General features: G+C 39.7%; 2 protein-coding genes across 2 annotated transcripts; one reads left to right on the top strand and one right to left on the bottom strand.

Moving 5' to 3' along the window:
* The first annotated feature begins 18,224 nt into the window (after positions 1-18,224).
* Positions 18,225-32,069, top strand: PAIP2B (poly(A) binding protein interacting protein 2B). The gene is made up of 4 exons (XM_053704336.1): positions 18,225-18,378; positions 27,185-27,336; positions 28,499-28,675; positions 30,715-32,069. Exons 2-4 carry the CDS (start codon positions 27,193-27,195, stop codon positions 30,769-30,771), a joined length of 378 nt encoding a protein of 125 aa, XP_053560311.1. The 5' UTR covers positions 18,225-18,378; positions 27,185-27,192; the 3' UTR covers positions 30,772-32,069.
* Positions 32,070-81,823: 49,754 nt separating this feature from the next.
* On the bottom strand, positions 81,824-178,537 carry NAGK (N-acetylglucosamine kinase). Its single transcript, XM_053704335.1, has 10 exons — positions 178,490-178,537; positions 170,188-170,272; positions 144,775-144,873; positions 140,268-140,409; positions 140,065-140,175; positions 131,140-131,252; positions 127,701-127,788; positions 126,701-126,798; positions 100,305-100,383; positions 81,824-85,383 (listed from the first exon to the last, which is right to left on the bottom strand). Exons 1-10 carry the CDS (start codon positions 178,516-178,518, stop codon positions 85,193-85,195), a joined length of 1,035 nt encoding a protein of 344 aa, XP_053560310.1. The 5' UTR covers positions 178,519-178,537; the 3' UTR covers positions 81,824-85,192.
* Between the last annotated feature and the right edge of the window lie 109,821 nt (positions 178,538-288,358).

The following is a 288,358-nucleotide window of genomic DNA, read 5'->3' as shown; positions in this document are numbered from 1 at the left end:
CACACACACACACACACACAGTATATATATATATATATATATATACACACATACACACATAGTATATATATATATACACATAGTTATACATATATATATACACACACACAGTATATATATATATATATATATATATATATATATATATATATATATATATATATATATATATATATATATATATATATATATACACACATACATATACATACAGGTAGCCCTCAGTTTACGCCGGGGTTAGGTTCCAGAAGGAATGGTTGTAAATCGAAACCGTTGTAAATTGAAACCCAGTGGCCCTCGTTTTACAACGGTTCAATTTACACCGTTTCAGAATAACAACCTTTTTTCCCAGTCATGTGACTGCTATTGAAAAGCATTGAGAAGCAGTGCATTTATTAAAATAGTCAGTAGATGGAGCTGTCCGCTTGTGTTGCTGAAATTAATCAGTTTAACCAGACCTGAGCTATCGAGCAGATTTTAAAGGGTTGTGTGATTATTTTATTAGGTTTATAATGCTGTTTAGCAAATGTTTTTATTCATTTAACTTAGTTTAATTATATATTCTGTGTTGTGTGATTATTTTATTAGGTTTATAATGCTGTCTAGCATTTAAAGTCTTCATTTCAAAGCTTTTAAAATAATGTATTAGGTGATACTTATGACAATTTTGAGAGGGGCCTGGAACCTATCTCCCTCACTTCCCATTGACTTGCATTATAAACTGGGTTTCAATTTACAACGGTTTCGATTTACAACCATTCCTTCTGGAACCTAACCCCGGCGTAAACTGAGGGCTACCTGTATGTATATATATATATATATATATATATATATATATATATATATATATATATATATATATATATATATATATATATATATATATATATATATATATATATATATATATATATATATATAATATCCAGCACAAAAAAGGCACTCACTGGTTAGGTAAAACATAACATTTAATAAATTACATTAAAAAGCATGACGTTTCGGAGGCATTTCGCCCCCTTTATCAAATGCACGATACAGCTTGAAAAAATTACAAAAGCAGTATACCCCCTTAGTAACCCCATCACCTTATATACATATGTGTAGCTCCATTAGACGCCGAGCCGCAAATGCAGCCCGTGTGCCGTGCCAGGCGGAAGTGACGTCATCAGCGTGAGTTACTCTCAGACGTCGGTTGCCTAGGGGATATACAGACGCGGTGTAACGGCCAATGGCATGGCCCAGATACCTAAATGTAAACAAAACATAGCGATCAGTCTAGATACCGCAGTTGATCTGTATATTCCAGGTGCCGCATAATGGATACTAACATTAAAAGCATAAATTTAAAACAGATCAAACGATCCGATTATACATATGGAGGACAAATACAAACAGTGCAGGACATGATAAATATAGTGTATACTCTGTAATCAAACTTCAACTATATCCGAAATTAAAAATAGCATATTTAATATAGCATATAGCAAATTTAATATAGCATATTTAATATATTCTACTATCATCCAATGCATATGCTTAAATATTTAACTAGTATACATCCACTATAATCCTGTATCCCAGAGTATGGCAGAAACCCAGACACCAGAGGACATGAGCCAGAGACTTGTAAGACATGAAATGGAGCATATGACATGTCAATTCAAAGCATCTACTATGTGTAAGCAAGGTTAGAGTCATCAAGTCAATGTAAAGAGTCCAGAGCCACATTGATAGGACATTTAGGATTCCATGTAGAATGGTGAAAAGTCCAGCATGGTGTTCAACCCCTTTGGTGCTAGGGTATCTAGCATGTATATCCACCTGGTCTCGAGTCTGAGCAGTCGATTGCCCCTATTGCCTCCCCTTGTTAGTGGTGGCACATGGTCTATAAGCATAGTTCTAAGACTTGAGACACTATGCTTACAACGGGCAAAGTGTCGCGCTACTGGCTGATCGGAGTCACCCTTATTAAGGGCGTCTCTAATCGCACAGCGGTGGTTAGCCATACGTTCCCGAAATGCAGTGACCGTCTTGCCTATGTAGACAAGGGAGCATGGGCAAATCAACATGTAAATTACATAGGTGCTCATACATGAAAGTCTATAGTTGATTTTATATCGCTTATTGGTGTGTGGGTGTTGGAATGTTTCTCCTTTCAGCATGCTGTCACAAGTCACACAGTCCCCACATTTAAAGCAACCCTTCTTGTTAGATTTCAACCAGGTGGTACCCTCATAGCACTTCATGGGGTCAGTTTTAACTAGTAAGTCTCTCAAGTTTTTGGCTCGACGATAGACAACCCTAGGGGGTTGTTTATGCAGAAATGGTAGTGTTTTGTCGGTGTTAATCAAGTCCCAATGTTTGGAGACCATGTTCTTTACATCTTGGTGCATAGGATCAAAGGTGGTGATAAAATTAAGACACTCATCCAATGCGGTGTTGTCCTTCACGGTGACTACTGCGCCCTCTGAGCGTTTCACCACTTTTTCCTTAATTTCCCTAACCAGCTCATCATCATATCCACGTGCAATTAACTTATTGGACATCTCGTCCAGTTGAGTCTCTCTGTAACATGCCTCGGTATTATTACGTAGGACTCGAGTGAGTTGAGAGGCGATTATCCCATTTTTTTGATGTATCGGATGGTAGCTATGAGCTTCCAATAGGGAGTTTCTGTCTGTAGGCTTGGTATATAAAGATGTACCAAATCTACAGATTCCTTCATTAGTCACTTTGAAGATGTTGAGGTCCAAAAAATGGACCATATCAGCATCATATTCCATTTTAAATTTGATTGGAAGTGTCAAACTATTTAATCCATTAACCTAAGTGTTCAAACTGTCAACGGTGCCCCGCCAAATGAGAAAAACATCATCAATGTACCTAGTGTAATATGCCACCTCTAACATGTCCTGGGGTCGCATAACAAACTGTTCGTACCAGGACATGTAGAGGTTGGCATATGTAGGGGCCATGTTTGACCCCATAGCGGTCCCCGAGATCTGCAGGTAAAAATCCTTTTCGAATTTAAAATAGTTTTTCTCCAAACAAATTTGTAAGAGTTCCAAAAGAAACTCGATAGGAGGGCCATTATACTGTTGAGATCCTACCACCATGGACCTGACAGCCTGCACACCTCCCACGTGAGGAATGGAGGTATACAGACTGTCAACATCCATGGTAACCAGGATGTCACCAACCTGTAACTGATCAAATGTGGTAAGAAATGTTATGAGACTAGGTGAGTCTTTCAAATATGCATAAGTATCCTTTACAACTGGCTGTAAGTGATGATCAATGTATTTAGCAATATTTGAAAACAATGAGCCCCTAGCAGAGACAATTGGTCTGCCAGGGGGATTAGTTAGTGTCTTATGGACCTTGGGTAACAAATACAGGACCGGTGTTATTGGAAAGCCAACCATAAGGAAAGCTAATTCATTCTCATTCAGAATACAGGCCTCACCTGCAGACCTCAGGGACTGATCAACTAGTTTTTTAAACATTTTTGTGGGGTTACCTCTAAGGCGTGTGTACACATTCTCATCGGCAAGTTAGCGTTTGGCCTCTTGGCGGTAATCGTCATAGTTCATAATGACGATTCCGCCGCCTTTATCCGCCGGACGTATGATGATAGTTTGATCATCACTAAGATCCTTGATAGCCCTGAATTCTTCAGGTGTCAAGTTGGGAAAATGAGGTTTTTCTTGATCTTTATCAATGTCATGGCAAATCATCAGGGTATAACCTTTTATAGAAGAGTGTGTGATGGTAGGTTCAAAAGTGGATCTAGGTCTAAATACATGTTCAGTGGAATTGTCCTCTACTTTGTTCTTGAAAAAATCTTTCAATTTCAACTTCCTCTGTAAGTTGTGTACATCAACAATCTTATGAAATTTATCATGGTTAGGAGTTGGTATGAAAGACAGGCCACGATTGAGTACACTATGTTCCACCTCAGTGAGACGCCTGTCACTGAGGTTGAACACAATGTCTATTTCTTCTTGTAATTTCGCTTTTTTGTTGTGTCCCCCCCTTCTGATGTGGGGTTTCTTATTTCTCTGTCTGTATTTGGCATCAGTGGTGGTTTTGCAGCTGCTCTGGTCATAACCCCAGAAAAAGAAGCCGCATTAGACTTAGGGGCCTGTGTGGTACTTAAATCATCAGCTATGTCCCCTTCAGATGAGTCCCCACCACTGGTGTCAATAGTACCAGCAATATTTTTCGGTTTAATATATCTACGTCTAGTTCTATGTGCTTCCTGGTCCTTGCCATATAGCCATCTATAGACCCGTTTTTCTCTGTAATCACTCTCCACGGATGCCAATTTTCTATTTTTAAATGAAATAAGATCATTTTTATATTTTCTGACCTGCGTATCCAACTTGGTGACCCAATCCTGAGTTTTGTCATCAGCCATGGTCTCATAGCTGCGTGATTTAATAATCTCAATCTCTACTTTCATTTTGTTCTCTAGCCTGGTAACCTCTTCAATAACTAATAGAACCAAATCGTATGAGCATTTATTGAGTATTGAGCACCATTTGCGACAAAACTCAGGATTGGATCGCCCAATAGTGGGGATATTTTTAACCCTAAAACCTCTGGGAATCTGTTTACCTCTATAGTAATTAGATAGGTACACTTAGATATATAAAAACGAAATGGATGGCGCTGGTCTTGCAGAATAGTAAGTTTCTAATAATAGATAGAAATGGACTTGATGTGCAAGATAAAATCTGTTGCAATAATGTGCAATATACTCACTCCTTAAGTAACGTGAGTCCTGCTTCTATGGTATATCCCTCTGTGATATGTCCCTCTCCAAGGGCAACAACGAGGTGGTTTTCAAAAAGGGGCTGGAAAAGGATTGGAACCTCATCAGCAGTAAAGTGATAACTTTAAATTGAAGAAACAAGTAGTAACTTGCAAAAATAATTGCAAATATGCAAGATAAAAAGTGGTTTATTGAGCTACAATAAACCACTTTTTATCTTGCATATTTGCAATTATTTCGCTGTGACGAGCCGGACTTGCTATTTTGGATAAGTAAGTTACTACTTGTTTCTTCAATTTAAAGTTATCACTTTACTGCTGATGAGGTTCCAATCCTTTTCCAGCCCCTTTTTGAAAACCACCTCGTTGTTGCCCTTGGAGAGGGACATATCACAGAGGGATATACCATAGAAGCAGGACTCACGTTACTTAAGGAGTGAGTATATTGCACATTATTGCAACAGATTTTAACTTGCACATCAAGTCCATTTCTATCTATTATTAGAAACTTACTATTCTGCAAGACCAGCGCCATCCATTTCGTTTTTGTCTATTGCTTATACAGTCCTTGGGGAGAGACTGAGGAAGGGCAGCGGTCACTTTATTTAACAAGGAGAGTATTGTTTTTAGTACATTGTGTTGAGCATATTTTCTGTTAACATCTATTTGTTTGCCACACACATCTTTGCACACTTAGATATATTAAACCGAAAAATATTGCTGGTACTATTGACACCAGTGGTGGGGTCTCTTCTGAAGGGGACATAGCTGATGATTTAAGTACCACACAGGCCCCTAAGTCTAATGCGGCTTCTTTTTCTGGGGTTATGACCAGAGCAGCAGCAAAACCACCACTGATGCCAAATACAGACAGAGAAATAAGAGACCCCACATCAGAAGGGGGGGACACAACAAAAAAGCGAAATTACAAGAAGAAATAGACATTGTGTTCAACCTCAGTGACAGGCGTCTCACTGAGGTGGATTTTATCTTGCACATCAAGTCCATTTCTATCTATTATTAGAAACTTACTATTCTGCAAGACCAGCGCCATCCATTTCGTTTTTATATATCTAAGTGTACCTATCTAATTACTATAGAGGTAAACAGATTCCCAGAGGTTTTAGGGTTAAAAATATCCCCACTATTGGGCGATCCAATCCTGAGTTTTGTCGCAAATGGTGCTCAATACTCAATAAATGCTCATACGATTTGGTTCTATTAGTTATTGAAGAGGTTACCAGGCTAGAGAACAAAATGAAAGTAGAGATTGAGATTATTAAATCACGCAGCTATGAGACCATGGCTGATGACAAAACTCAGGATTGGGTCACCAAGTTGGATACGCAGGTCAGAAAATATAAAAATGATCTTATTTCATTTAAAAATAGAAAATTGGCATCCGTGGAGAGTGATTACAGAGAAAAACGGGTCTATAGATGGCTATATGGCAAGGACCAGGAAGCACATAGAACTAGACGTAGATATATTAAACCGAAAAATATTGCTGGTACTATTGACACCAGTGGTGGGGACTCATCTGAAGGGGACATAGCTGATGATTTAAGTACCACACAGGCCCCTAAGTCTAATGCGGCTTCTTTTTCTGGGGTTATGACCAGAGCAGCTGCAAAACCACCACTGATGCCAAATACAGACAGAGAAATAAGAGACCCCACATCAGAAGGGGGGGACACAACAAAAAAGCGAAATTACAAGAAGAAATAGACATTGTGTTCAACCTCAGTGACAGGCGTCTCACTGAGGTGGAACATAGTGTACTCAATCGTGGCCTGTCTTTCATACCAACTCCTAACCATGATAAATTTCATAAGATTGTTGATGTACACAACTTACAGAGGAAGTTGAAATTGAAAGATTTTTTCAAGAACAAAGTAGAGGACAATTCCACTGAACATGTATTTAGACCTAGATCCACTTTTGAATCTACCATCACACACTCTTCTATAAAAGGTTATACCCGTATGATTTGCCATGACATTGATAAAGATCAAGAAAAACCTCATTTTCCCAACTTGACACCTGAAGAATTCAGGGCTATCAAGGATCTTAGTGATGATCAAACTATCATCATACGTCCGGCGGATAAAGGCGGCGGAATCGTCATTATGAACTATGACGATTACCGCCAAGAGGCCAAACGCCAACTTGCCGATGAGAATGTATACACACGCCTTAGAGGTAACCCCACAAAAATGTTTAAAAAACTAGTTGATCAGTCCCTGAGGTCTGCAGGTGAGGCCTGTATTCTGAATGAGAATGAATTAGCTTTCCTTATGGTTGACTTTCCAATAACACCGGTCCTGTATTTGTTACCCAAGGTCCATAAGACACTAACTAAGCCCCCTGGCAGACCAATTGTCTCTGCTAGGGGCTCATTGTTTTCAAATATTGCTAAATACATTGATCATCACTTACAGCCAGTTGTAAAGGATACTTATGCATATTTGAAAGACTCACCTAGTCTCATAAAATTTCTTACCACATTTGATCAGTTACAGGTTGGTGACATCCTGGTTACCATGGATGTTGACAGTCTGTATACCTCCATTCCTCACGTGGGAGGTGTGCAGGCTGTTAGGTCCATGGTGGTAGGATCTCAACAGTATAATGGCCCTCCTATCGAGTTTCTTTTGGAACTCTTACAAATTTGTTTGGAGAAAAACCATTTTAAATTCGAAAAAGATTTTTACCTGCAGATCTCGGGGACCGCTATGGGGTCAAACATGGCCCCTACATATGCCAACCTCTACATGTCCTGGTACGAACAGTTTGTTATGCGACCCCAGGACATGTTAGAGGTGGCATATTACACTAGGTACATTGATGATGTTTTTCTCATTTGGCGGGGCACCGTTGACAGTTTGAACACTTGGGTTAATGGATTAAATAGTTTGACACTTCCAATCAAATTTAAAATGGAATATGATGCTGATATGGTCCATTTTTTGGACCTCAACATCTTCAAAGTGACTAATGAAGGAATCTGTAGATTTGGTACATCTTTATATACCAAGCCTACAGACAGAAACTCCCTATTGGAAGCTCATAGCTACCATTCGATACATCAAAAAAATGGGATAATCGCCTCTAAACTCACTCGAGTCCTACGTAATAATACTGAGGCATGTTACAGAGAGACTCAACTGGACGAGATGTCAATAAGTTAATTGCACGTGGATATGATGATGAGCTGGTTAGGGAAATTAAGGAAAAAGTGGTGAAACGCTCAGAGGGCGCAGTAGTCACCGTGAAGGACAACATCACATCGGATGAGTGTCTTAATTTTATCACCACCTTTGATCCTATGCACCAAGATGTAAAGAACATGGTCTCCAAACATTGGGACTTGATTAACACCGACAAAACACTACCATTTCTGCATAAACAACCCCCTAGGGTTGTCTATCGTCGAGCCAAAAACTTGAGAGACTTACTAGTTAAAACTGACCCCATGAAGTGCTATGAAGGTACCACCTGGTTGAAATCGAACAAGAAGGGTTGCTTTAAATGTGGGGACTGTGTGACTTGTGACAGCATGCTGAAAGGAGAAACATTCCAACACCCACACACCAATAAGCGATATAAAATCAACTATAGACTTTCATGTATGAGCACCTATGTAATTTACATGTTGATTTGCCCATGCTCCCTTGTCTACATAGGCAAGACGGTCACTACATTTCGGGAACGTATGGCTAACCACCGCTGTGCGATTAGAGACGCCCTTAATAAGGGTGACTCCGATCAGCCAGTAGCGCGACACTTTGCCCGTTGTAAGCATAGTGTCTCAAGTCTTAGAACTATGCTTATAGACCATGTGCCACCACTAACAAGGGGAAGCAATAGGGGCAATCGACTGCTCAGACTCGAGACCAGGTGGATATACATGCTAGATACCCTAGCACCAAAGGGGTTGAACACCATGCTGGACTTTTCACCATTCTACATGGAATCCTAAATGTCCTATCAATGTGGCTCTGGACTCTTTACATTGACTTGATGACTCTAACCTTGCTTACACATAGTAGATGCTTTGAATTGACATGTCATATGCTCCATTTCATGTCTTACAAGTCTCTGGCTCATGTCCTCTGGTGTCTGGGTTTCTGCCATACTCTGGGATACAGGATTATAGTGGATGTATACTAGTTAAATATTTAAGCATATGCATTGGATGATAGCAGAATATATTAAATATGCTATATTAAATATGCTATATTAAATATGCTATTTTTAATTTCGGATATAGTTGAAGTTTGATTACAGAGTATACGCTATATTTATCATGTCCTGCACTGTTTGTATTTGTCCTCCATATGTATAATCGGATCGTTTGATCTGTTTTAAATTTATGCTTTTAATGTTAGTATCCATTATGCGGCACCTGGAATATACAGATCAACTGCGGTATCTAGACTGATCGCTATGTTTTGTTTACATTTAGGTATCTGGGCCATGCCATTGGCCGTTACACCGCGTCTGTATATCCCCTAGGCAACCGACGTCTGAGCGTAACTCACGCTGATGACGTCACTTCCGCCTGGCACGGCACACGGGCCGCATTTGCGGCTCGGCGTCTAATGGAGCTACACATATGTATATAAGGTGATGGGGTTACTAAGGGGGTATACTGCTTTTGTAATTTTTTCAAGCTGTATCGTGCATTTGATAAAGGGGGCGAAATGCCTCCGAAACGTCATGCTTTTTAATGTAATTTATTAAATGTTATGTTTTACCTAACCAGTGAGTGCCTTTTTTGTGCTGGATATTTTTGATATTTTCTGAAGTGCACCCTGGGAGCTGCTGTTATTTATGGAGTGCCTTTTCTTCTGATCTCGGTATATATATATATATATATATATATATATATATATATATATATATATATATATATATATATATATATATATATATATATACACACACACATATACATATGTGAACATGTATGTAGGTATCTCTGTGTTAAAACCCTTTGTAGTCTTTTTTTCTAACATCTGAAAGTGGATACCTTTGAGCTCTTATAACAATATAATGCAATATTTTTTTTATAAAATAATTTTTCTCTGTGTTATGAGTGTAACTATTTTTTAGGTGTTTTATGCAACGCTTTGTCTCGTGTAACAGTTAATCAGAGTTTTAAAGTCACACTAAGCTGACTCGTGTTAAATTTGATTGTGCTCAAGCAAACACCTTTACTTTCAACTCGTATATATTTCCTACACGTGCAAAGAGCAGCAAAATACGTTGCACGCTACACTTAGCGCTCCATATAATCTATCCATAAATCTTTACCTTGTACTTTTATACCTAAAAAAAGGGCTGAATTATTCATCTCTAACATACACTTTTAAAATGATGTTAAACAATTTGAGATTGTAATATAAAATGTTTAATTATATATGTAGTTAAAAAAATTGCAATATACATTCATTATTTATTTTGTCTCCCTTTACTGTACTTAGATGACATTTCCTTTCTTTTCTTGGTATCCTTTATTGAAGAGCAGGCTCAGCAGCAACAATGCACTACTGGAAACTAGTTAAATAAATCAGGTGAGCCAATGACAAAACACATATGTGCAGTCACCAATCACCAGCTAGCTCCCAGTAGTACATTGCTGCACCTAAGTCTACCTGGGTATTTTCTTGAATAAAGGACGTCAAAGCAAAAATTAATAAGTTGTTTAAAATTCATGCTCCATCTGAACCATTAGCGTTTGACTTTTATTTTACTGTTCCTTTTAAGGGACACTGTACCCAAAATTTTTCTTTCGTGATTCAGATTGAGCATGAAATTTTAAGCAACTTTCTAATTTACTCCTATTATCAAATTTTCTTCATTCTCTTGGTATCTTTATTTGAAATGCAAGAATGTAAGTTTAGATGCCGGCCCATTTTTGGTGAACAACCTGGGTTGTCCTTGCTGATTGGTGGATAAATTCATCCATCAATAAAAAAGTGCTGTCCAGAGTACTAAAACCAAAAAAAAGCTTAGATGCCTTCTTTTTCAAGTAATGATAGCAAGAGAACGAAGAAAAATTGATAATAGGAGTAAATTAGAAAGTTGCTTAAAATTGCATACTCTTTTTGAATTACAAAAGAAAAAATTTGGATACAGTGTCCCTTTAACTCTGAAAATTGTGGACTTTCAAATTCCTGTTAAAAGTGAAGGTGCCGACACCAAACTCAAAAGGGCATGAAACCATTTTTTCTTTTCATGATTAAAATAGCACATGCATTTTTAAACAGCTTTCTAATTTACTTTTGTTATCAAATTTACTTCATTCTCTTAGTATCCTTTAATGAAGGAGCAGTCATGCCCTACTGGGAGCTAGCTGAACACATATTAAGCCAGTGAAAAGAGGCATATACGTTATTTGTTATTATTGACCTTGTAAACTGCATTGCCCTTTTGTGAACGCGAGTCTAATAACGTAAATGTAAGCGCAAGCACTTGCACTGTCATGACCATTTTTCATCTTAGCATGCATGAAGACGCATCACCTATAAAAACATAGTCACAAAGTTGCAATCGCGTTTGAACATCTTCTAGGCAGATACAATGTTGCGAAAGAGCAGGGTCGCGCTTTACAGTTTCAGTAATGTTAAAATCCAGTATAAAAATATATTATAAGTCCTTGTAATAGAAACCGGTAGGTTTTCAGATCCCACCAAACTGGAAATGCTGCTTTAACAACAAAATGAACCCCTAACCCACCACAAAGTTTCCACTACACTATTAGCAGTAGTGTCATTTTAACCCCTTAGTGATCAGACCATTTTTCAATTTTCTTACCCTTAAAGGGATACTAACCCCACATTTTTTTCTTTCATGATTCAGATAGAGCATGCAATTTTAAGCAACTTTCTAATTTACTCCTATTATCAATTTTTCTTTGTTCTCGTGTTATCTTGATTTGAAAAGGCAGTAATAAAAGGTCAGGAGCCGGCCCATTTTTAGTTCGGTACCTTGGTAGAGCTTGCTGATTGGTTTGCTACATTTAGCCACAAATCAGCAAGTACTACCCAGTTGCTGAACAAAAAATGGTCCGGCTCTAAAGCTTACAGTACTGCTTTTTCAAATCAAGATAGCATGAGAACAAAGAAAAATTAATAGGAGTAAATTAGAAAGGTGCTTAAAATATCATGCTCTATCTGAATCATGAAAGAAAAAAATTGGGTTTAGTATCCCTTTAAAGACCAGGGCTATTTTTACATTTCTGTAGTGTTTGTGTTTAGCTATAATTTTCCTCTTACTCATTTACTGTACCCAAACTTATTATATACCGGTTTTCTCGCCATTAAATGGACTTTCTAAAGATACCATTTTGTCCTTATATCTTATAATTTACTATATAAAAAAAATGATTAAAAAATTGAAAAAAAAACCCCACTTTTTCTAACTTTGACCCCCAAAATCTGTTACACATCTACAACCACCAAAAAACACCCATGCTAAATAGTTTCTAAAATTTCTCCAGAGTTTAGAAATACCTAATGTTTATATGTTCTTCGCTTTTTTTGCAAGTTATATATAGGTAGCACTTTGCTATTTCCAAACCATTTTGTTTCAGAATTAGAGATAGTTACATTGTTACACTGATATCTGTCAGGAATCCCTGAATAACCCTTCACATGTATATATATTTATTTTTAGTAGACAACCCAAAATATTGATCTAGGCCCATTTTGGTATATTTCATGCCACCATTTCACTGCCAAATGCGATCAAATAAAAAAAATTATTAACTTTTTCACAAACTTTATGTTTCTCACTGAAATTATTTACAAACAGCTTATGCAATTATGGCATAAATGAATGTAAATGCTTCTCGGGGATCCCCTTTGTTCATAAATAGCAGACACATATGGCTTTGGCGTTGCTTTTTGGTAATTAGAAGGCTGCTAAATGCTGCTACGCACCACACTTGTATTATGCTCAGCACTTAAGGGGTTAATTAGGTAGCTTGTAGGGTTAATTTTAGCTTTAGTGTCCCTCCCTGACCCCACTCAAACCGTGGCTCTCTCTGCATCGAAGGCTAAAAAAAGGGTATTGCAGGATGCCTCAATATCGAGGCATTGCTGCAATACCCTGAAAGCGATCACATTCGCTTCCACCGCCTGAAACCCCTGAGGATGTACAGGGTACGTCCTTGCTTATTAACAACCAGTTTTGGTAGGATGTACCCTGAACGTCCTTGGTCGTTAAGGGGTTAATGTCACACATGTAAATGAGAATTTCCCTTCCACATTGAACAAAGGGGTTAATTGAATAGGCCTTTACTGTAACCTTAAAGGGCCACTGTAAGTAAATATTTTCTATGCCTGTTACTAACTACCCCAAATACGCTTTTTATCAATAGCATTTCATCAACATATCTCTACCGTATATCAGAAATCTTGTCTGCAAATGTAATTGTTTTCCAAACCCACTCCGTGGGTATCCTTTGCTCTGTACCAATCCGCTTACAATACCTAGGTTTCAAAATGGCGCTTTAAACACAAAGTTATTGGTTTAAGTATTTTGAACATGCAGTGCTGAAAATAGTGGGCAGGATAACGTGACATCGGCGAATAAAAGATATAACTTTTAGAACGTTATGAAACTTCGTTTTGGAGAAAATATAGGTTAGTAGGTTTTAATTAATGTTTATTAACTTTAATATGTTAGTTGTTTAGCTTAAAAATTATAACAGAAAGTAATCCTTTAAGGGGTTGTAAATGGACTATTTTATCGGTCAGTTTCTAGAAACTTTCCAGTTTCTATTTCAAAAACAGGTACTTAAAGTGATGGTAAACGTTACATATTTTAAAATTAGGTCTGGAATCTAAGCGATATTTTAGATGGACTTTAATTTATCACTTCTAATAAGGATGTGCTCTAATTTACTTTTAAATCTAGCCGTATCATTCGAATCCCCTGTGCTCTGGCCGCTCACTGCAAAACAATTTAGTTTTTGTGAGCTAAAGGTTTGAATTGTTCTCCAATCAGTGATCTAGCCTTACGGCACTTTTTTGTAGCTGGAGCACCAATTAGAGAAAAGTTCCAACCCTCAGCTCGCAAAAAAAATGAGTTATGAAGTGGGCAGCTATTAGAATGGAATGGCTAGATTAAAATGTAAGTTACAGCACAACTTCATTAGAAATTATCATTTAAAGCCCCTGTAAAATATCGCTTAGATTCCAGATCTGATTTTTAAACATGTATCACTTTAACACAGAGCCTTTTCTAAAGGTTTTTTGTTGAAAAGGTGTTCTCGGCTGCAGGATTTTGACGACTCCATTTTGCATTGTTATCACCCGACTTCAGGTGGAAAGCAAAAATCCATTTCAGAAGCAAATTGCCAATAGATTGTAATTAACCCCAATAACAAAGATTATCAACTAATTTTAGCTTAAAGGGATAAAAAACCCAAACATTTTATTTTGTGATTCTGACATAACATACAATTTTAAAGTTTCCAGTTTACGTCTATTATCAAATTTGCTTTGTTTTTATGGTATTCTTTGTTGAACAGATACCTAGGTAGGCATCTATGTGCAGCCACCAATTAGCAGCTACTTGGCCTATTTAGATATATTTTTCATCAAAGGATATCAAGGGAATGAAGCAAACTAGAAAGTTGTTTAAAATTGCATGCTCTTTTTAAATCATCTTTTTTTCTTTTTAAAATTAGTTTATTTTGTGAGGCAAGTTTTTTTTTTTTTTTTTTACAAATTCTATAAACAAGATAGGGTAGTGCTAAAGAGCTGGTTGATAATTTGACTAGAACTAATAGTGATACAATTATGTTATAGTGATGAAGTGCAGTTTATGCTCACTTTTTGGAACAAGATATATAATCCAATAGTACAGGTTATATTGTGATGTTATAGTGTTATATAACAATATGAAAAAGGATTCTAAATATTTAACAAGGATGAAAAATGATGGTAAGTGTGTATGGGTTATTTTATCGATACTGTGAAATAGGATCTATCATTGCGAAAGTGAGTGTGAAAAATACATTTTGAAAAATAAATAATAGTCCATATTGGAGTGTTTATGAACTACCGTATTCTACGTGGTCTCTAAAGAAGTTAAAGGGACATGAAACCCAATTTTTTTCTTTCATGATTCAGATAAAGAATACAATTTTAAACAACTTTCCAATTTACTTCTATTATCTATTTTGTTTCATTCTCTTGATATACTTTGTTGAAAAACATATCTAAATAGGTTCAGTAGCTGCTGATTGGTGGCTGCACATAGATGCCTCATGTGATTGGCTCACCCATGTGCATTGTTATTTCCTCAACTAATGATATCTACAGAATGAAGCAAATTAGATAATAGAAGTAAATTGGAAAGTTGTTTAAAATTATATTCTCTAGCTGAATTATGAAAGAAAATGTTTGGGTTTTATGTCCTTTTAAGAGGTGAAAAAGTAGTGTATGATAATATAGATCAATTGATCATTAATAGTGTGTATGTGTGTGTGTGCTTATTGCACAAAAAAACAATAGATTGTTTTGAATAAAAGAATATATTTTACTGAGATGGTTAAAAAGACTTATGTATACAAAAATTAATTATAATTATAGTGATTACAGACAAAACATCCAACTAAAAAGCACATATTACATCATAATAAAATGACAAGTATCAAATGTTGCAATAATTTGCAATATGTAAGGTAATAAATGTAGCAATAATTGTTACACTTGCTAGTGTTAAGGTAATCAATGTAGCAATAATTGTTACACGTGCTAGTGTTAAGGTAATAAGTGTAGCAATAATTGTTACACTTGCTAGTGTTAAGGTAATCAGTGTAGCAATAATTGTTACACTTGCTAGTGTTAAGGTAATAAGTGTAGCAATAATTGTTACACGTGCTAGTGTTACGATAAGAGCGCCATATAAAAATATAACCAGTGACCTTGAGCTGTTTACAAAAGTTATCACACTGCATGACTGCAGTGGATGTAAAAAGCTAAATTTTGACTTTGAATAGTGTTTTGGTAGATTAAAAAAGCAAACCTTGACTTTCAGTGGTGCTTTGTTGACCAAACGGCGGTATAATTTAAGGTTCCGTGTATAAAGAAACCGTTACAGGCTAAAAATTTGTTGTTGTCTTCTGTGTTGGTGGATCTGCAAAGAAAGCTGCGTTTAGACCAAACTTCCGGGTCACGGGTAGTAGTAGGTCACTAATTGTGACAAAGAGAAGGCAAATGCTGATAGGGCAGAAATGGTGAGCCCTTATGTATCCAAATAGGTGGTAATTATTGTAGATGTTTAGCAAGCCATGCAATAAAGAAATGTCCGACACAGTTCGTTGAACCGTCTGACTGCAAAATAGGCTCTGCAGATCATAGAAAGCCGGTGTATAACCGGTCAGGATAGTGGAAAATATTGTATCCCTGTAAGTGCTTTTAGTAATAGCTAGTTACCAAACAAATGTGTGTTTCCTCTATATGGCTACTATCGCAGCTTATACGGGTTTGTTTGGTAGTGATGAAGGGAACAATTCCACAAGTCCGTGAAAGAAAATAGAGATAGTATCTCTGTTGGTGTTGATTGGTTGTAGCCATAACAATGCTATCTTCATCTGTGTTGGCTAAAAAAAACTTAACCTGGGCAAATCTACGCGTTTCGGCTGGTGATCTTTAACCATCTCAGTAAAATATATTATTTTATTCAAATCAATTTATCTATTTTTTTTGTGTGCAATAAGCACACACATACACACTATTAATGATCAATTGATCTATATTATCATACACTACTTTTTCATCTCAACTTCTTTAGAGACCACGTAGAATACGGTAGTTTCTCTATTCATAAACACTCGATTATGGACTATTATTTTTTTTTTCAAAATTTATTTTTCACACTCAATTTCGAATTGATATCCTATTTCACAGTATCGATAAAATAACCCATACACACTTACCATATTTTTTCATCCTTATTAAATATTTAGAATCCTTTTTCATATCGTTATATAACACTATAACATCACAATACAACCTGTACTATTGGATTATATATCTTGTTCCAAAAAGTGAGCCTAAACTACACTTCATCACTATAACATAATTGTATCACTATTAGTTCTAGTCAAATTATCAACCAGCTCTTTAGCGCTCCCCTATCGTGTTAATAGAATCTCTTTTGCCCCTGACATTTGTCTGGAGGAACAAATGTCATTTTAGGGTGTTAGCAGCGTTGAAATTATTCTCAGAAGTGTACTCACTTATACCTGTTTATTTATTTTAAGATTTTTACAAATATAATAGACATTACATATAAACAAAGACAAATAAAACAAAAAGCAGAATTAAATACAGAAGTCAATAATTGTCTGTTTTATATAATTCTAAATACATAAATAATATGGGCTCGATTTATCAAAGCCGAGGCGGACATGCGCCCCTCTCCGCCTCTCGCAGGGGGGAATTTCTCTGGAGGAAACTACCATTGCACACGTGCGCTATTTTGCGCTTGCATGCAATCACGCTCCCTACCCGCGCACAGCCAATCACACGCAGGCAGGAGCTGTCAATTTCCTCGGTCGGAACTAGACCACGGAGATTGAATTTCGCCACCTTAGAGGTGGCGAAGAGGTTAGGAAAGCAGCGGTCTGATGACCGATGCTTTTTAAATACAGCGAGCAGGTTCTTGTGAGAACTTGCAGTCGTATGGGCTTTGATAAATCGAGCCCTAAGAATTGTTCTTACTCCTCATATTTTTACAAAGATTTTCACTTGATCCACTATGAACCTGCTACTTAGATCCAGCAGCTAATTGGTTTAAATGAACAAAGAAAGAAAATGGGGAAAAAAGTTAGTAATGATGGACAGATTTAAATCAACTTTTAAATGAACCAAAGATTCACTGTTGTAGCATGTTGCAGAGTCAGTTTCAGGATCCTGAAGGATACACTTCTGCCTTTAAAGGGGCAGTGGAAAACAAAACACAGAATTGTCAGAGTTAAACTACAAAACAAATAATAAAAGCACCCTGTAAATTTGTTGTTTCTACACAGAAATGATTTATTGGGGGACGTCAATTAGATGCAAATTATACACTTTTTTATGATTATATATTTTTTTTATATAAAAAATTACCAGCACTGTTATCTCACATTATAGAAGTGCAATTACCGCTGTATAACCACCACGTGGACCGACCAGCTGAGCCTGCAGCTCCTACTTCGTATGTGACGTCAGCCACAGAGAGGGGCGCGGCTACGTGAACACCAGGAGGCCGACAAGGGGGCGGGAAGGACGCACGTGCGAATTTCTCAAACGCTACGCGCGGCCGCGAGATCTAAGCCAGCTAGAAGTCCCTCCCCTCTGACGTGTTGTTTGTCTAATTTTCACCCAATTAGAGTACAATGAGTTCTGATTGACAGTACTTTCTAGCCAATGACGGCGGGCGCCGTAGGCTAATGAGGTGCTGTGGCAAGAGGGTACGCGGCTTTAGTGACTGGTTGGTAGTAGCGTGTGAAGGCGAGTGACTGGGGATCCAGGCGTGAGTGAGAGGTGGCTGGGACGCGGAGGCCTACTGTCAGGGCTACAGCACGAGGCCTGGGTGAGTACCTGAGACCGCATAGCTTGTGTTCTAGCAGTCCGTGCACATCCACAGCCTGGGCCTGCTGTGCTTGTGTGAGCGCGAGTCCGTGTGCTTCTGCTGTAAGTTACCTCACACGGGACAAAACCCTACGGCTAACACCTGTGGGAGGCCCGTGTGTGCCCGCACCGCTATCACCTCAGCCTGTTTGTAGGTTCACAAAATAAGGTTCCTTAGTGAGTGATACAGAGTGGCCGCCTTATTGTTACACAACTATAAACTCGTCTCGTAGGTATCCTAGTTTATGTAACAGCTGATGCTGCAATAGTGAGGGGAGGCTCGTGCCTTGAAATAAAACCATGTGAACATGAACGAGCAATAGTAAACTATAAAAGCATGTTTTTACTTACAAGAATTTGAAGGTAACACCAATAAATATACGTTTGTTTGTGTTTTTTATGGGGATTTTCTGTTCACTGGCTGGTGAGGGCAAATCCTGCTGCTACATTGGTCAAGGCCTTTACATGACAATGATTTAAAGGGACAGTATACACCCATTTTCATGTAACTGCACATAATAGACACTAATATAAATATATACAGGTAGCCCTCAGTTTACTTAGGTTCCAGAAGGAATGGTTGTAAATTGAAACCCAGTTTATAATGTAAGTCAATGGGAAGTGAGGGAGTTAGGTTCCAAGCCCCTCTCAAAATTGTCATAAGTAACACCTAATACATTATTTTTAAAGCTTTGAAATGAAGACTTTAAATGCTAAACAGCATTATAAACCTAATAAAATAACCACACAACACAGAATATATAATTAAACTAAGTTAAATGAACAAAATCATTTGCTAAACAGCATTATAAACCTAATAAAATAATCACACAACACACTTTACTTGCATTTTTTTGCAAACAGTTCTTTCTATGCATTCCAATATGGACTGATTTATAGACAGGAAGATCTTGTTCCTTTGAAATCTGCTCGATAGCTCAGGTCTGGTTAAACTGAATAATTTCAGCTTGCTTGGCTTTACTGCAACACAAGCAGACAGCTCACCTACTGGCTATTTTAATAAATGCACTGCTTCTCAATGCTTTTCAATAGCAGTCACATGACTGGAAAAAAAGGTTGTTATTCTGAAACGGTGTAAATTGAACCGTTGTAAAAGGAGGACCACCTGTACTGATCTGAAAATCCAGTTTAAAACCTTTAAAAACGTACTTAAAAGTTCCATGTTGATGGTAGGCTGGGACACCCACTGAAAGGGGCTGGGAAATGAGGAAAAGCAGACCCCCATCCCCCTCTGCTGCTTGTAAAAAAAAAAAGACCCATACAGGAGCAAGCTGGAGCCCACAACTTAAAGGGACAGTCTAAAACTGTTATTGTTTAAAAAGGTAGATCATTCCCCAGCTTTGCACAACTAACATTATTGGATTAATATACTTTATAACATTTAAACCTCTAACTTTTGCCTTTTTCTAAACCACTATAGACCGTCTCTTAATCACATGCTTTTTTATTTGCTTTTCACAACAGGGGCTGCTAGTTACTGTGGGCCATATAGATAACATTGTGATCACGCCCAAGGAGTTATTTAAGAGTTAGCACAATACAGTACTAAATGCAAGTCAATGGATAATGCATATATACTGTGAATTCTTGCACATGCTCAGTAGTAGCTGGTGACAAAGTGTAAATATAAAGACTGCACATTTTGTTAATGGTAGAAAACTTGAATGTTTAAACGTGCTGCTCTATCTGAAACATTTTTTTTTCATTTTGACTTCAGTGTCCCATTAAAGTGAAGGTAAACTTACCTTCTATTTGATGGAGTATTAGATTTTTTGGCCCCACTCAATAGGAGTTTGTAAACCAAGACATTGCCGCTTTACAAATGCGACCAGCTTATTTTTTTAGTCTCTGTGACGTTTTTAGCTTGTCAAATTGAAAATCGGGCCATCCACGGAGGCGGGTGACGGCCGCCTAACGGACAGATTTTCAATTGGAGAAAATAAAAACATGATCAAGAGTGGGAAAAAAAAAGGGTTGAATTTATAAAGCGCCAATAACTATTTATAAAGGCAATAACTTTGCTTAAAATAAAATTGAAAAAATGATGAATTAAACTCATTGATTGTGGCAAAAAAAAAAAAAATACATACTTGATCAAATAGAAGGTAAGTTTACCATCACTATAATATTTTCCAGCTGGACCAAGAGTGTATATTTTCTAACTTGCATAACAGTGAGTTCCATCTCTGGTAGCCAGTGGTTTTACATTTTACACTTTATTTGATACAAAAGCAAACGCACACAGCTAATTAGTTAAGCAAACTGTACATAATCTGGCTAAAACCATTTTAAATTATAATTTGAGTGATGCTGGTTTTCAAACTGCTGAAAGTACTCAGTGTGAAGTTGCTAGGGTCAGCATCTGTAGTTAATGTAATGTTTCTCAACCTATTACCCAAGTACCCCTGCACACTTACTGTTTTGTTGTAATTTACCCCCAACTGCAATACTTATACGTGATTTTTAAAATCGTTTTAATTAATACAAATGCTACTAATCTTTAAAAAAAAAAAAAATAGAGCAGCGGATAGTAATCGGCTTATAGAGCATACACACACCAAGTTCTTTAATATGACACATTAGAGAAATAAACCCACAAGGGCATTAATATTCATGTTATCACATTTATGTATCTAATTTCATCCCATGCAACTGATGAGGCTCATTTCATTGTGGTATGCTTGGGTATAGTTCACTTTAATAGCCACTTTTCATGACAGCTGTTTGTGATATTTAAGTTCTCTGACATCTGGCACGTGACACTTTTTCACAGTACCTTGTACACTGCCATATTTTATAACTTGCCTAATAGGGAGGCTTGACGTTAGAGCTGTTATACAAAACAAACAATTGCAGAAGACAAAGTGTTTATGTATTCTGAACGTTTTTACACTTGGTCATTGCAATAATACAGAAAAGTCAAACATACATTTTGTAATTTAATTGCCTCCCTTTACCACATAGTAGCTTGTGCCGGTTTAACTTCCCACTCAAATGCAAAATAAGCTTTGAAATTCCAGGTTTCAGCTGCCTTCAAAGAATGGACATTCCAACTCAAATGGAGTATGCCCAGTACGGTTTGTATAGGTTTGCCAAATACTGAGCTGCTTTGGTAATACAAAAAACCTGTTTTGTTGACCATATTGTTATGGTTAAATAGAATAGTTTGTCAGAATATCCCATTAATGGATTCTTTAAATACCCCCCCCCCCCCACACACACACACACACACAAAAGTTGCCCAGGTGCTATTAATTTTTTAAAGAAAAGTTAAAACCAGGAATTGTGCTACTGAGCAGAGACTGTCGTGTTTTTTTTTTTTTTTTATTTCTTCCTTTTTATAATTTTTTCTATTGAAGATTTTCAGAAAGAAAACAAGAAAAAAATATTAAGGGGAATAAAAGCTTGCTCCCTTAAAGGGACACTGAACCCAAATTTTTTCTTTTGTGATTCAGATAGAGCATACACATGTAAGCAAATTTACTCCTATTCATTTTTTCTTCGTTCTCTTGCTATCTTTATTTGGAAAACAAGGAATCTAAGCTTTTTTTTTGGTTCAGACTATGGACAGGACTTTTTTATTGGTGGGTGAATTAATCCACCAATCGGCAAGAACAACCCAGGTTTTTCACCAAAAATGGGCCGCCATCTAAACTTACATTCTTGCATTTCAAATAAAGATACCAAGAGTATGAAAAAAAGTTGATAGAAGTAAATTAAAAAGTTGCTTAAAATTGCATGCTCTATCTGAATCACAAGAGAAAAATTTGGGTTCAGTGTCCCATTAATGACCAAGGCATACCCTGTACCTCAATAGTTAAGGATTTTTTAGTTATAATAGCGCTATTATACCCTCCCTCCAACTGGCCACCGGAAATAGCGTGGTCTCATTGCTGGAGGTGAGGCCACAATATAAAAAAAATGCAAGCTCCATAGAAAGACTGTCCAGATAAGAAACTGTTGTACTTTCTTCTAAGGATAAAACATGATCTACCTCAAGGATCCATTTATAGAGAATGTGGACACCTGTAATTTCTTCTTTTTTTTGCAGATGCTCAATAGGAGCTGAAGCCTCAGTGTGCAGTTTGAATAAGGAAGTTTATTGAAATGTTTTTTTTTTTATTGCATGCTTTGTATTAATCGTGAAACTTTTTAATTTTGACTTGTGTCCCTTTAAGTGGTGGCATTAGTTTGTTCCTGGGTATTTTCAGTTGCAGTTCTGTCTATGGACCCAGTGCTATAATTGCAAGCTCTGCACAACTGAAACATACAATTTTACGGTAGATAATAGGTCCAGCAAGTCTACCCAATATTTCCTAAAAGTATATACTTATCTAGTTCGTATGTATGCTTATCCCAGGCATTAATCAGTACCTAGCATAGCCTTATGCTTATCCCAGGCATTAATCAGTACCTAGCATAGCCTTATGCTTACCCCAGGTATTATTCAGTATGTAGGATAGCCGTATGCTTATCCCAGGTATTATTCAGTATGTAGGATAGCCGTATGCTTATACAAGGCATTAGTTACTATGTAGGATAGCCTTATGCTTATCCCAGGCATTGATCAGTATGTAGGATAGCCGTAGGCTTATCTCAGGCATTAATCATCATATAGGATAGCCGTATGCTTATACAAGGCATTAATCAGTATGTAGGATAGCCTTATGCTTATCCCAGGCGCTAATCTGTACGTTGCATAGCCGTATGCTTACCCCAGCAGTACTCAGTATGTAGTATAGCTGTATGCTTATCCGGCCAGCATTAATCATTAGGTAGGATAGCCTTATGCTTATCCCAGTCATCAACCAGTACGTAGGATAGCCTTATGATTATCCCAGGCATTAATCAGTAAGTAGCACTGCTGTATGCTTATGCCAGCAGTAATCAGTATGTAGGATAGCCTTATGCTTATCCAAGGCATTAATCAGTATGTAGAATAGCCTTATGCTTATCCAAGGCAATAATCAGTATGTACGATAGCCATATGCTTATCCCAGGCATTAATCAGTATGTAGGATAGCCTTATGATTATCCCAGGTATTATCAAAAAATAGGAAAAGGAAATGGGAGAGTATAGAGGGGATATTAAGCACTCTTACACCTATCGCTTGTAATAAGCTGTAAAATTACAGCATGAAATATCTGCTGGCGAATAATAAATGTATATACTGGTATTAAAACCTATAATCTTTATTAAGGAATTTATTTAAAAAATGACTAAGGTGATAAACATCACCTATCATTACCCACACAGATATATTACCTAAAGGTACACCACAATTACTGGGTAATGATAGGTGATGTTTATCACCTTAGTCATTATTTTTTAAATAAATTCCTTAATAAAGATTATAGGTTTTAATACCAGTATATACATTTAGTATTCGCTAGCAGATATTTCATGCTGTAATTTTACAGCTTATTACAAGCGATAGGTGTAAGAGTGCTTAATATCCCCTCTATTCTCTCCCATTTCCTTTTCCTATTTTTTGATATTAATTTAAAGGGGCAGCACCGAGGCTATATACATTACCTCCTCTATCCTATCTTTACTCATTGATACTGTGCCTATATTTGACTTTAAAAATAGTATCCCAGGCATTAATCAGTATGTGGGATAGCTTAATGCTTATCCCAAGCATTCTTAAAGTCTCCCACATGGTTTGTCATTACCACCTCTTGCAGAGGTTTTTTCATGGATCAATCACACTCTGTAAAGAAGTGCTTCCTCAAATTACTCCTAAATATACTGCACTTCAGCTTGAGATCATGACCCCTTGTTCTTATTTTTTTCTTTTTATGTAAAATACTCACATCTTCACTTTACTAAGCCTTTTAATATACTTGAAAGTTGCGATCATATCTCCTCTTTGCCTTCTCTAAGCTATTATTGGATCCTGCAATTACATTGTACACAAATAGCGAATTTCATCTTGCATGGGAGCCCAGTGCTATAGCTGATCCGTGTGCCCTGTGATGTTGTCAGATGTGCACAGTAGAATTTATCCAAGTGTGAGAAACCTAGACTCAAGTGGTTTAGTGCAAAGTCTTTGGTTTCAACTTTAAAGGGACAGTCAAGTCCAAAAAAAACTTTCATGATTTAAATAGGGCATGCAATTTTAAACAACTTCCCAATTTACTTTTATCACCAATTTTGCTTTGTTCTCTTGGTATTCTTAGTTGAAAGCTAAAACTAGGAGGTTCATATGCTAATTTCTTAGACCTTGAAGACTGCCTCTAATCTGAATACATTTTGACCACTAGAGGGCATTAGTTCACATGTTTCATATAGACAACATTGAGCTCATGCACGTAAAGTGACCTAGGACTTGAGCACTGATTGGCTAAAATGCATGTGTCAAAAGAGCTAAAATAAGGGGCAGTCAGCAGAAGCTTAGATGCAAGATAATTACAGAGGTAAAAAGTATATTAATATAACTGTTTGTGCAAAACTGGGGAATGGGTAATAAAGGTATTTTTCTTTTTACACAACACAAATTCTGGTGTTGACTGTCCCTTTAACAAATGTGTGTTTACTCAATATAGTAATTTATTGCGATACATTGAGATGCTACAACAGTAATTCCCTATGACATAATTTTCTTGTGTAGCGCTTGAGGCCCTGCACAGGGAAAATGTGCCAGTGAAATGTTACAAAGTGACACAATATTAACAAACTGGTGTGTGTGCTTTAAAACTCCTGAAAACTGGACACTAAAGTGGAAACCAGACTTGGGGCAAAAACGTGTCCCTGTAAGGGGTATTTGCTACAAAAAGGCTGAGAAACACTGATCTAGACTCATTTTTGTAGGTGAATGTGAAGCTCTTCTAATAGTTTCCATTCCTAAAGGTTAAAATCACATGAGGGGAAACACCTCAGTCGTCTCTATGCATCCCAATACTGCACTGTGCAGAAAATCCTGAACTTGGTACATGCAAATTAATGCATGGATTTTGTGTGTATTATGTTTCTATTTCTTGAATATTAAAGTCTGCCTGATCTTTCGGAATTAAACCACCCAGGTATTTAATCAACTAGATAGTGTAAGCATCTCTAACAACTTTGAGACTTAAAATACTATTTCAAGACTTGTTTTTCAAGATGTGACTCTTACCAGCTTCTCCCCCTGCTTGGTATAGGTTTTTTGGGCTTCCTAAAGCTGCCTGACTTTAAGCATTCTAAGGGTTAAACAAATAGTATGTGTGATGCTAACATGCCTTTCTGAATATTGTTGCTTGCTCTAACGTTTAATAAATATTGGCACTAGTGTTAACATTAACATTTTCTGGTATCCAAAGCACAAATTAATTGCTTAATTTAACATAATTTAATTTGTTTTGCGCAATAAACATTGAACATTTTAAAGAAATAATTTTAGTTTTATTGGCTAAAATTTTAGCAAGGTATTGTGGTAAACACTGCAAAAGATGGTTATCTAATTTTGTGTTGACATTCAGGACATACATTTCCAGGGCACAGATTGCTACAACATATACTTTTTCTTCTAATACGGTGTGTAGATGTAGAATACGGTGCTACCAACACACTTCCTGGTTTATAAGTATGACTGGCCTCTATTTCTAAAATTTTCCTCTTATCTTTCCTGCTGCTGAAAATTAGGTATAGAACATATAATAAGACTGTGCAAGCAAGGCTTTGTGGAAACATTTTTAGATAATGCTATGCTTCACACAGCCTTGTTTGGACAGACACTGCCATGTTTGAACTAGTTTTCTGTTACTTAATAGAAACTAAATATTTAAACTACTAATAATTGTAAAACCTACCTCTACATATTAGTCTAAGGCTAGTCTTTTGCTTTGAATATATAATCTAGCACGTATTTAAAGGGACAGTCAAGTATAAATTAAACTTTCATTATTCAGATAGGACTTAATTTGAATCAACTTTCCAATTTACCTCTATCATCAAATTTGTTTTTTTCTCTTGGTATTCTTAGTTGAAACTAAACATAGGTAGGCTCATATGCTAATTTCTAAGCCTTTGAGGGCTGCCTCTTATCACATGCTTTTTGAATCTTTTTTTCAACAGAGACAGAAAGTAGACATGGGCCATATAGAATTAACACTGTTCAGGCACAGGGTTTTTTTTTTTAAGATTTAGCACTAAACAATGCTAAATTTAATACAATAGAAAACAGTCAGTCATGTGATCAGGGGGCTGGAAGAAGGTTCCTAGATACAAGGTAATCAGAGGTAAAAAGTGTATTAATAAAACTGTTGGTTATGCAAAACTGGGGAATTTGTAATAAAGAGATTATCTATCTTTTAAAACAATAACAATTATATGGTAGACTGTCCCTTTAAGATTTATCATCCCTTTAAATACAGTAGAATTGCCAATAGCACTTGGTCTAAATGTAAGAAAAGTAGTTGTTTTTTTCCTGAGAAACTTTCTAGTGCCCTATTGTGGTTTGTGTGTATATATTTATGCACATTTAGATAATGAGTTAATTGAAAGGGTTGTTTTTTTTTTTTGTGCTCCATTTGAATTCCGAAAGTTTTTTTTTTTTTGTGTGTTAATTTTGACTTCAGTGTTCTTTTAAGATTAGAGGCCAAGTGGATGGACTGCGATGTTGGATAGTGATATGGTGACTGTATGGCATTGACCATATTTCTCTAAAGCAATATATACTAGGCCAGGTATACTTGTGCTCATCTTGCTTCAGCAGTGTCAGGAATTGTAGACCTTTGCCATTAATGTACAACTTTGCTTTTTATAGATTCTGCCATGATGAACGGTTCAAATATAGGAAACTCCACGTCCAACAATAAGTCCAAGGATGACCAAGTGGTAAACGGTCATGATGAGAATGAAAACAACCCTTTTGCAGAGTACATGTGGATGGAAAATGAAGAGGATTTCAACAGACAGGTATCAACTTTTCCCATTTAAAGGGACATGAAAGTTAAAATGATTTCATGTTTCAGAGCATAAAATTGTAAATAAATTGTAAAACATTTTATTATGTTTGCATTGTTCTCTTGGTATTTCTTGCTGAAAAGCCTACCTAGGTTACGGAGCAGAAATGCACTGCTGGGCTAGCTACTGATTGGCTGCACACTGTAGTATTCAGTTAACTGCTGCTCCTTTAATAATGGATACCAAAAGAATGATGCAAATTTGATGTCAGTTTTAAAGTAGTTTAAAATAGTTTGCTCTTATCTGAATCATGAAAGAAGGGTTCCATGTCGCTTTTAGGAATACTGCATTTTAGCAGTGATTATTGTTGGTAAAGCAATACCACTTCAGTGTCCTCCACCCTTAAAGTGAAGGTAAACTTACCTTGATCTTAATTTAGTATCATTTGTTCCAAATAGAACCTTCATTCATTTTTTAATTTGCGTGTAAATCAGCTTTATTAATCAATTTCTGAAGTGCCAAAAAATCAACTTTTTCTTTCTGGATCACGTTTTTCAGTAAACCAATTGAAAATCTGTCCGCTAAGAGGCGTATGAAGTCATCCGGCTCCTTGCATATATGCGCATGCAGTATTCTTTTTTCGGAAGCTATTAATCCAGGCTCACTCCCGTTTCGCGCATACGTATTGGTATTATTTAGGTATTGGAGAGTTGTGAATGGACTTGCCGATTAGCCGTTTAACTACACATGTGCTAATCGGCAATGTCACTTATGTGCAGTTCAACAGGCGCATTGTGAACGCGCTTTTGAAACGTAGAGAGCGGGTGGGACCGCTTTATGTCACAGAATACAAAACCAGGAAATAGGGGTTGGGAGGAGTAAGAATACAAACGGTAGGATATATATATATATATATATATATATATATATATATATATATATATATATATATATATATATATATATATATATATATATATATATATATATATATATATATATATATATATATATATGTATGTATTAGAAACAAAAACTTAGCGATTATCTTATGTTAATATTTGCACATTCATTGATGTTTTACAAAAACTTTACCTTCACTTTAAGTATATTTTCTTTCTCTTTCCTGAATGTACTCTGCATTTTTTTTAATTTATTTTTTTGTGTGTGTTAGGTGGAAGAGGAGCTACAGGAACAAGAATTTTTAGACAGATGTTTTGAAGAGATGTTGGCTGAAGAGGACAAAGATTGGTTCATCCCATCTCGTGACTTGCCGCAGGGTGTGGGGCAGTTGCAGCAACAATTAAATGGACTCACAGTCAATGATAGTTGTAGTTCTGAGGACATCTTGGTATGATTTTACATTTGCCAAACAGTGTACATTTTACTCGTGTACTTGCCACCTTCCAAGGTAACCCTTAAAGTGAATGTCAATTTTGATGCTAAAGTGCCTGGTTTTTAAAAATTTGATTAAAAACAGGGGCACTTTAATTCATCAATTTACATTTTTCTCCTGTTGAGAAAAAAAAAAACTTACCTTTTTAAACTTCACAGCAGCTCCAGCCTCTTCCTGGGTCTAAAATGAGGAATCGGCTTCCTCCAATCATGGCATGGAATCGGACACTGATTCCCCGGCGGAAGCCGTGATTGGAGGATGACCTATCCATCATTTCTGACGTCAGAAATGGCTTGCAATAACCGGAGGAAGCTGGAGCTGCTGTGAAATTTAAAAGGTAAGTTTGTGTTTTGTTTTTTTTCTCAACAGGAGTGAAATGTAAATTTTAAAGAATTAAAGTGCTGCAGTTTTTAATCTAATTTTTAAAAACCGGGTACTTTAGCATCAAAATTGACATTCACTTTAAGTACTGTAGAATTTACAGCTTTCCATTGTGTGTATCAGCAACTGGTTTTAGTCTGTGCTACCTTTATGTTACTCATATTTAACCCCTGAGTTGTCAGTCACACAGCCTCAGTTTAAACCCCTTATTGGTCTCTAAACCCTTTTGAAAGCAATGTAACCCCTTGATTGTTCAGAAATCAAGCGATTTTATCACTAGTGTGTATTACACTCACAACAAAGATTTATACCTTGGTTGCCCAGGGCACTGTTTTTAAGCTTCTTACCACCTCCTGTAAGTAGTGACAAGTGTTGTTGCACACAGCATTTAAAACCTGTACTAGTTAGGGCATTGTGCTGAGTATATTGTAAATAAGAAATAGGCTGTTAGGTATTTGATATTTTTATTCAAAATCCTTGTACAAGTCCAAACGCCTCATAAGTAAAATATTTAATGATTTATTTGTATAAAGTAACCTTCTGTATGCCAAGAACACACATGAACAATTAATCCTTAGAATTTTTGTGTGCGTCTGTATATTATTAAATGGCAGTTTGTCAAATACAAAAATATTGGAGAAAATGTGCATACATGAAAGTTGGAGTTTAGAGGAAGAGATGGCACTTTTAAAGAGAGTTTAAAGTTGAAAAACAAATGCACTGATTTTAGTCTTATGTTGAAACCGCACCCGCTCTTCCTTTAATTTGCTGAAAAGTCACCTTGTTTAATATTTATGTATGGAAAAAAAAAACACGCACACACGTTGGACCCAATTGGCAAGCTATCACTTTCTACTCAAACCTGTCTTTCCTGTGGTGACGTGATCATTTAGATGCCAGTTTGGAGCACAGAACATTTATGCATCATACTCCCTTTTTTATGGAGTTATATCGGCAGTTTACCTCTTGGTTCAACCTGTTTTAACATAAATGGACACTTCCTGTTAAAATTCAAATGCAGTTAAGATAGAAAAAAATTAGTCTAGCTTAGTGATTGCTTTTCCTGTGCATGGGACCTGCAGACAATTTGTTGCATGCGCTCCCATTAACAGTTTATCCTGCTTGGTGTTCTCTGCTAAGAGTAACTGTTGATACAGTGAGCAGGTAAGTGCTCTCCAGCTCAAGAGCACAGGAAAAGTGGTCACTAAACTATTTAATCATTTAGTGTTTATCCAATAAAAAGTTAAGAAAAGTGTGTGTCTGTGTATAGCTATAAATCTCCAGTGCCCCCCCTTTTTTTAGTGTAAAGTTCAGACTTTTATGAAAGAGTACACAATTCAAAACGAAAGCATAAAATACATTAAATGTACCTTGTAATTGTTGGGTGTTTGATACATTATGGAATTAAATGTGGAAAAATACCAACAAAGATTAAACTATGTGCACAGAGATCTCACTCCCATTTAGTGCCTACTCGAGAGAGATTACCATAACATGCATTCCTTACCTGGATATTATCCAAGGCTGTCACAAACTGTTTAAAATCTGTATTTTGCTTTTGTTTTCTGGATGCTTAAATATTTTGCAACTTTTTTTTTTTCCATTTTCTTCAGAGTAAAAGCAACCTGAATCCTGATGCCAAGGAGTTTGTTCCCGGAGTAAAGTACTGAGATTTGCAGGCAACCTTTTTTTAAAAAAACAAAACAAAACAAAAAAAATAGACTTTCTTTAACTTCAGGACAATGCTGCCTAACATGAGGGGGTTCTGGATCACGGTGGATAGTTATGCTTTAACTCGGCATTAGTACGAGTAATTGTGGGATTACGTCTACAGGCATCAAAGAATTGCCCTCAAGAATATATATTTTGGCAGTATACTTGTGGGACTTCACTTTTTTTTTTTTTTCTTTTTTTTTTAAAGCAGACTTCTGCAACCTTTTCATCAAAAGAATCACGTGCTGTTGTAGTTAAACCAAAACAATTTTTTTTTCTCTCCAACTGCAGTTTAACCACATACACTATATTAAAAATGGAAACAGATGGATAAAAAAAGCTGGAGTCTTCTATAACATCAGCATGTGCGTTACAGGATGTGCAACAGTCATTTTGTTTCCATGATGAAGCCTGGTTAAGGTCTGGGTTCCTTTTCACTGCCTTTCAGCTTTTTGGACTGGTCTGCTTAACCTTATTGCATCCCTGGCAAAGAACATTGTGGTAATTTCTGTGGCTGATGGCCATTAATTTCAGTATTGCTGCCGGATCTATATAAATTTAGTTATGAAACTTCTGTAAACGAGGAAAATCTTCACATTGCTCTTATCCAGCAAGAGGGTTCGTGATACAAGCAAGACACAAAGGCACAGGATGTCTGCCCGTTGTGAACATGCTGCAAGTAAAAAAAAACAAATGCTTTCCAATAGTGGTCTGTTACGAATACAACACTACAATTCAACGAATGGCTACATAAGATGGCTTACATGTTGCTTTAAGGAATGTTACTGGTGTTCAGTTACTTGAACTCCCCCCATCCTTACATGCGTGGCAGTGCCATGTTTAAACAAAGGCAGTGGTATTTTGAGAGCTTGACTTTTTTTTTTTTTTTTTTAATTTACCAACAGTGTTAGCTGCTTCTTGAAGCTGGAAAACTGAAGGTGTGGACTGGGTGTTTCATAATCCTTTTGATTAATCATGTAACCTAGATTTTATTTTAAAGCAGTTTACATGTAAATTAAATGTCTGCCTTGTTTCATTTACAGTTTTCAGTCCTAAACCTCCAAGTGTCCTCTGAGCCTTCCGTGGCAGCTATCATTAAATCTTTGCTGCACTGTTTTCTTACGATAGGTTGTGCTCTAAATTACAAACGTGTGTGAAATAAGCTCATTTTAAACTGCCTCAAACATACTGTTTTTATGAAATGACATAGGAAGTTACAGTATGAAATAAAACAGCCTGTTCATTGTTTGTCTCATCACTGTGTGCTTGATTGTCGACATGGATATGTAGTTTTAATAACCAAGTGGGCAGCATACTAAGAGCTCTTTATATACACATCTCAGAAGCCTCTTTGTGTTTCAATTTTTATTTGTGGTTTTGAAAATGTAGATTTTGTTTTTCCTCTAATACAGGTAAGTTTGTCTATGCTATGTATAAAATACCCAACCAACGAATAGTTTTTTTTAGAAGCTTTGCTGCCTACCTCAATGGGTTTGTCCCACTATGTTTTTATAGTCCCAAACTGGTTTTGTTTAGCATTAGGATGCACCTCTTTGCTTAAGCTATTTATAAACTAACAGCTGTTTATCTTCAGCAGTTTACAGTGACCTTGCTGTAATTGCTTGGATTCGTAGCAGTTGGAAGAGATTTTAATTTGTAGCTAAAAAACTTTAAGCAGTTGAAGTGGCATTCTAAATAGAGCATTAACTTTTCACTTTTACTATATATTTAACTTCTGCAAAAGAGGTAAATTTAGTCAGTCGCACTCAAGGAATACCATTCTACTTTTGAGGATACAGCCAGTGATTTGGTGCCTTCCATACAATCAGCCCTGTGTAAACACAGATTAGCACCTCCTGTGCTGATCTAGTGTTCCACTTTGCTGTTTTTTTTTTTTTTTCTAACATGTTTAAATAGTGCTCTTTTATAAGCATGATAGAAGTGAAAATAATGAAGTTATAAGATTTCCTGCAGTCTTGCAATAAACTAACATACAGAGTGAGTTTCAAAATGTTTGGCCCGTATTACAAGTCCCGTGGTTAGGCTTTCCCGTTAACGATATGGCCTATACGGCAACAATCCATTCCACGTTCAAAGACCTGTAGTTATGTGAAACTTTTGTTTCACAAAAAAGATAACCTATCAAAAAGTTATAAAGTACACTTATACCCATAAACTACACTATTAACTCCTGAACCACCATCTCCCGCATCACAACTAAGAAATTAAGCTGTTAACCCCTAAACCGCCAACCCCAGCATTGCAAATTAACCTAATAACCCCTAAACTGCCAACACTTAATGCTATTAACCCCTAAACTGCTGTCCCCCACATTTTAAAAACCTAAATTAAACTATTAACCCCTAAACCGAACACCCCCTAACTTTAACAAAATACAAATACACCTAAATTAAAGTTACAATATACGTACCTTAAAATAAATAAACTTATCTGTGAAACAAAATTATAACCTAATCTAAAAAAAAAACTACGTTACTTGTTTTACAAAAATAAATTATACCAAAAATAAAAGCTTCATTAACCCCTTAACGACCAAGGACGTGCCTGGCACATCCCACAAAAAAATGATTGACAACCAAGGATGTGCCTGGCACGTCCTCTCGGCTTTCAAGCCAGCAGCTTTCAAGGTATTGCAGCGATGCCTCAATATTGAGGCATCGTGCAATACCCTTTTTAAAGCAAGCCGATGCAGAGAGGACCACTCTGTATCGGCCAGCTATGGTGCCAATCTTTGGTGGCGAGGGAGGCTGGTGGGCGGCCCCTCGCTGGAGAGGAGTTCCGGGAGTGCACGGCAGAGGGTGAGCGTGTGGGAGGGAAGGGAGCTGTTTAAGAGGGATCAGGGGGTGGGATGTGTCATGTGGGAGGCTGATCTTTTCACTAATTATAAAACTAACCATACAAGCTACCTAATTAACCCCTTCACTGCTGGGCATAATAAAAGTGTGGTGTGCAGCGGCATTTAGCAGCCTTCTAATTACCAAAAAGCAATGCCAAATGCCTATGTCTTTCTGAACAAAGGGGATCCCAGAGAAGCATTTACAATCATTTGTGCCATAATTACATAAGCTGTTTGTAAATAATTCCAGTGAAAAAGTGAACGATTTTTTTTTTCAAATTTGATTGCATTTAGCAGTGAAAAGGTGGCATGAAATATACCAAAATGGTAGTCCATTTAATAGCGAGAAAAACGGTATGAACAAGTTAACCATTAGTAAGGGAGCTAAATTGCTAAAGATATCGGCATAAACAATCTCTGTGGTTATCTATTAATAAGCAATCTTACATCCTACCAAAAATAAAATTAATCAGATTGTGTATAAAATTAATTTATTGTAAAATAATATATTCATATGAGTATATTAAAAACGGGACATCTCCCTTATAACCATTTATGCACACACTATCCTATATAAACGAAACAGTAGCCAGCATAATATGCTGGTTTATAATGAAGCAGTAGACGTAATTTAAAAAAGTAACAATCTCGTTACTATGGACAGCAGCAGTTGTAACAGTCTCTGTTCAAATCTATTATTGGAGATATCCAACGATGCCAGAAAATCTTCAAAAAGCAACTGACATTTACTGCCAGAAACAAATATGATGAAATTAATGTCTCAATATACCACCTTCAAGCAATTGGATCAATTTGTCAGTACCAATACTTTGAAACAGATTACCTTTAGTCGTGTGATTTGATTATGCTGTCTCTGCAGTTAGGCTCATACCTGGGCGTGATTACTATGCGGCCTGCATGCGCAGCACTAAGTGCTGGTGAAGCATCGTAACTCCTCCACGGAGAGGTGTGTGTTATCATTGTTTCCATACTACAGCATCTATTTGGATGCAGGATCTAATACGGCCTGTCCATAGTAAGGCGAGCCCCCCCCCCCCCCCCCCCGAGTCATTCGTGATGTCAGACGCAATCGGTCACGTGGTGGGATGAACTCGCGGCTGTAAGGAAAGTAACTAGCAGATGCATATCGTCTAAATTCCCCAGTGGCACAGACGCCCAGGTATGAGCCTAACTGCAGAGACGGCATAATCAAATCACGCGACTAAAGGTAATCTGTTTCAAAGTATTGGTACTGACAAATTGATCCAATTGCTTGAAGGTGGTATATTGAGACATTAATTTAATCATTTGTTTCTGGCAGTAAATGTCAATCAGTTGCTTTTTGAAGATTCTCTGGCATCGTGGATATCTCCAATAATAGATTTGTACCGAGACTGTTACAACTGCTGCTGTCCATAGTAACGATTGTTACTTTTTTGAATTAAGTCTATGCTTTATAATAAACCAGCATATTATGCTGGCTACTGTTTCGTTCATATAGGATAGTCTGTGCATATATGGTTATAAGGGAGACGTCCTGTTTTTAATAAACTCGTATATGAATATGATTTTACAATAAATTTTATATACATAACCTGATTAATTTTATTTTTGGTAGGATGTAAGATTGCTTATTCATAGATAACCACATTGTTTAGCGCCCTTACTAATTGTTACCTTGTATCTACCCCTGTTTGAACAGATAGAAGGATCTGTTCATTCTGTAAGGTGTTTAATATCTTTTGACTCCAGCATACTACTATACTCATTTTTCTACGAGAAACAGTATATGTGTGGGTACAGTAAATGAGTAAGAGGAAAATTACAGCTAAACACAGCAGAAATGTAAAAAAACCTGGTCCTTAACGGTAAGAAAAAAATTGAAAAGTGCTGTGGTCACTAAGGGGTTAAAAAAACCTAACATTACCAAAAAAATAAACACTAAAATAACCAAAAATAAAAAGCTACCATTGCAAAAAATAACAATTATCCAAAATAATAAAAATGATTCCTGTTCTAATACCCCCACAAAAAAAAACCTAATCTAAAAATAAACAAGTCATCAAAAGCGCCTTTTGCAGGGCATTGCCCCAGAGCTAACAGCTTTTTCCTAAAAAAAACCCCACCAATTACCCCCATTCCCTCAAAATAAACCCATATCTAACCATTGCCTCCGAAAAAAGTGCATTTGGACGGGCATTCAGCTTTTTCAGCCCCCCCCCCCCCAAAATTAAAAAATACTTTATCCTAAAATAAACACCCCAAAAAAACACTAATCCCCAAATTGGAATTTACCAATGATGAAGGGCGGCGATCCATCCTCATTCCGGCGGTGGAGCATCTTCATCCCGTTGGCGACAGCAAAGTCCTCCATCTGCAATGTCGGTCCTAGCTGCACACTGAATATTGAATGCAAGGTATCCCTTTTTATATGGAGGGTACCCTTGCATTCCTATTAGCTGACAAATTCAAATCAGCCAATAGGATGAAAGCTGCTTACATCCTATAAGTTGACTTGAATTTGACAGGCAATAAGAATGCAAGGGTACCCCCCATATAAAAGGGGTACCTTGCATTTTATCTTCAGTGTGGCTAGGGACCGCATGAAGAGTAGCTCAGTGTCATTGGTCTGAACAGGACTTGGTCGTTGCCAACGGGGTGAAGATACAAGATGGGTTGTAATGTTAGGGGTTCATTTTTTAGTTTTTTTTTTTTTTTTAAGGTAAAAGCTTTTGGCTTTGGGGCAATGCCCTGCTGCAAAAGGCCCCTTTTTAAGGGCTTTTGGTAGTTTATTTTTAGATTAGGGTTTTTTATTTTGGGGTTTTTTTCCCCGGGGGGTATTAGAATAGGAATATATTATTTTGGATAATTTTGTTTATTTGTAATTGTCATTTTAGTGTGTGTGTTTTGTAATGGTAGCTTGTTTTTGTTAGGTTTTATTAGTTTTGGCTTAGGTTTTAATTTTGTTTTAAGGTTGTGCTGTATGAACATTACTGTGATCTGTCCCTTTAAGACTGTGTGTGTGTGTGGTGCTAGTTGACCCTTTCAAGGCTGTGTGGGGTTTTGTCTGTCCCTTTAAGACTGTGTGACCAGGTGCTATCCTGCCCTTTAAGGCTGTGCTATGTGAACATTTTCTCAGCAGTTTGTACAGTTGTTACTGAGAGGGCTGCTTTAAAGTGAAGGTAAACTTTGGTGAATAAAAGCCCGTTTTTTAAAAATACTATTACAACAGGGGCACTTAAAGTCATCAAAGTTTACAAAGCAGCAATTTTGATTAAAAACTTTCCTTTTTTTCCTTTTCACAGCCAGAGCAGCTTCCCCCTCCTGGAAATCCTCTCTTCACGTGTCAGTAGTGACTAATCCGGCTTCCTCCAATCACGGCTTTCCGCCCAGGGTAATTGTTGCCTGAGGCCATGCTGTGATTGGAGGAAGCCGGATTAGTCATTGCTGACATGTGAAGAGAGGATTTCCAGGAGGGGGAAGCTGCTCTGGCTGTGAAAAGAAAAAAAGGTAAGTTTTTAATCAAAATGGCTGATTTGTAAACTTTGAATGAAAGTGCCCCGGTTTTTAATGGTATTTTTAAAAAACTGTCTTTCATTCATCAAAGTTTACCTTCACTTTAAGTGTCTGTGTACAGTAAACAGTTACAAATGTATAAAAATCTGTAGGCTGAGGGTTTGATACAATGTATCCATGTAGGTGAGCAGAGCTGGCTGGCTGTGGAAAGTCTATGGGGAAAACAGGGACTTTACACTTCAAAATATGGCTCCCCTTTTTGTTCCTGGAGACAAACACTGCAGCATTGTTGGTAGCCCTCGTCTGAACCCCCCCCCCCCCATGTCAATTTTTGTAGGAAAATGAGATGGCTGAGAAAATAATTTAGAACGCTAAACTCAGATTTTACCAATTATTTTAAGGTAGTTAGTATATTGTAACTTTAATGTAGGTGTATTTTTATTTTGTTAAAGTCAGGGGGTGTTATATTTAAGGGATAAAAGTTTAATTTAGGTATTTGCGATGTGGGAGGAAGGCGGTTTAGGAGTTAATAGCGTTTAGTGTTGGTGGTTTAGAGGTTATTAGACTAGCGACTTATGTTAGGGTGTTTTTTGTTTTGTTTTTTAAGTAGCTTTCTTTTCTCCATAGACTTCAATGGGGAATGCGATTGCAATTTCGGATTCATGTTTTTTTTCCAACTTTTTTTTTTTCTTTCTTGATCTCTATGGGGGGAATACGGCACGGCAAGTTGAAATTTGGTTTGTATGAGGGTTACCACAGCATAACTCGCATGCAAAGAACGTTTTATTGTAACCGGTAGTGCCGGTGCTATGGAAGTTGCAGTACAGCCACATTGCGCGCGGTGTGTATGAAACGGATTTACTGCACAACTTGTTATCTGGTTCTTTGTTTGCGGTCATTCTTTTTCAATAGCCTACCCACCACTTGTCTTATTTGGGTTTGCCAATCCATATGTTATTGAAATTGCAAAATGCTATAATTGCGTCATTTTTGGCGCAAGACTTTTTTGGAGCAAGAATTACGTTTGACGTAATGACGTCATTTCCGGCATCTTAGTTGGCGCTGAGAGTTTTCACGTAGTTGCATCATCCATAACGCTCGTGTTTGTTGCAGACTTTTTTGGCGCCAAAAAATATTTTGTCAGTTGTGGGTGTCATACTTGGCACCAGATTTTTTACATAATTTAAGTCATTTCTTTTTGCTTCTGGTTTCCAGAGGCCTATTCTGTTTGCATTTTTTCCCATTCCTGAAACTGTCATATAAGGAAATTGATAATTTTGCTTTATGTTTTTTTTTTTTCTATTACATATTGCAAGATGTCTCAATCTGATCCTGTCTCAGAATCTACTTCTGGAATGCTGCTGCCTGATGTCGATTCTACCAAAGCTAAGTGCATTTGTTGTAAACTTGTGGTAACTGTTCCTCCGGCTGTAGTTTGTGTTGTCATGATAAACTTTCAAAAGCAGACAATATTTCCAGTAGTAGTAATCCATTACCTGTTGTTGTTCCTTCAACATCTAATGTTCAGGATATTCCTGTTAATGTGAGAGAATTGGTTTCTAATTCTATTCAGAAGGCCCTGTCTGTTATACCACCTTCTAATAAACGTAAAAGGTCTTTTAAAACTTCTCATAAATTCAATGAATTTTTAAATGACAGACAGCATTCTGATATATCTATCTCTGATGAGGATCTATCTGGTTCAGAAGATTCTGCCTGAGATATTCACACCAACAAAACTTCATATTTATTTAAAATGGAGTATATTCGTTGATTGCTGATGCTATTTCAGATGTAATTTCTAGGGAATGGAATAGTCTGGGTACTTCATTTACTCCTCCTTCAAGGTTTAAGAAACTGTACCCTTTGCCGACTGATAGATTGGAGTTTTGGGAAAAGATCCCCAAAGTTGATGGGGCTATCTCTACTCTTGCAAAGCGTACTACTATTCCTATGGCAGATAGTACTTATTTTAAAGATCCTTTAGATAGGAAGCTTGAATCTTAACTAAGGAAGGCTTATTTATGTTCAGGTCATCGTCTTGCTATTTCTTTGGCTGATGTTGCTGCGGCTTCAACTTTTTGGTTGGAAACTTTAGCGCAACAAGTACCAGATCCTAATGTGTATAGCATTGTTAAGCTAATTCAACATGCTAATTTCATTTGTGATGCCATTTTTGATATCGTTAGAATTGATGTCAGGTATATGTCTTTAGCTATTAGAGCTTTATGGCTTAAGTCTTGGAATGCAGATATGACTTCTAAGTCAACGTTGCTATCTTTCTTTCCAAGATAATTATTTGGTTCTCAGTTAGATTCTATTATTTCAACTGTCACTGGGGGGAAGGGAGCCTTTTTGCCTCAGGATAAAAAAATCTAAGGGTAAATTTAGGGCTGCTAACAGTTTTCGTTCCTTTTCGTCAGAATAAGGAACAAACCTGACCCTTCCCCTAAAGGAACGGTTTCCAATTGGAAGCCTTCTCCAGTCTGGAATAAATCCAAGCCTTTTAGAAAATCAAAATCAGCCCCCAAGTCCGCATGAAGGTGTGGCCCTCATTCCAGTGCAGCTGGCAGGGGGCAGACTAAGATTTTTCAAAGATGTTTGGATCAATTCAATCCAAAATCATTGGATTCAGAACATTGTTTCTCAAGGGTACAGAATAGGTTTTAAGGTAAGACCGCCTGTGAGAAGTTTCTTTCTCTCACGCATTTCAGTGACCCCAGTAAAGGCTCAGGCTTTCTTGAAGTGTTTCAGACCTGTAGTTATCCCGGGTAATTGTGCCAGTTCCCTTTTCCGGAACGGGGTCTGGGGTTTTATTCATATCTGTTCATTGTTCCAAAGAGAATTATTTCAGACCTGTTCTGATTCTAAAAATTTTGAATCATTATGTAAGAATACCAACATTCAAAATGGTGACACTGACTATTCTGCCTTTTGTTCAGCAAGGGCATTATATGTCCACAATAGACTTACAGGATGCATATCTTCATATTCCAATTCATCCAGATCACTATCAGTTCCTGAGATTCTCTTTTCTAGACAAGCATTACCAATTTGTTGCTTTTCCTTTTGGCCTAGCAACAGCTCCAAGGATCTTTTCAAAGGTTCTCGGTGCCCTACTCTCTGTAATCAGAGAGCAGGGTATTGTGGGGTTTCCTTATTTGGACGATATCTCGGTACTTGCTCAGTCTTTACATTCTGCAGAATCTCACATGAATAAACTAGTGTTTCTTCAAAGACATGGTTGGAGGATCAATTTACCAAAAAGTTCCTTAATTCCTCAGACAAGGGTAACCTTTTTTTAGGATTCCAAATAGATTCAGTATCCATGACTTTGTCTCTAACAGACAAGACGTCTGAAATTGGTTTCAGCTTGTTGGAACCTTCAGTCTCAGTCATTCCCTTCAGTAGCTATGTGCATGGAGGTTTTAGGTCTCATGACTGCAGCATCGGACGAGATCCCCTTTGCTCGTTTTCACATGAGACCTCTTCAGCTTTGTATGCTGAGCCAATGGTGCAGGGATTATACAAAGATATCACAATTAATATCCTTAAATCCCAATATTTGATTCTCTCTGACTTGGTGGTTAGATCACCATCGTTAAGTTCAGGGGGCCTCTTTTGTTCGTCCAACCTGGACTGTGATTACAACAGATGCAAGTCATTCACGTTGGGGAGCTGTCTGGGGACCTCTGACAGCGCAGGGGGTTTGGAAATCTCAAGAGGCGAGATTACCAATCAATATTTTGGAACTCCGTGCGATTCTCAGAGCTCTTCAGTTTTGGCCTCTTCTGAAGAGAGAACAGTTTGTTTTCAGACAGACAATGTCACAACCGTGGCATATGTCAATCATCAAGGTGGGACTCACAGTCCTCAAGCTATGAAAGAAGTATCTCGGATACTTGCATGGGCGGAATCCAGCTCCTGTCTAATCTCTGCGGTCCATATCCCAGGTATAGACAATTGGGAAGCAGATTATCTCAGACGCCAGACTTTACATCCGGGAGAATGGTCTCTTTACCCAGATGTGTTTCTTAAGATTGTTCAGATGTGGGGGCTTCCAGAAATAGATCTGATGGCTTCTCATCTAAACAGGAAACTTCCCAGGTATCTGTCCAGGGATCCTCAGGCGGAAGCAGTAAATGCGTTGTCACTTCCTTGGAATTATCAACCTGCTTATGTCTTTCCGCCTCTAGTTCTTCTTCCAAGAGTGATTTCAAAAATCATAATGGGGCGTTCATTTGTACTGCTGGTGGCTCCAGCATGGCCACAAAGGTTTTGGTATGTGGATCTTGTTCGGATGTCCAGTTGCCAACCTTGGCCACTTCCGTTAAGGCCAGACCTATCTAAAGGTCTATTTTTCCATCAGGATCTCAAATCATTAAATTTGAAGGTATGGAGATTGAACGCCTAGTGCTTAGTCATAGAGGTTTCTCTGACTCAGTGATTAATACTATGTTGCAGGCTCGCAAATCTGTGTCTAGAAAGATTTATTGCCGAGTTTGGAAGACTTGCATTTCATGGTGTTCTCATAAATTCTCTTGGCATTCTTTTAGAATTCCTAGAATTATACAGTTTTCTTCAGGATGGTTTGGATAAGGGTTTGTCTGCAAGTTCCTTGAAAGGACAAATCTCTGCTCTTTCTTTTCTGTTTCACAGAAAAATTTCTAATCTTCCTGATATTCATTGTTTTGTACAGGCTTTGGTTCGTATCAAGCCTGTCATTAAGCCAATTTCTCCTCCCTGGAGTCTTAATTTGGTTTTGAGGGCTTTTACAGGCTCCTCCGTTTTGAGCCTATGCATTCTCTGGACATTAAATTGCTTTCTTGGAAAGTATTGTTCCTTTTGGCCATCTCTTCTGCTAGAAGAGTTTCTGAATTATCTACTCTTTCTTGTGAGTCTCCTTTTCTGATTTTTCTTCAGGATAAGGCGGTTTTGCGGACTTCATTTAAATTTTGACCTAAAGTTGTGAATTCCAACAACATTAGTAGAGAAATTGTTGTCCCTTCGTTTTGTCCTAATCCTAAGAATTCTTTGGAAAGATCTTTACATTCTTTGGATGTGGTAAGAGCCTTGAAATATTATGTTGAAGCTACTAAAGATTTCAGAAAATTTGTTATCTTTTCTGGTTCTAAGAAAGGTCAGAAGGCTTCGACCATTTCTTTGGCGTCTTGGTTAAAGCTTTTGATTCATCATGCTTATTTGGAGTCGGGTAAATCCCCGCCTCAGAGGATTACGGCTCATTCTACTAGGTCACTTTCTACTTCCTGGGCTTTTAAGAATGGCCGCGTTCGGGCAGTGCTTAGGAGCTAGTAGGTATGCTTCACTCCCAGCGATGACGTGGCGCTAGGTGACGTCACAAGCAAGGGAGCTTAGAAAAAACGTTTGCATGCGCAAAGGGATCTGCTGCACAATAATGGACTGCGCATGCGAACGTTTTCACTAAGCTCCCTTGTAGCTGTCACACACCGGTGTTATGCCGAGAATAATTTCCCCAGTCTCTTTGCAAACATCGGAACTCTGACCCACCTCCATTCAGCTGCTCTCAGCTCAGCCCCTGTAGCTTATCCTGCACTGAATAGAGGTGGGTCAGACTTGCGATGTTTGCCAAGAGACTGGGGAAATCATTCTCGGCATAACACCGGATAAGTCTGACAGCAGCATTTAGTACAGGGCAAAGTGGGGATAGGTTATGTAGCCTATCTCCACTTTGCCCTGTACTAAATGCTGCTGTCAGACTTATCCGCCTCACCTGTCCCTCCTCTGCAGCTTATAAAAACATGGCAGCCTCCACAGCAACACGTGTGTGGAGGCTGCCATGTTGCCAAGCGTCTGAGCTTGCTCTGAAAAGTCCCAGCTTTTCCAGCACGCTGGAAGCGCTGGGACTTACGTCATCAGAGCGCTCAAAAAAACGCCAGGCATCTCACTTGCAAGTGTCAGAAAAACGCTCCAAGCGAGTCCCAGTTCGCTTGGAGCGCTGCCCGATGCGCCCAATGAAGCTTCTGTTGATCAGATTTACAAAGCAGCAACTTGGTCTTCTTTGCATACTTTTACTAAATTCTACCATTTTGATGTTTTCTCGTCTTCAGAAGCAGTTTTTGGTAGAAAAGTACTTCAGGCAGCTGTTTCAGTTTGATTCTTCTGCTTATAATTTCAGGGTTTTTTTTATTATAAGATTAAAACTTTTTGATTTGGGTTGTGGATTCTTTTTTCAGCGGAATTTGCTGTCTTTATTTTTATCCCCCCCTCTCTAGTGACTCTTGCGTGGAGTTCCACATCTTGGGTATTTGCTGTCCCATACGTCACTAGCTCATGGACTCTTGCCAATTACATGAAAAAACATAATTTATGTAAGAATTTACCTGATAAATTAATTTCTTTCATATTGGCAAGAGTCCATGAGGCCCACCCTTTTTGTGGTGGTTATGATTTTTTTTGTATAAAGCACAATTATTCAAATTCCTTGTTGATGCTTTCGCTCCTTTCTTATCACCCCACTTCTTAGCTATTCGTTAAACTGAATTGTGGGTGTGGTGGGGGGTGTATTTATAGGCATTTTGAGGTTTGGGAAACTTTGCCCCTCCTGGTAGGAATGTATATCCCATACGTCACTAGCTCATGGACTCTTGCCAATATGAAAGAAATGAATTTATCAGGTAAATTCTTACATAAATTTTGTGGGTTTTTTTTCATCAATCTCAAACCTCTCATTTTTAACGGTTTGGAGATACTTTTTTTTTTTTTTTTTAATTATTGTAGAGAAAATAACTCATTGTGTAACCCATTTACAAATCTAGACAAGTCAGAAGACTTTCTTTTCCTACAGAAACTCTCTGAATACATTGTTTCCAATGCAGCAGATGATTCTGGTTAAGATATGCAAATGAGGTTCACAATGACTCACTTTTTTACTTTTAGCCTGCTTTTTAAGGCAGACTTCCCTTTACGCCATAGCATCGCTGTATTACACAGCTTTTAAAGGGACACTGAAACCAAACATTTTCTTTTGTGATTCAGATAGGAAAGTTGCTTAAAATTGCATGCTCTAATTTACTCCTATCTTTATTTGAAAAAAGGCATCTAAGCTTTTTTTATCCACCAATCGGCAAGAACAAACCAGGTTGTTCACCAAAAATGGGCCGGCATCTAAACTTACATTCTTGCATTTCAAATAAAGATACCAAGAGAATGAAGAAAATTTGAGAATAGGAGAAAATTAGAAAGTTGCTTAAAATTTCATGCTCTATCTGAATCATGAAAGAAAAAATTTGGGTGCAGTGTTCCTTTTAAGCTTAGCTAGGGTTAGTACAGTGATTCAGACCAATCCCAGGACAGCTGTTTTGTGGTTTTTGCCACTCAACAGCTTGGGAGTAAGTTGTTTTAATTGAAAACAGGGTAACAACAATATAAGTTAATACCAATTATAAGCTAATCAACATTAATTGTTCATGATCTGTCCTCTTAGTCCATATTTGAACTGGTGTACTTGTCCTCCAATATTTTCTTTTGTAATAGCATGTTTAATTGACGATGAAAGTCTTTTGGAGTATGGAGGGTCTGTATTCAGCTTTAGTAATTAGTGAGAAAGAGAACCATATAAAAACATGAAGAAATATTGGTTGTCAAATATAAAATTGTATGGGGAATATGGTTTATATGGTTCCCAATAAAACTTCATTTCGGCAAAATGTGTGGCTGTTTCTTCTGAGGAAACCATATTCTTCTAGACAAAGTAATTCAGTTGTGTCTATCGATGTTTGGGTCGATGGTATGATCGAGGACTTCTAGTTCCTCTCTATTAGGGACTTGGTACTATTGATGTTTGTAATAAATGGGATCTCAATTTGCCATACCCCTCTGGGGAGGTGATTTAAAAGTGCAGTTTGAGTGTAAATGTGTTAGAAAATATTTGGCCAAGTTTTTCTACCGAACGCCACAAAGGGCTAACTAGTTTTCATTGCCAGAATTGATGAGTCAGTGTGTCTTGTTCACCACAAACCCTCCAGCAAGCATTGGAAGCTTCTTTATATATTGAGGATAATCTAGCAGGGGTCAGGTACTATCTTGGTAAAACTTTAGCGTTTTTGAAAGATCGAGGGCCAATCTTTGTGTTAGATGGATGTGTAGTTCTTGTTCCCATATAGCTATGTAGGGCGGTAGATTTTGTTCTACTGTAGATCTTAGTAGTTTGCTTGCTATAGATAGTTTCCCTTGTACAGAGTGTTCTGCTAAGCACATATTTTCAAAAGGTGTAGTGTTTCTAGGGGTGTGCAATAGGTGTTGGAGTTGGGCATATTTAAGCCATGAAGCATAGTGATGTCCTGTGTTGTCTCAGAGTGTCTCTCTGGGTAGGAGTTTACTTTGGTCTATAAGGGTTTTAAGTGGGATTCTTTTACACCATTCGATTTTCCCTATAAATTTACTATCGAGACCTCCTCCTTTTTCCAATCCCCTACAAGGCAGAATTGATAGATTGTATGGAGGATATTCCTTTTTGTTTGTGGTATCAATAATTAAATATATGTTTATGTACATCTAACGTTTTGCATAAGGGGGGGTCTGCTATCTTTTGGTACCCAGCATAATGCACCGACTTGTGGGGCTTTAATGATGTGTGAATCCAATGTGGTCCATCATTTTTCATTATTTGTGTTATACTATGATGCTGTGACTTTGCAACTGCTCTTAGACTGGCATATCTTAATATTTGGTACTCCCAGTTCTCCAGCTTGGGAATGTCTATATACAGTGTCTACTTATTCTGGGTTTCTTTCTTCCCCATGTGTATTCTAGAATAGCATTCTGTAATTGGTTTATATATGTGATCGGGAGGGCTTGGAGAATATATATTATCTTGGGCAAGATTGTCATCTTGATGGACTATATCCTGCCCCACCATAAGTGTTTATCTCCCCAGATGAGGAGGTCCTTGCGTATATTTCGTAGTAGGGTGGTGTAGTTACGATCAAATAAGGTGCTTAGGTTTGATGTTAAATGTATACCTAAGTATTTCATAGTTTTTTGTTGTAAATTTAGTGAGCTGAGGTTTTTAAAAGCTGCAAATTCGTTGTGTAAGGTTTATATTCAGGATTTTCGATTTTGAATAATTTAGGGAAAAGTTTTTGAGAACTGGCTATTTTTCTGTATTTTGTGTAGTGTTGGGGCAAGGGACTGTTTAGGGTTGGTGATTGAGAAGAAGTCATCAGCATACATGGCTATTTTGTACATATTGGGGCCTATTTGGATACCTGTGATATCATTGAGGCGTATGTATGATGCTAGAATCTCCATGGTAAAGACGAATAGAAAGGGTGATAAAGGGCATCCTTGTCATGTTCCATTTTTTTTTTTAATCTGAAAAGGGTTTGAGATGATTCCATTGGTCTTAACTTTAGCTGTTGGGGAGGAGTAGAAGCTAAGAATTCTATGAATTTTTGTGGGCCAAAGCAAAATGCGTTTAGTGTCATTTCAAGGAAGGTACAATTTGTGCGATTAAACATTTTATTTTCTGCTTCTAAGGATATAAGAATAGATTTGGTCTTTTGTTTTTAGCATACTCTATGAGTGATAGAGTTCTTATAGTATTCTCTTGCCTCTCTAATGGACGAAGCCCACCTGGTCTGTGTGGATCAGGCTTTGTAATTTGATTATTCTTGTGGCTATGATTTTATTGTATATTTTGATATCTGTATTTAGGAGAGATATGGGTCTGTAGTTACCATGGTCTTCTGCAAGTTTGTTGGGTTTGAGATGTAGACTTCTAAATATGAAGGAGGGAATTTTTTTTTTTGTCATCTACTGTATGGTAGATCTGTAAGAGAGGTGTGGGGCTAAAATCTCTGTAAAAGTCTTATAATAATTGTTGGTGAACCCGTCTAGGCCTGGGCTTTTCCCAGTGGGTAAACATTTTATGGCCTTAGTAATTTCTTGCAATGTAATGGGTTTGTCTAACTCTTCTTTTAGGTTGGGGGGAATTTTGGGTAGACATGCATTTAGTATATCTTTCATTTGTCACCTGTGATTTTAGGTTGTATAATTTGCTCTAGAAGTTGCAAAATGTTTTAGCTATCTCCTTGGCTATCTTGCGTGTATGTTACATTTGTATGTGAGTTGTAGGTTTGCTTTTTAAACATTTTGTCTAAAAGTGGGTCTGTTTTATTACCACCTTTTAGAAAAAATTGTTTGAGAAAGAGGGCTTTGCGTTATTTATTTGTGTAGTAGTTGTTGTGTCGTCAAAGCGTCCCAGGTACTCTCCTTATATAGGTACTATATAGTTGGATGCGTTTTTAACACTAAGAATTTCGGAGTTTAGCGTTAAAATCCTTCTTATTCCATTGCTCTATTATACATTAGAAGCTCTCAGTATGTTTTTTATTTGGGTTTTTTCTTCTCAAACTAAAAATGCATTACTGTCTCTATAAGAAAACCGCTACCTTCCTTATGCAGTTAGCGGTTCAGCTCGTGGATGCAGCTAGGTTGGGGGATGGAAAGGAAATCAAGAGAGGCTATTCAGTTTTACATGTAAAGTGTGTGTTTTTGTGTTTCTCATTGTCTTTGGCCGGCATGTTAATTCAGAGTTACGCTCTGCCCCCTTTGGCACACTTCTCTCTCCCTCTCCGGATCAGTAGCTGGCTGAAATTTACTCAGGGACTGCAGGCATTTCAAGCTATCTGGGCCCAGTTTTTAACCCTTTCTTTGCCCAGGAGGTGGGTCAGTTGCCTTCATATGAGCTACGAAGGGGGTGGGTTGTGGAATTTTCTCTGAGGGTAAATCACTCATTTTTTTATATTTATATATATATATATATATTTATTTATTAAAGAAAACTTTTTTTTTTTAATAACATAAATACAGTTCTATTCCATCTGTGTGACGTCATTCTGAATCTGAGCTTGTGCATAAATCCTTCTTGAGAGTATAGAAATAAGAACACGTACAAAAATACAATACAATTATAATATAGAAACCTATAGTGTTCAGATATAAAACCATTTTAGAACGAAGGATAATGTGAAAGTGATAGGTGGCGCAAAAATGCTATTTCCTGTGTTGAACGTATTCCTGATATGTATGGGTGCAATCGAATTTATTGAATTGTACAATACCCTTGAATAGAATATTCCTTCTATAAAATACCACAGTACTATTTGTTATGAAATAGGTATAAGTATATTTATTGATGGTTAAACATTTCATACAATATATAAAAAATAAATAAAAGATAGAATATTTATGACACCGGTGTCAGTACAATTGGGCCATTAAAATATATATATATAAAATGTGCAGATATAAAAACACTTTTTTGATATCTCAATATTTGCTTATTGTATACTGTGGGTATGTATTAATACATATGTGTTGTGTAGTTTCCCTTGCTTAATCTCATAATCCCAACAGTTTGTATTTATATTTTTTGATGTGTTAATACATGATGATGTAAAAAAAAATATATAAGATACCTTGTCGGAAACACTGCGGTTAAATATACGCCGCTATCTGATTGTTTCCTGTCGGTCAGTGACCGAGCAATACTTCTCCGTTGCAGCTTGGTGTTCCGTAGGCCGCTGTAGCTTGATATCTAGTGTTTATTGCGGTTAAATATATGCCGCTGGAAAAACCTCTCTTTTGGCGTTCCTTTGCTTAGGGACTCTTTTCTGGATGAAGAAACAGTGCGGTGGTAAGTGCCATCTGTTTTCCACTCTCTCTCCTTTCGGTCAGTGACCGATCGTGTCTTGGCTGGATGCAGATGTAGTGCGGTGGTAAGTGCCGCCTGATGTTTTCCACTTTCTCTCCTTTCGGTCAGTGACTGATCCTGTCTAGGCTGAATGTAGCTGGCCTTTGCTTGTATTCTGCTTTAGGTCAGAGTGCAGTTAAATAAATACTGCTAGTTGTTGATGTATACCAGACAGGTGGAGGCAAAACTTTTTAAAACAGTGATGATTGTGGACTTTCTGTGATGGATGATCAGAAGCGCTCCTCTTGACTCTTTCACAATCGATGTAGCAATACTCCGGTATCTACGTGTTTCGGCTATACAGCCTTTTTCAAGATACCTGTGTGATGGATTGTCCTGTTATTTATACCCTATTAGGGTTAACTCTTAGAGTCCTGGGTACTTTCTATACATTACATTTTGCTTACAATTTTTGCTTATTTTAGGAAATGTTCTTGTGAAATTCGAGATTCAATTGCAACATTTAAAGAAAAATTTTTGCAACGTTAAAGAAAAAGGAACGCCAAAAGAGGTTTTTCCAGCGGCATATATTTAACCTCAATAAACCCTAGATATCAAGCTACAGCGGCCTACGGAACACCAAGCTGCAACGGAGAAGTATTGCTCGGTCACTGACCGTCAGGAAACAATCACAGATAGCGGCATATATTTAACCGCAGAGCTACGGAAGAAACCCAAACAGGTAACTTTCACTTAGGCAACATAACGGGCCTGGCCAAACCGCTCCGCACTAGCGGTCAAAAACCCGGCTTATTATAAGACGTCTGCATAGAATTTGACTACCGCACATACAGGACAACTCTAAATAGAGTATCAGCCACTTAGTGTTTCCGACAAGGTATCATATATTTTTTTTTTACATCATCATGTATTAACGCATCAAAAAATATAAGTACAAACTGTTGGGATTATGAGATTAAGCAAGGGAAACTACACAACACATGTATTAATACATACCCACAGTATACAATAAGCAAATATTGAGATATCAAAAAAGTGTTTTTATATCTGCACATTTTATATATGTTTTTATATATATATATATATATATATATATATATATATATATATATATATATATATATATATATATATATATATATATATTTTAATGGCCCAATTGTACTGACACCGGTGTCATAAATATTCTATCCTCCTTTTTTTTTTATTTATTTTTTATATATTGTATGAATTGTTTAACCATCAATAAATATACTTATACTTATTTCATAACAAATAGTACTGTGGTATTTTATAGAAGAAAGGAATATTCTATTCAAGGGTATTGTACAATTCAATAAATTCGATTGCACCCATACATATCAGGAATACGTTCAACACGGGAAATAGCATTTTTGCGCCACCTATCACTTTCACATTACTTTTTAAACTTTGGGGTATAAGTTTTTTTCTGGGTGAGCAATTTCCCCACCATCTTGCAGTCTAACCCATTTTTGATTAGAACGAAGGATAATACAGCTAGTGGGAAGAAATATTAAAAAGTAATCTATAGTTCAAGATTTTATCTTGTTTATGTTGTTAAATTCACAGGGTAGACGAACAGCAGTAAGTCAGTTAGCTTTTAATATAATTGATATGTGACTTCCTTATACCTGCAGTTATACATACTAGTGAGATTAGTTTCTCAAATCCTAATGATAGAGAGAAAAAAATATATATTTCTCTTAAGTGTGTTCAGTCCACGGGTCATCCATTAATTATGGGATATATTCTCCTTCCAAACAGGAAGTTGCAAGAGGATCACCCAAGCAGAGCTGCTATATAGCTCCTCCCCTCACATGTCATATCCAGTCATTCTCTTGCAACCCTCAACAAAGAAGGAGGTCGCGAGAGGAGTTGGAGTTTTTTACTTAATTATTCTTCAATCAAAAGTTTGTTATTTTAAATGGCACCGGAGTGTGCTGTTTTTTCTATCTCAGGCAGTATTTGGAAGAAGAATCTGCCTGCGTTTTCTATGATCTTAGCAGACGTAACTAAGATCCACTGGCTGTTCTCGACATTCTGAGGAGTGGGGTAACTTCAGAAAATGGGAATAGCATGCGGGGTCCCCCGCAAATGAGGTATGTGCAGTACAATATTTTCTGGGAATGGAATTGACTAAGAAAACACTGCTGTTACCCATATGATGTAAGTACAGCCTTAAATGCAGTAGTAGCGACTGGTATCAGGCTGATAAATGTATGCGCAGTTGAGTTATTTTCTAGGGACTAGAATTTGACTGAGAAAATACTGTTATACTGAAATAATGCTTAAGCCTTATCTGCAGTAGAAGCGACTGGTAGCAGGCTTAGTGATAACTTTGCATGACATTGAAAAAGTTTGTTTTAAAAACGTTTACTGGCATGTTATTCGTTTTGTGAGGTACTTTGGTGATAAATCCTTTTTGGGCATGATTTTTTTTCCACATGGCTAACGTATTTTTCTGCATAGAAACCGTTATATCAGGTCTCCCACTGTTGTAATATGAGTGGGAGGGGCCTTTTTTTAGCGCCTTGTTGCGCAGTTAAAATTCTAGCAGTCTTCCTGCTTCTTCCTCCTTGATCCAGGACGTCTCTAGAGAGCTCAGGGGTTTTCAAAATTCGTTTTTGAGGGAGGTAATCAGTCACAGCAGACCTGTGACCGTGTGTTTGACTGTGATAAAAGCGTTAAATCTTAATTTGATATCCGTTTTTGGGTATTGAGGGGTTAATCATCCTTTTGCTAATGGGTGCAATCCTCTGCTAATTAATACATTTACCGTTAAGAATTGTTGACTATTACTGAATTAGTTCATTGTTATTCAACTGTGTTTTTGATAAGCGCTGCAGCGTTTTTTATATTGCTTGTAAACTTATTGAAAGTAATTTCCAAGCTTGCTAGCTTCATTGCTAGTCTGTTTAAACATGTCTGATACAGAGGAATCTGCTTGTTCATTATGTTTAAAAGCCGATGTGGAGCCCAATAGAAATATGTGTACCAACTGTATTGATATTACTTTAAATAAAAGTCAATCTTTACCGATAAAGAAATTATCACCAGACAACGAGGGGGAAGTTATGCCGTCTAACTCTCCTCACGTGTCAGTACCTTCGTCTCCCGCTCGGGAGGTGCGTGAGATTGTGGCGCCAAGTACATCAAGGCCCTTACAAATCACTTTACATGATATGGCTAATGTTATGAAAGAAGTATTATCCAATCTGCCCGAGTTAAGAGGCAAGCGCGATAGCTCTGGGTTAAGGACAGAGCGCGCCGATGACACGAGAGCCATGTCTGATACTGCGTCACAATTTGCAGAACATGAGGACGGAGAGCTTCATTCTGTGGGTGACTGTTCTGATTCGGGGAGACCGGATTCAGAAATTTTAAATTTAAGCTTGAGAACCTCCGCGTGTTGCTAGGGGAGGTGTTAGCGGCTCTGAATGATTGTGACACGGTGGCAATCCCAGAGAAATTATGTAGGCTGGATAAATACTATGCGGTACCGGTGTGTACTGACGTTTTTCCTATACCAAAAAGGCTTACAGAGATTATTAGCAAGGAGTGGGATAGACCTGGTGTGCCCTTTTCCCCTCCTCCGATATTTAGAAAAATGTTCCCTATAAACGCCGCCACACAAGACTTATGGCAGACGGTCCCTAAGGTGGAGGGAGCAGTTTCTACTTTAGCCAAGCGTACCACTATCCCGGTGAAGGATAGCTGTGCTTTCTCAGATCCAATGGATAAAAAATTAGAGGGTTACCTTAAGAAAATGTTTGTTCAACAAGGTTTTATTACAGCCTCTTGCATGCATTGCGCCTGTCACTGCTGCAGCGGCATTCTGGTTTGAGTCTCTGGAAGAGGCGATTCGCACAGCACCATTGGATGAGACTTTGAGCAAGCTTAGAACGCTTAAGCTAGCTAATGCGTTTGTTTCGGATGCCGTAGTGCATTTAACCAAACTTACGGCTAAGAATTCCGGATTCGCCATACAGGCGCACAGAGCGCTATGGCTTAAATCCTGGTCAGCAGATGTAACTTCTAAATCTAAACTACTGAATATTCCTTTCAAAGGGCAGACCTTATTCGGGCCCGGCTTGATGGAAATTATTGCTGACATTACTGGAGGTAAGGGCCACACCCTTCCTCAGGACAGGGCCAAATCAAAGGCCAAACAGTCTAATTTTCGTGCCTTTCGTAATTTCAAGGCAGGAGCAGCATCAACTTCCTCCGCTCCAAAATGGGAAGGAACTACTGCTCGTTACAGACAGGGTTGGAAAGGCAACCAGTCATGGAACAAGGGCAAGCAGGCCAGAAAGCCTACTTCCGCCCCTAAGACAGCATGAAGACAGGGCCCCCTTTTCAGAGACGGATCTAGTGGGGGGCAGACTTTCTCTCTTCACCCAGGCTTGGGCAAGAGATGTACAGGATCCCTGGACGTTGGAGATTATATCTCAGGGATACCTTCTGGATTTCAAAACTTCTCCACAAGGGAGGTTTCATCTGTCAAGGTTATCACCAAACCTAGTAAAGAAAGAGGCATTTCTGCAATGTGTACAAGACCTCTTAGTGATGGGAGTGATCCACCCAGTTCCGCGAAAGGAACAAGGGCAAGGGTTTTACTCAAATCTGTGGTTCCCAAAAAAGAGGGTACCTTCAGACCAATCTTAGACTTAAAAATCTTAAACAAATTCCTAAGGGTTCCATCGTTCAAGATGGAAACCATTCGGACCATCCTACCCATGATCCAAGAGGGTCAGTATATGACCACAGTGGACTTAAAGGATGCCTACCTTCACATACCGATTCACAAAGATCATTATCGGTACCTAAGGTTTGCCTTTCTAGACAGGCATTACCAGTTTGTAGCTCTTCCCTTCGGGTTAGCTACGGCTCTGAGAATTTTTACAAAGGTTCTGGGTTCGCTTCTGGCGGTACTAAGACCGCGAGGCATAGTGGTGGCTCCGTACCTAGACGACATTCTGATACAAGCGTCAAGTTTTCAAAATGCAAAGTCTCATACAGAGATAGTTCTAGCATTTCTGAGGTCGCATGGGTGGAAAGTGAACATGGAAAAGAGTTCTGTTTCCACTCACAAGGGTTCCTTTCTTAGGGACTCTTATAGATTCTGTAGAGATGAAGATTTACCTGACTGAGTCCAGGTTATCAAAAATTCTAAATGCTTGCCGTGTCCTTCATTCCATTCCAAGCCCATCAGTAGCTCAGTGCATGGAAGTAATCGGCTTAATGGTCGCGGCAATGGACATAGTGCCATTTGCGCGCCTGCATCTCAGACCGCTGCAATTATGCATGCTAAGTCAGTGGAATGGGGATTACTCAGATCTGTCCCCTTTACTGTATCTGGACCAGGAGACCAGGGATTCTCTTCTCTGGTGGTTGTCTCGGGTTCATCTGTCCAAAGGAATGACCTTTCGCAGACCAGATTGGACGATTGTAACAACAGATGCCAGCCTACTAGGCTGGGGCGCAGTCTGGAACTCCCTAAAGGCTCAGGGATCGTGGACTCAGGAGGAGAAACTCCTTCCAATAAACATTCTGGAATTAAGAGCAATATTCAATGCTCTCCTAGCTTGGCCTCAGTTAGCAACACTGAGGTTCATCAGGTTTCAGTCGGACAACATCACGACTGTAGCTTACATCAATCATCAAGGAGGAACCAGGAGTTCCCTAGCGATGTTAGAAGTCTCAAAGATAATTCGCTGGGCAGAGTCTCACTCTTGCCACCTGTCAGCGATCTACATCCCAGGCGTGGAGAACTGGGAGGCGGACTTTCTAAGTCGCCAGACTTTTCATCCGGGGAAGTGGGAACTTCATCCGGAGATATTTGCTCAACTGATTCTTCGTTGGGGCAAACCGGAACTGGATCTCATGGCATCTCGCCAGAACGCCAAGCTTCCGTGCTACGGATCCAGGTCCAGGGACCCGGGAGCGGTGCTGATAGATGCACTAGCAGCCTCTTGGGTTTTCAACATGGCTTATGTGTTTCCACCTTTTCCGTTACTGCCTCGACTGATTGCCAAGATCAAACAGGAGAGAGCATCGGTGATTCTGATAGCGCCTGCGTGGCCACGCAGGACCTGGTATGCAGACCTAGTGGACATGTCGTCCTGTCCACCATGGCCTCTGCCTCTGAGGCAGGACCTTCTAATTCAGGGTCCTTTCAACCATCCAAACCTAATTTCTCTGAGGCTGACTGCATGGAGATTGAACGCTTGATTCTATCGAAGCGTGGTTTCTCGGAGTCGGTTATTGATACATTAATACAGGCTCGGAAACCTGTGACCAGAAAAATTTACCATAAGATATGGCGTAAATATTTATATTGGTGTGAATCCAAGAGTTACTCATGGAGTAAGGTTAAGATTCCTAGGATATTGTCTTTTCTACAAGAGGGTTTATCCGCTAGTTCGCTAAAGGGACAGATTTCTGCTCTGTCTATTCTTTTACACAAGCGTCTGGCAGAGAATCCAGACGTCCAGGCTTTTTGTCAGGCTTTGGCCAGGATTAAGCCTGTGTTTAAGACTTTTGCTCCTCCGTGGAGCTTAAACTTGGTTCTTAAAGTTCTTCAGGGTGTTCCGTTTGAACCCCTTCATTCCATTAATATTAAGCTTTTATCTTGGAAAGTTCTGTTTTTGATGGCTATTTCCTCGGCTCGAAGAGTCTCTGAGTTATCTGCCTTACATTGTGATTCTCCTTATCTGATTTTTCATTCAGACAAGGTAGTCCTGCGTACTAAACCTGGGTTTTTACCTAAGGTTGTTTCTAACAGGAATATCAATCAAGAGATTGTTGTTCCATCATTATGTCCTAATCCTTCAAAGAAGGAACGTCTTTTGCATAATCTAGATGTGGTCCGTGCCCTGAAGTTCTACTTACAGGCAACTAAAGATTTTCAACAAACTTCTTCTCTGTTTGTCTTTTACTCTAGACAGAGGAGAGGTCAAAAGGCTTTGGCTACCTCTCTCTTTTTGGCTTCGTAGCATAATACGCTTAGCCTATGAGACTGCTGGACAGCAGCCTCCTGAGAAAATTACAGCTCATTCCACTAGAGCTGTGGCTTCCACCTGGGCCTTTAAGAATGAGGCCTCTGTTGAACAGATTTGCAAGGCTGCAACTTGGTCTTCACTTCATACTTTCTCCTGTTAAGTGTAGTCAGTCCACGGGTCATCCATTACTTATGGAATATTTCTCTTCCTAACAGGAAACTGCAACAGAATTACCCAGCAGAGCTTGCTATATAGCTCCTCCCCTCACCTGTCATACACAGTCATTCTCTTGCAGCCTAACTAGATAGGAAGCTGTGAGAGATCTGTGGTGTTTTTTTAACTTAGTTTATTTCTACAATCAAAAGTTTGTTATTTTTAAATGGCACCGGAGTGTGCTGTTTATTCTCAGGCAGCTTTAGAAGAAGAATCTGCCTGGGTTTTTTTCTATGGTCTTAGCAGACGTAACTAAGACCCACTGGCTGTTCTCATCTGAGGAAAAGTGAGGTAACTTCAGAGAAGGGGAATAGCATGCAGGGTCCCCCTGCAACAAAGAGGTATGTGCAGTAAATTATTTTCTGAGGAATGGAATTGACTGAGAAAATACTGCTGATACCATTGTAAAGTAAGTTCAGCCTTAAATGCAGCGATAGCGACTGGTATTAGGCTGATGAGTGTGTGTGCAATGAATGTATTTTCTAAGGAATGGAATTGACTCTGAAAATACTGTTAATACTGAAATAATGTATGAGCCTTAACTGCAGTAAAAGCGACTGGTAGCAGGCTTGTAAATAATAATACATAACTTTTAAATGTATGTTTAAAACGTTTACTGGCATGTTAATCGTTTTTTGTGAGGTACTTGGTGATAAAACTTATTGGGGCTTGATTTTTACCACATGGCCATTTTTGTTCTCTGCATAGAAACAGTTTCTGAGCTTCCCCACTGTTGTAATATGAGTGGGAGGGGCCTATTTTAGCGATTTTTTGCGCAGTAAAAATTCAGTCACAATCTGTCTACTTCATCCTCCATGATCCAGATCGTCTCTAGAGAGCTCAGGGGTCTTCAAAATCCATTTTGAGGGAGGTAATCAGTCACAGTAGTCCTGTGACAGTGTATTTGACTGTGAGAAAAACGTTAATTATATAATTGTTATCCGTTTTTGGGTACTAAGGGGTTAATCATCCATTTGCTGGTGGGTGCAATCCTTTGCTAACTTAATACATTTACTGTGAAAATTTGGTTGCTATAACTATTTTTGTTCATTGTTATTTCAACTGTCAGTTTTTCTGTGCTTCTTAAAGGCACAGTAACGTTTTTTATATTGCTTGTAAATTAATTTTGAAAAGTATTTCCAAGTTTGCTAGTCTCATTGCTAGTTTGTTTAAACATGTCTGACTCAGATGAATCTCTTTGTTCACTATGTTTAAAGGCCAATGTGGAGCCCAATAGAAATTTATGTACTAATTGCATTGATGCTACTTTAAATAAAAGTCAATCTTTACATGTAAAGAAATTATCACCAGACGACGAGGGGGAAGTTATGCCGACTAACTCTCCTCACGTGTCAGTACCTGCGCCTCCCGCTCAGGAGGTGCGTGATTTTGTGGCGCCAAGTACATCAGGGAGGCCCTTACAAATCACTTTGCAAGACATGGCTACTGTTATGATTTAAGAGGCAAGCGCGATAGCTCTGGGTTAAGGATAGAGCGCGCGGATGAGATGAGAGCCATGTCAGATACTGCGTCACAGTTTGCAGAACGTGAGGACGGACAGCTTCATTCTGTGGGTGACGGATCTGATCCAGGGAGACTGGATTCAGAGATTTCCAATTTTAAATATAAGCTAGAGAACCTCCGCACATTGCTAGGGGAGGTATTAGCGGCTCTGAATGATTGTAACACGGTTGCAATTCCAGAGAAATTATGTAGGTTGGATAAATACTATGCGGTACCGGTGTATACTGACGTATTTCCTATACCAAAAAGGCTTACAGAAATTATTAGCAAGGAGTGGGATAGACCTGGTGTACCTTTTACCCCTCCTCCCATATTTAGGAAAATGTTTCCTATTGACGCCACCACACGAGACTTATGGCAGACGGTCCCTAAGGTGGAGGGAGCAGTTTCTACTTTAGCTAAGCGTACCACTATCCCGGTGGAGGATAGTTGTGCCTTTTCAGATCCAATGGATAAAAAAATTAGACGGTTACCTTAAAAAAATGTTTGTTCAACAAGGTTTTATTTTACAGCCCCTTGCATGCATTGCGCCTGTCACTGCTGCGGCAGCATTCTGGTTTGAGTCTCTGGAAGAGGCCATTCGCTCAGCTCCATTGGATGAAATAATGAACAAGCTTAAAACACTTAAGCTAGCTAACGCATTTGTTTCTGATGCCGTTGTGCATTTAACCAAACTTACGGCTAAGAACTCCGGATTCGCCATCCAAGCGCGCAGAGCGCTATGGCTTAAATCCTGGTCAGCTGACGTGACTTCTAAATCTAAATTGCTTAATATTCCTTTCAAAGGGCAGACCTTATTCGGGCCCGGCTTGAAAGAAATTATTGCTGACATTACGGGAGGTAAGGGCCATGCTCTACCTCAGGACAGGGCCAAATCAAAGGCCAAACAGTCTAATTTTCGTGCCTTTCGTAACTTCAAGGCAGGAGCAGCATCAACTTCCTCCGCTCCAAAACAGGAAGGAGCTGTGGCTCGTTACAGGCAGGGCTGGAAAGTTAACCAGTCCTGGAACAGGGGCAAGCAGGCCAAGAAACCTGCTGCTGCCCCCAAGACAGCATGAAGAGAGGGCCCCCTATCCGGAAACGGATCTAGTGGGGGGCAGACTTTCTCTCTTCGCCCAGGCTTGGGCAAGAGATGTCCAGGATCCCTGGGCGTTGGAGATCATATCCCAGGGATACCTCCTGGACTTCAAGACTTCTCCTCCACGGGGGAGATTTCATCTTTCAAGGTTATCAGCAAACCAAACAAAGAAAGAGGCGTTTCTACGCTGTGTACAAGACCTCTTACTAATGGGGGTAATCCACCCAGTTCCGCGGACGGAACACGGGCAGGGATTCTATTCAAATCTATTTGTGGTTCCCAAAAAAGAGGGAACCTTCAGACCAATCTTGGACTTAAAAATCCTAAACAAATTTCTAAGAGTTCCATCATTCAAAATGGAGACTATTCGAACCATCCTTCCCATGATTCAAGAGGGTCAGTACATGACCACGGTGGACTTAAAGGATGCCTACCTTCACATACCGATTCACAAGGACCATTACCGGTATTTGAGATTTGCCTTCCTAGACAGGCATTACCAGTTTGTAGCTCTTCCCTTCGGATTAGCTACGGCTCAAAGAATCTTTACAAAAATTCTAGGATCACTTCTGGCGGTACTAAGACCGCGAGGCATAGCGGTGACTCCGTTCCTAGACGACATTCTGATACAAGCGTCAAGTTTTCAAACTGCCAAGTCTCATACAGAGATAGTTCTGGCATTTCTGAGGTTGCATGGGTGGAAGGTGAACGTGGAAAAGAGTTCTCTATTACCACTTACAAGAGTTCCCTTTCTAGGGACTCTTATAGATTATGTAGAGATGAAAATTTACCTGACAGAGGCCAGGTTATTAAAACTTCTAAATGCTTGCCGTGTCCTTCACTCCATTCCACACCCGTCAGTAGCTCAGTGCATGGAAGTAATCGGCTTAATGGTAGCGACAATGGACATAGTACCATTTGCGCGCCTGCATCTCAGACCGCTGCAATTGTGCATGCTAAGTCAGTGGAACGGGGATTACTCAGATTTGTCCCCCCTACTAAATCTGGATCAAGAGACCAGAGATTCTCTTCTATGGTGGCTCTCTCGGCCACATCTGTCCAAGGGGATGACCTTTCGCAGGCCAGATTGGACGATTGTAACAACAGACGCCAGCCTTCTAGGCTGGGGAGCAGTCTGGAATTCCCTGAAAGCTCAGGGATTATGGACTCAGGAGGAGAAACTCCTCCCAATAAATATTCTGGAGTTAAGAGCAATATTCAATGCTCTCCTAGCTTGGCCTCAGTTAGCAACTCTGAGGTTCATCAGATTTCAGTCGGACAACATCACGACTGTGGCTTATATCAACCATCAAGGGGGAACCAGAAGTTCCCTAGCGATGTTGGAAGTCTCAAAGATAATTCGCTGGGCAGAGTCTCACTCTTGCCACCTGTCAGCGATCTACATCCCAGGCGTGGAGAACTGGGAGGCGGATTTTCTAAGTCGCCAGACTTTTCATCCGGGAGAGTGGGAACTTCATCCGGAGGTCTTTGCTCAACTGGTTCGTCGTTGGGGCAAACCAGATCTGGATCTCATGGCGTCTCGTCAGAACGCCAAGCTTCCTTGTTACGGATCCAGGTCCAGGGACCCGGGAGCAGTGCTGATAGATGCTCTGACAGCCCCTTGGGTCTTCAACATGGCTTATGTGTTTCCACCATTCCCAATGCTTCCTCGTTTGATTGCCAAGATCAAACAGGAGAGAGCTTCGGTGATTCTGATAGCGCCTGCATGGCCACGCAGGACCTGGTATGCAGACCTAGTGGACATGTCGTCCTGTCCACCGTGGTCTCTGCCTCTGAGACAGGACCTTCTAATTCAGGGTCCTTTCAAACATCCAAATCTAATTTCTCTGAGGCTGACTGCATGGAGATTGAACGCTTGATTCTATCAAAGCGTGGTTTCTCGGAGTCGGTTATTGATACCTTAATACAGGCTAGGAAGCCTGTTACCAGAAAAATTTACCATAAAATATGGCGTAAATATTTACATTGGTGCGAATCCAAGAGTTACTCATGGAGTAAGGTTAGGATTCCTAGGATATTGTCCTTTCTACAAGAGGGTTTAGAAAAGGGCTTATCTACTAGTTCGTTAAAGGGACAGATTTCTGCTCTGTCTATTCTTCTACACAAACGTCTGGCTGAAGTTCCAGACGTTCAGGCTTTCTGTCAGGCTTTAACTAGGATTAAGCCTGTGTTTAAGTCTGTTGCTCCGCCGTGGAGCTTAAACTTAGTTCTTAATGTTCTTCAAGGCGTTCCATTTGAACCCCTTCATTCCATTGATATCAAGTTGTTATCTTGGAAAGTTCTGTTTTTGATGGCTATTTCCTCGGCTCGGAGAGTCTCTGAGTTATCTGCCTTACATTGTGATTCTCCTTATCTGATTTTCCATTCAGACAAGGTAGTTCTGCGTACTAAACCTGGGTTCTTACCTAAGGTAGTTACTAACAAGAATATCAATCAAGAGATTGTTGTTCCATCTCTGTGTCCTAACCCTTCTTCAAAGAAGGAACGACTTTTGCATAATCTGGACGTAGTCCGTGCCCTGAAATTCTATTTGCAGGCAACTAAGGATTTTCGTCAAACTTCTTCCCTGTTTGTCGTTTACTCTGGACAGAGGAGAGGTCAAAAGGCTTCGGCTACCTCTCTCTCTTTTTGGCTTCGTAGCATAATACGATTAGCCTATGAGACAGCTGGACAGCAGCCCCCTGAAAGGATTACAGCTCATTCTACTAGAGCTGTGGCTTCCACCTGGGCCTTTAAACATGAGGCCTCTGTTGAACAGATTTGCAAGGCTGCGACTTGGTCTTCGCTTCACACTTTTTAAAAATTTTACAAATTTGACACTTTTGCTTCCTCGGAGGCTGTGTTTGGGAGAAAGGTACTTCAGGCAGTGGTTCCTTCTGTTTAATGTTCCTGCCTTGTCCCTCCCTTCATCCGTGTACTTTAGCTTTGGTATTGGTATTCCATAAGTAATGGATGACCCGTGGACTGACTACACTTAACAGGAGAAAACAACATAATTTATGCTTACTTGATAAATTCCTTTCTCCTGTAGTGTAGTCAGTCCACGGCCCGCCCTGTTTTTACGGCAGGTCTAAATTTTAATTAAACTCCAGTCACCACGGTACCCTATGGTTCCTCCTTTCTCGTATGCTTGGTCGAGGAGCTATATAGCAAGCTCTGCTGGGTAATTCTCTTGCAGTTTCCTGTTAGGAAGAGAAATATTCCATAAGTAATGGATGACCCGTGGACTGACTACACTACAGGAGAAAGGAATTTATCAGGTAAGCATAAATTATGTTTTTTACAAATTTGACACTTTTGCTTCTTCGGAGGCTGTTTTTGGGAGAAAGGTTCTACAGGCAGTGGTTCCTTCTGTTTAATGTTCCTGCCTTGTCCCTTCCATCATCCGTGTACTTTAGCTTTGGTATTGGTATCCCATAAGTAATGGATGACCCGTGGACTGAACACACTTAACAAGAGAAAACATAATTTATGCTTACCTGATAAATTTATTTCTCTTGTAGTGTGTTCTGTCCACGGCCCGCCCTGTCTTTTTTGAGGCAGGTTCTAAATTTTAAATTATAACTCCAGTCACCACTGCACCCTATAGTTTCTCCTTTCTCGTCTTGTTTCGGTCGAATGACTGGATATGACATGTGAGGGGAGGAGCTATATAGCAGCTCTGCTTGGGTGATCCTCTTGCAACTTCCTGTTGGGAAGGAGAATATATCCCATAAGTAATGGATGACCCGTGGACTGAACACACTACAAGAGAAATAAATTTATCAGGTAAGCATAAATTATGTTTTCCAACCTTTTCATTGTCCCAAAGAAGGAAGGCACCTACCAACCTATCTTGGACCTAAAGACTCTGAACTAATTTCAAAATGGAAACAATCCATACCATTTTGCCTCAATTTATAACAACCATAGACTTTAAAGGTTGCATATCTGCGATTCCAAATTCACAAGGGCAATTTCCAGTTTCTAAGATTTGCTTTTCTCAACAAACATTACCAATTTGTGGCCCTCCCCTTCCTTCAGTCTAGCCACAGCCCCTTGCACAAAGGTATTAGGGGCTCTCTTAGTCGTTATCAGAGCTCAGGGAATCTCCATTGACCCTTATTTGGACAATATTTTAGTCCAAGCTCTATCTTTCTCTGGCTACTGCTCATATCCACAGAATGGTATCTTTCCTTCAGGAACATGGATGGGATTTTTTTTGTGTGTGTGTTTTTTTTTTTATCACCAGCTACACGGGTGGTTTTTCTGGTAGTGCTCTTTGTTTCTCTCAGATACCCGCAGAACCAAACTTCAGTCTACCTGTCATTCCCTATAGATGGCTCATTCTCCATCTGTAGCACAATATGGAAGTAGTGGGATCTCTGGTTAATTTTCCAAAAGTATCCCAATTGCCCCCAAATTTTAGTCCAGTGTGATTTTTGAAAATAAAAAAAACATAATTTATGTAAGAACTTACCTGATAAATTAATTTCTTTCATATTGGCAAGAGTCCATGAGCTAGTGACATATGGGATATACAATCCTACCAGGAGGGGCAAAGTTTCCCAAACCTCAAAATGCCTATAAATACACCCCTCACCACACCCACAATTCAGTTTAACGAATAGCCAAGCAGTGGGGTGATAAAGAAAGGAGTAGAAAGCATCAATAATGAAAATTTGGAAATAATTGTGCTTTATACAAAAAAATCATAACCACCATAAAAAGGGTGGGCCTCATGGACTCTTGCCAATATGAAAGAAATGAATTTATCAGGTAAGTTCTTACATAAATTATGTTTTATTTCATGTAATTGGCAAGAGTCCATGAGCTAGTGACATATGGGATATCAATACCCAAGATGTGGATCTCCACTCAAGAGTCACTAGAGAGGGAGGGAATAAAAATAAAAACAGCCATATTCCGATGAAAAAATTAATCCACAACCCCAAAAAAATAAGTTTATTTTCATTTTTGAAAGAAAAAAACTTAAATCAAAAGCAGAAGAATCAAACTGAAACAGCTGTCTGAAGAACTTTTCTACCAAAAACTGCTTCCGAAGAAGCGAATACATCAAAACGGTAGAATTTAGTAAATGTATGCAAAGAGGACCATGTTGCCGCTTTGCAAATCTGATCAATTGAAGCTTCATTCTTAAAAGCCCACGAAGTGGAGACTGATCTAGTAGAATGAGCTGTAATTCTCTGAGGCGGGGCCTGACCCTACTCCAAATAAGCTTGATGAATCAAAAGTTTCAACCAAGAAGCCAAGGAAATAGCAGAAGCCTTCTGACCTTTCCTAGGACCAGAAAATAAAACAAATAGACTGGAAGTCTTCCTGAAATCTTTAGTAGCTTCCACATAATATTTCAAAGCTCTTACCACATCCAAAGAATGTAAGGATCTTTCCAAAGAATTCTTAGGATTAGGACACAAGGAAGGGACAACAATTTCTCTACTAATGTTGTTAGAATTCACAACCTTAGGTAAATTAAAAAGAAGTCCGCAAAACTGCCTTATCCTGATGAAAAATCAGAAAAGGAGACTCACACGAAAGAGCAGATAACTCAGACACTCTTCTAGCAGAAGAGATGGCCAAAAGGAACAACACTTTCCAAGAAAGTAGTTTAATGTCCAAAGAATGCATAGGTTCAAATGGAGGAGCCTGTAAAGCCTTCAGAACCAAATTAAGACTCCAAGGAGGAGAAATTGATTTAATAACGGGCTTAATACGAACTAAAGCCTGTACAAAACAGTGTATATCAGGAAGTATAGCAATCTTTCTGTGAAATAAAACAGAAAGAGCGGAGATTTGTCCTTTCAAGGAACTTGCAGACAAACCCTTATCCAAACCATCCTGAACAAACTGTAAAATTCTAGGAATTCTAAAAGAATGCCAGGAAAATTTATGAGAACAACACCATGAAATGTAAGTCTTCCAAACTCTATAATAAATCTTTCTACAGACAGATTTACAAGCTTGTAACATAGTATTAATCACTGAGTCAGAGAAACCTCTATGACTTAGTACTAAGCGTTCAATTTCCATACCTTCAAATTTAATGATTTGAGATCCTGATGGAAAAATGGACCTTGAGATAGTAGTAGGTCTGGCCGTAACGGAAGTGGCCAAGGCGGGCAACTGGGCATCCGAACCAGATTCGCATACCAAAACCTGTGTGGCCATGCTGGAGCCACCAGCAGCACAAATGACTGTTCCATGATGATTTTGGAGATCACTCTTGGAAGGAGAACTATAGGCGGGAAAATGTAAGCAGGATGATAACACCAAGGAAGTGTCAGCGCATCCACTGCTTCTGCCTGAACATACCTGGACAGGTATCTGGGAAGTTTCTTGTTTAGATGAGAGGCCATGAGATCTATCTCTGGAAGACCCCACATCTGAACAATCTGAGAAAACACATCTGGATGGAGAGACCACTCCCCTGTAAAGTCTGGCGGCTGAGATAATCCGCCTTCCAATTTTCTACACCTGGGATATGCACCGTAGAGATTAGACTGGAGCTGTATTCCGCCCAAGCAAGTATCCAAGATACTTCTTTCATAGCTTGGGGATTGTGAGCCTCACCCTGACGATTGACATATGCCACAGTTGTGATATTGTCTGTCTGAAAACAAATGAACGGTTCTCTCTTTAGCAGAGGCCAAAACTGAAGAGCTCTGAGAATTGCACAGAGTTCTAAAATATTTATTGGTAATCTCGCCTCTTGAGATTTCCAAACCCCTTGTGCTGTCAGAGATCCCCAAACAGCTCCCCAACCTGAAAGACTCTCATCTGTTGTGATCACAGTCCAGGTTGGCCGAACAAAAGAAGCCCCTTGAATTAAACGATGGTGATCTATCCACCATGTCAGAGAGTGTCGTACATTGGGATTCAAGGATATTAATTGTGATATATTTGTATAATCCCTGCACCATTGATTCAGCATACAAAGCTGTAGAGGTCTCCTGTGAAAACGAGCAAAGGGGATCGCGTCCGATGCTGCAGTCATGAGTCCTAAAATTCCATGCACATAGCCACTGAAGGTGCCGGCAGGCTGCAACCAATTTTAAACGTCTCTTGTCTGTAAGAGACAAAGTCATGGACACTGAATCTATCTGGAAGCCTAAAAAGGTGACCCTTGTCTGAGGAATCGAGAAACTTTTTGGTAAATTGATCCTCCAACCATGTTTCTGAAGAAACAACACTAGTTGATTCGTGTGAGATTCTGCTGTACATAAAGGCTGAGCTAGAACCAAGATATCGTCCAAATAAGGAAACACCGCAATACCCTGTTCTCTGATTACAGATAGAAGAGCACCCAGAACCTTTGAAAAGATTCTTGGAGCTGTTGCTAGGCCAAATGGAAGAGCAACAAATTGGTAATGCTTGTTTAGAAAAGAGAATCTCAGAAACTGATAGTGTTCTGGATGAATTGGAATATGAAGGTATACATCCTGCAAGTCTGTTGTGGACATATAATGTCCTTGCTGAACAAAAGGCAGAATAGTCCTTATAGTCACCATCTTGAAAGTTGGTACTCTTACATAACGATTCAAAATTTTCAGATCCAGAACTGGTCTGAATAAATTTTCTTTCTTTGGTACAATGAATAGGTTTGAATAAAACCCCAAACCTTGTTCCTGAGGAGGAACTGGCATGATTACCCCTGTAGACTCAAGGTCTGAAACGCACTTCAGGAAAGCCTAAGCTTGTACTGTATTTACTGGGATACGTGAGAGAAAAAAATCTTCTCACAGGAGGTCTTACTCTGAATCCTATTCTATTCCCTTGAGAGACAATGCTCTGAATCCAATGATTTTGGACAGATTTTATCCAAATATCCTTGAAAACCCTTAATCTGCCCCCTACCAGCTGAGCTGGAATGAGGGCCGCACCTTCATGCGGACTTAGGGGCTGACTTTGGTTTCCTAAATGGCTTGGATTTATTCCAATTTGAGGAAGGCTTCCAATTGGAAGCAGATTCCTTGGGTGGAGGATTGAGTTTTTGTTCCTTATTCTGACGAAAGGAACGAAAACGGTTAGAAGCCTTAGATTTACCCTTAGGTTTTTTATCCTGAGGCAGAAAAACTCCCTTTCCCCCAGTGACAGTTGAAATAATAGAATCCAACTGAGAACCAAATAAATTATTTCCTTGGAAAGAAAGAGATAGTAATCTAGATTTAGATGTCATATCAGCATTCCAAGATTTAAGCCACAAAGCTCTTCTAGCTAATATAGCTAAAGACATGGATCTAACATTTTATTTGTGATGCCATTTTTGATATTATCAAAATTGATAATTAGCATGTTGCAGTAAGCGAATAATGCTAGATATGCCAGAATCCAATTCTTGTTGCGCTAAATTCTCCAACCAGAAAGTTGATGCAGCTGCAACATCAGCCAAAGAAATTGCAGGTCTGAGAAGATGACCTGAATATAAATAGGCCTTCCTTAGATAAGATTCAAGCTTCCTATCTAAAGGATCCTTAAAGGAAGTACTATCTTCCATAGGAATAGTGGTACGTTTAGCAAGAATAGAAATAGCCCCATCAACTTTGGGGATTTTTTCCCAAAACTCTATAGATTTTGCTGGCAAAGGAAACAATTTTTTAAACCTTGAAGAAGGAATAAAAGAAGTACCTGGCTTATTCCATTCCCTAGAAATCATATCAGAAATAGCCTCCGGAATCTGAAAAACCCCTGTAGAAACCACAGGAGGTTTAAAAACAGCATTTAAACGTTTATTAGACGGAACGTCAAGAGGACTGGTTACCTCAATATCCAAAGTAATTAACACTTCTTTTAATAAAGAACGCATATACTCTATTTTAAATAAATAAGTAGATTTGTCAGTGTCAATGTCTGAGGAAGGATCTTCTGTATCAGATAGATCCTCATCAGAAGAGGATAAATTATTATGTTGTTGGTCATTTGAAATTTCATCAACTAAATGAGAAGTTTTAAAAGACCTTTTACGTTTATTAGAAGGTGGAAATGCAGACAAAGCCTTCAAGATAGAATCAGAAAAAAATTCTTTAAAGTTTACAGGTATATCATGCACATTAGAAGTTGAAGGAACTGCAACTGGCAATGTACTATTACTGATAGAAACACTATCTGCATGTAAAAGTTTATCATGACAACTATTACAAATGACATTCGGCGAAATAATGTCAACAATTTTACAACAAATGCACTTAGCTTTGGTAGAACCGATGTCAGACAGCAATGTTCAAGCAGAAACTTCTGAGGCAGGATCAGATTGAGACATCTTGCAAAATGTAAGAGAAAAAACAACATATAAAGCAAAATTATCTATTTCCTTATATGACAGTTTTAGGAATGGGAAAAAATGCAAATAGCATAGGCCTCTGATAGAGAAAAAAAGCAAGAGGGAAACATCAATGGAGTATTGAAATAGTGAAAAGTTTGGCGCCAAGTATGACGCACAACGTAACGTAAACTTTTTGGCGCAAAAAATAACTGGAAATGACACACTCGCGTCACTAATGACGCAACCATGTGAAAGGTCTCGCCGTCAAGTATGACGCCGGAAATGACGAAACTGCGTCATAGACGTATTTGTCCGCGCCAAAAATATTTTCATTCCAAGAATGACGCAATAAAGTTTAGCATTTTACGCACCCGCGGGCCTAATGCCACCCGCAATTTGCAAGAAGTCAATTGAAAAAAGACTAAACCCCAGGTAAGAAAAAAAATTTCTTTAAAAGATGTTAATATTTCCCAAATATGAAACTGACAGTCTGCAGAAGGAAATACATGAACCTGACTCAAGGCAAATATAAGTACAATACATATATTTAGAACTTTATATAAATGCATAAAGTGCCCAACCATAGCTGAGGTGTCTTAAGTAATAAAAAACATGCTTACCAAAAGACACCCATCCACATATAGCAGATAGCCAAACCAGTACTGAAACAGTTATTAGTAGAGGTAATGGTAATTTGAGAGTATATCGTCGATCTGAAAAGGGAGGTAGGAGATGAATCTCTACGACCGATAACAGAGAACCTATGAAATAGACCCCCATTAGGGAAATCATCGTATTCAATAAGCGATACGCCTTTCACGTCCCTCTGACATTCGCTGTACTCTGAGAGGAATCGGGCTTCAACAATGCTGAGAAGCGCATATCAACGTAGAAATCTTAGCACAAACTTACTTCACCACCTCCATAGGAGGCAAAGTTTGTAAAACTGAATTGTGGGTGTGGTGAGGGGTGTATTTATAGGCATTTTGAGGTTTGGGAAACTTTGGCCCTCCTGGTAGAATTGTATATCCCATATGTCACTAGCTCATGGACTCTTGCCAATTACATGAAAGAAATGAGCATTTTTGTAAAAAAATAAATTAAAAAAATACACTAAGCTGTTTTTAGGGGTTAAATTGAGCTGGTGTGGGGTGTTAGAAAATAAAACCGGCACTGGAAAGTAAGTGCCCTTACATTGTGGTCTATGGTGACTGTGTTCCCTGTAAATATAAATGTATATGCTTATATACATATATTTATGTGTTAAAGTGTATGTGTGTGTATATGTATGTATGTGTGTGTGTGTGTGTATATATATATATATATATATATATATATATATATATATATATATATATATAATTTTTTTTAGTTGTGCATTTATGTTGTTATTTTTTATTTTTCCTTATGACCCTTTCAATATGTTTAAGTCTTAGTTTTATGGTTCACTATTGTGCCCGAGTTGCTACTAGTAGCTAATGTTGGTGTAATATACACACATACAGTAGCAGCAATAAGCATGTCATTTACTATTTGAGGACGTTGGTCCAACCCCTGCTATTGGGGAAAACTTTTCTGTTATAGAGGTCTTTAGAGTGCAATTAATACCATAGACCAGTGCGCCAAGTAGATCCAGCAGTAGCCGGTTACCATAGCAGCACAGACAAACAAATCAGACCCTCAGCAGGACAATAAATATTACAAACTTCTTGGGCAAAAGAGATACTCTAATAGCAAGTCTAAATGCTTGCAGATAGAGATATGCGAGTAGCATAAAGAAATGAAAAAAGTGTTGCACGTTAACTTTGTAATAAGAACAGAGGGACACAGAATAGCATTTAGCGGATTTAGTGATATCACAATTTAAAGCACATTAATGTCACAACCAAGAATGGTACACTTAAGTTCTTTCACGATATGTATTGCATACTAATTTTATATTGAAGCACAGTCTTATGTTGCAATTTTATTATTCTAGTTATTGACCCCAATTGCCGGAAACACAGGAAGTGTAGTTAGTTCCGGTATGCACACAGTGGAACGCAGGAGATGCGCTCCAAATGCACTGTTTAGGCGCCAGCTCACTGATTTCAACACAGGTATTTGAAATTGTTTAATCACATGTTTTGATTTAAATGTTTGCTTGCTTGACACAAAATTTATGCTGATGACGGGGAGGAAGTCCCTGAAAACGTTACATTAAAGATTTTTTCTTCACTAAAAACACCTGAGAGTGCATCCATTTTTACAGAGATATATATATATATATATATATATATATATACACACACACGCACATTTACACTTTGCTGCCCATAACTTCACAACTGCACTAGGTTCTCAGCTGTGTCTGACGGCATGAGAACAAGACTCCCATTAGAGCATATGGATGTACGCTCTTGTGAGCGCAAAGCTTCCCTGTAAGGCGAACACAAGTTTGCGTTCACATTGCACCTAACTTGTAATACCAGCGCACATTTGCACACGCTAGTATTACTGAGTGGAGTGCAAATGAGTAATTCTGGCTCTTAATGAGTCATTTTTTTCTAAGCACTTTCCCTTGTAGGAGCTGCCAGTGAGTTTATTAGGCTGGAGCCTGGGAGCGTACGATGCAGTTTCAATTAAGTTATTTACCTTAGTGTATTGTTTTCTGTACGAAATTAATTGTGTATGTCTGGTGTTTATACTCCATGCCATTATAAACTATGGAAATAAAGGAATAAGTGCCCACTAATATTAATATTAACACATTGGAGGAATCATTTACTGATAACCCTCTATGTACATACATCACGTGTTTTACAAGCTTGTTCCACTATGACAGGTCAATACACTCTATGAAAGTTATTTACACCAAATTGTGCATGTAATTCAGCCACATGCTTTTCCTTCTACTCAGGAATTATGTACAGTCTATGTTGCTCAGGACCTACTCCCTTTACCCCTCAGTATAAGAATAACTAGGAAGGCTATTTCAGCACATTTTGTGGCTATTATTATTGAGTTTTATACTCTTATTTAAAGGTACATACAACAGGTTGAGATCTATGCATATCCTAAAAGGGCTGATTAATTAAAAATAGTTTGCATAAAAAAAATAGTTTAAAAATTGCTGGCAAGTATTTAAAATAATTTTCAAAAATAAGCAAATGAATTACATAGCTAAGCTGCCTGGAGAAGCCAACTCCACTCCCCTTATCAGTGTTTATACACAGGCATTGTATTTCACAGCTAGTTCACAGCTTCTAGGCATGCTCCAGGAGATAATCCCTATGCATTTTTGCATTCTACCAAAAGAACTATATATATATATATATATATATATATATATATATATATATATATATATATATTTCTTTCATGTAATTAGCAAGAGTCCATGAGCTAGTGACGTATGGGATATACATTCCTACCAGGAGGGGCAAAGTTTCCCAAACCTCAAAATGCCTATAAATACACCCCTCACCACACCCACAAATCAGTTTTACAAACTTTGCCTCCCATGGAGGTGGTGAAGTAAGTTTGTGCTAGATTCTACGTTGATATGCGCTCCGCAGCAGGCTGGAGCCCGGTTTTCCTCTCAGCGTGCAGTGAATGTCAGAGGGATGTGAGGAGAGTATTGCCTATTTGAATGCAATGATCTCCTTCTACGGGGTCTATTTCATAGGTTCTCTGTTATCGGTCGTAGAGATTCATCTCTTACCTCCCTTTTCAGATCGACGATATACTCTTATATATACCATTACCTCTACTGATTCTCGTTTCAGTACTGGTTTGGCTTTCTACTACATGTAGATGAGTGTCCTGGGGTAAGTAAGTCTTATTTTCTGTGACACTCTAAGCTATGGTTGGGCACTTTTATATAAAGTTCTAAATATATGTATTCAAACATTTATTTGCCTTGATTCAGGATGTTCAATATTCCTTATTTCAGACAGTCAGTTTCATTATTTGGGATAATGCATTTGAATAATAAATTTTTCTTACCTTAAAATTTGACTTTTTCCCTGTGGGCTGTTAGGCTCGCGGGGGCTGAAAATGCTTCATTTTATTGCATCATTCTTGGCGCGGACTTTTTTGGCGCAAAAAATTTTCTTAGTCATTTCCGGTGTCATAATTGTCACCGGAAGTTGTTTGTATGTGCGTCATTTTTTTGTTGTTTTTGCACCAAAGATGTCGGCGTCGCCGGATGTGGCGCCAAATAATGTGGGCGTCTTTTTTGGCGCTAAAAAATATGGGTGTCATTATTGTCTCCACATTATTTAAGTCTCATTGTTTATTTGCTTCTGGTTGCTAGAAGCTTGTTCATTGGCATTTTTTCCCATTCCTGAAACTGTCATTTAAGGAATTTGATCAATTTTGCTTTATATGTTGTTTTTTCTATTACATATTGCAAGATGTCTCAGATTGACCCTGGATCAGAAGCTACTTCTGGAAATTCGCTGCCTGATGCTGGATCTACCAAAGTTAAGTGCATTTGTTGTAAACTTGTGGTAACTATTCCTCCGGCTGTTGTTTGTGATGAATGTCATGATAAAATTGCTAATGCAGATAATATTTCCTTTAGTAATGTTCCATTACCTGTTGCTGTTCCATCAACATCTAATACTCAAGGTGTTCCTGTTAACATAAGAGATTTTGTTTCTAAATCTATTAGGAAGGCTATGTCTGTTATTCCTCCTTCCGGTAAACGTAAAAAGTCTTTTAAAACTTCTCATTTATCTTGTTTATACCTATGTTATGTGTGCTATATCTATGAACAAAGGTTCTATCATGCAGATACTGAACATTGATCATGAATACTTTCATTACCAGTGGAGATCCTTTAGAGATCTATTGTTATCTCTCATACCCATTGTATGAGTAATTTATATGTATGTACATTTGTTTATCATGCATATACTGAACATTGATCATGAATAACTTCATTACCAGTGGAGATCCTTTAGAGATCCCATTGTATGAGTAATTTATATGTATGCACATATGTTTATCATGCAGATACTGAACATGAATCATGTTAGTCTATATGTGGTGTTTCTCTAGTCAGTAAGGCCATATGACAGGCTAAATATGTGTGTAGGCTTAAGTATATATACATGTATACTACATACTGATGTCATGTACAGATTTATAAGCTTTGTATAAACTTAAATATTTTAGGATTCATCAGGAAAAATAGTTAGTATATCCAGACTGATTAGTTTTGTCCTTCCAAGAGATCAAGAGTTTTGTTCGTTTTGAAGCAAAGTCCTACATATTGACCAGAGGTCCTATCTCATGTTGCCAAAATTCCTTTAAAGGCAGTAGCCTTTATAAAAGGATTTAGAGGATATGGGAATAATTAATCCCAGTACCTGTTTTATATCAGGGTCAAGGGTTTTACCCCAATCTGTTCATTGGTCAAAGGGATTTACAATCCTGTCCTAGATTCAACATTCTTATTCATGTTTGTCAGGGTTCCCACTTGTATAATGGAAACATTCCTCACTATTTTACCATTAATCCAAAAGGGTCAGTTTATGGCTACTAAAGACCTCAAAGATGCATATCTGCTCATTCCTATACACAAGGATCACTTTCAGTTCCTAAGGTTTGTATATCTACAAAACACTGCCAGTTTGCCACTCTGTGTTGGATACAGAATTTAGGGCATTTCAGTTGCTCTTGATCTCGACGACATACAAGCTTATTCCCTGTCACTAATGCTCATATTTACAAGCTTCTGTCTTCCTTCAAGACCATGCTTGGAGTATCAATGTACCCAAATGCGCATTATATCCTGCTATAAGGGTAGTGCAGGGGTGTGAATTTAAAAAAAAAAAAAAAAAAAAAAAAACTACTTGTCCAAGGAACTAAAGCAGGAGCCCAATCTACTTGTCCCTCGTGACAATCTACTTGTCCTGATTTGCAAAATAATTTTAACCAAAACTGTATTTAAAATAGGTTTTTATTGATAACAACGTAGGCAGCAACCAATGCACTGAACCTCAGATATAGCAATAAGCAGATGCATTAGTATTTTGAAAAACATACAACATTGTATTACAGGAAAAGACCCAAATCTGAGGATCCAACCCCACAAGTGGTCCACCCAGGGAAAACATTTACCAAAACTTTTTCTTATGAATTGGGATAAATAAAAAAAAGTGCAATTTTTTTAAATGTATATTTAGTGGGCCAAAAAATTATATTTTTACTCACCATTAAAGGGACCCTGAACCCAATTTTTTTCTTTCGTGATTCAGATAGAGCATGACATTTTAAGCAACTTTCTAATTTACTCCTGTTATCAAATTTTCTTCATTCTCTTGGTATCTTTATTTGAAATGCAAGAATGTAAGTTTAGATGCCGGCCCATTTTTGGTGAACAACCTGGGTTGTCCTTGCTGATTGGTGGATACATTCATCCACCAAAAAAAAGGTGCTGTCCAGAGTACTGAACCAAAAAAAGCTTAGATGCCTTCTTTTTCAAATAAAGATAGCAAGAGAACGAAGAAAAATTGATAATTGGAGTAAATTAGAAAATTGCTTAAAATTGCTCCTCTATCTGAATCATGAAAGAGTTTTTTTGGCTTCAGTGTCCCTTTAATGTAAGGGTATGTAGTTTACTTAGTAAGTTACAGTGCTAAACTTTATTCATTAAAGGAACATTATAAAGGAACAAATGTCATTCTCTAGTTGGTTAGCAGAAAGTAAAGCAGATGCCTGTTGTCAATATCTACAGGCCAGGGTTACAATTCTAGCTCTGGCGCTTACATTTCTGGATTCTTTACATGCATCGCAATATAACAGGAATTGATCCCTTCAGCAAAGCACTCTATTTGCCATTACAAATTAGACTGTGTGCAGTAGATTACCAATTCCTGTTATATTGCGATGCATGTAAAGAATCCAAAAATGTAAGCGCCAGAGCTAGAATTGTAATCCTGGCCTGTAGAGCTCCCTGTGCGCAACCAGCCTCTCACTGTCAGTGAGAAGTATTCTTGCAAGATCCTGGCGGCCGTGTATGTGTGCCGGGTCTGCCCCCTCCCTATCCTCCAGAGCTTTGCCCGTTAGCAGGAGCACATGCTGACTTAAAGTGAAAGTAAATCCGGCTCCCATGGGCGCCAAGCAGGATTTACCACACGGCTATTAGCTAAGAGGTGAAAACGTCACGTTTTAGCCAAAAAATTTTTTAGCCGTGGGCTGCTGTAGCAGTTAAAAACAGCGATCAATTTAATCAAATAAAGGATCTTTCTACATGAAGTATCTTATACTTCATGAATGAAAGTGCCCTTTATTTGTTTCGCTTTAATGCTGGCCCACCGGGGAGCAGTGCCCTGTGAGACTTCCGCCCAGTCCGAACAATGGCATCTGACACTGTGACACAGAGGAGTTCTTTTATGCGCCTCAGGATGTCAACCTGTTCTGAATTCCTATCTTTTAACCCCTTAATGACCACAGCACTTTTCCATTTTCTGTCCGTTTGGGACCAAGGCTATTTTTACATTTCTGCGGTGTTTGTGTTTAGCTGTAATTTTCCTCTTACACTTTTTCTAACTTTGACCCCCAAAATCTGTTACACATCTACAACCACCAAAAAACACCCATGCTAAATAGTTTAGTAGTCTAAATTTTGTCCTGAGTTTAGAAATACCCAATGTTTACATGTTCTTTGCTTTTTTTGCAAGTTATAGGGCAATAAATACAAGTAGCACTTTGCTATTTCCAAACCATTATTTTTCAAAATTAGCTCTAGTTACATTAGAACACTAATATCTTTCAGGAATCTCTGAATATCCATTGACATGTATATATTTTTTTTTAGTAGACATCCCAAAGTATTCATCTAGGCCCATTTTGGTATATTTCATGCCACCATTTCACCGCCAAATGCGATTAAATACAAAAAATCGTTTACTTTTTCACTATTTTTTTCACAAACTTTTGGTTTCTCACTGAAATTATTTACAAACAGCTTCTGCAATTATGGCTTAAATGGTTGTAAATTCTTCTCTGGGATCCCCTTTGTTCAGAAATAGCAGACATATATGGCTTTGGCATTGCTTTTTAGCAATTAGAAGGCTGCTAAATGCCACTGCGCACTACACGTGTATTATGCCCAGCAGTGAAGGGGTTAATTAGGGAGCATGTAGGGAGCTTTTAGAGGTAATTTTAGCTTTAGTGTAGTACACAACCCCAAGTATTGATCTAGGCCAATTTTGGTATATTTCATGCCACCATTTCACCGCCAAATGCGATCAAATTAAAAAAACGTTACATTTTTCACAATTTTAGGTTTTTCACTGAAATCATTTACAAACAGCTTGTGCATTTATGGCACAAATGGTTGTAAATGCTTCTCTGGGATCCCCTTTGTTCAGAAATAGCAGACATATATAGCTTTGGTGTTGCTTTTTGGTAATTAGAAGGCCGCTAAATGCCACTGCGCTCCACACGTGTATTATGCCCAGCAGTGAAGGGGTTAATTATGTAGCTTGTAGGGAGCTTGTAGGGTTAATTTTAGCTGTAGTGTAGTGTAGTAGACAACCCAAAGTATTGATCTAGGCCCATTTTGGTATATTTCATGCCACCATTTCACCGCCAAATGCGATCAAATAAAAAAAAACGTTCCCTATTTCACAAACTTTTTTACAAACTTTAGGTTTCTCACTGAAATTATTTACAAACGGCTTGTGCAATTATGGCGCAAATGGTTGTAAATGCTTCTCTGGGATCCCCTTTGTTCAGAAATAGCAGACATATACTGTATGTCTTTGGCGTTGCTTTTTGGTAATTAGAAGGCCGCCAAATGACGCTGCGCATCACACGTGTATTATGGCTAGCAGTGATGGGGTTAATTATGTAGCTTGTAGGGAGCTTGCAGGGTTAATTTTAGCTTTAGTGTAGAGCTCAGCCTCCCACCTGAAACATCAGACCCCCTGATCCCTCCCAAACAGCTCTCTTCCCTCCCCCACCCCACAATTGTCCCCGCCATCTTAAGTATTGGCAGAGACTCTGCCAGTACTAAAATAAAAGCTATATTTGTTTGTTTTTTGGTTTTTTTCTTAGCATATTTGCATATGCTACTGTGTAGTATCCCCCCTTAGCCCCCAACCTCACTGATCCCCCACCAAACAGATCTCTAACCCTCCCCCTCTGCCTTAATGGGCGCTATCTTGGGTACTGGCAGCTGTCTGCCAGTACCCAGTTTAGTAAAAAAAAGTGTTTTTTTTTTTTTATTTAATTGCCCTTTTCTGTAGTGTAGCTTCCCCCCCCCAGATCAACCCCCCACCCCTTCCAGATCCCATAGATGATTTATTTTTATTTTTTTAATGTTTTTTTTTTTTACTTTTATTAACCTGTGCACGTGCGCGCTCCCGTATGTCCCGCCCCCGATCCCGCCCCCCTCCACTTCATTCTGCACATCGATGGCCGCCCACCCGCCTCCCATACTTCCTCCCTCCCACCAACGATACCGGCCACCGATGTCCGGTGCAGAGAGGGCCACAGAGTGGCTCTCTCTGCATCGGATGGCCAAGGGGGGTTATTGCAGGATGCCTCGATATCGAGGCATCACTGCAATAACCGGAAAGCAGCTGGAAGCGAGCAGGATCGCTTCCAGCTGCTTTCCAGACCAAGGACGTACGCCACACGTCCTCGGTCATTAACTGTATTTTTTTTGAGGACGTGTGGCGTACGTCCTTGGTCGTTAAGGGGTTAAAGCGTTTTTTTGTAACTAACGCTGCCAGGCAGCCAGAAAGTGACGGGAGACATGGCCCTTTGTGGCATGCTTTAATATAGCACTTGTCACTTTCTGGCTGTCTGGCAGCGTTACAGTTACAAAAACCACTTTAAAAGATAGGAATTCAAATATATGTGACCTGGAAAGACTGCTATGGATATAAAAAATTACAGCAGCAGTTTAAAAAAATAATGAAATTGTCACCCTTTTTTCCACAAAAGTATGCCTGTTTTAAATTTACAATTACCTACATTTAAAAACAATCACGATTTCTGAAACCACTTTAAACCCCTTGTTTGAGAATACACAGTCAAGCCCGATATGAGAGAGTCCACCATAAATTGAGCTAATTTCTCCTACATTGTTGTCCTATATTAAGAGGACACCAGTCAGACGCGCCAACTTGCCTGATTTCTCTCCAGACCTGGATCCGGTAACCATGCGATTACATTCCAAGAACGGTTTCCCCGTTACTCAAGAAATTACCAGGATTAGCCCTCAAAATGATCCTCGGTCTCCAAGGTAACTATCTTGTGCACCCATCTGCAAAAGGACACTGTTAGATGCCATCGGTCGGAAGTCTCACAGCGCACTGATCCCCGGAGGGGCACTGGCCAGCCTGGCATGAAGTCAGCATGCTCCCGCTAACAGGCAAAGCTTTGGAGGATAGGGAGGGGGCAGACCCACACACATACACAAACACGACCACCAGGATCTTGCAGTACTTCTCACTGACAGGAAGAGGCTGGTTGCACACAGGACGCTGCTACACATTGGACAAGTATGTCCGCTGCTCACTCACGGCCGCGCTGTATAAGAGAGCGTCACCCCCGCTGGTCACTATTAATATAATTTAAAAAAATACAAAAAAAAACTTTAGCCCTGCTGCGATCTGTTTGCCCGCAGCAGGGCTAAATGTAAAATAAAAACCACATGCCCGGCACTCAAAACTACATGTGTAGGGCGATAGGAATTGCGCATCCCTGTAGCATTTATAGGAGTCATAATATACTCAATCCTTATGCATTTAGTTACTGAAGGAACTTCGTAAAATAAATATTCAGAGGGCGTATCTCTCCCTACAAAGAGTTTTATTTCCATCAGTATCTCAGTGCATAGCGGCGTGGTGGGTTTTATGGTAGCTGCTTCAAACTCAGTTTCTTTTGCTCCTATTTACTTATGACCCCTTTTAATTAGTTATGCTACCTCAGTGGTCAAAGAATTATCTACATTTTGAACAACAAATTGCTTTGGATTTCTCCGTTAGACAATCTTTTTCTTGAGGACACAAAGTCTTTCTTTGCCCCTTGGGACAGCCTTTGTCAGTCTTGGTCTATTTTGTTGATGGACACCATTCTCTCAGGCTGGGGAGGCGGTTTGGTTTCCTCTAGAGGGGGGTTACTAATCAACATTCTGAAACTTCGAGCGATTCTTCAGCCCTGGCTCCTATTGAAGGAGGAAAAGTTTATCCATTAACAGACAATAATACGGCGGTGGCCTACATAAATCATCAAGGGGGGTACTTGCAGTCCATTGGCCATGCAGGAAATGCCCCAGACTCTGCCTTAGAGAACATTGATTCCTCTCTGGCTATCTAATTCACATACCAGGTGTGAGCAACTTGGGGGTGGATCATCTCAGCAGTCAATCAGTCCATCCAAGAGAGTGGCCTCTTAATTAGTATATTTTCAATTTCTTACTGATCAAATGGGGTTTACAAGATATAGATCTGATGGCCTATCTCTTAAATCTGAAGCTTTCAAGGTATTGTGCAAGATCAAAAGATCCAAAGGCTCACATGATAGACGCCTTGGTATGTTCATGGGAGTTTCATCTAGCATACCTCTTTCCTTAGTTTGCTCTTCTTCCAAGAGTCATTACTCGGATCAAATTGGAGTGTACATCAATAATAATTGCTCCAGCCTAGCACCACAGGACAAGGTATGTGGATCTAGTGCAGATGTCCTCACCTCTTCTATGGATTCTTCCTCTGAGACAAGGCCTGTTGTCTCAAGGTGCTCTTTTCCATCAGCATCTCAAATCTCTAAATTTAATGGCATGGAGGTTGTGAATGCCTAGTTTAAAGAAATAGAAGTTTCCCAGATTCAGTCATTGAAACTTTGATGCAGGCCAGAAAGCTTGTGACACAAAAGATTTATCACGAGATTTGGAAGGCATATTTTGAGTGGTGTTCTTCCAGAGAGTTTTCTTGATATTCCTTTTAGGATTCCTAGAATCCTTCAGTTTTTACAGGATAGACTTGACAAGGGTTTGTCCGCTAGTTTCCTAAAAGGTCAAATTTCTGATTTATCTGTTTTTTCATAGGAAGTTGCCTAACTTCCTGAAGTTCAGATTTTTTACCAGGTGTTGGTTACAATTAGGCCAGTTGTGTATTTCTCCACCCTGGATTTTGAATTCGTTCTCTCTGTGTTGCAAGGTCCTCCTTTTGAGCCAGTGTATTTCACTGATATCTACTTTTATCTTGGAAAGTGCTTTTCCTGTTGCCAATCTCTTCATGATTCTTGATTTCTAATTATTCACAAGCATAAGGCTGTACTTTGTACTAAATAGGATTTTCTTCCTAAGATAGTTTCTATGGGAAATACCAATCTAGAAATTGTTGTTCCTTCATTGTGTTCAGATCCTGCTGACTCTAAGGAGCATCTTTTACATAATCTTGATGTAGTCAGGGCTTTGAAATTCTATCTCCAAGCTACTAAAGATTTCAGACAAACTTCTAGTTTGTTTGTTCACTACTCTGGGACTCGTAACGGGCAGAAAGCTGCTAAAACAAGTGATTCACAAGGCTTACTTGGTGGCATAAAGGGAAGGAAGTACTGCCTCAGGACACCATGTTTTAGCCTCACGGGAAACCTTTCATGGACTCTGTAAATTGAGTCACAGGGATTCATCTTCTGCCTCCCTCTACAGATTGATTTAATATTTTGTATCTTTATATAGACACTCACAGCTATGGGTTGGGCAGTTTTACTATTAAGAGTTTAACTATGTATACTATGTGTATGAATGACCTAGGGACAGATACTTACTATTCCCCTTGCTTATATTTATTGCACCCAACAGTATTTTGTTTGATTAGTACCGACCTACACAATACTGAAGTATTTTCAAACAATGAGGATTCCTCTAACAGTGAGGCTCCCTCATTGGACGCAGAACCTTATAATTTCTCCCTTTTAATTTAAAATTGAACACATTCGTTCTCTTTTGAAGGAAGTCTTAGTCACTTTAGGGATTGAAGAGCTAAACCTTCTAATGACTGTAATTGTTTGAATTCAGTATATAAAACTATTGTCAATCTCCCTTAGATTTTATTCTAAACAAACTAATATTCCTCTAGAAGACAGTACTTCTTTTACAGACCCTCTAGATAGAAAACTTAAATCTTATCTAAGAAGGGCATATTTACATTCTGGCTATATTCTTAGACCAGCTATATCTATTGCTGATGTAGCTGCTGCTTCTACTTTCTGGTTATCCAGTCTAGCTCAGCAGTAGTCTTCTGACCCTGAATGTTCTAATCTATTAAATTTATTTCAATATGCAAATAATTTGATTTGTGATGCAGTATTTGATATCATGAAAAAAAATGTTCTTTAGCTATCCTTACCATAAGAGCTTTATGGCTTAAATCATGAAATGCTGATATGGTATCTAAAACTAATTACTCTCTCTTTCTTTCCAAGGAAAAAAATTGTTTGGGTCTCAACTGGATTTTATTATTTCTACTATTACTGGAGGTAAGGGAGTTTTCAACTCCCAATCGTTTTCGATATTAGATATATACAGCCTCTGCCGTTCCCACAATTCCAGCTCCATTCCAAAGTGATGTCACAGATGAGAGCTCAATGTAGCACCCATCATGCCAAGCATATGCCCAACTGAAGCCTCAGATGCACAGCCATTTTGCTTCCGCTTCACCCCTTATGTTTCTATCTCTGCTATTTTTCCCACTTGTCATTATGACCATATTATGCTATATATATTATGTATATTACTGGAGGACATTAGGACACGTTTTCTAAAATCCAACAACCTTACTATATATAAAATGACTGCACAAGACATTTCCATTATATTATAACTGCAAATTTATTAAAAGTTCATAGGTAATACAAACCATCAGCTGCCAAAGACCCGTGAAAAAGGGCAGAAAATTAGATATTTATGTAAAAATAGTATTTCTTGTTTGCCAATCAGCAGAGCTACCTACACCAGCAAGAACGTGTTGTGAGTTTTACAAATATTTACACCTCTTTATTTTATAGTGTTAAAGGGACAGTCTAATCAAAATTAAACTTTCATGATTCAGATAGGGCATGCAATTCACTTTTATCATCAAATGTGCTTTGTTCTTTTGGTATTCTTTGTTGAAATCTAAACATAGGTAGACTCCTATGCTAATTTAAGCCCTTTAAAGGGACACTGAACCCAATTTTTTTCTGTTGTGATTCAGATAGAGCTTTTAAGCAACTTTCTAATTATACCTATAAGCAAATGTTCTTCATTCTCTTGGTATCTTTATTTGAAAAGCAAGAATGTAAGTTTAGATGCTGGCCCATTTTTGGTGAACAACCTGGGTTGTTCTTGCTGATTGGTGGATACATTCATCCACCAATAAACAAGTGGTGTCCAGGGTTCTGGACTTTCTTTTTCAAATAAAGATAGCGAAAGAACAAAGAAAATTGTTAATAGGAGTAAATTAGAAAGTTGCTTAAAATTGCATGCTTTATCTGAATCACGAAAGAAAAAATTTGGGTTCAGTATCCCTTTAAAGGGACAGTCAACCATAGAATTGTTATTGTTTTAAAAGATAGATAATCCCTTTATTACTCATTCCCCAGTTTTGCATAACCAACACAGTTATATTAATATACTTTTTACCTCTGTGATTACCTTGTATCTAGGAACCTTCTTCCAGCCCCCTGATCACATGACTGTGACTGTTTATTATCTATTGTCTTAAATTTAGCATTGTGTTGTGCTAGATCTTAAATAACCCCCTGTGCCTGAACACAGTGTTATCTATATGGCCCACGTGTACTTTCTGTCTCTTTGTGTTGAAAAGAGATTTAAAAAGCATGTGATAAGAGGCAGCCCTCAAAGGCTTAGACATTAGCATATGAGCCTACCTAGGTTTAGTTTAAACTAAGAATACCAAGAGAAAAAAAGCAAATTTGATGATAAAAGTAAATTGGAAAGTAACTTAAAATTAAAAGTCCTATCTGAATAATGAAAGTTTAATTTATACTTGACTGTCCCTTTAAGGCTGCCTCATCTCAATGCATTTGACAGTTTTTTAACAGCTAGAGGGCGTTAGATCATATGTGCCATGAGAGGGCACTGATTAGCTAAAATGCAAGTCTGGAGTAGACTGTCCCTTTAAGTGCCAACATGTTATGCAGCAATATACAGGGTACATTATATATATATATATATGGGAAAGCGACTGGCAAGGAAGAGGATGACTTTGCTTACGGTTTTTATAGATTACGTTTTCTAGCAAACCTTTCTGAATCCACTGGGCTTGTGGGAGATAATAAATTAAAAGGACATTACACTAAAACGTAGTTCCCCATAAAATATTTTCTTATGCAAATTTGTAAATAACGGTGTAAATGCTTTAAACGCATTTATTTTTATTTCACAATGCAATGATTCATTTGTAATGCATATATTAAAAAATAATGTCCCTTTAAGTGAGGGAGGAATAGTACACTATATGGAATGGTAGTTTTTGAGGATATACATTTTATGGGGCTATAAATGGGGAATTTATTTCCCAGAGAGTGTAAGTTTCCAATTGCCCCTAGTGATAATGTTTTAACCTTTGTTTTTTTTAAAAAGGGGTATATTACAGACATAAAGGGGCACTTTTGGATTCCATAAGTCAGACAAGCTGGTTATAGTTAGATAATGAAATGTGTATGTTTTGCACAAGACGTACAAATAGAGCAACTTCTTTATTAGTTAAGTGTGGAACATAATTGTATTCTATAATTTAGTGTGCAGGTAAAGAATCAATCCTAGTTAGGACATGTTTTATGTGATTTCACAACAGTTAATGTTAACGTTTAGATTTCAAGTTACTGTGTTTTCAAATTTAACAACAAAATGTATCCTTAGTATAAAATACATTATCTTCAGGCATGGAGTCTATTTATTTCTTGTAAACAGTTGGTTACAATCTGACACCACACTGCACATAGGTTTTTATTCTATAAGGGAATAATTAACCCTGTGGTTGCCAGAGATGGTGCGTTGCAAACATTTCTTGCATGCAAGGGGCTAAATGACTTGCTTATTTGTTATAGTATGACATATCCTACATAATGGTGTTCAACATCTGCAAAAGGGCTAATCACCAAATAAAGCCTTCCTTACAGCTCCTCAGCAAGAGCCAATCACAAGCAGACGTCAGCCAATATCTGGTTGTATCCTGCTCAGGAAAAACCAGGCTTGCAGCGCTAGAGTCGGACTTTATCTGAGTGTTTAATCCTTTTGCTGGGACATTAAATTACTGGACACAATTTCAACATAACAGGTACTACTCAGAATGCTATTATTTTTCCTCCTATGCCTGCAGCTTTCTTCAAAGCTGTTATGTTATTTATGTACAGGTGCTGGCTGGTGATGTATAGTAATACTGGGCAGCACCATCTTAGAGCTTACGTATTCTTGCACTGTGACATAAATGGTGCGCAGTCACAGATCAGTGACGTTGCTGGCTTTTATACAGCCGTATAGTGCGATTCAGGCTAGCACGCACAATACAGAGCTGAATTTTACATGTTTGCAGTTTTTATACACAGTTTAAAAGTTCTATAACATATATAAAAAGTCCATACGAATAATATGCAGCAATGCAGCCCCCTGCAAAAATGTAATACTTCTGCTCTGCATCATGCTGCTCATTACCACAAAGTGCACAACACAGCTGTGATCTGTGAATGTCCACCAAGATGGTGGTGTCCAGTATTGAAATTGAAGCTTAATTAACAAAAACATGGTGAGCAGTAACCAATTGTTGTAGCTGTGCACAGCAGCTTAATATCCCTTGTCACACCTAGCAATGTAAATTTTGCATTACTGAGCCTCGATTACTAATAAATTAGAACATATAAGTTATGCAATATAATTTCCCTGTGAAGAGTACACCCAGCTAGGAGTGTTTTATTCCAGTATGAAGAGGGTAAATCAGAGCATGGCAAATATATGACTCTTTGAATTTAACCTGGCTCCTAAATTTCAATATACTACATACATCAGTATACAAAACATTTTCCTGGGTTCATAAAAAAAGCATAGCTGGATCCTAAGTTTGGGTTACATTTTTCAAGCCCTGATTAGGATAAAAAGAAGACCCCGCTTCTTTGGGTGTAAACATATTAATAATTAGCAATCATTGAAATAAAATGGATACGTGATTGTAAGTGGATTGACTAAGTAAAGGAATGTGTGTAGAAGATGTCCACATTGGCTGCATAGTTGAGAGGTAGATCATGTCCAATGTGCTTTGCACCCAGGCTAGCTCCTCCCACTGCTGATGACTGTTTGAGCTTTAGAAGGCTAAACCTGGTGAGCTTGCCTCCAGTCGGGGTGCTTCTTATCTTCTCCAGCACCTCTATGAATCCTAAGCACAGAGAAACCAAGAGAAAGGGATTCAGGGTCACATCACTGTAAACCAGCAGACATTTGTTGGGCACAAATCAATAGGCTCCTTCTAACATGAGAATTAACATGCATGGGTGCTCGGGGGTGGGGCAAGAAGGGGTCAGGATAAAATGGGCCAAATATATTAAACAGTGCCCAGAAGTGATCACAGGAAAACCTCAGTGTTCAAAGATTCCATCATACTATACAGTTTTGTCTTAAAAGGACATTACAGAATTTAATTTCCATAAATTGTGTAGTTGAAAACAATTTGAAATGTTTATTGTTCATTTTGGCTTTGTTTCAGTAATTTAACTTTGAAAAGAAAAATTATGCTTACCTAATAAATTAATTTATTTCATGATGGTGAGAGTCCATGAGTCATTACGTGTAAAAGTATTCCCCTCCTGAACACTAGTAGAAGGCAAAAGACACCACAAAACACCAGAGCTTTAAATCCCTCCCACTTCTCCTCAGTCATACATATAGTGAAGTAGATGAGGAAAAAAGAAAAGCAGAAAAGAAAGTGGGGCAAGATGGAGTGAAGTGATTTTTCATCTAACTTCTAAGGAATGGCATAAGCCAGGCATTGCTTTTATTCCGTAAAGTTCAAAACTATGTTCCCTCTTCCTACTGCAAATATAAAATTATGGAAAACTATTCCCATACTGGATGCAGCTATAGTCACTCTTGCCAGGCGTACTACAATTCCTTGGGAGGATAGCACCTCTATTAAGGATCCCTTGGATAGAAAGCCTGAATGCTCTCACAGACGGTTCTTTCAGCTTGCAGGTTTTATGTTTAGGCATGCTGTTAGTGTTGCCTGTGTTGCTGCTGCTACTGTGGTTTGGCATGACAATCTTCCAGAAGTAATTTCTGACAAAACTACTTTTGGATAGATCCATTATTGTCTGAAATGCTTCAGAAATGCAAACAGCTTTAATTGTGACAATGCTTTGAAAATGGTTCTCAAACTTCTCCTTCATGCAAAGGATGCAAGTTTTATAGCTCAATACTTAATCTGCTGAAGGCTATTATCTCTTCCTTTTAAGGGTATAATCTTGTCTGGTTCAGGACTAGCCTCCTATTGGATAATTGACACAGTCCCTGGGGGTAAAGAGCATTTTTGCCTCAGGATAAAAAACCTAGGTGTCAGCTTATACTGTATATGCAGAATGCTTTGTTTCTTTTGGCAATCAAAGAATGAAAAAGCTTCTTCCTCTGCACAGAGATCAGGTTTCCACAAAACTTCCTGGAAGCCCAACTCTTCTTGGTCTAAAAGCATGCAGACCAAAAAGTCTACTCCACCCTTCAAGTCCAGGACCCCCATTCCAAACCAGTTTCTGAATCTTTTTCAGGGGACAAGTCTATTCAAGATCCTTGGATTTGAAAATAATTTCTCATGGATATTGAATTTTTTCAAAACCTCCTTAAAGGGACATAAAACAAGTTGAGATAGAGACAAAATATAGTAATATGTACATTAATTACTTTACCTGTAAATTTATACTGCAGTGCCTCGCCATTAACCCTTTCCTTTAAGTTTCTGAATTGTACAGCTCTTAATCCCCCCACACAATTCCTTTTATGGATGTAGCTATATCCATTGTTGTTTTAGTAAAATACACAAATGCCTAGGGATTCTCTGCTGGAGCATGCCTAGAAGCTGTGAACTCAGGTGAAATACAATGCCTGTGTCTAAACACTGATAAGAGGGTGGCGGAGCACAGTGCTTTAGACAGCTATTTTAAGTATTTTTGAAAATTATTTTAAAATACTTCCCAACAATTTTTAAACAATTTTTTAATGCAAACTGTTAGCCCTTTTAGGATATGCACAGATCTCAACCTGTTTTATGGCACTTTAAGAAAGATTCTTCCTGCCTCAAGTTCCTCGACATCCTTCCTGGCTTGCTCCAGTTCCAGCTACATAAATAAGCCAGGGATATAATTCCAATTCCTTTATAGTACAAAAAAAGGAAGGTACTTTCCAACCTATTTTGGATCTCAAAAGCTTGAACAAATTTCCTCTTTGAAGTTAGATATTCACAGGCATCATGTCAGGTTCCTGGGATTTTGCTTTCCTAAACAAGCATTATCAGTTTGCTGTGCTTTCATTTGGTCTGACAACAACTTCAAAAGTATTTACTAAGTTCTATGACCATTGTTGATTGTGGATTAGGCTCGAGGAATCTCTGTAGTTCCCTACGTGGATGATAATTTAATTTTGCTGCATCTCTAACTCAAGCAGTGTTTCACAGTCACGGTTGGAAAATTAATCTTCCTAAGAGCTCCTTGGTTCCTCAGGTTCAGAGGTTTCTAATTAATGCAGAGACTATGCACCTGTCCCTAACAGACCAGAGCAGACTAAAGTTGCAACAGGTCTGTGCTATACTTCAACTCACTCCTCCTACATCTGTTGCTCAGCTCAGAGAAGTTGTGTGTCTCATGATTGCTGCCTCAGATGCAGTCCCATTTGCCAGATTTCAAATTTCATCCCTCCAGTTGCAGATGCTGTATCAGCGTAATGCGGCCCACAGTGATCTGTCTCAGAGGTTCCTTTTAACTCACAAGAAAAGTCGCTATCATAGTGGCAGACTAGATAATCCCTTGTTCAGGGGGCTTCTTTTCTTTGGCCAGTGTGGGGAATGATCCCCACAGATGCTAGCCTGCAAGGTTGGAGAGATGTTTGTGGGTTTCTGTGAATGCTGAGTGTGGGGTCTCCTTGAAAGGCAAGGTTACCAATAAACAATCTGGAACATCTTCAGGGCTTTCAAGCATTGGCCCACCCCCAGGCAGGAATGTTTCCTTCAATTCTAATCAATTGTCTCATCAGTGGCTTCAATAAGTCACCTTGGTGGAACTCCCAGTTCTCTGGCAATGAAGGAAATGTCCCGCGTTATTAGTTTGGCAGAATATTACTATTGCAGGAGCTCAGCTTTTTTCACATCCCCGCTAAGAACATTTGGGAGGCAGACTTTCAGTCTCCAGTCTCTTTACCTAGCGGTCTTTGAACCAGGAGGTTTTCGACCAGATAGTAAGATAGACTTGCCAGAAATAGAGCTCATGTCCTTTTGCCAATTACAAGTTGCCCCAATATTGTGCTTGGTCTAGGGATCCTCAGGCAAATCTAAGATGACTTAGTTGTTCCCTGGTCATTCAACCTGAATGACATCTTTCCTCCATTTGTGTTACTATCTAGGGTGATAGCCAGATTCAAACAAGAACAAGCCTCAGCAATTCTGATTTCTCCAGCATGGCCTCTCAGGAATGTAATTAAAATGTCCTTGAGCCTGCCTTTGCAGTTTCCTCTAAAAGGCCTTGCTTTCATCAGGATCCCAAAGCTCTGAATATGATGGCCTGGTGATTGAACGCTTAGTGCTGTCACAGAGAAGTTTTTTTTCTGATAAGGTTATTAATACCTTGATTCAGGCTAGGAAACCTGTTGCTAGACTTATTTCTCATAAGGTTTGCAATACCAATTTATCTTATTGTGCTTACAAGGGATACTGTTCGAATGGCTTTAGAATTACTAGAATTCATTCTCGAGTTCCTACAGTATGGTGTTGGAAAAAGACTTGTTTCAGAGTGTCTCCTCCATGGACTCTTAATCTGGTTTTGAAGGTTCTTCAAGCCTCTCTTTTTTGAACGTATGCATGGTTTATACCTTAAATTTTTATCCTGGAAGGTTCTTTTTCTCTTGGCCATTTTTTTATCTTGCAAACATTTCCTGATTTTTATCAGTACAAGACTGTTCTTTGACTAGCTATCCATGTCTTCCTAAACTGGTATCTAGAGATACTATCAAAAAAGGATATTGTGGTTACCTTTTTATATCCAGCAATTAAGGAGCAACGTCTTCAACCTTAGGATATTGTGAAAGCTTTAAAATGTTGAAGCTACAAATGATTTTAGACTTTCTTCTTCTCTATTTGTTACTTTTTATGGACCCCTTAAGGGTCAGAAAGATGTGGCAGTTACCTAAACCACTTGGATTAAAGCCTTAATTCATAAATCATACCTGCTAGTGGGGAAGTCTCCATTGCATTATTGCTCATTCTACTAAAACAGTTGCCACTTTTTGGAGCAGAATTGTAAGGGAGCTACTTTGTCTGCATACTTTCAGTTTTATCACTTTGATGTGTATGCTTCTTCTGAGGCTGCTTTTGGCAGGAAAGTTCTGTGGGCCATTGTCCCTGATCAGTAACATACCTGCCTTATTTGTTTGTTCCCTCCCTATTTTATGGTGGTCTCATGGACTGCTTGGGTATAGATTCCCACATGTGATATCTTGTGGACTCTCATTATCTGATAAAGAAAACTAAAAAATTATGCTTACGTGATAAATAATATTCTTTCATGATGGTGAGAGTCCATGATTCCCATACTTTCTTTTGAACAGTTGGCAGAACTAATTGTGTACTTCTTTTGCCCAGCTTTCTTTCCTGTTTTCTCATACTTTGCTAAATGTATGACTGAGGATTCAAGGTGAGGGGATTTAAGCTCTGGTATGTTGGGTTGTTTTAACCTCCTTCTAATGGACTGGAGTGTAATTCCCACACATGTTTTCTCATGGACTACCACCATTTTGAAAGAAATGTATTTTGTTTCTTAGAGAACTGAGTGAGATCCGTCCCTGTGAATTCTGCACTGTAGGTCTAATTAACTTAAGGTCTCTGGGCTCGTGAGATTATCTGAGCAAGCTATCTTGTATAATGAAGCCCATATTGGAATTCTATAAAAGCAGTTTTTACATTGAGAACAGTGTGTCTCGCATGTGAACAAGAGGGATACATTAAAATTAAATTCACAAATTAGTAATTTAAAAATGGAACAAATAAATGCCATATTGAAATGAAAAAGATGCAGTAAAAATGTATTGTTAAACTGAATTAAAAAACATAATTTATGCTTACCTGATAAATTCCTTTCTTCTGTTGTGTGATCAGTCCACGGGTCATCATTACTTCTGGGATATAACTCCTCCCCAACAGGAAATGCAAGAGGATTCACCCAGCAGAGCTGCATATAGCTCCTCCCCTCTACGTCAGTCCCAGTCATTCGACCAAGAAACAACGAGAAAGGAGTAACCAAGGGTGAAGTGGTGACTGGAGTATAATTTAAAAGATATTTACCTGCCTTAAAACAGGGCGGGCCGTGGACTGATCACACAACAGAAGAAAGGAATTTATCAGGTAAGCATAAATTATGTTTTCTTCTGTTATGTGTGATCAGTCCACGGGTCATCATTACTTCTGGGATACCAATACCAAAGCAAAAGTACACGGATGACGGGAGGGATAGGCAGGCTCATTATACAGAAGGAACCACTGCCTGAAGAACCTTTCTCCCAAAAATAGCCTCCGAAGAAGCAAAAGTGTCAAATTTGTAAAATTTGGAAAAAGTATGAAGCGAAGACCAAGTTGCAGCCTTGCAAATCTGTTCAACAGAGGCCTCATTCTTAAAGGCCCAAGTGGAAGCCACAGCTCTAGTGGAGTGAGCTGTAATTCTTTCAGGAGGCTGCTGTCCAGCAGTCTCATAGGCTAAACGTATTATGCTACGAAGCCAAAAAGAGAGAGAGGTAGCAGAAGCTTTTTGACCTCTCCTCTGTCCAGAGTAAACGACAAACAAGGAAGAAGTTTGGCGAAAATCTTTAGTTGCCTGCAAGTAGAACTTGAGGGCACGAACTACATCCAGATTGTGTAAAAGACGTTCCTTCTTTGAAGAAGGATTTGGACACAAGGATGGGACAACAATCTCTTGATTGATGTTCCTGTTAGTGACTACCTTAGGTAAGAACCCAGGTTTAGTACGCAGAACTACCTTGTCTGAGTGAAAAATCAGATAAGGGGAATCACAATGTAAGGCTGATAACTCAGAGACTCTTCGAGCCGAGGAAATAGCCATTAAAAACAGAACTTTCCAAGATAACATTTTTATATCAATGGAATGAAGGGGTTCAAACGGAACACCCTGTAAAACGTTAAGAACTAAGTTTAAACTCCATGGTGGAGCAACAGCTTTAAACACAGGCTTGATCCTAGCTAAAGCCTGACAAAAGGACTGGACGTCTGGATTTTCTGACAGACGTCTGTGTAACAAGATGGACAGAGCTGAAATCTGTCCCTTTAATGAACTAGCTGATAAACCCTTTTCTAAACCTTCTTGTAGAAAAGACAATATCCTAGCGATCCTAACCTTACTCCAGGAGTAACCTTTGGATTCGCACCAGTATAGGTATTTCCGCCATATTTTATGGTAAATCCTTCTGGTAACAGGCTTCCTAGCCTGAATCAGGGTATCAATAACCGACTCAGAAAAACCACGTTTTGATAAAATCAAGCGTTCAATTTCCAAGCAGTCAGCTTCAGAGAAGTTAGATTTTGATGTTTGAATGGACCCTGTATCAGAAGGTCCTGTCTCAGAGGTAGAGACCAAGGCGGACAGGATGACATGTCCACTAGATCTGCATACCAAGTCCTGCGTGGCCAAGCAGGTGCTATTAGAATTACTGATGCTCTCTCCTGTTTGATTTTGGCAATCAATCGAGGAAGCAGCGGGAAGGGTGGAAACACATAAGCCATCCTGAAGTTCCAAGGTGCTGTCAAAGCATCTATCAGAACTGCTCCCGGATCCCTGGATCTGGACCCGTAGCGAGGAAGTTTGGCGTTCTGGCGAGACGCCATGAGATCTATCTCTGGTTTGCCCCAACGTCGAAGTATTTGGGCAAAGACCTCCGGATGAAGTTCCCACTCCCCCGGATGAAGAGTCTGGCGACTCAAGAAATCCGCCTCCCAGTTCTCCACTCCCGGGATGTGGATTGCTGACAGGTGGCAAGAGTGAGACTCTGCCCAGCGAATTATCTTTGATACTTCCATCATTGCTAGGGAGCTTCTTGTCCCTCCCTGATGGTTGATGTAAGCTACAGTCGTGATGTTGTCCGACTGAAACCTGATGAACCCCCGAGTTATTAACTGGGGCCAAGCCAGAAGGGCATTGAGAACTGCTCTCAATTCCAGAATGTTTATTGGAAGGAGACTCTCCTCCTGATTCCATAGTCCCTGAGCCTTCAGAGAATTCCAGACAGCGCCCCAACCTAGTAGGCTGGCGTCTGTTGTTACAATTGTCCAGTCTGGCCTGCTGAATGGCATTCCCCTGGACAGGTGTGGCCGATGAAGCCACCATAGAAGAGAATTTCTGGTCTCTTGATTCAGATTCAGAGTAGGGGACAAATCTGAGTAATCCCCATTCCACTGACTTAGCATGCATAGTTGCAGCGGTCTGAGGTGTAGGCGTGCAAAAGGTACTATGTCCATTGCCGCTACCATTAAGCCGATCACCTCCATGCATTGAGCTACTGACGGGTGTTGAATGGAATGAAGGACGCGGCATGCATTTTGAAGTTTTGTTAACCTGTCTTCTGTCAGGTAAATCTTCATTTCTACAGAATCTATAAGAGTCCCCAAGAATGGAACTCTTGTGAGAGGAAAGAGAGAACTCTTCTTTTCGTTCACTTTCCATCCATGCGACCTTAGAAATGCCAGAACTAACTCTGTATGAGACTTGGCAGTTTGAAAGCTTGAAGCTTGTATTAGAATGTCGTCTAGGTACGGAGCTACCGAAATCCCTCGCGGTCTTAGTACCGCTAGAAGGGCACCCAGAACCTTTGTGAAGATTCTTGGAGCCGTAGCCAATCCGAATGGAAGAGCTACAAACTGGTAGTGCCTGTCTAAGAAGGCAAACCTTAGATACCGGTGATGATCTTTGTGGATCGGTATGTGAAGGTAAGCATCCTTTAAATCCACTGTGGTCATGAACTGACCCTCTTGGATCATGGGTAAAATAGTCCGAATAGTTTCCATTTTGAACGATGGAACTCTTAGGAATTTGTTTAGAGTCTTTAAATCTAAGATTGGCCTGAAAGTTCCCTCTTTTTTGGGAACCACAAACAGGTTTGAGTAGAACCCTTGTCCTTGTTCCGACCACGGAACCGGATGGATCACTCCCATTGTTAACAGATCTTGTACGCAGCGTAGAAACGCTTCTTTCTTTATCTGGTTTGTTGACAACCTTGACAGATGAAATCTCCCTCTTGGGGGAGATAATTTGAAGTCTAGAAGGTATCCCTGAGATATGATCTCTAGTGCCCAGGGATCCTGAACATCTCTTGCCCAGGCCTGGGCGAAGAGAGAGAGTCTGCCCCCTACTAGATCCGGTCCCGGATCGGGGGCTCTCGGTTCATGCTGTCTTTGGGGCAGCAGCAGGTTTCCTGGCCTGCTTGCTTTTGTTCCAGGACTGGTTAGGCTTCCAGCCTTGCCTGTAACGAGCAACAGCTCCTTCCTGTTTTGGTGCAGTGGAGGTTGATGCTGCTCCTGTTTTGAAATTCCGAAAGGGACGAAAATTAGACTGTCTAGCCTTAGCTTTGGCCTTGTCTTGAGGTAGGGCGTGGCCCTTACCTCCCGTAATGTCAGCGATAATTTCTTTCAAACCGGGCCCGAATAAGGACTGCCCCTTGAAAGGTATATTAAGTAATTTGGACTTAGAAGTAACATCAGCTGACCAGGATTTTAGCCACAGTGCCCTGCGTGCCTGTATGGCGAATCCTGAGTTCTTAGCCGTAAGTTTGGTTAAATGTACTACGGCCTCCGAAATGAAAGAATTAGCTAGTTTAAGGACTCTAAGCCTGTCCGTAATGTCGTCTAGCGTAGAGGAACTAAGGTTCTCTTCCAGCGACTCAATCCAAAATGCTGCCGCAGCCGTAATCGGCGCGATACATGCAAGGGGTTGTAATATAAAACCTTGTTGAACAAACATTTTCTTAAGGTAACCCTCTAATTTTTTATCCATTGGATCTGAGAAAGCACAGCTATCCTCCACCGGGATAGTGGTACGCTTAGCTAAAGTAGAAACTGCTCCCTCCACCTTGGGGACCGTTTGCCATAAGTCCCGAGTGGTGGCGTCTATTGGAAACATCTTTCTAAATATTGGAGGGGGTGAGAACGGCACACCGGGTCTATCCCACTCCTTAGTAACAATTTCAGTTAGTCTCTTAGGTATAGGAAAAACGTCAGTACTCGCCGGTACCGCAAAGTATTTATCCAACCTACACAGTTTCTCTGGTATTGCAACAGTGTTACAATCGTTGAGAGCTGCTAAGACCTCCCCTAGTAGTACACGGAGGTTCTCCAATTTAAATTTAAAATTTGAAATATCTGAGTCCAATCAGTTTGGATCAGAACCGTCACCCACAGAATGAAGCTCTCCGTCCTCATGCTCTGCGAGCTGTGACGCAGTATCAGACATGGCCCTAGCATTGTCAGCGCACTCTGTTCTCACCCCAGAGTGATCACGCTTGCCTCTTAGTTCAGGTAATTTAGACAAAACTTCAGTCATAACAGTAGCCATATCTTGTAATGTTATCTGTAATGGCCGCCCAGATGTACTAGGCGCCAAAATATCACGCACCTCCCGGGCGGGAGATGCAGGTACTGTCGCGTGAGGCGAGTTAGTCGGCATAACTCTCCCCTCGCTGTTTGGTGAAATTTGTTCACATTGTACAGATTGACTTTTATTTAAAGTAGCATCAATACAGTTAGTACATAAATTTCTATTGGGCTCCACCTTGGCATTGGAACAAATGACACAGATATCTTCCTCTGAGTCAGACATGTTTAACACACTAGCAAAAAACTTACAACTTGGTTATAATCTTTTTTAGCAAAAAACGTACTGTGCCTCAAAGAGGTACTAACGATTAAATGACAGTTGAAATAATGAACTGAAAAACAGTTATTGCATCAAATTTTAAAACAACACAACTTTTAGCAAAGGTTTGTTCCCATTAGTAAAAAACAACACTAATTAAATTTGTACATAAGAAAACAAAACAACGTTTTTTATACACAGTCACTATAAGAATTCTCACAGCTCTGCTGAGAGAATTTACCTCCCTTCAAAGAAGTTTGAAGACCCCTGAGATCTGTCAGAAATGAACCGGATCATGCAGGACATATAAAAGTAGCTGACTGGAATTTTTTGATGCGTAGCAAAGAGCGCCAAAAACGGCCCCTCCCTCTCCCACACAGCAGTGAAGAGAAACGAAACTGTCACAATTAAAGCAAAAAACTGCCAAGTGGAAAATAATGCCCAAACATTTATTCACACAGTACCTCAGCAATGTAAACGATTCTACATTCCAGCAAAAACGTTTAACATGAGAATAGTTATTAAAAGGATTAGTGACCTTAACACAGTAGTTCCGGTGAAATACCATCCCCAGAATACTGAAGTGTATACATACATGTCATTTTAACGGTATGGCAGGCTTTTCTCATCAATTCCATTCAGAAAATAAAAACTGCCACATACCTCAATGCAGATTCATCTGCCCGCTGTCCCCTGATCTGAAGCCTTTACCTCCCTCAGATGGTCGAGAACAGCAATATGATCTTAACGACTCCGGTTAAAATCATAGTAAAAAATCTCTGTCAGATTCTTCCTCAAACTCTGCCAGAGAAGTAATAACACGCTCCGGTGCTATTTTAAAATAACAAACTTTTGATTGAAGTCATAAAAACTAAGTATAATCACCATAGTCCTCTCACACATCCTATCTAGTCGTTGGGTGCAAGAGAATGACTGGGACTGACGTAGAGGGGAGGAGCTATATGCAGCTCTGCTGGGTGAATCCTCTTGCATTTCCTGTTGGGGAGGAGTTATATCCCAGAAGTAATGATGACCCGTGGACTGATCACACATAACAGAAGAAATAATTGTTCTGCAAAAATTGTATTGTGTGAAAACATTAAAATTCATATTAGATTTATGCAGGAAAATAAACTTTATTCACATAGTATAAATAATATATTGCACGTGCAAAAAAATGATGTGAACTTTGTGCTTTTAATACAAAATTTATAAAGCGTTTCCCCGCCTCTTGCTAGTGGGCTGAACAGGGGCGTTTCATGGGAACAGCCAAAAGTTCTCTCCCAGGTGTTGCATATTCTCTCAACATCTTCTACTGTTTTATCTCTCTAAGGGGTAGATGTATTAAGCAGTGGATGCTGCATTCTACGCCCATCATTTTCAGACCGCTGCTCCTTAACTTCTGGTGGTGGACTGCTAGTGGCCGATTGGCCATGAGTGTGCAGGGGGCGGCATTGCACAAGCATTTCACAAGAAATGCTTGTGCAATCTTAAATGCCGACAGTGCATGAGGTCGGCATTTAGCGAGGTCAAGCGGGCATGGATCGGCTCGACCTGTGATAAATCTACCCCTATAAGGTGGCAAGATTGTGTCAATTTATGCTAAACACTCTTTACCCTAAACTATGTTGAAAATAGATCTGATTTGTACTCACTGCAGTATATAATTATTAAAGTTTTCCCTTTGCTAACATTGGTCTCTGCAGCAAACTATTACTTACTATAGGAAGCAACTTGCAAGGATATTTTTTTAAGAATTGCCTGAAGACAGCGCCTGATAAATCTAAGTGTGGTTTTTTTTCTGCCTAGAGATGTAAAATTTCCAGAAATGTTGGAGTTATGGTAAAAAAATAACACAACATTGGGAACATAAAATGCAGTGTGTATAAAATTATCATTCTTGAAATAAAACTACAGCTTGTTCAGTAAATAACAAACTAACGGCAAGTTTCGTCGGTAAAAACTTGCGGTGCTAACGAGCCTTTTTTTTCCAGCGCTCACTTTAAACAACGCTGGTATTACAAGTTTTCTGAATGGCTGCGTTAGCCTCAGAAAAGTGAGCGTTGAGCAAAATTTAGCTCCACTTCTACCTGTAATACCAGCGTTGCTTACGGTAGCGGTAAGGTGGAAAAACGTGCTCGTGCACGATTTCACCATAGGATACAATGGGGCTGAGCTGGTTAAAAAAAACCTAACACCTGCAAAAAAGCAGCGTTCAGCTCTTAACGCAGCCCCATTGTTTCCTATGGGGAAACACTTTCTAAGTCTACACCTAACATCCTAACATGAACCCAGAGTCTAAACACCCCTAATCTTACACTTATTAACCCCTAATCTGCCGCCCCCAACATCGTCGCCACCTGCATTATACTATTAACCCCCAATCTGCCGCTCCAGACACTGCCGCCACCTACATTATCCCTATGAACCCCTAATCTGCTGCCCCTAACATCGCTGACACCTATATTATATTTATTAACCCCTAATCTGCCACCACCTACCTACAATTATAACCCCTAATCTGCCGCCCCCAACGTCGCCGCTACTATAATAAAGTTATTAACCCCTAAACCTAAGTCTAACCCTAACACCCCCCTAAGTTAAATATAATTTAAATAAATCTAAATAAAATTACTATAATTCAATAAATTATTCCTATTTAAAACTAAATACTTACCTATAAAATAAACCCTAAGATAGCTACAATATAAATAATAATTACATTGTAGCTATTTTAGGATTTATATTTATTTTACAGGCAACTTTGTATTTATTTTAACCAGGTACAATAGCTATTAAATAGTTAATAACTATTTAATAGCTACCTAGTTAAAATAAATACAAATTTACCTGTAAAATAAATCCTAACCTTACAAAAAGTTACAAATACACCTAACACTAAACTATCAATAAATTAATTAAATAAATTAACTACAATTATCTAAACTAAAATACAATTAAATAAACTAAACTATATTACAAAAAAAACAAACACTAAATTACAAAAAATAAAAAAATATTACAAGAATTTTAACCTAATTACACCTAATCTAAGCCCCCTAATAAAATAAAAAAGCCCCCCAAAATAATAAAATTCCCTACCCTAATCTAAATTACAAAGTAATCAGCTCTTTTACCTGTAAAAAAAAAAGAAATACAATCCCCCCCAACATATTGCTTAAAAAGATAGATAATCCGTTTAACAAACACAGTTATATTAATATACTTTTTACCTCTGTGATAGCCTTACATCTAAGCCTCTGCAGGCTGCCCCTTATCTCAGTACTTTTAAAGACTTGCATTTTAGCCAATCAGTGCTGACTCCTCAATAACTCCCCAGGAGTGATCACAATGTTATCTATATGGCACACATGAACTATCTGTGAACCACTGTCAAAATGCACTGAGATAAGAGGCAGCTCAACGGCTTCAAAATCAGTGTATGAGCCTACCTAGGTTTAGCTTTCAACAAAGATTACCAAGAGAACAAAGCAAATGTGATGATAATAGTAAACTGAAAAGTTGGTTTAAATTGTATATCCTATCTGAATCATGAAAGTTTTATTTTGACTAGATGTTTTAATGCGAACGTGAGGTTGAGTTCCCATTGTGCTCTACTAGTAATACCATTACACATTTGCGTGCTCTGGTATTACAAGTCGAGTGTAAATATCGTGCTTGCGAAAGTGCAATTTTGCGCTCCACTCGTAATCTAGCCCTTAGTGGCCATATTACAGGTAAACTCTATGCTGTTATGGGGTGAGGAGGGTTGCGTCATAGCAGAACATTAGTAGGAATCAAGTCATCATTTAAATAAAGCTCATGAAGATAAACAAATGCAGTTAAATAAGGTTCAATTTTCAGAATTCAGAGGAATTTAAACTCCAACCTTTCAATGAATTAACTGAGAGGAAACAAAATAACTCAATCAGCTAAATACCAACAAAATAAAACTCACAAGCAAAATATACTGAAACCCTTTTCCCTGCCGTGTCCCTAGAGACAGAAATCATTATTTCTCTTTTCGCAGTATTTTCTCAGTAATTTAATTGTATTCCTGGATTTGCTGGAACTGCAATGATTTAAGACTTTACATAAAGTTTCATAAGTCTTTATGTTATATAGTTTTTAGTAATAATATTGGAGGTTTAAATATATGAACGTCATGTCACTAACATATTATTTATCATTGTAAAAGAACATATTCCCATCTCTACGTCTGCCTCTGCGAATATTAATTAAAGGGACAGTCTAGTCCAAATTAAACTTTCATGATTCAGATAGGGCAGGCAATTTTAGACAACTATCCAATTTACTTTTGTCATCAAATTTGTTTTGTTCTCTTGGTATTCTTAGTTGAAAGCTAAACCTAGGTAGGCTCATATGCTAATTTCTAAGCCCTTGAAGGATGCCTCTTATCTGAATGCATGACAGTTTTTCACAGCTAGATAGCGTTAGTTCATGTGTGCTATATAGATAACATTGTGCTCACGCCCGTGGAGTTACTTATGAGAGTGCACTGATTGGCTAAAATGCAAGTCTGTTATGCAAAACTAGGGAATGGGTAATAAAGGGATTATCTATCACTTTATACGATAACAATTCTTGAGAAGACTGTCCCTTTAATTGGGCCCTATGATTTCACTTCAAGCTGCAGAGCTTTTGAGAATTGGGCCCTTAGTCATTGGCCTGAAATGTTGTCTTTTAAACTTTGACCCATGGTATGAAATAAAGGCCCATTTGTTTTAATTACATTTTAATACTGATAACCCTAAGCCGCTTGGTACTTAAAGGGACAGTCAAGTAAAAAATAAACTTGCATGATTCAGATAGAGTACACAATTTTAAACAACTTTCCAATTTAATTTTGTTTATGCACAATCTTTTGATATGCACACTTTCTGAGGCACCCGCTCCTATTGAGCATGTGCAAGATTCAGAGAATATACATTTATGTCATTGGCTGATGGCTGTCACATGATGCAATAGGAAGGAAAATGTAACTGATATTTTTCTGAAAATAAAATCTACTATTCATTTAAAATTCAAATGAAGTGCTTTTGCATTGTCTTTTTATTATGCATTTATTAATTATGCAGTTCTACTGTGTTTAGTGTCCCTTTAAGGATCACACCTGAGCAGGTACAGCAAGAGAAAGGTTCCACTGAATGCAATTAAACAACAATGATCAGCTCACCGTCTTTTATCAGCTCCCAGCTGTTCCACACGGATCCCTCACTCAGAATCATGAGACCAAGATCCCCCTGGAAAAGGACCTAAGGAATACAGAGACTGTGTCATATGTTAGTGTGGTGGGACAGAGGAATACAGAGACTGTGTCATACATTAGTGTGGTGGGACAGAGGAATACAGAGGCTGTGTCATTACGTTAGTGTGGTGGGACAGAGGAATACAGAGGCTGTGTCATATGTTAGTGTGGTTGGACAGAGGAATACAGAGACTGTGTCATACGTTAGTGTGGTGGTACTGAGGAATACAGAGGCTGTGTCATTACGTTAGTGTGGTGGTACTGAGGAATACAGAGGCTGTGTCATATGTTAGTGTGGTGGGACAGAGGAATACAGAGGCTGTGTCATATGTTAGTGTGGTGGGACAGAAGAATACAGAGGCTGTGTCATTAGTGTGGTGGGACAGAGGAATACAGAGGCTGTGTCATTACGTTAGTGTGGTGGGACTGAGGAATAAAGAGGCTGTGTCATACGTTAGTGTGGTGGGACAGAGGAATAAAGAGGCTGTGTCATACGTTAGTGTGGTGGGACAGAGGAATACAGAGGCTGTGTCATTACGTTAGTGTGGTGGGACAGAGGAATACAGAGGCTGTGTCATTACGTTAGTGTGGTGGGACAGAGGAATACAGAGACTGTGTCATTACGTTAGTGTGGTGGTACTGAGGAATACAGAGGCTGTGTCATTACGTTAGTGTGGTGGGACAGAGGAATACAGTGACTGTGTCATACGTTAGTGTGGTGGGACAGAGGAATACAGAGGCTGTGTCATATGTTAGTGTGGTTGGACAGAGGAATACAGAGACTGTGTCATACGTTAGTGTGGTGGTACTGAGGAATACAGAGGCTGTGTCATATGTTAGTGTGGTGGTACTGAGGAATACAGAGGCTGTGTCATATGTTAGTGTGGTGGGACAGAGGAATACAGAGGCTGTGTCATATGTTAGTGTGGTGGGACAGAGGAATACAGAGGCTGTGTCATTACGTTAGTGTGGTGGTACTGAGGAATACAGAGACTGTGTCATACGTTAGTGTGGTGGGACTGAGGAATACAGAGACTGTGTCATATGTTAGTGTGGTGGTACTGAGGAATAAAGAGACTGTGTCATATGTTAGTGTGGTGGGACAGAGGAATACAGAGGCTGTGTCATTACGTTAGTGTGGTGGTACTGAGGAATACAGAGACTGTGTCATACGTTAATGTGGTGGGACTGAGGAATACAGAGACTGTGTCATATGTTAGTGTGGTGGTACTGAGGAATACAGAGACTGTGTCATTACGTTAGTGTGGTGGTACTGAGGAATACAGAGACTGTGTCATATGTTAGTGTGGTGGGACAGAGGAATACAGAGACTGTGTCATATGTTAGTGTGGTGGGACAGAGGAATACAGAGACTGTGTCATATGTTAGTGTGGTAGGACAGAGGAATACAGAGACTGTGTCATATGTTAGTGTGGTAGGACAGAGGAATACAGAGACTGTGTCATATGTTAGTGTGGTGGTACTGAGGAATACAGAGACTGTGTCATACGTTAGTGTGGTGGGACTGAGGAATACAGAGGCTGTGTCATATGTTAGTGTGGTGGGACAGTCTGGACTTATTTTAATATTTCTCGTTACTTTAGCCCTGAGTGATAAGAGATGAACAAAAGCTCACTCAGGTGGTTCTAATGCTAGGGGTTCTCCTAGGATCCTAGGAAGGGGCTTTTGGGTAATTAGCTAAGTAGGCAGCACAGGAATATTGTGAAAGATGTTCTATACAATAATCTACAGCAATTTAAAGGGAAAATAAGGCCATGTACATTAGTTACACAGCCTGCGGAAAATAGACTGAATTAGAAGATAAGACCAAACTAAATGACATATTCAGATGTTAAAAATATGTGAGAGTTCAGTTCTCTATAGGTGTCAAACTTGTATAAACGATTCCTCAGATTTGAAGGGCAGTAAGATATTTCATCTGTACTATAAGCTGTATATTAATATCAATAAGGTGAATTAGGGCAGCGCTCAACAAATCCGGGAGCCAGAAAGCTACTGGCTCCTAAAATTGTACCCCTGACTCCTAATTCATATAAAAATACCACTGTCGGGCTCCTAAATTCTTATTGGCTCCTGAATTTTAAACGGTTTTGTCGACCCCTGCATTAGGGGACATCTTGGTCTGTGCCACCAGACTGCCAATCGTAAGGTGGGCACCAACTCAATCATTCTTATACTAATACTGAACCAGTCTATTATAGTAGAGGTCTTAAAAGATTGCACCGCTGGTCCTCTGAAAGCTGCATGCCCAGGTCACTATGGTAAACTACATAGTTTAGTATTAGACATGTGGCCAAAGATACTGTAGTAGTAAGTATGTCAAACACACACAAATATATATATATATATATATATATATATATATTTATTTATTAGGGCTGCACAATTAATTGCGGATGTGGTTTTAAACCACGATTAATCGCTGCGGTTTTAAAACCACAAGAGTGCGATTTTTTGAAAAAATAAATAAATCTTCAGATGTGTCTGTACTGCATTGATTTGTTTGTGATTTCTTGCAAACCAGCACCATCTAGTGGTTGCTTTTAGCACACATTTGTAAAATGGCTGTTTTACTTTCACTTTCTGTTTGTGATCTCAGTAGTAGTCGATCAATCTATACAAGTCTAAAAGCAGAGCCCATGCAGGAGAGTGAAGAGGATGGAAAGTCACTTACTTATATTTCCCCCTAGAGACGTCTGCAGTCTGAAACTTAGCATATGCAATCATTATGGAACCTCCCACACAATCTCCTGCTCTCTGAGAAACGGCTCAAATATATAGCAGATGCAGTTAACCCCACAGCTGCCATAAAGGCTAAAACCTCTGCTAGCTAGCTGCTGGGTTAACTGTATCTACAATGCATTTGATATCAGCAAGGCACAGCATTTCTAAAAGGAGCAGCCCCCCACCGGTACTTGCTATATGTATTGGATTCCTGGACAGGAGCAGGGCTCATTTTCAGTCAAGATAAAATGTTTAAAAAATGCGGAGTGTATTGGACATTGAGAAACGCGTACATTAAGATTCTGTAGATTTCAATATAGCAGAATAAGCAGTCGCGGATACAAGTTTCACCCACCGGAACTGCCAATATAGATGGCCCCTTAACGGAGACAAACTGCATTCCCTGGAGAACCCTCTGCTATAGCTGACTATAAATCTGCTGAAAAGGTGAATCGGGAATTATCTGGATCCAGTAAGATTTCTTAACTACCGTCTACCTAAATGACCTTTTAACTGATGTGCCTGTTATTTCTTTTATGTAATTAGCAAGAGTCCATGAGCTAGTGACGTATGGGATATACATTCCTACCAGGAGGGGCAAAGTTTCCCAAACCTCAAATGCCTATAAATACACCCCTCACCACACCCACAAATCAGTTTTACAAACTTTGCCTCCTATTGAGGTGGTGAAGTAAGTTTGTGCTAGATTCTACGTTGATATGCGCTCCGCAGCAGGTTGGAGCCCGGTTTTCCTCTCAGCGTGCAGTGAATGTCAGAGGGATGTGAGGAGAGTATTGCCTATTTGAATTCAATGATCTCCTTCTACGGGGTCTATTTCATAGGTTCTCTGTTATCGGTCGTAGAGATTCATCTCTTACCTCCCTTTTCAGATTGACGATATACTCTTATTTATATACCATTACCTATGCTGATTTTCATTTCAGTACTGGTTTGGCTTTCTACAACATGTAGATGAGTGTCCTGGGGTAAGTAAGTCTTATTTTCTGTGACACTCTAAGCTATGGTTGGGCACTTTTTTATAAAGTTCTAAATATATGTATTCAAACATTTATTTGCCTTGACTCAGGATGTTCAACATTCCTTATTTCAGACAGTCAGTTTCATATTTGGGATAATGCATATGAATGAATCAATTTTTTTCTTACCTTAAAATTTGACTTTTTCCCTGTGGGCTGTTAGGCTCGCGGGGGCTGAAAATGCTTCATTTTATTGCGTCATTCTTGGCGCGGACTTTTTTGGCGCAAATTTTTTTTTCTGTTTCCGGCGTCATACGTGTCGCCGGAAGTTGCGTCATTTTTTACGTTCTTTTGCGCCAAAAGTGTCGCCGTTCCGGATGTGGCGTCATTTTTGGCGCCAAAAGCATTTAGGTGCCAAATAATGTGGGCGTCATTTTTGGCGCTAAAAAAATATGGGCGTCACTATTGTCTCCACATTATTTAAGTCTCATTATTTATTGCTTCTGGTTGCTAGAAGCTTGTTCACTGGCATATTTTCCCTTTCCTGAAACTGTCATTTAAGGAATTTGATCAATTTTGCTTTATATGTTGTTTTTTTTTCTATTACATATTGCAAGATGTCCCACGTTGAAACGGAGTCAGAAGATACTTCTGCAAAATCGCTGCCTGGAGCTACCAAAGCTAAGTGTATCCGCTGTAAACTTATGGTATCTGTTCCTCCAGCTGTTGTTTGTACTGTTTGTCATGACAAACTTGTTAATGCAGATAATATTTCCTTTAGTACTGTTACATTACCTGTTGTTGTTCCGTCAACATCTAATACTCAGAGTGTTCCTGATAACATAAGAGATTTTGTTTCTAAATCCATTAAGAAGGCTATGTCTGTTATTCCTCCTTCTAGTAAACGTAAAAAGTCTTTTAAAACTTCTCATTTTTCAGATGAATTTTTAAATGAACATCATCATTCTGATTCTGATAATGGTTCTTCTGGTTCAGAGGATTCTGTCTCAGAGGTTGATGCTGATAAATCTTCATATTTATTTAAAATGGAATTTATTCGTTCTTTACTTAAAGAAGTCCTAATTGCATTAGAAATTGAGGATTCTGGTCCTCTTGATACTAAATCTAAACGTTTAGATAAGGTTTTTAAATCTCCTGTAGTTATTCCAGAAGTTTTTCCTGTCCCTGGTGCTATTTCTGAAGTAATTTCCAGGGAATGGAATAATTTGGGTAATTCATTTACTCCTTCTAAACGTTTTAAGCAATTATATCCTGTGCCATCTGACAGATTAGAGTTTTGGGACAAAATCCCTAAGGTTGATGGGGCTGTCTCTACTCTTGCTAAAGCTTACTTGTGTTCAGATAATCTTCTTAGACCTGCTATATCTTTAGCAGATGTTGCTGCAGCCTCAACTTTTTGGTTAGAAGCTTTAGCGCAACAAGTAACATATCATAATTCTCATAGCATTATTATTCTTCTTCAACATGCTAATAATTTTATTTGTGATGCCATCTTTGATATCATTAGAGTTGATGTCAGGTATATGTCTCTAGCTATTTTAGCTAGAAGAGCTTTATGGCTTAAAACTTGGAATGCTGATATGTCTTCTAAGTCTACTCTGCTTTCCCTTTCTTTCCAGGGTAATAAATTGTTTGGTTCTCAGTTGGATTCTATTATCTCAACTGTTACTGGAGGGAAAGGAACTTTTTTACCACAGGATAAAAAAATCTAAAAGGTAAATTTAGGTCAAATAATCATTTTCGTTCCTTTCGTCACAACAAGGAACAAAAACCTGATCCTTCATCGTCAGGAGCGGTATCAGTTTGGAAACCATCTCCAGTCTGGAATAAATCCAAGCCTTTTAGAAAATCAAAGCCAGCTCCTAAATCCACATGAAGGTGCGGCCCTCATTCCAGCTCAGCTGGTAGGGGGCAGATTACGTTTTTTGAAAGAAATTTGGATCAATTCCGTTCACAATCTTTGGATTCAGAACATTGTTTCAGAAGGGTACAGAATTGGCTTCAAGATAAGGCCTCCTGCAAAGAGATTTTTTCTTTCCCGTGTCCCAGTAAACCCAGCGAAGGCTCAAGCATTTCTGAAATGTGTTTCAGATCTAGAGTTGACTGGAGTAATTATGCCAGTTCCAGTTCTGGAACAGGGACTGGGGTTTTACTCAAATCTCTTCATTGTACCAAAGAAGGAGAATTCCTTCACACCAGTTCTGGATCTAAAAATATTGAATCGTTATGTAAGGATACCAACATTCAAAATGGTAACTGTAAGGACTATCCTGCCTTTTGTTCAGCAAGGGCATTATATGTCTACAATAGATTTACAGAATGCATATCTGCATATTCCGATTCATCCAGATCACTATCAGTTTCTGAGATTCTCTTTCCTAGACAAGCATTACCAGTTTGTGGCTCTGCCGTTTGGCCTAGCTACAGCTCCAAGAATTTTTACAAAGGTTCTCGGTGCCCTTCTGTCTGTAATCAGAGAACAGGGTATTGTGGTATTTCCTTATTTGGACGATATCTTGGTACTTGCTCAGTCTTCACATTTAGCAGAATCTCATACGAATCGACTTGTGTTGTTTCTTCAACATCATGGTTGGAGGATCAATTTACCAAAAAGTTCATTGATTCCTCAGACACAGGTAACCTTTTTAGGTTTCCAGATAGATTCAGTGTCCATGACTCTATCTTTGACAGACAAGAGACGTCTAAAATTGATATCAGCTTGTCGAAACCTTCAGTCACAATCATTCCCTTCGGTAGCCTTATGCATGGAAATTCTAGGTCTTATGACTGCTGCATCGGACGCGATCCCCTTTGCTCGTTTTCACATGCGGCCTCTTCAGCTCTGTATGCTGAACCAGTGGTGCAGGGATTACACAAAGATATCTCAATTAATATCTTTAAAACCGATTGTACGACACTCTCTGACGTGGTGGACAGATCACCATCGTTTAGTTCAGGGGGCTTCTTTTGTTCTTCCGACCTGGACTGTAATTTCAACAGATGCAAGTCTTACAGGTTGGGGAGCTGTGTGGGGGTCTCTGACAGCACAAGGGGTTTGGGAATCTCAGGAGGTGAGATTACCGATCAATATTTTGCAACTCCGTGCAATTTTCAGAGCTCTTCAGTCTTGGCCTCTTCTAAAGAGAGAATCGTTCAGACAGACAATGTCACAACTGTGGCATACATCAATCATCAAGGAGGGACTCACAGTCCTCTGGCTATGAAAGAAGTATCTCGAATTCTGGTATGGGCGGAATCCAGCTCCTGTCTAGTTTCTGCGGTTCATATCCCAGGTATAGACAATTGGGAAGCGGATTATCTCAGTCGCCACACGTTACATCCGGGCGAATGGTCTCTTCACCCAGAGGTATTTCTTCAGATTGTTCAAATGTGGGGACTTCCAGAAATAGATTTGATGGCCTCTCATCTAAACAAGAAACTTCCCAGGTATCTGTCTAGATCCAGGGATCCTCAAGCGGTAGCAGTGGATGCATTGTCACTTCCTTGGAAGTATCATCCTGCCTATATCTTTCCGCCTCTAGTTCTTCTTCCAAGAGTAATCTCCAAGATTCTGAAGGAATGCTCGTTTTTTCTGCTGGTAGCTCCAGCATGGCCTCACAGGTTTTGGTATGCGGATCTTGTCCGGATGGCCTCTTGCCAACCGTGGACTCTTCCGTTAAGGCCAGACCTTCTGTCGCAAGGTCCTTTTTTCCATCAGGATCTCAAATCCTTAAATTTAAAGGTATGGAGATTGAACGCTTGATTCTTAGTCAAAGAGGTTTCTCTGACTCTGTGATTAATACTATGTTACAGGCTCGTAAATCTGTATCTAGGGAGATATATTATAGAGTCTGGAAGACTTATATTTCTTGGTGTCTTTCTCATCATTTTTCCTGGCATTCTTTTAGAATTCCGAGAATTTTACAGTTTCTTCAGGATGGTTTGGATAAAGGTTTGTCTGCAAGTTCCTTGAAAGGACAAATCTCTGCTCTTTCTGTTCTTTTTCACAGAAAGATTGCTAATCTTCCTGATATTCATTGTTTTGTACAAGCTTTGGTTCGTATAAAACCTGTCATTAAGTCAATTTCTCCTCCTTGGAGTTTGAATTTGGTTCTGAGGGCTCTTCAAGCTCCTCCGTTTGAACCTATGCATTCATTGGACATTAAATTACTTTCTTGGAAAGTTTTGTTCCTTTTGGCTATCTCTTCTGCCAGAAGAGTTTCTGAATTATCTGCTCTTTCTTGTGAGTCTCCTTTTCTGATTTTTCACCAGGATAAGGCGGTGTTGCGAACTTCTTTTAAATTTTTTACCTAAGGTTGTGAATTCCAACAACATTAGTAGAGAAATTGTGGTTCCTTCATTATGTCCTAATCCTAAGAATTCTAAGGAGAAATCATTGCATTTTTTTGATGTAGTTAGAGCTTTGAAATATTATGTTGAAGCTACTAAGAATTTCCGAAAGACTTCTAGTCTATTTGTTATCTTTTCCGGTTCTAGGAAAGGTCAGAAGGCCTCTGCCATTTCTTTGGCATCTTGGTTGAAATCTTTAATTCATCATGCTTATGTCGAGTCGGGTAAAACTCCGCCTCAAAGGATTACAGCTCATTCTACTAGGTCAGTTTCTACTTCCTGGGCGTTTAGGAATGAAGCTTCGGTTGATCAGATTTGCAAAGCAGCAACTTGGTCTTCTTTGCATACTTTTACTAAATTCTACCATTTTGATGTGTTTTCTTCTTCTGAAGCTGTCTTTGGTAGAAAAGTACTTCAGGCAGCTGTTTCAGTTTGAATCTTCTGCTTATATTTTCAGTTTTTTTCTTTATAAGATTTAAACTTTATTTTTGGGTGTGGATTTTTTTCAGCGGAATTGGCTGTCTTTATTTTATCCCTCCCTCTCTAGTGACTCTTGCGTGGAAGATCCACATCTTGGGTAGTCATTATCCCATACGTCACTAGCTCATGGACTCTTGCTAATTACATGAAAGAAAACATAATTTATGTAAGAACTTACCTGATAAATTCATTTCTTTCATATTAGCAAGAGTCCATGAGGCCCACCCTTTTTTTGTGGTGGTTATGATTTTTTTGTATAAAGCACAATTATTCCAATTCCTTATATTTATGCTTCGCACTTTTTTCTTATCACCCCACTTCTTGGCTATTCGTTAAACTGATTTGTGGGTGTGGTGAGGGGTGTATTTATAGGCATTTGAGGTTTGGGAAACTTTGCCCCTCCTGGTAGGAATGTATATCCCATACGTCACTAGCTCATGGACTCTTGCTAATATGAAAGAAATGAATTTATCAGGTAAGTTCTTACATAAATTATGTTTTTCTTAATTCTGGTACGCTGAATACCTTATTTTATTTGTTTTTATGTGTTATTAAAGTATTTCACTTGAGTCCTTTTTGTGCTCTTCTCCTTCGTTATTTTTCAGTTTCTACTTTTGTGGGGATATTATCGATACACCCCCAGGAGAGCAGCATATACCTTCAGGTGTGGACACTAGTGGTTTATTAGCATCATTCGAATCAACAGACATTTGAATGCATGGTTGGATTTAACCCATACTTTCTTTCATGTAATTAGCAAGAGTCCATGAGCTAGTGACGTATGGGATATACATTCCTACCAGGAGGGGCAAAGTTTCCCAAACCTCAAAATGCCTACAAATACACCCCTCACCACACCCACAAATCAGTTTTACAAACTTTGCCTCCTATGGAGGTGGTGAAGTAAGTTTGTGCTAGATTCTACGTTGATATGCGCTCCACAGCAGGTTGGAGCCCGGTTTTCCTCTCAGCGTGCAGTGAATGTCAGAGGGATGTGAGGAGAGTATTGCCTATTTGAATGCAGTGATCTCCTTCTACGGGGTCTATTTCATAGGTTCTCTGTTATCGGTCGTAGAGATTCATCTCTTACCTCCCTTTTCAGATCGACGATATACTCTTATATATACCATTTCCTCTACTGATTCTCGTTTCAGTACTGGTTTGGCTTTCTACTACATGTAGATGAGTGTCCTGGGGTAAGAAAGTCTTATTTTCTGTGACACTCTAAGCTATGGTTGGGCACTTTTTATATAAAGTTCTAAATATATGTATTCAAACATTTATTTGCCTTGACTCAGGATGTTCAACATTCCTTATTTCAGACAGTCAGTTTCATATTTGGGATAATGCATATGAATAATTCATTTTTTTCTTACCTTAAAAAATTTGACTTTCCCTGTGGGCTGTTAGGCTCGCGGGGGCTGAAAATGCTTCATTTTATTGCGTCATTCTTGGCGCGGACTTTTTTGGCGCAAAAATTATTTTCTGTTTCCGGCGTCATACGTGTCGCCGGAAGTTGCATCATTTTTGACGTTCTTTTGCGCCAAAAGTGACGGCGTTCCGGATGTGGCGTCATTTTTGGCGCCAAAAGCATTTAGGCGCCAAATAATGTGGGCGTCTTTTTTGGCGCGAAAAAATATGGGCGTCACTTTTGTCTCCACATTATTTAAGTCTCATTGATTTTTTGCTTCTGGTTGCTAGAAGCTTATTCACTGGCATTTTTTTCCCATTCCTGAAACTGTCATTTAAGGAATTTGATCAATTTTGCTTTATATGTTGTTTTTTCTATTACATATTGCAAGATGTCCCACGTTAAAGCTGAGTCAGAAGATACTTCTGGAATATCCCTGCCTGGGGCTGAAGCTACCAAAGCTAAGTGTATCTACTGTAAACTTATGGAATCTGTTCCTCCAGCTGTTGTTTGTACTGTTTTGTCATGACAAACTGTTTATGCAGATAATATTTCCTTTAAGTACTGTTACATTACCTGTTGCTGTTCTGTCAACATCTAATACTCAGAGTGTTCCTGATAACATAAGAGATTTTGTTTTTAAATCCATTAAGAAGGCTATGGCTGTTATTTCTCCTTCTAGTAAATGTAAAAAGTCTTTTAAAACTTCTAATTTTTCAGATGAATTTTTAAATGAACATCATCATTCTGATTCTGATAATGGTTCTTCTGGTTCAGAGGATTCTGTCTCAGAGGTTGATGCTGATAAATCTTCATATTTATTTAAAATGAAATTTATTTGTTCTTTACTTAAAGAAGTCCTAATTGCATTAGAAATTGAGGATTCTGGTCCTCTTGATACTAAATCTAAACGTTTAGATAAGGTTTTTAAATTTCCTGTAGTTATTCCAGAAGTTTTTCCTGTCCCTAGTGCTATTTCTGAAGTAATTTCCAAGGAATGGAATAATTTGGGTAATTCATTTACTCCTTCTAAACGTTTTAAGCAATTATATCCTGTGCCATCTGACAGATTAGAGTTTTGGGACAAAATCCCTAAAGTTGATGGGGCTGTCTCTACTCTTGTTAAGCGTACTATTCCTACGGCAGATGGTACTTCCTTAAGGATCCTTTAGATAGGAAAATTGAATCCTTTCTAAGAAAAGCTTACTTGTGTTCAGGTAATCTTCTTAGACCTGCTATATCTTTAGCGGATGTTGCTGCAGCTTCATCTTTTAGTTAGAAGCTTTAGCGCAACAAGTAACAGATCATAATTCTCATAGCATTTTTATTCTTCAACATGCTAATAATTTTATTTGTAATGCCATCTTTGATATCATTAGAGTTGATGTCAGGTATATGTCTCTAGCTATTTTAGCTAGAAGAGCTTTATGGCTTAAGATTTGGAATGCTGTTATGTCTTCTAAGTCTACTCTGCTTTCCCTTTCTTTCCAGGGTAATGATCGTTTTCATTCCTTTTGTCACAACAAGGAACAAAAACCTGATCCTTCATCCTCAGGAGCGGTATCAGTTTGGAAACCATCTCCAGTCTGGAATAAATTTAAGCCTTTTAGAAAATCAAAGCCAGCTCCTAAGTCCACATGAAGGTGCGGCCCTCATTCCAGCTCAGCTGGTAGGGGGCAGATTACGTTTTTTCTAAGATATTTGGATCAATTCCGTTCACAATCTTTGGATTCAGAACATTGTTTCAGAAGGGTACAGAATTGGCTTCAAGATAAGGCCTCCTGCAAAGAGATTTTTTCTTTCCCGTGTCCCAGTAAACCCAGCGAAGGCTCAAGCATTTCTGAAATGTGTTTCAGATCTAGAGTTGACTGGAGTAATTTTGCCAGTTCCAGTTCTGGAACAGGGACTGGGGTTTTATTCAAATCTCTTCATTGTACCAAAGAAAGAAAATTCCTTCAGACCAGTTCTGGATCTAAAAATATTGAATCGTTATTTAAGGATACCAACATTCAAAATGGTAACTGTAAGGACTATCCTGCCTTTTGTTCAACAAGGGCATTATATGTCTACTATAGATTTACAGGATGCATATCTGCATATTCCAATTCATCCAGATCACTATCAGTTTCTGAGATTCTCTTTCCTAGATAAGCATTACCAGTTTGTGGCTCTGCCGTTTGGCCTAGCTACAGCTCCAAGAATTTTTTATGAAGGTTCTCGGTGCCCTTCTGTCTGTAATCAGAGAACAGGGTATTGTGGTATTCCTTATTTGGACGATATCTTGGTACTTGCTCAGTCTTCTTATTTAGCAGAATCTCATTCGAATCGACTTGTGTTGTTTCTTCAACATCATGGTTGGAGGATCAATTTACCAAAAAGTTCATTGATTCCTCAGACTTAGGTAACCTTTTTAGGTTTTCAGATAGATTCAGTATCCATGACTATCTTTGATAGACATGAGACATCTAAAGTTGATATCAGCTTGTCAAAACCTTCAGTCACAATCTTTCCCTTCGGTAGCCTTATGCATGGAAATTCTAGGTCTTATGACTGTGGCATCGGACGCGATCCCCTTTGCTCGTTTTCACATGCGGCCTCTTCAGCTCTGTATGCTGAACCAGTAGTGCAGGGATTACACAAAGATATCTCAATTAATATCTTTAAAACCGATTGTACGACACTCTCTGACGTGGTGGACAGATCACCATCGTTTAGTTCAGGGGGCTTCTTTTGTTCTTCCGACCTGGACTGTAATTTCAACAGATGCAAGTCTTACAGGTTGGGGAGCTGTGTGGGGGTCTCTGACAGCACAAGGGGTTTGGGAATCTCAGGAGGTGAGATTACCGATCAATATTTTGCAACTCCGTGCAATTTTCAGAGCTCTTCAGTCTTGGCCTCTTCTGAAGAGAGAATCGTTCATTTGTTTTCAGACAGACAATGTCACAACTGTGGCATACATCAATCATCAAGGAGGGACTCACAGTCCTCTGGCTATGAAAGAAGTATCTCGAATTCTGGTTTGGGCGGAATCCAGCTCCTGTCTAATCTCTGCGGTTCATATTCCAGGAATAGACAATTGGGAAGCGGATTATCTCAGTCGCCAAACGTTGCATCCGTGCGAATGGTCTCTTCACCCAGAGGTATTTCTTCAGATTGTTCAAATGTGGGAACTTCCAGAAATAGATCTGATGGCTTCTCATCTAAACAAGAAACTTCCCAGGTATCTGTCCAGATCCCGGGATCCTCAGGCGGAGGCAGTGGATGCATTATCACTTCCTTGGAAGTATCATCCTGCCTATATCTTTCCGCCTCTAGTTCTTCTTCCAAGAGTAATCTCCAAGATTCTGAAGGAATACTCGTTTGTTCTGCTGGTAGCTCCAGCATGGCCTCACAGGTTTTGGTATGCGGATCTTGTCCGGATGGCCTCTTGCCAACCGTGGACTCCGTTAAGACCAGACCTTCTGTCGCAAGGTCCTTTTTTCCATCAGGATCTCAAATCCTTAAATTTAAAGGTATGGAGATTGAACGCTTGATTCTTGGTCAAAGAGGTTTCTCTGACTCTGTGATTAATACTATGTTACAGGCTCGTAAATCTGTATCTAGAGAGATATATTATAGAGTCTGGAAGACTTATATTTCTTGGTGTCTTTCTCATCATTTTTCCTGGCATTCTTTTAGAATTCCGAGAATTTTACAGTTTCTTCAGGATGGTTTAGATAAAGGTTTGTCCGCAAGTTCCTTGAAAGGTCAAATCTCTGCTCTTTCTGTTCTTTTTCACAGAAAGATTGCTAATCTTCCTGATATTCATTGTTTTGTACAAGCCTTGTTTCGTATTAAACCTGTCATTAAGTCAATTTCTCCTCCTTGGAGTTGAATTTGGTTCTGGGGGCTCTTCAAGCTCCTCCATTTGAACCTATGCATTCATTGGACATTAAATTACTTTCTTGGAAAGTTTTGTTCCTTTTGGCCATCTCTTCTGCCAGAAGAGTCTCTGAATTGTCTGCTCTTTCTTGTGAGTCTCCTTTTCTGATTTTTCATCAGGATAAGGCAGTGTTGCAAACTTCTTTTGAATTTTTACCTAAGGTTGTGAATTCCAACAACATTAGTAGAGAAATTGTAGTTCCTTCATTATGCCCTAATCCTAAGAATTCTAAGGAGAAATCATTGCATTCTTTGGATGTTGTTAGAGCTTTGAAATATTATGTTGAAGCTACTAAGACTTTCCAAAAGACTTCTAGTCTATTTGTCATCTTTTCCGGTTCTAGAAAAGGCCAGAAAGCTTCTGCCATTTCTTTGGCATCTTGGTTGAAATCTTTAATTCATCATGCCTATGTTGAGTCGGGTAAACTCCGCCACAGAGGATTACAGCTCATTCTACTAGGTCAGTTTCTACTTCCTGGGCATTTAGGAATGAAGCTTCGGTTGATCAAATTTGCAAAGCAGCAACTTGGTCTTCTTTGCATACTTTTACTAAATTCTACCATTTTTGATGTGTTTTCTTCTTCTGAAGCAGTTTTTGGTAGAAAAGTACTTCAGGCAGCTGTTTCAGTTTGAATCTTCTGCTTATGTTTTCATTTAAACTTTATTTTGGGTGTGGATTATTTTCAGCAGGAATTGGCTGTCTTTATTTTATCCCTCCCTCTCTAGTGACTCTTGCGTGGAAAGATCCACATCTTGGGTAGTCATTATCCCATACGTCACTAGCTCATGGACTCTTGCTAATTACATGAAAGAAAACATAATTTATGTAAGAACTTACCTGATAAATTCATTTCTTTCATATTAGCAAGAGTCCATGAGGCCCACCCTTTTTTGTGGTGGTTATGATTTTTTTGTATAAAGCACAATTATTCCAATTCCTTATTTTTTGATGCTTTCGCACTTTTTTCTTATCACCCCACTTCTTGGCTATTCGTTAAACTGATTTGTGGGTGTGGTGAGGGGTGTATTTGTAGGCATTTTGAGGTTTGGGAAACTTTGCCCCTCCTGGTAGGAATGTATATCCCATACGTCACTAGCTCATGGACTCTTGCTAATATGAAAGAAATGAATTTATCAGGTAAGTTCTTACATAAATTATGTTTTCCTGGTACTCATAACTACAAGTATGAACTTTAATTATATTTAGCTACAATTGTTGTTTATTAGTGATTCACAATTGTGATTATTTTATTGCATTTTTATTTAATTATTTTTTATCATTATCTTCCATTATTAGGATTGTTTTTTTCCATATATTATCTTTTTGTGTCTTTCCACTACTTCCTCTCTATTTAGAAGTGCTGACTTTCTATTTCTTTATTATGATTCTGTAGTGTTAAATAAACTTTTAATTGAAAAATTAAGGTCTTATAGTAATTTTTAAGAAAATCGCAATTAAATCACATTTTTTTTTTTAAAAATCGAGATCCCCCCATATCTCCCAGCCCTTATATATATATATATATATATATATATATATATATATATATATATATATATATATATATATACATACTGTATATAAAAAGAATCTAAAAAACAAGCGCCCAGAAAAACTCCTCATAGTGTAGAATGTTTAATATAAGTAGTAAAAACAGATACACAGTCCTCCTAAGAAATAGCTACTCACAAAGTCGGACCTCAATCATATGATTTAAGGTATGTGTCCTGTACAAGTAAACAGTATAGATGTCCAAATGTGGCGATCATATAGGAGAGCCGAAGATGTAGCCGATGACTCCTTTATTATATCGCCAAGTCAAAATGATCCCGGGCTTACACAAGGTACGGTCTAGATAACCGATTAGCAGGTCTAATGTCCGAACAAGCTTATCTACCACAATCAGCGTGGTAAATCAATGCAGCGAGCCCAACAAAGTGATGTAATGTTCAGCTCCAGATCTGCAGTGCATTGTTGTTCCAGCACTTGCTTTAACTATGTGTTTAATCCCTTTAAACACAGTTCTGTGCAAACATGAATGCCTTACTTCACCAATATCATGCCAGAAATAAGCGAGGATGTGCCTGTTAGAGCAACGTAGAGCTTTGGTATTAAGGTGCTGATGAACTCTGTTACGGAAAGCGCATTCTCATAGAACCGGAGCGGTACTCGCAGATGAACAAGAAGGAACAGCACTGCTGGGGTTTAGTCTCTTTTTTTCAATTGACTGTTTTTTTTTTTTTTAAATTCACGGGCAGAATTAGGCTCGTGAGGGCACAAAATGCCAAAGTTTATTGCGTCATTCTTGGTGCAATATTTTTTGGCGCAAAGTTACATTCGTTGAACTGCAAAGGGCTCCAATGTACATATATATATATATATATATATATATATATATTTATATGTCTATTTATATATACATATGTATTTATGTGTTTATATGTGTGTATATATGTCTGTAAATAAATACATTATTTACACGTTACACATACACACATTATATATATATATATATATATATATATATATATATACATACATACATACACACACACAAACATGCATAGATATCCATCTTTAAACATATATATGAATGTATCTCAATGTTAGAGACCTTATTGTCTGCCTTTTTTTTCTAACACCTGTGATCTCATATCTTTGAGCACTTATAGCTTTTTTGTCCAATATTTTTTTTAAATATTTTTTATTATATGGTGTTATTATGAGTGTAAGTGTACTTTGTAATGTATTTTTTTAAATTTTTAATCTTTTATTGAGATTTTTAGCAGTAACAACATAGTAAGAATGTTCATTCACAATAAAAGAAAATTAAGATATAAACGTATAGGTTTTAACCAAACCAGCACGAGGAGTAAGCATATAGTAAATAATGCGGTCAGAAAGTTACAAATATAATGAAATGTAAGAACAGATGTAATGAACATATAGATATGAAATCTGTTTCTTTCATGTAATTGGCAAGAGTCCATGAGCTAGTGACATATGGGATATACAATCCTACCTATAGAGGGGCAAAGTTTCCCAAACCTCAATATGCCTATAAATACACCCCTCACCACACCCACAATTCAGTTTTACAAACTTTGTCTCCTATGGAGGTGGTGAAGTAAGTTTGTGCTAAGATTTCTACGTTGATATGTGCTTCTCAGCATTTTGAAGCCCGATTCCTCTCAGAGTACAGTGAATGTCAGAGGGATGTGAAGGGAGTATCACCTATTGAATGCAATGGTTTTCCTCACGGGGATCTATTTCATAGGTTCTCTGTTATTGGTCGTAGAGATTCATCTCCTACCTCCCTTTTCAGATCGACGATATACTCTCATATTCCATTACCTCTACTGATAACCGTTTCAGTACTGGTTTGGCTATCTGCTATATGTGGATGGGTGTCTTTTGGTAAGTATGTTTTCATTACTTAAGGCACTCTCAGCTATGGTTTGGCACTTTATGTATTTATATAAAGTTCTAAATATATGTATTGTACTTATATTTGCCATGATTCAGGTTTTCAGTATATTTCCTTTTGCAGACTGTCAGTTTCATATCTGGGAAATGCATTTTTTTAGAAAAATGTATTTCTTACCTGGGGTTTAGTCTCTTTTTTTCAATTGACTGTTTTTTTTTTTTAAATTCACGGGCAGAATTAGGCTTGTGAGGGCACAAAATGCCAAAGTTTATTGCGTCATTCTTGGTGCAATATTTTTTGGCGCGAAGTTACATTCGTTGAAGCAAATTTGTCATTTACGGCGTCTTAGTTGACGCCGAGTCTTTCACAAGGTTGCATCATCTGTGACGCGAGTGTGTCATTTCCGGATGTTATTGGCGCCAAAAATATTTTTCTGTTTGTGTGCGTCATACTTGCCGCCAAATATTTTCATTATTTAAGACCCCATTTCTATATTCCTCTTGCCTTTTTCTCTATCAGAGGGCTATGCTGTTTGCATTTTTTCCCATTCCTGAAACTACCATATAAGGAAATTGATAATTTTGCTTTATATGTTGTTTTTTTCTCTTACATTTGCAAGATGTCTCAATCTGATCCTGTCTCAGAAAGCACTGTTGGAATCCTGCTGCCTGATAAGTTTTACCAAAGCTAAGTGCATTTGTTCTAAACTTGTGAAAGTTATTTCTCCAGCTGTGGTTTGTAATAGTTGTCATGATAAACTTTTACATGCAGAGAATGTATCCATCAGTAGTAGTTCATGACCTGTTGCTGTTCCCTCAACATCTAATGCACAAGATATACCTTTAAATTTAAAAGAATTTATTTCTGATTCTATTCAGAAGGCTTTGTCTGCTATCCCGCCTTCTAATAAACGTAAAAGGTCTTTTAAAACTTCTCATAAAGTTGATGAAATTTCAAATGACCGGCAACATGCGGAATTATCCTGCTCTGATGAGTTCAGAAGATCCTACCTCAGATATTGACACTGAAAAATCTTCTTATTTATTTAAAATGGAGTATATTCGTTCTTTGTTACAAGAAGTGTTGATTACATTGGATATGGAGGAAACTAGTCCTCTTGATATAAAAACTAGTAAACGTTTAAATTCTGTTTATAAACCTCCTGTGGTTACTCCAGAGGTTTTTCCAGTTCCTGATGCTATTTCTGATATGATTTCTAAGGAATGGAATAGGCCTGGTACTTCTTTTATTCCTTCTTCAAGGTTTAAAAAATTGTATCCTTTGCCAGCAGTTACTTTAGAGTTTTGGGAAAAGATCCCCAAAGTTGATGGGGCTATCTCTACTCTTGCTAAACGTACTACTATTCCTACAGAAGATAGTACTTCTTTTAAAGATCCTTTAGATAGGAAGCTTGAATCTTATCTAAGGAAAGCCTATTTATATTCAGGTCATCTTCTCAGACATGCAATATCTTTTGCTGATGTTGCAGCTGCTTCAACTTTTTGGTTGGAGACTTTAGCGCAACAAGTATTGGATCCTGAATTGTCTAGCATTGTTAACTTGATTCAACATGCTAATAATTTCATTTGTGATACCATTTTTGATATCATCAAAATTGATGTTAAATCTATGTCTTTAGCTATTTTAGCTAAAAGAGCTTTGTGGCTTAAATCTTGGAATGCTGACATGACTTCTAAGTCCAGATTGTTATCTCTTTCTTTTCAAGGTAATAAGTTATTTGGTTCTCAGTTGGATTCAATAATTTCAACTGTCACTGGGGGAAGGGAGTTTATTTTTTTGCCTCAGGATAAAAGACCTAAAGGTAAATCTAAAGCTTTTAACCGTTTTTGTTCCTTTCGACAAAATAAGGACCAGAAACCTAATCCTTCCCCAAGGAATCTGTTTCCAATTGGAAGCCTTCCTCAAATTAGAATAAATCCAAGTCATTTAAGAGATCAAAGCCAGCCCCCAAGTCCGCATGAAGGTGCGGCCCTCATTCCAGCTCAGCTGGTAGGGGGCAGATTAAGATTTTTCAAAGATGTTTGGACCAATTCGGTTCAAAATCAATGGATTCAGAGTATTGTCTCTCAGGGGTACAGAATAGGATTCAGAGTAAGACCGTCTGTGAGAAGATTTTTTCTTTCACGAATTCCAGCAAACCTAGTAAAGGCTCAGGCTTTCCTGAAGTGTGTTTCAGACCTGGAGTTATCAGGGGGTAATCATGCCAGTTCCCTTTCAGGAACAGGGTCTGGGGTTTTATTCAAATCTATTCATTGTCCCAAAGAACAATTGGGACCAGTTCTGGATCTGAAAATTTTTAATCGTTATGTAAGAGTACCAACTTTTAAAACGGTGACTATAAGGACTATTCTGCCTTTTGTTCAGCAAGGGCATTATATGTCCACAATAGACTTACCGGATGCATATCTTCATATTCCGATTCATCCAGATCATTATCAGTTTCTGAGATTCTCTTTTCTAGACAAGCATTACCAATTTGTTGCTCTTCCTTTTGGCCTAGCGACAGCTCCAAGAATCTTTTCAAAGATTCTCGGTGCCCTGCTCTCTGTAATCGGAGAACGGGGTATTGCGGTGTTTCCTTACTTGGACGATATCTTGGTACTAGCTCAGTCTTTACATTCTGCAGAATCTCACACGAATCAACTAGTGTTGATTCTTCAAAGACATGGTTGGAGGATCAATTTACCAAAAAGTTCCTTGATTCCTCAGACAAGGGTCACCTTTTTAAGTTTCTAGATAGATTCAGTGTCCATGACTCTGTCTATAGCAGACAAGAAACAATTAAAATTGGTTTCAGCTTGTCGGAACCTTCAGTCTCAATCATTCCCTTCAGTAGCTATGTGCATGGAAGTTTTAGGTCTCATGACTGCAGCATCGGACGCAATCCCCTTTGCTCGTTTTCATGAGACCTGTCCAGCTTTGTATGCTGAATCAATGGTGCAGGGATTATACAAGGATATCACAATTAATATCCTTAAAGGGATAGTAAACCCAAAAAATATTTTTAACTCATGAAAAACTTCTTAAAATAATAAATACATTTGCAATTGGTACCTTTGTAAAGTTTTCCTTCCATTTCTTGTAATTTCAATTGGAAACTTAGTACTGCGCCAAACCCATTTTTTAACCATTATATGGGGCCTGTTACGATGTTCTACCTAGGTAGAAACATCATGGCAGCCCGCATGCGCATTACAACTATTTTATTAGCAACGCATGCGCAGACTCGCCCCCCAGTCTCCAGCAGTTTACTGACAGGAGCACAAGTTCTTTCAAGCAGGCACGGGCTAAACAGGGTATTATAGTCACATCACAGTTTTGTTCACAGGATCTTATGATTTGCACTATGTGACTCTCTTGATGCTGGGAGATGAGATTTTCATCTCCCGGCATCAAGAGAGTCACAGAGTGCAAATCATAAGCATCGCTTAGAGGGGCAGCCTCACACTTGCAAATGAGACATTTAGGAGAGCAGCGTGTATACTAGTATTCTTCCCTGCCTGTGATGAAGTCCATCTGTGTTTAAGACGTTAAATACGGCAGTGAGTTTGAGAGCTATGTTTATTTAACTGTCGGGCTCATCTCCCCCTCCCTCTGGCTGTTTTTGCTTGATTAGTGACAGTGAGAGCCCCGTTTCCACATGAAAGCAAAAACAGCCAGAGGGAGGGGGGAGATGAGCCCGACAGTTAAATAAGCATAGCTCTCAAACTCACTGCCGTATTTAACGTCTTAAACACAGATGGACTTCATCACAGGCAGGGAAGAATACTAGTATACACGCTGCTCTCCTTAGTGCAGGGTTTAAGTGTAGGACAGAAGCAGCTTGTAAAGTCTTGCACAGCTCTCATCATAAACTTGCATCGTGAAGTGTGGAGTTCCTGTTTATATTGTTCCCCGTCTCCTCTTACTTGCCGGTTTTCAACCAATAGGATCAATAAGCTTTAAACAGCTGTGCTTTAATGTCAGTACTGCGCATGCAATGCTGACAATCTAATATTTAAATTAAGGGGCCCAGCAGCTTTGCCATTGGTTGGGGGGCGGATGCTGGATAATATGAGCCATGCCTCATTTCATGGGCAGTCATTACCGCACATTTTATGACAAATTATCTTTTAAAATTAAGGTATGTAAAAGCTTAATTTAATGCAAAAACTATTTTAAATGATTACATTTATAATAGTTATTATAATAATATATTTTAATTAGGTTCACATGGAAATCAATTTCTAACCCTTTAAATCCCAATGTTCGACTATCTCTGACTTGGTGGTTACATCACCATTGTATAGTTCTAGGGGCCTCTTTGGTTCGTCCAACCTGGATTATAATCACAACAGATGCGAGTCTTTCAGGTTGGGGAGCTGTTTGGGGATCTCTGACAGCACAAGGGGTATGGAAATCTCAAGAGACGAGATTACCAATCAATATTTTGGAACTCCGTACAATTTTCAGGGCTCTTCAGGCTTGGCCTCTGTTGAAGAGAGAACCGTTCATTTGCTTTCAGACAGACAATATCACAGCTGTGGCATATGTCAATCATCAGGGTGGGACTCACAGTCCCCTAGCTATGAAAGAAGTATCTTGAATACTTTCTTGGGCGGAATCCAGCTGTTGTCTAATTTCTGCGGTACATATCCCAGGGGTAGACAATTGGGAAGCGGATAATCTCAGCCGTCAGTCTTTTACATCCGAGGGTGTGGTCCCTCCATCCAGATGTGTTTTCTCAGATTGTTCAGATGTGGGGTCTTCCAGAAATAGATCTGATGGCTTCTCATCTAAACAAGATGAGAAATTCACTTGGCATTCTTTCAGAATTTCTAGAATATTACAGTTTCTTCAGGATGGTATGGATAAGGGTTTGTCTGCAAGTTCCTTGAAGGGACACATCTCTGCTCTTTCTGTTTTATTTCACAGAAAGATTGCTAAGCTTCCTGACATTCACTGTTTTGTACAGGCTGGTTCGTATCAAGCCTGTCATTAAATCAATCTCTCCTCCTTAGAGTCTTAATTTGGTTTTGAAGGCTTTACAGGCTCCTCCAATTGAGCCTATGCATTCTTTGGACATTAAACGATTTTCTTGGAAAGTGTTGTTCCTTTTGGCAATCTCTTCTGCTAGAAGAGTTTCTGAATTATCTGCTCTTTCTTGTGAATCTCCTTTTTTGATTTTTGATCAGGATAAGGCGGTTTTGCGGACTTCATTTAAATTCTTACCTAAGGTTGTGAATTCTAACAACATTAATAGAGAAATTGTTGTCCCTTCCTTGTGTCCTAATCCTAAGAATTCTTTGGAGAAATCCTTACATTCTTTGGATGTGGTAAGAGGTTTGAAATATTATGTTGAAGCTACTAAAGATTTCAGGAAGACTTCTAGTCTATTTGTTATCTTTTCTGGTTCTAGGAAAGGTCAGAAGGCTTCTGCCGTTTCCTTGGCATCATGGTTAAAGATTTTGATTCATCAAGCTTATTTGGAGTCGGGTCAAGCCCCGCCTCAGAGAATTACAGCTCATTCTACTAGATCAGTTTCCACTTTGTGGGCTTTTAAGAATGAAGCTTCAGTTGATCAGATTTGCAAAGCAGCAACCTGGTCTTCTTTGCATACATTTACTAAATTCTACCGTTTTGATGTATTCGCTTCTTTCGGAAGCAGTTTTTGGTAGAAAAGTTCTTCAGGCAGCTGTTTCAGTTTGATTCTTCTGCTTATGTTTTAAGTTTTTTCATTTCATTTCATGAGAATTAACTTATATTTTGGGTTGTGGATTATTTTTTTCAGCGAAAAATGGCTGTTTTTATTTTTATCCCTCCCTCTCTAGTGACTCTTGCGTGGAGTTCCACATCTTGGGTAATGCTATCCCATACATCACTAGCTCATAGACTCTTGCCAATTACATGAAAGAAAACATAATTTATGTAAGAACTTACCTGATAAATTAATTTCTTTCATATTGGCAAGAGTCCATGAGGCCCACCCGTTTTATGGTGGTTATGATTTTTTTGTATAAAGCACAATTATTTCCAAATTCCTTTGTTGATGCTTTTTACTCCTTTCTTTATCACCCCACTACTTGGCTATTCGTTAAACTGAATTGTGGGTGTGGTGAGGGGTGTATTTATAGGCATTTTGAGGTTTGGGAAACTTTGCCCCTCCTGGTAGGATTGTATATCCCATACGTCACTAGCTCATGGACTCTTGCCAATATGAAAGAAATTCATTTATCAGGAAAGTTCTTACATACATGATGTTTTTCTATTATATACTCTCCATAGTACATAGAAGGTCACTTTTGGACCCCAGACAAACTCATATTTCAAAGAGAGGAGAGCTGAGGAAATATTGAGCAATGATATAGGTATGTGCTTAAGTATATATTATGAAAGGGCCACTTTTTCACCCCATAGTATAAAAGGTAATAGTATGTCATAGTTTAGTACTCAGCGGGTAAGCACCACTTGAAAATAATGTAATATAAATAAAATTAGCATATAAAACCAAACAGAGAGAAATAAGATTAGGCTTTTAATTTTACAAGAATAGATCTGAACATAAATCCAATTTGTGATTTTGGGTGTTAGGGGCAGAATCTATAACAAAACATAGGTGACATATGAAGCGTAACTACAGCGCAAGATCATAATAGGTATAACATGATACCGCCTCATCTATTGTGATGTTATGATACCAGAGCATATAAGGATGTCTCTTGCATACAACAATATATTTTCAGATAGGGCCATAGTTAAAACAGTGATATTATAAATAATTGTTCACTCCTCACACTCTTCAAAGGCCTGTTAAAACATAAATTACTCTTAAAGGGAGTCTAATTAACTGTAAAGGTTCACTTGGGTCTGCAGAGAATAATGGTATTATTAAACAAGTTAGTAAGGGTTGTACTGATGTAAGAACTTTGTAAGCAACGGTCTATTGTATTTATTGACCTTCAAAGAAAAAAGGAACCTCTATAAGGTTATAATATATGTGTTAATACAGCTCTCACTTCTCAATGGGATTACGACTGCTCTGTCTCAAATTTAACCGACGGAGAGCCTTAAGTTAAACTTTTCAAACCTGCGTATTTGAGATTTGTATCGTAGCCTGTTATATGCGCAATCAGATATAAAATTTCTCAGCCCAAATACACAACTAAAATATTACAGAAGTTTATCAACATTAATAGGATTCACAAGAAATACTGAGTTAAGAGTATATATAATGAACAGATGTTATTTACAATGGGTTGGACATAGTCATCGAACAAGATTGCTCTAATTAAGATGCCCCAATGCTAAGGTCCTGAAAATATAGTCCAGAATATCATTTCAAAATCTGAGGACTGAGGATTCCTATTACTATAAAAATATTACCCAACGCCAGTTTTTGTATTAGTGATCATGGGTTTGTCTCTTGATATGTGGGCTTGTGAATGAATGTTATAGTGCTGCCTTACAAACCCTGTAGATATGATCTGAAACTCCTGCTGTCGCCGTCTTATAGATGGACTTTATGGAACCCTCTTCTCCAATCCTGGTGGAGTGGGCTGGTGAGCTGAGGTGCCCGATGTATCACTGGGCATAAATGGCTGTGTGACTACAGGCTGCATAATGCTATATGTAAGGCCCTCCTTTCCCTCATATAGATGACTCATGTCTCGATTCCGGAGATCGGCCGCATCTTGCGGATCGATAATTTGATGAGGGAGGACTTTGTAGGCATCAATAGGCAATAGCATTTCCTGTGTGTCCCTTCTCAGCGAGCTCGCTAAAGGCAGGCTAGTGTTCGGCATTGTCTCGTCTCTAGTACAGCGTTCGGCCGGATATTCTGCGCTATGGGCTAAGCTCCATCTACTGTGAGGTAGGTGCCGAAAAAGACCTGTGGCCTCATTTAGCTTCTCATTTCCGCGGTCTCTTCATTGGTATCACATTGTAGTGCGTGTTTGTCTGTTTGTTTGCTTCCATGCTGTAGAAGTAGAGCCAAGTTCTCCATCTTCTCGCAAAACTTGTTTTTAAAGTCTTTCAGGAGAATTTAAATAGTAAAATAGCTCTCCCCATGGTTGATAAATATGTTATATGTAGCTTATCTGTAAACTCTGTAATAATGTTGGCAGAGTAATGTTGGTTCTTATGTTACCCCGTTACCGGGTGGGGGGGTGGGTGGTAGTTGGGGCCTTTCTAAACGTGGCCACCTCAGGTCCCAAAAGTCCAGATCTCCATACATATTCATTCAAAAATTAGCAGAAGTATTTCTTTTAGCATTGACATTTACTATTCTGTGCTTTTCAGCTTTAGATGACAAGAGAGATGGCTGATATTCTGTGGTTTATCATTCTCTTTGCTTGCCAAAGCGAAAAATGCTGCCAGCCATGACAGCTGCTTGGACACGCTCCCTGTAATGTATTTTTGATGTGTTTTGTGACACTTATTTGTTTTGCAAAACAGATAACCAGAGCTCTGAGGATAATTCTAGCGTAAATCGTGATTGCGCTCAAGCAGTCGCGTTTAGTTTCAACTTGTAATACGAGCGGAAAACCCGACATGTGCAAACACCCGTGATAAACCCCTAATTGCTTGCGCCACTCGTAATCTAGCCCTTAGTGTTTAATGTCCCTTTAATAATATATTTTATGATGAATGTAATGATACAGAGTCTTAATGCTACAGCAAGAACAGCGAACAAACATTTACTATTTTGCGATACTACAAATATTCACATCCCTCTATTTGCAATTACATTTTCTTCAAAACTTGTTACTTTTCTGTATTACAAAGTCTCTAAAAAATCTATAATTTAAAAATAAAATATATATTAAGAATTATCTCTTGTTAGAGCTAATCAAATAGATGTTTATTGTAGTAGGTCCAGCATTGCTATATCTATGGCTCATTAGAAAAAACCAGAATGACTTAATATGGATATAAATATTCTACAGGATTATATCTAGTCCTGGCAGGGGTGCAATTGTATTATGTACTGACTTGGTCAATCTTTGGCAGGACGGCAACAACATGACGGGCAAGGACCTCCCCAGCTTGGCGAAACAAAGAGCAGCAGAGAGGGTCCCCAAGGTTGGCACCTGGAATACAGACATGTGTGAAATTTATAGACACACATATGGTAAACTGACACACTGGCATGCTGCATAATACAGTGACACAAGACTGGACTCTGGAGCAGTGAAAATGTATTCGGTGGGGTGATGAACCTTGCTTCACTATCTTATGAAAGATTCTGGGTGTGGTGGATACCAGGAGAACACACTACCTACCAGACTGAATAGTGCCTACTGGAAAGTTTGGTGGAGGAGGGATAATGATTTGGGGCTGCTTTTCAGGGTTTGGACTAGGACTTAAGTTCCAGTGAAGGGTGATGTTAATGTATCAGGATATAAAGACATTTTAGACAACTGGTTGCTTCCAACTTTGTTTGGGGAAGGCCCCTTATTGTTTGAGCATGACTGTGTCATTGTGAGCAAAGCAAGGTCCAAGAAGACATGGTTCGAAGAGTTTAGTGTGGAGGAAATCAAATGGGCTGTACAGAGCACTGTCCTAAACCTCACTGAACACTTTTGGGATAAATTTAAATGCTGATTGTCCAATAGCAGTGACTGGCCATATGGTCTATGTGTGTGTATATAAATATTTGTCTATAATATACTATAATAAATATATTCCTCGCTTCTAAATTTATCATTTAGTTCCTAGATTTTTAATACATTTGTCGAGCCCTGTTCTAGAGAGGAGCTTTGTTACGAGAGGCTGTAGGGCATGCAGCTCTGTATGACGGGAAACTCTGGGTATTCGGCTCTGTATTAAGGGACACTCTGGGGCATGTGTGTTATGAGACACACATCTCTATATTTCAGGATGCTGTCAGGCATGCAACTGTTTTATGGGACCCTCCAGCATACAACATAATAATAAGCTCTGGAGCAGGGCACTGATCAGTCATAAAGAATATCTAAGAGTTGTAACTCACCTTCCACCAGCTTTATACAGAATCCTGCAATCTTGGATTTTTCAAATGTTGTATACAAATGGGTGAGGATGCCCAGCCGGTTTGATACCTGCAGAAAGCAAAATGTGTTAAAAGGTGAGGGCAACGTCACCAGCTGTATTCTCAGTGCGCTCTTAGGAGCAGCTTTCACTTGATTTAAAGCGATATTAAATAGTATGAGATTGTAATATAAAATATTTATTAATGTGTAGTTAAACTTTGTAATATACTTTCAATATTAATGTTGTCACTTTTCCTGTAATTTAACTATGAAATGGTTGTTTTTCTAAATTCCATTGAGTCTCTATAAAGTAATCGGCACCGCCATGTTTGAACTTAAGTTTTTGTACAAACAAGGCTGTATGGAACATAGTATTATCTAAAAAGGTCTCTAAAGGTTCATGTTTGCACAAACAGAGATAAATAGAAAACTAGTTCAAACATGGCGGCGCCCATTGCTTTATAAAAACTAAAGTACTTGCTATAAACTAAACCTTTACACTTGTATATTCAAGATTTAAACAACTAATAAAATTGTAAAAAAATACATCAACTTAAGGCTCTGAATACATCATTATGTCTAGCATGTATTTACTGTTTAACATCCCCTTAAAGTCATTCTTATGGAGTGTCAGTTGCAAATATGTAGCCGTTGTAAGAATACCAACCTCAACAGACAACAAAAGAACTGGGTACATTTGCCAAGAGAAGTAAATGAGGACTTTGTTTTTTAAATGTACTCTAGTTAAATTATGGAAGTTTAGTTTTTACATTGATGTCTCTTTTATGAGCTGGAGGAGTGATGCACTACAGGAACAGTTTATTTCTGACATAACAAAAGCTTTTAAAATGTATGTTGTCTTTTTTGCAGTGAACTCTTTTCGCCCATAGATTACCTGGAAGTAGCTGAACATAGCTTGTTAGCCATTAGATTACCTGGAAGTAGCTGAACATAGCTTGTTAGCCATTAGATTACCTGGAAGTAGCTGAACATAGCTTGTTAGCCATTAGATTACCTGGAAGTAGCTGAACATAGCTTGTTAGCCATTAGATTACCTGGAAGTAGCTGAACATAGCTTGTTGGCCATTAGATTACCTGGAAGTAACTTAACATAGCTTGTTGGCCATTAAATTACATGGAAGTAGCTGAACATAGCTTGTTGGCCATTAGATTACCTGGAAGAAGCTGAACATAGCTTGTTGGCCATTAGATTACCTGTAAGTAGCTGAAAAAAAGCTTGTTGGCCATTAGATTACCTGGAAGTAGCTGAACATAGCTTGTTGGCCATTAGATTACCTGGAAGTAGCTGAACATAGCTTGTTGGCCATTAGATTACCTGGAAGTAGTTGAACATAGCTTGTTGGCCATTAGATTACCTAGAAGTAGCTGAACAAAGCTTGTTGGCCATTTGATTACCTGGAAGTAGCTAAACATAGCTTGTTGGCCATTAGATTATAGGGAAGTAGCTGGACATAACTTGTTTGGCCATTACATTACCTGGAAGTAGCGGAACATAGCTTGTTGACCATTAGATTACCTGGAAGAAACTGAACATAGCTTGTTGGCCATTAGATTACCTGGAAGTAGCTGAAAAAAAGCTTGTTGGCCATTAGATTACCTGGAAGCAGCTGAACATAGCTTGTTGGCCATTTGATTACCTGGAAGTAGTTGAACATAGCTTGTTGGCCATTTGATTACCTGGAAGTAGTTGAACATAGCTTGTTGGCCATTAGATTACCTGGAAGTAGCTGAACAAAGCTTGTTGGCCATTTGATTACCTGGAAGTAGCTAAACTTAGCTTGCTGGCCATTAGATTATTGGGAAGTAGCTGGACATAACTTGTTTGGCCATTACATTACCTGGAAGTAGCGGAACATAGCTTGTTGACCATTAGATTACCTGGAAGAAGCTGAACATAGCTTGTTGGCCATTAGATTACCTGGAAGTAGCATGTCTAGCATGTATTTACTGTTTAACATCCCCTTAAAGTCATTCTTATGGAGTGTCAGTTGCAAATATGTAGCCGTTGTAAGAATACCAACCTCAACAGACAACAAAAGAACTGGGTACATTTGCCAAGAGAAGTAAATGAGGACTTTGTTTTATAAATGTACTCTAGTTAAATGATGGAAGTTTAGTTTTTACATTGATATCCCTTTTATGAGCTGGAGGAGTGATGCACTACAGCAACAGTTTATTTCTGACATAACAAAAGCTTTTAAAATGTATGTTGTCTTTTTTGCAGTGAACTCTTTTCGCCCATAGATTACCTGGAAGTAGCTTGTTAGCCATTAGATTACCTTGAAGTAGTTGAACATAGCTTGTTGGCCATTAGATTACCTTGAAGTAGTTGAACATAGCTTGTTGGCCATTTGATTACCTTGTAGTAGTTGAGCATAGCTTGTTGGCCATTACATTACATGGAAGTAGCTGAACATAGCTTGTTAGCTATTAGATAACCTGGAAGTAGCTGAACATAGCTTGTTAGCCATTACATTACATGGAAGTAGCTGAACATAGCTTGTTAGCTATTAGATAACCTGGAAGTAGCTGAACATAGCTTGTTAGCCATTATATTACCTGGAAGTAGCTGAACATAGCTTGTTAGCTATTAGATAACCTGGAAGTAGCTGAACATAGCTTGTTAGCCATTACATTACATGGAAGTAGCTGAACATAGCTTGTTAGCTATTAGATAACCTGGAAGTAGCTGAACATAGCTTGTTGGCCATTATATTACCTGGAAGTAGCTGAGCATAGCTTGTTGACCATTAGATTACCTAGAAGTAGCTGAACATAGCTTGGTAGCCATTAGATTACCTGGAAGTAGTTGAACATAGCTTGTTAGCTATTCAATAACCTGGAAGTAGCTAAACATAGCTTGTTGGCCATTAGATTACCTGGAAGTAGCTGAACATAGCTTAGCGACCATTAAATTACCTGGAAGTAGCTGAACGTAGCTTGTTGGCCATTAGATTACCTGGAAGTAGCTGAACATAGCTTGTTGGCCATTAGATTACCTGGAAGTAGCTGAACAGAGCTTGTTGGCCATAAAATTACCTGGAAGTAGCTGAACATAGCTTGGTAGCCTTTAGATTACCTGGAAGTAGTTGAACATAGCTTGTTAGCTATTCAATAACCTGGAAGTAGCTAAACATAGCTTGTTGGCCATTAGATTACCTGGAAGTAGCTGAACATAGCTTGGCGACCATTAAATTACCTGGAAGTAGCTGAACATAGCTTGTTGGCCATTAGATTACCTGGAATTAGCTGAACATAGCTTGTTGGCCATAAAATTACCTGGAAGTAGCTGAACATAGCTTGGTAGCCTTTAGATTACCTGGAAGTAGCTGAACATAGCTTGTTGGCCATTAAATTACCTGGAAGTAGCTGAACATAGCTTGGCGGCCATAAAATTACCTGGAAGTAGCTGAACATAGCTTGCTGGACGTAGGTGATGTCATATGGAGAGGGAGCTAGATTGTCGATTTCATCAAATACAGTCTTCATACCTTGGTGAGCTATCCAGTAGGCTGCAACCACAATAATAGTAAATTGTTTGCATTTTTTGCTTAATATTCTTGATTACATATAGTATTATTTTTAAGTTACAAAAGTACAATTATATTCTGGAGAAATAGTAAAACGAAAATAATAGATTTTTGACAATATAAGTTAAATCAAAAAGATAAATGTCACTGCTCATGACAGAGATCCTAATTGTCCTGAAAATGAAATTAAAGACAAGACATGGAAGACAGACTGATTGAAGGATTACAGGAACCTGCGGCCTAAAAAGCTTTTAATCTCACTGTTAACTAGAGACAAACGTTGGTGGGTAGTATGTGGTGAGTGCAGATTGTAGGCCATAGTCCTTTGGGTTTGGATCAGCTATAAATTTATGCGGTTAGGTGTTGGGCTTCTCTGAAGAAGTAGGTGTTGAGGGATGATTTAAAGCTTTTACTTCTGTGAAAGTACCTGACAGACTGAGGAAGAGAACTCTATAGGACAAGTGTGACCCGAGTGAAGTCCTGATACTGTGGTCGGTGGTTATGAGATGGGTAGGTGAGAAACAGAGCAGAGGAGGCAGCTAAGAGAGTATGTAGAGATGAGGTTTGAGATATAATGGGGAGTTTTGTGAATAATTTTGTAAGTTATGGTTATAATTGCATTTTGATCCTGGAAGATAGTGGAATCTAGTGTTGAGAAAGGCAGAGGGTGACAGTGGGTGAGGTGCATAAGTCTAGAAGAAGCATTTATGGCAGACCGAAGTGAAGAGAGTCTGTCGAGACGTAAATCAATTAGAAGAGAACTGCAGTAGTCAACACATCACTTTATGAGTGATCGGACAAGAATTTTACTTGGGTCTTGAGTGAGAAGTAAATGAAGCCACCAATCATCAAGCGCTACCCAGGGTGCTGAACCAAATATGGGCCGGCTCCTAAGCGTACATTCATGCTCATTCAAATAAAAATACCAAGAGAATGAAGAAAAATGTATAATAGGTGTAAATTAGAAAGTTGCTAAAAATTGTATGCTCTATCTGAATCATGAAATAAAAAAATGTGGGTTTCATATCCCTTTAACACAGACTATAAACCAAGCAGTTTCCTTCAATAAAAACTTTTTTTTTATTTTAAAAATAATCAGATGGCTGATATTTGGCAATATATTTTGTGATTTTATATATCCTTCAGCCTAAGTTAAAATTATGGAAGCCTAAAGAAATAATAAGGGCTATATATCAAATATTACACATACCTTGTAATATTGGCTAAGGTTCCACTGGCAGTTACAAACTGAGCAGCTGGTTCCATGATAATCATAGCACTGTGGCTTTAAGGGATTAAATTATTCAGATAGAACACACAATTTTAAACAACTTTCCAATTTACATCTATTATCTAATTTTATTTGTTCTTTTGGTATCCTTTGCTGAAAAGGATACTTAGGTAAGCTCAGGAGCTGGGAGATAGCTGCTGATTTGTGTATGCAAATGTTGTCATTAGCTTACCATAGTGTTCAGCTAGCTACCCAAAGTGCATTGCAGCTCCTTCAATAAAGGATATCCAAAGAATGAAACAAAATTGATAAGAGAAATAAATTGGAAAGTTGTTTAAAAATAAAGCTGGGTGTAAATGCACAGGAACAAACAGGCACCAAACATCCAGAGGCTGTATTCCTCACAAACAACATCTTCATGGGAAGAAGGAAGACCCTAAAATATAAGAAAGCTCCCAGAGCAATTGAAAAAGGTCCATGCTGAGGCTAAACTCAAAACTCAAGTGTACTTGGTACTAAGGGCAGAAGCTCCCTCGCTAAAATTCCAATCTCTGGACGGATTTGTATTTGCACTAAACCAAGGAGGAAAATGTTTGTACATTTCAGAGACTGTGTCCATCTACCTTGGCTTCTCTCAGCCAAAACGTGTTGCTAAGATACTACTCTGATACACAAGCACCAGACTTTTCCTTTTGTCCTAACAAGGACACCATTATAGTTTTGGAGAGCCGAAGAGCCAGCATAGAGATTTTTCCAAAATACCGCGGACACCCAGAGCAAAGCTGAAAGGGGGAATACCGCAACCGGCTCCAGCATTACAATAAGGAAACCTCAAAGTAGGTGCAACTACATATCGCATCATTTGGGATTACAGGTAAACATAATTTTATCTTTATTTTCCATTTGAGGTTGGCCAAACCCATATTTTAATTTTTGACATATGAATTATTTCTTAATATTGTGATTTTATGACATATTAATTATTTATTAATAAATAGAGTGTTAGTATTTGAACATTAGAATCTGTTTATGTGTTTATATTTTGTTATATTTAATATACATGAACAAAAAATTCAATCAGGCTACATTCTTAAAGTGAATGTAAAGTTAACTGCAATCGGTCACGCCACATGAAACATATTCTAAAAATAACTAGACTTTCATTCATCATTCCTTTATAAAACAGAATAGTACTCACAAATTTGAACTTTGAAGTCTATCTCTATTCACGCTGCATCTCCGCCCGCTATAGCTCAGTTTTGAGTGACAGATTTCTCAGATTATTCTGTCTAATCACATTTCATACCCCGTGGGATTCATCCCCTTTCCTCCTACGTCACGTTAGTATTGTGCGCATGCGCTAATCCCTATTCATCGGATGGAACCTAGATGCGTGTCCACGATTCGCGCATGCTCAATGCCGCTGCTAATGAAAAATATATGACTGCTCCTTCGATCGCTGAAAGTAAGTGGCATTGAGATCTGCTGTTGCGCATGCGCAGGACCACTCTCTCTCTCTCAGGGGTGCGCTTGACACATATGTATAGAGCGGGTGGGACCGCTGTATACGTCAGACATATAGAAGAAGGAAGTCAGCTCTGGGAGGAGCTTGGAAATAAACGGTAGAATTATTTATTTATAATTTATGATAAAATCGTAATTCAGATTAAAAAAAAAACATAATGATTTTAATTGTATACCATAGATGAACGCTTAGCAGGCTTACATGAGGATAAAATTGACATTCACTTTAAGGTCACTATTATTTTATACAATGAACCTTATTATAGTATGTAAAAGTATCTTTAATAGGTTAGTCACTAAAGAAATGTCACACTTTAGGTATTCACCATAGTTACATTATATATTTTTCTTGTGGGAAGGTCTCTCTGCGGGTCTCGGCCTCACCTCTTTGGTGGAGTTTGTGGTTTTAGCATCTTAGTTTCTTTTTCTCATATTTGCTTCATGGTACATGATAAATTGTTCCCATTGCAACAAAAAAAAGAGATTCGGCTGCAGAGCTTGCAATGTTATAGTGATATATTATTTTGTTTGTTATGAAGGTGAAATTTGATGGATTTGTCTTCCAGAATTGGGCTATGCTAAATGTTGCTATAGTTCAAAGAGCCATAGTCAGTTTGTTGTTATGTTTTGAAAGGCCATGGATTGGGAAATGTTCTGGAGCTATTGTTATTTGTTTTTGGAATATGGAGCTTAGTAGTGTAGATGTTTGGTCCCAAATATCTCGAATTTTATCACAATGCCACCACATATGCAAGAATGTTCCACTCTCATCACAGCCTCTATAACATAACTTTGATGAGATGTCTTCTGGTTTACTAGATCTAGTTGGGTAGAGGTACCATCCAAATGCCACCTTTAAGAAGTTCTCTTTGAGTGTCGTGTTGCATGTGAAAGATTGTCCTTTAGCTAAGTTTGCTGTCCAGGTCTTGATTGGCCAAGAGTTCCCTAAAGTCCTGTTCCCATTTTAGCATCAGTTGTGTTTTGTTATCCTTAAAGGTTGAGTTAAAGATAGGATATAATGTGGCTATCTTTCCTTGTAAATAATTTTTGGAGAGACAAAGGGATTCAAGTGCAGTATTTGGAGATAGTTTTGTGTTACCTTAATTTCATGTGCTCTAGATTTCAGTTGTAAATACCATATATTCTTGTCTGTGGTGTCAAGGGCCTGGTATTGCTCATACAACATTATTTTGTCATCTATTAGTATATCAGCTATTCTATATAGTCCTTTGTTTGACCAATTTGTTTATGTGTTTTTAATTTCTCTTATCGCCTGCTAGACACATAGTATCCAATGTGTTAAATATCTCTACTATTACCCAGAAAATACATATAAACATAAAAACATAAAGAAATGTTAAAAACGCTAAATCTCTATTCAGCATGTCAAGAAACCTTTATATCAATACATGGCTACTATAACTATTCCTAGGGCTCAAATAGCTACCTCTATTGGAAATCATATAAACAAAGTATGAATTAAAACAAAATTGACCATAGCTGATTATAGTAAGGGCATATACATAGCGCCAATTAACTAATATATCCTTGGTCACTATTAGACCGGGCGTAACGCAGCAGTGTACATGTAGAAAATTGTGCACAAAATTACACACAATGTTACATCTAACTAAGTTGCCTAAACTGAACTTGAATTGCAACTATATACATCTAGCAAATACGGAAATATAATTTGTGCTACGCATGGAAAGATTGGCATCGGGACGTTACAAAAAGCTGTGCCATTCAATTTTAGTATTAAGGCCCTTCGGGATCAGTGTGTCCAGTTCAAAAGTCAATCTAGCCTCTCTCTGCATAAGTATCTTTTTCCGGTCCCCTCCTCTCATCAACGGAGGGACATGATCAATGAGAGTATATCTCAACTCTGATACATTACGATTGTTCTGTAGGAAGTGGCGTGCCACAGGTTGTTCTGACTCTTTGTTTTTGATAGCTGCACGGATGGCACTTCTATGGTTAGCCATCCTTGTCCTCAGATCATCACTCGTTTTTCCTACATAAAACAAACTACAAGGACAGTGTAGTAAATATACCACAAATTTGGTGGCGCACATCAACCTGTGTTTATGGAAGTATTTTTTTCTGTTCCTCGGATGATGAAAGAAGGATCCCGTCAGCATTCCATTACATGTGGTACAACCGCTACTTTTGTAGCAACCGGGTTTTGTATTTTCCAACCATGTCTTTGTCTTGTAGCAATGTGTCGGTTCCGTTTTTTGTAGAATGTCTTTTAAAGATCTTCCTCTTCTGAATCCTATCCTTGGTGTGTCCATCTTATTAAAGGGTAGTGTATCATCGCTGCAGAATATCTCCCAATTATCCTTTAGAATTCTACCAGACTCATTTTTATCTGCTGAGTATGTCATAGCCAGGGTCATTTTGTCCTCACTCACTACATTCATCTTTTTGTTTCTGACATCCTTGTCATTCAATGCAGATATATGTTCATTCAGAAGTCGGTTATGGTACCCCCTCTGTAGGAAACGTTGTCTCATCTCCTCCACTTGTATTTCTGTTTGCTTTTCATCTGTGTTATTTCTTACCACCCTGATGAATTGAGATTTTGGAAGGGCTTTCTTTAAGGCAGACGGATGGCAGTTTGAAGCCTCCAATAAAGATTTTTTATCCGTCGGTTTTCGGTACAATGTGGTGCTAATCCTATTGTCCTTTTTGTATAGTTTAAGATCTAGGAATTCTCTCTTGTTCCTGTTGTGATTCATCTTGAATTTCAATAATTGATGTTCTGAGTTGAGTTCATTGAACCAGGTTATGAGGTCCTCTTCCTGTCCTGTCCATACCAGTAGTAGGTCATCAATATATCTCTTGAAATAGATGATTTCTGACCTTTGGAAGCACATTGTTCCATTTTCAAATTCTGACATAAATAAGTTGGCATATGAAGGTGCCACGCTGGAGCTCATAGCTGTGCCCATAAGTTGGAGAAAAAAACTGGTTTTCAAAATGAAAATAATTTTTCTGCAGGCATGTCTCCAATAAATCCAGTATGTGTTCAATAGCTGTTTCCTTACTGCTGCCAAGCCTTCTTGTTGGGGAATAACCGTGTACAAGCTAGTGACATCTAGTGTCACTAGCAAGTCTTCTTCTTCCTTGACATGTAGGTCTCTAAGGGACATGATAACTTCGTTGGAATCATTGATATATGTATTCATGTTCTGGACCAGGGGTTGCAGTAGGCTATCCATGTAAATTGGAGTCTTTGGGTAATCAACCTTTAGGTATGCCATCGTTTGTTGGTCTATCAATTTGTCATTATACACATCCGTAACATAGTCATCTATCTCTTTCTTGAACTTTTGGGTTGGGTCTCTTGGCAATTTGCAATAAACCAACGTATCATCCAGTTGGGAGAGTATTTCTTCCCGGTAGTAGCTATAATCCAAGATGACAATTGCCCAACCTTTGTCCGCTCTCCTTAGCACAATAGTGTTATCTTCAGCCAAACTCTTCATGGCTGCTCTCTCTTTTTTACTCAGGTTGAACCTGACTGCTTCCTTTTGTTCTGTTGTTGATCTATACAGATCTTTCTCCATTTTTTTGCAAAAGGTTTGTATCGTGTGGTTAGTACTTTTAGGGTCAAAACTGCCTTTCTTTCTGAAGTCTGATCTCTGTTGACCTTGTGCATCTCTGAAGAATTCCTTTAACCTGAGTGAACGTTGAAATCGCTGAATGTCAATATACAATTCAAACTTGTCTGTGTATTTGGTGGGGACAAAAGATAATCCTTTCTGAAGCAATGATCGGTCATCTTCTGTGAGCATCCTTTGGCTGATGTTCACTACCATATCCTCTTTCATCTCCTTTGCCATGGGGGACTGTCTCTTATGTTGCCCCCTCCTCGGGTGGGGGCACCCCTCCTCCATTTTTTGACCTCATTGTCATCCCTCTTTCAACTTGCGTATCAGTCGGTATGCCTTGTTCAGGTGCTGTATCCGAGTCCGTTCTGGAGCCTGAGCTATCCACTGTGGTTAGGTTCCACAGTCTCCTTGCTCTGTATCTTCTAGGGCAGAATTCCCTTAATCTTTTTCTCTCCTCGGGTTTCAACAGCCACTTGTATACCTTTTTCTCCCGGGAATCATCTAATACTGCTTCAAACTTTCTGTTCTTGAAGGCAGTTAGTTCCTTCTGATACTGTTCTACTTGGGTTCGTAGCTTATTCTCCCAGTCTTCCTCTCCTCTGTCAATGATGTCACTGTTATGTTCAGTAGTGTATTGCTCTATTTCATATATATATACACACACACATGCATACTGTACATAACTAGTATAACCATAGCTAAGTTTACATTATGGGGCCTATCTATCAAGCTCCGAATGGAACTTGACGCCCCGTGTTTCTGGCGAGCCTGCAGGCTCATCAGAAACAGCAGTTATGAAGCGGCGGTCTAAAGACCGCTGCTCCATAACCCTGTCCGCCTGCTCTGATGAGGCGGACAGGAATCGCCGGAATTCAACCCAATCGAGTGCGATCGGGTTGATTGACACCTCCCTGCTGGCGGCCGATTGGCCGTGAGTCTGCAGGGGGCGGCGTTGCACCAGCGGCTCACAAGAGCTGCTGGTGCAATGCTGAATATGGAGAGCGTATTGCTCTCCGCATTCAGCGATGTCTGTTGGACCTGATCCGCACTGTCGGATCAGGTCCGACAGACATATGATAAATAGGCCTCAATGTATATAGTTACATATTTTTAAGAATTATTTTTTTGAATTAACTAACTGAATGACAGAACTGAGAGAATACTTCCAAATGACAAATGAAGGGTGAGTGCCAACTTTTGAGCTGGAAACAGAGTGGCAGAATGTGGGGAAAAAAGAATTATGTTTAAAAGGACCACAAGACTTCCAAGTTACCTCCTCAGTTGGGATTTATTCAAAACTACTTATGGTCATGAACAGACATTGGAGTCATAAATTAAGTTTATATCAGAAAGCTCTCAATATGGATGTGAGCTAACCACAACTGATGTTACTGGCAATCACTATAATACTGGTGGCATATGGCTAATCTGCTGGGTGGCAATTACTGGAATTCAGGTGGAATAAAATGATTAGAATGAAAAATAATTAATATTTAATAAAAAAAGAAGATGGGGGGTAGGAAGACAAACAGTGATGTAAGTCCATCTGAAGGAATTAGGAAAACTACAACAAAGAGACAGGTAAAGGGAAGAAAATAAAAGAAATATAAGATAATTTTTTTTGTTAAAGATTTTCTTTTTTTATATACTTTAATTCCACTATTTTAAGCCAAGACTATATCAACCTCTGCTGGCTTTAGAATGGAAGCATCTTCCTCCGAGCAACGTGCCGGGCGAGAGGAGTTAAAAAAACAATCTAGCTAAGCAAGTTGTGCAGTACTACACAACGAAACGACGTGCATAGGGAGATTGTAATTTAACTCCTCCTCCATCGGTTTTCACTGATGTCCATCCAGGAACTGTAGGGAGTTGCGGCGCAACTGGGGTGACACCATCAGAGGAGATTAATTCCTGCTTGATGGTGTCAAGGACCACCAACATCTTCTCGTGGACCACCAGTGGTCCATGGACCACTGGCTGGCGACCGCTGTTTTAGACTATATACTTTTTTAGTTCCCACTTATTTTATAAAGATCTCCATCTTATAGGTTCTAGCTTTTGAGCACTTTTTATCTTACACCTCGTAGCAGGTACAGCAAGTGTAAAAATGGTGGTGGATAAACTTAATGGAGAGTTGGGAGAAAACAAGGTTGATAGAGTGGGTTGGGAAGATGTCCACTGAGAGACACCAAGAGAAGAAAGAAGCTTAGAAAAAGCAGTTGAGAGAGGTGAGGCTACAGGATGTGAAGAAAAAGGAAGCCAGGCCACAAAGGAATAAGGGATATGTTTGTAATTTATCTTTCCAGGCACATACCATAAGGGACACACAATCATTTGCTGTAAATCTAACTATACCTCTCTACTGGTCATGCAGCACATCTAGACTTCTATCTAACCCTGAGACATGCTGTATATCGTTTACCTGACCCCTCGTCTCCCATCATGTGTCCCCAGCCACCGCAGCCGACCACTGATCCGTCTGCATTGACCAGTTTGCAATTAGATCCCGTTCCTGAAATAAGTACCACACCGCCTGGGAAAGAGGGAAGCAGAGGAAGGGAGCTGCTCAGGAGAGTCTAGATGATGACAAACAATAAAATTATGTTGTTTGAGCTGTCAACTAACCTAGCTTTGTGGCAGTTGCGATGGCACCGATAGCGTCGCTTGTGATGTAATAGTTTTCACTGAGTTTGGGAAAGCGCCTCTCCATCTCCTTAATTAACTGGTCAATGGCCTCTTTCTGCTCTCCCCCACTCAGGGACATGCCCTGTAAAGTAAAGCAGTGCACATATAACTCCAGTGCCTTATAGCTGTACAGAACGGACACCATTTATTCCGTGTGCGCAGTAATACAGCCGTAGTATAAGCCACTAAAGGGAAATAATGGTGCAATACAAATGCTCTAATGCCTTTGTGCCTCTTCTCATTGCACTATTTCTTGAATATAAATATCTATGTGTTTAACCCTTTCAGGAGCAGCAATACACTACTGATCCAAAACGGAACCAATCACAAGGAGCATATGTGAATAGCCGCAAATCCTGTGTTCAGCTCTGGAGCAGGTGTGCATTGCTGCTCTGAAGCTCAGTTTAACGATGTGGGGGTTACACATGCAGTTCTATGGAAACAACAGTACAAAAATAAAATGTTCAAATACGTTTTTATTTTCTTCTTGTGCTTTATGTCCCTTTAAACTCAGTATTAAATCATCTAATTAGAAAAATAACATGTACAGGTATATGAATTATTTAAAGGGATATGAAACACCAATTTTTTTCCTTTCAAGATTTTAAACAACTTTATAACTTACTTCTATTAGCAAATTATCTTTGTTGTCTTGGTAACTTTTGTTGAATAGCAGGGACATATGCTTAGGAGCCTGCCCATTTCTGGATCACTATATGGCAGCAGTTTTGCAAGAATGTTATCCCTTAGCAAGAGCACTAGAGGGCATATAGTGCACCAGATGCCTACCTAGGTATCTCTTCAACAAAGAATCTCATGGGAACAAAGCAAATTTGATAATAGAAGTAAATTGGAAACTTTGTATAAATGGTTTGCTCTCTCTGAATCACAAAAGAAAATGTTTGACTTTCCTATCCCTTTAACTTGCTTGTTTTTTCAGTAATTTACCTTTTGAAAATTGTTATTTTTCTAATCCCCCAGTGTTGCTAATCCTGCTACAATAATGACTTCCGTCAGTACACAAAGCTTATTTACATCTGGCATTTGATTGGCCAAAACATAGACAAGGAAAGCATGCTCAAGCCCAGGATCCAAACATACTATTAAAAACAGGGGCACTTTCATTCGTTAAACTTTACTTTGCAGCGTTTATTTTTTAATACTTACCTTTTTCTTTATGACAGCAGACCGGCGATCCTCTGTACTTACCTCAGCAATGACGAAACCGGCTTCCTCCAATCATGGCGTCCATCTCATGAGGCCACGCAACGATTGGAGGAAGCCGGTTTCGTCATTGCTGTGGTAAGTACAGAGGATCGCCGGTCTGGGTATCCTAAGGAAAAAGGTAAGTATTTAAAAAAAAAAAATACTCTACTAGATAGGGGGCGCCCTTGATGCTATATACAGTAAACTGAAGATTATTATCTAGTCTAATAATATCAAGAGGATTTATACAATATCACCAAAAAATGAAAGGAGTAGTTTCACACTGTTTGAGAAGAGCAATTAGTCTCTTGATATATAGATGGTAGTAGGTACTGGCAACAATCTGAAAAAGAGCAAATAGTCTCTTGATATATAGATGGTAGTGGGCACTGGCAGCAATCTGTGGAGGACCCGGCCTGGATCCCAGGACAACAATCTAAAAATAGAAGAAGAGACAGATGCGCCAAATGGCCCAATATTGTTTGTTCCAAAAGATATATATAATAGTGGTGCGTTAAATTACACTCACGTGTATTGGAGCACTCCAATTAGTGCAGTAGGAGCAGTCTGAGATCTATTACAGTCACCCAGCAGACCGACCTCTTGGAGGGGGTAGCTAATCTGTGGTGGGAAATACAAAAAGACACAAAGGTGCCTATATGGCCTAGTACAGTTTAAACCATGGAGCAAGTGATATGAGTGGTATGATATATACTCACATTTGTTGTAGCATCTCCAATGATGCCAATAAAGCAAGAAGGGATCAATATAGTCACCCAACAGACTTATACAAGGCAAACAGCATAGACCAAAACTCCAGGATGTCCAGTGGGCCAAAATAGTTGGTCCAAAAAACAGTACAGCAAGTGTCTTTGTAAAAAGTAATCAACTTTACTTTATTAAAAGATATACAAACAAGCTGTGACGGACCCTTCGGTCAGGACTGAAAGCGTTAACTTTATTTTCTAAATACAAGTTGCTGGCTCCAGCCATAATTTAGTTAGTGATAAGAATTCCATTGTTTAATCACCTCCAGAGTCAGACTGTTGGTGATAAGGACTCCATTGTGTCTTATGTTTAACTTGATATCTGCCTAAGTAAAGTAATGTATTCTATTGTATCATGTAAAAGGGCGTGTTCCCTCCATGTAATGTACAACAGTCTTTCAACCCCCCCATTTGGGGTCAAACCTGTATAAATACTAGGCATCTAGCCTTTAATAAATGTCATTCTGTTTTAAACCTGATGTGAAGCCTGGTCTCATGTTTGAGGGGAAAAACTGGCTGGGTTGTGAGTTGCTGATTCCCTATGCAGGACATTGTTCATCTGGTGTTAACCCTTGGTATCCTGTTGGTACCGTAACACAAGCGATGCGTTTCTCAGCAACAAGCTGTTTCATCATAGTTTTGGTCTATGCTGTTTGCCTTGTATAAGTCTGTTGGGTGACTATATTGATCCCTTCCTGCTTTATTGGCATCATTGGAGATGCTACAACAAATGTGAGTATATATCATACCACTCATATCACTTGCTCCATGGTTTAAACTGTACTAGGCCATATAGGCACCTTTGTGTCTTTTTGTATTTCCCACCACAGATTAGCTACCCCCTCCAAGAGGTCGGTCTGCTGGGTGACTGTAATAGATCTCAGACTGCTCCTACTGCACTAATTGGAGTGCTCCAATACACGTGAGTGTAATTTAACGCACCACTATTATATACATCTTTTGGAACAAACAATATTGGGCCATTTGGTGCATCTGTCTCTTCTTCTATTTAAAAAAAATGCTGCAATGTATAAAGTTTAATGAATGAGTGCCCCTGTTTTTAAGATAATTTTTTGATCCTGGGCTTTAATTCTTTAAAATTTACATTCACTTTAATGTTAAACAGGAAGTGCACAGTTCATTGGCTCTCAGGGAAAACTCCCACAGAAAATGTGGGTTTTATTCAGCACAGGAACATCGTTATTTAAAAAGACAAAACACTTTATTACATTTAGAAACATCCTATTCCAAATGGCACAGAGTATTATGCCTGTACTGTTGTAAATCTGGGGGAAGTAGAAAAGGTGCAAATTGCAGAGGTAAATTACAGGAAAAGGAAGAGAAATAATTTAGCATTGTTTTTTAGGTTTAAACATTTTATGGGGGATTGAATTTTTAGTTTGTCACTTTAAAAGGGGCAGTAAACCCCTTGCAATTACAACATTTGTCTGCACTTTTCAAATATATTAACATAGCAGATTCTTAACTATATTAGAACAGCTTAACACCTTGATTGCTGCAATTGTTTTTCAATGGTCAAACTACCCCCACCACTTCTCTTGTTTGCATGAGGTAATATGGATTTGAGTTTGGGGCCTGCCACTGTCATTAAATAAATAAAATAACTATTGTTTGGCTCCAGCAGAAATGCAAATTAGGGACATTTATCTGATAGGGTCAGGCATGTGCTCTTTCAGTTTTCTGACTTAAAGGGACAGTAAAACTTTCAAGATTCAGATAAAGCATGCAATTTATAAGCATCTTTCCAATTTACTTATGTTATCTAATTTGCTTTTCTCCTACTGTGTCCTTTGTTAAAAAAGTATATCTAGGTAGGTTCAGGAGCAACACATATGTCTGTTGTCACTGGCTTTCCCAATGTGTTTAGGTAGCTCCCAGTAGTGTATTGCTGCTCCTTTAACAAAGGATACAAAGAGAAGCAAATTGGAAAATAGAAGTTAATTGGAAATTTGAATATTGAAAAAAAAAATTTGGGTTTGATGTCCCTATAAATTACAGGAAAATGGGGCAAACTTAATAATGAAAGTATATTGTGAAGTTGTTTGACTGTGCATAATTAAGCATTTATATTACAAGCTCAAACATTTTTACTGTCCCTTTAATTGGGCATAAAAATGAATCGGACACGCACATTAGTGTATTTTAAGCACAGAAGCAGTTTTGTAAAATGTTTCTCCCTTACAAAGTAATCACAGGCTTCTGCACATTTGAGACAAAGAATATATTAAATATAGGGCTCGACAAACCCAGGAACCCACTGGCTCCTAAAATTCTATTCCTGACTCTTTAGCTTTTGGGTTAATCTCCATATATCTATATACAAATATCACTGTCTGGCTCCTAAATATTCTTATTGGCTCTTTTAAACAGATTTGTCCAACAAAATACATCTATTTGTAACAGACAGGCAGAGATACAGACATAACTTCTTTATGATCAAAACCCCTTCTTACCAAACATTTTATAGGAAGCTCTGGATCCAAGCCGATTTTCTCCTTTGCCTCTGTAACCATGTCATTGATTGCTTGCAGACACTTCTCTGTGCCAACCAGCTGGCAGAAAAAGGGCACAAGAGAGAACTGGTGTTTATCACCCAATACTTATTTTAACATTTTTGTGTTTTTTTCATCAGCTTATATTCTATTACGTCTCTATTTTTATTTTTTGTTTTTCCTTAAACAATTTATCAATGCCTTTAACAATGTTATACATTGTGCCAACACTACTGTCATCTAGTGCTCAAAAGTGTGCAATTGCTGCTATGTATCTATGTGTATATATATATATATATATATACGTATATATATATATATATACATACATATATATATATATATATATATATATATATACACACATATATATATATATATATATATATACACACATATATATATTTCTTTCATGTAATTAACAAGAGTCCATGAGCTAGTGACGTATGGGATATACATTCCTACCAGGAGGGGCAAAGTTTCCCAAACCTTAAAATGCCTATAAATACACCCCTCACCACACCCACAAATCAGTTTTACAAACTTTGCCTCCAAGGGAGGTGGTGAAGTAAGTTTGTGCTAGATTCTACGTTGATATGCGCTCCGCAGCAAGTTGGAGCCCGGTTTTCCTCTCAGCGTGCAGTGAATGTCAGAGGGATGTGAGGAGAGTATTGCCTATTGAATGCAGTGATCTCCTTCTACGGGGTCTATTTCATAAGGTTCTCTGTTATCGGTCGTAGAGATTCATCTCTTACCTCCCTTTTCAGATCGACGATATACTCTTATATTTACCATTTCCTCTACTGATTCTCGTTTCAGTACTGGTTTGGCTTTCTACAAACATGTAGATGAGTGTCCTGGGGTAAGTAAGTCTTATTTTCTGTGACACTCTAAGCTATGGTTGGGCACTTTATTTATAAAGTTCTAAATATATGTATTCAAACATTTATTTGCCTTGACTCAGAATGTTCAACTTTCCTTATTTCCAGACAGTCAGTTTCATATTTGGGATTATGCTTTAATTATCATATTTTTCTTACCTCAAAAATTTGACTTTTTCCCTGTGGGCTGTTAGGCTCGCGGGGGCTGAAAATGCTTCATTTTATTGCGTCATTCTTGGCGCGGACTTTTTTGGCGCAAAAATTCATTTCGTTTCCGGCGTCATACGTGTCGCCGGAAGTTGCGTAATTTTTTTGACGTTATTTTGCGCCAAAAATGTCGGCGTTCCGGATGTGGCGTCATTTTTGGCGCCAAAAGCATTTAGGCGCCAAATAATGTGGGCGTCTTATTTGGCGCCAAAAAATATGGGCGTCGTTTTTGTCTCCACATTATTTCAGTCTCATTTTTCATTTGCTTCTGGTTGCTAGAAGCTTGATGTTTGGCATTTTTTTCCCATTCCTGAAACTGTCTTATAAGGAATTTGATCTATTTTGCTTTATATGTTGTTTTTTCTCTTACATATTGCAAGATGTCTCACGTTGCATCTGAGCCAGAAGATACTACAGGAAAACCTCTGCCTGCTGGATCTACCAAAGCTAAGTGTATCTGCTGTAAACTTTTGGTAGCTATTCCTCCAGCTGTTGTTTGTATTAAATGTCATGACAAACTTGTTAATGCAGATAATATTTCCTTTAGTGATGTACCATTGCCTGTTGCAGTTCCCTCAACATCTAAGGTGCAGAATGTTCCTGATAACATAAGAGATTTTGTTTCTGAATCCATAAAGAAGGCTTTGTCTGTTATTTCTCCTTCTAGTAAACGTAAAAAGTCTTTTAAATCTTCTCTCTCTACAGATGAATTTTTAAATGAACACCATCATTCTGATTCTTTGGACTCTTCTGGTTCAGAGGATTCTGTCTCAGAGATTGATGCTGATAAATCTTCATATTTATTTAAGATGGAATTTATTCGCTCTTTACTTAAAGAAGTACTAATTGCTTTAGAAATAGAGGATTCTAGTCCTCTTGATACTAATTCTATACGTTTGGATAAGGTTTTTAAAGCTCCTGCGGTTATTCCAGAAGTCTTTCCTGTTCCTAATGCTATTTCTGCAGTAATTGCTAAGGAATGGGATAGATTGGGTAATTCATTTACTCCTTCTAAACGTTTTAAGCAATTATATCCTGTTCCGCCTGACAGATTAGAATTTTGGGACAAAATCCCTAAAGTTGATGGGGCTATTTCTACCCTTGCTAAACGTACTACCATTCCTACATCAGATGGTACCTCGTTTAAGGATCCTTTAGATAGAAAAATTGAATCTTTTCTAAGAAAAGCTTATCTATGTTCAGGTAATCTTCTTAGACCTGCTATATCATTGGCTGATGTTGCTGCAGCTTCAACTTTTTGGTTGGAAACTCTAGCGCAACAAGTAACAAATCGTGATTCTCATGATATTATTATTCTTCTCCAGCATGCTAATAATTTCATCTGTGATGCCATTTTTGATATTATTAGAGTTGATGTTAGATTTATGTCTCTGGCTATCTTAGCCAGAAGAGCTTTATGGCTTAAGACTTGGAATGCTGATATGGCTTCTAAATCAACTCTACTTTCCATTTCTTTCCAGGGAAACAAATTATTTGGTTCTCAGTTGGATTCTATTATTTCAACTGTTACTGGTGGGAAAGGAACTTTTTTACCACAGGATAAAAAGTCTAAAGGTAAAAACAGGGCTAACAATCGTTTTCGTTCCTTTCGTTTCAACAAAGAACAAAAGCCTGATCCTTCGTCCTCAGGAGCAGTTTCAGTTTGGAAACCATCTCCAGTCTGGAATAAATCCAAGCCTGCTAGAAAGGCAAAGCCTGCTTCTAAGTTCACATGAAGGTACGGCCCTCATTCCAGTTCAGCTGGTAGGGGGCAGGTTACGTTTTTTCAAAGAAATTTGGATCAGTTCTGTTCACAATCTTTGGATTCAGAACATTGTTTCAGAAGGGTACAGGATTGGTTTCAAGATGAGACCTCCTGCAAAGAGATTTTTTCTTTCCCATGTCCCAGTAAATCCAGTGAAAGCTCAAGCATTTCTGAATTGTGTTTCAGATCTAGAGTTGGCTGGAGTAATTATGCCAGTTCCAGTTCCGGAACAGGGGATGGGGTTTTATTCAAATCTCTTCATTGTACCAAAGAAGGAGAATTCCTTCAGACCAGTTCTGGATCTAAAATTATTGAATCGTTATGTAAGGATACCAACGTTCAAGATGGTAACTGTAAGGACTATATTGCCTTTTGTTCAGCAAGGGAATTATATGTCCACAATAGATTTACAGGATGCATATCTGCATATTCCGATTCATCCAGATCATTATCAGTTCCTGAGATTCTCTTTTCTAGACAAGCATTACCAATTTGTGGCTCTACCGTTTGGCCTTGCTACAGCTCCAAGAATTTTCACAAAGATTCTCGGTGCCCTTCTGTCTGTAATCAGAGAACAGGGTATTGTGGTATTTCCTTATTTGGACGATATCTTGGTACTTGCTCCGTCTTTACATTTAGCAGAGTCTCATACGAATCGACTTGTGTTGTTTCTTCAAGATCATGGTTGGAGGATCAATTTACCAAAAAGTTCTTTGATTCCTCAAACAAGGGTAACCTTTCTGGGTTTCTAGATAGATTCAGTGTCCATGACTTTGTCTTTAACAGACAAGAGATGTCTAAAATTGATTACAGCCTGTCGAAACCTTCAGTCTCAATCATTCCCTTCGGTAGCCTTATGCATGGAAATTCTAGGTCTTATGACTGCTGCATCGGACGCGATCCCCTTTGCTCGTTTTCACATGCGACCTCTTCAGCTCTGTATGCTGAACCAATGGTGCAGGGATTACACGAAGATATATCAATTAATATCTTTAAAACCGATTGTTCGGCACTCTCTAACGTGGTGGACAGATCACCATCGTTTAATTCAGGGGGCTTCTTTTGTTCTTCCGACCTGGACTGTAATTTCAACAGATGCAAGTCTCACAGGTTGGGGAGCTGTGTGGGGATCTCTGACGGCACAAGGAGTTTGGGAATCTCAGGAGGTGAGATTACCGATCAATATCTTGGAACTCCGTGCAGTTTTCAGAGCTCTTCAGTTTTGGCCTCTTCTGAAGAGAGAATCGTTCATTTGTTTTCAGACAGACAATGTCACAACTGTGGCATACATCAATCATCAAGGAGGGACTCACAGTCCTCTGGCTATGAAAGAAGTATCTCGAATTTTGGTTTGGGCGGAATCCAGCTCCTGTCTAATCTCTGCGGTTCATATCCCAGGTGTAGACAATTGGGAAGCGGATTATCTCAGTCGCCAAACGTTGCATCCGGGCGAATGGTCTCTTCACCCAGAGGTATTTCTTCAGATTGTTCAAATGTGGGGGCTCCCAGAGATAGATCTGATGGCCTCTCATCTAAACAAGAAACTTCCCAGGTATCTGTCCAGATCCCGGGATCCTCAGGCGGAGGCAGTGGATGCATTATCACTTCCTTGGAAGTATCATCCTGCCTATATCTTTCCGCCTCTAGTTCTTCTTCCAAGAGTAATCTCCAAGATTCTGAGGGAATGCTCGTTTGTTCTGCTAATAGCTCCGGCATGGCCTCACAGGTTTTGGTATGCGGATCTTGTCCGGATGGCATCTTGCCAACCATGGACTCTTCCGTTAAGACCAGACCTTCTGTCTCAAGGTCCTTTTTTCCATCCGGATCTGAAATCCTTAAATTTAAAGGTATGGAGATTGAACGCTTGATTCTTGGTCATAGAGGTTTCTCTGACTCCGTGATTAATACTATGTTACAGGCTCGTAAATCTGTATCTCGAGAGATATATTATAGAGTCTGGAAGACTTATATTTCTTGGTGTCTTTCTCATCATTTTTCTTGGCATTCTTTTAGAATACCGAGAATTTTACAGTTTCTTCAGGATGGTTTAGATAAGGGTTTGTCCGCGAGTTCTTTGAAAGGACAAATCTCCGCTCTTTCTGTTCTTTTTCACAGAAAGATTGCTATTCTTCCTGATATTCATTGTTTTGTACAAGCTTTGGTTCGTATAAAACCTGTCATTAAGTCAATTTCTCCTCCATGGAGTTTGAATTTGGTTTTGGGAGCTCTTCAAGCTCCTCCGTTTGAACCTATGCATTCATTGGACATTAAATTACTTTCTTGGAAAGTTTTGTTCCTTTTGGCCATCTCTTCTGCTAGAAGAGTTTCTGAATTATCTGCTCTTTCGTGTGAGTCTCCTTTTCTGATTTTTCATCAGGATAAGGCGGTGTTGCGAACTTCTTTTGAATTTTTACCTAAAGTTGTGAATTCCAACAACATTAGTAGAGAAATTGTGGTTCCTTCATTATGTCCTAATCCTAAGAATTCTAAGGAGAAATCATTGCATTCTTTGGATGTTGTTAGAGCTTTGAAATATTATGTTGAAGCTACGAAATCTTTCCGTAAGACTTCTAGTCTATTTGTTATCTTTTCCGGTTCTAGGAAAGGCCAGAAAGCTTCTGCCATTTCTTTGGCATCTTGGTTGAAATCTTTAATTCATCTTGCCTATGTTGAGTCGGGTAAAATTCCGCCTCAAAGAATTACAGCTCATTCTACTAGGTCAGTTTCTACTTCCTGGGCGTTTAGGAATGAAGCTTCGGTTGACCAGATCTGCAAAGCAGCAACTTGGTCCTCTTTGCATACTTTTACTAAATTCTACCATTTTGATGTATTTTCTTCTTCTGAAGCAGTTTTTGGTAGAAAAGTTCTTCAGGCAGCGGTTTCAGTTTGAATCTTCTGCTTATGTTTTTTGTTAAACTTTATTTTGGGTGTGGATTATTTTCAGCAGGAATTGGCTGTCTTTATTTTATCCCTCCCTCTCTAGTGACTCTTGTGTGGAAAGATCCACATCTTGGGTAGTCATTATCCCATACGTCACTAGCTCATGGACTCTTGTTAATTACATGAAAGAAAACATAATTTATGTAAGAACTTACCTGATAAATTCATTTCTTTCATATTAACAAGAGTCCATGAGGCCCACCCTTTTTTGTGGTGGTTATGATTTTTTTGTATAAAGCACAATTATTCCAATTCCTTATTTTATATGCTTCGCACTTTTTTTCTTATCACCCCACTTCTTGGCTATTCGTTAAACTGATTTGTGGGTGTGGTGAGGGGTGTATTTATAGGCATTTTAAGGTTTGGGAAACTTTGCCCCTCCTGGTAGGAATGTATATCCCATACGTCACTAGCTCATGGACTCTTGTTAATATGAAAGAAATGAATTTATCAGGTAAGTTCTTACATAAATTATGTTATATATATATATATACACACACATATATATACACATATATATATACACACATATATATACACATATATATATACACACATATATATACACATATATATATATACACATATATATATACACACATATATATACACACATATATATATACACACATATATACATACACACACACACCACCACCTCTGCCATCTAATAACTAATACATCTAATAATTAAGCGATATTAGCGCTCCACTTTGTAATACTAGAGCACTATAATGTGCACTGGTATAAAAAGTACTCATGTAGCTATGGTAGCTTTGTTATGACGACATCAGAACCTCGTGCAGCGAAGGGGGTGAGTAGCACAGCGATGGGCAGCATTTTTAAATATATATGAATATATAGAGATAAAGAGACAAATTAAAAGTGGGCGCTAATAGCTATAGATAACCAACACATTTATTCCATAGATATATAGTTTAAAAAATGACAATATAATTAATGATTGCTAAGAAGTAAATAATAATTGTACTGTAAATTGCAGTTAATAAAACAAGGGACGTCTCCCTAAAAAATATACATTTATAGAACAGTGATTGTATCATAAAAACATTCAGAGCATAAAAAATAACTTTGCTGATATACCCCCTCAAAACCACTAATTGGTTAAAAATATAACTTAAAAAACAAAAAAGTTCAATATTTTATCCAAAGTAATGAACCACAAGTCATAGATGCGAGAGAAAACTTGGTACCATCAATGAGTTGTACCACTTGTAGCAGTTGTGTGTCTAGACAACGTATAGAAGCCAATACATAAATAGATGGTTGATGTTTGCTTTCTTTTAACTTTGTTGCTATATGTGAATAAGGCAGTCTTATGGCCGATAAAAAGACGCAATACGTTTGCTTTCCTTTAGCTTAATTTTGCAACCTTTCTGCTATGCGTAGATAGACAGTCTTATAGCCGATATGAAATGATGCTTGAAACCTCCTAAATATCAAGGCGATGTCTGATGTATCACTGCTTTCAAAGTGCCGGACCCCTTTTGTAACAGGATGGCAATTTATATATTACTACTCACCTTTCAAGAGGAGATTGCAAATCACAGCGTTCGCTCCACAAGGTAAGTCAAAGCAGCCTCGGTGTATATAATAAAACCTCCAGTCTTACCAGCTCACTGATCACTCAGAGAGATAAACATATTAACACATAAATATATATGTATATAAGCATATACATATATATTTAGATTGCAGCCTATGAGACCACACAGTTTCCATAGACCACAATGTAAAGGAACTTTTCTGTGCCGTTTTTTCCCTAACACCCCACTGCCACCAACTTGAAAGCCCCAAAACTGCCTAGTGCAGTTGTTTTTTTATTTTTAAAAAACAGAATTTATGCTTACATGATAAATTACTTTCTTTCATGTAATTAGCAAGAGTCCATGAGCTAGTGACGTATGGGATATACATTCCTACCAGGAGGGGCAAAGTTTCCCAAACCTCAAAATGCCTATAAATACACCCCTCACCACACCCACAATTCAGTTTTACAAACTTTGCCTCCGATGGAGGTGGTGAAGTAAGTTTGTGCTAGATTCTACGTTGATATGCGCTCCGCAGCAAGTTGGAGCCCGGTTTTCCTCTCAGCGTGCAGTGAATGTCAGAGGGATGTGAGGAGAGTATTGCCTATTTGAATGCAGTGATCTCCTTCTACGGGGTCTATTTCATAGGTTCTCTGTTATCGGTCGTAGAGATTCATCTCTTACCTCCCTTTTCAGATCGACGATATACTCTTATATATACCATTACCTCTGCTGATTCTCGTTTCAGTACTGGTTTGGCTATCTGCTATATGTAGATGAGTGTCCTGGGGTAAGTAAGTCTTATTTTCTGTGACACTCCAAGCTATGGTTGGGCACTTTGTTTATAAAGTTCTAAATATATATATTCAAACATTTATTTGCCTTGACTCAGAATGTTCAACTTTCCTTATTTTCAGACAGTCAGTTTCATATTTGGGATAATGCATTTTAATTTAACATTTTTCTTACCTTAAAATTTGACTTTTTCCCTGTGGGCTGTTAGGCTCGCGGGGGCTGAAAATGCTTCATTTTATTGCGTCATTCTTGGCGCGGACTTTTTTGGCGCAAAAATTCTATTTCCGTTTCCGGCGTCATACGTGTCGCCGGAAGTTGCGTCATTTTTTGACGTTATTTTGCGCCAAAAATGTCGGCGTTCCGGATGTGGCGTCATTTTTGGCGCCAAAAAAAACATTTAGGCGCCAAATAATGTGGGCGTCTTATTTGGCGCGAAAAAATATGGGCGTCGCTTTTGTCTCCACATTATTTAAGTCTCATTTTTTATTGCTTCTGGTTGCTAGAAGCTTGTTCTTTGGCATTTTTTCCCATTCCTGAAACTGTCATTTAAGGAATTTGATCAATTTTGCTTTATATATATGTTGTTTTTTCTCTTACATATTGCAAGATGTCTCACGTTGCATCTGAGTCAGAAGATACTACAGGAAAATCGCTGTCAAGTGCTGAATCTACCAAAGCTAAGTGTATCTGCTGTAAACTTTTGGTAGCTATTCCTCCAGCTGTTGTTTGTATTGATTGTCATGACAAACTTGTTAAAGCAGATAATATTTCCTTTAGTAAAGTACCATTGCCTGTTGCAGTTCCTTCAACATCTAAGGTGCAGAATGTTCCTGATAATATAAGAGATTTTGTTTCTGAATCCATAAAGAAGGCTATGTCTGTTATTTCTCCTTCTAGTAAACGTAAAAAATCTTTTAAAACTTCTCTCCCTACAGATGAATTTTTAAATGAACATCATCATTCTGATTCTGATGATTCCTCTGGTTCAGAGGATTCTGTCTCAGAGGTTGATGCTGATAAATCTTCATATTTATTTAAAATGGAATTTATTCGTTCTTTACTTAAAGAAGTACTAATTGCTTTAGAAATAGAGGATTCTGGTCCTCTTGATACTAATTCTAAACGTTTAGATAAGGTATTTAAAGCTCCTGTGGTTATTCCAGAAGTTTTTCCTGTTCCTAATGCTATTTCTGCAGTAATTTCCAAAGAATGGGATAATTTGGGTAATTCATTTACTCCTTCTAAACGTTTTAAGCAATTATATCCTGTGCCGTCTGACAGATTAGAATTTTGGGACAAGATCCCTAAAGTTGATGGGGCTATTTCTACCCTTGCTAAACGTACTACTATTCCTACGTCAGATGGTACTTCGTTTAAGGATCCTCTAGATAGGAAAATTGAATCCTTTCTAAGAAAAGCTTATCTGTGTTCAGGTAATCTTCTTAGACCTGCTATATCTTTGGCTGATGTTGCTGCAGCTTCAACTTTTTGGTTGGAAACTTTAGCGCAACAAGTAACACATCGTGATTCTCATGATATTATTATTCTTCTTCAGCATGCTAATAATTTTATCTGTGATGCCATTTTTGATATTATCAGGGTTGATGTCAGGTTTATGTCTCTAGCTATTTTAGCTAGAAGAGCTTTATGGCTTAAAACTTGGAATGCTGATATGGCTTCTAAATCAACTTTACTTTCCATTTCTTTCCAGGGTAACAAATTATTTGGTTCTCAGTTGGATTCCATTATTTCAACTGTTACTGGTGGGAAAGGAACTTTTTTACCACAGGATAAAAAATCTAAAGGTAAAAACAGGGCTAATAATCGTTTTCGTTCCTTTCGTTTCAACAAAGAACAAAAGCCTGATCCTTCATCCTCAGGAGCAGTTTCAGTTTGGAGACCATCTCCAGTCTGGAATAAATCCAAGCCAGCTAGAAAGGCAAAGCCTGCTTCTAAGTCCACATGAAGGTGCGGCCCTCATTCCAGCTCAGCTGGTAGGGGGCAGGTTACGTTTTTTCAAGGAAATTTGGATCAATTCTGTTCACAATCTTTGGATTCAGAGCATTGTTTCAGAAGGGTACAGAATTGGTTTCAAGTTGAGACCTCCTGCAAAGAGATTTTTTCTTTCCCGTGTCCCAGTAAATCCAGTAAAAGCTCAAGCATTTCTGAAATGTGTTTCAGATCTAGAGTTGACTGGAGTAATTATGCCAGTTCCAGTTCCGGAACAGGGGATGGGGTTTTATTCAAATCTCTTCATTGTACCAAAGAAGGAGAATTCTTTCAGACCAGTTCTGGATCTAAAAATATTGAATCGTTATGTAAGGATACCAACGTTCAAGATGGTAACTGTAAGGACTATCTTACCTTTTGTTCAGCAAGGGAATTATATGTCCACAATAGATTTACAGGATGCATATCTGCATATTCCGATTCATCCAGATCATTATCAGTTCCTGAGATTCTCGTTTCTGGACAAGCATTACCAATTTGTGGCTCTGCCGTTTGGCCTAGCTACAGCTCCAAGAATTTTTACAAAGGTTCTCGGTGCCCTGCTGTCTGTAATCAGAGAACAGGGTATTGTGGTATTTCCTTATTTGGACGATATCTTGGTACTTGCTCAGTCTTTACATTTAGCAGAATCTCATACGAATCGACTTGTGTTGTTTCTTCAAGATCATGGTTGGAGGATCAATTTACCAAAAAGTTCTTTGATTCCTCAGACAAGGGTAACTTTTCTGGGTTTCCAGATGGATTCAGTGTCCATGACTCTGTCTTTAACAGACAAGAGACGTCTAAAGTTGATTGCAGCTTGTCGAAACCTTCAGTCACAATCATTCCCTTCGGTAGCCTTATGCATGGAAATTCTAGGTCTTATGACTGCTGCATCGGACGCGATCCCCTTTGCTCGTTTTCACATGCGACCTCTTCAGCTCTGTATGCTGAAGCAATGGTGCAAGGATTACACGAAGATATCTCAATTAATATCTTTAAAACCGATTGTTCGACACTCTCTAACATGGTGGACAGATCACCATCGTTTAATTCAGGGGGCTTCTTTTGTGCTTCCGACTTGGACTGTAATTTCAACAGATGCAAGTCTCACAGGTTGGGGAGCTGTGTGGGGATCTCTGACGGCACAAGGAGTTTGGGAATCTCAGGAGGTGAGATTACCGATCAATATTTTGGAACTCCGTGCAATTTTCAGAGCTCTTCAGTTTTGGCCTCTTCTGAAGAGAGAATCGTTCATTTGTTTTCAGACAGACAATGTCACAACTGTGGCATACATCAATCATCAAGGAGGGACTCACAGTCCTCTGGCTATGAAAGAAGTATCTCGAATTTTGGTTTGGGCGGAATCCAGCTCCTGTCTAATCTCTGCGGTTCATATCCCAGGTGCAGACAATTGGGAAGCGGATTATCTCAGTCGCCAAACGTTGCATCCGGGCGAATGGTCTCTTCACCCAGAGGTATTTCTTCAGATTGTTCAAATGTGGGAACTTCCAGAAATAGATCTGATGGCGTCCCATCTAAACAAGAAACTTCCCAGGTATCTGTCCAGATCCCGGGATCCTCAGGCGGAGGCAGTGGATGCATTATCACTTCCTTGGAAGTATCATCCTGCCTATATCTTTCCGCCTCTAGTTCTTCTTCCAAGAGTAATCTCCAAGATTCTGAAGGAATGCTCGTTTGTTCTGCTGGTAGCTCCGGCATGGCCTCACAGGTTTTGGTATGCGGATCTTGTCCGGATGGCCTCTTGCCAACCGTGGACTCTTCCGTTAAGACCAGACCTTCTGTCACAAGGTCCTTTTTTCCATCAGGATCTGAAATCCTTAAATTTAAAGGTATGGAGATTGAACGCTTGATTCTTGGTCAAAGAGGTTTCTCTGACTCTGTGATTAATACTATGTTACAGGCTCGTAAATCTGTATCTAGAGAGATATATTATAGAGTCTGGAAGACTTATATTTCTTGGTGCCTTTCTCATCATTTTTCCTGGCATTCTTTTAGAATACCGAGAATTTTACAGTTTCTTCAGGATGGTTTAGATAAGGGTTTGTCCGCAAGTTCTTTGAAAGGACAAATCTCTGCTCTTTCTGTTCTTTTTCACAGAAAGATTGCTATTCTTCCTGATATTCATTGTTTTGTACAAGCTTTGGTTCGTATAAAACCTGTCATTAAGTCAATTTCTCCTCCTTGGAGTTTGAATTTGGTTCTGGGAGCTCTTCAAGCTCCCCCGTTTGAACCTATGCATTCATTGGACATTAAATTACTTTCTTGGAAAGTTTTGTTCCTTTTGGCCATCTCTTCTGCCAGAAGAGTTTCTGAATTATCTGCTCTTTCTTGTGAGTCTCCTTTTCTGATTTTTCATCAGGATAAGGCGGTGTTGCGAACTTCTTTTGAATTTTTACCTAAAGTTGTGAATTCCAACAACATTAGTAGAGAAATTGTGGTTCCTTCATTATGTCCTAATCCTAAGAATTCTAAGGAGAAATCGTTGCATTCTTTGGATGTTGTTAGAGCTTTGAAATATTATGTTGAAGCTACGAAATCTTTTCGTAAGACTTCTAGTCTATTTGTTATCTTTTCCGGTTCTAGAAAAGGCCAGAAAGCTTCTGCCATTTCTTTGGCATCTTGGTTGAAATCTTTAATTCATCATGCCTATGTTGAGTCGGGTAAAACTCCGCCTCAGAGAATTACAGCTCATTCTACTAGGTCAGTTTCTACTTCCTGGGCGTTTAGGAATGAAGCTTCGGTTGACCAGATCTGCAAAGCAGCAACTTGGTCCTCTTTGCATACTTTTACTAAATTCTACCATTTTGATGTATTTTCTTCTTCTGAAGCAGTTTTTGGTAGAAAAGTACTTCAGGCAGCGGTTTCAGTTTGAATCTTCTGCTTATGTTTTTCGTTAAACTTTATTTTGGGTGTGGATTATTTTCAGCAGGAATTGGCTGTCTTTATTTTATCCCTCCCTCTCTAGTGACTCTTGTGTGGAAAGATCCACATCTTGGGTAGTCATTATCCCATACGTCACTAGCTCATGGACTCTTGCTAATTACATGAAAGAAAACATAATTTATGTAAGAACTTACCTGATAAATTCATTTCTTTCATATTAGCAAGAGTCCATGAGGCCCGCCCTTTTTTTGTGGTGGTTATGATTTTGTATAAAGCACAATTATTCCAATTCCTTATTTTATATGCTTTCGCACTTTTTTATCACCCCACTTCTTGGCTATTCGTTAAACTGAATTGTGGGTGTGGTGAGGGGTGTATTTATAGGCATTTTGAGGTTTGGGAAACTTTGCCCCTCCTGGTAGGAATGTATATCCCATACGTCACTAGCTCATGGACTCTTGCTAATATGAAAGAAATGAATTTATCAGGTAAGTTCTTACATAAATTATGTTTTCTCCAACGGTGTGTCCGGTCCACGGCGTCATCCTTACTTGTGGGATATTCTCTTCCCCAACAGGAAATGGCAAAGAGTCCCAGCAAAGCTGGTCACATGATCCCTCCTAGGCTCCGCCCACCCCAGTCATTCGACCGACGGACAGGAGGAAATATATATAGGAGAAACCATATGATACCGTGGTGACTGTAGTTAGAGAAAATAATTCATCAGACCTGATTAAAAAACCAGGGCGGGCCGTGGACCGGACACACCGTTGGAGAAAGTAATTTATCAGGTAAGCATAAATTCTGTTTTCTCCAACATTGGTGTGTCCGGTCCACGGCGTCATCCTTACTTGTGGGAACCAATACCAAAGCTTTAGGACACGGATGAAGGGAGGGAGCAAATCAGGTCACCTAAATGGAAGGCACCACGGCTTGCAAAACCTTTCTCCCAAAAATAGCCTCCGAAGAAGCAAAAGTATCAAATTTGTAAAATTTGGCAAAAGTGTGCAGTGAAGACCAAGTCGCTGCCTTACATATCTGGTCAACAGAAGCATCGTTCTTGAAGGCCCATGTGGAAGCCACAGCCCTAGTGGAGTGAGCTGTGATTCTTTCAGGAGGCTGCCGTCCGGCAGTCTCATAAGCCAATCGGATAATGCTTTTAAGCCAAAAGGAAAGAGAGGTAGAAGTCGCTTTTTGACCTCTCCTTTTACCAGAATAAACAACAAACAAGGAAGATGTTTGTCTGAAATCTTTAGTAGCCTCTAAATAGAATTTTAGAGCACGGACTACGTCCAAATTGTGTAACAAACGTTCCTTCTTTGAAACTGGATTCGGACACAAAGAAGGTACAACTATCTCCTGGTTAATATTTTTGTTGGAAACAACTTTCGGAAGAAAACCAGGCTTAGTACGCAAAACCACCTTATCTGCATGGAACACCAGATAGGGCGGAGAACACTGCAGAGCAGATAACTCTGAAACTCTTCTAGCAGAAGAAATTGCAACCAAAAACAAAACTTTCCAAAATAATAACTTAATATCTACGGAATGTAAGGGTTCAAACGGAACCCCTTGAAGAACTGAAAGAACTAGATTTAGACTCCAGGGAGGAGTCAAAGGTCTGTAAACAGGCTTGATCCTAACCAGAGCCTGAACAAATGCTTGAACATCTGGCACAGCTGCCAGTCTTTTGTGAAGTAAAACAGATAAAGCAGAGATCTGTCCCTTCAGAGAACTTGCAGATAATCCTTTCTCCAAACCTTCTTGTAGAAAGGATAGAATCTTAGGAATTTTTATCTTGTTCCATGGGAATCCTTTAGATTCACACCAACAGATATATTTTTTCCATATTTTATGGTAAATTTTTCTAGTTACAGGATTTCTAGCCTGAATCAGAGTATCTATTACAGAATCTGAAAACCCACGCTTTGATAAAATCAAGCGTTCAATCTCCAAGCCGTCAGTTGGAGGGAAACCAGATTCGGATGTTCGAATGGACCCTGAACAAGAAGGTCCTGTCTCAAAGGTAGCTTCCATGGTGGAGCCGATGACATATTGACCAGGTCTGCATACCAAGTCCTGCGTGGCCACGCAGGAGCTATCAAGATCACAGAGGCCCTCTCCTGATTGATCCTGGCTACCAGCCTGGGGATGAGAGGAAACGGTGGGAATACATAAGCTAGGTTGAAGGTCCAAGGTGCTACTAGTGCATCTACTAGGGTCGCCTTGGGATCCCTGGATCTGGACCCGTAGCAAGGAACCTTGAAGTTCTGACGAGACGCCATCAGATCGATGTCTGGAATGCCCCATAATTGAGTTATTTGGGCAAAGATTTCCGGATGGAGTTCCCACTCCCCCGGATGGAATGTCTGACGACTCAGAAAATCCGCTTCCCAATTTTCCACTCCTGGGATGTGGATCGCAGACAAGTGGCAGGAGTGATCCTCCGCCCATTGAATTATCTTGGTCACTTCTTTCATCGCCAGGGAAGTCCTTGTTCCCCCCTGATGATTGATATATGCAACGGTCGTCATGTTGTCTGACTGAAACCTTATGAATTTGGCCTTTGCTAGTTGAGGCCAAGCTCTGAGAGCATTGAATATCGCTCTCAGTTCCAGAATGTTTATCGGGAGAAGATACTCTTCCCGAGACCATAGACCCTGAGCTTTCAGGGATTCCCAGACCGCGCCCCAGCCCACTAGGCTGGCGTCGGTCGTGACAATGACCCACTCTGGTCTGCGGAAGCTCATTCCCTGTGACAGATTGTCCAGGGTCAGCCACCAACGGAGTGAATCTCTGGTCTTTTGATCTACTTGAATCGTCGGAGACAAGTCTGTATAATCCCCATTCCACTGTCTGAGCATGCACAGTTGTAATGGTCTTAGATGAATTCGTGCAAAAGGAACTATGTCCATTGTTGCAACCATCAATCCTATTACTTCCATGCACTGCGCTATGGAAGGACGAGGAACAGAATGAAGTACTTGACAAGAGCTTAGAAGTTTTGATTTTCTGACCTCTGTCAGGGAACTCTTGTTGACGGGGACAGAGAACTTTTTTCTTTGTTCACCTTCCATCCGTGAGATCTGAGAAAGGCTAGGACGATGTCCGTATGAGCCTTTGCTTTTGACAGGGACGACACTTGAATCAGGATGTCGTCCAAGTAAGGTACTACTGCAATGCCCCTTGGTCTTAGAACCGCTAGAAGGGACCCTAGTACCTTTGTGAAAATCCTTGGAGCAGTGGCTAATCCAAATGGAAGTGCCACAAACTGGTAATGCTTGTCCAGAAAAGCGAACCTTAGGAACTGATGATGTTCCTTGTGGATAGGAATATGTAGGTACGCATCCTTTAAATCCACGGTAGTCATAAATTGATTTTCCTGGATAGTAGGTAGGATCGTTCGAATAGTTTCCATTTTGAACGATGGTACCCTGAGAAATTTGTTTAGGATCTTTAGATCCAAAATTGGTCTGAATGTTCCCTCTTTTTTGGGAACTATGAACAGATTGGAATAAAATCCCATTCCTTGTTCTCTTATTGGAACTGGATGTATCACTCCCATCTTTAACAGGTCTTCTACACAATGTAAGAATGCCTGTCTCTTTATTTGGTTTGAAGATAATTGAGACCTGTGGAACCTTCCCCTTGGGGGTAGTTCCTTGAATTCCAGGAGATAACCTTGAGAAACTATTTCTAGCGCCCAAGGATCCTGAACATCTCTTGCCCAAGCCTGAGCAAAGAGAGAAAGTCTGCCCCCCACTAGATCCGGTCCCGGATCGGGGGCTATCCCTTCATGCTGTTTTGGTAGCAGTGGTAGGCTTCTTGGCCTGCTTACCCTTGTTCCAGCCTTGCATTGGTTTCCAGGCTGGTTTGGGTTGTGAAGTATTACCCTCTTGCTTAGAGGATACAGAATTAGAGACTGGTCCGTTTCTGCGAAAGGGACGAAAATTAGGCTTATAATTAGCCTTAAAAGACCTATCCTGTGGGAGGGCGTGGCCCTTTCCCCCAGTGATGTCTGAAATAATCTCTTTCAAATCAGGTCCAAATAATGTTTTACCTTTGAAAGGAATGTTAAGCAATTTTGTCTTGGAAGACACATCCGCTGACCAAGACTTTAGCCAAAGCACTCTGCGCGCCACGACAGCAAACCCTGAATTTTTCGCCGCTAATCTAGCTAATTGCAAAGCGGCATCTAAAACAAAAGAGTTAGCCAATTTAAGTGCTTGAACTCTGTCCATAACCTCCTCATACGAAGATTCTTTACTGAGCGATTTTTCTAGTTCCTCGAACCAGAAACACGCTGCCGTAGTGACAGGAACAATGCATGAAATTGGTTGTAGAAGGTAACCTTGCTGTACAAAAATCTTTTTAAGCAAACCCTCTAATTTCTTATCCATAGGATCTTTGAAAGCACAACTATCTTCGATAGGAATAGTAGTGCGTTTGTTTAGAGTAGAAACCGCCCCCTCGACCTTGGGGACTGTCTGCCATAAGTCCTTTCTGGGGTCGACTATAGGAAATAATTTCTTAAATATAGGGGGGGGAAACAAAAGGTATGCCGGGCCTTTCCCACTCTTTATTTACTATGTCCGCCACCCGCTTGGGTATAGGAAAAGCGTCGGGGGGCACCGGAACCTCTAGGAACTTGTCCATCTTACATAATTTCTCTGGAATGACCAAATTGTCACAATCATCCAGAGTAGATAACACCTCCTTAAGCAGTGCGCGGAGATGTTCTAATTTAAATTTAAATGTCACAACATCAGGTTCAGCTTGATGAGAAATTTTTCCTGAATCTGAAATTTCTCCATCAGACAAAACCTCCCTCATGGCCCCTTGAGATTGGTGTGAGGGTATGTCAGAACAGTTATCATCAGCGTCCTCTTGCTCTTCAGTGTTTAAAACAGAGCAATCGCGCTTTCTCTGATAAGTAGGCATTTTGGATAAAAGATTTGCTATGGATTTATCCATTACAGCCGTTAATTGTTGCATGGTAATAAGTATTGGCGCACTAGATGTACTAGGGGCCTCCTGTGTGGGCATAACTGGTGTAGACACAGTAGGGGATGATGTAGTATCATGTTTACTCCCCTCATTTGAGGAATCATCTTGGGCAATATCATTATCTGTGGCATTACTGTCCTTACTTTGTTTGGACACTATGGCACAATTATCACATAAATTTAAATGGGGAGACACATTGGCTTTCATACATATAGAACATAGCTTATCTGATGGTACAGACATGTTAAACAGGCTTAAACTTGTCAACAAAGCACAAAAAACGTTTTAAAATAAAACCGTTACTGTCACTTTAAATTTCAAACTGAAAACACTTTATTACTGAATATGTGAAAAAGTATGAAGGAATTGTTCAAAATTCACCAAAATTTCACCACAGTGTCTTAAAGCATTAAAAGTATTGCACACCAAATTTCAGAGCTTTAACCCTTAAATTAACGGAACCGGAGCCATTTTTACATTTAACCCCTATACAGTCCCAGAATGAGGCTCTGTCTATAACTAGAAAGGCCCCCATCTGAAAAAGGTGTCCAACACAGTGCCTGCCGTTTTTCTAAACGTTCCCCAAGATTATAATACCAATAATTAGTTAGAATCTGCATAATATGCCTAGTAAAGCAATTGTTTTAGCCCAGAAAAATGTCTACCAGTTTTTAAGCCCTTTTTGAAGCCCTTTATTCTTTTATGTTTAACTAAGAAAATGGCTTACTGGTCCCCATGAGGGGAAATGACAGCCTTCCAGCATTACATGGTCTTGTTAGAAATATGGCTAGTCATACCTTAAAGGGACAGTAAAGTCAAAACTAACATTTCATGATTCAGATAGGGTATGCAATTTTAAACAACTTTCCAATTTACTTTTATCATCAAATTTGCTTTGTTCCCTTGGTGGTATTTTTGAAAAGCTAAACCTAGCTAGGCTCAAACTGATTTCTAAACAGTTGAAAACCACCTCCTAGCTCAGAGCATTTTGAAAGTTTTTCACAGTTAGACTGTGCAAGTTCACATGTGTCATATAGATAACATTGTGCTCACTCCCGTGAAGTTATTTAGGAGTCTTCTCTGATTGACTACACTGCATGTCTGTCAAAGGCACTTAGATAAGGAGGCTGTCTGCAAAGGCTTAGATACAAGGTAATCGCAGAGGTAAAAAGTATATTAATATAACAGTGTTGGTTATGCAAAAACGGGGAATGGGTAATAAAGGGATTATCTATCTTTTTAAATAAGAAAAATTTTGGTGTAGACTGTCCCTTTAAGCAGAAAAGACTGCTAACTGTTTCCCCTAACTGAAGTTACTTCATCTCAACAGTCCTGTGTGGAAACAGCAATTGATTTCAGTTACTGTCTGCTAAAATCATCTTCCTCTTACAAACAGAAATCTTCATCCTTTTCTGTTTCAGAGTAAATAGTACATACCAGCACTATTTTAAAATAACAAACACTTGATAGAAGAATAAAACTACATTTAAACACCAAAAAACTCTTAACCATCTCCGTGGAGATGTTGCCTGTGCAACGGCAAAGAGAATGACTGGGGTGGGCGGAGCCTAGGAGGGATCATGTGACCAGCTTTGCTGGGACTCTTTGCCATTTCCTGTTGGGTAAGAGAATATCCCACAAGTAAGGATGACGCCGTGGACCGGACACACCAATGTTGGAGAAAAAAAAGCTACTTTTTTTTTTTTAAATAAAAAACTACAATGCCCTCTATTTTAAGGGCATTTTGGGGAACTTTTAGAAAATTATCCAGAGGTCTGACCTTTAGTTAATTTTTGGAAAGCTAATAACCAAATAATTTAGCGCTCCACTTGTAATCTAGCCCTAAATAGATACTAATTGCAGGAGGCACAATTTTGCACTTACACTGCAGGTGTCTAAAGGCGAGTTGCTGCACACGTGCAAACACATCAGCACGCGCATGCAGTGAAAGACAGATGGCGGCAGCCATTACTAGAGGAAGGTGGGGAACGACTTCAATACTTATAAAACTTAGTGTTTAATTTCCCTTTGAATATAGAACTCATGGAAATTGGAACTATTCTTTCAATGTCTTAAAGGCAGAAAATTAGATTTTAAAACTACCCCGGTCACATTTTCAGGATATTAGCTGGGACTGGAGTCTCACAGGTGGGCTTAATTTGTTATGTAGGTGTGGCTGAGGAAGAGGGGCCTGATTGGACACTCAGGGAACATGGGTGGTTGTCTCTGGGCCAGATTTAAGTGGCCCCCAGTTACATTTTGTTATGACTATATAGTAAAGCAACATAAAGCTTCCAATTGGTGTGACGGTTGTGATCTCTGTGTATACACGTGTATGCAGGTGAGGTGCACACCCATTAGGATGTAGCTATATGATGCATGGGCTTTATAGCTAATCATTTATGGTACTTTATTTTCCATAACCCTTTCATCTGAACGGTTGCTCTGACAACCAATATAATGGGATGATGTTATATTTATTTGAAAGAGAAAACTATCCTCTTTTAAATGACAGTTTTAATTTGCAAAGACTACATTAAATGTACATTGTAGTCCAAAAAAATGTTATCACACAAATGAAAGAGCAACGAGTTTATGTGTTAAAATGTTTTTGCTTAATAAAGGAATATTTAAATAGATTGAAATTAACATGGGAATGAATTGTTCACTGCAGTACACAAGTACATGCCTCTGCAAGTCTGGCACAAAAAAGCAGGTTTATCCAGCATAGTTATTGTTTATATGAGACAATAACATGTATAATGCACTTTTCCAATGACCTTACTGTCCTGTAACTCTTATTACTAAAAAGGGAAACACCACAGGAGAAATTGATTTACATTGTTAAACAGTTTACACATCAGAAGATAGAAAGGGTAGCATCCTGCCATCTAGTGGTCAAAATACTAAACACAATTAGACTGTAAGAGCTTGGCAGACGTGTGAAGAAGGGTCCTCTGCTGTACAATGCAATATCTTAATCTGACAATATATTAAGGCACTAAAAGGTCTCATGATCTACCCAGACTACCCAAATGCAAAACTCTTGCAAAACCGTTTGCTTCAATAAAATGTTAACATGAGGTTTAAAAGGACAAATGTTTCTCTCATGGTTTAGATAGAGAATATCATTTTAAACAACCTTCTAATTTACTTTTATTATCTAATTTGGTTCATTCTCTTGATATCCTTTGCTGAAAAGCATATCTAGATAGGCTCAGTAGCTACTGATTGGTGGCTGCACATAGATGCCTCGTGTGATTGGCTCACACATGTGCTCTGCTATTTCTACCACAAAGGATATCTAAAGAATGTAGCAAAATAGATAATAGAAGTAAATTATAATGTTGTTTAAAATTGTATTCACTATCTGAATCAGGAAAGAATAATGTTGGGTTTAATGCCCCTTTAACATAAAACACCAAATTTTTCTTTCATGATTCAGATAGAGCATACACTTTTAAACGTCTTTCTAATTTACTTCTAATTTTAAATTGTCTTTGTTATCCTTTGTTGAAAAGCAGAAAGGTAAGTGTGCATGTGGCTGCAGTACCATATGGTAGAGGTTTTGCAACAATGCTATGCATAAGCAAGAGCACTAGATGGTAGCACTATTTCCTGTCATGTAGTGCTTCAGGCATGTGCACGCTTCCTATCTAGATATCTCTTCAACAAAGAATAACATGAAGCTAATTTGATAATAGAAGTAAATTGGAAACTTTTTTAAAAATGTTTGTTGTATGAATCATAAGAGAAAAGGTTTGGGTACCACGTCCCTTTAAGTCCCGTCAAGTTAAGAAAATATATTTTATCACTTAAAGGGAAACTATAGTCAAAATGTTCTGTCATCCATATGAAAGAGTAGCATCTAAACATGATTTTTATTAAACAATCTGAAGTATGAGCTTTTAAAAAAAACTAAAACTCATACATTTGTAGCGTACAGGTAGCCCTCAGTTTACGCCGGGGTTAGGTTCCAGAAGGAATGGTTGTAAATCGAAACTGTTGTAAATTGAAACCCAGTTTATAATGTAAGTCAATGGGAATTTAGGGAGTTAGGTTCCAAACCCCTCTCAAAATTGTCATAAGTAACACCTAATACATTATTTTTAAAGCTTTGAAATGAAGACTTTAAATGCTAAACTGAATTATAAACCTAATTAAATCATCACACAACAGACTGTATCATCAAACTAAGTTTAATAAACAAAAACATTTTTTTACTTGCATTTTTCTGCAAACAGTTCTCTGCAGTGTTAGCATGATAGATAATATTGGATCTGCACTTATTCTATGCATTTCAATCTGGAGTGATTAATAGGCAGTTATCCACCCTCACCTCAAGCTGCAGGACAGGAAGATAATAGGGAAGTGGCTGCTAGATCTTGTTGCTCGATAGGTCTGGTCTGCTCTGTGTACACAGATCAATTTCAGTCTGCTAAGCTTGCATTACTTTGCTGCAACAGAAGCGGACAGCCCCACCTACTGGATATTTTAATTAGTGCAAAAAGGTTGTTATTCTGAAACGGCGCAAATTGAACCGGTGTAAACAGAGGGCCACCTGTACTTACTACTAATGCTCATTGGCTGATAGCTTCTTCCTGTTAATACCCATTGGTTGATTGTTACTTCCTACTAATGCTCATTGGCTGATAGCTTCTTCTTGTTAATACCCATTGGTTGATTGTTACTTCCTACTAATGCTTGTTGGCTGATCAACCCATTGGTTGATTGCTACTTCCTGCTAATGCTCATTGGCTGATAGCTTCTTCCTGTTAATACCCATTGGCTGATCGGTACTTCCTCCTAATGATCACATTAGTAGGAAATACCTATAGGTCAAGGAGCATTAATAGGTGCACAAATGACAATTGTATATTAGTTTAACCACTTAAGCCATTTGTCTAGCTTATTCTGTTGATGTAGTACCTACGTCCAACCTTCTGGCTCATGCTGTGCTCCCCACTGTCAGCTTTTGACAGAAAAGGCTGCAGCTAGAGGCAGAAGGCATCTGCCTTCATATGGTAATGAAGAACATTCTTCCTTTACTATATAAAGGGTTCCCTACGAGACAGAAAAAGAATTTGAGGAGGAGGAAGGGTTCCATGTGATACATAAAAAGGGGTAAGGGGGGTCCGTAGGAATGATCACTTGGAGGGGGGCAAGGGGGGTTCCCTATATTACAGAAAAACCTTTTTATTAATAAATAAAAAATAAATAATTACTATAAACTGGGGGACGGCAGTGATCAGGGAGGGGGGAGTGTTGAGGAGGGATCCTACAGTGAAAATAAAAAATAATAATAAAAAAATAATAATAAAATCAAAAAAATAAACTGCATACTAGCAGATCTTCTCCCAGTACCTAAGATGGTGGTGACCAGTGGGGGTGAGGGAGGGAAGAGAGCTGTTTGGCAGCGATCAGGGGGGAAGGTAATTTCTACACTAAAGCTAAAATTAACCTTACAAGCTACCTGATTAACCCCATTCACTGCTGGGAATAATAGAACTGCGGTGTGCAGCTGCAATTAGCGGCATTCTAATTTAAAAAAGGCAATGGCAAAGCCATATATGTCTGGTATTTCTGAAGAAAGGGATCCCAGATAAGCTTTTACAAACATTTGTGTTATGACTGCACAAGCGGTATGTAAATCATTTTAGTGAGAAACAAAAAGTTTGTGAAAAAGTTAACAATATTTTTAATATGATCGCATTTGCTGGCAAAACTATTGCGTGAAATATACCAAAATAGACCTAGATCAATACTATACACTCACCTGACACTTTATAAGGTACACCTGTTTAATTGTTTGGTAACACAAATTGCTAATCAGCCAATCACATGGCAGCAACTCAATGCATTTAGGCATATAGACGTGGTAAAGACGACTTGCTGAAGTTCAAACTGAGCATCAGAATGGGGAAGAAACGGGATTTAAGTGACTTTGAATGTGGCATGGTTGTTGGTGCAAGACAGGCTGGTCTGAGTATTTAAAAAACTGCGGATTGACTGGGATGTTTACACACAACCATCTCTAGGGTTTACAGAGAATGGTCAGAAAAAGAGAAAATATCCCGTGAGCAGCAGTTGTGAGGACAAAAATGCCTTGTTGATGGCATAGGAGAATGGGCAGACTGGTTCAACATGATAGAAAGGCAACAGTAACTCAAATAACCATGTCATGATCCACTGTGTCATCCTTCTAAGCCCTTCCCCTTTTCCCTTCTTAACCTGCACATACCCCGACACAGGTGCTTAGTAATTTGGTTTAGTGTGCTTTCCAAACTAACAAACACTGAGCTCCTAACTTAACAAGGAATTCCTTTCCGGATTCTCTGAAAATTACTACAGAACTTACTTCTTGAGCCAATACCTTCTCAAGCATATCCTTCTGCCTACATATTCTGTTTTGGGAATTTTCTGAGGATATTTGTTTAATCATCTGTTCCACTTACGGACTGCCTTATACTCAAATCTGCAGCTGCTGTAAATCATCAGCTATCAGGAACCTCTCCTTCTCGTTTCTGCCAGTATTATATGCAGCGTACCTCCCCAGCTCTAAACCTGAGCAAACTGCCCAGATCACTAACGGTGCGTAACTGCACAAATTCTACCACCATTAACTACTGCCATATCAATCCAGGCGCAGTTAGTCCGGATCCGTTTACCTGCAACTTACTCACTATCAAAACACCAGCATAGGAGCAATACACGGAGCTCCGTGAAGCGGACTTAGGCTCCGCCCACTCCTTGTGACGTCACGTTCCTGGCAACTCACTCTAGGCAGACGTTCTGTCCACTGCATTTCTGTGAGCCGTACTTCCAACTCTTGCTGCCACACGGTGAGACTTTTTTTCTGGAGATTTTGTTTCCATAAATATCACAAGTATCAAATACACTAATTGCTATTTTGTCTACTTCCAACATAGTAGTACTTTTGTCCAGTGGTACAACTATAACATTTCATTAGCCAATATACCTAAAGCTAAGACATCTGCAGTTGAGAACCAAACACAAAAAACAGCAACTACAAGTTTCTTACAAACTTCTCATTAAAATCAAGGTATGCAGAATACCATCTCTAAACGCACAACACATTGAACCTTGAAGCAAATTAAAACATTTTTTAAAAAACCCCACAAGGTTCTATGTCTGTTTAAATGGTGTAAAAGCAAAAACGCTAAAAATTCTCCGGTATTTTGGGCAAGTTTTTCTGTAAAATTCACAGGCCTGAAGGAGTTAAATAGTTAGTTAGTTAAATAGTTTAACTCTTCACATTTATTTTCAAGATTGATGACAGAAATGTTTTGAGTACATTGTGCCACAAACTTACCCAGTGGTTAGTACACGGGCCATCAGTTTCAGACAGGATCTGCCCATTTTGTGAGATTAAGACAGCTTTGGAATGCGTTCCTCCCCTAGAAGCCCAGGAACGAGTGATAAACAGACCATGGCACTGCATCTCAGTGATCTAAATATTCATTATGCTAAGTCTAAACAATGTGTGAGATGTACACACACGTCATATCTTATAGGAAAAAGTGACATATTAGGGCAGAGTGTATAGTGACTGTCTACCAGGAAATTTAGCACTAGATGCCTTGTGTTTAAGGGAGCACACAAGATACGCACTCATCCATTATACACACCACACACATCTAATCCACTATACACAGCACACACACACACACAGATCTAATCCACTATACACAGCACACACGTCTAATCCACAGTACACACACAGATCTAATCCACTATACACAGCACACACATCTAATCCACAACACACAGAGATCTAGTCCACAACACACAGAGATCTAATCCACTATACACAGCACACACATCTAATCCACAACACACACACACACACACAAAAATCTAATCCACAACACACACACAAAGATCTAATCCACTATACACAGCACACGCACAGATCTAATCCACTATACACAACACACACACAAATCTATTCCACTATACACAGCACACACACAGATCTAATCCACAGCACACACACAGATCTAATCCACTATACACAGAACACACACAGATCTAATCCACTATACACAGCACACACACAGATCTAATCCACTATACACCACACACACACACACACACACACACACACATCACACACAGATCTTATCCACTATACACAGCACACACACAAATCTAATCCACTATAAACAGCACACACACAAGATCTAATCCACAGCACACACACAGATCTAATCCACAGCACACACACAGATCTAAACCACTATACACAGCACACACAACTCTAATCCACAGAGCACACACACACACACACACACAGATCTAATCCACTATACAGAGCACACACACACACAGATCTAATCCACTATACAGAGCACACACACAGATCTAATCCACTATACACCTCTCACACACACACACACACAACACTAATCCACAGAGATCTAATCCACTATACACATCACACACATAGATCTAATCCACTATACACATCACTCACACAGATCTAATCCACTATACACAGCACACACAGATCTAATCCACTATACACAGCACACACACAGATCTAATCCACTATACACCTCAAACACACAGATCTAATCCACTATACACCTCACACACACAAATCTAATCATCTATAAACAGCACACACACACACACACACACACTTGATATAATCCACTATACACAGCACACACACACACAGATCTAATCCACAGCAAACACACTGATCTAATCCACTATACACAAAACACACACACAGATCTAATCCACTATACACCTCACACACACACACACATATCTAATCCACTATACACATCACACACACACAGATCTAATCCACTATACACATCACACACACACAGATCTAATCCACTATACACATCACACACACACACAGATCTAATCCACTATACACAACACACACACACAGATCTAATCCACTATACACAACACACACACACAGATCTAATCCAAAATACACAGCACACACACACAGATCTAATCCACTATACACCTCACACACACACAAGATCTAATCCACTATACACAGCACACATACAGATCTAATCCATTATACACAGCATACACACAGATCTAATCCACAGCACACACACACAGATCTAATCCACAGCACACACACACAGATCTAATCCACAGCACACACACACAGATCTAATCCACAGCACACACACATATATAATCCACAGCACACACACACACAGATCTAATCCACAGCACACACACACACAGATCTAATCCACAGCACACACACACACACAGATCTAATCCACAGCACACACACACAGATCTAATCCACAGCACACACACACACACACACAGATCTAATCCACAGCACACACACACAGAGATCTAATCCACAGCACACACACACAGAGATCTAATCCACAGCACACACACACACAGATCTAATCCACAGCACACACACACAGATCTAATCCACAGCACACACACACAGATCTAATCCACAGCACACACACACAGATCTAATCCACAGCACACACACAGATCTAATCCACTATACACAGCACACACACAGATATAATCTACTATACACAACACACACACAGATCTAATCCACTATACACAGCACACACAGATGTAATCCACTATACACAGCAAACACATAAATCTAATCCACTATAAACAGCACACACAAGATCTAATCCATTATACACAGATCACACACACACACACACACAGAGCTAATCAACTATACACAACACACAGAGCTAATCAACTATACACAACACACACACACACATATCTAATCCAAAATACACAGCACACACACAGATCTAATCCACTATACACATTACACACACACAGCTCTTACTCACTATACACATTACACACACACAGCTCTTACTCACTATACATATCACATACACACACAGCTCTTACACACTATACACATAACACACACACACAGCTCTTACACACTACACACATAACACACACACACACACAGCTCTTACTCACTATACACATCACACACACAGCTATTACTCACTTTACACATCACACACACAGCTCTTACTCACTATACACATCACACACACAGCTCTTACTCACTATACACATCACACACATATACACATCACACACACAGCTCTTACTCACTATACACATCACACACACAGCTCTTACTCACTATACACATCACACACACCTCTTACACACATCACACACACACAGCTCTTACTCACTATACACATCACACACACACACACACAGCTATTACTCACTATACACATCACACACACACACAGCTCTTACTCACTATACACATCACACACACACACACACAGCTCTTACTCACTATACACATCACACACACACACACACAGCTCTTACTCACTATACACATCACACACACCTCTTACACACATCACACACACACAGCTATTACTCACTATACACATCACACACACACACACAGCTCTTACTCGCTATACACATCACACACACACACAGCTCTTACTCACTATACACATCACACACACACACACACACACACAGCTCTTACTCACTATACACATCACACACACAGCTCTTACTCACTATACACATCACACACACAGCTATTACTCACTATACACATCACACACACAGCTATTACTCACTATACACATCACACACACAGCTCTTACTCACTATACACATCACACAGCTCTTACTCACTATACACATCACACACACACAGCTCTTACCAACTATACACATTACACACACAGCTCTTACACACTATACACATCACACACACACAGCTCTTACTCACTAAACACATCACACACACAGCTCTTACACACTATACACATCACACACACAGCTATTACTCACTATACACATCACACAGCTCTTACTCACTATACACACAGCTCTTACACCCTATACACATCACACACACAGCTCTTACTCACTATACACATCACACACACAGATCTAATCAAATATACAAAGCACACACAAATCTAATCCACATCAAACACACAGATCTAATCCACTATACACATCACACACACAGCTCTTCCCCACTATACACATCACACACAGATCTAACTACACACACATACACATCACAAACACACACACAGCTCTTACTCACTATACACATCACACACAGCTCTTACACACTAAACACATCACACACACACAGCTCTTACACACTATACACATCACACACAGCTCTTACTCACTACACACATCACACACACACATACACAGCTCTTACACGCTATACACATCACACACACACAGCTCTAACATACTATCTACATAACACACACAGCTCTAACACAATATACACATCACACACAGAGCTCTTACTCACTATACACATCACACACACACAGCTCTTACACACTATACACATCACACACACACAGCTCTTACACACTATACACATCACACACACCTCTTACACATTATACACATCACACACACAGCTCTAACACAATATACACATCACACACAGCTCTTACTCACTATACACATCACACAAACACAGCTCGTACACACTAAACACATCACACACACACAGCTCTTACACACTATACACATCACACACACAGCTCTTACACACTATACACATCACACACACAGCTCTTACACACTATACACATCACACACACAGCTCTTACACACTATACACATCACACACACAGCTCTTACACACTATACACATCACACACACAGCTCTTACACACTATACACATCACACACACAGCTCTTACACACTATACACATCACACACACAGCTCTTACACACTATACACATCACACACACAGCTCTTACACACTATACACATCACACACACAGCTCTTACACACTATACACATCACACACACAGCTCTTACACACTATACACATCACACACACAGCTCTTACACACTATACACATCACACACACAGCTCTTACACACTATACACATCACACACACAGCTCTTACACACTATACACATCACACACACACACAGCTCTTACTCACTTTACACATCTCACACACACACACAGCTCTTACTCACTTTACACATCTCACACACACACACACACAGATCTAATCCAATATACACATCACACACACACAGCTCTTACACACTATACACATCACCCACAGCTCTTACACACTATACACATCACCCACAGCTCTTACACACTATACACATCACCCACAGCTCTTACACACTATACACATCACCCACAGCTCTTACACACTATACACATCACACACAGCTCTTACACACTATACACATCACCCACAGCTCTTACACACTATACACATCACACACACACAGCTCTTACACACTATACACATCACACACACACAGCTCTTACACACTATACACATCACACACACAGCTCTTACACACTATACACACACAACTCTTACACACTATGCAGATCACCCACAACTCTTACACACATCACACACACAGCTCTTACACACTATACATATCACACACACACAAACATCTTACACAGCTCTTACACACTATACACATCAAACACACTATTCACATCACACACACAGCTCTAACACACTATACACATCACACACACAGCTATAAAACACTATACACATCACACACACACAGCTATAAAACACTATACACATCACACACACACAGCGCTAACACACTATACACATCACACACACAGCTCTTACTCACTATACACATCACACACACACAGCTCTTACTCACTATACACATCACACACACACAGCTCTTACTCACTATACACATCACACACACACAGCTCTTACACACTATACACATCACACACACAGCTCTTACACACTATACACATCATACACACAGCTCTTACTCACTATACACATCACACACACACAGCTCTTACTCACTATACACATCACACACACACAGCTCTTACACACTAAACACATCACACACACACAGCTCTTACACACTATACACATCACACACACAGCTCTTACACACTATACACATCATACACACAGCTCTTACTCACTATACACATCACACACACACAGCTCTTACTCACTATACACATCACACACACACAGCTCTTACTCACTATACACATCACACACACACAGCTGTTACACACTAAACACATCACACACACACACAGCTCTTACACACTAAACACATCGCACACACAGCTCTTACTCACTATACACATCACACACACACAGCTGTTACACACTAAACACATCACACACACAGCTCTTACACACTAAACACATCACACACACACAGCTCTTACACACTAAACACATCACACACACAGCTATTACTCACTATACACATCACACACACACAGCTCTTACACACTAAACACATCACACACACACAGCTCTTACACACTATACACATCACACACACAGCTCTTACACACTATACACATCATACACACAGCTCTTACTCACTATACACATCACACACACACAGCTCTTACTCACTATACACATCACACACACACAGCTCTTACTCACTATACACATCACACACACACAGCTGTTACACACTAAACACATCACACACACACACAGCTCTTACACACTAAACACATCGCACACACAGCTCTTACTCACTATACACATCACACACACACAGCTGTTACACACTAAACACATCACACACACACACAGCTCTTACACACTAAACACATCACACACACACAGCTCTTACACACTAAACACATCACACACACAGCTATTACTCACTATACACATCACACACACAGCTCTTACTCACTATACACATCACACACAGCTCTTACTCACTATACACATCACACACACACAGCTCTTACACACTAAACACATCACACACAGCTATTACTCACTATACACATCACACACACACAGCTCTTACACACTAAACACATCACACACATACAGCTCTTACACACTATACACATCACACACACAGCTCTTACTCACTATAGTACTATACACATCACACACAGCTCTTACTCACTATACACATCACACACACACAGCTCTTACACACTATACACATCACACACACAGCTCTTACACACTATACACATCACACACACACAGCTCTTACACACTAAACACATCACACACACAGCTCTTACACACTAAACACATCACACACACACAGCTCTTACACACTAAACACATCACACACACACAGCTCTTACACACTAAACACATCACACACACACAGCTCTTACACACTATACACATCACACACACAGCTATTACTCACTATACACATCACACACACAGCTCTTACACACTAAACACATCACACACACAGCTCTTACACACTTTACACATCACACAAACACAGCTCTTACTCACTATACACATCACACACACACACAGCTCTTACACACTATACACATCACACACACACAGCTCTTACACACTAAACACATCACACACACAGCTCTTACACACTAAACACATCACACACACACAGCTCTTACACACTAAACACATCACACACACACAGCTCTTACACACTAAACACATCACACACACAGCTCTTACACACTATACACATCACACACACAGCTATTACTCACTATACACATCAGACACACAGCTCTTACACACTAAACATATCACACACACACACACTTTACACATCACACACACACAGCTCTTACTCACTATACACATCACACACACACAGCTCTTACTCACTATACACATCACACACACACAGCTCTTACTCACTATACACATCACACACACACACAGCTCTTACACACTAAACACATCACACACACAGCTCTTACACACTAAACACATCACACACACAGCTCTTACACACTAAACACATCACACACAGCTCTTGCACACTATACACATCACACACACACACAGCTCTTACACACTAAACACATCACACACACAGCTCTTACACACTAAACACATCACACACACAGCTCTTACACACTATACACATCACACACACACACAGCTCTTACACACTAAACACATCACACACACACAGCTCTTACACACTAAACACATCACACACACACAGCTCTTACACACTAAACACATCACACACACAGCTCTTACACACTATACACATCACACACACAGCTATTACTCACTATACACATCAGACACACAGCTCTTACACACTAAACATATCACACACACACACTTTACACATCACACACACACAGCTCTTACTCACTATACACATCACACACACACAGCTCTTACTCACTATACACATCACACACACACAGCTCTTACTCACTATACACATCACACACACACACAGCTCTTACACACTAAACACATCACACACACAGCTCTTACACACTAAACACATCACACACACAGCTCTTACACACTAAACACATCACACACAGCTCTTGCACACTATACACATCACACACACACACACAGCTCTTACACACTAAACACATCACACACACAGCTCTTACACACTAAACACATCACACACACAGCTCTTACACACTAAACACATCACACACAGCTCTTGCACACTATACACATCACACACACACAGCTCTTACACACTATACACATCACACACACACAGCTCTTACACACTATACACATCACACACACAGCTCTTACACACTATACACATCACACACACTTACCCTTCGACTCCTCCATACACAGCAGACATGTTAGTTCCTGTATACAGAGATCAGTCATGTGACACGTCAGCTGCTTCTCGACAGCAAACCAGGAAGTAACTGAAGTGTCAGAAATACAGGGGGGGGGGGGGTTGATAGCAGAGAGAGGTAATACAGGGGATGTAGTGATAGCAGAGAGAGGTAATACAGGGGATGTAGTGATAGCAGAGAGAGGTAATACAGGGGAGGTAGTGATAGCAGAGAGAGCTAATACAGGGAAGGTAGTGATAGCAGAGAGAGCTAATACAGGGGAGGTAGTGATAGCAGAGAGGTAATACAGGGGAGGTAGTGATAGCAGAGAGAGCTAATACAGGGGAGGTAGTGATAGCAGAGAGAGCTAATACAGGGGAGGTAGTGATAGCAGAGAGGTAATACAGGGGAGGTAGAGATAGCAGAGAGAGGTAAAACAGGGAAGGTAGTGATAGCAGAGAGAGGTAATACAGGGGTAGGTAGTGAGAGCAGACAGAGGTAATACAGGGGAGGTAGTGATAGCAGAGAGAGCTAATACAGGGAAGGTAGTGATAGCAGAGAGAGGTAATACAGGGGAGGTAGTAATAGCAGAGAGAGGTAATACAGGGGAGGTAGTGATAGCATAGAGAGTTAATACAGGGGAGATAGTGATAGCAGAGAGAGGTAATACAGGGAAGGTAGTGATAGCAGAGAGAGGTAATACAGGGAAGGTAGTGATAGCAGAGAGAGGTAATACAGGGGAGGTAGTGATAGCAGAGAGAGGTAATACAGGGGAGGTAGTGATAGCAGAGAGGTAATACAGGGGAGGTAGTGATAGCAGAGAGAGGTAATACAGGGAAGGTAGTGATAGCAGAGAGAGGTAATACAGGGAAGGTAGTGATAGCAGAGAGAGGTAATACAGGGGAGGTAGTGATAGCAGAGAGAGGTAATACAGGGGAGGTAGTGATAGCAGAGAGGTAATACAGGGGAGGTAGTGATAGCAGAGAGAGGTAATACAGGGAAGGTAGTGATAGCAGAGAGAGGTAATACAGGGAAGGTAGTGATAGCAGAGAGAGCTAATACAGGGGAGGTAGTGATAGCAGAGAGGTAATACAGGGGTAGGTAGTGATAGCAGAGAGAGTTAATACAGGGGAGGTAGTGATAGCAGAGAGAGGTAATACAGGGAAGGTAGTGATAGCAGAGAGAGGTAATACAGGGGAGTTAGTGATAGCAGAGAGAGGTAATACAGGGGAGGTAGTGATAGCAGAGAGGTAATACAGGGGAGGTAGTGATAGCAGAGAGAGGTAATACAGGGAAGGTAGTGATAGCAGAGAGAGGTAATACAGGGAAGGTAGTGATAGCAGAGAGAGCTAATACAGGGGAGGTAGTGATAGCAGAGAGAGGTAATACAGGGGAGGTAGTGATAGCAGAGAGAGGTAATACAGGGGAGGTAGTGATAGCAGAGAGGTAATACAGGGGAGGTAGTGATAGCAGAGAGAGGTAATACAGGGAAGGTAGTGATAGCAGAGAGGTAATAAAGGGGAGGTAGTGATAGCAGAGAGGTAATACAGGGGTGGCAGTGATAGCAGAGAGAGGTAATACAGGGGAGGTAGTGATAGCAGAGAGAGGTAATACAGGGAAGGTAGTGATAGCAGAGAGAGCTAATACAGGGGAGGTAGTGATAGCAGAGAGAGGTAATACAGGGAAGGTAGTGATAGCAGAGAGAGGTAATACAGGGAAGGTAGTGATAGCAGACGAGAGCTAATACAGGGGAGGTTAGTGATAGCAGAGAGAGGTAATACAGGGGAGGTAGTGATAGCAGAGAGAGGCTACTACAGGGGAGTTAGTGATGCAGAGAGGTAATACAGGGGAGGTAGTGATAGCAGAGAGAGGTAATACAGGGGAGGTAGTGATAGCAGAGAGGTAATACAGGGGGGGGTAGTGATAGCAGAGAGAGGTAATACAGGGGAGGTAGTGATAGCAGAGAGAGGTAATACAGGGGAGGTAGTGATAGCAGAGAGAGGTAATACAGGGGAGGTAGTGATAGCAGCAGAGGTAATACAGGGGAGGTAGTGATAGCAGAGAGAGCTAATACAGGGGAGGTAGTGATAGCGAGAGAGGTAATCAAGGGGAGGTAGTGATAGCAGAGAGGTAATACAGGGGGAGTTACTGATAGCAGCGAGGGTAATACCGGGGAGGTAGTGATAGCAGAGAGAGAGGTAATACAGGGGAGGTAGTGATAGCAGAGAGGTACCTAAGGAAGTAAGTGATAGCCAGAGAGAGCTATACAGGGGAGGTAGTGATAGCAGAGAGTTAATACAGGGGTAAGAGTAGTGATAGCAGAGAGAGTAATACAGAGGAGGTAGTGAAAGCAGAGAGGTAATACAGGGGATGTAGGTGATACAGGAGCAGAGGAGAGAATATAGGTGAGGTAGGTGATAGCAAGAGAGGTAATACAGGGGAGGGTAGTGATCAGCAGAGAGGTAATACAGGGGAGGTAGTGATAGCAGAGAGAGGTAATACAGGGGAGGTAGTGATAGCAGAGAGGTAATACAGGGGAGTTAGTGATAGCAGAGAGAGGTAATACAGGGGAGGTAGTGATAGCAGAGAGAGGTAATACAGGGGAGGTAGAGATAGCAGAGAGAGGTAATACAGGGGAGGTAGTGATAGCAGAGAGAGGTAATACAGGGGAGGTAGTGATAGCAGAGAGGTAATACAGGGGAGGTAGTGATAGCGAGAGAGTAATACAGGGGGTGGCAGTGATAGCAGAGAGAGGTAATACAGGGAGGTAGTGATAGCAGAGAGGTAATACAGGGGAGGTAGTGATAGCAGAGAGAGGTAATACAGGGGAGGTAGTGATAGCAGAGAGAGGTAATACAGGGGAGGTAGTGATAGCAGAGAGAGGTAATACAGGGGAGGTAGTGATAGCAGAGAGAGGTAATACAGGGAAGGTAGTGATAGCAGAGAGAGGTAATACAGGGGAGGTAGTGATAGCAGAGAGAGGTAATACAGGGGAGGTAGTGATAGCAGAGAGGTAATACAGGGGAGGTAGTGATAGCAGAGAGAGGTAATACAGGGGAGGTAGTGATAGCAGAGAGAGGTAATACAGGGAGGTAGTGATAGCAGAGAGAGGTAATACAGGGGAGGTAGTGATAGCAGAGAGGTAATACAGGGGAGGTAGTGATAGCAGAGAGGTAATACAGGGGAGGTAGTGATAGCAGAGAGAGGTAATACAGGGGAGTAGTGATAGCAGAGAGGTAATACAGGGGAGGTAGTGATAGCAGAGAGAGGTAATACAGGGGAGGTAGTGATAGCAGAGAGAGGTAATACAGGGAAGGTAGTGATAGCAGAGAGAGCTAATACAGGGGAGGTAGTGATAGCAGAGAGGTAATACAGGGGGGTTAGTGATAGCAGAGAGGTAATACAGGGGAGGTAGTGATAGCAGAGAGAGGTAATACAGGGGAGGTAGTGATAGCAGAGAGAGTAATACAGGGGAGTTAGTGATAGCAGAGAGAGGTAATACAGGGGAGGTAGTGATAGCAGAGAGGTAATACAGGGGAGTTAGTGATAGCAGAGAGAGGTAATACAGGGGAGGTAGTGATAGCAGAGAGGTAATACAGGGGAGGTAGTGATAGCAGAGAGGTAATACAGGGGAGGTACGTGATAGCAGAAGAGGTAATACAGGGGAGGTAGTGATAGCAGAGAGAGGTAATACAGGGGAGGTAGTGATAGCAGAGAGAGGTAATACAGGGGAGGTAGTGATAGCAGAGAGGTAATACAGGGGGAGGTAGTGATAGCAGAGAGGTAATACAGGGGAGGTAGTGATAGCAGAGAGAGGTAATACAGGGGAGGTAGTGATAGCAGAGAGAGGTAATACAGGGGAGTTAGTGATAGCAGAGAGAGTAATACAGGGGAGGTAGTGATAGCAGAGAGAGGTAATACAGGGGAGGTAGTGATAGCAGAGAGAGGTAATACAGGGGAGGTGGTGATAGCAGAGAGAGGTAATAGAGGGGAGGTAGTGATAGCAGAGAGAGGTAATACAGGGGAGGTAGTGATAGCAGAGAGGTAATACAGGGGAGGTAGTTGATAGCAGAGAGAGCTAATACAGGGAGGTAGTGATAGCAGAGAGAGGTAATACAGGGGAGGTAGTGATAGCAGAGAGAGGTAATACAGGGGAGGTAGTGATAGCATAGAGAGTTAATACAGGGGAGATAGTGATAGCAGAGAGAGGTAATACAGGGGAGTTACTGATAGCAGAGAGGTAATACAGGGGAGGTAGTGATAGCAGAGAGAGGTAATACAGGGGAGGTAGTGATAGCAGAGAGGTAATACAGGGGAGGTAGTGATAGCAGAGAGAGGTAATACAGGGGAGGTAGTGATAGCAGAGAGAGGTAATACAGGGGAGGTAGTGATAGCAGAGAGAGGTAATACAGGGGAGGGTAGTGATAGCAGAGAGGTAATACAGGGAGGTAGTGATAGCAGAGAGAGGTAATACAGGGGAGGTAGTGATAGCAGAGAGGTAATACAGGGGAGGTAGTGATAGCAGAGAGAGGTAATACAGGGGAGGTAGTGATAGCAGAGAGAGGTAATACAGGGGAGGTAGTGATAGCAGAGAGAGCTAATACAGGGGAGGTAGTGATAGCAGAGAGAGTAATACAGGGGAGGTAGTGATAGCAGAGAGAGCTAATACAGGGGAGGTAGTGATAGCTGAGAGAGGTAATACAGGGGGAGGTGGTGATAGCAGAGAGAGGTAATACAGGGGAGGTAGTGATAGCAGAGAGAGGTAATACAGGGGAGGTAGTGATAGCAGAGAGAGGTAATACAGCGGAGGTAGTGATAGCAGAGAGAGCTAATACAGGGGAGGTAGTGATAGCAGAAAGAGGTAATACAGGGGAGGTAGTGATAGCAGAGATAGGTAATACAGTGGAGGTAGTGATAGCAGAGAGAGGTAATACAGGGGAGGTAGTAATAGCAGAGAGAGGTAATACAGGGAAGGTAGTGATAGCAGAGAGAGGTAATGCAGGGGAGGTAGTGATAGCAGAGATAGGTAATACAGTGGAGGTAGTGATAGCAGAGAAAGCTAATACAGGGGAGGTAGTGATAGCAGAGAGGTAATACAGGGGAGGTAGTGATAGCAGAGAAAGGTAATACAGGGGTAGGTAGTGATAGCAGAGAGGTAATACAGGGGAGGTAGTGATAGCAGAGAGAGGTAAAACAGGGGAGATAGTGATAGCAGAGAGAGGTAATACAGGGGAGGTAGTGATAGCAGAGAGAGCTAATACAGGGGAGGTAGTGATAGCAGAGAGAGCTAATACAGGGGAGGTAGTGATAGCAGAGAGGTAATACAGGGGAGGTAGTGATAGCAGAGAGAGGTAATACAGGGGAGGTAGTGATAGCAGAGAGAGGTAATACAGGGGAGGTAGTGATAGCAGAGAGAGGTAATACAGGGGAGGTAGTGATAGCAGAGAGAGGTAATACAGGGGAGGTAGTGATAGCAGAGAGAGGTAATACAGGGGAGGTAGTGATAGCAGAGAGAGGTAATACAGGGGAGGTAGTGATAGCAGAGAGAGGTAATACAGGGGAGGTAGTGATAGCAGAGAGAGGTAATACAGGGGAGGTAGTGATAGCAGAGAGAGGTAATACAGGGGAGGTAGTGATAGCAGAGAGAGGTAATACAGGGGAGGTAGTGATAGCAGAGAGAGGTAATACAGGGGAGGTAGTGATAGCAGAGAGAGGTAATACAGGGGAGGTAGTGATAGCAGAGAGGTAATACAGGGGCAGGTAGTGATAGCAGAGAGGTAATACAGGGGAGGTAGTGATAGCAGAGAGAGTTAATACAGGGAGAGGTAGTGATAGCAGAGAGAGGTAATACAGGGGAGGTAGTGACTAGCAGAGAGAGGCTAATACAGGGGGAGGTAGTGATAGCAGAGAGGTAATACAGGGGAGGTAGTGATAGCAGAGAGGTAATACAGGGGAGGTAGTGATAGCAGAGAGAGGTAATACAGGGGAGGTAGTGATAGCAGAGAGAGGTAATACAGGGGAGGTAGTGATAGCAGAGAGGTAATACAGGGGCAGGTAGTGATAGCAGAGAGGTAATACAGGGGAGGTAGTGATAGCAGAGAGAGTTAATACAGGAGAGGTAGTGATAGCAGAGAGAGATAATACAGGGGAGGTAGTGATAGCAGAGAGAGCTAATACAGGGGAGGTAGTGATAGCAGAGAGGTAATACAGGGGAGGTAGTGATAGCAGAGAGAGGTAATACAGGGGGAGGTAGTGATAGCAGAGAGAGGTAATACAGGGGAGGTAGTGATAGCAGACAGGAAATACAGGGGGAGGTAGTGATAGCAGAGAGAGGTAATACAGGGGAGGTAGTGATAGCAGGGAGGTAGTACAGGGGAGGTAGTGATAGCAGAGAGAGGTAATACAGGGGAGGTAGTGATAGCAGGGAGGTAATACAGGGGAGGTAGTGATAGCAGAGAGAGGTAATACAGGGGGAGGTAGTGATAGCAGAGAGGTAATACAGGGGTAGGTAGTGATAGCAGAGAGGTAATACAGAGGAGGTAGTGATAGCAGAGAGGTAATACAGGGGATGTAGTGATAGCAGAGAGAGCTAATACAGGGGAGGTATTGATAGCAGAGAGAGGTAATACAGGGGAGGTAGTGATAGCAGAGAGGTAATACAGGGGAGGTAGTGATAGCAGAGAGAGGTAATACAGGGGTAGGTAGTGATAGCAGAGAGGTAATACAGGGGAGGTAGTGATAGCAGAGAGAGCTAATACAGGGGAGATAGTGATAGCAGAGAGAGGTAATACAGGGGAGGTAGTGATAGCAGAGAGAGGTAATACAGGGGAGGTAGTGATAGCAGATAGAGGTAATACAGGGGAGGTAGTGATAGCAGAGAGGTAATACAGGGGAGGTAGTGATAGCAGAGAGGTAATACAGGGGAGGCAGTGATAGCAGAGAGAGGTAATACAGGGTAGGTATTGATAGCAGAGAGAGGTAATACAGGGGAGGTAGTGATAGCAGAGAGGTAATACAGGGGAGGTAGTGATAGCAGACAGAGGTAATACAGGGGAGGTAGTGATAGCAGAGAGAGGTAATACAGGGGGGAGGTAGTGATAGCAGAGAGAGCTAATACAGGGGAGGTAGTGATAGCAGAGAGGTAATCAGGGGAGGTAGTGATAGCAGAGAGAGGTAATACAGGGGAGGTAGTGATAGCAGAGAGGATAATACAGGGGGAGGTAGTGATAGCAGAGAGGTAATACAGGGGAGGTAGTGATAGCAGAGGCTAATACAGGGGTGGTAGTGATAGCAGAGAGAGGTAATACAGGGGAGGTGGTGATAGCAGAGAGAGGTAATACAGGGGAGGTAGTGATAGCATAGAGCTAATACACGGGAGGCAGTGATAGCAGAGAGAGCTAATACAGGGGAGGTAGTGATAGCAGGGAGGTAGTACAGGGGAGGTAGTGATAGCAGAGAGAGGTAATACAGGGGAGGTAGTGATAGCAGAGAGGTAATACAGGGGGAGGTAGTGATAGCAGAGAGGTAATACAGAGGAGGTAGTGATAGCAGAGAGGTAATACAGGGGAGGTAGTGATAGCAGAGAGAGCTAATACAGGGGAGGTATTGATAGCAGAGAGGGGTAATACAGGGGAGGTAGTAATAGCAGAGAGAGGTAATACAAGGGAGGTAGTGACAGCAGGGAGGTAGTACAGGGGAGGTAGTGATAGCAGAGAGAGGTAATACAGGGGAGGTAGTGATAGCAGAGAGTTAATACAGGGGGAGGTAGTGATAGCAGAGAGGTAATACAGAGGAGGTAGTGATAGCAGAGAGGTAATACAGGGGAGGTAGTGATAGCAGAGAGAGCTAATACAGGGGAGGTATTGATAGCAGAGAGGGGTAATACAGGGGAGGTAGTAATAGCAGAGAGAGGTAATACAGGGGAGGTTGTGATAGCAGAGAGAGGTAATACAGGGGAGGTAGTGATAGCAGAGAGAGGTAATACAGGGGAGGTAGTGATAGCAGACAGAGGTAATACAGGGGAGGTAGTGATAGCAGAGAGGTAATACAGGGGAGGTAGTGATAGCAGAGAGAGGTAATACATGGGGGAGGTAGTGATAGCAGAGAGAGCTAATACAGTGGAGGTAGTGATAGCAGAGAGGTAATCAGGGAGGCAGTGATAGCAGAGAGAGGTAATACAGGGGAGGTAGTGATAGCAGAGACGTAATACAGGGGGGGGGTAGTGATAGCAGAGAGAGGTAATACAGGGGAGGTAGTGATAGCAGAGAGGTAATACAGGGGGAGGTAGTGATAGCAGAGAGGTAATACAGGGGAGGTAGTGATAGCAGAGAGCTAATACAGGGGTGGTAGTGATAGCAGAGAGAGGTAATACAGGGGAGGTGGTGATAGCAGAGAGAGGTAATACAGGGGAGGTAGTGATAGCAGAGAGCTAATACACGGGAGGCAGTGATAGCAGAGAGAGCTAATACAGGGGAGGTAGTGATAGCAGAGAGGTAATACAGGGGAGGTAGTGATAGCAGAGAGGTAATACAGGGGAGATAGTGATAGCTGAGAGAGGTAATACAGGGGAGGTAGTAATAGCAGAGAGGTAATACAGGGGAGGTAATACAGGGGGAGGTAGTGATAGCAGAGAGGTAATACAGGGGAGGTAGTGATAGCAGAGAGAGGTAATACAGGGGAGGTAGTGATAGCAGAGAGAGCTAATACAGGGGGAGGTAGTGATAGCAGAGAGAGGTAATACAGGGGAGGTAGTGATAGCAGAGAAAGGTAATACAGGGGAGGTAGTGATAGCAGAGAGAGGTAATACAGGGGAGGTAGTGATAGCAGAGAAAGGTAATACAGGGGAGGTAGTGATAGCAGAGAAAGGTAATACAGGGGAGGTAGTGATAGCAGAGAAAGGTAATACAGGGGAGGTAGTGATAGCAGACAGAGGTAATACAGGGGCGGTAGTGATAGCAGAGAAAGGTAATACAGGGGAGGCAGTGATAGCAGAGAGAGGTAATACAGGGAAGGTAGTGATAGCAGAGAGGTAATACAGGGGAGGTAGTGATAGCAGAGAGAGGTAATACAGGGGAGGTAGTGATAGCAGAGATAGGTAATACAGTGGAGGTAGTGATAGCAGAGAGAGGTAATACAGGGGAGTTAGTGATAGCAGAGAGAGGTAATACAGGGGAGGTAGTGATAGCAGAGAGGTAATACAGGGGGAGGTAGTGATAGCAGAGAGGTAATACAGGGGAGGTATTGATAGCAGAGAGAGGTAAATACAGGGGAGGTAGTGATAGCAGAGAGAGGTAATACAGGGGAGGTAGTGATAGCAGAGAGAGCTAATACAGGGGAGTTACTGATAGCAGAGAGGTAATACAGGGGGAGGTAGTGATAGCAGAGAGAGGTAATACAGGGGAGGTAGTGATAGCAGAGAGGTAATACAGGGGGAGGTACTGATAGCAGAGAGAGGTAATACAGGGGAGGTAGTGATAGCAGAGAGGTAATACAGGGGAGGTAGTGATAGCAGATAGGTAATCAGGGGAGGTAGTGATAGCAGAGAGGTAATACAGGGGAGGTAGTGATAGCAGAGAGGTAATACAGGGGAGGTAGTGATAGAGAGAGGTAATACAGGGGAGGCAGTGATAGCAGAGAGAGGTAATACAGGGTAGGTATTGATAGCAGAGAGGTAATACAGGGGAGGTAGTGATAGCAGTGAGGTAATACAGGGGAGGTAGTGATAGCAGAGAGAGGTAATACAGGGGAGGTGGTGATAGCAGAGAGAGGGTAATACAGGGGAGGTGGTGATAGCAGAGAGAGGTAATACAGGGGAGGTAGTGATAGCAGAGAGAGGTAATACAGGGGAGTTAGTGATAGCAGAGAGAGGTAATACAGGGGAGGTAGTGATAGCAGAGAGGTAATACAGGGGCAGGTAGTGATAGCAGAGAGGTAATACAGGGGAGGTAGTGATAGCATAGAGAGTTAATACAGGAGAGGTAGTGATAGCAGAGAGAGGTAATACAGGGGAGGTAGTGATAGCAGAGAGAGCTAATACAGGGGAGTTACTGATAGCAGAGAGGTAATACAGGGGGAGGTAGTGATAGCAGACAGGTAATACAGGGGGAGGTAGTGATAGCAGAGAGAGGTTATACAGGGGAGGTAGTGATAGCAGAGAAAGGTAATACAGGGGAGGTAGTGATAGCAGAGAGAGGTAATACAGGGGAGGTAGTGATAGCAGAGAGGTAATACAGGGGTAGGTAGTGATAGCAGAGAGGTAATACAGAGGAGGTAGTGATAGCAGAGAGAGCTAATACAGGGGAGTTACTGATAGCAGAGAGGTAATACAGGGGGAGGTAGTGATAGCAGACAGGAAATACAGGGGGAGGTAGTGATAGCAGAGAGAGGTAATACAGGGGAGGTAGTGATAGCAGGGAGGTAGTACAGGGGAGGTAGTGATAGCAGAGAGAGGTAATACAGGGGAGGTAGTGATAGCAGAGAGGTAATACAGGGGTAGGTAGTGATAGCAGAGAGGTAATACAGAGGAGGTAGTGATAGCAGAGAGGTAATACAGGGGAGGTAGTGATAGCAGAGAGAGCTAATACAGGGGAGGTATTGATAGCAGAGAGAGGTAATACAGGGGAGGTAGTAATAGCAGAGAGAGGTAATACAGGGGAGGTAGTGATAGCAGAGAGAGGTAATACAGGGGAGGTAGTGATAGCAGAGAGAGGTAATACAGGGGAGGTAGTGATAGCAGAGAGAGGTAATACAGGGGAGGTAGTGATAGCAGAGAGGTAATACAGAGGAGGTAGTGATAACAGAGAGGTAATACAGGAGAGGTAGTGATAGCAGAGAGGTAATACAGGGGAGGTAGGGATAGCAGAGAGAGGTAATACAGGGGAGCTAGTAATAGCAGAGAGTGGTAATACAGGGGAGGTAGTGATAGCAGAGAGAGGTAATACAGGGGAGGTAGTGATAACAGAGAGAGCTAATACAGGGGAGGTAGTGATAGCAGAGAGGTAATACAGGGGAGGCAGTGATAGCAGAGAGAGTTAATACAGGGGAGGTAGTGATAGCAGAGAGGTAATGCAGGGGAGGTAGTGATAGCAGAGAGAGGTAATACAGGTGAGGTAGTGATAGCAGAGAGAGGTAATACAGGGGAGGTAGTGATAGCAGAGAGAGGTAATACAGGGGAGGAAGTGATAGCAGAGAGAGGTAATACAGGGGAGGTAGTGATAGCAGAGAGGTAATACAGGGGAGGTAGAGATAGCAGAGAGAGGTAATACAGGGGAGGTAGTGATAGCAGAGAGAGGTAATACAGGGGAGGTGGTGAAAGCAGAGAGAGCTAATACAGTGGTAGTAATGATAGCAGAGAGAGGTAATACAGGGGAGGTGGTGATAGCAGAGAGAGCTAATACAGGGGAGGTTGTGATAGCAGAGAGAGGTAATACAGGGGAGGTTGTGATAGCAGAGAGGTAATACAGAGGAGGTATTGATAACAGAGAGGTAATACAGGGGAGGTAGTGATAGCAGAGAGAGGTAATACAGGGGGGAGGTAGTGATAGCAGAGAGAGCTAATACAGGGTTGGTAGTGATAGCAGAGAGGTAATACAGGGGAGGTAGTGATAGCAGAGAGAGGTAATACAGGGGAGGTAGTGATAGCAGAGAGAGGTAATACAGGTGAGGTAGTGATAGCAGAGAGAGGTAATACAGGGGAGGTAGTGATAGCAGAGAGAGGTAATACAGGGTAGGTAGTGATAGCAGAGAGGTAATACAGGGGAGGTAGTGATAGCAGAGAGAGGTAATACAGGGGGGGTAGTGATAGCAGAGAGGTAATTACAGGGGAGGTAGTGATAGCAGAGAGAGGTAAAACAGGGGAGGTAGTAATAGCAGAGAGGTAATACAGGGGAGGTAGTGATAGCAGAGAGAGCTAATACAGGGGAGGTAGTGATAGCAGAGAGGAAATACAGGGGGGAGGTAGTGATAGCAGAGAGGTAATACAGGGGAGGTAGTGATAGCAGAGAGAGGTAATACAGGGGGAGGTAGTGATAGCAGAGAGGTAATACAGGGGAGGTAGTGATAGCAGAGAGGTAATACAGGGGAGGTTGTGATAGCAGAGAGGTAATACAGGGGAGGTTGTGATAGCAGAGAGAGGTAATACAGGGGAGGTAGTGATAGCAGAGAGGTAATACAGGGGAGGTAGTGATAGCAGAGAGGTAATACAGGGGAGGTAGTGATAGCAGAGAGAGGGAATACAGGGGAGGTAGTGATAGCAGGGAGGTAGTACAGGGGCGGGTGTGATAGCAGAGAGGGGTAATACAGGGGGAGGTAGTGATAGCAGAGAGGTAATACAGGGGGAGGTAGTGATAGCAGAGAGGTAATACAGGGGAGGTAGTGATAGCAGAGAGAGGTAATACAGGGGAGGTAGTGATAGCAGAGAGGTAATACAGGGGGTGGTAGTGATAGCAGAGAGAGGTAATACAGGGGAGGTAGTGATAGCAGAGAGAGGTAATACAGGGGAGGTAGTGATAGCAGAGAGGTAATACAGGGGAGGTAGTGATAGCAGAGAGAGGTAATACAGGGGAGGTAGTGATAACAGAGAGGTAATACAGGGGAGGTAGTGATAGCAGAGAGGTAATACAGGGGAGGCAGTGATAGCAGAGAGAGCTAATACAGGGGAGTTAGTGATAGCAGAGAGAGGTAATACAGGGGGGAGGTAGTGATAGCAGAGAGAGGTAATACAGGGGAGGTAGTGATAGCAGAGAGGTAATACAGGGGAGGTATTGATAGCAGAGAGGTAATACATGGGAGGTAGTGATAGCAGAGAGAGGTAATACAGGGGAGGTAGTGATAGCAGAGAGAGGTAATACAGGGGTGGCAGTGATAGCAGAGAGAGGTAATACAGGGGAGGTAGTGATAGCAGAGAGAGGTAATACAGGGGAGGTAGTGATAGCAGAGAGAGGTAATACAGGGGAGGTAGTGATAGCAGAGAAAGCTAATACAGGGGAGGTAGTGATAGCAGAGAGGTAATACAGGGGAGGTAGTGATAGCAGAGAAAGGTAATACAGGGGTAGGTAGTGATAGCAGAGAGGTAATACAGGGGAGGTAGTGATAGCAGAGAGAGGTAAAACAGGGGAGATAGTGATAGCAGAGAGAGGTAATACAGGGGAGGTAGTGATAGCAGAGAGAGCTAATACAGGGGAGGTAGTGATAGCAGAGAGAGCTAATACAGGGGAGGTAGTGATAGCAGAGAGTGGTAATACAGGGGAGGTAGTGATAGCAGAGAGAGGTAATACAGGGGAGGTAGTGATAGCAGAGAGAGGTAATACAGGGGAGGTAGTGATAGCAGAGAATTGTAATACAGCGGAGGTAGTGATAGCAGAGAGAGCTAATACAGGGGAGGTAGTGATAGCAGAGAGAGGTAATACAGGGGAGGTAGTGATAGCAGAGATAGGTAATACAGTGGAGGTAGTGATAGCAGAGAGAGGTAATACAGGGGAGGTAGTAATAGCAGAGAGAGGTAATACAGGGAAGGTAGTGATAGCAGAGAGAGAGGTAATGCAGGGGAGGTAGTGATAGCAGAGATAGGTAATACAGTGGAGGTAGTGATAGCAGAGAGAGGTAATACAGGGGAGGTAGTGATAGCAGAGAGAGGTAATACAGGGGAGGTAGTGATAGCAGAGAGGTAATACAGGGGCAGGTAGTGATAGCAGAGAGGTAATACAGGGGAGGTAGTGATAGCAGAGAGAGTTAATACAGGAGAGGTAGTGATAGCAGAGAGAGATAATACAGGGGAGGTAGTGACAGCAGAGAGAGCTAATACAGGGGAGTTACTGATAGCAGAGAGGTAATACAGGGGGAGGTAGTGATAGCAGACAGGTAATACAGGGGGAGGTAGTGATAGCAGAGAGAGGTAATACAGGGGAGGTAGTGATAGCAGAGAGAGGTAATACAGGGGAGGTAGTGATAGCAGAGAGGTAATACAGGGGCAGGTAGTGATAGCAGAGAGGTAATACAGGGGAGGTAGTGATAGCAGAGAGAGTTAATACAGGAGAGGTAGTGATAGCAGAGAGAGATAATACAGGGGAGGTAGTGATAGCAGAGAGAGCTAATACAGGGGAGTTACTGATAGCAGAGAGGTAATACAGGGGGAGGTAGTGATAGCAGACAGGTAATACAGGGGGAGGTAGTGATAGCAGAGAGAGGTAATACAGGGGAGGTAGTGATAGCAGACAGGAAATACAGGGGGAGGTAGTGATAGCAGAGAGAGGTAATACAGGGGAGGTAGTGATAGCAGGGAGGTAGTACAGGGGAGGTAGTGATAGCAGAGAGAGGTAATACAGGGGAGGTAGTGATAGCAGGGAGGTAGTACAGGGGAGGTAGTGATAGCAGAGAGAGGTAATACAGGGGAGGTAGTGATAGCAGAGAGGTAATACAGGGGTAGGTAGTGATAGCAGAGAGGTAATACAGAGGAGGTAGTGATAGCAGAGAGGTAATACAGGGGAGGTAGTGATAGCAGAGAGAGCTAATACAGGGGAGGTAGTGATAGCAGAGAGAGGTAATACAGGGGAGGTAGTGATAGCAGAGAGGTAATACAGGGGAGGTAGTGATAGCAGAGAGAGGTAATACAGGGGTAGGTAGTGATAGCAGAGAGGTAATACAGGGGAGGTAGTGATAGCAGAGAGAGCTAATACAGGGGAGGTAGTGATAGCAGAGAGAGGTAATACAGGGGAGGTAGTGATAGCAGAGAGAGGTAATACAGGGGAGGTAGTGATAGCAGATAGAGGTAATACAGGGGAGGTAGTGATAGCAGAGAGGTAATACAGGTGAGGTAGTGATAGAGAGAGGTAATACAGGGGAGGCAGTGATAGCAGAGAGAGGTAATACAGGGTAGGTATTGATAGCAGAGAGGTAATACAGGGGAGGCAGTGATAGCAGAGAGAGCTAATACAGGGGAGTTAGTGATAGCAGAGAGAGGTAATACAGGGGGGAGGTAGTGATAGCAGAGAGAGGTAATACAGGGGAGGTAGTGATAGCAGAGAGGTAATACAGGGGGAGGTATTGATAGCAGAGAGGTAATACATGGGAGGTAGTGATAGCAGAGAGAGGTAATACAGGGGAGGTAGTGATAGCAGAGAGAGGTAATACAGGGGTGGCAGTGATAGCAGAGAGAGGTAATACAGGGGAGGTAGTGATAGCAGAGAGAGGTAATACAGGGGAGGTAGTGATAGCAGAGAGAGGTAATACAGGGGAGGTAGTGATAGCAGAGAAAGCTAATACAGGGGAGGTAGTGATAGCAGAGAGATAATACAGGGGAGGTAGTGATAGCAGAGAAAGGTAATACAGGGGTAGGTAGTGATAGCAGAGAGGTAATACAGGGGAGGTAGTGATAGCAGAGAGAGGTAAAACAGGGGAGGTAGTAATAGCAGAGAGGTAATACAGGGGAGGTAGTGATAGCAGAGAGAGCTAATACAGGGGAGGTAGTGATAGCAGAGAGGAAATACAGGGGGAGGTAGTGATAGCAGAGAGGTAATACAGGGGAGATAGTGATAGCAGAGAGAGGTAATACAGGGGGAGGTAGTGATAGCAGAGAGGTAATACAGGGGAGGTAGTGATAGCAGAGAGGTAATACAGGGGAGGTTGTGATAGCAGAGAGGTAATACAGGGGAGGTTGTGATAGCAGAGAGAGGTAATACAGGGGAGGTAGTGATAGCAGAGAGGTAATACAGGGGAGGTAGTGATAGCAGAGAGGTAATACAGGGGAGGTAGTGATAGCAGAGAGAGGGAATACAGGGGAGGTAGTGATAGCAGGGAGGTAGTACAGGGGAGGTAGTGATAGCAGAGAGGGGTAATACAGGGGGAGGTAGTGATAGCAGAGAGGTAATACAGGGGGAGGTAGTGATAGCAGAGAGGTAATACAGGGGAGGTAGTGATAGCAGAGAGAGGTAATACAGGGGAGGTAGTGATAGCAGAGAGGTAATACAGGGGAGGTAGTGATAGCAGAGAGAGGTAATACAGGGGAGGTAGTGATAGCAGAGAGAGGTAATACAGGGGAGGTAGTGATAGCAGAGAGGTAATACAGGGGAGGGTAGTGATAGCAGAGAGAGGTAATACAGGGGAGGTAGTGATAACAGAGAGGTAATACAGGGGAGGTAGTGATAGCAGAGAGGTAATACAGGGGAGGCAGTGATAGCAGAGAGAGCTAATACAGGGGAGTTAGTGATAGCAGAGAGAGGTAATACAGGGGGGAGGTAGTGATAGCAGAGAGAGGTAATACAGGGGAGGTAGTGATAGCAGAGAGGTAATACAGGGGGAGGTATTGATAGCAGAGAGGTAATACATGGGAGGTAGTGATAGCAGAGAGAGGTAATACAGGGGAGGTAGTGATAGCAGAGAGAGGTAATACAGGGGTGGCAGTGATAGCAGAGAGAGGTAATACAGGGGAGGTAGTGATAGCAGAGAGAGGTAATACAGGGGAGGTAGTGATAGCAGAGAGAGGTAATACAGGGGAGGTAGTGATAGCAGAGAAAGCTAATACAGGGGAGGTAGTGATAGCAGAGAGGTAATACAGGGGAGGTAGTGATAGCAGAGAAAGGTAATACAGGGGTAGGTAGTGATAGCAGAGAGGTAATACAGGGGAGGTAGTGATAGCAGAGAGAGGTAAAACAGGGGAGATAGTGATAGCAGAGAGAGGTAATACAGGGGAGGTAGTGATAGCAGAGAGAGCTAATACAGGGGAGGTAGTGATAGCAGAGAGAGCTAATACAGGGGAGGTAGTGATAGCAGAGAGTGGTAATACAGGGGAGGTAGTGATAGCAGAGAGAGGTAATACAGGGGAGGTAGTGATAGCAGAGAGAGGTAATACAGGGGAGGTAGTGATAGCAGAGAATTGTAATACAGCGGAGGTAGTGATAGCAGAGAGAGCTAATACAGGGGAGGTAGTGATAGCAGAAAGAGGTAATACAGGGGAGGTAGTGATAGCAGAGATAGGTAATACAGTGGAGGTAGTGATAGCAGAGAGAGGTAATACAGGGGAGGTAGTAATAGCAGAGAGAGGTAATACAGGGAAGGTAGTGATAGCAGAGAGAGGTAATGCAGGGGAGGTAGTGATAGCAGAGATAGGTAATACAGTGGAGGTAGTGATAGCAGAGAAAGCTAATACAGGGGAGGTAGTGATAGCAGAGAGGTAATACAGGGGAGGTAGTGATAGCAGAGAAAGGTAATACAGGGGTAGGTAGTGATAGCAGAGAGGTAATACAGGGGAGGTAGTGATAGCAGAGAGAGGTAAAACAGGGGAGATAGTGATAGCAGAGAGAGGTAATACAGGGGAGGTAGTGATAGCAGAGAGAGCTAATACAGGGGAGGTAGTGATAGCAGAGAGAGCTAATACAGGGGAGGTAGTGATAGCAGAGAGTGGTAATACAGGGGAGGTAGTGATAGCAGAGAGAGGTAATACAGGGGAGGTAGTGATAGCAGAGAGAGGTAATACAGGGGAGGTAGTGATAGCAGAGAATTGTAATACAGGGGGAGGTAGTGATAGCAGAGAGAGCTAATACAGGGGAGGTAGTGATAGCAGAGAGAGGTAATACAGGGGAGGTAGTGATAGCAGAGATAGGTAATACAGTGGAGGTAGTGATAGCAGAGAGAGGTAATACAGGGGAGGTAGTAATAGCAGAGAGAGGTAATACAGGGAAGGTAGTGATAGCAGAGAGAGGTAATGCAGGGGAGGTAGTGATAGCAGAGATAGGTAATACAGTGGAGGTAGTGATAGCAGAGAGAGGTAATACAGGGGAGGTAGTGATAGCAGAGAGAGGTAATACAGGGGAGGTAGTGATAGCAGAGAGGTAATACAGGGGCAGGTAGTGATAGCAGAGAGGTAATACAGGGGAGGTAGTGATAGCAGAGAGAGTTAATACAGGAGAGGTAGTGATAGCAGAGAGAGATAATACAGGGGAGGTAGTGACAGCAGAGAGAGCTAATACAGGGGAGTTACTGATAGCAGAGAGGTAATACAGGGGGAGGTAGTGATAGCAGACAGGTAATACAGGGGGAGGTAGTGATAGCAGAGAGAGGTAATACAGGGGAGGTAGTGATAGCAGAGAGAGGTAATACAGGGGAGGTAGTGATAGCAGAGGTAATACAGGGGCAGGTAGTGATAGCAGAGAGGTAATACAGGGGAGGTAGTGATAGCAGAGAGAGTTAATACAGGAGAGGTAGTGATAGCAGAGAGAGATAATACAGGGGAGGTAGTGATAGCAGAGAGAGCTAATACAGGGGAGTTACTGATAGCAGAGAGGTAATACAGGGGGAGGTAGTGATAGCAGACAGGTAATACAGGGGGAGGTAGTGATAGCAGAGAGAGGTAATACAGGGGAGGTAGTGATAGCAGACAGGAAATACAGGGGGAGGTAGTGATAGCAGAGAGAGGTAATACAGGGGAGGTAGTGATAGCAGGGAGGTAGTACAGGGGAGGTAGTGATAGCAGAGAGAGGTAATACAGGGGAGGTAGTGATAGCAGGGAGGTAGTACAGGGGAGGTAGTGATAGCAGAGAGAGGTAATACAGGGGAGGTAGTGATAGCAGAGAGGTAATACAGGGGTAGGTAGTGATAGCAGAGAGGTAATACAGAGGAGGTAGTGATAGCAGAGAGGTAATACAGGGGATGTAGTGATAGCAGAGAGAGCTAATACAGGGGAGGTATTGATAGCAGAGAGAGGTAATACAGGGGAGGTAGTGATAGCAGAGAGGTAATACAGGGGAGGTAGTGATAGCAGAGAGAGGTAATACAGGGGTAGGTAGTGATAGCAGAGAGGTAATACAGGGGAGGTAGTGATAGCAGAGAGAGCTAATACAGGGGAGGTAGTGATAGCAGAGAGAGGTAATACAGGGGAGGTAGTGATAGCAGAGAGAGGTAATACAGGGGAGGTAGTGATAGCAGATAGAGGTAATACAGGGGAGGTAGTGATAGCAGAGAGGTAATACAGGTGAGGTAGTGATAGAGAGAGGTAATACAGGGGAGGCAGTGATAGCAGAGAGAGGTAATACAGGGTAGGTATTGATAGCAGAGAGGTAATACAGGGGAGGTAGTGATAGCAGAGAGAGCTAATACAGGGGAGTTAGTGATAGCAGAGAGAGGTAATACAGGGGGGAGGTAGTGATAGCAGAGAGAGGTAATACAGGGGAGGTAGTGATAGCAGAGAGGTAATACAGGGGGAGGTATTGATAGCAGAGAGGTAATACATGGGAGGTAGTGATAGCAGAGAGAGGTAATACAGGGGAGGTAGTGATAGCAGAGAGAGGTAATACAGGGGTGGCAGTGATAGCAGAGAGAGGTAATACAGGGGAGGTAGTGATAGCAGAGAGAGGTAATACAGGGGAGGTAGTGATAGCAGAGAGAGGTAATACAGGGGAGGTAGTGATAGCAGAGAAAGCTAATACAGGGGAGGTAGTGATAGCAGAGAGATAATACAGGGGAGGTAGTGATAGCAGAGAAAGGTAATACAGGGGTAGGTAGTGATAGCAGAGAGGTAATACAGGGGAGGTAGTGATAGCAGAGAGAGGTAAAACAGGGGAGGTAGTAATAGCAGAGAGGTAATACAGGGGAGGTAGTGATAGCAGAGAGAGCTAATACAGGGGAGGTAGTGATAGCAGAGAGGAAATACAGGGGGAGGTAGTGATAGCAGAGAGGTAATACAGGGGAGGTAGTGATAGCAGAGAGAGGTAATACAGGGGGAGGTAGTGATAGCAGAGAGGTAATACAGGGGAGGTAGTGATAGCAGAGAGGTAATACAGGGGAGGTTGTGATAGCAGAGAGGTAATACAGGGGAGGTTGTGATAGCAGAGAGAGGTAATACAGGGGAGGTAGTGATAGCAGAGAGGTAATACAGGGGAGGTAGTGATAGCAGAGAGGTAATACAGGGGAGGTAGTGATAGCAGAGAGAGGGAATACAGGGGAGGTAGTGATAGCAGGGAGGTAGTACAGGGGAGGTAGTGATAGCAGAGAGGGGTAATACAGGGGGAGGTAGTGATAGCAGAGAGGTAATACAGGGGGAGGTAGTGATAGCAGAGAGGTAATACAGGGGAGGTAGTGATAGCAGAGAGAGGTAATACAGGGGAGGTAGTGATAGCAGAGAGGTAATACAGGGGAGGTAGTGATAGCAGAGAGAGGTAATACAGGGGAGGTAGTGATAGCAGAGAGAGGTAATACAGGGGAGGTAGTGATAGCAGAGAGGTAATACAGGGGAGGTAGTGATAGCAGAGAGAGGTAATACAGGGGAGGTAGTGATAACAGAGAGGTAATACAGGGGAGGTAGTGATAGCAGAGAGGTAATACAGGGGAGGCAGTGATAGCAGAGAGAGCTAATACAGGGGAGTTAGTGATAGCAGAGAGAGGTAATACAGGGGGGAGGTAGTGATAGCAGAGAGAGGTAATACAGGGGAGGTAGTGATAGCAGAGAGGTAATACAGGGGGAGGTATTGATAGCAGAGAGGTAATACATGGGAGGTAGTGATAGCAGAGAGAGGTAATACAGGGGAGGTAGTGATAGCAGAGAGAGGTAATACAGGGGTGGCAGTGATAGCAGAGAGAGGTAATACAGGGGAGGTAGTGATAGCAGAGAGAGGTAATACAGGGGAGGTAGTGATAGCAGAGAGAGGTAATACAGGGGAGGTAGTGATAGCAGAGAAAGCTAATACAGGGGAGGTAGTGATAGCAGAGAGGTAATACAGGGGAGGTAGTGATAGCAGAGAGGTAATACAGGGGTAGGTAGTGATAGCAGAGAGGTAATACAGGGGAGGTAGTGATAGCAGAGAGAGGTAATACAGGGGAGATAGTGATAGCAGAGAGAGGTAATACAGGGGAGGTAGTGATAGCAGAGAGAGCTAATACAGGGGAGGTAGTGATAGCAGAGAGAGCTAATACAGGGGAGGTAGTGATAGCAGAGAGTGGTAATACAGGGGAGGTAGTGATAGCAGAGAGAGGTAATACAGGGGAGGTAGTGATAGCAGAGAGAGGTAATACAGGGGAGGTAGTGATAGCAGAGAATTGTAATACAGCGGAGGTAGTGATAGCAGAGAGAGCTAATACAGGGGAGGTAGTGATAGCAGAGAGAGGTAATACAGGGGAGGTAGTGATAGCAGAGATAGGTAATACAGTGGAGGTAGTGATAGCAGAGAGAGGTAATACAGGGGAGGTAGTAATAGCAGAGAGAGGTAATACAGGGAAGGTAGTGATAGCAGAGAGAGGTAATGCAGGGGAGGTAGTGATAGCAGAGATAGGTAATACAGTGGAGGTAGTGATAGCAGAGAGAGGTAATACAGGGGAGGTAGTGATAGCAGAGAGAGGTAATACAGGGGAGGTAGTGATAGCAGAGAGGTAATACAGGGGCAGGTAGTGATAGCAGAGAGGTAATACAGGGGAGGTAGTGATAGCAGAGAGAGTTAATACAGGAGAGGTAGTGATAGCAGAGAGAGATAATACAGGGGAGGTAGTGACAGCAGAGAGAGGTAATACAGGGGAGTTACTGATAGCAGAGAGGTAATACAGGGGGAGGTAGTGATAGCAGACAGGTAATACAGGGGGAGGTAGTGATAGCAGAGAGAGGTAATACAGGGGAGGTAGTGATAGCAGAGAGAGGTAATACAGGGGAGGTAGTGATAGCAGAGAGGTAATACAGGGGCAGGTAGTGATAGCAGAGAGGTAATACAGGGGAGGTAGTGATAGCAGAGAGAGTTAATACAGGAGAGGTAGTGATAGCAGAGAGAGATAATACAGGGGAGGTAGTGATAGCAGAGAGAGCTAATACAGGGGAGTTACTGATAGCAGAGAGGTAATACAGGGGGAGGTAGTGATAGCAGACAGGTAATACAGGGGGAGGTAGTGATAGCAGAGAGAGGTAATACAGGGGAGGTAGTGATAGCAGACAGGAAATACAGGGGGAGGTAGTGATAGCAGAGAGAGGTAATACAGGGGAGGTAGTGATAGCAGAGAGGTAATACAGGGGAGGTAGTGATAGCAGAGAGAGGTAATACAGGGGAGGTAGTGATAGCAGGGAGGTAGTACAGGGGAGGTAGTGATAGCAGAGAGAGGTAATACAGGGGAGGTAGTGATAGCAGAGAGGTAATACAGGGGTAGGTAGTGATAGCAGAGAGGTAATACAGAGGAGGTAGTGATAGCAGAGAGGTAATACAGGGGAGGTAGTGATAGCAGAGAGAGCTAATACAGGGGAGGTAGTGATAGCAGAGAGAGGTAATACAGGGGAGGTAGTGATAGCAGAGAGGTAATACAGGGGAGGTAGTGATAGCAGAGAGAGGTAATACAGGGGTAGGTAGTGATAGCAGAGAGGTAATACAGGGGAGGTAGTGATAGCAGAGAGAGCTAATACAGGGGAGGTAGTGATAGCAGAGAGAGGTAATACAGGGGAGGTAGTGATAGCAGAGAGAGGTAATACAGGGGAGGTAGTGATAGCAGATAGAGGTAATACAGGGGAGGTAGTGATAGCAGAGAGGTAATACAGGTGAGGTAGTGATAGAGAGAGGTAATACAGGGGAGGCAGTGATAGCAGAGAGAGGTAATACAGGGTAGGTATTGATAGCAGAGAGGTAATACAGGGGAGGCAGTGATAGCAGAGAGAGCTAATACAGGGGAGTTAGTGATAGCAGAGAGAGGTAATACAGGGGGGGAGGTAGTGATAGCAGAGAGAGGTAATACAGGGGAGGTAGTGATAGCAGAGAGGTAATACAGGGGGAGGTATTGATAGCAGAGAGGTAATACATGGGAGGTAGTGATAGCAGAGAGAGGTAATACAGGGGAGGTAGTGATAGCAGAGAGAGGTAATACAGGGGTGGCAGTGATAGCAGAGAGAGGTAATACAGGGGAGGTAGTGATAGCAGAGAGAGGTAATACAGGGGAGGTAGTGATAGCAGAGAGAGGTAATACAGGGGAGGTAGTGATAGCAGAGAAAGCTAATACAGGGGAGGTAGTGATAGCAGAGAGATAATACAGGGGAGGTAGTGATAGCAGAGAAAGGTAATACAGGGGTAGGTAGTGATAGCAGAGAGGTAATACAGGGGAGGTAGTGATAGCAGAGAGAGGTAAAACAGGGGAGATAGTGATAGCAGAGAGAGGTAATACAGGGGAGGTAGTGATAGCAGAGAGAGCTAATACAGGGGAGGTAGTGATAGCAGAGAGAGCTAATACAGGGGAGGTAGTGATAGCAGAGAGTGGTAATACAGGGGAGGTAGTGATAGCAGAGAGAGGTAATACAGGGGAGGTAGTGATAGCAGAGAGAGGTAATACAGGGGAGGTAGTGATAGCAGAGAATTGTAATACAGCGGAGGTAGTGATAGCAGAGAGAGCTAATACAGGGGAGGTAGTGATAGCAGAGAGAGGTAATACAGGGGAGGTAGTGATAGCAGAGATAGGTAATACAGTGGAGGTAGTGATAGCAGAGAGAGGTAATACAGGGGAGGTAGTAATAGCAGAGAGAGGTAATACAGGGAAGGTAGTGATAGCAGAGAGAGGTAATGCAGGGGAGGTAGTGATAGCAGAGATAGGTAATACAGTGGAGGTAGTGATAGCAGAGAGAGGTAATACAGGGGAGGTAGTGATAGCAGAGAGAGGTAATACAGGGGAGGTAGTGATAGCAGAGAGGTAATACAGGGGCAGGTAGTGATAGCAGAGAGGTAATACAGGGGAGGTAGTGATAGCAGAGAGCGTTAATACAGGAGAGGTAGTGATAGCAGAGAGAGATAATACAGGGGAGGTAGTGACAGCAGAGAGAGCTAATACAGGGGAGTTACTGATAGCAGAGAGGTAATACAGGGGGAGGTAGTGATAGCAGACAGGTAATACAGGGGGAGGTAGTGATAGCAGAGAGAGGTAATACAGGGGAGGTAGTGATAGCAGAGAGAGGTAATACAGGGGAGGTAGTGATAGCAGAGAGGTAATACAGGGGGAGGTAGTGATAGCAGAGAGGTAATACAGGGGCAGGTAGTGATAGCAGAGAGAGTTAATACAGGAGAGGTAGTGATAGCAGAGAGAGATAATACAGGGGAGGTAGTGATAGCAGAGAGAGCTAATACAGGGGAGTTACTGATAGCAGAGAGGTAATACAGGGGGAGGTAGTGATAGCAGACAGGTAATACAGGGGGAGGTAGTGATAGCAGAGAGAGGTAATACAGGGGAGGTAGTGATAGCAGACAGGAAATACAGGGGGAGGTAGTGATAGCAGAGAGAGGTAATACAGGGGAGGTAGTGATAGCAGGGAGGTAGTACAGGGGAGGTAGTGATAGCAGAGAGAGGTAATACAGGGGAGGTAGTGATAGCAGGGAGGTAGTACAGGGGAGGTAGTGATAGCAGAGAGAGGTAATACAGGGGAGGTAGTGATAGCAGAGAGGTAATACAGGGGTAGGTAGTGATAGCAGAGAGGTAATACAGAGGAGGTAGTGATAGCAGAGAGGTAATACAGGGGATGTAGTGATAGCAGAGAGAGCTAATACAGGGGAGGTATTGATAGCAGAGAGAGGTAATACAGGGGAGGTAGTGATAGCAGAGAGGTAATACAGGGGAGGTAGTGATAGCAGAGAGAGGTAATACAGGGGTAGGTAGTGATAGCAGAGAGGTAATACAGGGGAGGTAGTGATAGCAGAGAGAGCTAATACAGGGGAGATAGTGATAGCAGAGAGAGGTAATACAGGGGAGGTAGTGATAGCAGAGAGAGGTAATACAGGGGAGGTAGTGAAAGCAGAGAGAGCTAATACAGGGGAGGTAGTGATAGCAGAGAGTGGTAATACAGGGGAGGTAGTGATAGCAGAGAGAGGTAATACAGGGGAGGTAGTGATAGCAGAGAGAGGTAATACAGGGGAGGTAGTGATAGCAGAGAATTGTAATACAGGGGAGGTAGTGATATCAGAGAGAGCTAATACAGGGGAGGTAGTGATAGCAGAGAGAGGTAATACAGGGGAGGTAGTGATAGCAGAGATAGGTAATACAGTGGAGGTAGTGATAGCAGAGAGAGGTAATACAGGGGAGGTAGTAATAGCAGAGAGAGGTAATACAGGGAAGGTAGTGATAGCAGAGAGAGGTAATACAGGGGAGGTAGTGATAGCAGAGATAGGTAATACAGTGGAGGTAGTGATAGCAGAGAGAGGTAATACAGGGGAGGTAGTGATAGCAGAGAGAGGTAATACAGGGGAGGTAGTGATAGCAGAGAATTGTAATACAGGGGAGGTAGTGATAGCAGAGAGAGCTAATACAGGGGAGGTAGTGATAGCAGAGAGAGGTAATACAGGGGAGGTAGTGATAGCAGAGATAGGTAATACAGTGGAGGTAGTGATAGCAGAGAGAGGTAATACAGGGGAGGTAGTAATAGCAGAGAGAGGTAATACAGGGGAGGTAGTGATAGCAGAGAGAGGTAATACAGGGGAGGTAGTGATAGCAGAGATAGGTAATACAGTGGAGGTAGTGATAGCAGAGAGAGGTAATACAGGGGAGGTAGTGATAGCAGAGAGAGGTAATACAGGGGAGGTAGTGATAGCAGAGAGGTAATACAGGGGCAGGTAGTGATAGCAGAGAGGTAATACAGGGGAGGTAGTGATAGCAGAGAGAGTTAATACAGGAGAGGTAGTGATAGCAGAGAGAGATAATACAGGGGAGGTAGTGATAGCAGAGAGAGCTAATACAGGGGAGTTACTGATAGCAGAGAGGTAATACAGGGGGAGGTAGTGATAGCAGACAGGTAATACAGGGGAGGTAGTGATAGCAGAGAGAGGTAATACAGGGGAGGTAGTGATAGCAGAGAGAGGTAATACAGGGGAGGTAGTGATAGCAGAGAGGTAGTGATAGATGAGAGGTCATACAGGGGAGGTAGTGATAGCAGAGAGAGCTAATACAGGGGAGGTAGTGATAGCAGAGAGATGTAATCCAGGGGGGAGGTAGTGATAGCAGAGAGAGGTAATACAGGGGAGGTAGTGAAAGCAGAGGAGAAGCTAATACAGGGGAAGGTAGTTGATAGCGAGAGTGTAATACAGGGAGAGGGTAGTGATGCAGTGAGAGGTAATACAGGGGATGTAGTGAAGCAGAGAGAGTAATACAGGGGATGGTAGTGATAGCAGAGAATTGTAATACAGGGGATGGTAGTGATATCAGAGAGAGCTAATACAGGGAGGTAGGATAGCAGAGAGAGGTAATACAGGGGAGTAGTTAGAGAGCATGAGATAGGTAATAAGTGGAAGGTATTGATAGCAGAGAGGGTTATACAGGGGAGGTAGTTAGGTAATAGCAGAGAGAGGTAATACAGGGAAGGTAGTGATAGCAGAGAGAGGTAATACAGGGGATGTAGTGATAGCAGAGATATGGTAATACAGTGGAGGTAGTGATAGCAGAGAGAGGTAAAACAGGGGAGGTTGTGATAGCAGAGAGAGGTAATACAGGGGAGGTAGTGATAGCAGAGAATTGTAATACAGGGGAGGTAGTGATAGCAGAGAGAGCTAATACAGGGGAGGTAGTGATAGCAGAGAGAGGTAATACAGGGGAGGTAGTGATAGCAGAGATAGGTAATACAGTGGAGGTAGTGATAGCAGAGAGAGGTAATACAGGGGAGGTAGTAATAGCAGAGAGAGGTAATACAGGGAAGGTAGTGATAGCAGAGAGAGGTAATACAGGGGAGGTAGTGATAGCAGAGATAGGTAATACAGTGGAGGTAGTGATAGCAGAGAGAGGTAATACAGGGGAGATAGTGATAGCAGAGAGAGGTAATACAGGGGAGGTAGTGATAGCAGAGAGGTAATACAGGGGCAGGTAGTGATAGCAGAGAGGTAATACAGGGGAGGTAGTGATAGCAGAGAGAGTTAATACAGGAGAGGTAGTGATAGCAGAGAGAGATAATACAGGGGAGGTAGTGATAGCAGAGAGAGCTAATACAGGGGAGTTACTGATAGCAGAGAGGTAATACAGGGGGAGGTAGTGATAGCAGACAGGTAATACAGGGGGAGGTAGTGATAGCAGAGAGAGGTAATACAGGGGAGGTAGTGATAGCAGACAGGAAATACAGGGGGAGGTAGTGATAGCAGAGAGAGGTAATACAGGGGAGGTAGTGATAGCAGGGAGGTAGTACAGGGGAGGTAGTGATAGCAGAGAGAGGTAATACAGGGGAGGTAGTGATAGCAGAGAGGTAATACAGGGGTAGGTAGTGATAGCAGAGAAGTAATACAGAGGAGGTAGTGATAGCAGAGAGGTAATACAGGGGATGTAGTGATAGCAGAGAGAGCTAATACAGGGGAGGTATTGATAGCAGAGAGAGGTAATACAGGGGAGGTAGTAATAGCAGAGAGAGGTAATACAGGGGAGGTAGTGATAGCAGAGAGAGGTAATACAGGGGAGGTAGTGATAGCAGAGAGAGGTAATACAGGGGAGGTTGTGATAGCAGAGAGAGGTAATACAGGTTAGGTAGTGATAGCAGAGAGAGGTAATACAGGGGAGGTGGTGATAGCAGAGAGAGCTCATACAGGGGAGGTAGTGATAGTAGAGAGAGGTAATACAGGGGAGGTAGTGATAGCAGAGAGGTAATACAGAGGAGGTAGTGATAACAGAGAGGTAATACAGGGGAGGTAGTGATAGCAGAGAGAGGTAATACAGGGGAGGTAGTGATAGCAGAGAGAGGTAATACAGGGGAGGTAGTGATAGCAGAGAGAGGTAATACAGGGGAGGTAGTGATAGCAGAGAGGTAATACAGAGGAGGTAGTGATAACAGAGAGGTAATACAGGAGAGGTAGTGATAGCAGAGAGGTAATACAGGGGAGGTAGGGATAGCAGAGAGAGGTAATACAGGGGAGCTAGTAATAGCAGAGAGTGGTAATACAGGGGAGGTGGTAATAGCAGAGAGAGCTAATACAGGGGAGGTAGTGATAGTAGAGAGAGGTAATACAGGGGAGGTAGTGATAGCAGAGAGAGGTAATACAGGGGAGGTAGTGATAGCAGAGAGTGCTAATACAGGGGAGGTAGTGATAGCAGAGAGTTAATACAGGGGAGGCAGTGATAGCAGAGAGAGGTAATACAGGGGAGGTAGTGATAGCAGAAAGGTAATACAGGTGAGGTAGTGATAGCAGAGAGAGGTAATACAGGGGAGGTAGTGATAGCAGAGAGAGGTAATACAGGGGAGGAAGTGATAGCAGAGAGAGGTAATACAGGGGAGGTAGTGATAGCAGAGAGGTAATACAGGGGAGGTAGAGATAGCAGAGAGAGGTAATACAGGGGAGGTAGTGATAGCAGAGAGAGGTAATACAGGGGAGGTGGTGAAAGCAGAGAGAGCTAATACAGTGGTAGTAATGATAGCAGAGAGAGCTAATACAGGGGAGGTTGTGATAGCAGAGAGAGGTAATACAGGGGAGGTAGTGATAGCAGAGAGGTAATACAGAGGAGGTATTGATAACAGAGAGGTAATACAGGGGAGGTAATACAGGGGAGGTAGTGATAGCAGAGAGAGCTAATACAGGGTTGGTAGTGATAGCAGAGAGGTAATACAGGGGAGGTAGTGATAGCAGAGAGAGGTAATACAGGGGAGGTAGTGATAGCAGAGAGGTAATACAGGGGAGGTAGAGATAGCAGAGAGAGGTAATACAGGGGAGGTAGTGATAGCAGAGAGAGGTAATACAGGGGAGGTGGTGAAAGCAGAGAGAGCTAATACAGTGGTAGTAATGATAGCAGAGAGAGGTAATACAGGGGAGGTGGTGATAGCAGAGAGAGCTAATACAGGGGAGGTTGTGATAGCAGAGAGAGGTAATACAGGGGAGGTAGTGATAGCAGAGAGGTAATACAGAGGAGGTATTGATAACAGAGAGGTAATACAGGGGAGGTAATACAGGGGAGGTAGTGATAGCAGAGAGAGCTAATACAGGGTTGGTAGTGATAGCAGAGAGGTAATACAGGGGAGGTAGTGATAGCAGAGAGAGGTAATACAGGGGAGGTAGTGATAGCAGAGAGGTAATACAGGTGAGGTAGTGATAGCAGAGAGAGGTAATACAGGGGAGGTAGTGATAGCAGAGAGAGGTAATACAGGGGAGGTAGTGATAGCAGAGAGAGGTAATACAGGGGAGGTAGTGATAGCAGAGAGGTAATACAGGGGAGGTAGTGATAGCAGAGAGAGGTAAAACAGGGGAGGTAGTAATAGCAGAGAGGTAATACAGGGGAGGTAGTGATAGCAAAGAGAGCTAATACAGGGGAGGTAGTGATAGCAGAGAGGAAATACAGGAGGAGGTAGTGATAGCAGAGAGGTAATACAGGGGAGGTAGTGATAGCAGAGAGAGGTAATACAGGGGGAGGTAGTGATAGCAGAGAGAGCTAATACAGGGGAGGTAGTGATAGCAGAGAGGAAATACAGGGGAGGTAGTGATAGCAGAAAGGTAATACAGGGGAGGTAGTGATAGCAGAGAGGTAATACAGGGGAGGTAGTGATAGCAGAGAGAGGGAATACAGGGGAGGTAGTGATAGCAGAGAGTTTATACAGAGGAGGTAGTGATAGCAGAGAGGTAATACAGGGGAGGTAGTGATAGCAGAAAGGTAATACAGGGGAGGTAGTGATAGCAGAGAGGTAATACAGGGGAGGTAGTGATAGCAGAGAGAGGGAATACAGGGGAGGTAGTGATAGCAGAGAGGGGTAATACAGGGGAGGTAGTGATAGCAGAGAGGTAATACAGGGGAGGTAGTGATAGCAGAGAGAGGGAATACAGGGGAGGTAGTGATAGCAGGGAGGTAGTACAGGGGAGGTAGTGATAGCAGAGAGGGGTAATACAGGGGAGGTAGTGATAGCAGAGAGGTAATACAGGGGGAGGTAGTGATAGCAGAGAGAGGTAATACAGGGGAGGTAGTGATAGCAGAGAGAGGTAATACAGGGGAGGTAGTGATAGCAGAGAGGTAATACAGGGGAGTTAGTGATAGCAGAGAGAGGTAATACAGGGGAGGTAGTGATAGCAGAGAGAGGTAATACAGGGGAGGTAGTGATAGCAGAGAGGTAATACAGGGGAGGTAGTGATAGCAGAGAGAGGTAATACAGGGGAGGTAGTGATAACAGAGAGGTAATACAGGGGAGGTAGTGATAGCAGAGAGGTAATACCGGGGAGGCAGTGATAGCAGAGAGAGCTAATACAGGGGAGGTAGTGATAGCAGAGAGAGGTAATACAAGGGGGAGGTAGTGATAGCAGAGAGAGGTAATACAGGGGAGGTAGTGATAGCAGAGAGGTAATGCAGGGGGAGGTATTGATAGCAGAGAGGTAATACATGGGAGGTAGTGATAGCAGAGAGAGGTAATACAGGGGAGGTAGTGATAGCAGAGAGAGGTAATACAGGGGTGGCAGTGATAGCAGAGAGAGGTAATACAGGGGAAGGTAGTGATAGCAGAGAGGTAATACAGGGGGAGGTAGTGATAGCAGAGAGGTAATACATGGGAGGTAGTGATAGCAGAGAGAGGTAATACAGGGGAGGTAGTGATAGCAGAGAGGTAATACAGGGGAGGTAGTGATAGCAAAGAGAGGTAATACAGGGGAGGTAGTGATAGCAGAGAGAGGTAATACATGGGAGGTAGTGATAGCAGAGAGAGGTAATACAGGGGAGGTAGTGATAGCAGAGAGAGGTAATACAGGGGAGGTAGTGATAGCAAAGAGAGGTAATACAGGGGAGGTAGTGATAGCAGAGAGAGGTAAAACAGGGGAGGTAGTGATAGCAGAGAGAGGTAATACAGGGGAGGTAGTGATAGCAGAGAGAGGCAATACAGGGGAGGTAGTGATAGCAGAGAGAGGTAATACAGGGGAGGTAGTGATAGCAGAGAGAGGTAATACAGGGGAGGTAGTGATAGCAGAGAGGTAATACAGGGGAGGTAGTGATAGCAGAGAGGTAATACAGGGGAGGTAGTGATAGCAGAGAGAGGTAATATTTTATTATAACTTAAAAATATACAATAAATTGTTTAAAGTCAGGAAGTTTACCATCTGTACTCCAGTACTGTACAGAATAGGGAATGCAAGGGGGAGGGATCAACAAAAATGGGGTGAGAATAGAAGTTATTTTTTTCTATGATGCAATAAAATTTATATTTACTTTATTGTTTACTTAGCTTTATGGATTTTAATAGAATGGAAAGTTTTTATTTGATTAAATTGACCATCACACAAGCAACAATGCAATAATATAAGGCTCTAACACAGAAAATTTTACACCTAGATTACGTGTTTTGCGCTAAACAGGGTGCGCAACGAATGCAACAAAAGTTGCGTATTTCACTCTCCATAGCGCTGCCATTACGAGTTACTGAAAAGCCTGCTTGTGCGTGCGATATGGTGGAGTTAAGCTCTATACCGCACAGAATCCAAGGGGCTGCTTTGACGGGCTCATGCACGCTTTCCCCCATAGACATCAATGGGGAGAGAGTGTTAGAAAAAAAAAAACTAACACCTGCGATCACGTAATGAAAAATCTCTGTAACGCAGCCCCATTGATCTCTATTGTTACGATTAAACCTAACATAAACCCCAAGTCTAAACACCCCTAATCTGCCGCCCCCGACATCACCGCCACCTAAATAAAGTTATTAACCACTAATCCGCCAGCCCCTGACACCTAAATAAAGTTACTTATTAACCACTAATCTGCCGCCCCCGACATCGCTGACACCTAAATAAAATTATTAACCACTTATCCGCCAGCCCCTGACACCTAAAGTTGCTTATTAACCACTAATCTGCCGCCCCGACATCGCTGACACCTAAATAAAGTTATTAACCACTAATACGCCAGCCCCTGACACCTAAATAAAGTTATTAACCACTAATCTGCCGCCCCCAACATCACTGACACCTTAATAAAGTTATTAACCCCTAATTTGCCGCCCCCAACATTGCCGCCACTAATAAAAGCTATTAACCCCTAATCTACTGCTTCCCCACATTGCCGCCACTATAATAAAGTTATTAACCCCTAAACCTCTGGCCTTCCACATCTCCGCCACTAAATAAACCTATTAACCCCTAAACCGCCAGTCCCCCACATCGCAAAACACGAAATTAAACTATTATTTCCTAAACCTAACACACATTTTAAATTAAAATTACAATATAACTGAATAAATAAAAACTTACCTGTGAAATAAAAAAAACAACCTAACCCTAACATTAAACTATAAATTAACATAACTAATTTAATAACATAAAAAATAATACCAATTAAAAGATATAAATTACACCTAGAATATGAGTTTTGCATTACGGTTTTAATGCTGAAAAAATGGCAATATCAGCGTAAAAACAGTAACGCAGCCATTACGAGTCGTGTCGGTATAGCTATACTGCAAGCATTTTAGCCTGTAATGCAACGTCAATCCTGCACTCAAAAATATTATGTTTTTGCGTGGGATTTCCATAGTGCCGGTATTACAGGTTGTGCGGTGAGGCTAAAAAGCTTGCCTTACAGCCAATACCGCCAAGATCCATAATGCCATCTTAGAACAGTAGTTATGGATTTTTTGTAACAAAAATGTTTTGCAGAACTCATAACTAAAGTGTAACAAAGTACACCAACACCCATAAACTACCTATTAACCCTTAAACCGATGCCCTCCCACATAGCAAACGCTATTTAAAACGTATTAACCCCTATTCTGCCGCGCCTCGACCCCGCCGCATTAACTAAACCTATTAACCCCTTAACCGCTAGCCCCCACATCGCCACTACTAAATAAACCTATTAACCCCTGCCCTAAACTGCCAGCCCCCCACATCGCCACTAATAAATTAAACTATTAACTCCTAAATCTATCACCCCCCTAACGTTAAATTAAAATTACAATATCCCTATCTTAAAATAAATAAAAACTTACCTGTGAAATTAAAAAACCTAAGTTTAAACTAACAATTAACCTAATATAACTATTATACTAAACTATTATACTAAAATTTAAATAACTACCAATTAAAAAAACTAAATTACACATTACAAAAATAAACCTAACACTAATAAAAAAATGTAAGTCTAAAATTACAAAAAATAAAAAATACTAAATTACGAAAAATAACAAACACTAAATTACGAAAATTACACCTAATCTAATAACACTATAAAAATAAAAAAGCCACAAAATAAAAAAAAACCCTAGCATACAATAAACTACCAATAGCCCTTAAAAGGGCCTTTTGTAGGGAATTGCCCTAAAGAAATCAGCTCTTTTTCCTGAAAAAAATACAAACACCCTCTAACAGTAAAACCCACCACCCAACCAACCCCCCAAAATAAAAAAAACTAACTCTAACTCTAACAAAAACCGAAGCTACCCATTGCCCTGAAAAGGGAATTTGTATGGGCATTGCCTTCAAAAGGGCATTCATCTCTTTTACATTGCACTGAAAAGGGCATTCTGTTCTTTTACCTAAAGCACAAAACCCTAATCTAAAAAAAAAAAAAACACCCAATGATTTTTTTTAAAAACCTAACACTAACCCCCAAAGATCCACTCACAGTTTCTGAAGTCTGGACATCCATCCTCATCCAGGCGTCAAGAAGTTTTCATCCAGGCGGCGAGTAGTCTTCATCCAAGTGGCGAGAAGTCTTCATCCAGGCGGCGTCTTCTATCTTCAATGCAAGGGAGCCTTTTCAAAATGGCGTCCCTTACATTCCTATTGGCTGATTTGATTTTGGAAATTCAAATCAGCCAATAGGATGAGAGCTACTGAAATCCTATTGGCTGTTAAAAACAGCCAATAGAATGAGAGCTAATGAAATTCTATTGGCTATTCAAATCAGCCAATTGAATTTCAGTAGCTCTCATCCTATTGGCTGATTTGAACAGCCTATAGGATTTCAGTAGCTCTCATCCTATTGGCTGATTTGAATTTCAAGAATCAAATCAGCCAATAGGAATGCACAGGGCGCCATTTTGAAAAGGCTCCCTTGCATTGAAGATCCAGTGTACGGTTGTGACTGTATGAAGAGGACACTCCGCGTCGGATGTCTTCAAGGATGGATCTGCTCCGCGCCGCCTGGATGAAGACTTCTCGCCGCCTGGCTGAGGATGGATGTCTGGACTTCAGAAACTGTGAGTGGATCTTTGGGGGTTAGTGTTAGGTTTTTTTGTCTGTTTTTTGGGGTGTTTTTTTTTTTAGATTAGGGTTTAGCTGAATGTCCTTTTCAGGGCAATGTCCATGCAAATGCCCTTTTTAGGGCAATGGGTAGCTTAAGTTTTTGTTAGAGTTAGGTTTTTTTATTTTGGGGGTTGGTTGGGTGGTGGGTTTTACTATTGGGGGGGTCTTTGTATTTTTTTTTTCAGGTAAAAGAGCTGATTTCTTTAGGTCAATGCACTACAAAAGGCCCTTTTAAGGGCTATTGCTAGTTTATTGTAGGCTAGGTTTTTTTATAGGGTTATTAGATTAGGTGTAATTGTTTTTAGTTTTGATCATTTCATTTGTTATTTTTCATAATTTAGTATTTTTTATTTTTTGTAACTTTAGACAATTTTTTTTTATTAGTGTTAGTTTTTTTAATGTGCAATTTAGTTTTTTTAATTGATAGTTATTTTAATTTTAGTATAATAGTTTAGTATAATAGTTATGTTAGGTTAATTTATAGTTTAAACTTAGTTTTTTTTTATTTCACAGGTAAGTTTTTATTTATTTTAAGATAGGGATATTGTAATTTTAATATAAAGTTAGGGGGTTGTTAGGTTTAGGGGTTAATAGTTTAATTTAGTTTTTTGCGATGTGGGGGGCTGGTGGTTTAGGGGTTAATAGGTTTATTTTGTGGCGGTGATGTGGGAGGCCAGAGGTTTAGGGGTTAATACATTTATTATAGTGGTGGCGTTGTCGGAGAGAGGCGGAATATTGGTTAATAACTTATATTAGTGGCAGCGATGTCAGGGAACGGCGGAATAGGGGTTAAAGGATTCCAAAACTTTACATGTTTTGCCACAACCTGAACATTAATTTACAATCAATAACATGTATATTTCATCACCTACCTAATTTCACAGTTCAACGATCTTTAGAAACGCTATAAAAGGAAATAATATTTTTTGCAGATGACGTCATTATAGCCAACCCTCTAATATGGGCTGTGCACGACCAAACCCAATTTCCAATAGTATTCTTATTTCGTGCATATCATTATGTGACAATGTTGTCACCATGCGCATGCGCGTTGCAATCCGTTGACTCGCATCCCTGATATCACACTTACACATACAGTGGAAAGACACACATGCGCTTTTGAAGGTTGACTGTTATTAGCAAATTATGTTTTTCAACTTTAGATACGTATTTGTGTATGCAGTAGTGTAGGCTTAGGATAAATTCAAATATCAATTTAGTAAATTTATACCTGACATATTTTCAAATTAGGTGCTAAGTTTAAAATAAAGTAAGGTATATAATATATCTTTTCTACTGAAATAAATATGTGTTTCATTCATAATTTTTCATAATGTGCTATAAATAAAGAATAAATGCTCGTTGTTGGGGAGATTCTCGCAGTGCAGCGCTCAGCTCTTACCTGCTATGTTCAGCGTATTCATCTGCTCTGTCTGATTTTGATACGCCGGGTCTGCCTGCCTGCTGTGAGTGACGTAGAGTATGACGTGCCGGGATATCGTGCATGCGCATAGCCTCAAAAAATCACCATTTTGATAACCTGGGTTATCGTTCAGGATTTGAGGTTAGAAAACAATAGCTGTTGGTGGGTTTGGAAATATATCTATTTTTGATATAAGATTACTAATGAACGGTAATACTTTGACAAACAATGCTAATGACATAACTATTTGAAATAAATCGATATTTTGATTGAAGATAAGTTTTTTTCTGGGTTTAGTGTCCCTTTAATAACTTTTATTAGTGTCAGCAATGTTGGGAGCAGCAGATTAGGGGTTAATAACTTTATTTAGGTGTTGGCGATGTCGGGAGCAGCGGATTAGGGGTGTTTGGATTTGGGGTTTATGTTAGACATCAATGGGGTTGCGTTATGGAGCTTTTCATTTCGCACTTCAGGTGTTAGGTTTTTTTCTAACACTCTCTCCCCATTGATGTCTATGGGGGAAAGCGTGCAAGAGCACGTCAAAGCAGCCCTTGGATTTTGTGCGGTATGGAGCTTAACGCCACCATATCGCACGCACAAGGAGGCTTTTCAGAAACTTGTAATGGCTGCGCTATGGAGGATGAGATAACACAACTTTTGTTGTTTCGCACCCTCTATAGCGCAAAACTCGTAATCTAGGCGTTACTAACACTAAGAAAAAAAATAAAAAATCTAAATTACAACTAAAAAAAATAAAAAATCCTATGAAAAATTAAAAAAGTTTACCAAAAATAATTAACACTAAAATCATGAAAAATAAAAAACACTAAGATTACAAAAAAATAATGAAATTATCAAAAATAAAAACAATTACACCTAATTTAATAGCCCTATAAAAATAAAAACACCCCCTAGCCTACAATAAACTACCAATAGCCCTTAAAATGGCCTTTTGTAGGGCATTGCCCTAAAGAAATTAGCTCTTTTACCTCTAAAAAAATACTAAGTCCCCCCAACAGTAAAACCCACCACCCAACCAACCCCCCCAAATAAAAAGCCTAACTCTAAAAAAACCCTAAGCTACCCATTGCCCTTAAAAGGGCATTTAGCTCTTTTTCAAAGCCCAAAGCCCTAATCTAAAAAAAAAAAACACCCCAAACCCCCCCCCCAAAAAAAACCTAACACTAACTCTAGAAGATCTACTCACGGTTTCTGAAGTCCGGACATCCATCTCCATCCAGGCGGCGAGGTCTTCATCCATCCCGGGGGCATCTTCTATCTTCATCCCGGCGGAGCGAAGACATCCTGTGCGGTCGCCGCCGTACACTGAAGTTGAATGCAAGGTAGCCGTTTCAAAATGGTGTACCTTGCATTCCTTTTGGCTGATTTGATTCTTCAAATTCAAATCAGCCAATAAGATGAAAATCCTATTGACTGTTCAAATTGGCTGTTTTGCGATGTGGGGGCCCGGCGGTTTAGGGGTTAATAGGTTTATTTAGTGGCGGAGATGTGGGAGGCCGGAGGTTTAGGGGTTAATAACTTTATTATAGTGGTGGCGATGTCGGAGTGCGGGGGAATAGGGGTTAATATATAGGGGTTAATATATTTAAATAGTGTTGGCGATGTGGGTGGGTGGGTGGGCGGCAGATTAGGGGTTAATAGGTGTAAGATAGTGTTTGCGATGCGGGAGGATGGTGGTTTAGGGGATAATAGGTAATTTATGGTTGTTAGTGTACTTTGTAACAGTTTAGTTATGAGTTTTGAGAAACATTTTTGTTACACAAAACTCATAACTACTGCTCTTAGATGGCGGTATGGCTCGTGTCGGTATAGGCTGTAACGCAAGCATTTTAGTCTCACCGCACAACCTGTAATACCGACGCTATGAAAATCCCACGCATAAACGTCATTTTTTTGAGTGCAGGATTGACGTTGCGTTACTGACTAAAATGCTTGCGGTATAGCTATACCGACACGACTCCCAATACTGGTGTTACTGCTTTTACGCTGAAATTGCCATTTTTTCAACGTTAGAAGCCGCAATGCAAAACTTGTAATCTAGGTGATTGTTCCCTGCGACAGAACCATGTTCAGTGTAAAATATGATGAATGGGAATTTGTTGCTGATTTTAAAGGGATCACTCTGGGAGAGATTTCTACAATCCGATTTTATTGATCCATTTGGTGATATGGAGAACAGAAGAATTACAAAAATAAATTATAGGAAGGTAGTGGGATAATTTCCAGGAGAAAATATTAAATAAAAAAAAAACTATATCAAAATAGGCACCAAGGAAACAATTAATAAATAATTGTATATAGGCATACAAGTGAAAAGCATACCGAACCCTGTATTGGAATTCAGAAGTCACCACCTTTTAAAGTGAATATATATTAGTTTATACATATTTATTTAGTGTTTAATGTCCCTTTAATGGTCAGCTAGCTGTAGTTCAAAATATGACACACGAGGCAGCCTGAATATACACAGGATTTTACAAAGTAACTGTTATTAAAGTAGTGAATTCACACTATAGGGCATATTTATCAAGTTTTTGAGATACCGTGGATAAAACAGACACACACGACCGATATTCATTACTTTCAGTTCACATTAGTTTATATTTAGGATTAAATGATTTAATTTATCATATTATCACATAGATCACACTGAATATTTTAATGTATACGATCATAATACGATCAGACTATTCTTATTGGTTCCACTTAGTATATTATATTAGTTAATTTCCATATTCCAGTATGGATCACCATTATTATATGATCACACTTTTAGCCGAACAAATTAAGTTCACTAAGTAGATGATTAATTCATCGCACAGTAATCACTATATTTTATATTATATTTACCTGAATATGTACTCTATTCTATTTCTCATATCACTCATTTTAGGATTAGCCTTCACACCACATCTTAGGAGTTCTTATAATACTCATATCACTATTAGGAAGACCGCAATTCAATTATATCAAATATAAAGATTTTTAAAATGTATTTACTTATTATTTTTTGTAATGTGAACATATCAAGGTCATCACTATTAGAATTGGGCTATGTTCTATTCGTAACAATGTATAAAAATAGCCTTTCAGTTTGTTTATCCACGAACAGTTGGTGTTTATCATTGGTAACCATGACAAGCGTACTCGATTGATTAGACCGGAACACATGGTTTTGTGACTTACAGAACCCGGAAGTTAAATAACGATCCTGGTAAGTGGAACATATAGCCTCGCAACATAGGTGGATAATGTATTGACGAATATTTCTAGACTAGTTACGTGTTGCATAAGTGATTATACGTTTGCCTTTGTGAAATTGTTTATAGATTTAATTTATTTTTGCTTTTGAGTACTTTTGTATTTTTGTATTTGGTCTTGTGGAACGCACTATACTCTTTTACTATAGTATCAGAATCAATTACTACATTTTTTATCTAATTATGTTATTGACAATTAGGATCTGTTGGAATGATAATACACACATGTAATGAGTCGCTATTAGGAGACACATGTTTACTAAGTGTATTTGAAATTTGTTCTGAATTATATTTAAAAAGGACTTCCACAACTGTGCTGTATATGCCTGATTAAATGGCCATTTGGACAAAGGCTGAGAAACGCGTTGCATGAAGGGAGCACTGTCTTTGCCCCTACACACTTTATGACTTTTTTACCTGTTTTTATACAAGTTTATTGCTGGCGGAGTGTTTGTATACAGCACAATATGTTCTTCTACCTTTGAATTATCCACAAGTTTTCCTGTTTGCTGGATAAAGTTTAGCTGATACATCTTTAATCTATCAGCCTGCATCCAAAGCACATAAGGGTGCTTCTACCAAATGTGAGTACCCACTTCTATTGTTGGCTTTGATCTTTGATGGTAACGATTGATAAACACATGGGGCGTCCCTCTATCTCTGTTATTATTTCATCTGATGTAGTTGTGATATTTGACTTCTGTCTATTAATGCTTGTTTTTTTTCTCTTCATATTCCATTGTCTCTAGTCCTGCTTTTGTAGTGATTTGTGGTACAATTTCCACCTGGTTTACATCATTTGCCAGGTCAAGGTGGTGCAATATCCTATTTCTACTCTGTGGCTGAGTTTTGTTATTGTTTGTTTTTTTATAAACACAACTTCAGAAGAGACAGTCTGTGAATAACCTTTGTACAGTAATTTCAGCACAGTTTGTAAAGAATTATGCTTAATTATATGTAGTATCTCCGTAAGTGCAATTTTCTTTACTATCAGTAGGTGGTGCTATGTTGCTTTATTTAGTAGTATTTTGCACAAAACCTCAGTTTAAAGAAACAGTAAATTTAAAAAGGAACTGCTAGATTACGAGTCTTGCGTTAGCCTTAAAAAGCAGCGTTGAGAGGTCACGCTTTTTAATGCACGCTGGTATTTCGAGTCTGGCAGGTACAGGTGAACCGCTCACTTTTTTTCCGCGACTCGAGCATACCTCAAATCCCCTTACGTCAATTGCGTATCCTATCTTTTCCATGGGATTTTCCTAACGCCGGTATTACGAGTCTTGGAAAAAAGTGAGCGGTAGACCCTCTCCTGTCAAGACTGATACCGCATTTAAAAGTCAGTAGTTAAGAGTCAGCGTTGTCTTAAGTGAGCGGTGAGAAAAAATGCTTGTTAGCCCCGCACACCATTACTGACAAAAACTCGTAATCTAGCAGTAAGCTTTCATGATAGAGCAGGCAATTTTTTATTATCTAATTTGCTTCTTTTTCTTGAAATCTTTTTTTGAAGGATCAGCAATGCACTACTGGGAACCAGCCACTAATTGGTGACAGTAAATATATATATATATGAAGAAACAAAGTTATTCAGGACAGAGTTAGTAAATTGCAGGAGCAAAACTTCCCCAATCTTCAGGTAAGGTATGCCTGAGCTTGGTAGTCACGAAGTTGCAGTGTATGAAGACAGAAGCAGTTCGTGCTGGCACTTACTGTGAGTACGGACAATTTCAGTAAGGAGGGGTATAACTGGCTCTCATCACGTACTTGACCCGATAGGCACCGCCACCGCCGCACCTCAGGAAGACCGGCTGAGCTGAATCCTCCACACCTTCGTCCGCTCCGTGACACAAACCGCATCCAGTTCGACAAGCCCAGCACGTCCATAACAGAACTTAGTTGAACATCCAAAAAATGATCATTATTTTATTGGTTTCAAAGGTAAATTTTAAACCCCACTCATTGCTATTTAGAAATCCAACAAACTTTTCAATGGTAGTATAACTACCATTGAAAAGTTTGTTGGATTTCTAAATAGCAATGAGTGGGGTTTAAAATTTACCTTTGAAACCAATAAAATAATGATCAATTTTTGGATGTTCAACTAAGTTCTGTTATTGGCACAAATAAGGTAAAATCTCAAATATATAGAAAACCCATATCTGGGAATACACTTTTGCACGGTAAAAGCAATCATCCCCCCAAGGTTCCTTATGCTATTGCGAAAGGACAATTTATCAGGGTGAAAAGAAACTGTTCAGAGGGGGCTGATTATGCCACTCAAAGTAAAGACTTAACACGAAGACTTTTACAAAGAGGCTATAGTAATTCAGCAATTACAAAAGCGAAACTTGAGGTTGATAATCTGGACAGGAAAACCCTGTTACTAGATAGATCAAAACCCAAAAAAGGTGCAAGTGACCAGGTTACGTTTGTCACACAGTATTCATCAGACTACAATGAAATCTGCAAAATCATTCTCAGACACATACCAATGCTTAAAGCAGATGAAGGTCTATTGACAACTATAGAAAAAGGATGTAATTTTTCGTATAGAAGGGGTTTTACTATAGGTAACCAGATTTTGCCGAGTGCTTTACCAAAAGAAACATCAGCCTCAAGCTCCTGGTTAAATTCCAAAGGAATGTATAAATGTGAGTACAGTGCATGTATTCCATGCAGCTTTATTCACAAAGGCAATACTTTTTCTTCTGCGGTTACAAACAAAACATATAGGATAAACAGCTGTGTCAACTGCCGGTCCAAGAATGTTATATACCTAATCTGGTGAACTTGCACTAACAAACAATATGTAGGTTGTACCTCCAGGGAGGTCAGAGAACGTATCAGGCAACACCTTTCAGACATAAATAGGTCAGACCCATGCTCAGAAATGGCCAAACATTTCATACAGAAGCACAACAGCAGCAATACAACTTTTTAATGGAAAGTTATTGAGCAGGTCATGGTGCCCCCCAGGGGTGGAGATATGAATAAAGCCCTGTTAAAACAGGAGGCTTATTGGATTTTTTCTTTAGAATCCCATTTCCCAAAGGGTTATAACTCTTTATATGATGTTATAAACTTTTGGGAATAGTCAGGTAGTGATGAACCGGCCAACAAGTTTTCTATGTTGATTGTAGACTTTTGCAATTTATAAGTTGCAGTTATATTTATCTGTGTGCATCTACATAATTGTATCACATCAGTAGTTGCCATATATATATACACACTGCTATGGAGTTGTTTATCTGTCATATCTATTATTCTCCTTTCTCAATCATAAAAAAACATTTCCAGAAATATATACACATTTTTGGAGCGTTGCAGTACTCATAATTGTGACCACGCTTCAAAATTTTTTCTAAATAGTATATATTAGCACCTATATCATTATAGTTCATGATCGTTTATGTTTGCTCTGGTTATAGCTGTCAGTATGATTTTGAAACTATGCTACTTATGACACATGCTTTGCAACAAGATTACTCACCCACATTGTACCTTTAAGTAAGAAAATGTTTTATACATTTAGGTTCGCATTGATTTTGTACCCACGTTTAATTGTGTGTGGACAGGGTAATGCATGCATAGTCTGCTTAGGTTGCAAGTCTATTAATAGTAAAATGCTATAAGTAGCATACAGATTCTGGTTTAAATATTTACAATGTTCTTTGTTTACTTATGTGTATTTCAATGAATATGAATTAACATGTTGTGTTTCAAGTTACTAAGTAACAATCTATCATGTCCTTCAGCAAACATATATAATCACAGCTGTTATACAATGATTATAATTGAGAGCTTCCAATAGAATTTCAGTACTGCTTTTAAATATTGGCGTTTTTTTCTGCAGAGTCAATGGGGCATATGTATCAAGCTCCGAATGGAGCTTGATGCCCCGTGTTTCTGGCGAGCCTGCTGGCGGCCGATCGGTATTGCTCGCAGTATACAGTGATGTCTGTCGGACCTGATCCGCACTGTCGGATCAGGTCCGACAGACATTGATAACTAGAGGCCGAAGTCTAAGGCCATTGGCCAAAACATGTCAGACTTTTCTCACTGAATTCTGTCAAAGCTTTTAAATTTGACCATTAAAATTGGACTTTTTAATTTAAGGCGCTGATGGCTTCTTCTTTCTATTATATATATATAATGTTCTGAGAAGATCAGCACACACCATCAATATACAAATTCCCACTGCACTACCAAGTAACATGTAGCAAGCCTTGTTCACATGGAGGCAAAAAAATATGTACAATACACACCAAATAAGTCCCTATAAATACCCCTAAGTGTTACCTGTATTAGATCATGGGTCCACGGAAATAATTCAAAATCGGAAACACAGGTTTGATACACAGGCGTTTCTGATTTGTAATTAGTTTTGCGGGCCCATGATCTAATATTTATAGGTATAGGGACTTGTTTTGTGTGTATTGTACATATTTTTGCCTCCATGTGAACAAGGCTTCTGTTTGAGGCCAAAACGTTAACGGCCCCAATGCTTTTTATGCATTGAAGGTGTTTGATATCTACCCAGAGTGCCTACGTTATTTTGGAATCCACAGGAATTTACACTGCATCCGGATTTCTGAAGGTATTTGCTATATATATAAAATTGGTTTTAGGAATGAAGGGCACTCTCAGGGTTTGTGATAATTGCGTATCAGCAAAAACTTTCTTTTATTATTCTTAATAACAACATTTGTTAAAGGTTGACGTTTCGGTTTTCACAGAAGCCTTCATCAAGACGAATCACATCTGTAGAATAAAAGAAAAAACAACCAATATTTGCATCCATATGTGATAAACAATCGTATATATTCCACCAATGGCATGCACTGACTCCAAATTATGCATGGGGTGGCTCCTCAAAAAATAGAATAGAGTGCAAGACGGAGGGCACTCACGGGTCTTTTCATCATCAAAACAGATACTTTATTTCATCATATCAAACAAAAGTTGACGTTTCGACCCTTGTAGTGAGCCTTTTTCAAGACAAACAGCGTCTCACGCTGTTCTCCAGGACAAGTCTGGAAAATCTATCTATCAAGACCAGAGAGTGCTGTCTCCTATTTGCTATATCTCAATCCACATTCTAGCATCCTGGCATATAATGAACTGATCGTGAGAGTGCACCTGTCTCTCTGTATGTCTATATATATATATATATATATATATATATATATATATATGGTATGCCTCTTGTTACTGACTAACCGATGACTTAGCTAGCTCCCAGTAGTGCATTGCTGATCATTCAACAAAGGATATCAAGAGAAAAATGCACGTTTGCTAAAATACGTATAATGGAAAGGTTTTTTTAAATTGTATATTCTTTCTGAATCACGAAAGGAAAAATGTGTTACCTCTTTAAGAAAAAGCAGCCAAATCAGCGGGTAATGCACATTGCAGCGTTAACTTACTATACTTAATTAATAATGAAACCCAAATTTGTTCTTTCATGAGTCAGAGCAGCAACTTTCTAATTTATTCCTGTTATCAAATTTTCTTCGTACTCTTGCTATCTTTATTTGAAAAAGCAGGAAATTTAGCCACCAATCCAGGGTGCTGAACCAAAAATGGATGGCTCCTAAGCTTACATTCCTGCTTTTTCAAATAAAGATACCAAGAGAAAGAAGAAAAAATGAGGGCAGTCTCGTCAAGAGGCGTTTTACTGTACTTCTTTGTGGGAGGCAAAACTTCTCTGATACTGGCACAGTTTTTAAAGCAGCATCTGCACCTGAAGTGAAGGTGTAAACAAGACAGGTTCTGGAGAGAATTCCATAATGTACCCCCTAAATTCTAAAGTGCAACCTATCCCCTCCTGGACCTTGTGTGTCTCACTGTTATTTAGTTTTAACACCATAAAGCCCACTGGCATACCCTGCACGTCAGCGGTCGTTCAAATGCCCACATATATAGCTCAGGTCTTGTCAGCAAGAACATGCTATAACGGTATGTCCCCGGAAGTGATGGGGCTAATAAGACACCAACAGATATGGGGTTAATAAGACACCAACAGATATCTAAATGTATGCACCATCCCTTTAACACCAGCCCCATCTCACCCACTTATATCTCTTTCACACCAGCCACATCTCACCTACCTATTAAACCAATACCTCCATGTCATTCACTCAAGCCCAATTCCCTCTCACTTACCTGTTCTCATCCACTCAATTCCCTCTCACCTGTTCTCATCCACTCAGTTCCCTCTCACCTGTTCTCATCCACTCAGTTCCCTCTCACCTGTTCTCATCCACTCAGTTCCCTCTCACCTGTTCTCATCCACTTAGTTTCCTCTCACCTGTTCTCATCCACTCAGTTCCCTCTCACCTGTTCTCATCCACTTAGTTTCCTCTCACCTGTTCTCATCCACTCAGTTTCCTCTCACTTACCTGTTCTCATCCACTCAGTTTCCTCTCACTTACCTGTTCTCATCCACTCAGTTTCCTTTCACTTACCTGTTCTCATCCACTCAGTTTGCTCTCACTTACCTGTTCTCATCCAATTAGTTTCCTCTCATTTACCTGCTCTAATCCACTCAGTTCCCTCTCACTTACCTGTTCTCATCCATTCAGTTCCCTCTCACTTACCTGTTCTATTCCACTCAGTTCTCTCTCACTTAACTGTTCTAATCCACTCAGTTCCCTCTCACTTAACTGTTCTAATCCACTCAGTTCCCTCTCACTTAACTGTTCTAATCCACTCAGTTGCCTCTCACTTACCTGTTCTAATACACTCAGTTCCTTCTCATTTAACTGTTCTAATACACTCAGTTGCCTCTCACCTGTTCTAATACACTCAGTTCCCTCTCACTTACCTGTGCTCATCCACTCAGTTCCCTCTCACTTACCTGTTCTAATACACTCAGTTGCCTCTCGCTTACCTGTGCTCATCCACTCAGTTCCCTCTCGCTTTTCTGCTCTAATCCACTCAGTTCCCTCTCACTTACCTGTTCTAATACACTCAGTTCCCTCTCACTTACCTGTGCTCATCCACTCAGTTCCTTCTCATTTAACTGTTCTAATACACTCAGTTCCCTCTCCCTTACCTGTTCCGCTTAGTTCTCTCTCACCTGTTCTCATCCACTCAGTTCTCTCGCTTACCTGGTATAATTAACTCAGTTTCCACTCACTTACCTCTTCTAATCCAATCAGTTCCCTCTCACTTACCTGGTATAATTAACTCAGTTTCCACTCACTTACCTATTCTAATCCAATCAGTTCCCTCTCACTTACCTGTTTCCTCTCACTTACCTGGTTTAATCCACCCAATTCCCTCTCACTTACCTGTTTCCTCTCACTTACCTGGTTTAATCCACTCAGTTCCCTCTCACTTACCTGTTCTAATTCCAGTCAGTTCTCTCTCACTTACAGTACCTGTTCTAATCCACTCAGTTTCCTCTCACTTACCTGTTCTAATCCACTCAGTTCCCTCTCACTTACCTGTTCTAATCCACTCAGTTCCCTCTCACTTACCTGTTCCCTCTCACTTACCTGGTTTAATCCACTCAGTTCCCTCTCACTTACCTGACGAGGACATTGGGGCAGCGCTCTGCCCTGGTGCCAGCACTTCAGCTGGGAGCTTACAGGACAGCAGATTCTCGGCAGAAAAGTCAATTATATCCCCCACTTCGAGAGCATGTAGCTGGAAAAAATTGGTTGGCTGCTGGGGAATCAAGTAAAACATTGTAGGCCTCACATAGATACTCCAGGGCCACCAATTGTTGTAGACAGAGGCCATTGGCGCTCTGCCCTGATGCAAGCACTTCCACTGGTACTGTGAAAAAGTTCCAATCCAAAGGCTCCATAGTCTGATGCTGAATAGAATCTAGCAGCTTTCTGTAGTCCACTTCCAGCTCCCTTTCCTGGACACTTATAAAAACAAAATGTATGCTTACCTGATAAATTTCCATATATGGAGAGTCCATGACGTCATTTAATTACTAGTGGGAATATCACTCCTGGCCAGCAGGAGGAGGCAAAGAGCACCACAGCAAAGCTGTTAAGTGTCACTCCCCTACCCATAATCCCCAGTCATTCGACCGAAGGGAAATGGAAAAAGAAATAACACAAAGGTGTAGAGGTGCCTAAAGTTTAGTCAAAAATAACTGTCTTAATTAAGGGTGGGGTTGTGGACTCTACATATCCGGAAAGAAAGAAATTTATCAGGTAAGGATACATTTTCTTTTCTTTCCTAAGATATGCAGAGTCCACAACGGCATTCAATTACTAGTGGGAACCAATACCCAAGCTAGAGGACACTGAATGAAAAGGGAGGGAGAACAAGACAGGCAGACCTAAACAGAAGGCACCACCGCTTGAAGAACTTTTCTTCCTAAGAAAGCCTCAGCCGAGGCAAAAGTATCAAATTTGGAAAATTTGGAAAAAGTATGCAGAGATGACCACGTTGCAGCCTTGCAAATCTGTTCCACAGAAGCTTCATTTTTGACAGCCCTAGTGGAATGAGCTGTAATTCTCTCAGGAGGCTGCTGATTAGCAGTCTCATAATCAAAACAAATTATACATCTCAACCAGAGGGAAAGAGAAGTAACAGTAGCCTTCTGACCTTTACGCTTTCCTGAGAAACAAACAAACAGGGCAAAAGACTGTCGAAAATCCTTAGTCGCCTGTAGGTAGAATTTTAGAGCACTCAGAACATTCAAGTTGTGCAACAGACGTTCCTTATGAGAAGAAGGATTAGGACAGAAAGAAGGAACAACAATTTCCTGATTAATATTTCTATCCGAAACCACTTTAGGAAGAAACCCCAATTTAGTATGAAGAACCTCCTTATCAGCATGAAAGATAAGGTAAGGCGATTCACACTGCAAAGCCGAGAGTTCGTAGACTCTCAGAGCAGAAGAGATAACAATAAGAAACAAAACCTTCTAAGATAGCCACTTAATATCTATGGAATGCATTGGCTCAAACGGAACCTGCTGCAAAACCCTAACAACAAGTTTAAGGCTCCAAGGAGGAGCAACAGATTTAAACACAGGCTTGATTCTGATTAGGGCCTGACAAAAAGATTGAACATCTGGCACATCCACCAAAAGTTTGTGTAACAAAATAGATAATGCAGAAATCTAACCTTTCACAAAACTGACTGACAACCCTTTCTCCAGACATTCCTGGAGAAAATACAAAATTCTAGGAATCCTGACCCCACTCCAAGAGTAGCCCTTGGATTCACACCAATAAAGGTATTTATGCCATACCTTATGGTAAATTTTTAGAATAACAGGCTTGCGAGCCTGGATCATGGTCTCAATGACCGACTCAGAAAATCCACGCTTACACAGAACTAAGTATTCAATCTCCAAGCATTCAGCTTTAGAGAAACGAGATTTGGATGGAGGAATGTACCCTGAGTTAGAAGGTCTGCATACCAGATCCTGCAAGGCCATGCCGGAGCAATTAAAATTACAGGCGCTCTCTCCTGTTTGATACAAGCTATGACTCATGGAAGGAGCGCAAACGGAGGAAACAGGTATGCTAGTACGAAATCCCAAGGAACCGCCAGAGAATCTATGAGGGCGGCATGTCGATCTCTTGACCTTGAACCGTACCTTGAAAGCTTAACGCCATCAGAACCAACTCCAGCACCCCCAATTTGAGTATTAACCTAGAGAACACCTCCAGATGGAGAGCCCACTCCCCAGGATAAAATGTCTGTCTGCTCAGGAAATCCACTTCCAAGTTGTCCATTCCCGGAATGTGGATGGCAGACAACAATTGTGAGCTTCTGCCCACTGAATTATCCATGCCACCTCCTTCATGGCTAAGGAACTCCGAGTTCCTCCCTGGTGGTTAATGTACGCCACTGAGGTGATGTTGTCCGACTGAAACCTGATAATCCAGGCTAAGGACAATTGAGGCCAAGCCATCAGAGCATTGTAAATCGCTCTCAATTCCAAGATGTTTATGGGGAGAGCAGACTCCTCCTGAGTCCATAGTCCCTGCACCTTTAACTAGTCCCAGACTGCATCCCAGCCTAGCAAGCTGGCGTCCGTGATCACAATCACCCAGGAAGGTCTCCGGAAACATGTGCCCTGTGACAGATGCTCCTGAGAAAACCACCATGGAAGAAAGTCTCTTGTCGACTGGTCTAGATGTATCCTCTGAGACAAATCCGAATGGACTCTGTTCCATTGTCTGAGCATGCATAATTGCAGAACTCTCAAATGTAATTAAGCAAAGGAAATGATGTCCATGGAAGCGACCATCAGACCAATTACCTCCATACATTGAGCCCCTGATGGCCGAACAGTAGACTGTAGAGAGAGGCAAGAGGAAAGAATTTTGGATTTTCTGACCTCTGTCAAAAAACTTTTCATAGATAGGGAATCTATTATGTTCCCCAAGAAAACTACCCTTGTAGCTGGAACAAGGGAACTCTTTTCCAGATTCACTTTCCATGTCTTGCGCCGCACCGCTCTAGCCGTTGCTAGGGACGTGGCGCCTGCTGTTATACTCGTTGCCTGGGGGGAGTCGGCTCCTCTCTGGAGGTAATAGAGAGATCATGCTTAAACAGTGTGAGCTATACTGGATCCATATGTTGGAATCTAAGGGGTCTATGGGCATGAACAAGGATTTTGATTTATCCGTTTTTCTGTAATCCTTAGTGAGAATATTATTTTAGTTCCCAGTATGTAACCAATATTACTTACACCTAGATTTAGAGTTTTGCGTTAGAAGGGGTGCGTTAGCTACACGTGTTTCCCCCCCCCCCCCGCTCCTTTTAAACAACGCTGGTATTTAGAGTTCTCTGAAGGGCTGCTTTAGGCTCCAAAAGGGAGCGTAGAGCATAATTTACCGCCACTTCAACTCTCAATACAAGCGTTGCTTACGGACGCGGCCAGCTTAAAAAACGTGCTCGTGCACGATTTCCCCCATAGGAAACAATGGGGCAGTTTGAGCTGAAAAAAACCTAACACCTGCAAAAAAGCAGCGTTCAGCTCCTAACGCAGCCCCATTGTTTCCTATGGGGAAACACTTCCTAAGTCTGCACCTAACACCCTAACATGTACCCCGAGTCTAAACACCCCTAACCTTACACTTATTAACCCCTAATCTGCCGCCCTCGCTATCGCTGACCCCTACATTTTATTATTAACCCCTAATCTGCCGCTCCGTACACCGCCGCAACCTACATTATAGCTATGTACCCCTAATCTGCTGCCCCTAACATCGCCGACCCCTATATTATATTTATTAATCCCTAATCTGCCCCCCCCCCCCCCAACGTTGCCGCTACCTAACTACACTTATTAACCCCTAATCTGCCGACCGGACCTCGCCGCCACTATAATAAATGTATTAACCCCTAAACCGCCTCACGCCCGCCTCATAAACCCTATAATAAATAGTATTAACTCCTAATCTGCCCTCCCTAACATCGCCGACACCTAACTTCAAGTATTAACCCCTAATCTGCCGACCGGACCTCGCCGCTACTCTAATAAATGTATTAACCCCTAAAGCTAAGTCTAACCCTAACACTAACACCCCCCTAAGTTAAATATAATTTAAATCTAACGAAATAAAATAAATCGTATTAAATAAATTAATCCTATTTAAAGCTAAATACTTACCTGTAAAATAAACCCTAATATAGCTACAATATAACGAATAATTACATTGTAGCTATTTTTGGATTTATATTTATTTTACAGGCAACTTTGTATTTATTTTAACCAGGTACAATAGCTATTAAATAGAAAAGAGGGTGAAGGGAAGGCACACCTCACTTGTTTGTTGTTATTTTTTTTAAATAAATACACTCTTACTGGTTTGCACAAGTAATTTTCAACCACACATACACGTATATGTGTTTGTGTGTATATGCATATGTGTATATATGTATGTGTAATATATATACATGTATCTACACTTACATATTTAGGGTTCTAAAAGAGGATCATAAGATCATTTACAGTTTTCAATAATATATGGATAGATATATCACACAATCCAAAAAATCGCCAGCAATGCCACCTAAACAACGAGAAAGGAAAACAACAACAAATTTGGAGTTAGAACAAAGTATTGATTTTCAAGTGGTTCAGGCAGGTAATCATGAGCCTTAGGCCCCTAGTTATCAAGCCGTCAACCTCAAATATGCTGGTATTCCGCAGCGTATTTGTGGCGAGGCTGATTCGCCTTAGTTATCAAGCCCTGCTGCCCGGCAAAAGTAGAATTTATTGACGTAAGCTTTGATCCGCCGGACTCAGTCTGACACAGATCGATTCTTACGTCACTCCAGATGTTCCGCACACAAGTTCGGCACAATCTGACTACTTTTGCTAGTTATCAAATGACTAGCAGGTACGCTCTGCACTTTTCCGGCCCAGCGTACCTGGTTTTCAATCCGCCACCCTGGAGGCGGCGGATCCCATAGGAATCAATGGGAGTCTGACCATAGCGAAAGTTCATGTTCGCTGCTGCCCGATATCCCATTGATTCCTATGGGAGATGTCTTCACCTAACAGCCTAACATGTACCCCGAGACTAAACATCCCTAATCTGTCCCCCCCTACACCGCCGCAACTAAATAAATGTATTACCCCCTAAACCGCCGCTCCTGGAGCCTACCGCCACTCTAATAAACTTATTAACCCCTAAACCGCCGCTCCTAGACCCCGCCGCAACTATAATAAATGTATTAACCCCTAAACCGCCGCTCCTGGAGCCCACCGCCACCTACATTATACCTAGTAACCCCTATCCTGCCCCCCCTATACCGCCGCCACCTATAATAAATTTATTAACCCCTATCCTGACGATCCCGGACCCCACCGCAACTAAATAAATTGTTTAACCCCTAAACTGCCACTCCCGGACCCCGCCGCCACCTATATTAAACTTATTAACCCCTATCCTGCCCCCTTACACCGTCGCCACCTATAATAAATTTATTAACCCCTATCCTGCCCCCCCCCTACTCCGTCGCCACTATAATAAAATGATTAACCCCTATTTTAGGATTTATATTTATTTTACAGGTAACTTTGTATTTATTTTAGCTAGTTAGAATAGTTATTAAATAGTTATTAACTATTTAATAACTACCTAGCTAAAAGAAATACAAAATTACCTGTAAAATAAATCCTAACCTAAGTTACAATTAAACCTAACACTACACTATCATTAAATTAATTAAATAAATTAGCTACAAATAACTACAATTAAATACAATTAAATAAACTAACTAAAGTACAAAAAATAAAAAAAAATAAGTTACAAAAAATAAAAAGTTACAAACATTTAAAAAATATTACAACAATTTTAAGCTACTTACACCTAATCTAAGCCCCCTAATAAAATAACAAAGCCCCCCAAAATAAAAAATGCCCTACCCTATTCTACATTACAAAAGTTAACAGCTCTATTACCTTACCAGCCCTTAAAAGGGCCTTTTTTTTTTTTACAGGCTCTTTTGCCTGTAAAAAAAAAATACAACCCCCCCCAACATTAAAACCCACCACCCACACACCCCTACTCTAACCCAAACCCCCCTTAAATAAACCTGAAGAAGTCTTCCATCCGATTGATGTCATCATCCAAGGGGCGTTGATAACTAGGCCTCATAGAAAGTTAGACAATTTTCTAAAAGGTTAACAAAGAGTTTCAGATTTGGAGGACCAGGTAGAAATACAGGATAAGATGTTTAAAACTCAAGAGGTCACAATAATAAAATTACAAGCCAAAGTGGAGGAACTAGAAGACCGGTCACGTAGGAACAACGTAAAAATAGAGGGCCTTCCAGAATCTATTATGCCTCAAGATTTAATTAAATTTGCCTCCCAAGAACTCCCAACTTTATTAGGTCTCCAAAGCTCAGATTCACTGTTTATGGTAGAAAGGGCACATAGACTAGGGTTGCTTAAAACTGACACTGAAGGTACGCATAAGCCTAGACCTATTGTGGTAAAGTATTTAAATTTTCAAGATAAGGTTTAAATAATGAGACAATTTAGACAGAAAAAATCGCTAATGATAGGTCAGAATAGGATACTATTGTTCCAAGATTTTTCAGTGGAAACTCAGATGAAACGTAAGGAAATGGCTCCTTATTGTACAGCTCTAATTCAGAAAGGTGTACAGGCCAGGCTTATATATCCAGGAAAAATATGTTTTAAAGTAAACAATGAAAATCTGACACTGAAAACGGTTAAAGAAGCTCAAGAATACATTAGTACATTATAGCTTTATAAAGAAATTATTATTTTTTTGGGTTAGTGTAATGTATGACAATAGGAGAACTAACATGGGACCACAAGTGGTCACCAAAAGGGCTTTATTTTTCCAAGATTATAAATGGAACAAAATATGATGGTGTTGAGTATGATCATACAGAAATATGGGTGGCAGAGAACTGTGTTTTTATTGCTATGTAGTATTTGGTGTTTTTTTTTATTTATTTTGTGTGTGTTGCTTTGTTTGTAGCACCCTGGCCCAGAAGAAAGGATGGTTAATATTTTATCATGGAATTTTGGGGGAATAACATCCCCAGCAAAGAGGAGTATAATTCTGAAACTATTAAAAAAAAAATAAGCCAGATATCGCTCTCCTACAGGAGACGCACCTGCAAGATGTCGAAATGGCTAAACTTAAATGTAACTGGGTAAGCGAGATACTATCAGCCCCTGGACCGAAACGCAAGAGAGGGGTTGCAATATTATTTGCAAAAATATTTAGCTATAAAATAGTTACACAAATGCAGGATCCGGAGGGGAGGTATATTATAGCTGAAATAGAACACGGTGAAACACATTTAGTAATATGCAACATATATGGTCCAAATGAGTTAGACTCTGAGTTTTGGGAAAAAAATCTATATTAAATTATTCCCATATATTAATAAAAATGTGATTGTTGCTGGGGATTTTAATATGATGACTGCCCCAATGTTAGATAGAATTAGAAACGGCCACTCTCAGATGGGTAGGAAATACGAAGAAAAATTATTTGTCTCTTTTCGTAGTAAATTGAATTTATTTGATATTTGGCGAATTAAGAACCCGGATCTTTCACTTGCGAGTCTAAGACACATAAAGCGATGTCTCGAATAGATCTCTTCTTAATAAACGAAGCAATGTTTTCACTTGATATAAGCCCTATGATCCAGGACATAGTAATTTCAGACCATGCAATAGTGGGACTAGAGATAGATGGTATCAGACGACAGAAGAGTGGAGCTAACAATTTTTATTTTCCTAAATACTTATTACAGGATATTGACTTTAATAGGTTTTTAATACAAAAATGGAAATTATATATGAAGAAAACAAAAACTTTTACCATAAGATTAAAATATTTTGGGAAGCCGCTAAGGCGGTCCTCCGGGGAGAAATAAAAGCCTATATGGTTAAGTGGAAGAAAAAAATCACAGCAAAAGATGTACAGCTGGCAAACCAATTAAAAAATAAATATAAAGCTTACATTAATATGCCTAATGAGATCAGGTGGGCTGACTACCTAAAGGCTAAGACAGAAAGAGAGGATTTTTTGAAAATAAAAAGGGCCAAACAGGATAAAAAAATTAATGCTTTTTTTGCAAGTCATCATGGGAGGTCAGCTAAAGTATTGTCTAAAATTATTAAGAGCAGACAGGATGAGAGAAGATATTTAACAACTATTAAAATAGGAGATAAAAGGTACACTACCGCTAGTGAAATAAGACAGATAATGTATGAGTATTACAAGGAAATATATACTGCGGGAGCTTGTGATAGCAAGGCGAAGGAACAGTTCTGGGAAAAAGTCTCCCTCCCAAAAATTAACCCAGAGGAATTAATAGAGTTAAATCTGCCAATAACAGAAAAGGAAATTCTTAAGGCGATAGGCACGGCCAAATTGAATAAATCTCCAGGTCCAGATCAAATTCCGGTTGAATTTTATAGAATACTTAAAAATGAATTGTCCGGTACGTTAAGTGTTCTATTTAATCAGTATTATACGGAGAACCTTGCAGAGTCTTAGCTGCTTTTTGCCTCCACAGTTACCCTGATATATAAGAAAGATAAAGACCCGGAAAACCCAAATGCATATAGACAAATATCATTATTGAATAATGATTACAAGTTACTTACAGCAATAGTTGCAGATAGATTAAAAAACACACAAGGATCAATCAGGATTTATGCCAGGGAGAAATTCTTCAAAAATATAAGAAAAGTTCTACTGACCCTTAATCACTACTGAAATGAAATTAAGCTAAAAGATAAATATAGTGATAGTGATATAGCCCTGGTAACATTAGATGCAGAAAAAGCATTCAATGTAATCACTTGGGACCATCTTTTCACTACATTAACTCAGTTCGGGTTATCAGGGAATTTCTTTAATTTTGTGAAATTGATTTATAACACACCATATTCCTGCCTTTTAATAAATGGTCAATTGTCTTAAAAAATAAGGTTAACGAAGGGGACAAGACAAGGGTGCCCTTTGTCACCTTTGTTATTTAATCTGTCATTAGAACCATTTGCTATGAGACTTAGGTTTTACCGGGGGTAAGGGTAGGAGACAGTAGGGTAACGCTGGCTCTTTATGCAGATGATTTAATACTCTTCTTGTCTAGAACTGCACAAAGTATACCGGTGTTATTAGAATTAATCAACGAATTTAGCTCATTTTCGTGCTATAAAGTCAATCAGGGGAAATCAGAAATATTATGGTTTAGACGCCCCTCGGGGCAGGCTATCAAACACCCTTTTCAAGAGGTAGAACAAATCAAATACTTGGGTATACATTTAAGTAATAATCCAGGATTGTGGTATAGTTTAAATTTTACTAAATTTTTCCAAGAAAGTAAAAGTCTGCTAGACAGATGGAGACCATTACCTATCGCATTATCAGCTAAAATTCTGATTCTGAAAACTTTTCTATTTCCCCGTTTGTTATACTTATTACAAAATTTACCTATTTTTGTTAAAAATGCTGACTTGAAGAAATATGAACAAGAATGTAATTCTTTTTTATGGGGGAAGAGAAGAGTAAGATTAGCTAAAAAACTGTTGTATTTGGATAAAGAATTTGTGGGATTTGGATTGCCCAATGTTAAACTATATAATCAGGTTACTATGGTAAAACTAGCAGTTGGCTGGATTACAGGAACGAGTCAGTTTTCTTTGTTATTGATAGAAGAGAGCTTAATAAAACCATTTTCTTTAAAAGCCATATTGCATATTCCAATTACCTTTGAAAATCTGAAATATGAAGATAAGTAACATAGTAGTGGCATGGCAAATATTTTGTACTGTCCTCAATATTAACTATAGGTTTTCTAAGTATCTTACGTTTTTAGGACATATAGATTTTGGTCCTGGTTTGAACTATGGTATATTTCATATTTGGAGAAGAGCAGGCCTGGAATACATAGTACAATTGTTAGATAAGGGGACTGGATTGATAAAATCATTTGCACAAATTCAAGAAGAATTTGGTCTACCGAGACATCACTTCTATGGCTATCTCCAGGCAAGACAATTTTATAACCATCTAACGTATAACCAAGATAGTAACTGGGAGTTAGGAATAATTGGAGTAGGCATCTAAATTTTTGGGGCTGGTTATTTTTCAATCGCAACATGGTATAAGATGATTATGAAAAATTTAGGTAAGGTGCATTTAGGAAGTTTGGAAAATAAATGGCAAACATTTTTGCCAGAAATTCTAGAAATAGATATTAAACAGAGCATAGAGATAGTTGGATATAGGAATACGCTGTGGAAGGAAACGCACAGTTATTAATAATTTATATATCACTCCTAAATCACTGGCTAAATGGGATAACAACCTCAAAGGACATTGTTTCCATTGTCATGGTATTGCCCTAGGATTCAACAGTACTGGAAAAAGGTGGCTTATTGGCTTAATAGATTTCTAACCCAGATTTTTACCCCCACTCTTACCTCCATATTTTTTTTTGTGCTCCCAATGCAATTTAAAAAAGAAGAATACCTTCTGATAACGACAGTAATACAAATAGCCCGGAATTTTAAACTACAACATTGGAAGGCACAAAAATATCCCAGAGTAGCAGAATTTAGACAGAAGGTGATTGCTCAACTGATACAAGAACAATTGAATATAGAACCTGATAATGAGAAGCAGTTCAAAGTTTTTTTATACAAAATGGAGGAAGATTATCAAGGTCCAGACAGTTTAGCTTATAGAGGAAATAATGAAACCCTTCTATAAAGCAGGTTACATTAGTAATGAGGATCCTTAAATATGGAAGTACAAAGTTTCTGTTCAAGGGCTGATAGAAAGAAGCAGGCAGGGTGCTATATACAATTTTTTTTTTTTTTGTTCTGCTTTGTTTTATTTATATATTGGAAAATACATGTTGTGGACCGAAGAGAGAGTAGAATAATACATTTTGGCTTCAATATTAAGATGAAGGGGGAATTCCATACTATTATATCTTCATATTATTGTATAACATTGTGGTATATTGTATGCTTGAATTAAGAAGTCAGTGGACGGGGGCGGAGCTAGCTCAGGAGACGAGTGGTCGCATATTTCTACAGCTCTGTAAGAGAGCATTATTTCACCCTGTTTACATGACCCCTCGTCTCCACAAACATACCCAAACAGAGCATTAATAACTCCAAAGGACAATCTATAAGAGACTTGATATATACTGAAGACCTGCAGGAGGTTAACATCCAAGGCAACAACTGAGGCCTGGCACAAGAATCACGCTACAGCGGCCATCTTTTTATCGACTCACGAGCTGTGTAGTGTATATACGATTTGTGACAAACGCAGCATAGAATTCTTCAACCCATATACTGGTGAAGCGGCATCTGCAATATACAGAACAAGCCAACTCTACCCTACATTGTCGGCAGGCAAACACAAGTAAGCATCTCCTAGATATTTTATATTTAGCTTGCTACGAGAAGCGCGCCTCTGCGAGCTGAGTCATGCAGCTCGAGCTAAGTATCCTACTTAGAGCCCTGACAGATCAGCTAGATCGACAAGCGGGGGAGCTTGCTAAAGAAATAAGGCTGTCTTTCTCCTCTTCTATCCCCGCGATAAGCACTACAGAACCCAAGGTCTGCCAGGAAGTACTGGCCCCAGGCGGGACTCGGGGGCGCCCAAGTGAGGTGAAGGGAGCTGGATGTCTGGAAGGCGAGTATAATACGTTAGCCCCATATCTAGATCGCACGCAAGCTCTTCACACATGCTGCGGTAAGATGGAGACCGATCCGAGATATCAGAAGTGTCTCATCTTGAAGGAGGCTGCTTTTCCGGGGGGAGCTAGTTTACCGGGTCAGAGTTGTTCTCCAGATAGAGCCGGACAGGCCTTTGGCCCAGAAATGCTCATAAAGGTTGTTGAACTTACGGTTACTATGCATCTACCATTCTATTCTTTTGCATATACTGGCCCTATCTTACAGGAAATTCTCCCTTTGGGGTGGGAGATAAAGCCGGATCTGGCATTAAGTCTGTTCACTTACCTCGTTCCCATGGCCCTGAAATACCCGCTGGAACTGTCTCAACCTCTACTGGGCCTTCCCACTACACAGCCCTTCAATTACACTCCTTTTCGAAAAGGGATTGGGTAAATGTAGTAATAAACATATTAAACAAAATATTAAAGTCCATACAAGTCAGGTCTATATATCCACAATGTCACTTGTATGCCCTGAGTATGAGTAGTTATTGGTTTCTAAAAGTACATATTTGACTCATGCTGAGGACTGTTGTCTCCCTCAGACACAGATGTTTTCCTTACAGTCTGGACATGTGGTCAATATGAACTGGCAAGCATAAACAGCTTTTTTACTGTATGTGGCACAGGATGATGAGAGGGCGCAAAGCTTGTTTTATGTGTTTTCCATGAGACAGATGTACACACTACTTATGCCTTTTGTAGAGTATTAAGCTATTTTCCTAGACCCACAGACCTCCGTTAATGATGACATGTCTAGATTGTTTGATGTGATGTCTGTTAGTTACTAGTTGTGATTACTTAATGTTCCGGGGGGCAGTTTCCTTCTATCTTTTAGCGCTTGACAGCTAACTAATTGTTGCCTACGTTTACATTACAAAATGCTAAATGTAGATATGTTAATAGGATTAACACCTGAACTAACTATGCATATTTTAACACTTTTAATTCCGCTTACCTTCTATAATTTTCCCTTCACTTTAGGGACTCACTGTATAATGTTACATATAGGTTAACAAGCTGCTGCACCAATACTACCTATAAAGCACATAGTCGGTTGCTATCGGCGACCTTTATGCTCACAGCTGAAACATATGTGAACCTTAACAACCCCTCTTAGTCTAGAGACGCCGTTTTCCCCATATTTAGTCTTAAGGCTTCCATACCCCTAATGTTAAGGTACGAGATACGTATTCTTTTTGCTTGTGTACATACAATATGGATGTACTATTTTTTTTTTCTTGTTCTTTTTTGTTTTGTTGTTTTAAGTCCCACAAATGTTTAATAAAAAGATAATTAAAAAAAAAAGGGATAACACCCGAAAAGTCGTTGTTCTATGTTTGTTTGGAGTAGATGTAAATAAATATACATCTTTTATTCTGGAGTGCTGCCATCTACCTCTTTTTCTACACTCTGCCTGTTTACCCCTTAAACTGCTGGATTGATATACTGCTGCTGAACTTTGCTTGTCTGACCACTCTGCCTGTTTAACCCCTTTTGCTCTGGATTGCCTTACTGTTGCCAAACCCTGCCTGCCTGACTATCTTATTGGTTTACCTCTGGACTGCCTTAGTGTTGCCAAACCCTGTCTGCCTGACCATACTAGTGGTTTACCTGCCTTTCTCTAGTTTCCTGCCTGTTGCCGCTGAGGACTGTCCTGCCTGTGGTGAGTGCCACTTACCTCATCTTATAAACCTTCTCTGCTCTGGGATATTCCCTATCTTTCCAACTCGATGCCGGGATAACAAGACTACTGGCCGAGTTCGGTTTGATAGCGGAGTATCCTACGAGCATTACACCATCTGTGGGAACGTACAAAAGACATCAAGATCTCTGTATGAGAGTTTGCTTGATGAAAAGATGGCGCCTGAACCAATATATTATCCAGGTAGGGTGCCACTGCAATTCCCAGAGACCTGATCACTGCCAAAAGAGCCCCCAGAACCTTTGAGAAAATTCTGGGAGCTGTGGCAATGGGCCAAACGGAAGAGCCACAAAATGAAAGTGTTTGTCTAGAAAGGCAAATCTCAGGAACTTGTGATGATCCCTGTGGATAGGAACATAAAGATATGCATCCTTCAGGTCTAGGGTCGTCATGAACTGACCCTCTTGGACCAAAGAAAGAATGTAATGAATGGTTTCCAATTTGAAGGACAGTACTATGAGAAACTTGTTGAAACACTTTAAGTCTAGAATGGGTCGAAAAGTTCCCTCTTTTTTGGGAACCACAAACAGATTTGAATAGAATCCTAGGCCCTGTTCCCTTACTGGAACTGGAACAATCACTCCCAGGGAGGAAAGGTCCTTAACTCAGTTCAGAATGCCTCTCTTTTTAACTGGTCTGCGGATAATCTTGAGAGGTGGAATCTGCCCCTGGGAGGGAAAGTTTTGAATTCTATTTTGTAACACTTTGATACTATGTCCACAGCCCAAGGGTCTGGGACATCTTGTATCCTTGCTTGACAAAACAGAGAAAGTCTGCCCCCCACTTGATCTGATCCCAGCCCGGGGGCAGACCCTTCATGCTGACTTAGACTCAGCTGCAGTTTTCTTTTATTGTTTCCCCTTGTTCCAAGACTGATTGGGTTTCCAAGAAGACTTGGACTGTTCCTGCTTGGAAGAGGGAGAGGAAGACTTTCCTTTGAAGTTACGAAAGGAACGAAAATTACTTTGAAATCCTTTAAGTCTGTTCTTCTTGTCTTGTGGTAGAAAAGACCCTTTCCCCCCCGTAATATCATAAATTATTTCTGCCAGACCAGGTACAAACAAGGTCTTACCCTTGTAAGGAAGAGCCAGAAGCTTGGACTTAGAGGAGACATCCGCTGACCAAGATTTTAGCCACAACGCCCTGCGGGCTAGGACACTGAAGCCAGACATCTTGGCTCCCAGTCTAATAACTTGCATGTTAGCATCAGAAATAAAGCAATTGGCTACTTTGAGAGCCTTAATCCTATCTTGAATCTCCTCCAACTGAGTTTCTACCAAAATTGATTCAGACAAGTCGTCGCACCAATAAGATGCCGCACTTGCCACTGTGGCAATACAAACTACAGGTTGCCATTGAAGACCTTGATGAACATACATCTTCTTTAAATAAGCCTCCAGCTTTTTGTCCATGGGATCCTTAAAGGAGCAGCTATCCTCTATAGGGATCATAGTTCTCTTGGCCAGAGTAGAAATGGCCCCTTCTACTTTAGGTACTGTGCACCATGAATCTTTAATGGAGTCAGCAACAGGAAACATCTTTTTAAAGACAGGAGACAGGGAGAAAGGTATCCCTGGCTTCTTCCATTCCTGTGAAATAATCTCTGTCACACGGTCTGGAACAGGAAACACTTCCACGGAGGAAGGAACATCATAGTATTTATTAAGTTTACTAGACTTCTTAGGGTTGACAACAACAAAAGTATCGGAGTCATCTAAAGTAGCCAATACCTCCTTTAACAGTACACAAAGGTGTTCAAGCTTAAATCTAAAGTTTATATCTTCAGTGTCAGATAAAGGAATTATATTGTCCGAATCTGAGATTTCACCCTCAGAGGCTACCAACGTATCCTCCTCATAAGACTTATTAGGCAGGGCAACCTACGTAGCAGTAGGTGCAACAGAAACCTTATTATCTGAATGACTCATTTTCCTCTTGCGTTTTCCCATCATAGGAAAAGCAGATAATGCCACAAATACCACAGAAGATACCTGTGCAACAAAATCTGCAGGCAAATAAACTCCTCCAGGAGGCTGAGAGGAACTGCAGGGCACTGTATGTGACGCCATTGACGCTTGGGATGTTTGAGGAGAAAACTGTGGCATAGCCTGAACAGCATCATCCTGAGAGACATTAGGCTCAGAAACAAAAAGTTTATCTTTATATTTTAAAGTTCTATCTAGACATGAGGTACAACATTGCATAGGTAACAGAATTTGGTTCTCCAGGCAAAGCAAACATTTGTCCATAGGAACAGACTCCTGCTCCATGACCTTAAAAAATTTTAAGACAAGAAAAATTATTTATAATTAATACTGTCACTTTAAATTTGCCTGTGAAACAATCTCCCTTTAGAGAGATATTTTACTCTCAAATATACTTCTAACTAAGGATCTCTACACCTCGGCATTTGACTGAGGTGCCTACCTGCCCCACTGAAGAATAAGCCATCTGTCAGCCAAAAGATTACGTCAGGAGAACTTGCCGGGCTCACAGGCTCAAACTCTAAACAGCCGATATCGCAACCTACCCGAGTCAATAAACACTCTGAGACAGATTCTAATGTCACACAGAGTTTAAATAAAATGACCACAAGGGAACTAAAATATTAAACCAATGAGCAACAAATAGGAAATTAACTACTTCATACCCCTAAAGGAGATTAACCCCTAAGTCTCTAGCCACATACATTAAATGTGCCTGCACCCTGCCTGATAAAAATCCTCTACTAAGGATTTAGTCCCAATTATATAATACAGAGAGTTTTGTTTTTTAAACTCTTAAGTGCAAGTCTCCCAGACCTAGAAGACAAAAGCACTTACCTGCAAATCCAGCTGTCCAGCAGGTAGACAGCTCACAAGGCGTGAAAGGACACATACTCCTTACAGAGACCTGTAGAAAAAGTAAGAACAGAGTACCAAACTCTGGCTTTCTATACCAAGGGCAGCAACATGTTAGAAAACCAAGCAAGGACTAACTCACAACTTTCTAACTGCTTAAAAGCCACCACTATTCTACTGAAGAGATTGACGTGGACACAGCTAAACCCAAAAACTTGATTGAAGTTCAAATTTTTCTTCAGACACCAAACTTCAGGGGATTGACACTTAAGAGCTTTTCTGTGGTCCTCTTTGCCTCCTCCTGCTGGCCGGGAGTGATATTTCCACTAGTAATTGAATGACGTTGTGGACTCTCCATATCTTAGGAAAGAAATCCAGATCAGCTTGCATCCAGGGTACCCTAGAGAGATTCAGCAGTCTGTCTCTGTATTCTCCAATTTCCACCAGTCTCCACTCTGCCTCGCTCACAAAGTCTGGGTCCTCTGTCAGCTTCTTAAATAGCAATCCAGGGCCGCCAAAGCCCTCTGTGGGGATGCCATCCTCCAGCCACGGCCACATTTGTATAGCATACCATCTAATTCAGATAGCCATTCCTCCCTAGGCTGCTGTCCCAGGAAAGGCACTCATAAGTCCAGCTGGAGCCAGTACCTTTCCTCAGCAGTGGGGAGGACCTTTCCAGGATAGCCCTGCTCCTGTTGAAGAGCCTCCCTCCAGAGTTCCTGGAGGATAAAGTCCCTCCATCCCAGTTCGTCCGGCGCAGAACCAGGACAGTCCAGCTGGGCCAGCACCTCTTGCATTCTCCATCAGAACTCGGCTTCCATGACTGCAGGCCACAGTGGCGTTTCTCCTTTGTTAGCAGGAAACTTGGTCCCCATGGTGGTTTCAACTGCCCGTATAAAGGAAACAGATCCCACGACTTACCACCAATTTTGATGGACCTCCATTGTACCCCAATGGGGTATGTTCACCAGACACTGCTTCCTAAAAGCTGGAACCACCAATACTTTAGAAAATTACCTCAATAATCAGACAAGACTGATTTTGGAGTAAAAACAGAATGAACTCCTTATTAAATGTGCACAGACATTTTTTACTTTTCCAACAAGGAGGTTGTAACCACATAGAAACAAATAGTATACAATGGGACAAGCATCATACAATGGTTAGATAAACAAGACTCTAATCACATCTTCTCCTGCTCTGAGTCTCTGAGTCTAGGGGGATTTTGAAGAAGACAATGCTGGTTTGGGCTTTCACTTTATAACCCAGCTAAACACATGAACCCACACTCTGTATCAGGGCCCTCCAGTTCTCAGAGTCTCTGGGAATTCAGGGAAACAAGGTAAATCTGAATCCAGGGTAAAAGTACTCCAAATGCTCCCTGGGCACCTGCCTCCCAAAGCACAGAATCCCCTCAAGTTCCAGGGTCCATAGTCAGTGGGCAGGAGACTAGCCCCCAGCCCCCTCCAGAAGCCCCAGTGACGGTTGGGTTCATCACACACTCAATTTCCTCTCACTTACCTGTTCTAATCTACTCAAAGCACAAAACCAACTAATTCATATTAACAAATAAACCTGAAAATGCAATTTCTCATACATTTTATAGTCGGCAGCTGGTATAACAAATCATTGAAAATACATATAGGGATAAACAGTTATACACTGTACTCTCCCTTTAACCCCTGTCTGACATCGATTTCTTTCATATAGGTGGCGAGAGTCCACGATTTGTTACTGATACGATATATATTGCTACCAGGAGGAGGCAAAGTTTCCCAAACCTCAAAGCCTATAAATACTCCTCCCACCTCACTCATATCTCAGTTTAAATTTTGCCTTTTTTGGACGTGGTTAAAGTATGATGTGCTTCAGTGATAGGTGCTTCAGTGTATATTGAAGTCCGTTTTTTCCTCAGAGTGCAGTGTCTGTCAGAAGGAAGTATTGCCTAAGGTTACCATGTTCCTACCTCTGTATATAACTTATTATGGGCTATCTGTAAACCGGTTGCAGGGATTAATCTCCTGTCTCCCTTTATAGTTTTCAACATGCCCCCATATATGTTCCTCTGATGATATGTTTCAGCACTGGTTTGCCTGTATGCTTTCAGTCTACCGGCATTATTACAGTAAGTATTACTCTTTAAGACACTCCTAGCTTAATCTGCATCCAGTGAGGTCTGGAAGACCTGATCCGCACTGTCGAATCAGGTCCACCAGACCTTTGATAAATAGGCTTCATGGTCTCTAAGATGATATTACTATCTCTTTTCAGGGTAAGAATCTATTTGTTTCACAATTAGATTCAATTATTTTTTCTATTACTAGAGGTAAGTCAGTTTTTCTGCCTCAAGACTATAGGGCCTATTTAACAAAGGTCTGTCGGACCTGATCTGACAGTGCGGATCAGGTCCGACAGACCTCGCTGAATGCAGAGAGCAGTACGCTCTCCGTATTCAGCATTGCACCAGCAGCTCTTGTGAGCTGCTGGTGCAATGCTGCCCCCTGCAGATTCGCGGCCAATCGGCCGTCAGCAGGGGGTGTCAATCAACCCGATTTTACTCTATCGGGTTGAATTGCGGCGATGTCTTTCCGCCTGCTCAGAGCAGGTCGAACAGGTTATGGAGCAGCAGTCTTTAGACCGCTGCTTCATAACTGGTGTTTCTGGTGAGCCTGCAGGCTTGTCAGAAACACGGGCCCTCAAGCTCCCTCTGGAGCTTGATAAATGGGCCCCTATAGATCTAAATGGAAATTCAAGTCTCCAAATCATTTTCGTTCTTTTGAAAACAAAGATCAAAACCTTTCCCCTCTCCAAAAGCCCCTCGCTCTAACTGGAGACCTTCATTTAATTGGAATGAATCTAAAAAAATTCAAGAAACCTAATCCTGTCCAGAAAACAGCATAAGGGTGGGGCCCTAAACCCAGTTTTTCTGGTAGGGGGCAGATTAAAACTTTTTCAGACAATTTGGTCAGAATCTGTCCAAAATCCCTAGATTCAGAATATTATCTCACAGGGATATTGAATTGGTTTCAAAATCAAACACCAAGGGGATGGTTTTATCTAACTCATGTTCCAAAACATCTGTTAAAAGCTCAGGCTTTTCTAACATGTGTCTCACATCTACTTATGGCAGTGATTGTCCCAGTTCCTCTACAGGAACAAGGAAAGGGTTTTTACTCAAATGTATTGATTATACCAAAGAAGGAGAATTCCTCAGACCAATATTGGATCTGAAAACACTAAACAGATTTGTGAGAATTCCAACTTTCAAGATGGAAACTATAAGGACTATTCTACCTTTTGTTCAGCAAGGTCATTATATGTCCACAATCTACTTACATGATGCTTATCTTTACATCCCTATTCATCCAGATAATTTTCAATTTCTGAGATCCTCTATTCTAGAAAAACATTTTCAGTTTGTTGCTCTTCCGTTTGGCCTAGCAACAACACCTAGAATATTTTCAAAGGTTCTCGGTGCCCTTCTATCAGTAATCAGAGAGCAGGGTATTGCAGTGTTTCCTTATTTGGACGATATCTTGGTTCTAGCTCAATCTTTCATTTAGCAGAATCTCACATGACTCAACTATTGTTGTTTCTTCAAAATCATGGTTGGAGGATTAATTAGTTTTTTGATTCCTCAGACAAAGGTCACTTATTTGGGTTTCCAAATAAACTCAGTGTCCATGACTCTTTCCCTGACAGAAAAGGAACTAATATGATTAGTTTAAGCTTGTCTGAACCTGCAGTCTCTATCATACCCTTCAGTGGCTATGTGCATGGAGGTTGTAGGCCTAATGATTGCAGCATCGGACACAATCCCCTTTGCTTTTCATATGAGACCTCTTCAACTTTGCATGCAGCGCCAATGGTGCAAGGATTATACTCAAATATCACAACTAATATTCTTGGATCCCAACACTCAATTTTCTCTGACATTGTGGCTAGACCACCAATTTCTTCAAGGGGCTTCCTTTGTTCATCCTACCAAGTCTGTGATCACAACAGATGCAAGTGTTACAGGTTGGGGAGCATTATGGGGGTCCCTGACTGCACAGGGAGTCTTGAATGTTCAGGAAACAAAGATTCTAATCAATATTTTAGAACTCTGTGCTGTTTTCAAAGCTCTTCAAGCTTGGCCTCTTTTGAGGAACAAACCTTACCTTTGTTTTCAGACAGACAATATCACAACAGTGGCATATGTCAATTGTAAAGGGGGAACTCGAAGTTACTTAGCCATGAAAGAAGTATCTTGGATACTTTCTTGGGCAGAAATCAATTCCTGTCTCATCACTGCAATTCCCATCCCAGGTGTGGACAACTGGGAATCATATTATTTCAGCCGTCAGTCACTACACCCGGAGGAATGGTCTCTCCATCAGGATATATTCTTCCAAATTGTTCATATCTGGGGTCTTCCTCAAATAGATCTCATGGCTTCTCATTTGAACAAAAAACTTCCTAGATACCTTGCTAGGTCACAGGATCCTCAGGCAGAAATGACGGATGCTCTAGCAGTCTGCTTATATATTTCCTCTACTAGTTCTACTGCCATGAGTGATTTAAAAAATCAAGATGGAACAATCATCTGTAATTCTGATAGCTCCTGCGTGGCATCTCAGGATTTGGTATGCAGATCTAGTTTGGATATCCAGCTACCTGCCATGGCGCATCATGTCCGCTGCACATCAATAAATTCCATCAGCATACGCTGTCAGCATTTATCATTGCACCAGCAGTTCTTGTGAACTGCTGGTGCAATGCCACCCCCTGCAGATTCACGGCCAATCGGCTGCTAGCAGGGGGTGTCAATCAACCCGATCATATTCGATCAGCAGGTTGATTTATGTCCGCCGCCTCAGAGCAGGCGACAAGTTATGGAGCAGCGATCTTTAGATCGCTGCTTCATAACTTCTGTTTCTGGCTCGCCAGATACAAGGGGCCTCAAGCTCCATACGGAGATTGATAAATATGACCCTATGCATTCTTTAGACATTAAACTACTTTCTTGGAAAGTTCTGTTTCTTTTAGCTATCTCTTCTGCTAGAAGAGTTTCTGAATTATCTGCCCTTTCTTGTGAAACTCCTTACCTGATTTTTCATCAAGATAAAGCAGTTTTGCGGACTACTTTAAAATTTGTCTGTGCTAGATTCTACGTTGATATGCGCTCCGCAGCAAGTTGGAGCCCGGTTTTCCTCTCAGCGTGCAGTGAATGTCAGAGGGATGTGAGGAGAGTATTGCCTATTTGAATGCAGTGATCTCCTTCTACGGGGTCTATTTCATAGGTTCTCTGTTATCGGTCGTAGAGATTCATCTCTTACCTCCCTTTTCAGATCGACGATATACTCTTATATATACCATTACCTCTGCTGATTCTCGTTTCAGTACTGGTTTGGCTTTCTACAAACATGTAGATGAGTGTCCTGGGGTAAGTAAATCTTATTTTCTGTGACACTCTAAGCTATGGTTGGGCACTTTGTTTATAAAGTTCTAAATATATGTATTCAAACATTTATTTGCCTTGACTCAGAATGTTCAACTTTCCTTATTTTTCAGACAGTCAGTTTCATATTTGGGATAATGCTTTTGAATTAATCATTTTTTCTTACCTTCAAAAATTTGACTCTTTTTTCCCTGTGGGCTGTTAGGCTCGCAGGGGCTGAAAATGCTTCATTTTATTGCGTCATTTTTGGCGCTGACTTTTTTGGCGCAAAAAATCTTTTCCGTTTCCGGCGTCATACGTGTCGCCGGAAGTTGCGTCATTTTTTGACGTTATTTTGCGCCAAAAATGTCGGCGTTCCGGATGTGGCGTCATTTTTGGCGCCAAAAGCATTTAGGCGCCAAATAATGTGGGCGTCTTATTTGGCGCTAAAAAATATGGGCGTCGCTTTTGTCTCCACATTATTTAAGTCTCATTTTTCATTGCTTCTGGTTGCTAGAAGCTTGTTCTTTGGCATTTTTTCCCATTCCTGAAACTGTCATTTAAGGAATTTGATCAATTTTGCTTTATATGTTGTTTTTTCTCTTACATATTGCAAGATGTCTCACGTTGCATCTGAGTCAGAAGATACTACAGGAAAATCGCTGTCTAGTGCTGGATCTACCAAAGCTAAGTGTATCTGCTGTAAACTTTTGGTAGCTATTCCTCCGGCTGTTGTTTGTATTAATTGTCATGACAAACTTGTTAATGCAGATAATATTTCCTTTAGTAAAGTACCATTGCCTGTTGCAGTTCCTTCAACATCTAAGGTGCAGAATGTTCCTGATAACATAAGAGATTTTGTTTCTGAATCCATCAAGAAGGCTATGTCTGTTATTTCTCCTTCTAGTAAACGTAAAAAATTTTTTAAAACTTCTCTCCCTACAGATGAATTTTTAAATGAACATCATCATTCTGATTCTGATGACTCTTCTGGTTCAGAGGATTCTGTCTCAGAGATTGATGCTGATAAATCTTCATATTTATTTAAAATGGAATTTATTCGTACTTTACTTAAAGAAGTACTAATTGCTTTAGAAATAGAGGATTCTGGTCCTCTTGATACTAATTCTAAACGTTTAGATAAGGTATTTAAATCTCCTGTGGTTATTCCAGAAGTTTTTCCTGTTCCTAATGCTATTTCTGCAGTAATTTCCAAAGAATGGGATAAATTGGGTAATTCATTTACTCCTTCTAAACGTTTTAAGCAATTATATCCTGTGCCGTCTGACAGATTAGAATTTTGGGACAAAATCCCTAAAGTTGATGGGGCTATTTCTACCCTTGCTAAACGTACTACTATTCCTACGTCAGATGGTACTTCGTTTAAGGATCCTTTAGATAGGAAAATTGAATCCTTTCTAAGAAAAGCTTATCTGTGTTCAGGTAATCTTCTTAGACCTGCTATATCATTGGCTGATGTTGCTGCAGCTTCAACTTTTTGGTTGGAAACTTTAGCGCAACAAGTAACAGATCATGATTCTCATGATATTATTATTCTTCTTCAGCATGCTAATAATTTTATCTGTGATGCCATTTTTGATATTATCAGAGTTGATGTCAGGTTTATGTCTCTAGCTATTTTAGCTAGAAGAGCTTTATGGCTTAAGTCTTGGAATGCTGATATGGCTTCTAAATCAACTCTACTTTCCATTTCTTTCCAGGGTAACAAATTATTTGGTTCTCAGTTGGATTCTATTATTTCAACTGTTACTGGTGGGAAAGGAACTTTTTTACCACAGGATAAAAAATCTAAGTGTAAAAACAGGGCTAATAATCGTTTTCGTTCCTTTCGTTTCAACAAAGAACAAAAGCCTGATCCTTCATCCTCAGGAGCAGTTTCAGTTTGGAAACCTTCTCCAGTCTGGAATAAATCCAAGCCTGCTAGAAAGGCAAAGCCTGCTTCTAAGTCCACATGAAGGTGCGGCCCTCATTCCAGCTCAGCTGGTAGGGGGCAGGTTACGTTTTTTCAAAGAAATTTGGATCAATTCTGTTCACAATCTTTGGATTCAGAACATTGTTTCAGAAGGGTACAGAATTGGTTTCAAGATGAGACCTCCTGCAAAGAGATTTTTTCTTTCCCGTGTCCCAGTAAATCCAGTGAAAGCTCAAGCATTTCTGAATTGTGTTTCAGATCTAGAGTTGGCTGGAGTAATTATGCCAGTTCCAGTTCCGGAACAGGGGATGGGGTTTTATTCAAATCTCTTCATTGTACCAAAGAAGGAGAATTCCTTCAGACCAGTTCTGGATCTAAAAATATTGAATCGTTATGTAAGGATACCAACGTTCAAGATGGTAACTGTAAGGACTATCTTGCCTTTTGTTCAGCAAGGGCATTATATGTCCACAATAGATTTACAGGATGCATATCTGCATATTCCGATTCATCCAGATCATTATCAGTTCCTGAGATTCTCTTTTCTGGACAAGCATTACCAGTTTGTGGCTCTGCCATTTGGCCTAGCTACAGCTCCAAGAATTTTTACAAAGGTTCTCGGTGCCCTTCTGTCTGTAATCAGAGAACAGGGTATTGTGGTATTTCCTTATTTGGACGATATCTTGGTACTTGCTCAGTCTTTACATTTAGCAGAATTTCATACAAATCGACTTGTGTTGTTTCTTCAAGATCATGGTTGGAGGATCAATTTACCAAAAAGTTCATTGATTCCTCAGACAAGGGTAACCTTTCTGGGTTTCCAGATAGATTCAGTGTCCATGACTCTGTCTTTAACAGACAAGAGACGTCTAAAATTGATTTTAGCTTGTCGAAACCTTCAGTCACAATCATTCCCTTCGGTAGCCTTATGCATGGAAATTCTAGGTCTTATGACTGCTGCATCGGACGCGATCCCTTTGCTCGTTTTCACATGCGACCTCTTCAGCTCTGTATGCTGAATCAATGGTGCAAGGATTACACAAAGATATCTCAATTAATATCTTTAAAACCGATTGTTCGACACTCTCTAACGTGGTGGACAGATCACCATCGTTTAATTCAGGGGGCTTCTTTTGTGCTTCCGACCTGGACTGTAATTTCAACAGATGCAAGTCTCACAGGTTGGGGAGCTGTGTGGGGATCTCTGACGGCACAAGGAGTTTGGGAATCTCAGGAGGTGAGATTACCGATCAATATTTTGGAACTCCGTGCAATTTTCAGAGCTCTTCAGTTTTGGCCTCTTCTGAAGAGAGAATCGTTCATTTGTTTTCAGACAGACAATGTCACAACTGTGGCATACATCAATCATCAAGGAGGGACTCACAGTCCTCTGGCTATGAAAGAAGTATCTCGAATTTTGGTTTGGGCGGAATCCAGCTCCTGTCTAATCTCTGCGGTTCATATCCCAGGTATAGACAATTGGGAAGCGGATTATCTCAGTCGCCAAACGTTGCATCCGGGCGAATGGTCTCTTCACCCAGAGGTATTTCTTCAGATTGTTCAAATGTGGGAACTTCCAGAAATAGATCTGATGGCGTCTCATCTAAACAAGAAACTTCCCAGATATCTGTCCAGATCCCGGGATCCTCAGGCGGAGGCAGTGGATGCATTATCACTTCCTTGGAAGTATCATCCTGCCTATATCTTTCCGCCTCTAGTTCTTCTTCCAAGAGTAATCTCCAAGATTCTGAAGGAATGCTCGTTTGTTCTGCTGGTAGCTCCGGCATGGCCTCACAGGTTTTGGTATGCGGATCTTGTCCGGATGGCCTCTTGCCAACCGTGGACTCTTCTGTTAAGACCAGACCTTCTGTCACAAGGTCCTTTTTTCCATCAGGATCTGAAATCCTTAAATTTAAAGGTATGGAGATTGAACGCTTGATTCTTGGTCAAAGAGGTTTCTCTGACTCTGTGATTAATACTATGTTACAGGCTCGTAAATCTGTATCTAGGGAGATATATTATAGAGTCTGGAAGACTTATATTTCTTGGTGTCTTTCTCATAATTTTTCTTGGCATTCTTTTAGAATACCGAGAATTTTACAGTTTCTTCAGGATGGTTTAGATAACGGTTTGTCCGCAAGTTCCTTGAAAGGACAAATCTCTGCTCTTTCTGTTCTTTTTCACAGAAAGATTGCTATTCTTCCTGATATTCGTTGTTTTGTACAAGCTTTGGTTCGTATAAAACCTGTCATTAAGTCAATTTCTCCTCCTTGGAGTTTGAATTTGGTTCTGGGAGCTCTTCAAGCTCCTCCGTTTGAGCCTATGCATTCATTGGACATTAAATTGCTTTCTTGGAAAGTTTTGTTCCTTTTGGCCATCTCTTCTGCCAGAAGAGTTTCTGAATTATCTGCTCTTTCTTGTGAGTCTCCTTTTCTGATTTTTCATCAGGATAAGGCAGTGTTGCGAACTTCTTTTGAATTTTTACCTAAAGTTGTGAATTCCAACAACATTAGTAGAGAAATTGTGGTTCCTTCATTATGTCCTAATCCTAAGAATTCTAAGGAGAAATCGTTGCATTCTTTGGATGTTGTTAGAGCTTTGAAATATTATGTTGAAGCTACTAAGTCTTTCCGAAAGACTTCTAGTCTATTTGTTATCTTTTCCGGTTCTAGAAAAGGCCAGAAAGCTTCTGCCGTTTCTTTGGCATCTTGGTTGAAATCTTTAATTCATCTTGCCTATGTTGAGTCGGGTAAAACTCCGCCTCAGAGGATTACAGCTCATTCTACTAGGTCAGTTTCTACTTCCTGGGCGTTTAGGAATGAAGCTTCGGTTGATCAGATTTGCAAAGCGGCAACTTGGTCCTCTTTGCATACTTTTACCAAATTCTACCATTTTGATGTATTTTCTTCTTCTGAAGCAGTTTTTTGTAGAAAAGTACTTCAGGCAGCGGTTTCAGTTTGAATCTTCTGCTTATGTTTTTCATTAAACTTTATTTTGGGTGTGGATTATTTTCAGCAGGAATTGGCTGTCTTTATTTTATCCCTCCCTCTCTAGTGACTCTTGGGTGGAAAGATCCACATCTTGGGTAATCATTATCCCATACGTCACTAGCTCATGGACTCTTGCTAATTACATGAAAGAAAACATAATTTATGTAAGAACTTACCTGATAAATTCATTTCTTTCATATTAGCAAGTGTCCATGAGGCCCGCCCTTTTTTTGTGGTGGTTATGATTTTGTATAAAGCACAATTATTCCAATTCCTTATTTTATATGCTTTCGCACTTTTTTTATCACCCCACTTCTTGGCTATTCGTTAAACTGAATTGTGGGTGTGGTGAGGGGTGTATTTATAGGCATTTTGAGGTTTGGGAAACTTTGCCCCTCCTGGTAGGAATGTATATCCCATACGTCACTAGCTCATGGACTCTTGCTAATATGAAAGAAATGAATTTATCAGGTAAGTTCTTACATAAATTATGTTTTTTTGCCAAAGGTTGTTAATTATATCAACATTAACAGAGAAATTGTTGTTCCCTCTGTGTGTCCTAATCCTAAGAATGATGCTGACAAATCTTTACATTCTTTGGATGTCAGAGCTTTGAAATATTATGTTGATGCCACTAAAGATTTCAGAAAGACTTCAAGTTTGTTATTTATTCTGGTTCAAGAAAGTGTCAGAAAGCTTCTGCTATTTCTTTACCCTCTTGGTTAAAACTTCTGAATCACAAAGCTTATTTGGAAGCGTCTCTACTCTACCAGTTCAGTGGCCACATCTTGCGCTTTCAAGAATGAAGCTTAAGTCGATCAAATCTGCATCTTTGCTACTTTTACCTAATTTTACCATTTTGATGTTGCTTTCGCCTCTTCAGAAGCAGCTTTTAGTAGAAAGGTTTATTTAGGCTCTCTCTTTGATTCTATTGCCTATAATTTTTTGAGTTTTTTAGTTATTAAAAGACTTTATTTTTGGATTTTATTTCTCAGAGAAAAAAAGCTGTTATATTTTATCCGTTTTGTTACTCGTGGACATCCACATCTTAGGTATCATATCCCATCAGTAACAGCTCATGGACTCTCGACACCTATATGAAAGAAAACATAATTTATGTAAGAACTTACCTGATAAATTAATTTCTTTTATGTAGCCAAGAGTACACAAGTCCTCTTCAGAAAAAATGTATAACAGGAGCACCAAGAGTGTGGATAAAAATTCAAACTTTATTTAGAACATATAGGGTATCTTTACCCCTGGGTAAGAACATACATAATAATAATCAAACAGATGAAAAAAGGCTGACCGGTTTCGGCTGTTGCCTTACTCCTAGCAGGCTAGGAGTAAGGCAACAGCCGAAACCGGTCAGCCTTTTTTCATCTGTTTGATTATTATTATGTATGTTCTTACCCAGGGGTAAAGATACCCTATATGTTCTAAATAAAGTTTGAATTTTTATCCACACTCTTGGTGCTCCTGTTATACATTTTTTCTGAAGCGTTGCTTATTATTTGGCCAAACAGTGAGCACAGGATTTGGATATAAACTGCGGTTGGTGAGCTAGTGGCCCACTGCATTGGCTGTCTTTTTCCTCCAAGGGACTCAGGTGGACGTTTTTTATGGCCCCAGAAGTGAAACTAGTGGGCAGAAAATAGGAACCCTGGACTACAAGGCCAAACTGTTCACATCAACACTGGATACAGCATCCGGATCTGAGGAAACATCTCACCAAGAGACTGAATAGTGGTGAGTCAGTCAATTTATTTTACTGTATATACGGATGTCTGGGAGTGGTCCCTTGTGAATAATAATATTGTGGGGGTTGTTTTGGGGAACACCGTCACATTTCTACCTTTACAAACAGCCAAATTTGTGCAGTGGCCTTACAAGGACTTGTTCATAAGTTACTATTAACAATTTAGACTCTTTATATTTTTTGAATAACAGTGCATACACCTTAACTATTCCCCTACTGCACTACACAAGTCCTCTCCCTATTGTGGGTTGTTTATAAAGAGCACATCTTTTTTCCTGTTCCTTTTTTTTATGGCTTTTCTTACTCCTTTTTTACACCTCCCTTCTTGGCTATACGATGAACTGAGATATGAGTGAGGTGGGTGAGGTATTTATAGGTTTTGAGGTTTGGAAAACGTTGCCTCCTCCTGGTAGGAATGTATATCCCATCAGCAGCAAATCATAGACTCTTGCCACCACAAAATAAATTAATTTATCAGGTAAGTTCTTACATAAGTTATGTTTTTACAAATTTGTGCATAATTTTACAATCCATATTATTCCAACACTTCTTTAGCGCATCCCAGACAGTGTCTAGATAGATTGCAGAGGGTTTTTCCTTTTTCAAGTATTCCCAAAAATGTTGAGTGTGAGTTGAGGCCGGGTGATAATGGAGGAAAGCCATGAAAATTAGTACTCCTCGCTCTTCACTGGACTTCAGATACACCTGGCACAACTTCATAGAATAGTTATCTTGCTGAAAAATAAATAAATTACACATTTTTAAGGACATTAGAGTGGCATTTCTCTGTGGTCAAAGTGTAATTGATCTTGTGCAAATCAACAACTCCAGAATAAGCAAACCCCACACACGAGTATTTCCTGCACCCTATTTCATTGTAGGTTTTTCCCACTACAGACTGCTCTCATGCAGACCTGGACTGAGCATCGGGCATACTGGGCAAATGCCCGGTGGGCCGGGGTAGGTTACCTTAGTCCCGTGGCCACCCTGCACAGGCACTGCCGCACAAGAAGAGAACCTTCCCCTTCTAGAAATACCAGACACCATACCGCTTAGTCTCCTACGTGCGTGTGGCAATGAAGTGAAGCCGCGTCACTACAGTGTCACATCCTAAGCGTTTGCGTGTATCTCTCTTTCTTGGCAGCCACTGCTGCACCTAATGAAGCCCGGTATCGGCAAAAACCTTTGAAGTTTATATATTCAAAGGTTTTTGCCAGTGCTAGAAAAAAAGGCATTAAAAATGTTTTTACCAGGGCTAGAAAATATCCATTTTATCATTGTAAGAAAAAGGTATATATTTGCAAAGCATAATTTTATTTTGGTTTTGGATACAGAGTACATTACAGTTATATTTGACACTGTAGACTTTATGTAAAAGAAGGTCCCTGTTTTGAAGAATTTAGCTCTGTGATAAAAATATTAAAAATAAATTCTTCTGTTTTTTTCTTCTTCTAGTTTGTGCTTAATAAATATCTCTCTAAAACCAGACTGCATTATAAGTAATAAAAACATACTAGTTATATAAGTTGCTCCTACACAATTATTTAAAAAGGCTGGGTGTTCCTGTCCTAGTCTGATACTACAAAAGCATCTAATAAAGGTTAAATCACACAGAGCATATCAAATACAACTGCAATACAATACCGAAGGCCCCTGGCCAGGACCTAATCATGCCACAAAACGCCTGACGCATGTTTAGCTCCTGCTTTATCAAAGGCCTTTGATAAAGCAGGAGCGAAACATGCGTCAGGCATGTTGTCCGTCTGGACCTCCGCCTTGGACCTTCGCCTGGTCCTTCGCCTGGTCTTCCGCCTGGATGAAGATGGAGCCGCGAGGATGAAGATCATTCAAGCGGGACTTCAACAACTGTAAGTGGATCTTCGGGGGTTAGTGTTAGGATTTTTTAAACTTTTTTGGGTGTTTTTTTTGTTCAGGGTTTGGGCTTTTCGTAAAAGAGCTAAATGCTAAATTTACTGTTGGGGGTGTTTGTAATTTTTTTTACAGGTAAAAGAGCTGTTTAACTTAGGGCAATGCCCTAAAAAAGGCCCTTTAAAGGGCTATTGGTAGTTTATTGTAGGCTAGGGTTTTTTTTTTATTTTGGGTTGGCTTTTTTTATTTTTATAGGGCTATTAGATTAGGTGTAATTCTTTTTTATTTTTGATAATTTCGTTTGTTATTTTATGTAATTTAGTGTTTGTTATTTTTTGTAATTTTATCTTTTTGGTAGTTTGGGGGTGGGGGTTTGTATACTGTTAGGGGGTGTTTTTTTTATAGCAAAACAGCTGTTAACTTTAGGGCAATACCCTACAAAAGGCCCTTTTAAGGGCCCCCAAAACAGGTAAGTTTGTAGTTATTTTAACTAGGTAGTTATTAAATAGTTAATATGTATTTACTAACTAGTCTACCTAGTAAAAATAAATACAAACTCACTTGTGAAATAAAAATAAAATCAAAGCTAGCTACAATATAACTATTAGCTATATTGTAGCTAGCTTAGGTTTTATTTCACAGGTAAGTATTTAGTTTTAAATAGGTATTAATTAGTTAATATTTGTAAGTTTAATTGAGCTCTATTGTAATTATGTTAATGTTAGGCGGTGTTAGGGTTAGGTTTAGGGTTACATTAGGTTTAGGGGTAGGGGTTAATAATTTAATTTCGATTTTTGCGATGTGGGGGGCTGGCAGTTTAGGGGTTAATAGATTATTTTTTTTAATTTTTTTTCCCTGTTTAAATAAACTTTTATTTGGTGCAATACAGAAATCCAAATTTGCACAAAATGTTAATGATTCTAAATTAAGTCTGATGAGACAGACTAATCAGTAAGGCTATACTTGGCAAGCTTTGTACAAATATATTAAAGGACCTAAACTGTGAGAGGAGGTATTTGATTACATGAGAATACACTTTGGACAATTTAACTTTTATGGCTCTGAGTTTTGTAATTTCATCATCAATTTTACTTAAATTCACATATGATCAAGCACGGTTCATTACAATTTTTATTATTCCAGTTTCCAGTGGAAAACATTTCCACACCGCTATCTTCTTCGAGATTGTTGGGCTCATTAATGTTCCAGTTGGGTACCTAAATTCGCCTTCTGTTTGTAAATCATTTATACCCAGATATGCTACAGTGCTATCTTGTTTCAGAATAGCTGCCACAGCCTTGTCCTCCTCTTCATTCTGTGGTGAGGCCAGTTGACCTCCAGCCTTCACACAGGTCACTCTTGCATCATTAAAGTTTGCTTGTGCACCATTGGAAACATAGATAACATCTCCCATACTAGCACCTTTAGAGAACAGCAGGGCTTTCTTTTGTGCTTCTACGCTTGTTTGCAGACGGTTCAGCCTTCCATCTAATGAAAAGACTTGGAGTCTGAGAGTTTCAAATGCACTTACTTGAGGACTTCAGATATCAGAACTTTATTAACTCTCCCTATAGACTTCAATGGAGCGTGCAACTTTTTAAAAAAAACTTAGACATATCGCTTGCACGCGAACTACAGCTAAACCCAAAGGTAGTTGTAAATATTTTACTTTCCAATGTTTGTCACGTACAAGAAAATGTTCTTTTTCTTTTTAAATATACAGTACTGTGCAAAAGCCTAAGGCCACCATTAGATTTGTTGTTTTAGCAAAGTTTTAATGACCATCCATATTTATTTAACGGTCTCTTTATTAAGTTACAAACAGAAAATACAGGAAATATGTACACAAATATTAAAAAAAAAAACAGAACAAAATGGCTTCTTCAGGCAAAAGTCAGTATTTAGTGTAGCCTCCCTTGGCACTAAGCACATCCTGATCTCTTTTGGGGAGACTGTTCTGAAGTTTTCTGAAGTAATCTTTTGCTACATTATACCAGGCTTCTTTCAGCACTTCCCAGAGTTCTTCTTTATATTTAGGTTGTTTTTTTATTTCCTTCTATGTTCAGGTGGTCTCATATTGCCTCTATAATATTCAGGTCTGGAGTCAAAGGCCAGTCCATGACCGTCAGTGTTTTTATTCTCCAAATATGATTTCACTGCATTAGCAGTGTGCTTGGGATCTTAATCATGCTGAAAAATAAAACCATACCCAATCAGGAGCTTTCCTGAATGGAATGATATGCTTGACAGTTTGGGGGTTAGTTATCAACGTGTCAACTTTCCTGCCTTCGCCGGCCCAATACGCCCGCCTAAGCTCGCCTACCTTCGCCGCCGCGGACCTGAAAAAATACGCCTAAGTTATCAAATAAAGATGTCAAAAAGCCGCGGGGCGATGAGCAGCGGACTGTGAGAGTTATCACTCATCCGATCTCGCTGCTCTTCGGCTTTTTCCCAGCTTTATTGCTAGCCTGTCACTAAGCACTCACACTAAACTACACTGTTCTACCCCCTATACCGGCGCCCCCCGCAACTAAATAAAGTTACTAACCCCTAAACCGCCGCTCCTAGACCCTGCCGCAAGTCTTATAAATGTATTAACCCCTAAACCGCCACTCCTAGACCCCGCCGCAAGTCTTATAAATGTATTAGCCCCTAAACCGCTGCTCCCGGACACCGCTGCCACCTACATAATACCTATTAACCCCTATCCTGCCCCTCCTATACCGTCGCCCTCTATAATAAAGTTATTAACCCCTATCCTGCTGATCCCGCACCTCGCCGCAAATAAATAAATAGTTTAACCCCTAAACCGCCGCTCCCTGAACCCGCCGCAACCTATATTAAATTTATTAACCCCTATCCTGCCCCCCCTACACCGTCGCCACCTATAATAAATTTATTAACCCCTATCCTGCCCCCCACTACACCGCTGCCACTGTAATAAAATTATTAACCCCTAAACCTAAGTCTAACACTAACCCTAACACCCCCCTAACTTAAATATTAATTAAATAAATCTAAATAATATTTCTATTATTAACTAAGTTAATCCTATTTAAAACTAAATACTTACCTATAAAATAAACCCTAATATAGCTACAATATAAATAATAATTATATTGTAGCTATCTTAGGATTTATTTTTATTTTACAGGCACCTTTCAATTTATTTTAACTAGGTACAATAGCTATTAAATAGTTATTAACTATTTAATAGCTTACCTAGCTAAAATAAAGAGAAATTTACCTGTAAAATAAAAACTAACCTAAGTTACAATTACACCTAACACTACACTATACTTTAATAAATTATTCCTATTTAAAACTAAATACTTACCTGTAAAATAAACCCTAAGATAGCTACAATATAATTAATAATTACATTGTAGCTATTTTAGGATTTATATTTATTTTACAGGTAACTTTGTATTTATTTTAGCTAGTTAGAATAGTTATTAAATAGTTATTAACTATTTAATAACTACCTAGCTAAAAGAAATACAAAATTACCTGTAAAAAAATCTAACGGTGGCCTAAGACATTTGCACAGTACTGTATATGTAAGGGATTTTAATAAATTGGGATTGGAATAAATAATTAATCAAACAGCTAATGTATAAGCAGTTTATATTACAACTTTGCTTATTAGAGAACATAATGGGCTAGATTACAAGTGGAGCGGAATTTTGCATTTTCGCTATAACGAAAACTCTGCTAGAATTGTCATTTTTGCACTAGTCGTATTGCACTTGTATTACAAGTTGAAAGTAAACCGTTTTTCTCCAGTGGTAACCTAAATCACGCTTTAAGATTTGAAAATCGTGATTGCGTTTCACATTCCCTCATAGAAGTCAAAGGAGAAAAAAAGTTGGAAAAAAAACTAACACCAACTCTCTCGCGCAAACACCATGACATATTCTCATTAACGCACACCCGACATGAAAATATGAATATTTGCTATTCCAATGTTCTTTAACATGTTTGTTTGTATAATGCGCAAACATGATCACATACTGTAAGATGCGCAAAAATTATTGCATACTGTAAGATGCGCTTACTTGACATGAAAATATGAATATTTCATATTCCAATGTTCTTTACGTAACAGAATATGTTCATAAATAAATATTTCTACATATATCTGATGTTTTTTTAAACACATATGGCCAGAATACGAGTTTTGCGTTATGAGGGGTGCGGTACTAACTTGCACGTTATTGTCACCACTCACTTACCTACAGTGCTGGTATTACAGGTTTTCTGAAACCCGGTGTTAAGACAAGAAGTGAGCATAGAGCAAAATTGAGCTCCATACCACACTCCAATACCAGCGCTGCTTAAGTCAGCGGTGAGCTGGTTGTACGTGCTCGTGCACGATTTCCCCATAGACATCAATGGGGAGAGATGGCTGAAAAAAAGTCTAACACCTGCAAAAAAGCAGCCCCATTGATTGCTATGGGGAAACAAATTTTATGTTTACACCTAACACCCTAACATGAACCCCGAGTCTAAACACCCCTAATCTTACATTTATTAACCCCTAATCTGCCGCCACCTATATTATACTTATTAACCCCTAATCTGCCGCCCCTGACATCGCCACCACCTACATTATACTTATTAAACCCTAATCTACTGCCCCCAACATCGACCAACACCAACATAATTTTATTAACCCTTAATCTGCTTTCCCCAACGTCGCCGCAACTATAATAAACATATTTACCCCTAAACCGCCGTACTCCCGCCTCGCAAACATTAGTTAAATATTATTAACCCCTATTCTGCCACCCCCAATGTCACCGCCACTATATTACATTTATTAACCCCTAACCCTAACACCCCCTAACTTAAATATAATTAAAATAAATCTAAATAAAACCTTCAATTAATAACTAAATAATTCCTATTTATAACTAAATACTTACCTGTAAAATAAACCCTAAGCTATCTACACTATAACTAATAGTTACATTGTATCTATCTTAGGGTTTATTTTTATTTTACAGGCAAGTTTGTATTTATTTTCACTAGGTAGAATAGTTACTAAATAGTTATTAACTATTTAATAACTACTTAGCTAAAATAAATACAAATTTACCTGTAAAATAAAACCTAACCTATCTTACACTAACACCTAACCTTACACTACAATTAAATAAATTCCCTAAATTAAATACAATTAGCTAAATTACAACCCCCCCACTAAATTACAGAAAATAAAAAACAAATTACAAGATCTTTAAACTAATTACACCTAATCTAATAGCCCTATCAAAACAAAAAAGCCCCCCCCCCCCAGAATAAATAAAATCCCTAGCCTAAACTAAACTACCAATAGCCCTTAAAAGGGCCTTTTGCGGGGCATTGCCTCAAAGAAATCAGCTCTTTTACCTGTAAAAAACAAACAAACAACCCCCCAACAGTAAAACCCACCACCCACACAACCAACCCCCCAAATAAAACCCTAACTAAAAAAACCTAAGCTCCCCTTTGCCCTGAAAAGGGCATTTGGATGGGCATTGCCCTTAAAAGGGCATTTAGCTCTATTGCTGCCAAAACCCCTAATCTAAAATTAAAACCCACCCAATACGCCCTTAAAAAATCCTAACACTAACCCCCGAAGATCCACTTACAGTTTTGAAGAGCCGACATCCATCATCAACGAAGCCGGGAGAAGTCTTCATCCAAGCGGCAAGATGTCCTCAATGAAGTCCGCAGAAGTGGTCCTCCAGAGGGGCAGAAGTCTTCACCCAGATGGCATTGTCTATCTTCATCCTTCCGACGCGGAGCGGCTCCATCTTCAAGACATCCGGCGAGGAGCATCCTCTTCCAACGACGACTACCCGATGAATGAAGGTACCTTTAAGTGATGTCATCCAAGATGGCGTCCTTTAGATTCTTGGATTACGTCACTTAAAGGTACCTTCATTCGTCGGGTAGTCGTCGTTGGAAGAGGATGCTCCGTGCCGGATGTCTTGAAGATGGAGCCGCTCCATGCCGAATGTCTTGAAGATAGAAGATGCCGTCTGGGTGAAGACTTCTGCCCGTCTGGAGGACCACTTCTGCCCGTCTGGAGGACCACTTCTGCCGGCTTTGTTGAGGACATCTTGCCGCTTAAATGAAGACTTCTCCCGGTAAGTGGATCTTCGGGGGTTAGTGTTAGGATTTTTTAAGGGTGTATTGGGTGGGTTTTATTTTTAGGTTAGGGCTTTGGGCCGCAATAGAGCTAAATGCCCTTTTAAGGGCAATGCCCATCCAAATGCCCTTTTCAGGGCAATGGGAAGCTTAGGTTTTTTTAGTTAGGGTTTTATTTGGGGGGTTGGTTGTGTGGGTGGTGTGTTTTATTGTTGGGGGGTTGTTTGATTTCTTTGGGGCAATGCCCCACAAAAGGCCCTTTTAAGGGCTATTGGTAGTTTAGTTTAGGCTAGGGTTTTTTATTTTGGGTGGGCTTTTTTTTATTTTGATAGGGCTATTAGATTAGGTGTAATTAGTTTAAAGATCTTGTAATTTGTTTTTGATTTTCTGTAATTTAGTTTTTTTTTTTGTAATTTAGCTAATTGTTTTGAATTTAGTTAAATGTATTTAATTTAGGGAATTTATTTAATTCTAGGGTTAGGTTAGGTGTTAGCTAAAATAAATACAAATTGACCTGTAAAATAAAACCTAACATGTCTTACACTAAGTAGTTATTAAATAGTTAATAACTATTTAGTAACTATTCTACCTAGTGAAAATAAATACAAACTTGTCTGTAAAATAAAAATAAACCCTAAGCTAGATACAATGTAACTATTAGTTATATTGTAGCTAGCTTAGGGTTTATTTTATAGGTAAGTATAGACTTAGATTTAGGGGTTAATAAATTTAATATAGTGGCGGCGACGTTGGGGGTAGCAGATTAGGGGTTAATAAATGTAGGTAGGTGGCGGCGATGTTAGGGACGGCAGATTAGGGGTTAATAATATTTAACTAATGTTTGCAAGGCGGGAGTGCTGCGGTTTAGGGGCTAATATGTTTATTATAGTGGCGGCGATGTCCGGAGCGGCATATTAGGGGTTAATAAATTATTTTTAGTGTTTGCGATGCGGGAGGGCCTCGGTTTAGGGGTTAATAGGTAGTTTATGGGTGTTAGTGTACTTTTTAGCACTTTAGTTCTGAGTTTACCGCAAATCAACTTATGCAAATTGCATATAGTCTTTTTTCTATGGGACTTCCATAGCGCCGGTATTATGAGCTTGTCCTGGGAGGCCAAAAAGTGAGTGGTACAGCCTATCCCGCAAGATTCGTATCGCATTTTAAAGTCAGTAGTTATGAGTTTTACACTACAACGCTGTAGCATAAAACTCATAACTAAAGTGCTAAAAAGTACACTAACACCCATAAACTACCTATTAACCCCTAAACCGAGGCCCTCCTGCATCGCAAACACTACAATTAATTAATTAACCCCTAATCTGCCGCTCCGGACATCGCCGCCACTATAATAAACATATTAACCCCTAAACCGCCACACGCCCGCCTCGCAAACATTAGTTAAATATTATTAACCCCTAATCTGCCGTCCCTAACATCGCCGCCACCTACCTACATTTATTAATCCCTAATCTGCCTCCCCAACGTCGCCGCCACTATATTAAATTTATTAACCCCTAAATCTAAGTCTAACCCTAACACCCCCTAACTTAAATTAATTAATATAAATCTAAATAAAACTTTTAATAACTAAACAATTCCTATTTAAAACTAAATACTTACCTGTAAAATAAACCCTAAGCTAGCTACAATATAACTAATAGTTACATTGTATCTAGTTTAGGGTTTATTTTTTATTTTACAGGCAAGTTTGTATTTATTTTAACTAGGTAGAATAGTTAGGAAATAGTTAATAACTATTTAGTAACTACCTAGCTAAAATAAATACAAATTTACCTGTAAAATAAAACCTAACCTGTCTTACACTAACACCTAACCTAACTCTACAATTAATTAAATTCCCTAAATTAAATACAATTAACTAAATTAAAAACAATTAGCTAAATTACAAAAACAAACACTAAATTACAGAAAATAAAAAACAAATTGCAAGATCTTTAAACTAATTACACCTAATCTAATAGCCCTATAAAAAATAGCCCACCCAAAATAAAAAAAAACCTAGCCTAAACTTAACTACCAATAGCCCTTAAAAGGGCCTTTAGCTGGGCATTGCCCCAAAGAAATCAGCTCTTTTACCTGTAAAAAAAACTACAAACAACCCCCCCAACAGTAAAACCCACCACTCACACAACCAATCCCCCAAATAAAACCCTAACTAAAAAAACCTAAGCTCCCCATTGCCCTGAAAAGAGCATTTGGATGGGCATTGCCCTTAAAAGGGAATTTAGCTCTATTGCGGCCCAAAGCCCTAACCTAAAAATAAAACCCAACCAATACACCCTTAAAAAATCCTAACACTAACCCCCGAAGATCCACTTATCGGGAGAAGTCTTCATCCAAGCGGCAAGATGTCCTCAACGAAGCCGGCAGAAGTGGTCCTCCAGACGGGCAGAAGTGGTCCTCCAGACGGGCAGAAGTCTTCACCCAGATGGAATCGTCTATCTTCAACCTTCCGACACAGAGCGGCTCCATCTTCAAGACATCCGGCGCGGAGCATCCTCTTCCAACGACGACTACCCGACGAATGAAGTTACCTTTAAGTGATGTCATCCAAGATGGCATCCCTTAGATTCCAATAGGCTGATAGAATTCTATCAGCCAATCAGAATTAAGGTTTACAAAATCCTATTGGCTGATCCAATCAACCAATAGGATTGAGCTCGCATTCTATTGGCTGTGGATCTTCGGGGGTTAGTGTTAGGATTTTTTAAGGGTGTATTGGTTGGGTTTTATTTTTAGGTTAGGGCTAAATGCTCTTTTAAGGGCAATGCCCATCCAAATGCCCTTTTCAGGGCAATGGGGAGCTTAGTTTTTTTTAGTTAGGGTTTTATTTGGGGGGTTGGTTGTGTGGGTGGTGGATTTTACAGTTGGGGGGTTGTTTGTAATTATTTTTTCAGGTAAAAGAGCTGATTTCTTTGGGGCAATGCCCCGCAAAAGGCCCTTTTAAGGGCTATCGGTAGTTTAGTTTAGGCTAGGTTTTTTTTTATTTTGGGGGGGCTTTTTATTTTGATAGGGCTATTAGATTAGGTGTAATTAGTTTAAAGATCTTGTAATTTGTTTTTTATTTTCTGTAATTTAGTGTTTTTTTGTAATTTAGCTAATTGTATTTAATTTAGTTAATTGTATTTAATTTAGGTAATTTATTTAATTGTAGTGTAAGGTTAGGTGTTAGTGTAACTTAGGTTAGGTTTTATTTTACAGGTAAATTTGTCTTTATTTTAGCTAGGTAGCTAGTAAATAGTTAATAACGATTTAGTAACTATTCTACCTAGTTAAAATAAATACAAACTTGCCTGTAAAATAAAAAATAAACCCTAAGCTAGCTACAATGTAACTATTAGTTATATTGTAGCTAGCTTAGGGTTTATTTTACAGGTAAGTATTTAGTGTTAAATAGAAATTATTTAGTTATTAATAGTAGGTTTTATTTAGATTTATTTTAATTATATTTAAGTTAGGGGGTGTTAGGGTTAGACTTAGATTTAGGGGTTAATAAATGTAATATAGTGGCAGCGACGTTGGGGCGGCAGATTAGGGGTTAATAATATTTAACTAATGTTTGCGAGGCAGGAGTACGGCGGTTTAGGGGTTAATATGTTTATTATAGTGGCGGCGACGTTGGGGACGGCAGATTAGGGGTTAATAGCATTATCTAGGTGTCGACGATGTTGGGGGCAGCAGATTAGGGGTTCATAAGTATAGTGTAGGTGGCGGCGGTGTCCGGAGCGACAGATTAGGGGTTAATTAGTATAATTTAGGTGTCGGCGATGTCGGGGACGGCAGATTAGGGGTTAATAAGTGTAAGATTAGGGGTGTTTAGACTCAGGGTTCATGTTAGGGTGTTAGGTGTAAACATAAATTTCGTTTCCCCATAGGAATCAATGAGGCTGTGTTACGGAGCTTTACGCTGCTTTATTGCAGGTGTTATGTTTTTTCTCAGCCGGCTCTCCCTATTGATGTCTAAGGGGAAATCGTGCAAAAGCACGTACAACCAGCTCACCGCTGACTTAAGCAGCGCTGGTATTGGAGTGCGTTATGGAGCTCAATTTTGCTCTACGCTCACTTCTTGTCTTTCAGCGCCGGGTTTAGAAAAACCTGCAATACCAGCGCTGAAGGTAAGTGAGCGGTGACAATAACGTGCAAGTTAGTACCGCACCCCTCTTACTGCAAAAATCGTAATCTAGCCGTTTGTTAAATATGAATATTGCAAAAATATGCTTTAACATGTTTTCATCTACTTAACGGGAAAAGGCTCCAATGCACTTATATAAATGTCTATATACTGTATGTGTACATATACATTGATGTTTTTATATGGGTATATATGTCTGTAAATACATATATACACATATAAATACATTAATACATATGTACACATATATATGTATTTACAGACATATATACACATATAAAAGCATAAATATATATGTACACATATACTGTATGTATTTACAAACATATATACACATATAAATACATTAATACATATGTACACATATATATGTATTTACAGACATATATACACATATAAAAGCATAAATACATATGTACACATATATACTGTATGTATTTACAGACATATATACACATATAAATACATTAATACAGTATGTACACATATATATATATGTATTTACAGACATATATACACATATAAAAGCATAAATATATATGTACACATATATAGACATTTATATGAGTGCATTGAAGCCTTTTAGCCATAACCCTTTATTATTATTTTTTTTTTTAATTTGTATTTAGTCCAATCACAATTTACTACTACCTTCTTAAGTATGCACTCACCTGCATGGCACCTATGGCTATGATTACGGCTGCTGGCCGAAACATGTAAGCCCTGGTGTCACGCTCACACACCTACTTTGTTTGTGCTGTTTCTATAGCCTGTTTGGCGTTTTAAATTATACTGAATAAAATTTGGATTTTATTATATACAAAAGCTGGATCCTGCCTTCTTTGTGATTTTACAGACATATATACACATATAAAAGCATAAATATATATGTACACATATATAGACATTTATATGAGTGCATTGAAGCCTTTTAGCCATAACCCTTTATTATAGGTCTTCAGTCGGGCTAATCTGATGCACGATAAAGGGATAGTAACTTTCTAATTTACTCCTATTATCAATGATTCTTCCTTCTCTTGATATCTTTATTTGAAAAGCAGAAATGTATGTTTTAGAGCCGGCCTATTTTTGGTTGAGAACCTGGGTTGCACTTGCTTATTGGTTGGTTACATTTAGCCACCAATAAGCAAGTGCAACCCAGATTCTGAACTAAAAATGGGCCGGCTCAATCATACATTTCTGCTTTTTAAATAAAGATACCAAGAGAAGGAAGAAAAAATGATAATAGGAGTAAATCAGAAAGTTGCTTACAATTGCATGCTCTATCTAAATCATGAAAGAAAAAAATTGGGTTAACTATCCCTTTAAGTTAGTTCTTTCAACTTGTAATACGCACACAAGTCAACATGACCACTAAATTTAGTGCCCACTTGTAATCTAGTTCTTAGTGTAGCAGACGTGTCTACGTGTAATGTCAATCATATGATTTCCTAGCAATTGTGTTAGTTTCAATAAGGGTGTTCTCAAAACAAAAGAATATTCTCACAGTAGTGGCTCTCATTGGAATGTAGCCCCCCTCTTTCTAGATAAGAACACTGCTATGAGAACAGACAGGCATAGTGAAACAGAGTAACTTATTTCTTAAGGGCCATACTCTTAAAGGCATATGTGCTTACTATATATTTATATAGTTAACATCAAAATTTTCTTTATATAGTGGAAAATGTTCTTTGTATTTTTAAATAGGTATATATATATATATATATATATATATATACATATATATATATATATACATATATATATATATATATACTGTGTGGATGATATTTTTTATCATTAATATAGTTTAACAATATATATATCTTCATATTGGAAATGCACACTCATATATTTCTTGGCGCCGTTGTTCCATTAAATGCATAATGAATCATCAAGACACAGCATGTTCAATCTGCAAACATTTATTCCAATGTTTCGGTCCCCATGTGGCCCTTTGTCATGGCTAACCTTTGTTAACCTTGACAAAGACCCACATGGGGGCCAAAACATTGGAATAAATGTTTGCAGATTTAACATGCTGTGTCTTGATGATACACACATATATATAATATTTAAAAATACTAAGAACATTTTCTCCTATGTGAAAAACATTGGAATGTAAAATATTTACATGGAATAAACAGTAAAAATAAAATATTAAACGTGTTTAAAAATATTTCAGGTTTTAAGCAGAAGGGGCTCCAAAGTATATATATATGTATACATACACATTAATATATATTTACACATATCTATCTATCTATCTATCTATCTATCTATATCTATATCTATATATATATATATATATATACACACACACACACACATATATATATATATATATAATTAAAAAGAAGAAAAAAAGACCACTATTTTCCATCCAGCACCAGATTATTTACTGAATATAAACAACTTGTACAAGATTTAGAAGCAGCATTGGAAAAGTCAGCCTTTCATGACATAAATCAAATTTTCAGCCAAAAAGTTAGTTCAAAGTTCATATCAGTAGAATTGATCCCATCATACAATTATTAATGTTGTTGCAATTTATTTGTTGCAAAGATTGTTGCAAAGTTTCATGCACATTGCAACACATAAATCAACAATTAGAATTTCCTTGAGCTTGAAGCCATCTGTTGGTTTCAGGGAGGCCGATTGTCTCCGGGATGGCTACCTTAACTGAGAAAATATCACAATATGTGGACTTCTGCCTCCGTCCAAATTTGCTTAAAGGGACAGTCAACACCAGAATTTGTGTTGTTTAAAAAGAAAGATAATCCCTTTATTACCCATTTCCCAGTTTTGCATAACCAACACTGTTATAGAAATACACTTTTTACCTCTGTGATTACCTTGTATCTAAGCCTCTGCAAACTGCCCCCTTATTTATTTTCTTTTGACAGACATGCATTTTAGCCAATCAGTGCTCACTCCAGGGTAACTTCACGTGCATGAGCTCAATGTTATCTATATGAAACACAAAGCCCTCTAGTGGTCAAAATGCATTCAGATTAGAGGCACTCTTCAATGTCTAAGAAATTAGCATATGAACCTCCTAGAATTATCTTTCAACTAAGAATACGAAGAGAACAAAGCACAATTGGTGATAAAAGTAAATTGGAAAGTTGTTTAAAATTATATTCCCTATTTAAATCATGAAAGTTTTTTGGGACTTGACTATCTCTTTAATCTACTGTCAAACATTAAGGACATGATTGATGTCCTTAAAAACTAGACGGAACATCAACAAATCCCAATACACTCCTGTTGGTGATTGATTTTGAATCGCTCTATTCTAGCATCCCCCATCAAAAAAGAATAGAGGCATGTAAATTCTACTTGGACCAAAGAGGCCCAGATTATGAAAACCATACAATTCTTGTCATGAAACTCTTGTCCTTTATCATTAACATAATTATTTCTTATTTAAGAATAAGTGTTATGAACAAATCTTAGGTACCGTGATGGGGACGTGCCCCTACGTATGCTTGCCTGTATCTAGGCAAGTGGGAACAAGACTGTATTCTAAACTGTAAATTTTAAACCTCAATAGCACTGTGGGTAATATTTGTAGACAACGTGTTCCTCTTATGGGAGGACACTGAATCAAATCTTATTGAATTCAATATGGAATTAAACCAGAATGATTGGAACCTAAAATTCACATATACCCACAGTTCTACTGAGATTGCGTTTTTAGATTTGCGCATTATGAATGTAAATAATGAACTAAAAACAGACACACACAGGAAAGAAATGGCTGTTAAAGCCTTATTATTGTTTGACAGTAACCATCCAAGGAACTTAATTTCTAATATACCGTATGGACAATACCTCCGGCATAGAAGGAATTGTACTGATTATGAACAGTTCAATGAGGAATCTAACAGCTTAAAATTGCGCTTTAAAGAAAAGGGCTATTCCCAACAAACTTTGAAAAAAGCTTTTGATAAATCCAAAAAGAAAAATAGGGATGAATTATTGTATAAAATGGTAGATGATTCAATGGGAACAGAAAATAGTCATGCAAGATTCATAAGTACCAATAATAATAGATGGCAAGACAGTCGAGCCATCTTAAAGAAACACTGGCATGTATTACTGGCAGACCCTGCTATATCAATGTTTGTTGGGGAAACCCCCTTGATGACTCCAAAAAGAGCCCCCAACCTCAAGGATACACTAGTACATAGTCACCTAATAGCCTCAAATGAGAGTAATTGGTTGGATAAACAAAAACACATTGCTCTGTCTGCAAAGATATGATAGTAGGTAAGGGCTTTGTAGATAAGTTTGGAAAATATCACAGGATAAAGCGACATATAAACTGTAGAAGTGAAGGGATAGTATACATGGTTTTCTGTGACTGTCTCATGTACTACACAGGCAAAACCTACAGAGAATTGAGGGAAAGGATTAAGGAACACAAAAGAGATATTAAAAAGAAATGCATCAAAACCAGCGGTGTAGCTAGACATTTTTTCAATTATCATGCTAGTAACAAAAATGTACTCAGATTTAGAGGTCTTGAACAAATACATTTTTAGAACAGAGGGGGAAATCTAGATTAGATATTATTGCGAAAAGAATGTGAAAGGATATATTACATTAGAAGCCTGAAACCGCTAGGATTAAATGAGGAGGTCAATTTTGCCTCATTCCTAGGAGATTAAAGAATGTACTGTAAAGAAGTGAAGTTTCTAAAAATTCATTTGTATTAGAAATAAAATGATGTTGAAACAAACAGGTTTGGTTCTATATATCAACTAAAAATATTGGGAGATATGTATCAAAGCGTCAACTATATTGCATTCGCAGGTGTCAATATGCTCACCTATCATCGCCAAACATTGCGACCGTGGATCTCTATACGATCTCCATATTTATAAATAAAGCTGTCAAAAACATGCACACCAAGTACAGGCCGATGAGCATCGGACTGTTATTGACTAACAGTCATCGATGACGCTGCTATTCGTGTTTTTCCCAACTTTATTTATTTATACCATTTCACTAAACGCCGCCACTATACTAAAATGTTTAACCCCTATCCCGCCACCGCCGCAACCTAAATAAAGTTATTAACCCCTATCCCACTGCTCCCCGACACCGCAGCAACCTAAATAAACGTATTAATCTCTAGCCTCCCACATCACCACCACTAACTAAACCTATTAACCCCTAAACCATCAGCCCCCCACATCGCCAAAAACTAAATTAAGCTATTAACCCCTAAACCTATTAACTCCTTAACTTAAAATTAAAATTACAAGATCCCTATCTTAATATAAATTAAAACTTACCTGTAGAATTAAAATAAACTAATTTTAAACTATTAATTAACCTACCCTAACTAGTATACTAAAATTAAATTAAACTACCAATTAAATAAACTAAATTACATATTAAATAAACCTAACCCTACTAAAATTATTTAAATATACAATTAAACATTATTAAAAGTACTAAATTACAAAAAAACAAACAAAACACTGTTACAAAAACAAACGAAAAATTACGAAAAATAACAAACAAAATTATCAACAAAAAAAATTACACCTAATCTAATAGCTCTATAAAAATAAAAAAGCCCCCCCAAAATAAAAAACCCCCTAGCCTACATTAAACTACCAATGGCCCTTAAAAGGGCCTTTTGTGGGGCATTGGCCCAAAGATATCAGCTCTTTTACATGTAAAACAAAATACAAACACCCCACCAAACAGTAAAACCCACCACCCAACCAACCCCCCCAAATAAAAACCCTAACACTAAAAAAAACCTAAGCTACCCATTGCCCTTAAAAGGGCATTTAGCTCTTTTACATTGCCCAGACCCTAATCTAAAAATAAAACCCACCCAAAAAACCCTTAAAAAAAAATAACACCCCCGACGATCCACTTACAGTTCTTGAAGTCCCGATTGAAGGATCCATCCAGCTGGCAAAGTCATCATCCATGCGGCAAGAAGTCTTCATCCAGACGGCCTCTTCTATCTTCATCCAGCCGGCGAAGTCTTCATCCAGACGGCCTCTTCTATCTCTTCAAATCAGCCAATAGAATTTCTGTAGCTCTCATCCTATTGGCTGATTTGAACAGCCAATTGGATTTCAGAAGCTTGCATCCTATTGGCTGATTTGAATTTAACACTCAAATCAGCCAATAGGAATGCAAGGGATGCCATCTTGAATCGTCTCCCTTGCATTGAAGCTTCAGTTTACGGCGGTGACCGTAAGAAGAGGAGCTCCGCGTCAGATGTCTTCAGGATGGACCTGCTTCGCGCCGGCTGGGTGAAGATAGAAGAGGCCGTCTGGATGAAGACTTCTTACCACATGGATGATGAGTTAGGGCTTTTATTTGGGGGTTTTTTAAGCTTTTTTTGGGTGGGTTTTATTTTTAGATTAGGGTCTGGGGATCGTGTAATTTTAATTTTAAGTTAAGGGGTTGTTAGGTTTAGGGGTTAATAGCTTAATTTAGTTTTTAGTGATATGCATGAGTAAGGGTTAACAGCCCGAAACGTCGCTTTTTGCTGCTGTGTGCCAAGTGCTTTGTATAAGCTGAAATGGATCAATAAAAGCTAAGTTTGTTCAACAATTTTCCTATCTTTTTTGGTGCTGTGGAAATCAGTTGACTACATTTTGGCGATATGGGGGGGCTGATGGTATAGGGGTTAATAGGTTTAGTTAGTAGTGGTGATGTGGGAGGCCAGACGTTTAGGGGTCAATAAGTTTATTTAGTGGCGGCGGTGTCGGGGAGTGGCAGAATAGGGGTTAATTCATTTTATTTAGGTTGTGGCGGTGTCGGGGATGGCAGATTAGGGGTGTTTAGACTCAGGGAAGGGTGTTAGGTGTAAACGTAACTTGTTTTCTACCATAGAAATCAATGGGATATATTTAATTGTCTTGCAGCATAGAACATAAGCTTTCGGTGCTTTCAGACTAAAATTGATTTTCTATGGCATCCGTGGCCTCAAGGGTGGTGGATTGAAAACCAGGTACGATGTGTCCGAATAGCTGCAAGCGTACCTATAACTATTTGATAAATTGGAAAAAGTGTCAAATAGAGCCGAATGTGTATTCGGAACATCTGTAATGACGTAAGCATCGATCTGCGTAGGATTGAGATCGCAGGATCATATGTCACAAATTTCAACATTTGCCCATCTTGAGGCTTTGATAACTAGGTCGGATCAATCTCGCAACAATTACGATGCGGAATTCCGGCGTATTTGCGGTTGACACTTTGATAGATAGGCCCCATCATCATTGCAAAATCTTGATATACCCACATTAAAAAGCAAAAGAGAAAAAAAAAAAAATATTTTGCTCTAAGTTAATTTTTCACAATATTGCTGAATTAAGCTGTCAAAAATTTATTTTTTTAATTGTAAATAAATAAATAGTTGTAGATTGAAACAATGTAGAAATTCAAAATCATGCAGAAAACCGATGTAAATAGTTTGGATAAATACTATTTCACCTAAGGTAAAACAAAAGCTGAAGTCTCAACAAAACTTTAAAAAGGAAACGAGGGGAACCTCCAATCAGATTCAGCCGGGTGAAGCCTTGTGCATGAAGGTTAAACGCACGTAGCTGTTTGTTGTCAGTGGTGTATTTCGCAACTTTTGGCAAGTAGCAGATCTCCTCTGAAGGCGTGTTTTGACACTGTGAGGCCCATTTAACAAGCTCCGTACGGAGCTTGAGGACCCGTGTTTCTGGCGAGTCTAAAGACCGCTGCTCCATAACCCTGTCCGCCTGCTCTGATGAGGCGGAGAGGAATCGCCACAATTCAACCAGATCGACTGCGATCGGGTTGATTGAGACCTCCCTGCTGGCGGCCACGAGTTTGCAGAGGGCGGCGTTGCACCAGCAGCTTACAAGAGCTGCTGGTGCAATGCTGAATACGGAGAGCGTATTGCTCTCCGCATTCAGTGATGTCTGTTGGACCTGATCCGCACTGTTGGATCAGGTCCGACAGACATTTGATAATTTGGCCTCTATGTGCCTTTGTTACAACAACTGATGCTTGATTTCCTGGTATTGCTCTATGGTCTAGCAGGCACCCCGGGAAGCTAAACTGCAGGCTGACTGAATACCGTTCAAACCTGAGTGGCGATGTGAGTACAAGTCATGGGCTGATGAAAATAGCAGCACCGTGAGGCTCACAAAAGGTGTGGATTACAAGATATTGAATATGATACACACATAAAAGTCAATCGTAGCAAAAGGTTCGTGTTGAAACCAACAGATGACTTCAAGATCAAGGAAATTCTAATTGTTGATTTATGTGTTATAATGTGGGGCGCAATCAAATATACGGCGCAGGTTTCGTCGCAAGCATGGAAACCTGCGCCGCCCGTAATTTCACCTTGCACATCGGGGTATTACATATATGGCGCCGGCATTTCCTAAGTGGCGTAAGTCGGATAAACTAGCGATGTCCAGAAATAAGCGTAAATACAAATTTCTGGAGTCGCTAGTGACTTATGGCACTTTAGAAACTGCCGGCGCCAAAGAAAAGTAAAGAAAATAACAAATCTCCCGTAAAAGTCTAACACGCCTCCCAAAAAAAAGCCTGACACGTAAAACCCCTATATCCGCAATCCCCCCTCTCATTACTAATATTAAATGTATTAAGCCCTAGACCGACAACCCCCCACAACGCAATATGCCTATTTAAACTATTAACCCCTATATCCGCCATCAAACCCACACCGCAAGTAATAACTAAATTATTAACCCCTAAACCGCCATAGCCCACAACGCAATTAACCTATTCAAGTATTAACCCCTAAACCGCCATAGCCCACATAGCCTATTAAATGTATTAACCCCTAATCTGCCGCCGCCAACGTCGTCGCCACTATAATAAAGTTATTAACCCCTAAACCAAAGTCTAACCCTAACCCTAACACCCCCTAACTTAAATATTATTTAAATAAATCTAAATAATATTACTATTATTAACTAAATTATTCCTATTTAAAACTAAATACCTATAAAATAAACCCTAAGATAGCTACAATATAATTAATAATTACATTGTAGCTATTTTAGGATTTATTTTTATTTTACAGGCAAGTTTGTATTTATTTTAACTAGGTACAATAGCTATTATATAGTTAATAACTATTTAATAGCTACCTAGTTAAAATAACTACAAATTTACCTGTAAAATAAATCCTAACCTAAGTTACAATTACATCTAACACTACACTATCATTAAATAAATTAAATTAATTAATTAACTACAATTACCTAAAATTAAATAAAATAAAATAAAATAAACTATAGTACAAAAAAACAAAACACTAAATTACAGAAAATAAAAAAAATTACAAGAAGTTTAAACTAATTACACCTAATCTAAGCCCCCTAATAAAATAAAAAAGCCCCCCAAAATAATAAAATTCCCTACCCTATACTAAATTACAAACAGCCCTAAAAAGGGCTTTTTGTGGGGCATTGCCCCAAAGTAATCAGCTCTTTTACCTGTAAAAAAAGAAATACACCCCCCCAATATTAAAACCCACCACCCTCACACCCAACCTTACTCTAAAACCCACCCAATCCCCCCTTAAAAAACCTAACACTAACCCCTTTTAGACCACCCTACCTTGAGCTGTCTTTACCCAGCCGGGCAGAAGTCTTCATCCGATCTGGGCAGAAGAGGTCCTCCAGCCGGGCAGAAGTCTTCATCCGATCCGGGCAGAAGAGGCCGGGCAGAAGTCTTCACCCAAGCGCCATCTTCTATCTTCTTCCATCCGACGAGGAGCGGCTCCATCTTGAAGACATCTGACGCGGAGCATCCTTCCTGGCCGACAACTAACCAACGAATGAAGTTTCCATTAAATGACGTCATCCAAGATGGCGTCCCTACAATTCTGATTGGCTGATAGAATTCTATCAGCCAATCGTAATTAAGGTAGGAAAAATCCTATTGGCTGATGCAATTAGCCAATAGGATTGAGCTTGCATTCTATTGGCTGATTGGAACAGCCAATAGAATGCGAGGTCAATCCTATTGGCTGATTGGATCAGCCAATCGGATTGAACTTCAATCCGATTGGCTGATTGCATCAGCCAATAGGATTTTTCCTACCTAAATTCCGATTGGCTGATAGAATTTTATCAGCCAATCGGAATTGAAGGGACACCATCTTGGATGACGTCATTTAAAGGAATCTTCATTCGTCGGTTAGTCGTCGGCCAGGAAGGATACTCCGCGTCGGATGTCTTTAAGAGGGAGCCGCTCCTATGGAAGAAGATAGAAGATGCCGCTTGGATGAAGACTTCTGCACGGGTGGAGAACCTCTTCTGCCCGGATCGGATGAAGACTTCTGCCCGGCTGGGTGAAGACGGCTCAAGGTAGGGTGGTCTTCAAGGGGTTAGTGTTAGGTTTTTTTAAGGGGGGATTGGGTGGGTGGTGGGTTTTAATGTTGGGGGGTTGTATTTCTTTTTTACAGGTAAAAGAGCTGATTACTTTGGGGCAATGCCCCGCAAAAAGCCCTTTTAAGGGCTATTTGTAATTTAGTATAGGGTAGGGAATTTTATTATTTTGGGGAGCTTTTTTATTTTATTAGGGGGCTTAGATTAGGTGTAATTAGTTTAAACTTCTTGTAATTTTTTTTATTTTCTGTAATTGTGTTTTTTTTGTACTATAGTTTATTTTATTTAATTGTATTTAATTTTAGGTAATTGTAGTTAATTAATTTAATTTATTTAATGATAGTGTAGTGTTAGGTGTAATTGTAACTTAGGTTAGGATTTATTTTACAGGTAAATTTGTAGTTATTTTAACTAGGTAGCTATTAAATAGTTATTAACTATTTAATAGCTATTGTACCTAGTTAAAATGAATACAAACTTGCCTGTAAAATAAAAATAAATCCTAAAATAGCTACAATGTAATTATTAATTATATTGTAGCTATCTTAGGGTTTATTTTATAGGTAAGTATTTAGTTTTAAATAGGAATAATTTAGTTAATAATAGTAATATTATTTAGATTTAATTAAATAATATTTAAGTTAGGGGGTGTTAGGGTTAGACTTAGGTTTAGGGGTTAATAACTTTATTATAGTGGCGGTGACATTGGCTGCGGCGGTGGCAGATTAGGGTTTAATACAGTTAATACATTTAATGGGCTATGTGGGCTATGGCGGTTTAGGGGTTAATAGACTTTATTAGTTATTGCGGTGGGGGATTGCGGTTGACAGGTAGATAGACATTGCGCATTCGTTAGGTGTTAGTTTATTGTTACAGGCATTTTCGGGAGTTACGGTGCTCCCATACTCAGCGCAAGGCCTGCTACGGCTGCCTTTTATGGCGAGGTAAAAATGGAGTAAGATTTTCGCCACGTAAGGCCTTGCGCTGGATATTGGATACCGATTTACGACGCGGTCCCATGTTAGCCTATGGGAGTAAAAATTGCGAGCGATGGGTGAAATATACGGGCGTAACTTGTATGCTACGCCGTATATGTAATACCAAAATCGTGTAAAATCTGGCATCGCCGGCTTTTGCGGGCGATGCTCTATATGTAATGGAGGCCGTGGATGGAACTTTGCAACAATCTTTTTCAAATTAATAATCGTATGATGGGATCAATTCTACTGACATGAACTGTGAACTAACTTTTTGGTTGGACATTTGATTTATGTCTTGAAAGACTGACTTTTCATATGCTGCTTTTAAATCTTGTACAAGTTGTTTATATGCAGTAAATAATCTGGTGCTAGAAAATAGTTTTTTTTTTCTTTTTTTTAATTATAATTATACCACTACCGTGCACTAAGAACAATGTATCTCTTGTATTTAAGAGTACTGCTTTCAAATGATTACTGTTATATGTTAGGTGGTGCTGATATAATTAGTATATATATATATTTTTATATATATATATATATATATATATATATATCCATACACATATTTATAGATGTATATGTACATCATAGCCCTTTTCAGTCAAATACCTTCTCATATATACCATATACCTTTTAAACCTTATTAAAAAAAAATTTTTAACCTATCCGCAACCTAAAAGGGATGATTGACAGCCCCTGCTAGTGGCCGATTGACTGCGAGTGAGCGGGGTGGGGGTGGGGGGGCATTGAAATGCTTGTGCAATGTTAAATGCGGACAGTGCTTGCTCTCCACCTGCAGTGATTTCGAGCAGACATGATTCGCTTCAGCAAATAATGTCAGCTTGACAATTGTTAAATGGACCTCATTCTCTCCACTTGCTCAAACCTGATGCACGTTAATTTCATTTACACTCAAGCAAATGTGTTTACTTTACAAACTCTAATATTGCTTATCACAACCCACGCTAACTTTAACACGCCACTTGTAATCTTGTCTAAAATGTTTAATGAAACATATTTAAACACTTTGCTATGCAAATTCATTATTTATGCTGCCTTCTTTTCCTGTCATTTAGCTCTGCAAATTGTAATGTTTCCACCCCCAAGAAAGGCTTCAGTGCAACTATGGAATACAGAACCATGACACTCCTAGATGCTGAACAGTGATTGGTTGATATGTGCAGTTTATTTATTTCTCTCTAATTGGCCTCAGCAAAAGAAATAAGAAAAACAACATTCACAAGGATTTTCTTTGGGCGTGTCCAGATAATGGAAGACAAACATATTTATCTAACAAAATGGTTTTAAATGCCTTTAAAACATTAAGGCCTAGATTTAGAGTTCGGCGGTAAAAGGGCTGTTAACGCTCCGCGGGTTTTTTTCTGGCCGCACCATAAATTTAACTCTGGTATCGAGAGTTCAAACAAATGCTGCGTTAGGCTCCAAAAAAGGAGCGTAGAGCATTTTTACCGCAAATGCAACTCTCGATACCAGAGCTGCTTACGGACGCGGCCGGCCTCAAAAACGTGCTCGTGCACGATTCTCCCATAGGAAACAATGGGGCTGTTTGAGCTGAAAAAAAACCTAACACCTGCAAAAAAGCAGCGTTCAGCTCCTAACGCAGCCCCATTGTTTCCTATGGGGAAACACTTCCTACGTCTGCACCTAACACTCTAACATGTACCCCGAGTCTAAACACCCCTAACCTTACACTTATTAACCCCTAATCTGCCGCCCCCGCTATCGCTGACCCCTGCATTACACTTTTAACCCCTAATCTGCCGCTCCGTAAAACGCCGCCACCTACGTTATCCCTATGTACCCCTAATCTGCTGCCCTAACATCGCCGACCCCTATGTTATATTTATTAACCCCTAATCTGCCCCCCACAACGTCGCCGACACCTACCTACACTTATTAACCCCTAATCTGCCGAGCGGACCTGAGCACTACTATAATAAAGTTATTAACCCCTAATCCGCCTCACTAACCCTATCATAAATAGTATTAACCCCTAATCTGCCCTCCCTAACATCGCCGACACCTACCTTCAATTATTAACCCCTAAACTTCCGATCGGAGCTCACCGCTATTCTAATAAATGGATTAACCCCTAAAGCTAAGTCTAACCCTAACACTAACACCCTCCTAAGTTAAATATAATTTTTATCTAACGAAATAAATTAACTCTTATTAAATAACTTATTCCTATTTAAAGCTAAATACTTACCTGTAAAATAAATCCTAATATAGCTACAATATAAATTATAATTATATTATAGCTATTTTAGGATTAATATTTATTTTACAGGCAACTTTGTAATTATTTTAACCAGGTACAATAGCTATTAAATAGTTAAGAACTATTTAATAGTTACCTAGTTAAAATAATAACAAATTTACCTGTAAAATAAATCCTAACCTAAGTTATAATTAAACCTAACACTACACTATCAATAAATTAATTAAATAAACTACCTACAATTACCTACAATTAACCTAACACTACACTATCAATAAATTAATTAAACACAATTGCTACAAATAAATACAATTAAATAAACTAGCTAAAGTACAAAAAATAAAAAAGAACTAAGTTACAGAAAATAAAAAAATATTTACAAACATAAGAAAAATATTACAACAATTTTAAACTAATTACACCTACTCTAAGCCCCCTAATAAAATAACAAAGCCCCCCAAAATAAAAAATTCCCTACCCTATTCTAAATTAAAAAAAGTTACAAGCTCTTTTACCTTACCAGCCCTGAACAGGGCCCTTTGCGGGGCATGCCCCAAGAATTTCAGCTCTTTTGCCTGTAAAAAAAAACATACAATACCCCCCCCCCAACATTACAACCCACCACCCACATACCCCTAATCTAACCCAAACCCCCCTTACATAAACCTAACACTAAGCCCCTGAAGATCTTCCTACCTTGTCTTCACCATCCAGGTATCACCGATCCGTCCTGGCTCCAAGATCTTCATCCAACCCAAGCGGGGGTTGGCGATCCATAATCCGGTGCTCCAAAGTCTTCCTCCTATCCGGCAAGAAGAGGACATCCGGACCGGCAAACATCTTCTCCAAGCGGCATCTTCGATCTTCTTCCATCCGGTGCGGAGAGGGTCCATCTTGAAGCAGGCGACGCGGATCCATCCTCTTCTTCCGATGTCTCCCGACTAATGACGGTTCCTTTAAGGGACGTCATCCAAGATGGCGTCCTTCGAATTCCGATTGGCTGATAGGATTCTATCAGCCAATCGGAATTAAGGTAGGAATTTTCTGATTGGCTGATGGAATCAGCCAATCAGAATCAAGTTCAATCCGATTGGCTGATCCAATCAGCCAATCAGATTGAGCTCGCATTCTATTGGCTGTTCCGATCAGCCAATAGAATGCGATCTCAATCTGATTGGCTGATTGGATCGGCCAATCGGATTGAACTAGATTCTGATTGGCTGATTCCATCAGCCAATCAGAAAATTCCTACCTTAATTCCGATTGGCTGATAGAATCCTATCAGCCAATCGGAATTCGAGGGACGCCATCTTGGATGACGTCCCTTAAAGGAACCGTCATTAGTCGGGAGACATCGGAAGAAGAGGATGGATCCGCGTCGCCTGCTTCAAGATGGACCCTCTCCGCACCGGATGGAAGAAGATCGAAGATGCCGCTTGGAGAAGATGTTTGCCGGTCCGGATGTCCTCTTCTTGCCGGATAGGAGGAAGACTTTGGAGCACCGGATTATGGATCGCCAACCCCCGCTTGGGTTGGATGAAGATCTTGGAGCCAGGACGGATCGGTGATACCTGGATGGTGAAGACAAGGTAGGAAGATCTTCAGGGGCTTAGTGTTAGGTTTATGTAAGGGGGGTTTGGGTTAGATTAGGGGTATGTGGGTGGTGGGTTGTAATGTTGGGGGGGGGGGGGTATTGTATGTTTTTTTTTACAGGCAAAAGAGCTGAAATTCTTGGGGCATGCCCCGCAAAGGGCCCTGTTCAGGGCTGGTAAGGTAAAAGAGCTTTGAACTTTATTAATTTAGAATAGGGTAGGGAATTTTTTATTTTGGGGGGCTTTGTTATTTTATTAGGGGGCTTAGAGTAGGTGTAATTAGTTTAAAATTGTTGTAATATTTTTCTTATGTTTGTAAATATTTTTTTATTTTCTGTAACTTAGTTCTTTTTTATTTTTTGTACTTTAGATAGTTTATTTAATTGTATTTATTTGTAGCAATTGTGTTTAATTAATTTATTGATAGTGTAGTGTTAGGTTAATTGTAGGTAATTGTAGGTAGTTTATTTAATTATTTTATTGATAGGGTAGTGTTAGGTTTAATTATATCTTAGGTTAGGATTTATTTTACAGGTAAATTTGTAATTATTTTAACTAGGTAACTATTAAATAGTTCTTAACTATTTAATAGCTATTGTACCTGGTTAAAATAAATACAAAGTTGCCTGTAAAATAAATATTAATCCTAAAATAGCTATAATATAATTATAATTTATTTTGTAGCTATATTAGGATTTATTTTACAGGTAAGTATTTAGCTTTAAATAGTAATAAGTTATTTAATAAGAGTTAATTTATTTCGTTAGATAAAAATTATATTTAACTTAGGGGGGTGTTAGTGTTAGGGTTAGACTTAGCTTTAGGGGTTAATCCATTTATTAGAATAGCGGTGAGCTCCGGTCGGCAGATTAGGGGTTAATAATTGAAGGTAGGTGTCGGCGATGTTAGGGAGGGCAGATTAGGGGTTAATACTATTTATGATAGGGTTAGTGAGGCGGATTAGGGGCTAATAACTTTATTATAGTAGCGCTCAGGTCCGCTCGGCAGATTAGGAGTTAATAAGTGTAGGCAGGTGTCGGCGACGTTGAGGGGGGCAGATTAGGGGTTAATAAATATAATATAGGGGTCGGCGGTGTTAGGGGCAGCAGATTAGGGGTACATAGGGATAACGTAGGTGGCGGCGATTTGCGGTCGGAAGATTAGGGGTTAATTATTTTAAGTAGCTTGCGGCGACGTTGTGGGGAGCAAGTTAGGGGTTAAGAAATATAATATAGGGGTCGGCGGGGTTAGGGGCAGCAGATTAGGGGTACATAAGTATAACGTAGGTGGCGGTCGGCAGATTAGGGGTTAAAAATTTTAATCGAGTGGCGGCGGTGTGGGGGGACCTCGGTTTAGGGGTACATAGGTAGTTTATGGGTGTTAGTGTACTTTAGGGTACAGTAGTTAAGAGCTTTATAAACCGGCGTTAGCCAGAAAGCTCTTAACTCCTGCTATTTTCAGGCGGCTGGAATCTTGTCGTTAGAGCTCTAACGCTCACTGCAGAAACGACTCTAAATACCAGCGTTAGAAAGATCCCATTGAAAAGATAGGCTACGCAAATGGCGTAGGGGGATCTGCGGTATGGAAAAGTCACGGCTGAAAAGTGAGCGTTAGACCCTTTAATCACTGACTCCAAATACCAGCGGGCGCCCAAAACCAGCGTTAGGAGCCTCTAACGCTGGTTTTGACGGCTACCGCCGAACTCTAAATCTAGGCCGTAGTTTGTATGCAGATCCATTACATGCCAGTGAATAATTTCTAATGTATAAATTAAAAAAATAACTAATTGTTCCATTAAGCACGCAGTAGAAAAACCCCAAAACTTTGTTCTGCACTTGCAAACATTCATTCATAGAGTTCCTCCCTTGTGCATGTAGCAGTAATGAACGATACAGGGAGTGCAGAATTATTAGGCAAGTTGTATTTTTGAGGATTAATTTTATTATTGAACAACAACCATGTTCTCAATGAACCCAAAAAACTCATAAATATCAAAGCTGAATAGTTTTGGAAGTAGTTTTTAGTTTGTTTTTAGTTATAGCTATTTTAGGGGGATATCTGTGTGTGCAGGTGACTATTACTGTGCATAATTATTAGGCAACTTAACAAAAAACAAATATATACCCATTTCAATTATTTATTTTTACCAGTGAAACCAATATAACATCTCAACATTCACAAATATACATTTCTGACATTCAAAAACAAAACAAAAACAAATCAGTGACCAATATAGCCACCTTTCTTTGCAAGGACACTCAAAAGCCTGCCATCCATGGATTCTGTCAGTGTTTTGATCTGTTCACCATCAACATTGCATGCAGCAGCAACCACAGCCTCCCAGACACTGTTCAGAGAGGTGTACTGTTTTCCCTCCTTGTAAATCTCACATTTGATGATGGACCACAGGTTTTCAATGGGGTTCAGATCAGGTGAACAAGGAGGCCATGTCATTAGATTTTCTTCTTTTATACCCTTTCTTGCCAGCCACGCTGTGGAGTACTTGGACGTGTGTGATGGAGCATTGTCCTGCATGAAAATCATGTTTTTCTTGAAGGATGCAGACTTCTTCCTGTACCACTGCTTGAAGAAGGTGTCTTCCAGAAACTGGCAGTAGGACTGGGAGTTGAGCTTGACTCCATCCTCAACCCGAAAAGGCCCCACAAGCTCATCTTTGATGATACCAGCCCAAACCAGTACTCCACCTCCACCTTGCTGGCGTCTGAGTCGGACTGGAGCTCTCTGCCCTTTACCAATCCAATTATTACTGAGAAGAGGGATAGAGAAAGTGAGGCATATAGGGCACACTTGGCGGGGCAAAAACCAATGCTATATTGATTGTGTGGTGTGTCGTTTGTTTATTAAAACTTAACTTTTATATCAATAACCATTTAAAAAAGAGAGTGGAAAATTCCACTGGTGAATATAAGAACAGACAAACAATCTTAAAATTGTGTCCGAGTGGTACTCGGTACACAAAAGGCTCCTCTCAAATGTGATACAGTGATCAGTTTGTATCACACTGTCCTATTGAAAATAAAGTAAATACAATATCTTTAGCTATATGTTAATACTTGAAAGTATGAGTACCATTTCCATCAGTTATATTTGTGGTGATGTGCCATGTAAGTGTTTTGCATTTAACTTGGCCTGTTGCAAATATTATCATACAAAATAAATTCTCCGACTTCTAGTGGGGTTGTGTGGACGTTTGAGTGTTTACCACATTGTAAAAAGGTCTTTATTAATGATGGCACACAGATTGATTATATTCTGATATGTATAGAGACAACTATACGTCAGGATGTTTATGCTATTAACATCAGTTCAGTAGTCTGAACAATTTTTGCTGCCAAATTTGACAGTTTAGCGATGTCTGGCGTATATCGTTTAATATTGATTTCCCCAGTTAATCATGCATTAGATTTGTGCTGTTTGCATTGCTTTAATATGGTAAATACAAATACTCCAGGTGAGCGTAGGATTCTGAGATAGTCCAGAATCTCATAACACTGTGCAGGCTCATATAGCGTGATAACCCATTAAAAAGTAAACATTATATTGTACGGCTTTTGATGGCCTATTTCAATTAAACTAGGGTTATACTATTGCTACAGTAAGCAGGCACTGGTAATATTAACTATAAAGATTTTTGTCAGAAAATAATTGTACTCAGAAAATCGTCTGTCTATAGCGACGGCTTGTACTTGAGCATATTGCTCCAACAATTAAAGCATATTTCGATACCATTAAAGCCTATATTCGCTAAGTCAGACTAAGTCAGACTAAGTTTTTAATTATGGAAAGTTTAAGCTAAAGGTGCCTAAAAGAGGCCAACAATTAATCTAATTTCAACGGACTGTATGAGAGGAGCAGTGCAAACGCCTGACGCGCGTTTCGCAACTGCTTTTTCAGAGGCGTCCGGTCCGACCGCCACACACTACTTTTAAAGGACCATCAGCCAATCATGTGGCTGATTACTTTTTTTGCAAATTCTAACAGCCTATCGGCTAATTCCTATCATCTTACGTTGTTATGTTGACACGGTAGCGTCATCGTCAGCTGTAACCTATCGGATTCAGGGGTGTGTTTGCTGACGTTTATCCAATAGATTGCTCATATAGTGTTTACATTTATGTTTACAACTAGTCTCTCGTGTATGTTGGGTGATCAACGATAGTTACTATTACCACATGTGTGTACTAATTGTTACAAAGCAGATATTTGAGCATATGTTCATCGATCTTTAAATGATATTTGTTTATTGTGTTCCAAACAATTCTGTCATATGCATTAAAAGGTCATGCGTTATTTCTGAAGTGTGCTATCTATTCTATATCTATGTATACTATCTATTCATAGCGATAACTTGAGCAGTTGTTTCTAGACACTGGTAATGTGTATTACGAAATTGCTGAAAAAAGTGAACCCTTGTATTGTTGCACTTTTATATTTATGCAGCACTTATTTCATACCGTTTAACTAGATTTCCATTGTACCATGTGTATAAGATGTAAAGCATTGGTGGCGATTTACTTATACATATTTATGATATTCAATGCATAGCGATGTCACACTATGTTTACATTGTTATGTCATTTTTGCCTTTGGACTATATGAGACATAAAAATTTAATAATTTAGTCCGATATTTATGTCTTAGTATGGTTTCATGTATGGTGCTATTATAGCACAGTCTCACTACCAGTGATGTGTATTCTTGCATGAATGCCATGGCTGAACATTATATTTATGTTCGTTATCTTGGAGATTTCCTTATCATAATTGGTGGTTATATTTCCAAGATTAAATATAATCAAACATAATGTTTAAAGCTGTGCAAATTATATACATTGCATGTTTTAATGCCTCAATAGACAGTGTATATTGCAGAATGTCTATTGGTAATTTGAAGTTCACCATATATTGAATATATCATTTCAGATATGGGCCAGACAGATATATGGCCATGATTAAATTCATGAATACTTATGCTTTTGTTTTTATTTATGTATATATTTATCACTAGTCTGCCAACTATAATCTCAGCACAAAGTTGTTACACTCTGTCTATTCCATCAGTTTGTGTAAGTTTATTGTAAAAAGGCACTGTATTGTATCATTTCATTTAGCCCATTTGGTCTCATGCTCTGTAGCCAAAAGATCCATTTGGATTCGGCCTTTAAGAGGGTATTCTCCATATTCCCTCCTCTGATGCCCAAAGTCAGTTTTTGTAGGACCCAACATTTCAATTCTGGTTTGCTGTCATGACAGTCCAAAAAGTGTCTTGCAACTGATGTAAGTTTTTTATCTTTCTCAAGATCTTTTTTAGCGTTTTTTATGTTTCCTAGATGTTCACCTTGTCTTCTCCTGAGTTCTCTAGTGGGCATTCCGACATATTTTTTGTTACAGCTGCATTCCAAGCAGTATATTACATTATGTGTTCTGCAGTTAAACAGGCCATTGATTTTTTTCATACCATCTGGAAAGATGGACATCTCTTTAACGTTTTTCATATAGATACAGAATTTGCATGCGCCGCATGGATATGTGCCTGTTAATCTGTCCTTTCTCATGCTAGGTTTTTTTGCAAAGTGACTCCTCATGACTTTGTCTCTGATCGTTGGTGCCCTTTTCCAACTGATGGCAATCTTATTTCCCACATTTTTAGCTAGGTCTCCATCAGTTTGCAAAATGTGGGCATGCTTATTCAGTATCGTAGTTATTTCTTGGTGGGCTGTGTTGTATGTGCCTACAAAACGAATTCTTGTGTCTTTATTTTGTTTTTGTTTAGGGAATAGTAACTCGTTCCTGTCCAGGTGGAGTGCTTTATGATATAACAGCAAATAAGGGAAAGTCAGTTAAAGTGGAGAGTAACAGTGATAACGTATGTCTATCAACTGAGAGCAGTGTGTTGATCAGCTAGCTCCCAAAACGCAATACAAGCATTGTTAGAATATCGAGTATTGATAGTGGAAAGTGACCAGGTCCTGTGAGTTTTCCCTACCTCGAGTCTGGACCGGTGAGAATCATATACCACCGCTGATTGCACATGTATAAAATTAAAAGTGCAAACACCCTAGATAACTAGTACATATAAACGCCAAGAGTCCACACTTCATACCTGTGTACTACTGGAACCTGAGCGACAGTCCGTTTCGGCAGTATATCCGGGAGGCCTTCTGGATTTTTAAACTCAGGACAAGAGTTCCAGGGGGCCTAAATTCGGAATATGACCTCATCAATTTTTGGTAGGGCCGACCCTCTCCCCCACCCGGTTCGCCCTGCACACATTAACTATATATATTCTTTACCACGTTACCTTTGGAGCGTAGTAAGCCTACTAACTTAGGACTTCCTAGTATAACCTATCAGGTCCTTGGGACTCCGGTTTGCCCCATGGACTTATTTCTCTAGTGTAAATGGGGCTCTCTCTAATAGTGAAGCCACCTATTGTCCGGTGTGGCATGGAATACATATATGTTAATGGTACCTATGTATTAGTAGACTCCGCAATAACTTTATTTCTGCTAAGGGTTAACTGCAGTATTTTTATTATTATTGTTATTGCTGTTGATATAGCTCAATGTCCAGTATGTATATACAGTGCGTACTGATTATATCTCAGTAATAATAATATTTATATTGGTTGCTAGTCTTTAGCTGTAAACGACTGTTATCCCGTGCTTATATTATTTGTGCTTTCATTTCAGCCACTATGAAGCAGCGTCCCAGCACTACAGGTGTGTCCAGCTGGGTCCGGAGCTATCTGTTCTGCCCTCGGCTGTACTGAACACATTTCTTCTACTTTGATCACTGAAATTGTTTTGTAATTATGGGATTAAACTGTATATAATGCACGGGTACCGCTTATTATTATTATTATCTTCTATCATTTATTAATTATGTAGTATTTACAATTATTCCTATCTTGTTCCATGTGTATTCACAGTATGCTGTATTTAGTGTGTAACCCTGTGCGTCCCCAGGTGTCCTCAGCTACGTAACTAAACACCCATTGGAGGATTATTTGGGGGGAGTGTTCCCATCCACCAATGGGATGACTAGCTACTGTTTTTAAGTTCACCTCACTGTGTTTTAGCCAGGTAATGAGTAAGGCTGTAAGCTGAAACGCGTATACCTGTTTTCCTAAAAGCTAGTCTTATTGTTTTTGTCAGTATTTACCCCGGGGGTTTTTCTCCCCTCTCACGGTTTTGTATATTGTTTGACAAACGTGTTTGTTTGTTTTTCTTCACTCAGAGCGCCAATGCGCTATGTTTACTATCTGTAAATAAATTCTTTGTGCATAATCTGCTGCTTGTGCTCCTTTTTCACTTTTGCTTTATGATATGCCCTTTTGAGAATGCTGTTCGGATATCCTCTGCTTTTTAATCTTATTTTTAGTTCTTTAGATTCTTTTTTGAAAGTGTCAATTTCTTTACCAATCCAGCCACGGGCCCATCCATCTGGCCCATCAAGACTCACTCTCATTTCATCAGTCCATAAAACCTTAGAAAAATCAGTCTTGAGATATTTATTGGCCAAGTCTTGACGTTTCAGCTTGTGTGTCTTGTTCAGTGGTGGTAGTCTTTCAGCCTTTCTTACCTTGGCCATGTCTCTGAGTATTGCACACCTTGGGCTTTTAGGCACTCCAGTGATGTTGCAGCTCTGAAATATGGCCAAACTGGTGGCAAGTGGCATCTTGGCAGCTGCACGCTTGACTTTTCTCAGTTCATGGGCAGTTATTTTGCGCCGTGGTTTTTCCACACGCTTCTTGCGACCCTGTTGACTATTTTGAATGAAACGCTTGATTGTTCGATGATCACGCTTCAGAAGCTTTGCAATTTTAAGAGTGCTGCAT

The sequence above is a fragment of the Bombina bombina genome, chromosome 2 (genome assembly GCF_027579735.1).
Source record: "Bombina bombina isolate aBomBom1 chromosome 2, aBomBom1.pri, whole genome shotgun sequence".
NCBI lineage: Eukaryota > Metazoa > Chordata > Amphibia > Anura > Bombinatoridae > Bombina > Bombina bombina.
The sequence above is the reverse complement of the archived record's forward strand: the minus strand, read 5'-3'. Positions and strand labels throughout refer to the sequence as shown.

What these genes read in the sequence shown, in the direction of transcription:
- PAIP2B (XM_053704336.1), top strand. Translation starts at nt 27,193, where the DNA reads ATGATGAACGGTTCAAATATAGGAAACTCCACGTCCAACAATAAGTCC. An exon ending in AAGAGGATTTCAACAGACAG is followed by an intron (nt 27,337 to 28,498) that starts GTATCAACTTTT and finishes TGTGTGTGTTAG; the next exon opens with GTGGAAGAGGAGCTACAGGA. An exon ending in GTAGTTCTGAGGACATCTTG is followed by an intron (nt 28,676 to 30,714) that starts GTATGATTTTAC and finishes CATTTTCTTCAG; the next exon opens with AGTAAAAGCAACCTGAATCC.
- NAGK (XM_053704335.1), bottom strand. Translation starts at nt 178,518, where the DNA reads ATGTCTGCTGTGTATGGAGGAGTCGAAGG. An exon ending in GTGTATGGAGGAGTCGAAGG is followed by an intron (nt 170,273 to 178,489) that starts GTAAGTGTGTGT and finishes CTGGGCTTCTAG; the next exon opens with GGGAGGAACGCATTCCAAAG. An exon ending in GATGGGAGACGAGGGGTCAG is followed by an intron (nt 131,253 to 140,064) that starts GTAAACGATATA and finishes TTGTGGTTGCAG; the next exon opens with CCTACTGGATAGCTCACCAA.